The sequence below is a fragment of the Oncorhynchus clarkii genome, chromosome 4 (genome assembly GCF_045791955.1).
Source record: "Oncorhynchus clarkii lewisi isolate Uvic-CL-2024 chromosome 4, UVic_Ocla_1.0, whole genome shotgun sequence".
Lineage (NCBI taxonomy): Eukaryota > Metazoa > Chordata > Actinopteri > Salmoniformes > Salmonidae > Oncorhynchus > Oncorhynchus clarkii.
In genome coordinates, this window is record NC_092150.1 from 18,451,284 (window position 1) to 18,700,458 (window position 249,175).

The 249,175-nt window shown below is 42.9% G+C and overlaps 3 protein-coding genes across 6 annotated transcripts; all 3 read right to left on the reverse strand.

Annotated features, from left to right (window-relative positions):
* Positions 1-12,643: 12,643 nt before the first annotated feature.
* On the reverse strand, positions 12,644-51,578 carry LOC139406534 (RNA polymerase II elongation factor ELL-like). The gene is made up of 12 exons (XM_071149217.1): positions 51,389-51,578; positions 34,730-34,774; positions 30,015-30,136; positions 28,862-29,025; positions 27,461-27,711; positions 21,613-21,737; positions 17,921-18,050; positions 16,278-16,860; positions 15,820-15,886; positions 15,490-15,661; positions 15,280-15,324; positions 12,644-15,178 (listed from the first exon to the last, which is right to left on the reverse strand). The coding sequence occupies exons 1-12, from the start codon at positions 51,521-51,523 to the stop codon at positions 15,062-15,064; spliced, it is 1,956 nt and encodes a 651-aa protein (XP_071005318.1). The 5' UTR covers positions 51,524-51,578; the 3' UTR covers positions 12,644-15,061.
* A 780-nt stretch (positions 51,579-52,358) lies between these two features.
* LOC139406535 (peptidyl-prolyl cis-trans isomerase FKBP8-like) lies at positions 52,359-61,250 on the reverse strand. Of its 2 annotated transcripts, none has more exons than XM_071149218.1 (9): positions 61,122-61,250; positions 58,801-59,059; positions 58,545-58,714; positions 58,247-58,335; positions 57,243-57,463; positions 56,981-57,153; positions 56,813-56,890; positions 53,558-53,698; positions 52,359-53,405 (listed from the first exon to the last, which is right to left on the reverse strand). In XM_071149218.1, exons 2-9 carry the CDS (start codon positions 59,045-59,047, stop codon positions 53,319-53,321), a joined length of 1,206 nt encoding a protein of 401 aa, XP_071005319.1. In that variant the 5' UTR covers positions 59,048-59,059; positions 61,122-61,250; the 3' UTR covers positions 52,359-53,318. The 2 variants fall into 2 exon arrangements, with proteins under 2 accessions (XP_071005319.1, XP_071005320.1); XM_071149219.1 differs by having other exon boundaries at positions 58,801-59,047; positions 61,122-61,211.
* Positions 61,251-67,362: 6,112 nt separating this feature from the next.
* Positions 67,363-201,447, reverse strand: LOC139406550 (single-stranded DNA-binding protein 3-like). Of its 3 annotated transcripts, none has more exons than XM_071149250.1 (18): positions 201,234-201,447; positions 180,071-180,143; positions 168,707-168,768; positions 151,164-151,248; positions 100,225-100,314; positions 89,703-89,786; positions 87,411-87,470; positions 87,211-87,277; positions 84,574-84,641; positions 75,938-76,002; positions 75,672-75,717; positions 75,516-75,551; positions 73,911-73,965; positions 72,630-72,700; positions 72,410-72,488; positions 71,865-71,893; positions 71,556-71,657; positions 67,363-70,982 (listed from the first exon to the last, which is right to left on the reverse strand). In XM_071149250.1, exons 1-18 carry the CDS (start codon positions 201,287-201,289, stop codon positions 70,821-70,823), a joined length of 1,290 nt encoding a protein of 429 aa, XP_071005351.1. In that variant the 5' UTR covers positions 201,290-201,447; the 3' UTR covers positions 67,363-70,820. The 3 variants fall into 3 exon arrangements, with proteins under 3 accessions (XP_071005351.1, XP_071005352.1, XP_071005353.1); XM_071149251.1 differs by having other exon boundaries at positions 67,363-71,181; positions 201,234-201,440; XM_071149252.1 differs by lacking the exon at positions 89,703-89,786 and having other exon boundaries at positions 67,363-71,181; positions 201,234-201,410.
* Between the last annotated feature and the right edge of the window lie 47,728 nt (positions 201,448-249,175).

The following is a 249,175-nucleotide window of genomic DNA, read 5'->3' on the forward strand; positions in this document are numbered from 1 at the left end:
TCTGGACACTCTAATGTACTTGTCCTCTTGCTCAGTTCTGCACCGGTGCCTCCCACTCCTCTTTCTATTCTGGTTAGAGACAGTTTGTGCTGTTCTGTGAAGAGAGTAGTACACCGGGTTGTACGAGATCTTTAGTTTCTTGGCAATTTCTCGCATGGAATAGCTTTCATTTCTCAGAACAAGAATAGACTGATGAGTTTCAGAAGAAAGGTCTTTCTGGCCATTTTGAGCCTGTAATCGAACCCACAAATGCTAATGCTCCAGATACTGGAGTCCAGTTTTTTAAAGTCCAGTTTTATTGCTTCTTTAATCAGCACAACAGTTTCAGCTGTGCTAACATAATTGCAAAAGTTTTTCTAATGATCAATTAGACTTTTAAAATGACAAACTTGGATTAGCTAACACAACATGCCATTGGAACACTGGAGTGATGGTTGCTGATAATGGGCCATTTGTACTCCTATGTAGATATTCCATAAGGAATCTTCAGTTTCCAGCTACAATGGTCATTTACAACATTAACAATGTCTACACTGTATTTCTGATCAATTTTATGTTATTTTAATGAAAAAATAAATGGTGCTTTTTTTTTCAAAAACAAGGACATTTCTAAGTGACCCCAAACTTTTGAACAGTAGTGTACATGGGCCCATTGTGTAATGATTAACAAACATGGAGATGTATAAAGGTCATTCAACTGTCCGGTTACGCTTAAACATGACCTACTTTCCCAAATTAGGGTATTGATCCGTGCTACTTGTGCAGAGAATATATATCATCCCTATCCTTAAGACTGAGACAAATTAAAGGATTGTGCCTTGCTGGCAGACCCATGAACACACAGACAAGAGAGTCCTTAACTTCTGGTGTGGTTATAAACATGTCAGCGGCTCTGTATATAGGCTGAATAGTGTGTAGGGGTGTTGCATGTTGAGGGGTTTGACCTGGAGTCCACCAAGAGCAGAGGAAGATGGCAGGCTTCCAAACTGAACTCGCTGACACTCATCCAGGTCCCTGAGCTGAGGCCAACATTTGGACGGGGGCGAGGCAGCTAAACCTGGCCAACTTGAACACTTCTGGATTTCTAAGGTCTTTCACACAGTGAGTCAGATTGCTGCCCCTGATCGCCACGCAGATCTAACTCCTGCCCACACAGCCATGCCGATGCCTTTTCAGTCTCACCCAAGAGTGTGGCAGGCAGGAAAACGGTAAACAATCCTGTGGCATACAGTGAAGCTCAACAGAACCATAAAAAACACAGCACATACAACCTATGGAATGGTATTCTGATAAGTGTACTTACTGATTGTGTTTTTCTGGCCTTTGCCATCCCTGGATATTGAACAGAATTGAGATGTGTGTGGCTAGGGGTTATAATTGCAGAGTGTAAGTAGAGAAAGTCAAAGTTGCAGGTCCATTATGATATTCTGAGCGAGCATCTTGGCATATATAACAAGGCAATTAGAAATGCCAGACTGGGTCATTCAGTGCTCCTCTCGACCATTGATGGCCTGATAAATCCTATCCTCACAAACCTGTGAACTTTCCTCCACATCTATACTGTATGTGATGAGTTTGTGGCATATTTTAGAGATATGATAACAAACATTAGGTTGGTTATCAGTCAAGCTGGATACTTATATTTCTCTCACTAACACTCAAGCATCTGTTGTCAGAACAGTTTACCGATCGCTGCAGCTGTACACAGCCCATCTGCAAATAGCCCATCCAACCTACTACCTTCTTCATCCCCATATTTGTTTTTTATGCTCTTTTGCACATCCTCATCTGCACATACAGTGGGGCAAAAAAAGTATTTAGTCAGCCACCAATTGTGCAAGTTCTACCACTTAAAAATATGAGAGAGGCCTGTAATTTTCATCATAGGTACACTTCAACTATGACAGACAAAATGAGGGAAAAAAATCCAGAAAATCACATTGTAGGATTTCTAATGAATTTATTTGCAAATTATGGTGGAAAATAAGTATTTGGTCAATTACAAAAGTTTATCTCAATACTTTATTATATACCCTTTGTTGGTAATGTCTTCACAAGGTTTTCACACACTGTTGCTGGTATTTTGGCCCATTCCTCCATGCAGATCTCCTCTAGAGCAGTGATGTTTTGGGGCTGTTGCTGGGCAACACAGACTTTCAACTCCCTCCAAAGATGTTCAATTGGGTTGAGATCTGGAGACTGGCTAGGCCACTCCAGTATCTTGAAATGCTTCTTATGAAGCCACTCCTTCATTGCCCAGGCGGTGTGTTTGGGATCATGCTGAAAGACCCAGCCACGTTTCATCTTCAATGGCCTTGCTGATGGAAGGAGGTTTTCACTCAAAATCTCACGATACATGGCCCCATTCATTCTTTCCTTTACACGGATCAGTCGTCCTGGTCCCTTTGCAGAAAAACAGCCCCAAAGCTTGATGTTTCCACCCCCATGCTTCACAGTAGGTATGGTGTTCTTTGGATGCAACTCAGCATTCTTTGTCCTCCAAACACGACGAGTTGAGTTTTTACCAAAAAGTTATATTTTGGTTTCATCTGACCATATGACATTCTCCCAATCTTCTTCTGGATCATCCAAATGCTCTCTAGCAAACTTCAGACGGGCCTGGACATGTACTGGCTTAAGTAGGGGGACACGTCTGGCACTGCAGGATTTGAGTCCCTGGCGGCGTAGTGTGTTACTGATGGTAGGCTTTGTTACTTTGGTCCCAGCTCTCTGCAGGTCATTCACTAGGCCCACCCGTGTGGTTCTGGGATTTTTGCTCACCGTTCTTGTGATCATTTTGACCCCACGGGGTGAGATCTTGCGTGGAGCCCCAGATCGAGGGAGATTATCAGTGGTCTTGTATGTCTTCCATTTCCTAATAATTGCTCCCACAGTTGATTTCTTCAAACCAAGCTGCTTACCTATTGCAGATGCAGTCTTCCCAGCCTGGTGCAGGTCTACAATTTTGTTTCTGGTGTCCTTTGACAGCTCTTTGGTCTTGGCCATAGTGGAGTTTGGAGTGTGACTGTTTGAGGTTGTGGACGGGTATCTTTTATACTGATAACAAGTTCAAACAAGTGCCATTAATACAGGTAACGAGTGGAGGACAGAGGAACCTCTTAAAGAAGAAGTTACAGGTCTGTGAGAGCCAGAAATCTTGCTTGTTTGTAGGTGACCAAATACTTATTTTCCACCATAATTTGCAAATAAATTCATAAAAAATCCTACAATGTGATTTTCTGGATTTTTTTTTCTAATTTTGTCTGTCATATTTGAAGTGTACCTATGATGAAAATTACAGGCCTCTCTCATCTTTTTAAGTGGGAGAACTTGCTCAATTGGTGGCTGACTAAATACTTTTTTGCCCCACTGTATATCACTCCAGTGTAAATTGCTAAATTGTAATTACTTCGCCACTATGGACTATTTATTGCCTTACCTCCTCAGACCATTTGCACACACTGTATACAGATTTTCATTTGTGTTATTGACTGTACGTTTGTTTATTCCATGTGTAACTCTGTGTTGTTGTTTTTGTCGCACTGCTTTGCTTTATTGTGACCAGGTCGCAGTTGTAAATGAGAACTTGTTCTCAACTAGCTTACCTGGTTAAATAAAGGTTAATAAAAAAAATTAAAAAAAGCAAGACCTGTTAAAAAATGTGATATGTGCCCTAGCCTACCACACAAAGGCACTATGGATTTATTCTTCCTGGTTGACACAGACATGCTCAGGAAAGTGATATCACAACTTAAGACTTCTACCTGCCTTCTCGATCATGTCCCCACCATTTTCTTCAAAACAGTTTTTAATTGCATAACTAAAGAAGTGCAAGCTATTGTTAATCACTCTCTGTTTACAGGCACTTTCCCACTGCACTAACAACTGCTATGGTGAAAGAAGAAATGTAATCAAGATTCTTCAGCTCTTAGCAATTTACGGCCAATCTCCAACCTTCCATTCTTAAGCATTCTTGGTGTTCAAATAGCTAAATTACTGCCAACTCTATTTTTTTTTTTTTTTAATATGTCAATCTTGTTAAGCACCAGCTGTCCAGCACAGAGACACCTTTGGTTAAAGTGGCAAATGATCTTAGAGCCAACAGATGCCAAACAGCTCTCTGTCCTTGGATTTAAGTGATGCATTCTACACTGACCATGATGTCCTTCTGGACAGACTGGAGATGTGGGTTGGCCTCTCTGAGACAGTTCTAAATTGGTCTAGGAACCTATTTAACTGGTCAATAGTTCTTTGTCACCTTTGGTGAACATAAATCAAAGAAAATACATATCACACGTGGTGTACTGTTCAGTTTATATATATGTTACCCCTTGGCAGTGTTATCAGAAACCACAGCATTCATTTTCACTGCTTTGCAGACAGTACACACCTTTACATCTCTGTCTCACCAGAGGATTTTAGCTCCACGGATAAATTATTAGACTATTAGTGATTTAAATACTTGGATTGCTCACAATTTCCGCCAGCTAAATCAAGACAAACCCGAGGCACTTATTGTCGGAGCCAAAGCAGAGAGAGAATCTAGCCACACATTTTAATTCACGGGCAATAAAGATTAAACACCAGGTAAAGAAAACCTTGTGTTATTTTAGATTCTGAACTCAATTTCGAATTACACGTTAGGAATGTGTCCAAATTAGCTTTTTACCACCTGAGGAACATTGGCAAGGTATGGCCGTTTCTATCTCAGGCTGATACAGAGAGACTCATCCATGATTTTATTTCAAGCAGGCTTGACTACTGTAATGCTCTCCTGTCTGGTCTACCCAAGAAAGCCATTGGTCAACTGCAAAACATACAGAATGCTTCAGCTCGGGTACTGACTAAGCCTAGACATTACACTGGTTTTAAGGTCTCTGCACTGGCTACCTGTGAGCTTTAGAAATACTTTAAAGAGTATTATATTGGTTTTAAATCAATCAACAACTGTGCACCCAAATAGAAGTTAGACATGATTTTAAGTTATGTACCCAGTTGGTCCCTCAGGCACTGACCTTCTTACTATCACAAGCCTAGGACCAAGAGGCATGGAGAGGCAGCCTTTAGTTACTATGCCCTCAGCCTCTTGAACAGCCTGCCAGAGAACATGAGGGGGGGCAAAACTGTAGACATATTTAAAAGAGATCTTAAAAAACACCTTTTTAGCTTTGCTTTTCCTTAGGGTGCTTTTTAGTTGTTCAGTTTTAGTTATTATTTTGTTGTTTATCCTCTTGTGTTTACTGTGTAGTAAATATATAATATAATTTCTAATATTTTATTTTCATTGATTTGTATTTGTTTTTTCCTGTATAAATAAAGCTTGATTTAATAATGTAACCTCTCACATAGAAAGAAGCCTTCTCCAGGTTGAAAAAGTAAAGGAGACACAATCTGCAGTTTATAAATGAAATACTGCTGCCTCCTAGAGGATTCTGAGGAGAGACTTCCAAGATGTGTTTGAATACCCATACTAACATATTGTATACTACATACTTAATGACTATATACTACATACTATTAGTTCATTCTAGTATACTGTAAACGAACGGTATTGTTTCAGTTGAGCGTACTAGCCTGTCTACCAGATGTTGATGCTGTTGCTATGCAACCTCTTACTAGCTTGATGGCGTAACAAATGACTAGCTAAACATTTTACGTTTTCGGGTGTGTTTGGAAATCCAATCTGGAGTGACAGAGCGCGCTCTGCGCGTTTGTATATTCTGCTCGTTGTCAGATTGTCTGTTAGTAAATTCAGAGCACACACTGGACGCTCTGGCCGAGGAATAGCCTGTAAATTTGATCCAAACGTTCAATGGCAGTCAAACACTTAAGCTAACGTTGGCTAGCTACTTCCAGACACAAATGAGAGAACACCTCACTGACCATTGTACTCTCCCTAGCAGAGCTGGTTAGGCTGTTTTCCTGTTATCCAGAGCGTTGGTGACTGTAACTGCTGCTGGCAACAATTTAATTATGCTGTTTTTAGGACTTTTACTGACACCGGCCATTTTCAACTTTGTGTTGAGTGTTCATAAATGAATCAGTTATTCTGCACGAGAGTTCTCTGAAATCGGAATAGATAGCCAGAATTAACAATGTCAAATGAAATGCACGACTATACCGCTAAGCTAAGAATTAATGTGAATAATCATGTCAATAAACGTTGTGTAGTTAGTTAGATAGCATATACTTTAATATACTGCCTAGCCAGTTTGTTGATTAGGTGCCAACTAACGTTAGGTAACTAAGTTAGCTAACATACCGGTACATTTATTTTTTTATTTTTTTATTTCACCTTTATTTAACCAGGTAGGCAAGTTGAGAACAAGTTCTCATTTACAATTGCGACCTGGCCAAGATAAAGCAAAGCAGTTCGACACATACAACAACACAGAGTTACACACGGAGTAAAACAAACATACAGTCAATAATACAGTAGAAAAATAAGTCTATATACAATGTGAGCAAATGAGGTGAGATAAGGGAGGTAAAGGCAAAAAAAAGGCCACGGTGGCAAAGTAAATACAATATAGCAAGTAAAACACTGGAATGGTTGATTTGCAGTGGAAGAATGTGCAAAGTAGAGATAGAAATAATGGGGTGCAAAGGACCAAAATAAATAAATACAGTAGGGAAAGAGGTAGTTGTTTGGGCTAAATTATAGATGGGCTATGTACAGGTACAGTAATCTGTGAGCTGCTCTGACAGCTGGTGCTTAAAGCTAGTGAGGGAGATAAGTGTTTCCAGTTTCAGAGATTTTTGTAGTTCGTTCCAGTCATTGGCAGCAGAGAACTGGAAGGAGAGGCGGCCAAAGAAATAATTGGTTTTGGGGGTGACCAGAGAGATATACCTGCTGGAGCACGTGCTACGGGTGATTGCTGCCATGGTGACCAGCGAGCTGAGATGAGGGGGGACTTTACCTAGCAGTGTCTTGTAGATGACCTGGAGCCAGTGGGTTTGGCGATGAGTATGAAGCGAGGGCCAGCCAACGAGAGCGTACAGGTCCCAGTGGTGGGTAGTATATGGGGATTTGGTGACAAAACGGATGGCACTGTGATAGACTGCATCCAATTTATTGAGTAGGGTATTGGAGGCTATTTTGTAAATGACATCGCCGAAGTCGAGGATTGGTAGGATGGTCAGTTTTACAAGGGTATGTTTGGCAGCATGAGTGAAGGATGCTTTTGTTGCGAAATAGGAAGCCAATTCTAGATTTAACTTTGGATTGGAGATGTTAGTTGTCCACATATTCTAAGTCAGAGCTGTCCAGAGTAGTGATGCGGGATGGGCGAGCAGGTGCGGGCAGCGATCAATTGAAAAGCATGCATTTAGTTTTACTTGCGTTTAAGAGCAGTTGGAGGCCACGGAAGGAGAGTTGTATGGCATTGAAGCTCATCTGGAGGTTAGTTAACACAGTGTCCAAGGAGGGGCCAGAAGTATACAGAATGGTGTCGTCTGCGTTAAGGTGGATCAGAGAATCACCAGCAGCAAGAGCAACATCATTGATGTATACAGAAAAGAGAGTCGGTCCGAGAATTGAACCCTGTGGCACACCCATAGAGACTGTCAGAGGTCCAGACAACAGGCCCTCCGATTTGACACACTGAACTCTATCAGAGAAGTAGTTGGTGAACCAGGCGAGGCAATCATTTGAGAAACCAAGGCTGTCGAGTCTGCCGATGAGGATGTGGTGATTGACAGAGTCGAAAGCCTTGGCCAGGTCAATGAATACGGCTGCACAGTATTGTTTCTTATCGATGGCGGTTAAGATATTGTTTAGGACCTTGAGCGTGGCTGAGGTGCACCCATGACCAGCTCTGAAACCAGATTGCATAGCGGAGAAGGTATGGTGGGATTCGAAATGTTGACTTGGCTTTCGAAGACCTTAGAAAGGCAGGGTAGGATAGATAAAGGTCTGTAGCAGTTTGGGTCAAGAGTGTCCCCCCGCCCTTTGAACAGAGGGATGATCGCAGCTGCTTTCCAATCTTTGGGAATCTCAAATGACACGACAGAGAGGTTGAACAGGCTAGTAATAGGGGTGGCAACAATTTCGGCATACTGCTGCTGTAAAGGAAGCCTAGCTTACAAATTGTCAGCCAACGTATTTTAAGTCATTACTTTATTACATTGCTCAATATTTTCAATAATTAGTTAAAGCAATGAATTTGTATCCATTCTCGTCGGACTTCGGCTGCATATTTTCCGCCAATCTGAAAAGCTGAAGCCACGCCCATTTTCGGAAGAATTGGATTATGGGCACTAAATATGGAACGCCGTTTGGATCTTTGCGTGTCAAAAACAAATACACGCATTAAATAACAGTATTTGACGGGTCAAATAAGCTTTTTTTCCCGACACGTCAAATAACACAATTACATTCTAAATTTGCATATGCAAGTTGTACAATACTGCGTTGGTAATAAGGCATTATTTGTTCAACCGAATGGGAAAACGATGGTGTGAGCATTTGGAATTAGATCAGGATCAAAAACATCGGTATCTAGCTAGCTTTAGCTTGGTACCAAGCTAGCACCAATGCAACCAGCCTGAAAACAGTGACCAGTAGAAACTGGAAACTGCAGTCATTTTCAATATTCTTAGCAACGATTTAGGAATTCATGTTAGTAAGTTTTAGCTGTGTTATGCACTATAGGCCGTTACCATATATGTGATTGAATATTATCTGCTGTTGGCTTGTGTGGATGTATATGTTATGCAACATAGCTGACTTGAGACATTGTCAACAGTTTCAGGGCCATGGGCCTTTCTCGGGATGGAAAAATACAGAATAACATAGGAACAAAACTGTGTTTTGTTAGATAACAGGAGCCAGGTGTGTGATAACTGTATCGAGTGCATGGGCGCATAGATATTCTACACAACTATAACGACTGACCGCTGAAGCGCCTAGGGGGCTGGGACCAGCTCGTGCGCCAACAATCAACGATAGGCTGAGTGACTTTAAACCACGCCCAGTCTCTACTTTGACAGGCCGGCTCGGAAGCAGGAACTACTTCTGTCAGAGTATATTATAATAACTTTGTCAGGAACAAGTCAGTTCTCGGTTATACGAAAATTGCATTTACCACATTGCTTAGCTAATGACTCAGTGTCATACTGATTCGATTGACGCAACCCGTAGCCACTTATTGTTCTCCTATTGAAATGACTACCTAGCCAGCTACTTAAAGGCCGAGAAAGGCCTATGGCCCTGAAACTGTTGACAATGTCTCAAGTCAGCTATGTTGCACACACAAGCCAGCTCACGTTATAACGTTATAAGCAGCCAGTTAGCTTCATCTGGCTAGTTGCTTGACCAGCCGCACTGCTTCTTAACACAGCGCGCATCCAACCCGGAAGCCATCTGCACCAATGTGTCGGAGGTTACACCGTGCACCCGGCAACCTTGGCTAGCGCGCACTGCGCCCGGCCCGCCACAGGAGTCGCTGGTGCGCGATGAGACAAGGACATCCCTACCGACCAAGCCCTCCCTAACCCGGACGACGCTAGGCCAATTGTGCGCCGCCTCCCGGTCGTGGCCGGTTACGACAGAGCCTGGGCGCGAACCCAGGGACTCTGATGGCACAGCTGGCGCAGCAGTACAGCGCCCTTAACCACTGTGCCACCCGGGAGGCCGCCTAGATCATGTTAAACAAGGTTGGAGTGTTGGAATGTGGAGCAATGAAATGGTGTATAAGTACTCGGTGACACCTACAGAACACAACTGTGAAGAGTTTATGCAAATATTAGCGTCTTAGCTCTTATTGCAGGACTTTGACTATGGGAAATCACCTCCCCAGTCAGCCTATTGTGCATATTGAAATTCAAATTGCACTGTACAGCCTTACCTAAGGATTGGGGATCAATGAAATGAGGTATCAGTCTACTCAGTACACAAGTGCTTTTTTTCCCCAAAGTCCTCAGAGTGATCAGGCTCCAAAACATCCACATTGCATAGTTTCTCCTCTGGAATTGTGTTCAATACACATAGTAGGTTCACTGGTAATATGTGGCTCAATTCAGTTGTTTAAGAGTCCCGCAATAAGAGCTACGACGCTAATGTTCACTAGATGTCACTGAGTAGACTGATACTCCATGTCATTGATCCAAAATCCATAGGTAAGGCTGTACAGTGAAATAGGTATTCCCCAAATGCAATTCTATAGTCGTAACAATGTGATTTTCTGGATTTTTGTTTTAGATTCCGTCTCTCACAGTTGAAGTGTACCTATGATAAAAATTACAGACCTCTACATGCTTTTTAAGTAGGAAAACCTGTAAAATCGGCAGTGTATCAAATACTTGTTCCCCCCACTGTATATTGTGGCTTATATATATATACACACAGTGCCTTGCGAAAGTATTCGGCCCCCTTGAACTTTGCGACCTTTTGCCACATTTCAGGCTTCAAACATAAAGATATAAAACTGTATTTTTTGTGAAGAATCAATAACAAGTGGGACACGATCATGAAGTGGAACGACATTTATTGGATATTTCAAACTTTTTTAACAAATCAAAAACTGAAAAATTGGGCGTGCAAAATTATTCAGCCCCTTAAGTTAATACTTTGTAGCGCCACCTTTTGCTGCGATTACAGCTGTAAGTCGCTTGGGGTATGTCTCTATCAGTTTTGCACATCGAGAGACTGACATTTTTTCCCCATTCCTCCTTGCAAAACAGCTCGAGCTCAGTGAGGTTGGATGGAGAGCATTTGTGAACAGCAGTTTTCAGTTCTTTCCACAGATTCTCGATTGGATTCAGGTCTGGACTTTGACTTGGCCATTCTAACACCTGGATATGTTTATTTTTGAACCATTCCATTGTAGATTTTGCTTTATGTTTTGGATCATTGTCTTGTTGGAAGACAAATCTCCCTCCCAGTCTCAGGTCTTTTGCAGACTCCATCAGGTTTTCTTCCAGAATGGTCCTGTATTTGGCTCCATCCATCTTCCCATCAATTTGAACCATCTTCCCTGTCCCTGCTGAAGAAAAGCAGGCCCAAACCATGATGCTGCCACCACCATGTTTGACAGTGGGGATGGTGTGTTCAGCTGTGTTGCGTTTAAGCCAAACATAACGTTTTGCATTGTTGCCAAAAAGTTCAATTTTGGTTTCATCTGACCAGAGCACCTTCTTCCACATGTTTGGTGTGTCTCCCAGGTGGCTTGTGGCAAACTTTAAACGACACTTTTTATGGATATCTTTAAGAAATGGCTTTCTTCTTGCCACTCTTCCATAAAGGCCAGATTTGTGCAATATACGACTGATTGTTGTCCTATGGACAGAGTCTCCCACCTCAGCTGTAGATCTCTGCAGTTCATCCAGAGTGATCATGGGCCTCTTGGCTGCATCTCTGATCAGTCCTCTCCTTGTATGAGCTGAAAGTTTAGAGGGACGGCCAGGTTTTGGTAGATTTGCAGTGGTCTGATACTCCTTCCATTTCAATATTATAGCTTGCACAGTGCTCCTTGGGATGTTTAAAGCTTGGGAAATCTTTTTGTATCCAAATCCGGCTTTAAATTTCTTCACAACAGTATCTCGGACCTGCCTGGTGTGTTCCTTGTTCTTCATGATGCTCTCTGCGCTTTTAACGGACCTCTGAGACTATCACAGTGCAGGTGCATTTATACGGAGACTTGATTACACACAGGTGGATTGTATTTATCATCATTAGTCATTTAGGTCAACATTGGATCATTCAGAGATCCTCACTGAACTTCTGGAGAGAGTTTGCTGCACTGAAAGTAAAGGGGCTGAATAATTTTGCACACCCAATTTTTCAGTTTTTGATTTGTTAAAAAAGTTTGAAATATCCAATAAATGTCGTTCCACTTCATGATTGTGTCCCACTTGTTGTTGATTCTTCACAAAAAAATACATTTTTATATATTTATGTTTGAAGCCTGAAATGTGGCAAAAGGTCGCAAAGTTCAAGGGGGCCGAATACTTTCGCAAGGCACTGTATATATGCATGTATACTCCGTATTTTGGCAAATTTAGTACGACATCCGGGAACTTTTGGCATACTAACTATAGCCATACTATGACCAATAAGCATACTACTAGATTCACGTCATAACTAATACGGTTAGTGAGAGTATTCGAACACAGCTCCTGTTTCACTATTAACTACTGTACTGCGGTCATCTCTACATGCCATGACAATGCTAAGTAAACACATATTGATCAAGGACAGGTGTGATAATATACAATGAAGAGAGAACATACATTCCACATATGAGTTTATCAAGAAAACATGTTTCAATGATTCATGTCCACAGAGCTAAATATAGATTTCCTGCCCAATTATCATGAGGAAATCATATTTAGAAATGGGGCAGGAAACACAGTACATTCAACAGTAAAACAAATTATGAAACTGGGCAATTCAAGTACCAGAAATGAGGTGTAATTTAGAGCTATATGGGAACAGCAATAGAAAGTGATATGTTTTGTGTAATCAGCAAAATATCAGGCCAGGACTGATAAGGGGGTAAAATCATGTTGTTTGGCCTCTGTACTTGACATTTGTAATTCTTTACAAATTGTCCCCAAATCTCAATTACGCATAATTAATGTGGTTTGTGTGTTTGAAATTCCATACAATAAGATGCAACAACTGGCTCAGAATGACCCCAAATAAAGATTTTAAATAATTTTATTGAAAGATCAATTTCAGTCCCAGACCCTTATGGTTTCAAAAAGCAGGCTTTGGGTTTAAGCGACAACATCCCAGACTCTTTTCCAAAGCCATCTCTTTGCCAAAACAGCAGCATTTGTAATCATATGAAAACTTATACAACAGGTCACTTGGCACATCCAATTCATACCATGGTGTACTGTTCTGGCAGTTAATACTTAACACAACTAGTTCCATATCCAAGCAAATTGATTGACCGCAAGTGAAATGTATACAGTAATCATATCAGAATGTCAGAAAAACTCAATGAGAGTATGAGACCAGCGAAAAGTTGCTTCTTATTTAAAGAGCTCATCATTACTGGGTGATGACAAGAATGGATTCTGGTCACAAAACATTCACCAGACCCCAATGTTCTCTTTCCAGAGGCAATCTGTCAGCCCCAGTAATCAGCATTGTGACGAATGAATCTTTCAGCATCAGCCATGTTGAGTAGTGTTTGGATTTCATGTGTGATGAAACAGTCAACTTACATGGAAACATCTAAGCAGAGGCATGTAGATCCATTTGAAGTGAATAAGAGCCCCACTCACATCTTAACCAAAGGCTTGATGACATGTTATAGGGCAATACTGGTTTAAAATGGGATGTTCAAAATAAACCAACATGTACTCTGAAATGGATTATGCCATTTGGTCAATTCCTGGGAGAGCATCTTGTTTTGGTATTAAGTATGGTCAGAACAATGTCAAATAGTTTCCATATTGAGGTTTAAATCAGGGCTTTGCATGTCGTTGGGAAGCTGTTTCAAGTAGATACTAATACGGGGCATTTTAAGACATTCGGAAAGCATGCGCTGATGGACAAAGTGAAAATATACATTTTGACAAAACCCAGGTAAGAGTAATATTTGCAACAAATAAAAGTGGACTTTTCATATTCACATAAAATGTCAATATCAGAAATGCATTAGTTGACTAGACCAAACTTGACTGAAGGGATTGAGAGCTTAGTGAAGAACAGTTTCCAAAACATTACAGCTTTTCTGATCATTTCAGGGGCTTTCGGGACATGTTGAAGAGCTGTAATACTGTAGCCTGGCAGATACACAAGTAGGATAATTGAGTCATCCACTCCACTTGGAAGATGTAAGGCTGGTCCTGGGTTAACAGTCACCTTGACAATCATATTGATGAACAAACACAGGGTTGAAAAAAAAAAAAACTTGTTTAAGAGCAAATTGTTTGTATTGACTAAAGGGAAATTATAACCAACATATTCCACTACATTGAACAGAGAAGTTACAATAGTAAATGCTGCTGCATGGGGTATACTAATATCTTCCAATTTATGATTAAAACAGACGACATTATGTTGAAGCTGATTATTCCATCTTCCCTGTTTGCATTAGGTGATAATTTTGCCTGAGGAGAGTGGGTTTTGCACATTTCTGACAGTGAACTGGCTTTACAATTGCGTAGGGAAGCTGAAAACAACCTTGCCCCACAGCAGATCGGCATAGCCAAGTACCATCACTAACTAGAATTACAGTTTACCATGACCAATTATGAAAATTACTTGACCAGCCTGTGTTAACCCTTTATATTCATTAAGCTCCTATCAGCCGAGGATGCAGCTGCTCTTCCATGATGTCCTTCTGGTTAAGACATATGAACAAGAAGTAAGAAAAGCCAAACAGAGGCACCTGTGCCTGACTGGAGTTTTTATAGCATTGTCTTTATTAATTGATGGGGAGTTGTATCTCTTTAAAAGGAAACAAATTATGAACAGCAACAGATGGATAATTTGATGGCAGCTTTTGCATAAAATACTGGCTGACATTCAAGATGAAGAAAAAAACAAGACACTGCCTTGTAGTACTGATTGAGGAGTGTAAAATTATAACAGATCTTGTTACCCCTATGTAAGTCCAAAAATAAAAAAATAAATTAAAAAGAAAACATAGTAAAATAGTTGATCAGAAAACGTGATATCACAATCCATATTTTTTTTCTCTGAAACTATTTGCATTTGGCTTAAGATCTGCTGACTCCCTTTCAGTGTCACTATCACCCCCCAGTCTACAAACCAGGAAAGGCTGTTTGGAGATGTCCAAAGAATGTGGATTTTCCATTTCTACTCTTTGAGAAATCTGTGTGCACTAAGGTGGGCTGAGAGTATGAGAAACACCACCACAAAGCTTTTCCGGATGCAATGTAGCTACACAACGATCTGGCCAAACATGCCACAGTCTTAAAAAAAGAAAATATAATGTGGTCTGCTTTGTCCTCACTAGTGCTTTTGGCGCCAATGAGGGGAATACTCCCTTCATGGCATCTTTAATAAGTACTTTTAGAGCAAGCAGAATCCAGTTTCTTTCTCTGTCTGGTTTCCAGAGAGAAAAGAGTAAATGTCAAACTAGTGCCAGTTATGAAGTTGCTGATGATCATATTCTGCTATAAGTTTCTTTATATGTGCCAGTTTGTTGTGTAGATATTCACAGCGATTCTTCTCTTGGCTATAGTTTCGATTCGTCTGTGAGGGATAGAAAAACAATCAGTATTTGCGCAGAAATTCCTTGAGCAGCTTTACGAAAAGGAAAAAAAAAAAAAAGAAATCCCAGATGCAAAGCTTACCTTTTTTATTTTACGATACTCTTGGAGTATCTGATTGTGGATTGTCTGTAAAAGAAAATACAAAACGATTTATAAAATGGATCAATCAGTGATTTCATTCAAATTTTAATCCTGAAGTCGAACATGAAAACAAAAATAACTCTGGAGGGCACCATAGTGCAGCTGAAGTGCTTAGGCAGAACAGTAGTCACAATGCTCCAGGGGGTGTACCTTGTACTGGTCTGTGCCTTGTTGGAGCTGCTTGAGCTCAGTGTCGAGCACAGTGAACTGCCGAGTGATGCCCTCTATCCGAGAGTGGAGGCCACGGTACTCACTGTACTCAGTATTAAAGTCATTCTTGTAGGTCTGACGCTGCTCGGAAGAGCCAATCACGGTATACTTCCTGTTCAGAGAGGGGGGGAAATGCAGAACTAAGAAAGAGGAGTGATTCAATGAAATACCTTTCAATTGCGCACTTTCCATGTCGTCAAGATCTGTTGCTGGAAACAGTCATTTCATTATACGTGTATTGTGGTTTTGTAAGAAGAAGGAAGTGCTTACGATAAATAGTCTGCCATCTCAGTCGATGACGAAGGAACACTGGTGTTGTTGCACATTCCATTGAGATCTTAAAGGAAGCACAAGGTGACTTAGTAAGATGACCCTTCTCCATTGAAGCCGATACATGAAGACTCACTATTTATTATCACTTACATCAGTCAGGGCTTCCATTCACAAGAACGCAGACTGCAGTAATCTAGGTATAGTGTTCATATATACACATTTGATCAATTCATGTCAATTGGGACAAAATCAGATATTTGAACTGTAAGGATGAGTATGTGTTGTCTTTCCATTGTGCAAAAAGTCTGATGAATTATCCGATTTAAAACTCATGAGCTAGAATCATGCTTAGCAGTAGAGGTCCCCAATTTTGCCAATTGGTCACCTGATTTAACTGAGTGCCAATGTGATTACTACAAACAATGACTATAGATCTCTATACTATGACAACTCACCTGTGCTCCTGTGTGGAATACTGCTGCTCTTCAGGTTGTCAGGGCTGGAAGTGATGTCACAGGCCTTTCTTGGTTCAGGAATACGCTCCTCCACTCCCTTCCTCTCCCTCTCTTTCTCTCTCTCCTTGGACTTTTCCTTGTCTTTGTGTTTTTTGGACTTCTTCTTGGACTTGCCGTGCAGGGAAGGCGAGGAGCTCTTGTCTCGGGGCCTGTCGAGGCCCATGTGTCTGGGGGACGAGTGGCCCAGGCTTGGTACGGACAGTGCTGCAGGCCCAGAGAAGACGGGTGGCTGGCTCAGTCTCTCGGCCATGGCTGCCTCCTGGCTCTCACAGTCCCGGCCATTGTGGCTGGAGTCGTTGCTGACGTCAGAGAGTGGGTCGAAGGGCCGGGGGATGTCCAGCAGGGGGAGCTGGGAGCTGGATGTCACACTGTCTCCTACTGCCGCGACCACGGCCCCGCTCACCTCCTTCCCATTAGAGGAACTCAGCTTGCCATTTACTGGTCCCGCTGCCTTGTTGGCGAGGTGTGATATCCTGGGCTTTTTGTTGGCCAGTGGATCGATGAAATCCGCAGCCGGCCGTTTCTGGCAGAAACAGAGTTTGAGGCACAAAATGAAACTGGGAATGTGGACTCATTTCACCTCTAAGGATTCTGAGAAAAACTATGAGCTATAGTTTCTATTGATGACACATCAAGATAAAGAATATATACAAAAATGAAGTTAATGTGCTGTGCTGGTGAGAAGCAGAGGAGAAGGTCAGAGTAGTCAGAGTGAAAGGGAACTCAGCTACACTGAGTGTGTGATAACCGTGCCCTTTCCACACAATGCATGGTATTGTATTACTAACCGACTTCATTTGAACCGGCCTACACTAACAACTTTAGAAGTGGCTGACCTAATCACAGTGGAGCAGGAAGTCCTTGGTTCTGAAATAATACTAGGCCCAGTTTAAAGTCCTGTGGACCGGCACAGCTCCTTAACCTGTTTAATTTGGCAGAACTCCTCGAACGTCTCTCACCAAACCAAACTGGCCACATAGACAACTGCTCCGCTGTGGGTTTCTGTTTACAGCTAGTGTTCAAAAACTCCCTCTTTTCAACACCATTGCACGTTTGTGTGTACGAAGGAGGGGGAGACTGGAGTGTGTATTTGCTAATGTGTAAGGGAGGGAACGGAAGGGAAAGGACATGAGGTGTCTGAGGTGAAAACCCACAGGGCGGAAGGAGCTAATAATAAAATCTATAGTAACTCCACAGAGAACAATGAGACAGATATTTCCCTGGATGTATAAATGCTCCTTGCTTGTTCTGCCCACTATGACTAATTTGCTCCCATTGGAAACGACAAGCTGTGGTCTCTCTTGGTTTAGTTATAAAAATCTTTGGTAACTCCTCCTTAGAGGACGCTCTGTGAAGACGGTGGGGAGGAGGTGGAAAAGAATAAAGGGGTGGAGGAGCATGGCGCGTGTAGCTCAGTTGGAAGAGCACAACGCCAGGGTTGTGGGTTCGATTTCCACGGGGGACCAGTATGGGGGGAAAAGTATGAAAATGTACGCCCCTCACTACTGTAAGTCGCTCTGGATAAGAGCGTCTGCTAAATGACTAAAATGTAAGAGAAGGAAATGGAGGAAGAAGAGGCTTACCTGCAACGGGGAGCTGCTGGACAGCTCTTTGGGAGGGCTCACTGGGAGTGGGACCTCAACTGGAGGTGGCGGAGCCACTGTGGTGGTGGTCGTCGTGTTCTGAGTCTGACTTTGGGCCTGACTCATTTTCCTAAAACAAAGCAAGTCACAAACTGAGTCACCACACAGTGAGACATAAATAATACATTGCAGAGAGGCCAACATTTTGACTTTCATTATTTGGGGGAAAACTTTGAGTTAGGGTTAAATCTATTGCTGAAGTAGGTCGAGGCACATTGGGGCCATATCTGCGAATATTAGAAAAGTGTCAACTTTCTCAGGTCTCAAAATGCGCATCAGACAATTAAAATCAATCAGCGTAGTTGCACTTGATGAAATACTACATACTGTATATCCACCAACCAATGGCATTTCTTAAAATAGGTCAAATTGGCCACCAGCAGGATATTTTAAACCTCCAGATTGAAGTGTTGAATGCCAATATAGCATGATGCATTCTTGACTAGGCTACTAACGTTAGACAAAATGCAAAAGGCAAGTCTTCGCATATAGGCCTATGACAAAAATCACATTTTTGCTAATCCGTTTCACACACACACTCTTCTGTGGGAAAAAGATCAAGGTCTATACAACACTTAATGCACATGAAAAAAAAAAAAAAAGTAAAAAGAGCCATGGCCTTTTCAATTGGCTGTCATGTACCATCATCGCATCCTGGTGGTACACACTGCCAAAGAGTTTGACTCTAAAATGGAAGTGTACATTAAAAGGAAAAATCCGACAACACTGAAAAATAAAAAAAAGTGGTTAAAAAAAAAAACTTTTGGCATTATAATAAGGTTGGTAGCAACATGGAAAATCTTTGTGGAAACCTGTTGCAGCTCAAGTCGACAAAAAAAAAAATCCACAATGCAATTCTCTGTGCTGACTGGCTAGCTAGGTAGCTACACACAATAATCCCAAAGACAATATCAGCATGCAAAGTAGCTAGTTCACTGTAAAATCACCTAAACAAACTGCACAATCAATTTAGAAGTCTAGCCCATTTTTTTTCCACAGCAAGAGAGTTGCCATATTAATACAATAAACTCTTTTTCATTATCAAGCCAATTAAGAATATCGTAGTAACTTGTAACGGCGTTAGAAATGCAGTAATAATTATATTGTGAAAAAAACACATTGTGAGCTATGACATGAAGTAATTTGAATATGTTGCAGGAGAATAATTTGCCCTTATTTAACTCGCCAGATCATTTCCCATCAATGGATGTCGATTTAACTCGATTGAATGCTATGATTAAGCAGTAAGACACAAGTGGGTATGGGACAAGTGGTTAGAGTGTTGGGCCAGTAACCAAAAGGTTGCTGGATCGAATCCCCGAGCTGACGAAGTAAAAATTTGTCGTTCTGCCCCCGAACAAGGCACTGTTCCCCGGTAGGCCGTCATTGTAAATAAGAATTTGTTCTTAACTGACTTGCCTAGTTAAATAAAAGGTTAAATAAAAATATGGCCAATATACCACGGCTATGGGCTGTTAAGCATGACGCATCACGGAGTGCATGGATACAGTTGTTATCCGTGGTACATTGGCCATCTACCACAAATCCCCAGGGTGCCTTATTGCTATTATAAACTGGTTGCCAATGTAATTGGAACAGTAAAAAGTATATTTTTGTCATACCCATGGTATATGGTCTGATATCAAATCAAAGTTTGTCACGTACGCCGAATACAACAGGTGTAGGTAGACCTTACAGTGAAATGCTTACTTACAAGCTTTAACCAACAGTGCAAAACATTTATTGGGTGAACAATAAGTAGGTAAAGAAATAGAACAGTAAAAATACTATACAGTAGCGAGGCTATATACAGACACCGGTTAGTCAGGCTGATTGAGGTAGTATGTACATTAAGGTATGGTTAAAGTGATTATACATATGATGAACAGAGAGTAGTAGTAGTGTAAAAGAGGGGTTGGCAGGTGGTGAGTGGCGGGACACAATGCAGATAGCCCGGTTAGCCAATGTGCGGGAGCACTGGTTGGTCGGCCCAATTGAGGTAGTATGTACATGAATGTATAGTTAAAGTGACTATGCTTATCTACACAGGAAGAACTTGGCTCGGTCATAAATGATCTAAATTGGAGGGAACGATGTAGGAAGACTTGAGAACTAAACTGCCATTGTACCGGAGTGGAGGAGAGACGCGACAGTTCGAAACCTAAATGATGTCATTTTCAGTTTATAACCTGTTGTAAATTGTATCATGTTCAGTACTCTCGAGAATAAACGCTAGTGCTTGATTTTGAGACTGGTCTCCACATATTTTATGCAAATAAGTTTCTTACAAATCCTTCGAAATGGGCTGAGTGTATTAATTTAATTGGGTATTAAACATATAGGAATTTAATTCCTCTAACATGTTCACAAGTAGAGCCCCATTGAGTTGGCAAGTCTGCAATGAAACTAGTACTAGGTGGTTGTGTTAATTCATAGCACCAACTCCAAGGTTAACTCTATTCCCTGTTCCAATGGACCTGTGACATATTGGCACATGACAGCATTATGGTGGCCTTGCTCTACATTGTTATTTTCCTCAAATCAATGCCATTCAGTCTCAGACAGATACAAATAAAACTGACCTGGTTTAACACAAGTCAGACATCGTGAACAGATCATTGACAAAGCCTTGGGTGAGATGTTAAGTTACAGTTGCATAAAAAAATAGAAAGGGTGTGTAATGTGTACATAAACAGAAGGTTATTTGTGTATGTTGGTAGTGTGGACAGTAGGGGGCAGTGGGATACACTGGGGAAATCTCCAAACCCCACCCCGACAGAGAGCGAGTGGTAGGGAGGAGAAAGAGGGAGAGAAAAAGCGAGAGTGCGCTAGAGGGGTGGGGAGAGCAGACTAGGGGAAAGGCTAGCTGCTGTGCTCTGGTCAAGTCCCAACTGAAGACGAGCAAGCCCAGGCCTGGACCTTGGACCAGTGCCACCTCACACATGGATCAGCATGTGCTGGAACAGTGTTGCATCACAGGCCTTCCGATCATTTTGCTCACTACTCTTGCGTGACTACAGCTGGTGTTCAAACTTTAGGGGAGGGAGGGTGGTCAGCTCATAAGCTAGCCAAGCTTAAAGTCCAGTCCAAAAATACATATGGTTGAAATATATTGCTTTGGGATGACTTCCACAGAAACATTGAATAATTGAGTATGTGAAATATTCCCTGCTATATTGAGTCCAACAAACTTTGGGTCAACTCCGTAAACCCAGCTAAGACCTCTGCAATGCCTGCTCTAAATTTAGCTGGGATGTACATTTCCTTACTGCCCCAGATCTTAAAAAACAGATTTTTCCACTGGGTCCCACCAAGAAAAAAAGCCAGCTAGTTCTGTCAACAAAACAGGGCAGAGGGATTACTCAGAACAGGGATCCACACAGAGAGAGCAGTGCCTGGTTTCAGACTAGAATCTACTATTCCCTGAGCATACCTGGAACTCCTGGGATTCTATGGAAGTTTGTTTAAACCAACACACAAAGCAGAGGTGATAAACTCCAGAAACCAATGTGGGGATGATCCCATTATTGCTGGTTTATGCTGCTGGCAGTTATTGACATGTGGAGCTACACACAAAAGCATTGGTTTAATATGGCATGCGGTATAGTAATATAGCCCCAACTAGCACATACCGAACAAGGATCCGCTTCAGAAGTTGCTGGTCTCCCTCAGTGTAGCCTGGCCAGTCCTTCTGAATGTCCTTAAACAAAGAGTCCTTCAATGTGAAGGTGTTGTCTCTCCCATTTAGGTTAGCCACCTAGAGACAAGCGACAGCAATCAGTGTATTACAATAATGCCATGATGCAGTATTTCTGGAAGAATGTATTTCCTAAGCCTGTTCAAGAAATATACCATTATTAAATACCCTGCACCACTGACAGTGACTGACTTGTTTTCAGTGGGCTTCAGGGCCAGCTAGGACTTACCTGTAACTACAGGCTAAGCCCTGGCTCTAAGTGTCTTGAAGGCTTGGGTCATGTGACTAATTTATCAGTTGTGGGACAGAGCTCAGAAGGGCCCTCGGTTTGCCAAGGTCCAGCATACCCAACCTTATGAGCATGGGTGTTATAAGATGGGTGGCACCGGCCTGAAATATGATTGACCCCATGTGAATTGGGGAGAGGGGGCACTAAGGGTGGCCAGAGCGCTGTCAATCTGGCTCAGATTAGAGAGAAAATACAGTGCGTTTGTTCTGGCAGTTTAGTGGGCTGGCTTTGGGACCAATGTTCCCTCTATTTCCAGCACCAAGCAAATTTCAGGTCTGCTGAGCACAAACTTGGATGTTTTGAAAAGTCAGTGCAACTTCCAGTGTGGGTTCGTTGTGAGCACAGAGGCTGTACCTGCTTTAAATTAAAACTAACTAGGGTTGTCCCAACTAAAATTAATCTTGGTCAACCAAGAGTTGTCTGTTCTTTCGACCAATCAATTGGTTGAAATGTTCAAACGTGTATTTTTCCATATATAGACATCGTATGTGTTTTATTCAAATTAACTATATGCACTGAGCTTGTATGATGTTTTAAGCGAACTGTTCAATTAAATAATTAAGACACAAAAATGACTAGATTTAGTCTGACCGCACTGACGAGCAACCGTTGTATCTCTTCCCTGCTGCAGCGACCACCACAGAACATCAACAGTGTGTATCGTGCTGCTGAAGCTGCATCATAATTACAGCCATTTCTGACTGAGAAGTTGTTACAGAAATCCCTAATTTGTTTAGGAAAAACAATGCTCTCTTTACGTGATGTATGCAGATGACCAATAGGGCCTGACCTATAGCATATCATAATCACATAAATAAATCGATTATAACAAACTCTGAACACATAACAGCAAAATTAATGCATAGGACTTGACAAATAAACCTGAAACGGAGGAATGTTTACTGGTTGCTCAGGAGGTAAAGGGGAAGTCAGATGTGTGGAAAACAATTGACTTGTGGAAAATACTGATCAAGAAAAAGGAGCAAGTGCTGCATCCATATTAGGTGTGTCAAACAGGTGCTGTTAGATTACAATACAACTTTTGAGCGATTGGAACAATGTAAAAAAATAAATAAAAATAAAGCGTACCAGAGAGGCTGTTAATTACAGCAAATACTAAAAACAGTCATTCATTTGTGAATGTAATTTCTGAAATGGAACAGTTTAGGCCTATTTAATATTCAATGGTCACTTTGCTTTTTTAATTAAAAAGAACAAATGCTTTGATTGCATTTCATATCATGAATGACTGTGTTGTTATGCGGTGTTATGACGAACTAAAAATGAATGATTGATACAGTAGCCTATAAAAGTATTGAAATATAGACCTAACTAAGTTACGGTATTAAGAATTAACAGGATGCGCTCTTAGGCCTACAGCTTGATGGTGGTTATACAAGGCTGGGGGCTCCCAAGCGGCGCAGTGGTCTAAGGCACTGCATCTCAGTGCAATACCTGGTTCGAATCCAGGCTGCATCACAGCCGGCCGTGATTGGGAGTCCCATAGGGTGGCGCACAATTGGCCAAGCGCCGTCCGGGTTTGGCTGAGGTAGGCAGTCATTGTAAATAAGAATTTGTTCTAAACCGACTTGCCTAGTTTAAAAATATATATATATTTAAGGCTGCTATGCTAAGCCTATTAATGATCATGAAATTAATTATCATTAGCAATAACAATAAGGAGATCAAGGTTATAATTATTATGAACAGTGTAAACACAAATTTAATTATAAATATTACCAGAGAGGCTGGTCTAACGGAAAAAAAGTGTGAAGCCTTTATTACAGCATAGCAAAGATTAAAAACAGACTCATTTGTGGTTGCCTGAGGCTTGGTGCTCACAGAGCCAGTAGGCTATTAAACACACAAACAAGCAACAGAAGCAGGATCTGTCTTATTTTAGTAGATAAGGATGATTTATAAAGCCAGGCACATTTAACAGTTAGGCTATTGATTAAAGAGCTAATTAAGTTGGGGTTTCCTCTCTCCTCACTTTTCTTAGACAATTAAGGCAAGGGCTGTTGTCTCATCTCAATAACTCCGCTGCCTCCTCCGGTGCATTGTTCTCAATATAAAATATGCTGGATACCTTTGCTATTATGCACATAGCAACATGGTCTAGGAAAAGGCGCCAATTCAACAGCGCACCGACGTGTTTCAGAATCGCTATCCAACGCGGGAGAAAACATGTTATTTGTTGCACCATTGTTCTTACATATAACCATATAAAACTCAGTAAAATAGAAACGTCCCTTTTTCAGGACCCTGTCTATCAAAGAATTAGTACAAATCCAAATAACTTCACAGATCTTCATTGTAAAGGGTTTAAACACCGTTTCCCATGCTTGTTCAATGACCCATAAACAATTAACATGCACCTGTGGAACGGTCGTTAAGACACTAACAGCTTACAGACAGACAGTAGGCAATTAAGGTCACAGTTATGAAAACTTAGGACACTTAAGAGGCCTTTCTACTGACACTGAAGAACACAAAACAAAAGATGCCCAGAGTCCCTGCTCATCTGTGTGAATGTGCCTTAGGCATGCTGCAAGGAGGCATGAGGACTGCAGATGTGGCCAGGGCAATAAATTGCGAGACGCCTAAGACAGCACTACAGGGAGACAGGACGGACAGCTGATCGTCCTCACAGTGGCAGACCACGTGTAACAACACCTGCACAGGATCGGTACATCTGAACATCAAACCTGTGGGACAGGTACAGGATGGCAACAACTGCCCGAGTTACACCAGGAACGCACAATCCCTCCATCAGTGCTCAGACTGTCCGCAATAGGCTGAGAGAGGCTAGACTGAGGGCTTGTAGGCCTGTTGTAAGGTAGGTCCTCACCAGACATCATCGGCAACAACGTTGCCTAACCCACCGTCGCTGGACCAGACAGGACTGGCATAAAGTGCTCTTCACTGACGAGTCACGGTTTTGTCTCACCAGGGGTGATGGTCGGATTGCCGTTTAAGACATCCTCCTCCTTCATGTCGTACCCTCCTGCAGGCTCATCCTGACATGACCCTCCAGCATGACAATGCCACCAGCCATACTGCTCGTTCTGTGCGTGATTTCCTGCAAGACAGGAATGTCAGTGTTCTGCCATGGCCAGAGAAGAGCCCAGATCTCAATCCCATTGAGCACATCTGGGACCTGCTGGTTCGGAGGGTGAGGTCTAGGGCCATTCCCCCCAGAAATGTCCAGGAACTTGCAGGTGCCTTGGTGGAAGAGTGGGGTAACATCTCATAGCAAGAACTGGCAAATCTGGTGCAGTCCATGAGGAGGAGATGCACTGCAGTACTTAATGCAGCTGGTGGCCACACCAGATACTGACCGATACTTTTAATTTTGACCCCCCCCCTTTGTTCACGGACACATTATTCCATTTGTTAGTCACGTCTGTGGACTTTGTCAGTTTATGTCTCAGTTGTTGAATCTTGTTATGTTCATACAAATAGCAGGTGACAGTGAGAGGACGTTTATTTTTAGCTGAGTTTACTATTTCAGTAGCATGTCTTAGAGTGATGGACTGTGCCATCCCCACAGCCTCCACAATGGATCAGTCCACTCAGACAGGTGCCAATCAGACAGGTCTCTTGTACACAATGATCACCATTTTTTTTGCAACTTGCTCGACTAAAGAAATCTCGGTCGACCAACAGCCTATCGACCAAACCGGGTCAGCCCTAATTTTAACAGTGGCCAAGTAGACGACTGTGTCTTTGATAATGTAGGCCTACCAGAGTGGCCTACCATAAAAAACAATGCAGAAAATCCATCCCACAACATTTTAACATGGAAGTTGCTGTTCTATCCTTCAGCCTACATTATCAGCCAATGTGTAGTGTTCAATGAAGGCCTACATTCAATGAGACTTTTGAAAAAACATGCAGGGTTTGACATGAACCTGTCTATCCACTTGTCCTTCAGACAAGGTGGTGACTGAAAATGTTGTATTGTGTTTGATGCAAGAAACCACAATCAAATAAAATGCATTAATCACATACCATCATCACTATAGAGTATATGACAAATGTACGCTACTCTGCGTATTGGCTACTTAGTTTATTCAAGCCTGTCTAGAAATACAACAATACCCCTTTAATAAGACATAAAAAAGCTCTTGACTCGCTTTTCAAAGAAGTCTAGGAATGTACACGTTTTGTGATCTTGTAGGAAGCAACCACCATTGTGACCAGAAATGAGCTATAACTGGAATAATAACTCATCAACTAGCAAAAAATACGAACATATGGCTACATGGAGCCTTAGTTTTAATCTCAAAACAAGTGCATCTATTCCTGACCGCTTGTGCCTGTCAATGCAATAGAATCCAACTCCGACACACTCTGCAAAATCTCCTGCATTGTTAGTTTTGCATTAAGGTTGGATGATATTTGGGTAGAACACTATGTATGATATGTTACTCCAGAGATCGCAATATCATCGTTTTACTACGTTAACAGGGACAAGTGAAGTTCAATCTCATGCTTCTCTGCTCGGGCTGGAATTTCTTCTGTGCGGCAGAATGGAGGGCTCTGCACGCAGGAACATTGTTTAGGAACATGCGGATGCCTTGGAGCAGGTGCGAAGGCTGTTGGATTGTCTGGCTGGCTTTAGGACCATGGAGAGTGCAGCTGCATTGACTGAAAACTTTATAGTGCGAGGTTGAAGATGGATAGCTAACTGCTGTTTGACTTGACAGGAAACTAAACAATTGTTTTTAATCCCAGCGCTCAGCTAGTGTGAAGCACCTAATTGCTGTGTGGCATGCGTCTGTCCTAAAATGTTATGCATCCCTTATCGACTGAGTTGAATGAAGCTACAGCAGCCAAGTTGATAATGTCTGGAATAATTTTTGCTGTTCTCGAAATCACATTTTAAAGCTGAAATCCCTAGTTGCTACATCCATTTTCTTTTAAAGTATAAATAAATTACAGATACACCGCTTGATTCTTGATGAATATGAGCTTAGTTCAACTGTCGTATCCCATCAGAACCCAAAATATACGATTATTTTACGACAATGTTTATAAACAATGTAAATGCAAAAACACTGTATAGCCTCAAAACACGGTTAAAACTATCATTTTGATTTCATGAAAGGTAATTCCTTGCATCCATAGCGCTATCTATGAATTTGAATGGTTACATTTCTTCAGGCCCATCAATCAGATTTTTAGCAAACCTAAGCCCATTTTTTATTGTTTCAATTGCGGTGACTAGCTGTAAAACTGTATAGAAATGCAGCTTTCACAACATTTCTTGGAGAGGGGAAGAAACCACTGAACTAACTTGAATATTTTCCCTATGTTAATTTTCAAAATGAATTTATTTTAATAAATTAGGGCAGATACAAATTAACACAATGCATCAATTTTCAAAGCTATTTGTGATACCCCAAGAACCCATGACTGGTTTTTGGTCCCCCCCATTAAAAAAATGTCTAGAAAGCCCCTGCCTATGAGTCTGACTGACTTGACTAACCTGTTGCAGGAGGCTGTCAAGAGAGTCTTTGTCGAAGGGCAAGAGGCCGTCCTTCTGCAGGCGCAGGATGAGCTCCGGCTTCCTATAGGGCTTGAGGGCCAGCAGGTGGGTGAGGCGCTCCCTCAGGGGCCTCTGCTGCGCCGTGCTCTTCTTCCCCGTGCTGCTGGAGATTATGACAGGCCGCGACGTCCGCCGTGACGGAGCGATGTCAGACAGGCCAGGCGCTGGTTTCCGGATCTGCACCTTCTTACCTGAGAAAAGCAACATTGTTGTGTGTAAGAAAGGTTGAGCCTTTGTAACATATAACCATGAGAGGTTGGGTTTGTTATGAGAAGTTCTAGGGTTATCTGAAGTTCTCTTCAACAGAGAAAAGAAAACACTCCTATTAGGGTGAACTTTATGATAGAACCTACGTTGTCTAGAAAGTTACCACAGTACAATCAGTTGAACAAGCTGCTTCCTGGCAAAACAGCCACATGAATCAGACATCTGTGAACCTGTGATGGTGTTTGTGGTGACTGGGCAGTTAGTTGGTTCGTTTGAGTCAGAGACGTAACTGTGTGAAGCTCTGAGCACCTAACCATCCGGCCAGCCCATTGGGCCCCAAACAGGGATCCATGAGCATGCAATTATCCCTACGCTGTGAGCTCAGCCATTTTCACCAGAATTAAGGTCATATGGAGATAGTCACACTCTAAGGCACAGCTTGGGACTCAAAATAAATTAAACCACACCGTTTCTGACTTCCTCTCCAACAAGTCAATTACAGCGTATTCTAGAAGCTTAAAAAAAAATGCATAACAGAGATTATGGTGTTTCGGTTCTAGGTACACTTCTACTTCGTTTCTGTTCAGACTACTATGGTCTTTACTGAAGTGCAGCAGAAACAGTTTCAGTATGCAGCTCTCCTGAGACTAGTAAAAAGCCCACAGTCTGATGTTCACTTGAAGCAGCCATGCATGTCTCTGTGTGTGCACGTGTGTTTTCAGTGTGGAAATACAATCTCTAGACTGGAGGCAGCTAGGATAGGAGGCTAAAACTGCCACTGGACAGGGCATCACTAGGAGGACGAAGAGCTGCTTGACTGATGCGGAAATAACACCATATTGAATTATAGCCTAGCTGATGAGCCTGCCACTGCTCTGGCTCACTGTCGCGGGACCCAAACACGCCCTAATATGAGACGGCTCACCATCAGCATTCACCCTGGATTTGAACCGACATGAGGGAAAGTGTCACAAAACAAAAACAGGAATGTAAAACCTCTTTCTAATACAGTATGCATACAGTATACATACATCCTAGACAGGGCTACAGGCCTTTTAAATTAGTAGCCTGTGTTCTGTTTGACTGAGGGCCTTACCACAGCTGAGTGTAAAGCGTAATGTCGAAGGGCCTTACCCACGTATCTCCCCCCAGGCTTGATGACGATCGCACCCCTGCTGCGGGTCTCCTCCTCTGCCTGAGCCATGCTTTGCCTGGCCTTCTGATAGGAGTCGTCTGTGGCACACACAGTGATCTTGTCCTGGATCCCACCCAGGCAGTCCAGCTGAATGCTCCCTTCACTGGGACAACAGAGGAGAGGGTTACACAGAAACAAAGACCTAGAGGTCAATTCACTCCCACGCTTGGGGAGATTCTCTTAGCTTCCCTACAAAAACCAAATGGCATTAGCTTACAGTTTGAGGAACATGTAACAGAAACTAAATCAGTGCTTTTATTGCAACAATTTTTTATTTTTTTTATGTAACAATTTAGTCTTTCTTTATGCTGCCCAACGCACCTTGCTGTGCTAATATTCATGACATACCACTGCCTTGAGTGCACCATCATTTGATTGTCTATTCAACTGTGGATTCCCACATTATCAAACCAATGTTGCATCAAATCCTATTCTTTCCTGGTTTTCCCTGCCTTTGATTCCTCCTCACGTTGATGACGGTTTGGCAGGGGATATAACGGAATTGGCAGCCCTCAGTGGCTCTGCCCCGGGTTTATAGCGGAATTAGAGGCTCATGAGGATCCAGGTCGATGTGTGAACTCCAGCCGACCCAGTCTCTCATTAGAAATAGTTGAGGACATGGGTGTTAAAAAACTAGACAGTCAGAGCCAGGATTCAGTTCCTCTCCTTCCACCTCAATACGCAGACATCTGGCCCAATTCAATTAATTTGCTCAACATTTGTCTTTGATCAGACTGGGAGGCAAATAGGACAGAAAGCACACATGAGAGCAGATGGCACTCACTCTGCACCAAAGCCTGTGATCAGGAAGTTCTCCTCCAAACATTTATCAGAACTCTCCTAATCCAGTTCATCTCTTGACCATGTTAACAAACTCCTCCGTATGCAAACAAACAGTCACTCAATTTAGCCTGTCCAAATATATTTTTTCAAACCTACTGATAGAGTGGAGTCATGGTAGCTTCATTCCAAAACAGAATTCATTTGAAATAAACTGTGTTTGCATGCATCAATGCTTATTATGCATGTATATGAGTGATGAATGTCTCATATGTCAAAGAGGATGAGGCCAGTGCCTCTGTGCTCACTCACCTGGTGATGTACTGCTGAATGCAGTCGAAACTTCCCTGTGGGTTGTCTCTACCAACATTGGACAAGTAGAAAGTAAACGTCCGCAGCTCATTTGGATTTTCCGACCGTGGTATTGAAATTTTCTGTGGACGGAGGAGAAAATTATAAATCAACGGCCGGAATTCTTCACGAGAGTGCATTTAAATTAACAATATAGGAAAGGTCATCCATAATCTGTTCCATCCAATACATCCAGCAGCTGATGTCACAGATTTAGAGAACAAATCTAAGTCTTGTTTGCTGAACGTCTCACTCAACCCAACTGTGTCAGTAGGGAGTTTGGGCCACCGAAATCCCGAACAGCTTAAATGCTCCTTGGGATAGATTCTACAAGTGTTTGGAACTATTTTGGAAGGATGCAACACCATTCTGCCACAATAAATACCATCATTTGGTGTTTTGTTTATGGTGGAAAACGCTGTTTCTGGCACCGCACCAGAATTGTTCAATTGGGTTGAGATCTGATGGCCGACACACACACACACCCTTTGAGAGCCCTCTTTCAAAGACACAGAGATCTCTTCTTTTAGCCATGGTAGCCCAAATAATGGGCAACTGAGAATTTTTATACATGAAGCATGATGGGATGTTAATTAACTCAGGAACCACATCTGTGTGGAAGCGCCTGCTTTCAATATACTCAGTATCCCTCAAATACTCAAGTGTTTCCTTTATTTTGGCAGTTACCTGTATGTGTACTGTAAAAACAAATGTACAGTATAGGTAGGTGTCTATCAGGCTTGCATGGTGGCGATGTGGGAGGATGATGAGTAACAGGGTGAGGCTTGAGGCTAAAAGATGGGAATGCATAGCTGAGCTAGGCTAGTCTACAAGTCCCCACTGATCTGTGACATTCTGCTTGTTTAACTGGTAATGTAAGTAAATGTAACAAGCAGTAAATCGTTACACATAGGTATTTCTGAAGTAGTCAAGCCTGCTTAGCCATAATTGCTCTACTACTCCCATGTTACAGGTGTAGCTTCTAGGCAAACTTGGGAATGAGTGAAATTACCACCTAGACTACTGCCCAGCGCGGAGGCCTCTTAATCACAGGGTTCGTAGCTGGCCCACACATCAAATAATTAGCCAAACACTGGGCTGCTTTTAAGAGACCCATGTGATGCAGATGTTGGGTTTTCTTGTAAAACGGATCCCGATTCCAGTATCACTATAGACAGGTGATGGTTGAGCTGTCAGAGTTCCGTTTTCAGTGAAACACCCTGTAATCTTCTTCAAACAACAGTGAGTAGGTTAAACTGGTAGTGAGAGTTTGGAGAAATTAAGACCGATTTTAAAGCCATATGCCTCTCTCTCCTACAATGGAAAACAAATTCTAGAATTTGGGCCTGGACTCCCATGAGGATTTTAGTTTTTTAAACCTACGTCTGCTGGGGTAGAGGGTAGTTGGCTATGTGAGCAAGTCTGACTTGTCTAACAGGAGTGGAGCTCCAGGCTTGAGAGAAGAACAGAGTGTTGGCTGGGGTAGAGCGAGGCATGGCAGGGGAGAGGGTGGTGTTGTTGGGAGTTCTGGCAGGCTTGCTGAGCAGGATGACCCCTGGCTTGGTCTGTTGGCTTCCTGCAGTGTTGGAGAGCTGTGACCCACTGCTCCTCTAACACACTGGGGCTGATATACTCAAAGACCGCTATCTCGGTCTCTCTCCCTCTCTCGCTAGGAGCCCAACTCGGTTTACCCAAGGTCCTAACACGTGTGGAGCCTGCAGGTGGCCAACTATAAATAAACACTGGGCTCTCGGTTATGTGAGACGCTCAGCCTCAGCTCCAGTACAAACCTGCCTTTTATGCTCCACATGAAGAGATCTAGCCTTTCACAGTGTGGAGTTATCAACCCATTGCTTTGTGTGTTTATAAGAAACTCTGAAAGGGATTAGACACATTATTGTAATGTCCAATTGAGGTAGCCTGGATATTGCAATAATCTTACTTCGCAAGAAGAAAACAAACAGGACAATGATCATGCTTCCTCCTTCAAACGTTCAGCTGAATATGATCGATTCACCAGTTCCTGATCATGCTTCCTCATTGAAACGTTCCACTGAATATGATCAATTCACCACCTCCTGATCATGCTTCCTCGTTCAAACGTTCCACTGAATATGATCAATTCACCACCTCCTGATCATGCTTCCTCATTCAAACATTCCGCTGAATATGATCGATTCACCACTTCTTGATCATGCTTCCTCATTCAAACATTCTGCTGAATATCATCAATTCACCACTTCCTGATAACTGAGGTGACTGCAGATGTGCACACCAGACATCCCTCTCATCAGTAAGACTATGTCAATCTCACACACACACACACACACACACAATTTACAAGGGTAGTGAGTGTATATGTATAACCTGCGATGATTAAGAGGCAGTGGGACTCACTGGAAGGCAAAGGAGGGGTGAGTCAGTCTGACACAGTACAGGATTACAGAGTCGGGCCCCAGCTGTGAATGTGGGCTGATTGAGGCTCCGCGCAACAGATGCCCTGAACCCACTGCAGGCAGGCCGGGGCCAACCAACCAACAGTAATGCTGCAGCAATGGGCTACTAGTTGAGCCTTCTGGCAGTTATCTATGGACACTGGAACTTCACATAGACGTTACAGTCAGGTGGTGAATTACTACCCTCTCAAAAATACTTTATCAACATGAAAACCAGCGAGCCTCAAACCCACACTACAACCAGACAGGTCGGAAGCTGCCTTCTCTCAGAGGAAATGCCAAGCCAAAAGGATGCATTTTATTACCAAAACCTGCACTCAAATGAGAAACAGGGAGCATGGAGAGGGGTAGTCCATCCTCAACAAAAAGCTGAATGAACAGCACACTCCAGCGCACCCTCTCCATCAGACAGACACGGTCACCCACCCTACCCCCTCTTCCATCTGAAAAGCAAATGGATTTTAACAGCTATTTCCAACCCCCTTTTCTCTCTGCCTCCAGCTCCCCTCATCTTTTGCACAGTCCTGCAAACAAAGCCTCTTTTCAGGCCAGGGGCACTGGAGAGGACTGGCCCTTCACAGCAGCTCCTCCTTAGCGCTGTAATTAATGAAACAGCTGAGGGAGAGGCCGTGCAAAGCAGGGGGCATTCATCGTTGACACAAGCCTGTCCTCCTCGCCAAATACAGCCAGACATACAGCCTGAGGAACACTGACACACTGTCGTCCACCCACACACGATGTTTACCATCCTTGGCCTGTTTACCTTTCCTGACTATTCTATGAGCTGGTTCTATTATGCCACCTTGACCCTGGAAGTGACTGAATGAAAGCTCTGCCAATATGAATGAATGTAAATGCTATGGTCACACTGAGCAGCCAACACATCATTTAGCAGCAAACCCCCTCACTCCCCCGCTCTCATTAGCATTCCGGTGAACTAATAGAACAGGTTCCTATCCGGCCCAGCCATGATTCAGCCATTAAACACATGCATAATTCAGCACTTCAAACACCCAGTAAAAACACCATATTTTCTAACCATCTGATCTCTCAAGTTGATGGGAGCAATTACTGATACCTCCCGCTCCCACTAGAAGCATGAATTGGGGGGGGGGGGGGGGGACAGGTATCTGATGAAGATTTAAACTACCATATGAAAACGCAGACACTTTAAACACCCTCCAGCTTTATCAAATATTAGACTGAGGGTTTCAAGTTTTAATGTCATGTGTACAAGTACAGTGAAATGCCTTTATTGCAAGCGCTAAACCCAACAATGCAGAAATCAATATTAATGTAGTACTAAAAATAACATACGGTAGAACAAAAACACAAAAAGAAGAAAACAGGGAATAAGCTATATATAGGGTCAGTTCCAATACCATATTTACAAATGGTTCATTAAAAACAAAAACATGGTCGTGCATTGCTTCAAATGAGAGAAAAGACTGTTCAAGACGTTTAAAGCACAATCCAATGGCACTGAAACCTCTCACTTTGTAACCACGTTAGACACTGGATTGCATGTGACCCAACTACCTTCTGTACACAGTACTGTTCAGACCGCTCCAGTTTATGTTCTGATGTCTGAAATGAAAACAAATCTAATCTACACCGCCAACACTTCAGTGTAAATGTCACTAACAAACTGACTCACATTAGTGAGGGCTTGTTTGATGGAGAGATGTTGGACAAGCAGCGTTAAATGTCTGGAATGCATACAGTGCTGCTCATACTGAGAAAGACAATGCTCGCCTTGAAGAAAATATATTTTTTCTACGGGCTAATTTGTACAGGCTGATGCTGTCCATAGTAGAAGAGCATGTGATGGGACTTGTCTGGGTAGTGTGTCCAGGCAAGTTCCTTGTCTCTCAGACAGACGTTCTGTCCGTCTGTCCACCATGCGAGGGGAATATCTAGGCCTGCTAGTACAGCCGCTCTCGTCCAGCTCAGTGCAGATGTAATTGTAGCCACGCATGTCGCTGCCAAAATATGACAGGAAATCTAATCCTGCCAGCAGCTCGCAGACAACACAGCTCACTGCAGCTACAGAGGCCGTCTAGTCAGTACTTGGTTATACACACACAGAACACAGTCCCTGAGTTAATGCTTTACCGATAGAAAAATGTAGTATGTGGTGCAAACTCATATGCAGACAGTGATCACATAATTTTACTGCAAAATATAAAGAGTTGTTATTTATAACTGAAATGCACTTACCCCTTGGTTTCCAGTAAATCGGATCAGAGGTTGTGAAGACAGGTCCTGAGAGAGATAGAGGACAAATAAACAGTCACATTGAAAACTGATCCTACTGAACAAGTGGATTTAAAAAGGGTCAAACTTCATAGATCCTGCTTGGTGGGCAAAAAAGAGGACCGTTCAGTAAAGCCCATTCAGGAGACAGGCACATTAAACAGTATAAACACTGTGCATTACAATTGAAATCTAACCACATCCAAATGACCACCGAATTACTATGATGAATATTTAACTTGTCTAAACGTACAGAAACCAGATAAGTAATCTGGATAATCTGTCCTTTATGATGGGACTAATCTGTCAAGCAGCGTCCCCTTTCACACAGCAGTAACAGGTGAGGAAGTAGTTGTTTTCCCATATGCATACTACTCACAGTGGACCGCTGCTTGCATAGAACATTTAAAAAATTGTCCTGTTTGGATGAGGTAAAAGCCTTCTGTATTTCATATCAAGCACTCAGTTTACAGAGTTTTTTCTCGAAATTGACTCGCTGTGCTGCTCCAACTAGCCTCCCTAAAATGTCAAGGCCTTGCCATCACTCAACATATTAAAACAGTCTTTAGAGGGTGACAGGATAGAAATGCAAAGCAAGCAGCAGGCCATCCACGTCAATCAGCTGCGCTCCCTTCCCTGTTTTCATATTTCACCTACATAGGCACACAAAAAACTCACATACACAGGCATTTCCTGCAAAACAATCTGTACACAAAAAGAAGCATGCCAGTTGTGCTGCAGTAAAATAAATGTGTGGTGTCCTCATTTGTTTTTCCATCACTCAGACTATTCAGTGCACCGGTAAGCAGTTGGTACACTGCCAGCCAATCAGAATGGTGTTCCTGGTGCTGACAATTTTGTTGTTGATATTTTCCACTGTTAGCAGCCACCAGATGAGGCTCAGATAAATATGGTGAAGTTATGGGGGACAAACATGAAATAAATCTATACTCCATAGATGTTTGCAAAGTACTTGCATAAAATCAGATGAGCAATGAGCATAGGACTTGCCTGATCAATGTACTCAAGAGCACAGCCAATCATATTCATTTCATAATGACACAGGCAGACTATTCACACAACTGAGTTGTGTGTATAGCCATGTGAATTACCGCACAAAAAGCCTAACACACACAAAAAAAATAGTTGTGACCAAATATTTGTTCTAAGTAAAGTAACTTTGGTAAGTAACAACTTGTACATAAACTTTTATCCATAGCACTGCGGTTCTGGAACGCCATCAGTGTAGTCATCTACAAGCCTTACCGTGTCCGAATGTGTGGAAGAAAAATAAGATGGTTTAAGAACAGGCGCTGGCGTTGAACTCAAAACAAGTTACCCCTTTCACCTAAGGTAAACCTTTAAACCTATTGCACAATGGGGCACACTGCTAAAGAAGCCATGGTCTGCAGTACAGCAGACCACTGGGCACATCAGCATAGAGCTTACTCTATCAAGTCAAGCAGACAAAGCAATAAACACACCACTACTGAACAAACCATTGATTGCATGATAGGAGACTATACAGGAGCAGAACATGATTTACTTGAACAAATCAAAAGTTACTTGTCACATGCGCCGAATAAAACAGATGTAGTCCTTACCGTGAAATGCTTACTTACAAGCCCTTAACCAACAATGCCGTTAAGAAAATATTTACTAAATAAACTAAAGTTGAAAATAAAATACAAAGGCACACAAAACAATGAGGCTATACACAGAGGGTACCAAATCAATGTGCAGGAGTACAGGTTAGTCGAGGTAATGTCTACATGTAGGTAGGGGAAAATTGACTATGCATAGATAATAAACAGTGAGTAGCAGCAGTTTAAGGGGGGGGGGGGGGGGTCAAAGCAAATAGTCTGGGTAGCCATTTGATTAATTGTTCAGCAGTCTTGTGGCTTGGGGGTAGAAGCTGTTAAGGAGCCTTTTGGTCCTTGACTTGGCGCTCCAGTACCGCTTGCAGTGTGGTAGCAGAAAGAACAGTCTATGACTTGAGAGACAGGTGTCTTGGGACAATTTTTTGGGCTTTCCTCTGGCACCACCTAGTATATAGGCCCTGGATGGCAGGAAGCTTAGCCTGGGCTGTACGCACTACCCTCTGTAGCGCCTTACAGGATGCCAAGCAATTGCTGGCTAGTCTAGGAGACTAAGCACAACATGTTTTCCACTAATCATAGCCAAGCTTCAAGGAGGAACATGCCTGACAACTCTGACAAGCAATAGAGGAAGTCCCTCTGGTTTCCTTCCTCATTGACACTTCTGGAGATCACATGTGAACCAGGAAGAGAGGCTAGCCTGCCCGGAGCACAGAGGAGCCTTTGGAAAGAGTAGGGTGACGCTGCCATTGAGCAGATGGTGGCACTGCAGAACATTCAACGGCTGACACTGAGCCCACTCACACTGGCAGATGTGAACATGGCACGTTGTGAACAGGGTAGCCCCCTGGTCTGTGGACTTTCCCATTAACCAATGTAAAATACAGGTTGAAGTTCTATAAATTTATTTGCGGTCTGAAAGTGTATTCTAATCATGGATGACATTTTGACACACAAAGGTCATTTGTGTGTTCAACCACATCCGTATTATAGGGCAGATCCCGACCAGAGTTAAGTTCACATAATCGAAGGTAATTCCCTTTATGCACCTTTTTCTCCACGTGTATTCTGACCTTAAATTTAAGCATGAGATACACATGCTTTTCACTGGCTATTTGTTTTGGGTGGAGATCAAAGTATTTAAGGTATGGCGGAGGTGTCTACAGATGCAACGTATTCTGACCTTGACTTAATTCCCCTCATAATTCCACCACCTTTACGCACAATGAATAAGGTCGACCATCAGTTATACCAACATACATTATTAACTGTCACTTTAGTGGTAGTTTCCTTACATTTTGCATTATTCCATTACAATGTTAGTTTACCTTTCTTTCCTCTCAAGTTTGTGTGGTTGTGCTCAAATCAAAACATGTACAAGGAATACATTTCCTAAGTCTGAAACAGGCCCTATGTAAGTAAGGTGCTAACTGGCTGAACTCACTTTTTATGATGAATGCAATTGGGCATAAAGAACACAACGCACAATGTATCAAAACCAATTGTGACACGACGATTTGGAGTGGAATACGTGACGCAACATGAGAATTTCACAAGTAATTTCGAATCCCATAGTCATTGAAACATGCATGTCAAATTTCAAACCAACCGAATAGAGATCTTTTCCCAGTACAACCCTGGCCTTTACTGGCTAGTCTAAAACCCAGACCTAGGAACCTGAGCACTAGGTCTGGGGAGGATGTCAGATTCTCTAGGACATTTGGAAAGGGGAACAATTTTTATCCAGGGAGGGTCTTCTTCACAGACAACTCTACCAACAAACCATGAGTTCGGGTATGCAGGGCTTAAAATAAAGGCGGGAACTGTGCTCATGTTTAGCTAGGGTAACAAGCGAATACAGCAATAAAGTCAGAGGTGACACGCCTCTCATTTCCAACTGACGCCGGAACTTCTACAGACGTGTAAGCTGGAATATTGGTGCATTGCGGGAGGCAACCAGTCTGTAGAGAGACCATTTCCTGAGATCTAGTTTTACCCAGACCTGTGCTCAATCTGAACCAGCCAGCCATTCAATGGAGCCTGCACGTTCCGTCAACCCCACCACTGCAACGTAAAACAGAGTACCGAATTTAGCTCCCCATCCCCCCCACTGACATAGTGCAACACTCAGCCTGTTCATTTGAATGGGCTGCTGATATGTCACTATTCTCTGGGACTGGAGCCAAGAATGTTCCACAGAGCTAACCGTAGGACAGAGTGTGGCTCCTGAACGGGCCATGGATGTTCACAAAACTGGAGAACGGACAGCAGCTGGTGTCACGCAAATAAGAGAAACCTCAACGAGTCTCAGCCCAAGATTATTCTGGGGCGTACCTTGGCATGACGAAGATGAAGCTAGAACAGAGAGTTGGGGTAGGGCTGGGCGATAAATATAATTATTTAGACTCATTCAAATATATGCTTCTGCGCGATTCCAAATGCCTGTATCGCAAGAATCAAGTTTTTTTTATATATATATCACGCGGAGTGTTTATGACATGTTCTCATGTCTTTTTGGTCTTGTCTCCTTCGCTCCCTCTGTGCACCTTTCCATTTTCCCCAGTGATCTGTATATAATGTCTCCATATAATGTCTCCGCCCTAACAATGAGAGTTGTTTTCCCAAAGGCGGGAAGGCAGGCAGCAAGCTTATGTCTAAAATAAGCCCATAGAAACGCATTGGGCTTAATTTGGACACATTTTGGCGAGACACACACACCCACCAAGCCCGTCCCCATCATTTAAAACAAAGATGAGAGATCACTTCTTCCTCTCTGACAAGTGGTTTCAAGACGCTATTTGCGTTAGAGGTTTGGTCCAAAAGAATTGGTCGTATGGACACAGAAACAGACTTTATTTTACAGTAATAGAGCATAGAAAGGCTAACAATACTCTTTTTATGTCTCAACTGCTCAAGTTGCATGCAGACACTACCAAAACAGGATAATCAATTAACATTTAATTCTGGAAAATGAATGCACAGTTTTTCGCACAGCCACATCCCGCAAGCAGCATTTTAACTGTTTTACTGTCTAGTCTGTTTTATAAATGTGCAAAAAGCATAAAACACAATTATATAAAAGGAATTGGCAACTCGTTCCCATTCTGAGAAATAAGGTAGGCCACTTGATTTCAACATCTGAACAAAGTGGACAGGCTAGCATGCTGTTCAAAAAAAGTTGGAGACGGACAGAAGGGTGTGTACATAATAATTAAACTTCTGCCTTGTTAGCTAGCAAATAGATCCAAATTGGCTAAACATTAAATAAATAAATAAATAAATAAATATATATAAATATTAGCTGGCTACTTACTAGCACGTGCATTATGCATGGTTCTGGTCATTTAAACATTTTTTAAAGAGTTTGAAAGCCATATCAGTGATTACTATAAAAAAGGTTGAACTATTTTGATCAAATAATGAATTGTTAGTGGGTCTTGTGGTTGTGGAAGACTTACAGGCCCTTCAGAAAGTATTCATACCCCTTTCCTAATTCCATATTTTGTTGTGTTACAGCCTGAATTCAAAATTGATTAAATTTATGTTTTTCCTCACCCATCTACAAGCAATCACCAGAATTACAAAGTGAAAATATGTTCTTAGAAATATTATAAAATTGATTGTAAATGAAACACACAAATCTTATTTACTTTTTCACATCTGACTCTTTGGCAGCGATTACAACTGTGAGTCTTTCTGGGTAAATCTCTATGAACTTTGCACACCTGGATTGTACAATATTTGCACATTATTATTTTAAATTCTTCAAGTTCATTGTTGATCAATGCTAGACAGCCATTTTCAAGTCTTGCCATAAATGTTCATGCCGATTAAGTCAAAACTGTAACTAGACCACTCAGGAACATTCAATGTTGTCTTGCTAAACAACTCGTGTATATTTGGCCTTGTGTTTTAGGCTATTGTCCTGTTGAAAGGTGAATTTGTCTCGCAGTGTCTGTTGGAAAGCAGACCACCAGGTTTTCCCACAGAATTCTGCCTGTACTTAGCACTATTCCATTTCATTTTATCCTAAAGAACTCTATAGTCCTTGCAGATGACAAGCAAACTCATTACATGATGCAGCCACCACCATGCTTGTTGAATTTGCCCTAAACATGACACATTGTATTCAGGACAATAAGTTAATTTCTTTGCCACATTTGTTGCAGTTTTACTTTAGTGCCTTATTGCAAACAGAATGCATGTTTTAGAATATTTGTTTTCTGTACATGCTTCCTTCTCACTCTGTCAATTAGGATAGCATTATAGAGTAACTACAATGTTGATCCATCCTCAGTTCTCCTATTACAGCCATTAAACTAACTGTTTCAAAGTCACCATCGGCCTCACGGTGAAATCCCTAAGTGTTTTTCTTCCTCTCCAGCAACTGAGTTAGGAAGGATGCCTGTGTCTTTGGGTGTATTGATACACCATCCAAAGTGCAAAAAATATCACCATGCTGAAAGGGATATACAAATCTCAATTTTACCCATCTACCAATAGGTGCCCTTCTTTGCGTGGCATTGAAAAACCTCCCTGGAATTTGTTTGCAATTCACTGCTCGAATTATGGACCTTACGGGTAATTGTATATGTGGGGAACAGGGATGCGGTAGCTATTGAAAAATACAATTTTAAAACACTTGTTGCACAACCTGTGACGAACAAATGTTTACTTCTGAACTTATTTAGGCTTGCATAAAGGGGTTTAATACTTAATACTCTAGACAGCTTTTCATTTTTTATTCATGTAAAAAAATAAAAACATAATTCCACTGTGAGGCCATTGGGTTATTGTGTGGAGGCCATTGACAACATCTCAATTCAATCCGTTTTAAATTGAGGCTGTAACATAACATGTGGAAAACGTCAAGGGGTGTGAATATTTTCTGAAAGTATTGTACTGTATATTTAGCCTAGGTATAATTTCACAGGACCTGAATTAAGATTATTCCTGACTGAAAAGCAGTGCATTTTTACCTTTGATTGTACAACAAAGCATAGAGAATACAGATATCATAAATCCATTAATTTGAAGGAAAAAAATGTACATATGATTTTTAGGCTATAATCACCCAGCCCTAAATTGAGGGATGGTGATCCTACAACATTCAACTGTTGTTGGCAATTTAATGGGTGATTTGGACACTGGGAAGTTCTTGACGTGCAGATTAGTTGGCAAAGTGTCAGCTGATCTGCATGCAAAGAGATAAGGCAGATTACATGCACAGACCGTGCCAAAGTAAAAGGCACAGCACAATGTTTTCACCAGTGCTTTCCCCTTTTAAAGTTAGGCCTCTAGTTGGATTAGAGTCCTGCAATAGAATAGGGAGTTCTAATCCCCATCCACAGGACCTGCCGGTAACCAGACTATCCAAGGACTAAAATGTCACAGGGTCATTAGGAGACCTAGTCCTAAAACACTGCAGGTGGCAAATTTTCACTGTGCATTTTGTACCAAATCAACATGCCTGTAGATAATCTCAACAGTGCAGTGATGAGACTTCCCTCACCTCTCCGGTTCAAGTTTTAAATTGAATGTAGCATCAATGCTCACAAAAATCAATCATTGCGTCAAAGGAGTCCATATTGGCACAGATCTTTGAAATAAAAATGTATTGTTTTTAAACAGAAATCAAGTTATATAACTGCTAAATTTATTAAAACAGCTAAAATGATGATTGACTGCATAAGAGGCTGTCTCCACATGTAAATGTGTTTTAGAAATATCACAGTGGCGTAGCACCAAAGTTCCAATCATTGGGAAGATCTGTGTAACACTAAACACACTCAGGTAGTTTACAACAGCTGTCTGCAGAGGAATTGATCAAAAATTCCATAAATAAAAAGTTGCAACGTGAAGGTGAGAATTTCTATAAAGCTTCTACAATCATCTTAAATTGGAACTTGATGTAATCTACATATTCTTTAAATAACTTTGAGAAATCACCCAATAACACCAAAACACAACAGTTGGGAGTTCCAGTTGTAGGTAGGAGCGAGGGAAAACTATTCAGCATGTGACAAAGCACCAGCCAACTCAAACTTGAAATATCAGCGCATGCCAAATCAAATGACCATACAAATATGTGACATTAACTAAACCTGTGACACGAGTGTAAGAACAGACGCTGTTATGAGGATAACCCTGAACTTTCCAGGACTCCTCTATGAAGGGGCCAGTGGAACGAAGCAGCTCCCCACGTTGGCCCAGGGCCTGGGACATGGTGCTAAGATCCACCAACCGCTCATTTCCACACACAGTGATGGCACCGGATCAGCACTCAGCAGGACAGGACATCATCTGGGGCAGCTCCCAACGCTTGACTACTGGGAAATTCACAGCCCAATGACTAGACACATGAGACCTAGCAAGAATGCAGGTCAGCTCTGTACACAGTGATACCAGACCATCCAGTGTGACTAGCCCACGGGACTGAGGGCCACACCATCCATGACATTTTGGAGTCATATTTGGCTGTGGTTATGATCTCGCTAGCTAGTGCCCCATTTGTTCTGTTCAAACTGGGGAGTCAGCATTACATAAATATCCATGGCACCAGGGGCCTCAAATATAACCGCTGCGTACATTTTACACTAAATATCTGAGCAATTTTAGAAAAGACTGCGCACATACAAAAATAGATATATAAAATTGCTGCACGCCATATATACACATATTTCCCATTATAAATCAGACCCATCCTGGAATTGTGTGCGTGAACGAGCATTAAAACTCAGCCTGAAAAATGCCCTTATATGCTGTATACTTTGGAAGAATTGAAATTAGGCAAAGGATATTTTTTAAGGAAATACCAAGGAATAACTTGATTAAATATCTCTGGAGGTGTTGAGAGAATGTTTTAAACTTATACAGTGACATTTGCTGTATTTGACTGTTTCTGAAAGAACAATCTATTGCAAATTGTGATCATTTCAATTCACTAATGTTTTGCGTTTACTTTTTCTAAATATGCTGCACTGCCCACATTTTCTAGCATGTCTACTCAAAAAAAAAATGTAAAATTACAGTAGGCCTACTTAGTGGTTCATCTGTTAAATTCTACTGTATACTATAAACCGTGCTCCCTTTTGGATGCATAGCGCAAAATACTTGTTCAACACACACAAAAAGCTTAATTCTCTGAAATTTTGTGCACAAATTTGTTTACATCCATGTTAGTGAGCATTTCTCCTTTGCCAAGATAATCCATCCACCTGACAGGTGTGGAATATCAAGAAGCTGATTAAACAGCATGTTCATTGTACAGGTGCACCTTGTGCTGGGGACAATAAAAGGCCACTAAAATGTGAAGTTGTCGCAACAATGCCACAGATGCCTCAAGTTGAGGGAGTGTGCATTTGGCATGCTGACTGTAGGAATGTCCACCATAGCTGTTGCCAGAGAAGCTAATGTAAATTTCTCTACCATAAGCCGTCTCCAACGTCGTTTTAGAGTGGCAATACAGCCAACCGGCCTCACAACCGCAGACCACATGTAACCATGCCAGCCCAGAACCTCCACATCCGGCTTCTTCGCCTACGGGATCGTCTGAGACCAGCCACCTGGACAGCTGGTGAAACTGTGGGTTTGCACAACCCAAGAATTTCTGACCAAACTGTCAGAAACCAAGATAATCTGCATGCCCGTTGTCCTCACCGGGACCTGACTGTGGTTCGAAAATATTCACCTTCTATGGCCACTGGTACGCTGGAGAAGTGTGCTCTTCACAGATGAATCCTGGTTTCAACTGTACTGGGCAGATGGCAGACAGCGTGTATGACATCGTGCAGGCGAGCAGTTTTCTGATGTCAACGTTGTGAACAGAGTGCCCCATGGTGGCAGTGGGGTTATGGTATGGGCAGGCATAAGCTTCGGACAACGAACACAATTGCATTTTATCAACAGCAATTTGAATGTACAGAAATACCGTGATGAGATCCTAAGGACCATTGTCATGCCATTCATCTGCTGCCATCACCTCATGTTTCAGCATGATAATGCACAGCCCCATGTCGCAAGGATCTGTACACAATTCCTGGAAGCTGAAAATGTCCCAGTTCTTCCATGGCCTGCATACTCACCAGACATGTCACCCATTGAACATGTTTGGGGTGCTCTGGATCGACATGCATGACAGCATATTCCAGTTCCCGCCTGTATCCAGCAACTTCTCACAGCATTGAAGATGAGCAAGACAACATTCCACAAGCCACAATCAACAGCCTGATCAACTCCATGCAAAGGTGATGCGCTGCATGAGGCAAATGGTGGTCACACCAGACAGACTGGTTTTCTGATCCACGAACAAACCTTTATTTTTTTGTAAGTATCCGTCCTCCCATTCATGTGAAACCCATAGATTAGGGCCTAATTAATGTATTTAAATTGACTGATATCCTTATATAAAACTGCAACTCAGTAAACTCTTGAAATTGTAGAATTTATATTTTTGTTCAGTGTAATAGCATACAACAGACCCAATTAAATGAGAGATGAGTATGGTAATTTCTTGCAAGTTAAACGGTCATCGGGAATATGAACCCATTATGACAAGAAAAATCAGTGAGGAATTAGTGTAATGTTATGAAAATATGTATTATGTTTATTCATAAAAAACATTGTTTACTTGCGATATTAGAAATGACAGTAGGCTATTCAGAGACATATACAGTAGCCTAAAACACAAATGGAAAAGGTATATAGTCTGTTCTACCGTTAAACTGTGCTCAGGATCAGATAGATCAAAATACTTAAAATGTTTTATATTTAGTGTAAAGTGGACCCAATTAAGAGAGAGATGGCACTTTGTAGGCCTATATGTTACTTCAGGAGTATGAAACCATCAGTCAGAAAAGATGAGGAATTTATTCTGAAATGATCATGGAAATTAAATAGATGCCCATTTCTAACTATTTTAGAATGTAAAAATGCCCCAAAATCTTAGCGCTTCTCACTAACAGCAAATGTTTGCATCTTATTATATTTCCCCGTTTTTTGTTATGAATAAGCTTGTGGTCATATCCCCCATTTTCTCAAAATACTAAGCTACTTGCAATGCAATACTTCAACCAATAGAAACGGTGCATACACATGGTCTACAGTTAATGCGAAGCACATTCTCACGTCAACTTTTGCGTGACAATTGGTGCACATGTTTTAGGGTATATTTTGTACGTACGCACTGGAGACCTGCACAAAACCTGTACCAGTCGCTGTTACTTAAACCTACCTTGAAGCATCACAGAGCACATGAAACAAAAACTTCCAATGTGCGTTCTTTGTCAATTAAGCAAATTACATTTGAGTTTCAGATAACACAATATATGGGATACAGTTAGAAATTTGGTTTCATCCAAAGCGTGGGACTTTTTGTTGTAAAAACAGCAACAAGATGTAAAAATATACATTTAATTTAGTCTTACTTCATGGGATGATTGAGCAATTGGGTGGAAATTGTGTATTCCATTCTTATAAAAGACACATTGCCAGTGACAGAATTGAAGGCTTTCACCAGGAGAGGTAACAAAAGCTCATACTAAGTGGGATAGAGGACAGCTCTCATTTAAGCTCAAACAGTTCCTTGTCTCTGGTGTCAAGGTGAAAAAAAATTAGCCCAGAGCACTAATGTCACTCCTTGTGCCCGTCAGCAAACTAAAAGGCTTTAGCCTAGACGGAAATGCTCCAAAAAGACGAGGCTAGTTTGTGAAGGAACTTATATCAAATATCTCTGGAAGCCTACTAGCAAGACTGGATCACTTGTGAGAAACACAAAATGTTCATGTTGTATTCTGAGTAACTTAATGGGTAAAAGTTGTTGCTAAGCTTTAATGAAAAACTCATTTGAAATTAGAAACACTTCTGTTCACCCTTGTATTATACATTGAGCTAAATTCTCTACACATACCAGGGGCCTGAGGGTTGATGTACTGTGTAAGGAATAGAATGTAAAAATTCACTGCCTGCACAGAATCCAAGAATAACCTGGCCATTACCTAACCCACTGACACCAAAAGGCATTGGGCCAAAACATTAGTGTCAATCATACCACAGAGGGACACCAAGTTCAACTCTTTAAATCCATTTAGCTGAAATAGCACATTTTAGGAGCCATTTTAGCTGCCAATTTTAGGTGGCATCTTAAAGGTTCTGGCATGATTTGATACAATGACTACTTTTCTATAAAAAGGTAACTGCTGAAGTAACTTGAGGCATCTGGCAGCAAAATATACTTAAACAGAAACAGGCAGCCAGTTAAATAAACACTGCCTATCAACAGAAGACTGTACAGTAATAGGATGTTCTGAAAAGGTCTTGGACCGGTATTCAATTCTTTACAACAGGCTAGTCTGACAATAGGGGAAATCTAGGCCAGAGAATGACTTTCCTCATAAGAAAATGGTTGTGTTACAACACTTTGCACAACATTAATTATTTTATGGATCAAAAAGGGGTTTAGGTGGTGGGCCTGGCAGGTGGCACGATCAGCACATCTACATTTTACAGGACCCATTTATGGCTGCGTAAAGAATTTTGTTCATTTTTAAAGACAATTTTCTAAGATTCTACATACTCTGCCAAGGAGCTGAGATAAAATTGTATAGTTTTAAAGCTAGTTTCCTGACATCCTATGAATTTTGCCATAGCTAATGAGGTGTGCTTTTGCTCAAACAATCAAATGAATACTGTTTAAGTCAGTGTTTTTGGAATTTTCAATTCTCCCTGTCTAGCTTTTACTGTAGTAATGTTTAGTTCTCAAAGATATTATAGGTCCATTGTCATTTACACACACTTTCTAGTTTAAGAGGTTAACGTTTACACAAAGCATTTTTACATCACGAAAATGTAATTTCCAATTGTATTTATAATAATTTCTGGACTTTTTTTCCTCTTCCTTTTTCAGATTGCCTAGGGACCAGCCCAAAGATTGATTGATTGATTATATATATATATATATATATATATATAATATATATATATATATATATATATATAATATATATATAGTAATTTTCAACTGAAGGCACATTATTTCCTCATGTGTGTCAGTCTCCAGGCTGAGAATCCCCAGGATGGAGCTCCAGTTCACTCTGTCCTTCTGATCAGATGTGCAAACAGAGCAACGGGTTGACATTGGCACTGCTCACGTCAGACATGGATAACAGTCTGTCTGCCATGCTACCTGAGGAATATTGCACAATGCACTTACAAAGCACAATGCTCTAAAGGCTGTATATTATAATACCATTCTCTGAGTAGGACTTGACCTAGACAAAGAATGAATGAATCACTGGATGGTGAAAAAGGACATGGTGTTAAAACAAAACTTTTTATATGCCATATGTTAGGGCTCACTCACTGCTCTAGAATGTAGAGAAAAACAGCGCAATTCAAGGGGGTGCTAAGAAATGTCAAAACGTAGTTCTTTGCCAGAATTAATTAGATCGTTCTCTACAATATTGTAACCTTAATGTACTTGACAGTGTTGATTAAATAAGAGCGTTAATTTTCTGTGACAGTTGCTTGTTTTGACCATGCTGCTCTTGGTTGCATCTCCTCCATATTTGGCGTTGGCAGGTGGTACCATTTGAAGGTGCTTCTGTGGGTTGAACCAATCAAAATTAACTTAATACGTCGTCATTTTCATTTCCAGATCCTTGTCTTTCATTGGCTATATTGGCGATCAATCTACATTGAGGCCGTTTCTATGGCGATTTAAAGGACAAGACTCAGAAATACACAATGTCCAAGGTCAGATATTGAAATTCAGTCTTAAATATATATTAAGTCCCCATTTAGTTTTATATTCAGCAGATTTCATTTAGAAAAAGCCCATGTTTTCACTCACGAACCTGTAGCCACTAGTTTGAATGTCTGCTGACAACCAAAGTTATTGCCGTTCTACCGCGAAACAGCGCCACAGAGTTCTATTGAGCAGTGACCACTTTTTGATCATGCCCATGATGACATTCCATTCACTCTAAACATGCTAAATTCTCAGAGTAAATCTGTAACTTTTGAACCATATATGGCAAAGACATGGAGTTTGGATTATTTTTCTGAAGCAATTCTACATTTGTTATAAACCTTGAATTAATATTTTTATGGGTGAACACCCTAAATGTGTTATTGACTTCCTCCTGGTCAATATAGGGCCAGAGGCAGTACTTAACTATTTAATCTACAAAACATTTAAGTAATTCTACTGTGTGTTTGGAATAGACATAGAACTCCCCAGACAGAGAAAAAGGGACCAGTCAGACCTTGGGAAATCACTTCACAGCTGTTTATCCTGGGCACAGATATCAAAACTGGAGCACAAGGCATTGCTTGTCATCTTAAACCGCAAAGAACGGAGGGAAGTTATGGCCTTTTTCAAGATGGCTCTTATTGTGTTTTTGTCTCTGTGGCCAGTCGACTGACTACAGGGCTGCGGCTGAGGGACAACACCCCCTAAATGATGCAAGATTGACCTCTCACCCCTCCCAGCTTCAGCTTCCAAACCACAGTGTTCCATAAGGGGGGGGGGTCAAAAGGGAATCAATGGCTCCCTCTAACAGGAAAAGAAGATGTCTAGCTAGGCCAAACTGTGACTAAGGGTTTATTCTTAAACACCAGTGAATATAGGACAAGGTATACAATGACACAGTTTAAGTGCTTACTCAGGCATGTCTGTACAGGAGGACTTGCATATCAACTGTAAAAAGGCTTAAAGTGGGATACATTTCAACACCTCAATCAGCAGATACTCCAATATGAAAATATCATACCAAGTAGTGATTGGGGGAGGAGGTCATTACTGATGTCAATCACAATACATACTAAATTGTGAGAACCACAATACTTATGGGCACCTAAGTGTAGTATTAATATCCTATTGTGAGGTCCCTGGCAATTCCCAGCCCTAGTACTAAGTATCAAATGTTTGTTACATGTGTTGAACACAACTGGTGTAGGCTTTACCGTGAAATGCTTGCGTACGACACCTTCCCAACCATGCAGAGTTAAAAAATAATAAGAGGCTGTATCTTTAACTCGTGTGCAGTAAGCACAGACACAAAAAAAAGCCAGATTCCCACAAATTGGCAATTAGACAACAGTACAGTGGACAATGGAGCCTGGGGATGAAAGGCATAAAAAAGTGCCTCTATTCATCAACTACAAAGCTGCGTAATGTCTGCATCCTCTGAAATCAGAGCCAAGCTGGGGTAGGGAAATAAAAGAGAAAAGCTACGGTACTATCCCTCCAGCTGAACGACTGCAGCTTTCATTCAACAGAATTGGCCAGTTCTCCAATGACTAGGCATCACAAAATACATTTCTCAAGCACAAATCCCATACACAGATTCCTGTCATTTCAAACCCTTGAATGTACAATATTTGTGTATCCAACATCAACTGTAACTAACAATGTAGTCTTTAGCGGGCAAAAATGTGCATGAACAGCATGATTACCACATATTTGGAGCAAGATTAGCACGTGTTACAAATAAAATGTTTTAATACTAATAGGCCATATTTTTCAAAGAAAAGCACAGCAGGATACCATCTATGTTCTTATTAACTACATCAAGGACGCTGCATTGCTATCAAGCTAGGTACATAATGTTTTTTTTTTCTCCAAACGGTTTCAAAGCACACTGGCTATGTTGGCCACTTCCTCTTCCCTAACGTAATCAATTTCAAGACAAGAATCATAAAACTACTTGCCATACTACTGGGTGTTAGACTGTAGCTAGATGTGCATGAACACAAACCTTGTAGTTGGTTTCCTGGCCTGCCAGGCTTTCTCAGTCAAATGTTTTGTTTATTCCATGTGTTTATTCTGTGTTGTTGTATGTGTCGAATTGCTACGCTTTATCTTGGCCAGGTCGCAGTTGCAAATGAGAACTTGTTCTCAACTAGCCTACCTGGTTAAATATATGTGAAATAAAATAAAAATAACTAGAATAAAATATAGATGGCCAGGATCAATGTAGCCACCGGTGGGAACCATATATATCTCGCTAGCAATTCAAAACAACTCAAAGTCCATGACTGAATAACATCACAAGAACATTATTTACCAGCTGGCAAAAAAATAAAAAATCAGTCAGGGAAATGCTGTAAGTGGGAGGTTAAACTGACAAAAAAAATACAGCAAGCTCGATATGGTAATTTGGGCTACTGGTGGCTAGCCTCCAAGATGTCTCACTTTTCACGACTGCCAGAAGTAATATAAGCAAAGCAACGTAACGCAAGGGTTTTATTGCACTTCACTTGTTGACTGCAATTCATACATGGCTGGTTAGCTAGATAACGTTGAACAAACGACATTGCTCGCCTGAGTTTAGCGTCAGCTCAGCAAACTTACCTAGCCTCACGTTTGCTACTAAACTTTGCCAAATGTCATCGATCGCTGTTCAACATCACTACATGGCTAATTATGCGTTTTAGCTAGTTGGTTGTGATACGCCCCTAGCTTCATTACTGACCCTATATCAAAGGTTTAACATCAAAGCTAGCCAACTTAACTAATTGGCTGGTAAGCGAACGTTACAGTACCTTAGTTTGCAACGTTATGTAAATGTTTGCTAGTTGGCGAATCAAGTTGACCGTTTTGATCGTTCCAATTAATGGTGGTAATGGAAAAACTAGACATAACTAGCTAACAACCTGAATCCTTGCGGAATTCTTACTTTGCCTGCCAACATAGCTAGCGCACTTGTTACGTTAGCTAGCAAATCTTTAAAGGCTGATTGGCTTGAGTTTTATATTGAAAACACACACACTGGAAACTACCAGCCTCGTTTAACACTGGGTTCATTTAAAAGGGTAGCTGAACGGTAATCCTAAAATGACTCGTTTGTGTGTAGTAATAAACATGCATCTAACTCGTGTAGCTAGCTAAATAAATAAGTAACGATGGCTAATGAAGCTTGCTGGCATGGCAGCGAAGTAGCCAGTTGCTAACCAGCTAGCTATGTCAGCCAACGAGCAAAATATACCTAATATGTAGTTACATTTACTTGAGTTGTTCAATTACCTTGCTACTCTGGTAACCTTCAAATGCCCTCAAGGCGCTGTCAGTGAGTTTTACGTGAAAGACGGAGACATTACTGCCATTGCTCACTCGTCCACAGGACAGTCCGTAGCACTGCTCCTCCTTCAACGCCGCCATCTTGCTACCATTGCCTCCACGCTCGCGCACGAGCAGCACTCTGTCGTAAACGCAGAAAAACTCCCACAGCTTTCTAATGAATATACATGTTACGTACACGGCGTGATGAAGTCATAAGTTAATAATACATTGAAACATGCTACATAATATATATAAACATAACATTTATGCGCGACAAATAAGTTCAATTTTATCGGGAGGATTTATCATAAACCGTTTCTTTACTTCAATATAATGAAGCACTGAGGAGAAAATATGAATCATTAAAACATGAGACATGTCTGACCACTGGTTACCAATGGAAAGCATATCAGAAATGTGCGTAGGAAGGAAGAAGGAAACATTAGGTCACTGGACTACGTCAACGTCTCACTGAATCCATGAGTTGGGAATGTCCAGTCTAACACATTGGTACCAAAGAAATGGAACATGAGAGGAAACACTAAGTAAATGACTATCGGTCTTCAGACAGATACAGTTAGTTGAAAGGAGAGGAGTGTCAAACAATACAAAATAAATAAAATCAAGGACACAAAAAACATCACAGTACAGTGGTCTCTACCTCTACTCTATAGTGCTGTCAATCCATTTACTAGGAGAGTAACAGTGGCGAGCTTTCAAATTGACCCAATTGTGTAGGCATGGAGTCTATGCACTGTAATAACAGAGGTGAAGAAGTACTCCCAACCTGTCAAAGATAGCTTGACAGTTGTATGGATGACAAGACAACTTCAAGATTACAGTATTATCAACCTTCTGGAATCTAATGAAACAGCATCAATATCCATGCTTATAAACCTAGGGTTGTTGCAATAAAGGTTACTTGGCTCATAGTAAAAAAGAGTTGACAAACTTTTATTGAAATAAATACAAAAGCAACAAGTGCGAGAATGTGAGAAACTCAAAAGCAACAAATATCTGCAACATTTAACTCTGTCTTTTTACATATGGTCGGTCTATTGTAGAGAAAAAAACAATTTCTCATGTGACAACAAAATGATAGAAAAATACGCCTCAAAATAGAAACATTTCACATTTAAGTTGTCAAAAACAAAAACTACAAAACAAGCAAAGTGACCAAACCTAAAATTGGTATTAGAATGTACACCCTTCAAAGTTTGGTCTCAGAATCATCAAAAGTGAGGTACACTCCATTTACTTTATAAATAACAAATTATATATTAAAGCATGGGTTTTAAAGGAATGTGACAGTTTTCATTGACCAAGACTGTCTGAGTGTGGATCACAGGGCCAGATAATACACCACCTAGATTAATCCCATACCCCCCCAACATTGGCACCATCCCAATAAACAAACAAGAGCAGAATACCTTTAACATTTTTTTTTTTTTACAGAATTGTACACTTAAAAAAATAAATTAACACACATGACCACATCAGCTAATTTTAGATAATTGACAGATCATTCCTAGAATTATAATTTCAGAGTGCTCAATCAATTCATATTTAGAATCACTACCAGAGGAGCTCAAGACATTGGCAGCAATTAACAATTAGTGTCTGTCAAATGGACATACATACATTTGAAAATCTAGAACATTTCATATACAAATATTGATTGTATGGTATTTGTCACATATAATTATCATTCTCCCAAGGAGTAACAGAATAGTGTGACAAACCTATGGACAGCCACACTAAAGAGGTGACATAAGGCCCATTTATCCCCTTTTTTGTTTGTTTAGTTCCAAAAGGCACTGCCAGATGTCCAGTTGCTTTTTGTGGGTCCCACTTTGCATGGAGCAGGCAATCACCAGAAAAGTATTTCTCTCATCTAATTTCTGGCAGCTATGACAACTGACAAGGCGACACCTCCAATGGCTACTGCAGTGGCACCGAAGAGCCATTTCCAGCTGACAACCTGTGGACAATATACAAGAAATGTAAGGCTTTCTGTTGACACCTGGAATAAATCAATTTCTGATCCCCAGCTGATTTTACATCAAATAGTGTTAATTCCAGCATCAGTTTGTTGACATGAGCAGGTGAAGCATCTTGAGAGGATGGTCTCACCCATGAAGACCTGGCCTGGTGTTTCTGCATGCCGCTGCTGCCGCTGGCTGGGTTGCCTAGCATCTTCTTGTACATGGCCTGCTCTGCGCCTTTCTGCTCCGAGTGCTTCTTCACCAGCTTGGAGAGTTCTGCATGGATGGTCTACCCCAGGAGACAGAACATGTGAGAATAATCTGAGGCGTACTACTCCCCACTCACGTGTATATCATACACATTCACTCATAACACTTTCCCAATGGCTTGTGCACCATAATCGTCAGGTGTTCTGGTAACTGCAGATGGCTTGATTATTGGCCCTTGATGCTACTGTGAATTTAATTTGCTTGCTAATAAAAAAACATGACTTTATATCAAGTCTCTGACTCATTCCTCTGAAGGGTTGGTAAATTGGCAATTTAGGACATTTTCACAGCATTGGTCAAAATGTCTTATACAGCCTCTGAGGAGCCACTTACTGGCACTGTGTTGTGGACAGAGGACGGTAGAGACTTTGGGTAAGTGGCTGCTCTTAGTCTCCTCTCCCACTGCTGCTAAGACTAAATGGGTGCTTGACAGTATTACATTTCTACAGGACACCATTGGCTTCTCCATGTTGCAATACTTCTGATCATGTACAGTCGTAGCCAAATGTTTTGAGAATGACACAAATTTTCACAAAGTTTGTTGCCTCAGTGTCTTTAGATATTTGTCAGATGTTACTATAGAATACTGAAGTATAAATACAAGCATTTCATACGTGTCAAAGACTCTTATTGACAATTACATGAAGTTGATGCAAAGAGTCAATATTTGCAGTGTTGACCCTTCTTTTTCAAGACCTCTGCAATCCGCCCTGGCATGCTGTCAATTAACTTCTGGGCCACATTCCTGACTGATGGCAGCACATTCTTGCATAATCAATGCTTGGAGTTTGTCAGAATGTGTTTGTTTTTTTGTTTGTCCACCCACCTCTTGAGGATTGACCACAAGTTCTCAATGGGATTAAGGTCTGGGGAGTTTCCTGGCCATGGATCCAAAATATTTATGTTTTGTTCCCCGAGCCAATTCTGACAAACTTATGGCAAGGTGCTCCATCATGCTGGAAAAGGCATTGTTCGTCACCAAACTGTTCCTGGATGGTTGGGAGAAGTTGCTCTCGGAGGATGTGTTAGTACCATTCTTTATTCATGGCTGTGTTCAAAGGCAAAATTGTGAGTGAGCCCAATCCCTTGGCTGAGAAGCAACCCCACACATGAATGGTCTCAGGATGCTTTTCTGTTGGCAGCGCTCACCTTGTCTTCTCCGGACAAGCTTTTATCCGGATGCCCCAAACAATCGGAAAGGGGATTCAGAGAAAATTACTTTACCCCAGTCCTCAGCAGTCCAATCCCCGTACCTTTTGCAGAATATCAGTCTGTCCCTGATGTTTTTCCTGGAGAGAAGTGGCATTTTTGCTGCCCTTCTTGACACCAGGCCATCCTCCAAAAGTCTTCGCCTCACTGTGCGTGCAGATGCACTCTCACCTGCCTGCTGCCATTCCTGAGCAAGCTCTGTACTGGTGGTGCCCCAATCCTGCAGCTGAATCAACTTTAGGAGATGGTCCTGGCGCTTGCTGGACTTTCTTGGGCGCCCTGAAGCCTTCTTCACAACAACCGCTCTCCTTGAAGTTCTTGATGATCCAATAAAATGGTTGATTTAGGTGCAACCTTACTAGCAGCAATATCCTTGCCTGTGAAGCCCTTTTTGGGCAAAGCAATGATGACGGCACGTTTCCTTGCAGGAAACCATGGTTGACAGAGGAACAATGATTCCAAGCACAACCCTCCTTTTGAAGCTTCCAGTCTGTCATGCTGATTGAGTTCGAAAAACAGAGTGATCTCCAGCCTTGTCCTCGTCAACACTCACACCTGTGTTAATTAGAGAGTCACTGACATGATGTCAGCTGGTCTTTTTGAGGCAGGGCTGAAATGCAGTGGAAATGTTTTTTGGGATTCAGTTAATTTGCATGGCAAAGAGGGACTTTGCAATTAATCTGATCACTCTTCATAACATTCTGGCGTATATGCAAATTGCCATCATACAAACTGAGTCAGACTTTGGTGAAAATGTATATTTGTGTCATTCTCAAATTTGGCCACGACTGTACACACCAGTAATGTTTGAAGACAGAAATTACATAACTGCTGCCGTTCTTGTCATCTTTCCCCATTTCACAAAAAAAGTTATTTGAGAAGATAAAAGCTAATTGCGTTTACTTTAATGTATGTATTCGGACAAGAAAACCATAACATCCATAAAAAATAAGTAGGGAGTGGACCAACATTTTTTCATCTAAATCTGCAAGCTTTTAATCTAGACCCTTGAAATTATATCTGTAATGGTTTATTGCTCCTTATCTTAAAACACTTCAGTGAAAACATCACCACAAACATGCCCGGGTAGCTACACGTTAGAGAGTATACAACCAACTCGTCAGTGGTGCACTCTGCATCCCAGTTCAGATGGCAAGAGCATGCCTAGTGCTAATGGAAGATTTAAAAATAATAATAATAAGTTTAACTAGGCAAGTCAGTTAAGAACAAATTCTTATTTACAATGATGGCCTACATTAGCCAAACCCGAACAACGCTGGGCCAATTGAGCGCCCCCCTATGGGACTCCCAATCACAGCCGGTTGTGATACAGCCTGGATTTGAACCAGGGTGTCTGTAGTGACGCCTCAAGCGCAGAGATGCAGTGCTTTAGACCGCTGTGCCAATCGGGAGCCCCATGAACCACTGAAAATCCTTAACCACCCACAAAACACACTTGTGCACTACATTAGAGCCCGAGAAACAAAACACACTGTATGGGACATTTATAAAAGACATTCAGCGAAAGCACGATTTTACAGGTTGGTGTGCAGGACTGAAAAAAAGGACAGTCGGCAGGAGTGGGGAGGGTTGGACATGAGTGGTAAGTATTAACATGCAGCTGGTCCAAGAAGACCACACTCTGTAGTGCGCTCTGTCAGATTGCCCCGTTCACTGAGCCTCATGTCTAAGCAATGCCTTATCACCTGGGAACAGAGGAACCAGCCTATTTACAGAGACAACAACAAACTCAGATCCACCAAAATGAGTATGCAGTCCACCTGGTTTCCCTTGTCATCAATATTAGAGAATGTGGTACCACCTGGTGGATGTAAGTGAAAACTGCAACAAATTGTGGTCCTGAGAATTTGTTTACATTCTCCAGCTTTCTAAATCATGTTTTTGTGAAGGTGGAGTGCAATACCTTGTTACTTGGTTCCAACTTCAGGGCCCTCTTCAAAATCTTTATAGCTTCAGCATATTCCCCTTGCAAGGCCAATACCTAGAGACACAGATGTAGCCCATGATGATACTTTCAGAGACGGACAGTCATATTCACAATTACACAACTGGTCAGTTGTGTGAGACCTACCTTGCCTTTGCGGAATAGGGCTTTTATGTTGTCTGGCTGGTGGGACAGTACTGAAACGCAGGACCGTAGTGCCGCTTCATAGTGATCCAACTTGAGCTGGGCAGCTGCCATGTTGTTTAGACACTTCACCTTCACGTCCATCAGCTCCTCCTCTTCCTCCGGGCTAATGTCCACTGAAACAGACACACACAGCAACAGTAAGCTACAGGGAGCCCAGCCCCATCCAAAAACAGTTATTTTGCAAAAAACACATCTCTGTCACCTTTAGAGCTGGACTCCGTGACCTGCAGGGCGATGCCATAAGAGTTAACAGCGAAGGCATAGTCCGCTCTCTGGTAGTAGACATTTCCCCTCTCCCTCTTCTGCCCAGCCAGGGCGATCCTCTCCTGGGGGGACAGGAGCTCAAGGTCGGGGGCCTCAGTGGCATCAAGCAGCTGGACCTCCAGGGCCAACGCCGCATTGGGAGGCACATCAGGGGCAAGACTGCCAGCGGTGAAGGCCAGGGCACGGAATCAGAGAACAAAGTCAGGACGTGTACTATAAGCACTGAGCTCTAGAGATTTTTACATTTATTTTACCAGGTAAGTTGACTGAGAACAGATTATAATTTACAGCAACGACCTGGGGAATAGTTACAGGGGCGAGGAGGGGGGGATGAATGAGCCAATTGGAAGCTGCAGATGATTATGGGAACAGTGATAGTATGAGGACCAGATTGGGAATTTAGCCAGGACACCAGGGTTAACACCCCTACTCTTATGATAAGTGCCATGGAATCTTTAGTGTCCACAGAGATTCAGGACACCCGTTTAACATCCCACCCGAAAGACGACACCCTACACAGGGCAATTTCCCCAATCACTGCCCTGGGGCATTGGGATATTTTTTAGACCAGAGGAAAGGGTGCCTCCTACTGGCCCTCCAACACCACTTCCAGCAGCATCTGGTCTCCCATCCAGGACCAACCCGCTGAGCTTCAGAAGCAAGCCAGCAGTGGGATGCAGGGTGGTATGCACCATTTCACTCACTGCTCTTTCTGAGAAAGAAAGAGGGCTGAGGTGTTTAGCTTTGCTCCCATTAAAAGGTGCAGCTACAAAGAACCATATCAGGCACAAGTTCATGATATCTACTACGACTTCATGAAGCATAGGGAGAATTTCAGAGTTATCTTTATAGGAAATTACAATCTCAGAATAGATTACTTGTTTGGTAACAAGACATGCCAGTGAAACCAAAGAACCAGCAAGATTAAGAAATCCTCCATACCTCCCCAAGGCACCATATGCATATTTAGCATTGGCTTGGACAAGGGCCTTCTCCCTCATTTCCATGAGCTGCACTGTGAGATCCAGAGCCTGCAAGAGCACAACAGACTTAAAGCCCTTCTCACCATCTTGGTTTGAATGCATTGCTGGTGAATATAAACTCGACACTGAACTTGAAATACACATTCCATCCATTTACACTTCTGAGATCGACTAACATCATCACTACCTTGTATGCAATCAGATCGGATTTGCCTTCACATAAAATACTGAGTATTTTAAGTGAATACTGAATGTACCTGGATGACATCACCATCTCCCAGAGTGAAAGAGAGCTCAGGTTGCTCTTCTATAAGAGTCCCATCAGCCAGTGAAGTCTTCAGGTGAATCATGACATTCTGGCCTTTTGTGGGCCTGCTGTCTGGCCCATTCCCTACCTGTAGGACTTTCTTCTTTAGCTGGCCATTACCTGCAAATAGATACGTGAGAATATGACGGTCACCCAGTGATGTTCCTTTCTCTTTGACCTAAAAATAGAAAAGGTACTTTTGTTACCTAGCATATCCATCCATTCATCTAGTGGAGCTGAAGTGCCAGTGTTTTGATCCTCTGCAGGCTCCTCTGTTTTAGTCTTCTTCCCACCCCCAGCATCTTCCAAAGGAGGAGGGTTGTCATCAATGTCATCATCCAGCATCTCAAAGTCTTCCCCACTGTCCAGCAGCGAGGCTTTCCCTGACTTCTTCCCTAAGAGAACCATCTCCGGGTTATCCCCTGCACCCTTCACCTCCTCTTTGTCAGTCATCTGTTGAAATGCCTTCAATGCGATTTAGAAATACAGATGAGAATAAACAGGGGTAATTTGGTTAGCAGCATCAATTGTGCTGCCAATTAAGGGGTGTTATTGGCTATACACACTCTCTGGCATCATACCATGCAGCTTGTTTGGAAAGAATGGGTTGCTGTGGTTTGGCCAGATTCATCCATGATTCTGGGTCTGGTAACGTTAGCTAGATACCACGACAGTGAAGACGCATGGCGTTCATGGCGCATTGACGTTCACTCCCACTGCACTAAAAACTGCTATGGTGAAACGCCTTCTGAAGAAAAGTAATCTAGATTCTTCAGCCAATCGCCAACCTTCCATTCTTAAGCAAAAGTCTGGAGAAATTTGGTGTTTAAAAAGCTAAACGAATTAACTGCCAACTGTATTTTTGAAAAATTCTAATCTGTTTTTTGTGCCCACCACAGCACAGAGACACCTTTGGTTAAAGTGGTAAATGATCTTAGAGCCAACAGACGCCAAACAGCTCTCTGTCCTTGGATTTAAGTGATGCATTCGACACTGACCATGATGTCCTTCTGGACAGGTGGGTTGGTCTCTCCGGTCCAGTTCTAAATTGGTTTAGGTCTTATTTAAATAAATTTCACGTGGCTTTCCACAAAGTTCGATTTTGGGTCTCTCTCTCTCTCTCGAGAACACATACATACATACATACATACATACATACATATATACATACATATATACATACATATATAGATATTACCCCTTGGCAGCATTATCAGAAAGCACAGCATTCATTTTCAATGCTACACAGATGATAACATTTTTATTTCTGTGTCACCAGAGGATTTCAGCTCCACGGATAAATTATTAGTGATTTAAATAATTGGCTGGCTCACTTCCTCCAGCTAAATCAAGACAAACCCGAGGCACTTATTGTCGCAGCCAAAGCAGAGAGAGAATCTAGCCACACATTTTAATTCACGGGCAATAAAGATTAAACACCAGGTAAAGAAAACCTTGGTGTTATTTTAGATCCTGAACTCAATTTCGAATCACACGTTAGGAATGTGAAGAAAATAGCTTTTTACTACATGAGGTACATTGCCAAGATTTCTCTTTTAGGGTGTTACAGAGAGACTCATCCATGCTTTTATTACAAGCAGGCTTGACTACTGTAATGCTCTCGTCTGGTCTGCCCAAGAAAGCCATTGGTCAACTGCAAAACATACAGAATGCTGCAACATGGGAACTGACCAAGACCAGATGGAGAGCACACGCACTACACCGGTTTTAAGGTCTCTGCACTGGCTGCCTGTGAGCTTTAGAAATACTTTAAAGATTATTCTATTGGTTTTAAATCAATCCACAACTGTGCACCCAAATACAAGTTAGACATGATTTTAAGTTATGTACCCAGTTGGTCCCTCAGGTCCTCTGGCACTGGCCTTCTAACTATCACAAGCCTAGGACCAAGAGGCATGTAGAGTTACTATGCCCTCAGCCTCTTGAACAGCCTGCCAGAGAACATGAGGGGGGCCAAAACTGTGGACATATTTAAGTGATCTTAAAACATATTTTTAGCTTTGCTTTTCATAAGGGTGCTTTTTAGTTGTTCAGTTTGTTTTATCTTATGTCTGTAGTGTAGTAAATATTTCAGCTTTTATTTTCATGTTTTTAAATAATCGTTTTCCTGTAAAGCACAATGCGTTGCAATCCATGTCTGAAATGCGATGTATAAATAAAGCATGATTTGATTTAGAGAAACGTCAGAAAACAGACAGATAGCTAGCTAGGTAATTAGTGCGTTAGCTAGCAAGCAATGTAGCTAACTAGGACTGTGCATTAGCTATTGGTAACTACTATCGCTTGCTAGCCATATTACTTAGCTAACTGTTCACATTTTAAAATAATTTTGGTGATAAGAATGTACAGGATTTCAGTGGATGTTTCGAGAACTTTGAGAAGTTTCTTGTTGAGAGACTACTTTAGCTACAGTAGCCAGTTTCGTTATCTTATACAAATTGACTTAACTGTAGCTTCGTTCAAATGAACAAAATGACAACAAGGAATCAATTAAATTACAAGTTACCTTAAAATATTATATGCTTGGTAAATAGACTGAACACTTGATCGAAGAAGAGTTTGTGATGATAGCTTCGCTTGATCCTTCAGTAAATTCAGCAGGCTCTTCCTGTTCACCTTGGGCCTGACATCTTTCCTGTATTTCTATTGGCTTATAATATTTAATCAATCACACGATTGGTAGATCCCAATGACAGTCAAACAAATGACCTGACTGTTCAAACCAATAATGTATACACACCCTGGATTGCTAAAGATATGTATTGGCCCTTGAGAGTGTTTGAAGCAGCCAGTATGCCATATTGGCACTCCTCAGTAAGAATAGTCCTCCATACGAATGAATGGAATTCTGCAGTATTTCAATTAAATGTTTCAAGGACTAAAATACATGTATTTAAGCATTTTTGTTGTTATAGTGGGGACATTACATTAGTCATCTCTAAAAAAGTATACTTTAAAGAAATTGTTTTATATATACTTTTTAAATGTTTATGTTAAACTCACATAATTTAAAAGAATAATTGTGGCAAAAACGAATGTCGTCATTAATAGACATATTTCTATGGCTTCCAAAATATTTTTACGTCGTGGCGGAGTGATAAAGATGGAAGCACAGTGACTTCAACACAGCGCCCCCTATAGTCATCTAGTGTATATATAAATCGTTGGTTCAAACGTGCAGTTGAAGTCAGAAGTTTACATACACTTAGGTTGTAGTCATTAAAACTCATTTTTCAACCACTCCACAAATTTGTTGTGAACAAACTATAGTTTTGTGAAGTCAGTTAGGACATCTACTTTGTGCATGACAAGTGATTTTTCCAACAATTGTTTACAGACAGATTATTTCACTTATAATTCACTGTATTACAATTCAAGTTGGTCAGAAGTTTACATACACTGACAGTATCTTAAAACAGCTTGGAATATTCCAGAAAATGAGTCAATTGGAGGTGTACCTGTGGATGTATTTCAAGGCCTACCTTCAAACTCCGTGCCTCTTTGCTTGACATCATGGGAAAATCAAAAGAAATCAACCAAGACCTCAGAAAAAAAATTGTAGACCTCCACAAGTTTGGTTCATCCTTGGGAGCAATTTCCAAACACCTGAAGGTACCAAGTTCACCTGTACAAACAATAGTACGCAAGTATAAACACCATGGGACCACGCAGCTGTCATAATGCTAAGGAAGGAGAAGTGTTCTGTCTCCTAGAGATGAACGGAGTTTGGTGCGAAAAGTGCAAATCAATCCTAGAACAACAGCAAAGGACCTTGTGAAGATGTTGGAGGAAACCGGTACAAAAGTTTCTAGATCCACAGTAAAAAGAGTCCTATATCGACATAACCTGAAAGGCCGCTCAGCAAGGAAGAAGCCACTGCGCCAAAACCGCCATAAAAAAAGCCAGACTACGGTATGCAACTGCACATGGGGACAAAGATTGTACTTTTTGGAGAAATATCCTCTGGTCTCTGGACCATCGTTATGTTTGGAGGAAAAAGGGGGAGTCTTGCAAGCCGAAGAACACCATCCCAACCGTGAAGCACGGGGGTGGCAGCATCATGTTGTGGGGGTGCTTTGCTGCAGGAGGAACTGGTGCACTTCACAAAATAGATGGCATCATGAGAAAGAAAAATTGTGGATATATTGAAGCAACATCTCAAGACATCAGTCAGGAAGTTAAAGCTTGGTCGCAAATGGGTCTTCCAAATGGACAATGACCCCAAAGATACTTCCAAAGTTGTGACAAAATGGCTTAAGGACAACAAAGTCAAGGTATTGGAGTGGCCATCACAAAGCCCTGACCTCAATCCTATAGAACATTTGTGGGCAGAACTGAAAAAGAGTGTGCGAGAAAGGAGGCCTACAAACCTGATTCACTTACACCAGCTCTGTCAGGAGGAATGGGCCAAAATTCACCCAACTTATTGTGAGAAGCTTGTGGAAGGCTACCCAAAATGTTTGACTCAAGTTAAACAATTTAAAGGCAATGCTACCAAATACCAATTGAGTGTATGTCAACTTCTGAACCACTGGGAATGTAATGAAATAAATCATTCTCTTTATTATTCTGACATGTCACATTCTTAAAATAAAGTGGTGATCGTAACTGACCTAAGACAGGGAATTTGTACTGCGATTAAATGTCAGGGATTGTGAAAAACTGAGTTTAAATGTATTTGGCTAAGGTGTATTGTAAACTTCCAACTTTAAAAAAATAAATTATTTCACCTTTATTTAACCAGGTAGGCTAGTTGAGAACAAGTTCTCATTTGCAACTGCAACCTGGTCAAGATAAAGCGTAGGAATTCGACACATACAACAACACAGAGTTACACATGGAATAAACAAAACATACAGTCAATAATACATTAGAACAAAAGAAAACAAAAAGTCTATATACAGTGAGTGCAAATGAGGTAAGTTAAGGAAATAAATAGGCCATGGTGGCGAAGTAATTACAATATAGCAATTAAACACTGGAATGGTAGATCGGCAGAAGATGAATGTGCAGGTAGAGATACTGGGGTGCAAAGGAGCAAAATAAATACCAGTATGGGGATGAGGTAGTTGGATGGGCTATTTACAGATAGGCTAAGTACAGGTACAGTGATCTGTAAACTGCTCTGACAGCTGGTGCTTAAAGCTAGTGAGGGAGATGTGAGTCTCCAGCTTCAGAGATTTTTGCAATTCGTTCCAGTCATGGGCAGCAGAGAACTGGAAGGAAATACGACCAAAGGAGGAATTGGCTTTGGGGGTGACCAGTGAGATATACCTGCTGGAGCGCGTGCTACGAGTGGGTGCTGCTATGGTGACCAGTGAGCTGAGATAAGACGGGGCTTTACCTAGCAGAGACTTGTAGATAACCTGTGTTTGGCGATGAGTATGAAGCGAGGGCCAACCAACGACAGCGTACAGGTCGCAAAGGTGGGTAGTGTATGGGGCTTTGGTGACAAAACGGATAGCACTGTGATAGACTGCATCCAGTTTGTTGAGTAGTGTTGGAGGCTATTTTATAGATGACATCACCAAAGTCGAGGATCGGTAGGATGGTCAGTTTTACGAGGGTATGTTAGGCAGCATGAGTGAAGGATGCTTTGTTGTGATATAGGAAGCCGATTCTAGATTAAATGTTGAAATGGAGATGCTTCATGTGAATCTGGAAGGAGAGTTTACAGTCTAACAAGACACCCAGTTATTTGTAGTTGTCCACGTATTCTAAGTCAGAGCTGTCCAGAGTAGTGATGCGGGATGGGCGAGCAGGTGCGTGCAGCGATCAATTGAAAAGCATGCATTTAGTTTTACTTGCGTTTAAGAGCAGTTGGAGGCCACGGAAGGAGAGTTGTATGGCATTGAAGCTCATCTGGAGGTTAGTTAACACAGTGTCCAAGGAGGGGCCAGAAGTATACAGAATGGTGTCGTCTGCGTTAAGGTGGATCAGAGAATCACCAGCAGCAAGAGCAACATCATTGATGTATACAGAAAAGAGAGTCGGTCCGAGAATTGAACCCTGTGGCACACCCATAGAGACTGTCAGAGGTCCAGACAACAGGCCCTCCGATTTGACACACTGAACTCTATCAGAGAAGTAGTTGGTAAACCAGGCGAGGCAATCATTTGAGAAACCAAGGCTGTCGAGTCTGCCAATAAGATTTTTGTGATTGACAGAGTCGAAAGCCTTGGCCAGGTCGATGAATACGGCTGCACAGTAATGTCTCTTATCGATGGCGGTTATGATGTCGTTTAGAACCTTGAGCGTGGCTGAGGTGCACCCATGACCAGCTCTGAAACCAGATTGCATAGCGGAGAAGGTATGGTGGGAATCGAAATGGTCAGTAATCTGTTTGTTAACTTGGCTTTTGAAGACCTTAGAAAGACAGGGTAGGATAGATATAGGTCTGTAGCAGTTTGGGTCTAGAGTGTCATCCCCTTTGAAGAGGGGGATGACCGCGGCAGACTCGACAGCCTTGGTTTCTTAGGAAATCTCACAAGATACAAAAGAGAGGTTGAACAGGCTAGTAAAAGGGGTTGCAACAATTTCGGCAGATCATTTTAGAAAGAGAGGGCCCAGATTGTCTAGCCCGGCTGATTTGTAGGGGTCCAGATTTTGCAGCTCTTTCAGAACATCGGCTATCTGGATTTGGGTAAAGGAGAAATGGTGGGGGCTTTGGCGGGTTGCTGTGGAGGGTGCCGGGCAGTTGACCGAGGTAGGGGTAACCATGTGGAAAGCATGGCCAGCCGTAGAGAAATGCTTATTGAAATTCTCAATTATAGTGGATTTATTGGTGGTGACAATGTTTCCTAGCCTCAGAGCAGTTTGCAGCTGGGAGGAGGGGCTCTTATTCTCCATGGACTTTACAGTGTCCCAGAACTTTTTTGAGTTAGTACTACAGGATGCAAATTTCTGTTTGAAAAAGCTTGCCTTAGCTTTTCTAACTGCCTGTGTATATTTGTTCCTAACTTCCATGAAAAGTTGCATATCACAGGGGCTATTTGATGCTAATGCAGAACGCCACAGGATGTTTTTGTGCTGGTCAAAGGCAGACAGGTCTGGCGTGAACCAAGGACTATATCTATTCCTAGTTCTACATTTTTTGAGAGGGGCATGCTTATTTAAGATGGTGAGGAAGGCATCATCTACTGACGGGATGAGGTCAATGTCATTCCAGGATACCCCGGCCAGGTCGAATAGAAAGGCCTGCTCGCAGAAGTGTTTCAGGGAGCGTTTGACAGTGATGAGTGGAGGTCGTTTGACCGCTGACCCATTACAGATGCAGGCAATGAGGCAGTGATCGCTGAGATCTTGATTGAAAACAGCAGAGGTGTATTTGGAGGGCAAATTAGTTAGGATGACATCTATGAGGGTGCCCGTGTTTACTGATTTGGGGTTGTACCTGGTAGGTTCATTGATAATTTGTGTGAGATTGAGGGCATCAAGCTTAGTTTGTAGGATGGCCGGGGTGTTAAGCATTTCCCAGTTTAGGTCACCTAGTAGCACAAGCTCAGAATATAGATGGGGGGCAATCAGTTCACATATAGTATTGAGGGCACAGCTGGGGGCAGAGGGAGGTCTATAGCAAGCGGCAACAGTGAGAGACTTGTTCCTGGAAAGGTGAATTTTTAGAAGTAGAAGCTCAAATTGTTTGGGTACAGATCTGGATAGTAAGACAGAACTCTGCAGGCTATATTTGCAGTAGATTGCAACACTGCCCCCTTTGGCAGTTTTATCTTGGCGGAAAACGTTATAGTTAGCAATGGAGATTTCAGAGTTTTTGGTGGTTTTCCTAAGCCAGGATTCAGACACGGCTAAGACATCTGGGTTGGCAGAGCGTGCTAAAGCAGTGAGTAAAACAAACTTAGGGAGGAGGCTTCTAATGTTAACATGCATGAAACCAAGGCTTTTACGTTTACAGAAGTCAACTAATGAGAGCACTTGGGGGGTGGGAGTGGAGCTAGGAACTGCAGGACCTGGATTAACCTCCACATCAGAAGTAGGATAAGGGTACGGCTAAAGACTATACAAACTGGCCGTCTAGCACGTTCAGAACAGAGAGTAAAAGGAGCAGGTTTCTGGGCACGATAGCATAGATCCAAGGCATAGTGTACAGTAAGGTAGGATGTGAGTACATTGGAGGTAAACCTAGGCATTGAGTAATGAAGAGAGAGATATAGTCTCTAGAGATGTTTAAACCAGGTGATGTCATCGCATATGTAGGAGGTGGAACAACATGGTTGGTTAAGGCATATTGAGCAGGGCTAGAGGCTCTACAGTGAAATAAGACAGTAATCACTAAACAGGACAGTAATGGACAAGGCATATTGATATTAGAGAGAGGCATGCGTAGTCAAGTGAACATATGGGTCCAGTGAGTGGTTGGGCTGGCCGGGGACACGGCGATTCAGACAGTTAGCAGGCTAACAAGCTAACAGTTAGTAGGCCGGAGCTAAACAAGCTAGCAGCTAGTAGACCAGGGCAAGCTAGCAGTTAGCAGGCCGGGTTAGCAAGCAAGCAGTTAGCATGGGCTAGACCTCAACTGTACCTGTGGTTCAAACACATCAAGTAAATTAATGCATTTATAGGGTTATCAATTGCATTCAAACATGCTCAAACCACACATTTATTTATAATTTAGTAAGTTAAGTTGTCTCACAGGCTTTGAGATAATGGAATATAAAATACTTTGGGAGATCAAACTCTTTTTTTTAACTGAAGATCAAAGAGGTTCACAGAAGACTCAAACAATTGGGAAAAATCAAATTACATTTATTATTGATGCGGTCGTTTCTTTTGATAAGCAAATATTTTATTATTTCAGTCTAAAGAAACTTTACAATATAAAGAAACATACAAAGGACATCTTTATTACCTACACAAGACACCTAAGTCCCTAAGACAAGATCTGAACTATCCTACCATGAAATACAAAGCAAACCCAAGAGACAGACTGCTTCATATAGAATACTGCCAAGTCGTCAGAAAGGACAATGAACGATACAGGATAATATTTTTTTCCTTCCCCCTTCGACCCCCCCCCCCCCCAAATCTTTCTAATGTTACAGTATTATATATCACAATATAAGTACAGAGATGGCCAACAATTGTATTACACAGAGGACTGAGAGAGGATCAGTGAGCATCAATCTTTACAACGCTATTTCATCAGGAGTAATAGCAAGGACACAGTTTTCCCCGATAAGTTTGACTTTTATCTAGTCTTTAAATTTAAAATTAGGTTCTTTTAGTATTTTTTCCTTTTAAAAGTTTGTCTTAAATTGATAAAAATCCTTCATATTAAAAACTGTAATATGTGGTCGCATGTTAACGAGACGATGGCCTTTGAGTAGGCAATAACCATTCTTGGAACTAATTTGAGATTATTTCCATTGGCAACAGGGGTCAAGGACAGAGTGAGGACGCTGTAGTTGCAAGAATAAACTGTATCAATGACATCAGACATCCCCTTCACCTCTCTCTGTCCTTACAGCTAAATTAAAGGTAGATTGTTTTCACATTTCCTACATGTATACTGACCAGAAACAATAGTGTTTAGGATGCAGTTACTGCATGTTCACATGTTCAAGTAAATATACATACATATTTAATTTTTACCACAATTTTGTTTTTAGCCAACTTAAATCAAATGTCAAGCACATCGTCTCTTTATTATGAAAACATGGACAGTTCACTTATAATTGACTTTAAGCTGTATTCATTGGTAGTGACTGACATATCAAAACATGTCAATGATATCAAAATGCATTATACAGTATTTACAAAGAGGAAATGAAAGGAAAGGAGGGCTCAAGAGTGAGGATGGGGCTGTAGGGGGCGGGGGCGGGACAGAGGGCTGTGTGCCAGTCAGTCTGCTAGAGGAACACTGGAGCGAGTCATTCCTCAAGACAACCTACCCAGAAGATGGACCTGTTTAGCTCTGAATCTGTTTAGCTCCGAATCCAAGCTACTCCATACCGGATCTGCCAACACTATAGCAAGGTCACTGGCAAAAGACCAATCACAGACAGAGGCCAGAATGATTTTAAATAAGAACAAAAATATGTAACTTGTTGATAAATTACTTTTTTTCAAAAAAGCACAACACGTCTTCGCAAGAGAGTCGAACCCCTTGGATTAATAACCATTTCATATGAACGTTTGAGGAACAGCCTTAGGCAAAGTCTTTCCTTAGGTGTGCAGATTCTATGGGCTTTAAAAAAATAATCATCTTAAATACACTTAATAGAAATTCAAACAATATCAAACAAATAAACTAGAATAAAAGAAATAGTTTGACTCACAATTCAGTCAAAGCAGGTAGAATTGTCTCATTTCTCAAAGTATGTATTTGAGGTGAGCAGGTGGACTTAAAGGTAGTCTATGCTCTGTAGAACACTCCTTATTTGTAGCGGGAGAGTGAAGCCCCACCGTGTAGTCACTCCAGTAATTTCACACTCCCATCACCAGTGGTGCTACAGCCCCCCCAAACACAGGATCTAACAGCCCATGGATAGGCCTAGACCCACAGAGGGAACTGGTGGATGGGAGCTCTGTGGTGTTAAGGCGTCAGCATGCTTCAGTTCGGCTGGCACCTAGTGGAACTCGGCTAGCCGAACCGAACGAGTGTGATCTCATACTCTATAACAAAAATACCTTTGCGGCAATAATAAGGTTTGTCCATTTTGAGACGCTGTAGCCAGTATACACTTCCTCAAAATAGTAAGAATTCATCTTAGATAACTCAAGAAATCTGTCAATAAGTTTTATGTTTTTGCCGAGGAGATCTTAGTCGTGCAACTTTACATCTAACAAAGATGTTTGGTGCACTATTTCTCAATTATTTATTTTTTTACAAAATGTCATAATATATGCACAAACTCAAATCGAACGGTTTCAGATGGGAAGCATGCGGACACCTTTTGCCCCTCGCTAAACTATGGTTGCATGTGAGAGGGGTCAGACACCAGATCATAAGGATCTGTGAGGTCAACCCTAACTGGAAGGAAGCAGCTAGAGGTTTGTACACCAAAGACAACATGGAAACCAGTAGCAAGGGGCCTGTATCACGGGATCAGATCAGTAAAATAACATTGAGCCTTGAGTTTGTATGCAGGGTAACAGTGAAATCAATGCAGGAGAAGGAACCACTTTCAGGATTCTCAAGTTGTATATCAAAACAACAAATAAACAAGCACAATACAAGCTCAATATGTTGTATTTACAGGCAGGAACAAAGCCATAGAAGAGCATAGAGGGTCTAAAAACCCTTTCTCTTTACTGAATAGGAAGGACACTGGTCGCAAGACAGAAACATTATTGTTCCAAGCCACCTGAACTGAAAGTAGAATTAGGAGCAACTGTCCAAATTACATTCGATCAGTCCCTCCTTGCACAGTAACAAGCCTGTAGAAATACATATATTATGACATTACATTTTGGGAGGGGTGTGTGTGACCAGACATGTAGATTGACAGACTATTGAGTACCAAAAGATAAAGACATTTCTGAGATCGCCACCCTTTTCACATTCAGAAGTTTTGGGGAACTCCCATGCTAACATGGATGGATGGATGGATGGATGGATGGATGGATGGATGGGAGTTTTAGGAAGGATAATTGTTAGATAAGAGCGATTTCAAACAGCTATCCTTGTATTCCTATAACACCCTGCTTGAGTGTTTACATTTTTTCTGACATATTTTTCTGGTAGTAAAGACACTGGCCACAAATTCTGCGAAGAACAGAAGACAGAGGTATGTGTAGGGGGTTGAAACAAATAAAACAAACAAGAAACATCCAATACCTAAAATCATGTAAACAGAAGTGTCATTGTGCATTTTTTGAGTGTGTGCTCATTCTGTTGTGTATGTTGTTGAGATACAATGTGCCATTAACAGGAAATCAAAACTACAACATTATAGCAATATCAATTATGAAAATTATAACAATAATATTATTAATAAAATACAAACATATCATGAAAACTGTTCTTGCCCTAATATATCACCAGTTCAGCTTTTCATTTCAACAAAAGGACACAGGAATTGAATGAGGGTGAGCTTTGAACCTCTCACTCAACTGCTGCATGCAAAAACAACATTTCAATAAAATAAGAATACAATTATTGAGTGGAGCCACCAGCCTTGATGCTGAAAGGCCTGTTGCTGAGGGGAGTTCCTGCAGACAGCCAGACAGACAGAGTCCCTCATTCTCACTGTCCTGGGCCTGTGAGGAAGCCAGGCAGGCAGGAAGAATCACTGAGTTGGCTCTTCCTGTGGCTCTGAGACTGTTTCCTGCCCTGAACCCCCACTTTGCAAACACTGGGATGGGTGGCCTTGATGGGAATCCTGCGATCCAGTGACATCCCAGGGGGCTGTGAAACACAGCATGCCATCCAGGGGGGAGGAGGAGGGAGAGTAGTGGGGGGGTGGGGGGGAGAAGGGAGGAGAGGAGAGGGAAACGCAAGATGCAGCGGGGTGAGAGGGAAAGGGGGAGAGATAAAAAAAGAAAGAAAATAAAGAAAAATAAAATAAAAAATAAAATCACACACTCATCGTCATGTTGGGTGAATACTGCAAAGAGAGAAGAAGGGAAGGGGGGAAATAGATGAGCCAATGCTAGATTACACTGTTTATATGATGCTACAAAATTCAAGATGCAAGCAATAAGAAACTCCACTCAATGTAATTATGATTCTGTCAATGTATAAGTTTGTTATCATGCATAAGAAGTTTATATAAGACACCCAGGTAAGAATGATACATATTCTCTATGTTGACATTATAAAACAAATCTAATTTCGACAAAGTAAGGTAAAGCCTGAAGGGAAAGTGTTTAGGATAAAGGAATCAAGTCAGCAGTGAGATGAGAATTTCCTCTCAGAAGCACGCTGCCTGATGGTTGCGGGTTAGTGAAGAGAAGGACTGTAGTGCTGTAAAGTACTCACACTTTCACTTTGGAATGGGTTTAAAAAGTTCCCTGCCATCTCCCCATCATCCCGCGGAGTTCCCGGAGGGTTGTTCATGACTGCCATGTTGTTGGGAGAATTCTACACCAAGAGGGAAAGAAATCCAGATTTAGGCTTGCCATTTCTAGTGAATGGATGTTTCATTATAAAGTGCCATTATTTAATGAATGCCTGCTTTGGGTCCAAACCAAGTCATCAGTATTAGAAGTGCCTTCGATAAACTTTAGCTGATGGGTCTGCATTGAAATGAATGCAAGTTTATCTGGTGTGGAGTCTTTAAAGTCTCACCTTTGGCAACCCATCCATGTCACCAGAGCCTGAAAACAACAAGAGAGAGAGATTGACATGAGAGAAAAGCTCATCAATATAAAGCTATGATCAACTGCTCCTCTGGCCGGGGATCACAGGTCATATGCTTTAATTAAGCTATTTGTTTCAAATACAGATGAAACCCAACTTCATTGGCTTCATGTCTCACCTGCCTACAGAATCAATGTGCCTGCTTGCTGCCCATATAATCTGCTTCCATTTCAATCAATATTATGAAAGGAACGTTCCCTCTAGTGTCCACAAGGGGGCATAGTCACACTAGGAAAGCGCTACTTCTCAAGGAACTCAGCTACCGGATTTCAACAATTCAAGCCAGATGACCACATTACTATTGTACAGTAATTCTAAATTATCGCCTAATATTTATATAAAAGTTTCAGAAATGTAAATGTTCATGTTTGTCAGAATGATTGAATGAATTCCAGGTAACAGTTTTACGTGCTGCTGACAGATGAGAAGAATATCATCATATTGATCAGCTGATAGCTGCTATTAAAACTCACCTAGCGATCCGTTCATATGGTGTGGCTCCATGCTTCCCATTCCACCCATTGGGCCATCAGGGCCCGGCCCCATTGTGAACTGTAAGGAAAAAACAAAAGAACAACACAAAAAACAGAGTTACAACTTAATGATGTTTGTCATTATCATATCAAATTGCATAATCAGTGCCTCTACCCATTTGAAAACAGGAACCCCATGAAAAACAAAGAGCCTACTTACATTAGGCCTGTTACCACCAGGGCCAATAGGATTCATCATTGTGTAGATGTTTTCACTGGAATTTGTGGAGTCTGGTGAAAAGGAAACAACAGTTAGTCCAGCCTACAGTATATTTAGGGCTCCCGAGTGGCGCAGCCATCTAAGGCACTGCATCTCAGTGCTTGAGGCATCACTACAGACATCCTAATTAAATCACAACCGGCCATGATTGGGAGTCACATAGGGTGGCGCACAATTGGCCCAGCGTCGCCCGGGTTTGGCCGGTATACGCCATCATTGTAAATAAGAATTTGTTCTTAACTGACTTGCCTAGTTAAATAAAGGTTAAATAAAAATAACAAAATAATCATATTTGAGCAGAACTACACAGTACTGTATTGCCTTCTCCCACATGAATGAACAGCCTTGAGATTGAACACTACAAAACCACCAAAACATGACAATGATTCACACTTAAACATGCAGGCTATAATTCATCTACCCATTGCCTAATGTCTCACACTTTTCAAATCTCATGTTCCCATGAACTTGGGGTTAAATCCTGATGACTACAGAGCCAGTGGGAAGTAAACAGGACCAGCACATCATGCTGCTCTCATTGTGTCTCCATCCTGCATAGAATATGAGAATTGAAGGGACCTTGATCCGACATTGTAGTGTGGTCAGAGTAGGAGATAGATGAACATAAAAAAATAAAGGAATCGCAAAATTGTGAAAGAGAGAGGGAAAAAGAGGGCAAGAGAACGGGAGAAAGAGAAAAATAAACAGAAAGAGGTAGGGAATGTGGGGTTTGTTGCCTGGTTCTGGTCCTGGGTGTAGTATGTGCAGTCGTGACTGGGTGTATGTGTGTGTGGGGAAGGGGGTCTTGGCGACTGTAGTGGAAAAGCATGTGAGAAGTGCTGTGCACATGTTGCCCAGGCAACACATCACAATAGGTGTATGTAAATAATAAATAGTGGATACAAAAAGAAACCTCTCCACACCCCAACAAAAACAGCACATCCACAGGATGTTTGTCCAGAGCGGTGTGTTCTGACTGTACTGTCAACAGGAACATCAGACTGATGCAGCATCAGTGAGAACAACAGATGATCGCAGCTTGGTAGTCTGCCAATTGATACACATCCAGTATGTAGCTATCCACAAAATAATCTAAGATTACTTAAAATAAAAATGATTAGGTAAACAAAGTCGCCAAGTGTGACTGACAGCAGAATGGTGAATGAAAACAACCAGTTTAAATAGATTGAGGAGTGATATGGAGACATAAGTGTTGCGTACCTCCTGGGCTAGGCATGATGGGAGTTCCTGGTGGGCCTCCGCCCCCTGGAGGACCCTGGGAGAAAGACGAGAGGAGGAGAGAGAGAGATTTAGAGGATAGATATTTCCAAAACATCTAGACATACAGTGCCTTCAGAAAATATTTACACCCCTTGACTTTTTCCAAATTTTGTGGGGTTACAAGGTGAGATTAAAATGTATTTATTTGTGATTTTTTTTGTCAATGATCTACACAAAATACAAATATTTATGAAAAATAAAACACTAATATATGTTGATTATATAAGTATTAAAAACCCTTGAGTCAATACATATTAGAATCACCTTTGACAGTGATTACAGCAGTGAGTCTTTCTGGGTAAATCCATGAACTTTGCACACCTGGATTAGAAAATAATTGCACATTTTTCTTAAAAAAAATATTTAAACACTGTCAAGTTGGTTGTTGAGCATTGCTAGACAGGCATTTTTAAGTCTTGCCATAGATTTTCACGCTGATTTAAGTCAAAACTGCTAGGCCACTCAGGAACAGTCAATGTTGTCTTGGTAGGCAACTCCAGTGTATATTTGGCCTTGTGTTTTAGGTTATTGTCCTGCTGAAAGGTGAATTTATAAGCTTTATTCAGTTTATTTTTATCCTTAAAAACTCCCTAGTCCTTGTCGATGACAAGCATACCCAAATCATGATGCTGCCACCACCATGCTTGAAAATATGAAGAGTGGTACTCAGTGATGTGTTGCGTTGGATATGCTCCAAACATTACACTTTGCATTCAGGACAAAGTGAATTTCTTTGCCACATTTTTGGCAGTTTTACTTTAGTGTCATATTGCAAACAGGTTGCATGTTTTGGAATATTTTTTATTCTGTACAGGTTTCCTTCTTTTCACCCTATCATTTAGCTTAGTATTGTAGAGTGACTACAATGTTGTTGATCCATCCTCAGTTTTCTCCTATCACAGCCAATACTCTAACTGTTTCTTTCCTCTCTGTCAACTGAGTTAGGAAGGACACCTGTATCGTTGTAGTGACTGGGTGAATTGATACACCATCCAAAGTGTAACTAATAACTTCCTCATGCTTAAAGGAATATTCAACGTCTTTATTTTTACCCATCTACGAATAGGCACCATTCTTTGCGAGGCATTGGAAAGCCACCCTGGTCTTTGGTTGAATCTGTGTTTGAAATTCACTGCTTAACTGAGGGACCTTACAGATAATTGTAGCCCTTCAAAAATCATGTTAAACATTATTATTGCACACAGTGTCCATGCAGCTTATTATGTGACTTGTTAAACACATATTTACTCCTGAACTTATTTAGGATTGCCATAACAAAGGGGTTCAATACTTAGACGCAATACATTTCTGCTTTTCATTTTCTATGAAAAACATAATCCCACATTGACATCATGGGGTATTGTGTGTAGGCCAGTGACACACAATCTCAATTGAAATCGGTTTTAAATTCAGGCTGTAACACAACAAAATGTTGAAAAAGTCAAGGGGTGTGAAAACTTTCTCAACGCACTGTATACAGTAGCATGCCAGTCAGATGTCAGCTATGGCTAACAATACTAACCAGTGTTTAGGCTTGAGACTTACCACATAGTTGCCAGGAGATGACGAGGAATAGGCTATCTACAGAAAGAGAATAGAAAGGGGAAACAATCAGTAAACTCATGACTTTCACAACAAAGAAACTCCTCTAAAATCAATGAGGCATTAGAGTGAGTGAGAAGGTGAGTGAGCATGACTTACTGAGTTTGCGTTGGGATTGGGCCAGGGACCTCGACCTCCAGGACCCCTGAGACAGAGAGAGGGGAGGAAAATAGGCTGTGTGAGAGAGGCTCACTGCGGAACAAATTAGAGCTTGTATTTGCTCAAATTGTTACTTGTCAAATATTCTTACATACTATCAGTGCTATTAATAGCAATTCCAATCGTACTTCAAATATTTGGACCAAAAAATATCATGGTAAGTAGATGGAGGTGATTAAATGCCTTTGGAGAATGACTGTACTCACATATTCATCCCTGGCATGCCTGGTCCCATGGAGTTGGGAGGAGGCCTCATTCCACCACCATAGTTCTACACAGAGAGAGGAATACACCGCGTCAACCCTTGGTACTAGTGAGGACAATACATGCCAGGGATCCCCTTCTCATTTGTTGTGTTTAAGACAGATACCAGTTTTTAATGACTTGATCCTGATCAGAAATGTACGTGCATAATAATAACAGGGGCATGTGTGTCTGAATATGTGGTGTGCATTTGCACGTGTGTGTTGTGATGGTTGCGTGGAGCAGTAGCGTGGAGCAGGACACAGAATAGCTCCATTCAGAGGTAGAGTTTTGTTCAGCGGATGATTACACTGGTCGAGCAGTTGTCGCACAAGCTGCTGAATTGTTGTCTGCCAAAGTTACACAATGAGGGTAGCTGGGAGGGGTAGGGAGAGGCAGGGAGAAGGGGAGGGAAAAGGGCATAGAGAATGGAAGGGAGAAGGGCAGGGAGAAGGGCAGGGAGAAGGGGAGGGAGAAGTTGAGGGAGAAGGGCAGGGAGAAGGGCAGAAGGGCAGGGAGAATGGTAGGGAGGGGCAGGGAGAGGCAGGGAGAAGGGCAGGGAGAAGGGCAGCGGGGCACATGAAGCTCAAACTGACTTGGTGATTGGAAACGAGACTGTGGATTTATACTTAACAAGGAGAGGGGTTTTTGGCCTTCATTTTTTTAAATGTATTTTATTTCACCTTTATTTAACCAGGTAGGCCAGTTGAGAACAAGTTCTCATTTACAATTGCGACCTGGCCAAGATACAGCAAAGCAGTTCGACACATACAACAACAGAGTTACACATGGAGTAAAACAAACATACAGTCAATAATACAGTAGAAACAATTCTATATACGATGTGAGCAAATGAGGTGAGATAATGGAGGTAAATGCAAAAAAAGGCCATGGTGGCAAAGTAAATACAATATAGCAAGTAAAACACTGGAATGGTAGATTTGCAGTGGAAGAATGTGCAAAGTAGAAATAAGAATAATGGGGTGCAAAGGAGCAAAATAAATAAAATAAAATAAATACAGTAGGGAAAGAGGTAGTTGTTTGGGCTAAATTATAGATGGGCTATGTACAGGTGCAGTAATCTGTGAGCTGCTCTGACAGCTGGTGCTTAAAGCTAGTGAGGGAGATAAGTGTTTCCAGTTTCAGAGATTTTTGTAGTTCGTTCCAGTCATTGGCAGCAGAGAACTGGAAGGAGAGGCGGCCAAAGAAATAATTGGTTTTTGGGGGTGACCAGAGAGATATACAGTGCCTTGCGAAAGTATTCGGCCCCCTTGAACTTTGCGACCTTTTGCCACATTTCAGGCTTCAAACATAAAGATATAAAACTGTATTTTTTTGTGAAGAATCAACAACAAGTGGGACACAATAATGAAGTGGAACGACATTTATTGGATATTTCAAACTTTTTTAACAAATCAAAAACTGAAAAATTGGGCGTGCAAAATTATTCAGCCCCCTTAAGTTAATACTTTGTAGCGCCACCTTTTGCTGCGATTACAGCTGTAAGTCGCTTGGGGTATGTCTCTATCAGTTTTGCACATCGAGAGACTGAATTTTTTTCCCATTCCTCCTTGCAAAACAGCTCGAGCTCAGTGAGGTTGGATGGAGAGCATTTGTGAACAGCAGTTTTCAGTTCTTTCCACAGATTCTCGATTGGATTCAGGTCTGGACTTTGCCTTGGCCATTCTAACACCTGGATATGCTTATTTTTGAACCATTCCATTGTAGATTTTGCTTTATGTTTTGGATCATTGTCTTGTTGGAAAACAAATCTCCGTCCCAGTCTCAGGTCTTTTGCAGACTCCATCAGGTTTTCTTCCAGAATGGTCCTGTATTTGGCTCCATCCATCTTCCCATCAATTTTAACCATCTTCCCTGTCCCTGCTGAAGAAAAGCAGGCCCAAACCATGATGCTGCCACCACCATGTTTGACAGTGGGGATGTTGTGTTCAGGGTGATGAGCTGTGTTGCTTTTACGCCAAACATAACGTTTTGCATTGTTGCCAAAAAGTTCAATTTTGGTTTCATCTGACCAGAGCACCTTCTTCCACATGTTTGGTGTGTCTCCCAGGTGGCTTGTGGCAAACTTTAAACAACACTTTTTATGGATATCTTTAAGAAATGGCTTTCTTCTTGCCACTCTTCCATAAAGGCCAGATTTGTGCAATATACGACTGATTGTTGTCCTATGGACAGAGTCTCCCACCTCAGCTGTAGATCGCTGCAGTTCATCCAGAGTGATCATGGGCCTCTTGGCTGCATCTCTGATCAGTCTTCTCCTTGTATGAGCTGAAAGTTTAGAGGGACGGCCAGGTCTTGGTGGATTTGCAGTGGTCTGATACTCCTTCCACTTCAATATTATCGCGTGCACAGTGCTCCTTGGGATGTTTAAAGCTTGGGAAATCTTTTTGTATCCAAATCCGGCTTTAAACTTCTTCACAACAGTATCTCGGACCTGCCTGGTGTGTTCCTTGTTCTTCATGATGCTCTCTGCGCTTTTAACGGACCTCTGAGACTATCACAGTGCAGGTGCATTTATACGGAGACTTGATTACACACAGGTGGATTGTATTTATCATCATTAGTCATTTAGGTCAACATTGGATCATTCAGAGATCCTCACTGAACTTCTGGAGAGAGTTTGCTGCACTGAAAGTAAAGGGGCTGAATAATTTTGCACGCCCAATTTTTCAGTTTTTGATTTGTTAAAAAAGTTTGAAATATCCAATAAATGTCGTTCCACTTCATGATTGTGTCCCACTTGTTGTTGATTCTTCACAAAAAAATACAGATTTATATCTTTATGTTTGAAGCCTGAAATGTGGCAAAAGGTCGCAAAGTTCAAGGGGGCCGAATACTTTCGCAACGCACTGTACCTGCTGGAGCGCGTGCTACAGGTGGGTGATGCTATGGTGACCAGCGAGCTGAGATAAGGGGGGACTTTACCTAGCAGGGTCTTGTAGATGACATGGAGCCAGTGGGTTTGGCGACGAGTATGAAGCGAGGGCCAGCCAACGAGAGCGTACAGGTCGCAATGGTGGGTAGTATATGGGCTTTGGTGACAAAACGGATGGCACTGTGATAGACTGCATCCAATTTGTTGAGTAGGGTATTGGAGGCTATTTTGTAAATGACATCGCCGTCGAGGATTGGTAGGATGGTCAGTTTTACAAGGGTATGTTTGGCAGCATGAGTGAAGGATGCTTTGTTGCGAAATAGGAAGCCAATTCTAGATTTAACTTTGGATTGGAGATATTTGATATGAGTCTGGAAGGAGAGTTTACAGTCTAACCAGACACCTAGGTATTTGTAGTTGTCCACGTATTCTAAGTCAGAGCTGTCCAGAGTAGTGATGTTGGACAGGTGGGCAGGTGCAGGCAGCTGTCGGTTGAAGAGCCAGCATTTAGTTTAACTTGTATTTAAGAGCAATTGGAGGCCACGGAAGGAGAGTTGTATGGCATTGAAGCTTGCCTGGAGGGTTGTTAACACAGTGTCCAAAGAAGGGCCAGAAGTATACAGAATGGTGTCGTCTGCGTAGAGGTGGATCAGAGACTCACCAGCAGCAAGAGCGACATCATTGATGTATACAGAGAAGAGAGTCGGTCCAAGAATTGAACCCTGTGGCACCCCCATAGAGACTGCCAGAGGTCCGGACAACAGACCCTCCGATTTGACACACTGAACTCTATCAGAGAAGTAGTTGGTAAACCAGGCGAGGCAATCATTTGAGAAACCAAGGCTGTCGAGTTTGCAGATGAGGATGTGGTGATTGACAGAGTCGAAAGCCACGGCCAGATCAATGAATATGGCTGCACAGTAATGTTTCTTATCGATGGCGGTTAAGATATCGTTTAGGACCTTGAGCGTGGCTGAGGTGCACCCATGATCAGCTCTGAAACCAGATTGCATAGCAGAGAGGGTATGGTGAGATTCGAAATGGTCGGTAATCTGTTTGTTGACTTGGCTTTCGAAGACCTTAGAAAGGCAGGGTAGGATAGATAAAGGTCTGTAGCAGTTTGGGTCAAGAGTGTCCCCCCCTTTGAAGAGGGGGATGACCGCAGCTGCATTCCAATCTTTGGGAATCTCAGACGACACGAAAGAGAGGTTGAAATTTTAGAAAGAGAGGGCCCAGATTGTCTAGCCCGGCTGATTTGTAGGGGTCCAGATTTTGCAGCTCTTTCAGAACATCAGCTGACTGGATTTGGGAGAAGGAGAAATGGGGAAGGCATGGGCGAGTTGCTGTTGACCGGGGTAGCGGTAGCCAGGTGGAAAGCATGGCCAGCCGTAGAAAAATGCTTATTGAAATTCTCAATTATAGTGGATTTATCAGTGGTGACAGTGTTTCCTATATTCAGTGCAGTGGGCAGCTGGGAGGAGGTGTTCTTATTCTCCATGGACTTTATAGTGTCCCAGAACCTTTTTGAGTTAGTGTTGCAGGAAGCAAATTTCTGCTTGAAAAAGCTAGCCTTGGCTTGTCTAACTGCCTGTGTATATTGGTTTCTAGCTTCCCTGAAAAGCTGCATATCACGGGGACTGTTCGATGCTAATGTGTTGGTTAAGCGCAGTCAGGTCTGGGGAGAACCAAGGGCTACATCTGTTCCTGGTTATACATTTCTTGAATGGGGCATGCTTATTTAAGATGGTTAGGAAGGCATTTAAAATAAAAAAAAACAGGCATCCTCTACTGACGGGATGAGATCAATATCCTTCCAGGATACCTCGGCCAGGTCGATCAGAAAGGCCTGCTCGCTGAAGTGTTTCAGGGAGCATTTGACAGTGATGAGTGGAGGTCGTTTGACCGCTGACCCATTACGGATGCAGGCAATGAGGCAGTGATCGCTGAGATCTTGGTTGAAGACAGCATAGGTGTATTTAGAGGGCAAGTTGGTTAGGATGATATCTATGAGGGTGCCCGTGTTTACGGCTTTGGGGAGGTACCTGGTAGGTTCATTGATAATTTGTGTGAGATTGAGGGCATCAAGCTTAGATTGTAGGATGGCTGGGGTGTTAAGCATGTTCCAGTTTAGGTCACCTAGCAGCACGAGCTCTGAAGATAAATGGGGGGCAATCAGTTCACATATGGTGTCCAGAGCACAGCTGGGGACAGAGGGTGGTCTATAGCAGGCGGCAACGGTGGGAGAGTTGTTTTTAGAGAGGTGGATTTTTAAAAGTAGAAGTTCAAATTGTTTGGGTACAGACCTGGATAGTAGGACAGAACTCTGCAGGCTATCTTTGCAGTAGATTGCAACACCGCCTCCTTTGGCAGTTCTATATTGTCTGAAAATGTTGTAGTTAGGGATGAACATTTCTGCATTTTTGGTGGTCTTCCTAAGCCAGGATTCAGACACAGCTAGAACATCCGGGTTGGCAGAGTGTGCTAAAGCAGTGAATAAAACAAACATGCATGAAACCAAGGATATTACGGTTACAGAAGTCATCAAAAGAGAGCGCCTGGGGAATAGGAGTGGAGCTAGGCACTGCAGGGCCTGGATTCACCAGAGGAAATTAGGAGGACTATGACTATCGGTAGCAAGCTAGCATAGGATGGAGGTCTGTTTTTAGCCACCTCGTGCGTTTCCGTCGGTAGGATTAATGGGGTCCCGTGTGGTAGAGGGGATCAATCCAATTTGCAAAAAAATTATATAGTTATAGAGGCCCAAAAAAAAAGAAAACAATTGTCCAATAGATCTATTCAGATAGCAGCCGATAAGACAGCTAACGTTTAGCGGGCCGCAGATGGGCGTTCAGGTAACGTCGGGACGGAGGAGCTAGCTGGATAACTCCCTCGGGCAGATAACGTCGGTAGTCCAGTTGTGAAGGCCCGATGGGGCTCCGCGTTGGCAGTAAAACGGGTCCGGATAGGTGATTGTAGCCCAGGAGTGGCTGATGGAACTCTTCAGCTGGCTAGCTCCGGAATAATTGATGTTTGCTCTGGGATCGACGTAAGCCGATAGTCACACGGATAGCAGCTAGCTAGCTGCGAGATCCAGGTATAAATGTCCAGAGCTTGCGGTTGAAATCCGGGGACATGGAGAGAAAAATAGGTCCGGTATGTTCCGGTCCGAGCCACGCCGTACAAAACTGGCGATAGATTTTCGAGCTAAAGGATAGCTGATGACCACAAACCGTGGTTAGCTGAATACTAACGATTAGCCAGTAAAGAAGCTAACTAGCTTCAGACTAGCTTCTGATTAGCTTCTGGTTAGCTTCAGGCTAGCTTCTGGTTAGCTTCTGGTTAGCTTCTGGCTAGCTTCTGGTTAGCTTCTGGCTAGCTTCTGGTTAGCTTCTGGCTAGCTTCTATGGAGGATTACAGATTTGAGGTAAATAATACTTTTTTAATAAATTGGTGAGGCGTGTTGCAGGAGAGTGTTTTGAAGTTGAGTTTATGGAAAATAAAAAATATATATAAAAAGGTATGCGAAGAAAGTTGTAAATATATATATATATACAGGACACAACAAGATGAGGACAAAGGACGTCTGACTGCTATGCCATCTTGGTGACGCACACTTCATCAAGGTGTCTGGACCTGGATTTTTTTATGACACCAATTACAGCAATTACACCACATGACCAAAAGTATGTGTACAGCTGCTCGACAAACATCTCATTCCAAAATAATTGCCATTAATATGGAGTTGGTCCCCTCTTTACTGCCTCCACTCTTCTGAGAAGGCTTTCCACTAGATGTTGGAACATTGATGCAAGGACTTGCTTTCATTCAGTCACAAGAGCATTAGTAAGGTCGGGCACTGACGTTGGGCGATTAGACCTGTCTGGCAGTTCCAATTCATCCCAAAGGTGTTAAGGTCAGGGCTCTGTGCAGGACAGTCAAATTTTTCCACACTGATCTCGACAAACCATTTCTGTATGGACCTTGAATTGTGAATGGGGGCATTGTCATGCTGAGACAGGAAAGGACCTTCCCCAAACTGTTGCCACAAAGTTGGAAGCACAGAATCATCTAGAATGTCATTGTATGCTGTAGCGTTAAGATGTCCCTTCACTGGAACTAAGGGGCCTAGCCAAAACATGAAAAACAGCCCCAGACCATTATTCCTCCTCCACCAAACGTTACAGTTGGCACTATGCATTTGGGCAGGTAGCGTTCTCTTGGCATCCGCCAAACCCAAATTTGTCCGTCGGACTGCTAGATGGTGAAGAGTGATTCATCACTCCAGAGAAGGCGTTTCCACTGCTCTAGAGTCCAATGGCGGCAAGCTTACACCACTCCAGCCAATGCTTGGCATCGCGTATGGTGATCTTAGGCTTGTGTGCAAGCTGCTCGGTCATGGAAACCCATTTCATGAAGCTCCGGGACAAACAGTTATTGTCCTGACATTGCTTCCAGAGGCAGTTTGGAACTCGGTAGTGAGTGTTGCAACCTTGGACAGATCATTTTTACGCACTACGCGCTTCAGCACTCGGCGGTCTCGTTCTGTTAGCCCCACCCCTTCGTGGCTAAGCTGTTGTTGCTCCTAAACATTTCCACTTCACAATAACAGCACTTACAGTTGACCTGGGCAGCTCTAGCAGGGCAGAAATTTGATAAATGGATTTGTTGGAAAAGTGGCATCCTATGACTGTGATGCATTGAAAGTCACTGAGCTCTTCAGTAAGGCCATTCTACTACAAATATTTGTCTATAGAGATTTCATGCAAAAAATAGTGTATTTGTGATTACCGTAATTTCCGGACTATAAGCCGCTAATTTTTTCCCACGCTTTGAACCTGGCGGTTTATACAATGACGCAGCTAATTTATGGATTTTTCCCGCTTTCACAAGATTCATGCCGCCAAAAAACTGAGCACCGTCACATAATGTGACGTAAATCGAGCGAGCTCAAACTTCCCATAATTCTGATTACGGTAGTCATTTTGTCACCCTCATCTGGCAAAGACACAGAGAAATGCATATGATGTAGTTTTCAAGTTGTAGGCGATCGATCTGGCTGTTGGAAAAGGAAATAGAGCTGCTGACAGCGTGGAGCATTGTCAAAAAATCCACTATCATCAACGGGTTTCAAAAGGCTGGACTGCTGCGTGTTGAAGAGGGCAGCGATCCAACATCGGATGAAGCAATTCTGAGGCTATTCAACTCCGACACCAAAGGAGATGACTTCAGTGGTTTCAGTGCACAGGAGGAGGAAGATAGTGACCAATGACTTTCTTGGTAGGCTACTGTTTACTGCTATTTTTAAAATTTTTGTTACAAGCTGTGTTTCGTTTAAAAGCCTATTTATTTTTGTTACAAGCCGTGTTTCGTTTAAAGGCTGTGTAAAGTTGTTTCAATGTACCGGTAGGCACCTGCGGCTTATAGACATGTGCGGCTTATTTATGTACAAAATACATATTTTTTAAAAATTCAGTGGGTGCGTTTTATATTCAGGTGCGCTTAAATAGTCCAGAAATGATGGTATACATTTTTAATTGAGCTTTTCCAGATAGAAATACTTTAGGTTGAGACAGACATTAGTGAATAAGTAGCGATGAAAGCAACCTTGTGTGTTTAGTGTGTTATGCTGTAAATGGACATGGGGATCATGGATAGAGGGGTGGAGCAGCAGAGTTTAGGGGGAGTCATGGTGTCTGCCTGTACCTGTGGGCCCATGCCACCCATCCCTCTGGGGGGATTCATCCGCATCGGGCCGCCCATGTTTGGATGTCCTGGAGGAGGGATGATCGAGAGGAAGTCCGTCAGCATTGGACAATTTCAGACCAAATACATTCTACAAGCACATATCCCTAAAGCTGCAATATGCAATGTTAGTTATAGATCTGTCATTTTCATTGAAAGCAAATCTAAGAAGCAGTAGATCTGTTCTGTGTGTCCAATTTCTATGCTTCCCGTTCTTAAGTTCCGTTTTTGCGTCTTTTACTTTGGGTTTTGTACACCAGCTTCAAACAGCTGAAAATACAAAAATGGTGGTTATTGAAAAAATATTTTACAGCGATTTAGATGGTTTGCTTGTTTTGTCACAGAAACTATTGGATTTTTTGCAACCAGGAAATGGCGGAGTGATTTCTGCATATTGCACCTTTAAAGGGATATTGCACCTTTAACCTCTTGGATCTCTAGGGGCGCTATTTCATTTTTGGATAAAAAACGTTCCCGTTTTAAGCGCAATATTTTGTCACGAAAAGATGCTCGACTATGCATATTATTGACCGTTTTGGAAAGAAAACACTCTGAAGTTTCAGAATCTGCAAAGATATTGTCTGTAAGTGCCCCAGAACTCATTCTACAGGCGAAACCAAGATGATACGTCAACCAGGAAATGAGCAGAATCTCTGAAGCTCTGTTTTCCATTGTCTCCTTATATGGCTGTGATTGCGCAAGGAATGAGCCTACACTTTCTGTCGTTTCCCCAAGGTGTTTGTAGCATTGTGACGTATTTGTAGGCATTTCATTGGAAGATTGACCATAAGAGACTACATTTTCCAAGTGTCTGCCTGGTGTCCCTGCGTCGAAATTGGAGCGCAAAGCCAGGTGCAATTATTTTTCCATTTGAGAGCAAGGAGAAACCAGGCTTCCACGAAGGATATATCATCGAAGAGATATGTGGAAAAACACCTTGAGGATTGATTCTAAACCACGTTTGCCATGTTTCAGTCGATATTATGGAGTTAATTTGGAAAAAAGTTCGCGTTTTGAGTGCTGATTTATTTTTATTTTTTTTTGGTAGCCAAATGTGATGTACAAAACGGAGCTATTTCTAATACACAAAGAATCTTTTTGGAAAAAATGAGCATTGCTATCTAACTGAGAGTCTCCTCATTGAAAACATCAGAAGTTATTCAAAGGTAAGTTATTTTATTTGAAGGCTTTACTTGTTTTTGTGATAGTTGCCTGATAAATGCTAACGCTAATGCTAACGCTAAATGCTACGCTAGCTAGCTACTGTTACACAAATGATTGTTTTCCTATGGTTGAAAAGCATATTTTGAAAATCTGAGATGACAGTGTTGTTAACAAAAGGCTAAGCTTGAGAGATAGCATATTTATTTCATTTCATTTGCGATTTTCATGAATAGTTAACGTTGCGTTATGGTAATGAGCTTAGGTCTATAAATAGAATCCCGGATCCGGGTTTGGTCGTCGCAACAGGTTAAAGGGATACTGTGGGATTCTGTATTTAACTCCTTTTTGGGGGTATGCACAAAACTACCTTTATACTTCCATAAATGTTATCTTCAGACGAGTCCTGTGACACTTGGAGAACCCCATTGTGATCGTGAGAATCTCCCCTTTCGCCTCCCGGGTGGCGCAGTGGTTAAGGGTGCTGTACTGCAGCGTCAGTTGTGCCATCAGAGACTCTGAGTTCGTGCCCAGGCTCTGTCGTAAACGGCCGCGACCGGGAGGTCCGTGGGGCGACGCACAATTGGCCTAGCGTCGCCGTGTTAGGGAGGGGTTGGCCGGTAGGGATGTCCTTGTCTCATCGCGCACCAGTGACTCCTGTCGGGCGCAGTGCGCGTTAACCATGGTTGCCAGGTGCACGGTGTTTCCTCCGACACATTGGTGCGGCTGGCTTCCGGGTTGGATGCGCGCTGTGTTAAGAAGCAGTGCGGCTTGGTTGGGTTGTGTATTGGAGGACGCATGACTTTCAACCTTTGTCTCTCCCGAGCCCGTATGGGAGTTGTAGCGATGAGACAAGATAGTAGCTACTAAAACAATTGGATACCACGAAGTTGGGGAGAAAACGGGGTAAAATTCAAAATAAATAAATAAATAAATAGAGAATCTCCCCTTTCCACAGTGGGGTCACATTAGTTTGTAGCCCAAATGCAAATAACAGAAGTTGGCACATCGACGGTACCGACGTCAGACAAGTCCCCTGACACTTGGGAGGGCCGTAGAGCAAAACTGAGAACACCATCGTGAGAGTGTCCTCTTTCCATGGTTTCTAGGTCAAACTGTTCAGACGCTACAGACGTTTTCGTAAGAAGACCGATTTTTGGATATCTCATGGTCTGACAAACACCATTCTAGCTCTGCCACCTTGTTATGTCATTTAGATTGATGCAGTGGTGTGTCAATCGACTCTAGGGGGTTGAGGTGTTTTTCTACCCAGAGGCAGATGAATATGCAGTACATACCCCTTTCTATCACGAAAGCAATGATGTCCGATGTTAAGAAAAACAGTGTTCGTTGTGGCAGTTTCACCAAGTACTGATTCCAGCTTTAAGCTAATAGATATTACACGTTACAAAATGAATAGAAGTGTGAGGTGTTTACCCTGTGGTCTGGTGGGGTCCAGGCTGTTTGGCAGGAGAGGCTGTGACCCTGGGACTCCCACAGGGGGCTGAGAGACAAAGGGTAAGAGACAGAGGAACATTAACACAGAGCATTCAACTCCCTGACAATGTACTACTCACATGTAAGACACATACTTCTAGTAGAGAACACCTTTTGTTTTGGGGGGGGGGGTACTTTACCTGATTTGGCATGCGGAGTGAGGGGCGAGGTCCACCTGGGTACCTTGGGGACATGAAAGGCTGTGGGGAGGAGGACAGATGTCAACGTCAGTCTTATCCATCATGTTACTGTACGACTTTCAGCTGTCAGCAGGGGGAACCATTGTGCTGGAGAAAGTGAGCTTTGTTTGCATTCTACACAAGGCAAAGGTTGTGTCTGAACAATAGTCTGAACAACAGTCTGAACAATAGTCCTCAGATGCTGAAGACTAATAGAACAGAATAGAACAGGGGAAATAAAGAGGGAAGATAAAGAGATAGGGGGGAAGAGATGGAGAGAGAGAAAGGTGGAGTAGAGGATGGGCGTGGGTGATGTCAGCATGTTGAATGAGGGAACTGTAGAGGATGAGGGATGAGGATGGGAGGGTGTGTGCAGGAGGGTAGTGGAAGAATACACATCTATATCGTTTTTTACACATGCACACACCCCCACACACACACACACACAACTGACTGTATTGATCAATTGTCCAACAGAGCTACCAGACAACATTTTGACAGTGTGATAGAACCACAGAAAATATCTCAGTGTATCTAAAGGCGTCAACATGCTTCAGTTCGGCTGGCGCCTAGCCGAGTTGTGCTCGCATACTCCTTTAAAAAGACCTTGGCTTGAAGAACAAGAAAAAAGCAGCAATAGTACCGTTTGTCCATTTTAAGACACCGTAGCCAGTATACCCTTCCACAAAATAGTCTGACTTAATCTAAGATAATTCAAGAAATCTGTCATTCATTTTGATGTTTTTGCCAACGAGATCTTAGACGCGCAATTTGACATCTAAATAAGGTGTTTGGTTCAGTATATCTCAAGTGAAAAAACATGCAGGAGTACAGGCACTTCATTCAAGAATTCCTACTGTTGAATAATGTCCGATGAGGGGGCGTAGACTTCGGCTACTGACTTCAGCTTGCCTCGAGAAAAAATCCAAGACGTCACAAAATGTTGTCATAATATGTGCATGGACTGTTCTGAACTGTTTAGGCTGAGAAGTATTCGGACGCCTTAACAAAAAAAAGTTGTATCTAAAAAATACTTTCATTAATCAAGGGAAAACAAAATATAATAATCATTAAGAGCTCAACTAACCAGTGTTATTGACAATGACATAACACACAAATGATCATGCTATGAGAGATGTGTACGGTCAGGCGAAACATGACGCCATGACAACACAGAAACAGGCTTTCAGAGACAATTAAACACAAGGTACTACTTGGTCGAAGGGAGACGAGGCCAGCTGGAGGACAGGTTAAGTAATGACCAGGCCCTGGAGGGAAAGACTGCTATTTCCCCTTCACCCTCTATCGCTCTCCCTCTATCCCTTCCCCTTCTCCCTCCATCTAGCTGTCCTTAATTCTCTCCCCCCCTCTCCCTTCTCTCTCCCCTCTCCAATCCCTCTCTCCTCTCTCCCATCTCTCTCTCCTCTCTCCCCCCCTCTCCCTTCTCTCTCCCCTCTCCAATCCCTCTCTCCTCTCTCCCATCTCTCTCTCCTCTCTCCCATCCCTCTCTCCTCTCTCCCATCCCTCTCTCCTCTCTCCCATCCCTCTCTCCTCTCTCCCATCCCTCTCTCCCCCTCTGCTTTTGTCTAAGCCAAGTTGTGGTGAGTTTGTGTGCGAGCGCTCCACAGTGCAATATTAATGGGACATGAATGGGATATTGATGGGATATGGGATAGTGAGTGCCGGGGTCAGGGAGAGGAGAGAGCATGCCTGCTCTGCTCAGCCTGGCCAGATGCACCCCCACTCTTCCTCTATTCTCTACAGCTGGGCCAACACAGCTGAATTATTTATCCAATCTACAGCGTCATGGCCACTGTCTGTCCACAACTAGAGAGCAGGGCTGTTTGTATGGACATATGTTTTGGGGGGTGGGAGGTGGGTAGGGAGTGTGGGTGAGAGACAAAAAGAGACAGATAAGGGAGGGAGTGCAAAAGAGGAAGAGACCGAGGGAGACAGAGGCCTCTCAGTGTGAAGTGGTCAGGCAGAGAGGAAGAGACCAAGGGAGACAGAGGCCTCTCAGTGTGAAGTGGTCAGGCAGAGAGGAAGAGACTAAGGGAGACAGAGGCCTCTCAGTGTGAAGTGGTCAGGCAGAGAGGAAGAGACTAAGGGAGACAGAGGCCTCTCAGTGTGAAGTGGTCAGGCAGAGATAGTGAGTGAGAAGTGAAAGAGGGAGTGCCTGCCTATGCAGCAAGAGGTGAGGGAGAGGGGGCAAAGCGTGTGTGAGAGAGAAGGGTGTGTGTGAGTGTGTCTTACCTGGCCATGAGGTCCCATCATGGGGTTGTTGGGATTGTGTGGGGGTGGCTGTGCGTGGGGTGACGGCTGGGAGCCGGGAGGTCCCTTTAAGAGAGAAGAGAGAGGGAGATGAGTGACACAGTGAGGCTCGGAGGGCCATGGAGTTGAGCTATCTATAGGTGTTGATGCTCCCTCTACATCTAGCACACATAAAAACACCTGCCCAGGATAGAAGCACTACACAACCTCTGGCTCATGGATCAGCTGTGCTTTTAAACACACTAGACCACTATGGCTAACTGTTTAGAATTCATTCCTATTTCACTGCAGGTGTGTGTACTGTGTCTTTATTCATGAAATGTGTTAAAATAATCAACTTAAACTTAAATATAATATAATTTAATGAATCTCTTAGCAAAACAGTCATACTTAAGTAATTCCCAACTGACAGTGTAGAAAAGGAAATCTTACCACATACAGTAACTATGTACGTAAATACATTACATAAAACATCTAACCTCAGAAATATGTATACCTAGATAACCCATTAAGAAAGCACCTCCTGTTCTCACTTGAACACACAGTATGTAAACCCAATCATACAGAGGAGACCACACACGTTCACAGTCATGTGTTGTTTTATCAGCCAGTCTTTCAGAGCCTCCATGACGCCTGAAGCTCTAAGGTAACCATGCAGTAGCAGCAGACCCCCCCCCCCCCCACCCCCACACACACACACAACGTGCACACCAGTCACGCATGCATACACACCCTGCTGCACTGCTGAAGCCTTCAGGTAATGTAGCAGACTGGTAATCCCCTAATCCTGCCATTTCAAATCTGCAACACCAGACACACACTTGTATGAGCACTAACTAAACACACACACACACACACACACACACACACACACACACACACCTATTTCAACTGAATGTCTGCCCACGGGAGCAGAGACACTTATCTGTCTAACACACTACACATGTCTGCACCTGGCCAGGAGACAATCCTTCTATTTAACACATCTCACTAGAAGATCCAACCTGTCTGATGAAACCTAATTCCCACTAAATCAAACAAACTCTCTTCAGTTCCGACAGACCAAGCAGCAGCAGACACCAGCAGTATCTCCCCTTCTCCTGCTCAACCACCCTGAGAAGCCCTGGCACTGGGGAGAATGGTGGTGCGCTGACAGAGGGGAGAGCAGTGAAACAAAATGTACAAAAATTGAGCTTGAGAATGAAAATAAATAAAACCTCAACTCTAATGCATTCAACTACTTTGTTTTAGCAGTACAACAATGCTTCAGCCCTAAGAGGCAAGCAGCAAGACAACCAATGCTGACTTAGAGGTGTACAGTGTTAGAGGTATATGTACCCACTAAGTCATCATCGTCCTCCTCGGCCACCTCATGTACAGGCCTCTCCAAGTGAGTGCCGTGTTGATAAGGCACATAGCTATGGACTTATGAGGAGCTCTTGTGATTAAGTGTTTCCAGCGAGAGTTTAACATGAGGTTTTTACAAGTGTGTGTTGTATATAAAACCCACTTACTATAGCAGCCTAATGCTTTCATTTACAATTCTAACCTAGAGAAGAGAAAAAATATGACATTTTTTAACAGTAACAAATATGACTGCAGCTGTAGAGTTCTGTATCTGAGTAAGTGTTATGAAAAAGACAGATGTCACAAGTCATGATAGTAGACTAGGTGAAAAATATGTTGATATATCGTTAAACAAGACAATTACCCTAACTGCACCTGTAAGTGGCTCTAGATAAGAGCGTCTGCTAAATGACTAAAATGTCAAATGTAAATAGTAGCGTTGCGGCAATGGTTGAGCATGGGGCCGAGGTAGCTAGCAGCTTTTTGGATGGTGGTCAACACCAGCTGCACTACCTGGCCTCCCAACAGTTTAAAGTGGTGGACTGTCGCTGTAGCGGTGGACTGTGTGTGTGTGTCTGTACGGGTGCGTCTGTACAGGGGAAGAAGGGGTTGGGGGGGTGGGGGTTAAATGAAGCAATTAATAAAATCATTTTCTACACAGCTAAGGAGATAACAGCTTGGCAACGTACCACAAACCCATCAACAAAAGCCACCCAATGTACTCCCAGACTCACCCTCCCCAGATCTGCTTTAGGAACAACACAACAACTCTGCTGCTTTCCCTGAAAAGGCAGTAACTGAACACAGATTGGATGGCAATACTGAGCCAGTCATGTGTGTATGCATATACAGTACTTCTCCATCTCCACTAGAGGGCAGTGCAGATCTACCATAGACAGGCCCGAACACAAAAGGCAAACTGAAACACAACAAACAAAGCCTGGTTGAACAACAGCACAACGCACACTCATTGTCATTCCTTTCTACATTCCAGCAGCAGTGCTACAGGCTCATGTCATGGCAACCTGTCAGCTCAGTGAGGAGAGACTGCTATGAGGGTTTGCTCCCCGAGGAGACTGAAGAATAGTGCGCTGATTTAGCGTGTTACTATGGTATGAAGCCGTGAGTCACTGTCGTGTATCTGTGATTCCTGCCACAGTGGTCAGGAATGTCAGTCTTCGTTTCAGTGGCAGACCTGGAATAGGCTCTGCAATGGTTGAACATAAACTAGAATCCTGAATCAACAGCTCAAGAGTCTTCGTCATTAGAATCCAAACCAGGTTTAGTTGAACCACTCGTACAATATGCTACTGCCAGACTAGGCTACAGAGAGACAGTTGACAGCGTGAACAACAGACTGGGACTGGAGAGAGAGAAAGAGTTGGCCCAGGAATGCCAATACTCCTTTTCCAGTGGTCCTATTCACATATCACTTCTACCAGGCATTCTCAAACTTTAACCCATAGGATCCAGTCTAACCTTCTACCATAGAGACCAAGACATGTTCAAACACAATGGGTAGTCAATCAACCCAACAGAGTTCAAATCAAATCATAGAAAATATTATTAAAATCACATGCTTCGTAAACAACAGGTGTAGACTAACAGTGAAATGCTTACTGGATGGCAGGGAACTCGACCCCAGTGATGTACTGGGCTGTACGCACTACTCTCTGTAGCGCCTTGCCAAACAGTAGCCATACCAAGTTCTGAAGAAACCAGTCAAGATGCTCTTAATGGTGCAACTGTATAACTTTTTGAGGATCGGAGGGCCCATGCCAAATCTTTGCATCCTCCGGAGGGGGAATAGGCATTGTTGTGCCCTCTTCATGACTGCCTTGTGTGTGTGTGGACCATAATAGATCCAGAGTGATATGGACACAGAAGCTCTCGACCCGTTCCACTACAGCTCTGTTGATGTGAATGGTGGCGTGCTCGGCCCTCCATTTCCTGTTGTCCACAATCAGCTCCTAGTCATGTGTGAACAGGGAGTACAGGAGGGGACTAAGCATGCACCTCTGAGGGGCCCCCGTGTTGAGGGAAAGGGGGATATCTAGTCAGTTGTACAACCGAATGCATTCAACCAAAATGTGTCTTCCGCATTTAACCCAACCCCTCTGAATCAAGTAGCGTGGCAGATGTGTTGTTGCCTACCCTCACCACATGGGGGAGGCTCGTCAGGAAGTCCAGGATCCAGTTGCAGAGGGAGGTGTTTAATCACAGGGTCCTTAGCTTAGTGATGAGCCTGGAGGGCACTACTGGTGTTGAAAGCTGAGCTGTTGTCAGTGAACAGCATTCTCACATTGGTGTTCCTCTTGTCCAGGTGGGAAAGGGCAGAGTGGAGTGCAATAGTGGTTGCGTCATCTGTGGATGATTCTCTAGAAGAGAGTAGCTACTACACCCAAGCTAGACATTATCACCTATCAGTACCTTGACTCTTAAGACTCACCTGACCAACAAACTCAGCCCCAGGCGACATAACTACGATACGCACCAACGGTGATCCAATTTTAGATGACAGTTAGCTAGCTGTCTCTGACTATGGAGACACATTCCTGTAACAGTGCATATACTGTAGATTAGAAACCAGCTCTGTTCTATTTATGACCACGGTTTACGGCTTTAAGAGTATGGTTTGAAATAACAATGGATTGACATAGGAGCGGCAGGTAGCCTAGCAGTTACGAGCGTTGGGCCAGTAACCGAAAAGACTCTGGTTCCAATCCCTGAGCCGACTACGTGAAAAATCTGTTGTGCCCTTGAGCAAGGCACTGAACACGAATTGCTCTGGATAATTTTGGGGCTTCCGAGTGGAGCAGTGGTCTAAGCCACTGCATCTCAGTGTTAGAGGCATCACTACAGACCCTGGTTTGATTCCAGGCTGTATCACAGCCGTCCGTGATTGGGAGTCCCAATGTCGGCGCACAATTTGCCCAGTGTCGTTTGGCCGGCGTAGGCCTTCATTGTAAATAATAAAACTGACTTGCCTAGTTAAATAAAGGTTAAATATATATATTTTTTAAAAATGTAAAACCTAATAATTTAATAATGTTTTCTGCTAACCTCACTGGGGTAGCCTGCTGTTACTGTGTACCAGCAGTCTCCTAGTCCTCCACTCTCCTAGTGTGCGTTGGGCCTGCCCTTCCCAGTGAAGTTTTGCCGTGAGGATTATTAAGCGGGCCGACCCCTGCTATATCAGGGAGAATCGCAGATCCGGGCCAGATGCCAACACACAGGCTTTGTGGTCCTCCTTCCCCAAACTCTCCCTCCTTCCTTCCCTTCCTCCCTCCCCTCCACTGCAGGACCCTGATGTGAGCCCTGGCCTATGAGGTACAGATTAGGGGAGTCTCTCGGGGCTGCTCTCGGGGCTACCCCATCAGTGCTGGGGTCACCTATGTTAATTACCCCTCTCCTCTGAATTTGGGAGGGCTGCTGGAACACACGCCACTCGCTACTATTGTACAAACACGCATACACCGCCATGCATGCATGCACACACACACACACACACACACACACACACACACACACACACACACACACACACACACAGCCATGTACAGGCACAACCACGTACACACACACACACACACACACACACAGCCACATATACACACATGCACACGCACACACACACTCATGCATACACACACATTCATGCACGCACACACACAAACTCATGCACACACATACACAGCCATGCACACACACAGCCACGCACACACTCACAGCCAAGCACACCAGCACACAGCCAAGCACACCAACACACACACACAGCCACGCACACAGCCACGCACAAGCACACACACACACACACACACACACACACAGCCTTGAACAAACACACACAGCCTTGCACACACACAGCCATGCACACGCTCACAGCCACGCACATACACAGCCACATACACACAGCCACGTACACACACAACCACGTAGACAACCACGCGCACACACAGCCATGCACACCAACACACATAGCCAAGCACACAAACACACACGCACACACACACACAGCCATGCACACACACACACACAGCCATGCACACACACACACACAGCCATGCACACACACACACACACAGCCACGCACACATAGCCATGCACGCACAGCGACGCACACAGCCACGCACGCACAGCAACACACACAGCCACGCACACAGCCATGCACACGGACACAGAGTCATGCACACGCACCCACACCGCCATGCACACACACACAGCCACACACACAGCCACACACACACACAGCCATGCACACGCTCACAGCCACGCACACACACAGCCACATACACGCACACACACAGCCACATACACGCACACACACAGCCACATACACGCACAGCCACGTAGACAACCACGCACACACACACACACAGCCATGCACACCAACACACATAGCCAAGCACACAAACACGCACACACACACAGCCATGCAGACACACACACAGCCATGCACACACATACACACAACCACGCACACACACACACACACACAGCCACGCACACACAGCCATGCACACGCACGCACACAGCCACACACACAATCATGCACACAGCCACGCAAAAGCACAGCAACGCACACAGCCACGCACACACAGCCACGCACACCGCCACGCACTCATGCACACAGCCACGCAAAAGCACACACAGCCATGCACAAGCAAACACACACACACACACACACACACACACAGCCATGTACACATACACACACATACACAGCCACACACAGCCATGCACACACACACACACACACACACACACACACACACACACACAGCCATGCACACATACACAAACATACACAGCCACACACACCAGCACAGCCATGCACACGCACACAGCCACATACACGCACACACACACAGCCACGTACACGCACAGCCACATACACACACACAGCCATGCACACACACACCAACACACACACAGCCATGCACACCAACACACACGCACACACACAGCCATGCACACACACAGCCTTGCACACACACTCACACACACACACACGCACACACACACAGCCACGCACGCACAGCCACACACACACACACACGCAGCCATGCACACACAGCCATGCACACGCACACACAGCCACGTACACACACACAGCCACTCACACAGCCACGCACACACACACAGCCACGCACGCACGCACAGCCACACACACACACGCAGCCATGCACACACAGCCATGCACAAGCACACACAGCCATACACACAGACACATACACAGCCATACACACACAGACACACTGCCAGTCACACACACTGCCACTCACACACATACACACAAACACTACCACTCACACACACACACAGCCTTGCACACACACACACACACAGCCTTGCACAAACACAAACACGCACACAGACTTGAACCAACACACACGCACACACACACACACACACACACACACACACACACACACACACACTACCACTCACACACACACACAGCCATGCACACACACACACACACACACAGCCTTGCACAAACACACACACGCACACAGACTTGAACCAACACACACGCACACACACAGCCTTGCACACACACACACACACACAGCCTTGCACAAACACACACACGCACACAGACTTGAACCAACACACACGCACACGCACACGCACACACGCACACACACACACAGCCTTGCACAAACACACACACACACAGCCTTGCACACACACACACACACAGCCTTGCACACACACACACACAGCCATGCACACACACATACACAGCCACGCACACACACACACACGCACAGCCATGCACACGCACACGCAGCCACATACACGCACACACACACACAGCCACATACACACACACAGCCACGTACACACACACACACCACACACACACACACAGCCACGTACACGCACAGCCACGTACACACACACACGCACAGCCACGCACAGCCACGTACACGTACACAGCCACGTACACACACAGCCATGCACATACACACAGCCACACAGCCATGCACACACACAGCCTTGCACACACACAGCCACGCATGCACAGCCACGCACACACACATGCAGCCATGCACACACAGCCATGTACACACACACAGCCACTCACAGAGCCATGCACACACACACACACACACACACACACACACACACACACACACACACACACACACACACACACACACACACACACACACACACACACACACAGCCACACACACACAGTACTGTACAACCTTGCAAGCACATGCAAAAACTCTGATTTATGCACAACTTTTTAATACTTTTTCTTGTACTTTTTTCCCTGACAGAAAGAAACACACACACACCAACACACACACAGCCATGCACACCAACACACACGCACACACACAGCCATGCACACACACAGCCTTGCACACACACTCACACACACACACACAGCCACGCACGCACAGCCACACACACACACACGCAGCCATGCACACACAGCCATGCACACGCACACACAGCCACGTACACACACACAGCCACTCACACAGCCACGCACACACACACAGCCACGCACGCACGCACAGCCACACACACACACGCAGCCATGCACACACAGCCATGCACAAGCACACACAGCCATGCACGCACACACAGCCATACACACAGACACACACACAGCCATACACACACAGACACACTGCCAGTCACACACACTGCCACTCACACACATACACACAAACACTACCACTCACAGACACACACAGCCTTGCACACACACACACACAGCCTTGCACAAACACACACACGCACACAGACTTGAACCAACACACACGCACAAACACACACACACACACACACACACACACACACACACACACACACACACACACACACAGCCTTGCACAAACACACACACGCACACAGACTTGAACCAACACACACGCACACACATAGCCTTGCACACACACACACACACAGCCTTGCACAAACACACACACGCACACAGACTTGAACCAACACACACGCACACGCACACACACACACACAGCCTTGCACAAACACACACACACACACAGCCTTGCACACACACACACACACAGCCTTGCACACACACACACACACAGCCATGCACACACACATACACAGCCACGCACACACACACACACGCACAGCCATGCACACGCACACGCAGCCACATACACGCACACACACACACAGCCACATACACACACACAGCCACGTACACACACACACACACACACACACAGCCACGTACACGCACAGCCACGTACACACACACACACACACACGCACAGCCACGCACAGCCACGTACACGTACACAGCCACGTACACACACAGCCATGCACATACACACAGCCACACAGCCATGCACACACACAGCCTTGCACACACACAGCCACGCATGCACAGCCACGCACACACACATGCAGCCATGCACACACAGCCATGTACACACACACAGCCACTCACAGAGCCATGCACACACACACACACACACACACACACACACACACACACACACACACACACACACACACACACACACACACACACACACACACACACACACACACACACACACACACACACACACACACAGCCACAGCCACACACACACAGTACTGTACAACCTTGCAAGCACATGCAAAAACTCTGATTTATGCACAACTTTTTAATACTTTTTCTTGTACTTTTTTCCCTGACAGAAAGAAACAGACAAGTCAGCTGAGGAGAGAGAGAAAGAAGCAGGAATATTGAGGAATGATGGGTGATGGTGTAAAAAGTGAGGAAGGTAGCTGATTCCTGCATGGAGGAGAGATTAGCAGAAGAAAGAGGGGGCAGAGGCAGAAGTCACTGTGTTGTTGTTGTGTGTGTGTGTGTGTGTGTGTGTGTGTGTGTGTGCGTGAGATGTTGAGAGAGTGAGACAGAGAGTGAGTAAGAGATAGAGAACAAAAGTGAATGAGAGAAAGATAGCAAGCACATGAAGGAGGGGGGAGAGGAGGAAGGTCATTAGTAAAGAGAAGACAGAGCTTGTCCATAACAGTGAAGGGGTTATCATTTTTCAGAACACACCACAGCTCTGCTGGAGAAACCTCTACAGAGGGCTAAGCTTGGATAACAAATACAGTAGTGGAAACAGAACACATGATTAGTAAGATCTGACTGTGCATAGACAACAGACTAAATGACTCCGAGGGGCAGTCTGTCAGAGAGCTCAGTCTGTGTGTGTGTGTGTGTGTGTGTGTGTCTACAGTACACCATTGTAAAACGATGCCAAGGGAATAACTGGTGTCATCTTTGCTCCATACTTTACTACTACACACTGATCCAGCGTGCTTGTGTGTGTGTGTGTGTGTGTGTGTAGGCTTTTGTTTCACCCCCCCTCCCCCACCCCACTATCTTTTGCCTGACTGGCCGCTGAGCAGGGAGGCAATTGCTGCAGTGGAGAACAGTGGAGTAAGACTTCCCTTCTCTCACTCCCTCCCTCTACTTATCCATCTCTGCCTCTTCCTCCCTCTCTGCCCCATCTCTCTTCTCTCTCCCAGTCCCTCTCTTTCTCAGTCATTCCCTCATATCTGCCTCTTCTCTCTCTCCATCTTTCAGTCCCTCTCGGCCTCTTCTCTCTCTCCCTCTCCCCCCTCTCTCTGTCACACACGCTCATGGCTAACAGGACCAACAGAAGACAGTACAACAGCCAGCCCCGCAAAAACATACACTGGACAAAAACCCACACACTGGACAAAAGTCCACACACTGGACAAAAAACCCACACACTGGACAAAAACCCACACACTGGACAAAAGTCCACACACTGGACAAAAAACCCACACACTGGACAAACACCCACACACTGGACAAAAACCCACACACTGGACAAAAACCCACACACTGGACAAAACTGGAAACCATATTTGCAGTAGCTTCATGACATTTGATCAACAAGAGTATATTTTCAGGATACAGTATGTTTAAACGACGGTGTGTGTGTAGTCAGATAGGGTGCGCACCCCCATCATCAGGTGACCTCCCTAGCTTCCCAGACAGCCATCAGACAGCAGTGATGACAGGAGGAATTAGCAGAGTAACACAACCCAGAGAAAAACCTCCCTCCCATCCCAACCTCCCTGTCCCTGGCCAGCCAGACCTAGTCTACTGCAAGCGAGCGAGAGATCTTACTTGAAAGAAGCCCGGGGGCATGGGTCCACCAGGCATGCCATCGTTGGGGGGCATGTTACCCATCACCGGACTAGGGGCAGCAGCTGCACTCTGCAAAACACAAAGTAAACACACACACACACTTAGTACTCTGAAACAAACACGCACACACAAGTCATTCACACTCACTACTCAGAACAACACATATCTTACACATTATACAACACACAAAGGCAATTAAATAAATCTGTCCCTTCACAATAGAGTCTGATGTAGCCTAGTCTCCACTGCTCGGGGTTGTATTCCACATGAGGAAAGACGTGGATTGTTTTGGGTGGTTTTGGCGTTTTCAGACAGAAGAAATGGGTGGAGTATAAGGCGTAACATTATCTGCAACCTGACCGTCTGGCTCAGATTGCTTCTTCTTCGCTGCATTCAGACCATATTAAAAAGACAAGCATCTGTCTCTCTTTATGAATTTGTAAACATTTATGCTGAGTAGAAATACAAAATAAATGAAATATATGTTGTGTGTGCTTTTGTTTGTGTTTGGCTAGCTGTGGTGAAATCTCTCCTAATCAGGGGGTTGAGCCCCCTCCCCCAAGGTATGTAAGGCAGTGGCTGAGTCTGTTGTATGTTTCTCAGGCTGTCTATTCACCAGGCAGCACCCAGTGAAGGGGATTACACAGCTGCCCAGAGCCCTCTCCTCCCCTCTCACCCCATGTAACCAGACCCCCCCCCAGCCATCACAGTGCAAACAGCCCCTCCATCCCTAACCCGCTCGGCCCAGACACTCACTAACGGGCCCTGGGGCCACAGGGCAGGCCGTGTGTGTGTGCAACACACACACACTCACAAAGCGGATAAAAAAAGCTTGATGTGATTGTAAGATAATGGTAGTGGGAAGGTATTTTCATTACATATAGTTGAACCAGTTGCCAGGGAACAGAGGCTATGTAGTTACTGCTTTATTCAGTAGACAAAGAAAATATAGTGACTGCATAAGTGGTGGATTATAAATGTCTTCAAATAGCTTCAAACCTGCCCTATCTGGGCGAGGACCAACTGCTGACCATTTAGTTACCGCTCAACGACTTCTAGTGCATACTATGTATGGGAGGCAGCAGTGTGAATGCTTGGTCATGGAGAGGGGGAGAGGGGATAGAAGAGAGGAGAGAGGGGGAGAGGAAAGAGTGTGACTAAGGGAGGGATGTGATGATAGGAGTGAGGGGAGAGAAAAGAAGAGTGGGAGAGGAGAGAGAGGAGAGTGAGGGGGAGAACAGAATGAATGGAGAGGGCAGAGGGGAGGTGAGTGAGTGATGAGAGGTGGTTAACTGAGTTTGTCAGCATGTACAGTATTTAGTCAATGGCAGCTGTTTGTCCAGTACAGTGGAGCCACCATGTTGGCTGATTGAAAATGGAACCCAAGGCCACACTACTACCATCATGTTACAGTTTTTTACGATTGCTTACACACTAAAATTGAACTTTTCCCACAAATAGCAAAACCTTACACTCAAGGAGCAAAACACAAGGCTAGATTTGCACAACTGTAAGCACATTGTCAACTTCACACTATTTGCAAAACATTTCACACAGTGATTTGCAAAACACTAAACACACTTGTATACATCAGACACAGAGGTATATCATTATATCACTTCCTTGCAATTCCAAAGCACTGACTGTCAAATTACCACACCTATGAGCCAATCTGTTAAACACAGCCATCAGGTGCACAAACACATGACTGCTAAATTGTAGACACACCAATCAGGTTTAAGCACTATAAAAATGCAGCAGGTAGGTTCACCTGCCTTCAACCAAAATGGAAGGAGTCAGAAGAAGAGTGAGGGTGAGAGGAGGAGTACACAGAGGAGGAGAAGGAGTACACAGAGGAGGAGAAGGAGTACACAGAGGAGGAGGTAGAGGAAGAGGCAGAGGCCGAGCCAGAGGCCGAGGAAGACCTGAAGCAGGAGGAGAATGTGCACAAAGAAGAGGACCAAACTTATCAAATGACATTCGTGCAACACTAGTGGACAATGTTGTGACCACGGATTGACGCTGAGGGAGGCTGGACTGAGAGTTCAGCCAAATCTGAGCAGATATACAGTGGCATCTGTCATAAGGACTTTTCAACAGGAAAACAGGTAAAAGATCTGTCTACAGTTACAGTAATCAGCTGCTTATTGTATGCACCATATCAGCACTTGTGATACCCCTTCCTGTGACATTGTACAGTAAGTTACATGTATTATTCTCTACATAGGTTTGAGGGTCGGGAACGACAAGGAGGAAGGGGGCCCATATTCACGCAAGAACAAGAGAGAGAGATAATGAACATGGTTTTGGCCAATAATGCTATCAGGCTCAGAGAACTACAAGCCAACATTATCAGTGACCATGCCATTTTCAATAATGTCCATCAGGTCTCTGTCAACACTGAAAAGACGTCAGGTTCAAATGAAACAGATCTTCTGTTGAATCTGACAATTCATCTTAATGGTTGTACAGTCATCTCAAATAAAACCCTGAAGGACCTCGGCGTTACTCTGGACCCTGATCTCTCTTTTGAAGAACATATCAAGACCATTTCAAGGACAGCTTTTTTCCATCTACATAACATTGCAAAAATCTGAAACTTTCTGTCCAAAAATGATGCAGAAAAATGTATCCATGCTTTTGTCACTTCTAGGTTAGACTACTGCAATGCTCTACTTTCCGGCTACCCGGATTAAGCACTAAATAAACTTCAGTTAGTGCTAAACACTGCTGCTAGAATCTTGACTAGAACCAAAAAAAATTATCATATTACTCCAGTGCTAGCCTCTCTACACTGGCTTCCTGTCAAGGCAACGGCTGATTTCAAGGTTTTACTGCTAACCTACAAAGCATTACATGGGCTTGCTCCTGCCTATCTCTCTGATTTGGTCCTGCCGTACATACCTACACGTACGCTACGGTCACAAGACGCAGGCCTCCTAATTGTCCCTAGAATTTCTAAGCAAACAGCTGGAGGCAGGGCTTTCTCCTATAGAGCTCAATTTTTATGGAATGGTCTGCCTACCCATGTAAGAGACACAAACTCGGTCTCAACCTTTAAGTCTTTACTGAAGACTCATCTCTTCAGTGGGTCATATGATTGAGTGTAGTCTGGCCCAGGAGTGGGAAGGTGAACGGAAAGAGCAACGCTGCTCTGGAGCAACGAACCGCCCTTGCTGTCTCTGCCTGGCTGGTTCCCCTCTTTCCACTGGGATTCTCTGCCTCTAACCCTATTACAGGGGCTGAGTGACTGGCTTACTGGGGCTCTTTCATACCGTCCCTGGGAGGGGTGCGTCACTTGAGTGGGTTGAGTCACTGATGTGATCTTCCTGTCTGGGTTGGCGCCCCCCCTTGGGTTGTGTCGTGGCGGAGATCTTTGTGGGCTATACTCGGCCTTGTCTCAGGATGGTAAGTTGGTGGTTGAAGATATCCCTCTAGTGGTGTGGGGGCTGTGCTTTGGCAAAGTGGGTGGGGTTATATCCTTCCTGTTTGGCCCTGTCCAGGGGTGTCCTCGGATGGGGCCACAGTGTCTCCTGACCCCTCCTGTCTCAGCCTCCAGTATTTATGCTGCAGTAGTTTGTGTTGGGGGGCTAGGGTCAGTTTGTTATATCTGGAGTACTTCTCCTGTCCTATTCGGTGTCCTGTGTGAATTTAAGTGTGCTCTCTCTAATTCTCTCTCTTTCTTTCTTTCTCTCTCTCTCTCGGAGGACCTGAGCCCTAGGACCATGCCGCTGGACTACCTGACATGATGACTCCTTGCTGTCCCCAGTCCACCTGGCCGTGCTGCTGCTCCAGTTTCAACTGTTCTGCCTTATTATTATTATTGGACCATGCTGGTCATTTATGAACATTTGAACATCTTGGCCATGTTCTGTTATAATCTCCACCCGGCACAGGCAGAAGAGGACTGGCCACCCCACATAGCCTGGTTCCTCTCTAGGTTTCTTCCTAGGTTTTGGCCTTTCTAGGGAGTTTTTCCTAGCCACCGTGCTCCTACACCTGCATTGCTTGCTGTTTGGGGTTTTAGGCTGGGTTTCTGTACAGCACTTTGAGATATCAGCTGATGTACGAAGGGCTATATAAATAAATTTGATTTGATTTGAAACAACTTTATCGAGTGCCTTTTTAGCAGAATTCAGAGAGGGTCAAACGGCTGCGGCATGAGTATGTGGAGGTTTGTATTGTTCACTTTAGCACTGTGATGTTGCATACTGCACACATGACTTTTCTACATTGACTGTATATTAGACCTATCCTGAACTACACAATCTTATCTTTCACTGTATTTCAGGGAGTTTTGCAGATGGATGCTGAGGAAATCCTGCATGAATTCATATATATTGATGAGGCAGGGTTCAACCTCACAAAAGCAAGAAGGAGAGGCAGAAATATCCTTGGCCACAGGGCTATAATAAATGTCCCAGGGCAACGTGGGGGTAACATCACCCTTTGCGCTGCCATTTCACAGCATGTCCTCCGTCATGCCAAAATGGGCCCTTACAACACACCTCACATTCTCGCTTTTTTGGACCGATTGCACCACATCGTCACAGCAGGTAATGAAATGCACCAGATGCACTACACGGTCATCTGGGACAATGTGTCATTCCACCGCTCTGCTTTGGTCCAGAACTGGTTTCAACACCATCCACAGTTGTCAGTACTATACCTTCCACCATACTCTCCGTTTCTAAACCCTATCGAAGAGTTTTTCTCTGCATGGAGGTGGCTGGTTTACGATCTCCAGCCCCAGGCTCAGGTACCCCTCATTCAGGCCAGGAAGGTTTACGATCTCCAGCCCCAGGCTCAGGTACCCCTCATTCAGGCCAGGAAGGTTTACGATCTCCAGCCCCAGGCTCAGGTACCCCTCATTCAGGCCAGGAAGGTTTACGATCTCCAGCCCCAGGCTCAGGTACCCCTCATTCAGGCCATGGAGGTTTACGATCTCCAGCCCCAGGCTCAGGTACCCCTCATTCAGGCCATGGAGGTTTACGATATCCAGCCCCAGGCTCAGGTACCCCTCATTCAGGCCAGGAAGGTTTACGATCTCCAGCCCCAGGCTCAGGTACCCCTCATTCAGGCCATGGAGGTTTACGATCTCCAGCCCCAGGCTCAGGTACCCCTCATTCAGGCCAGGAAGGTTTACGATCTCCAGGCTCAGGTACCCCTCATTCAGGCCATAGAGGTTTACGATCTCCAGCCCCAGGCTCAGGTACCCCTCATTCAGGCCATGGAGGACGCCTGTGACCAAGTCGACGCCGCAGCAGTGCAAGGATGCATTCAACATTTAAGACGGTTCTTCCTGTGTTGTCTTGCTAATGACGATATTGCTTGTGATGTTGATGAAATTCTCTGGCCAGATCCAGCTAGGCGAAGAGATAATGTATAGTATGTTTACTGTAGTATTTTCTGTACAATATCGGCAGTTTTTTTTCAGATAATTTTTTATGTTGTTGTTATTTACTGTAATTGTAACCTGTACTGGATACAGTATTTTACGTTTGTCTGTTTGCTGAGTTAACAGTGTTATGCACACTACTGTAGTAGCATGAAAACTGGGACATGTTTTGTTGTGATTCTCCATGTTGACATGTTGACTGTTTTGGGTATATGGAAAGAAATAAATGATGTTTTCCTCAGTCTGCAGCATTGGTCTTGTGTAGTGTTTGTGTAGTTGCGCTCTCTCTGTGTACTTCATTTACAGTACTCTAATCACTGACAATTAGACTTGCTAAAAGTGTTTTAGGTTAGCAACAGCATTGTATAACTGGTTCAAAAAGATTGAAGTCATATGAAATGTGTGTGTTTCGTATGGTAACAAAATATTATTTTTATGAAGTCGTGTATAGTTTTGACAAGTGGACAAGTGGACTAAACAAAAACAGGTATAATGAAGGCACATAGGAATAAAGAATTTTCACTGGTGACCCCAAATAAACTACTGGTAGTTGTATGTCCAGTCAGTTGAGGATACTGTGGATAGAGGATATTCACACACACAGAGGCTGTCTGAGCAGAGAGAATTACAAGCGGGCTCATCTGCATAATCTGCAGTGTGATCAGAGGCATTCTGGGTAGCTGTGCTGACCGCAGGCGGCCAGTTGGTCAGTAGAAGCTGACATGGACTGGTCAGGGTAGGGAGGAGGAGAGAGGAAGAGGGGAGGGGATGAGGAGGAGAGGAGGGGTACATGTTTGTGAAGCACACAGCCAGCCAGCCAGCGATGTTCCACTGCACTCCCAGGTAAAGCAGCAAAAGGCCCGTTCTCCTTGTTGCCATGACAACACCAACCTCAGCTCTCTCTCTCCAGTGCCCATTAAAACCCTCAGGCCGTCAATCATCAGCCTGGCCAGGGAGCAAGAGAGAGCGAGAGCGAGCAAGAGAGAGCGAGAGAGAGCGCAATGTAGTTTAAAGGAGCCTGTGGCTTTTGATAGCTGGTCTGTTAGCCACCTCTATCTCCCCCTCTCTCAATCTCTCAAACACACAAACGGATACACAAAATCCCCACAGTATTGAACCCTTTACACACCATTGTCTCTGCTCCTTCTCTCTCCTATATTTATGCAACAGCAGCACTATGCCCTGCTTACGCTCCCATCCCTCCCTCCTAGCCATCAATAATAAAGTTTATGATGTTGTCTTCCAGTGGGTCTGTATATCTCCTAAGAAGGAACACACAACCAACCCAAACCCATTGATTGTTCTGTGAGCACTCTGAAGTAATTAGTTACTGCTTTTTTAATTATCAGTATCACTTGCTGCCTAGCTGGACATGAGACAGTGAGTGAGCGCTGCAATCTGCCCCATTGATCTGGACATCGGTTCCAGGGGGGTAATGGATCCAGTCTTATCTGCTCCGAGACAAGCAGGGCAACACTGATCACCTGCTGGCTGGCCACAACACACACAGACACAGACCGCCAGACTCCTGCAGACACACACACTGCTCTGCACATATCCAGGAGTGGATTTAGCCACTCGGCTAAGCCTACAATATCCACCAATGCTATGGCTTTTCTATTTCTGCTACTGGAACAATATGAATATCAGAGCTGGAGCTGGAGATGGACAGCAGAGTGGAGTTAATTCATGGTAAGACGCTGAGGTTTATGGGGGATGGGAGGATTCAGAAAGAAGTACATCTGGAGCTGATGAGCAGGTGGGAGAGGCTCCAGACAGGTTGGAATCAATTCATTTCGGAAAGATGGTGCTGCGTGTGCGTGTGCGTGTGTGTGTGTGTGTGTGTGTGTGTGCGTGTGTGTACACAGTCATACACTCAGCCAGTGGCGGGACTGTAGTAGTCAGTAGATCAGAGTGGAGCTGGCAGACAGACGGCTTGGCCATGCATCTGCCTGGGACTGGGACTGGGGCTGGAAAGCCTCAGTCGATCTCCATGACAAACCACTGCATTCATGGCCACGCGACTGCTGCCTGTCATCACCGCCCCTCCCTCTCCTCCTCTCTCCTCCTGTCCTCAGACCCAGCTTGAACTGCTCCAATAACTCTGTCACTGAAGTCAGCTCTATAAAGATTAGCTGGAGAGGCTGGAATGCGTAATCAGGGCGGCTGGCTTACAGATGTGCCCTTTAATCAATTGGAGAGAGAGCAGCATGGCGCAGGAACCTGACTCCAAACATGACTACATGGGAAAGCCCTCCATGACAAGTGGAGAGAGGAGGCCGGCTCGGCACACCGCTTGCTTTCCTCCCACTGATCCGGCAGCTGTTGTGTCAATCAGGAAAATGAATTATCATTAAACAAATCTTCCAGGGAGGGAAGAAGGAACCCCCTTGCCGCCCTGATCTACCACCCTGACCAAGCCAATCCTCAGACCCCTCCCAACCACACACACATCTGCCTCGGCAGCATCCCACATCAGGGCCCCTGGAGCATCTGACAGCCCTGTGAGATGTCAGCCCAGGAGGAGGCCTCTTGGCTGGGGGACTGTCTCCACTCAACACCCATCTTGCCCCAGACCCCCTGCTTTGGCTCCTGCTGCTTAACAATCTCCCCATCACAGGCACACGGATGCAGATATAATACCTGGCCGACACTTGTGCTGAGAGCAGACCAACACATACAATAACCATCAGTGTGTCAGCATACATCAGTGTCTGGCTAATGTTTGCCCAGTAGTGGAAGAGCCTAACTAGCAGTTAGTTTATACAGTGGGGCAAAAAAGTATTTAGTCAGCCACCGATTGTGCAAGTTCTCCCACTTAAAAAGATGAGAGAGGCCTGTAATTTTCATCATAGGTACACTTCAACTATGACAGACAAAATGAGAAAAAAATCCAGAAAATCACATTGTAGGATTTATTATGAATTTATTTGCAAATTATGGTGGAAAATAAGTATTTGGTCACCTACAAACAAGCAAGATTTCTGGCTCTCACAGACCTGTAACTTCTTCTTTAAGAGGCTCCTCTGTCCTCCACTCGTTACCTGTATTAATGGCACCTGTTTGAACTTGTTATCAGACACCTGTCCACAACCTCAAACAGTCACACTCCAAACTCCACTATGGCCATGACCAAAGAGCTGTCAAAGGACACCAGAAACAAAATTGTAGACCTGCACCAGGCTGGGAAGACTGAATCTGCAATAGGTAAGCAGCTTGGTTTGAAGAAATCAACTGTGGGAGCAATTATTAGGAAATGGAAGACATACAAGACCACTGATAATCTCCCTCGATCTGGGGCTCCACGCAAGATCTCACCCCGTGAGGTAAAAATGATCACAAGAACGGTGAGCAAAAATCCCAGAACCACAGGGGGGACCTAGTGAATGACCTGCAGAGAGCTGGGACCAAAGTAACAAAGCCTACCATCAGTAACACACTACGCCGCCAGAGACTAAAATCCTGCAGTGCCAGACATGTCCCCCTGCTTAAGCCAGTACATGTACATGAAGTTTGCTAGAGAGCATTTGGATGATCCAGAAGAAGATTGGGAGAATGTCATATGGTCAGATGAAACCAAAATATAACTTTTTGGTAAAAACTCAACTCGTTGTGTTTGGAGAACAAAGAATGCTGAGTTGCATTCAAAGAACACCATACCTACTGTGAAGCATGGGGGTGGAAACATCATGCTTTGGGGCTGTTTTTCTGCAAAGGGACCAGGACGAGTGATTCGTGTAAAGGAAAGAATGAATGGGGCCATGTATCATGAGATTTTGAGTGAAAACCTCCTTCCATCAGCAAAGGCATTGAAGATGAAATGTGGCTGGGTCTTTCAGCATGACAATGATCCCAAACACACCGCCCAGGCAACGAAGGAGTGGCTTCGTAAGAAGCATTTCAAGGTCCTGGAGTGGCCTAGCCAGTCTCCAGATCTCAACCCCATAGAAAATCTTTGGAGGGAGTTGAAAGTCCGTGTTGCCCAGCAACAGCCCCAAAACATCACTGCTCTAGAGGAGATCTGTATGGAGGAATGGGTCAAAATACCAGCAACAGTGTATGAAAACCTTGTGAAGACTTACAGAAAACGTTTGACCTCTGTCATTGCCAACAAAGGGTATATAACAAAGTATTGAGAAAACTTTTGTTATTGACCAAATACTTATTTTCCACCATAATTTGCAAATAAATTCATTAAAAATCCTACAATGTGATTTTCTGGATTTTTTTTCTCATTTTGTCTGTCATAGTTGAAGTGTACCTATGATGAAAATTACCTCTCTCATCTTTTTAAGTGGGAGAACTTGCACAATTGGTGGCTGACTAAATACTTTTTTGCCCCACTGTACATGAGGTTGTTGTGTGTGTGTGTGTGTGTGTTTGTTCTTGATAGGGTTAATGTGTGACAGACTCTCTGGGGATGTGTGTGTGCCCACATTACAGGTGTAAAAACAACAAACACACCTCCCTCCATTCTCCCTGCGTTGGCGTTTAGAGAGCAAGGAGCAGCTACTTACCTGAGCCTTTCTGTCTGTCGGGGTTAAATTACAACTAAATGAAACTGACACAAAACCGCGTGAGAGGGATGCAACATCAGTCCGGATGTACAGGGCTGTGGAGGCCTTTATTGGCCGCGTCAGATGTTAATAACCAGTGGTGAGGATACCCTTCTGTTTATTTCACTGACCCCGTTCCACTGTTCCCCCCTGCTGGCCTGCTCTTTAATTACTGAGAGGAGAGGACACTGAACCCTGCCCACATACACACAGCTACGAAACATCACATTTAGGAGCACCAGGAAAGAATGTTTGAAATAGATTGGGATATACCCTATATTGGCCCTTTACGTATTCTAGCTACTTCTGAAGTACATGTTGTACCCTAGATACTTAACTTCTTGGTGACAGGGGGCAGTATTTTCATGTCTGGATTAAATGCATGCCCAAATTCAACTGCCTGTCTCTCATCCCCATTAGATAAGATATGCATATTATTAGTTTTGATAAAAAACACTCTGAAGTTTCTAAAACTGTTTGAATCATGTCTGTGAGTATAACAGAACTTTTTTAGCAGGCGAAACCCCGAGGACAAATCATTCAGATTTTTTTTTTTGAGGTCACTCTCTTTTCAATGGGCTTTCATTGGGAATCCAGATTTCTAAGGGACCTTCTTGCAGTACCTACCGCTTCCACTGGATGTCACCAGTCTTTAGAAATTGGTTGAGGTTTTTCCTTTGTGTAATGAAGAAGTAGCCCTGTTCAGAACGAGGGTCACTTGTAGTGTACTGTTAGATAGAGGAGCGTGACCAGAAAGCTAGCAACAGTTTGTTTTCCTCCTGTATTGAACACAGATCATTCCGTCTTCAATTTTATTGATTTTTTACGTTAAAAAATACCTGAAGTTTCATTACAAAAGTAGTTTGAAATGTTTTGGCAAAGTTTACAGGTAACCTTTGAGATATTTTGTAGTCACGTTGCACAAGTTGGAACCAGTGTTTTTCTGGATTAAACGCGCCAAATAAATGGACATTTTGGATATATATCAAAGGAATTAATCGAACAAAAATACAATTTGTGATGTTTATGGGACATATTGGAGTGCCAACAAAAGAAGCTCGTCAAAGGTAAGGCATGAATTACATTTTTATTTCTGCGTTTTGTGTCGCGCCTGCAGGGTTGAAATATGATTTTCTCTTTTTGTTTACAGAGGTGCTATCCTCAGATAATAGCATCGTTTGCTTTCGCCGAAAAGCCTTTTTGAAATTGGACACGTTGGCTGGATTCACAACAAGTGTAGCTTTAATTTGCTATCTTACATGTGTGATTTAATGAAAGTTTGATTTTTATAGTAATTTATTAGAATTTGGCGCTCTGCATTTTCCCTGGCTTTTGGCCAGGTGGGACGCCACATATCCGAGAGAGGTTAAAGGTAACACTGTAAATACATTTGTTTAAATTTTTTTTATTTTTTAAAACACAATTATACAAATACCTGTTATTGAAATTACAAAGTAATTTGTTGAATATTAGGTTTCTACATTGTGTAAAAGCACTATTTTCCTATTGAGATACATTATATAGAAAATTGTACACTGTCTCTTTAAGAACACTGTGAGTGAGGACATGCAAGAGATCCGTGATTCATTTATTGCTATGATCATTGATCTACTGAAGAAGCTATCCATTTCCCTTTCTTTCTGTGTCCCCAAAATTTCAATATAGCCTACCAGTAAAGTTACCAGGTTGTTAGCTAGCTAGCTAACAACCTAGCTAGCTAGCTAACAACTTAGCTAGCTAGCAAAATATTTTGGAGCATATGCAACCAAAATGTTCACACTTTAGAGCCCTGCACACACACACACTCCTCGTAGTGTGAAAGGTGGGCACCCCTCCTCTGCCTGTGACCTTTCCCTCCCTCATTAGGTCAGTGTCAGCCACTAGAGAAAGGTGCCATGATGGAGCTTAAACGATTTAAATGAAATCAAATCCATTTTTATTTGTCACATGCTTCGTAAACAACAGGTGTAGACTAGTGAAATGCTTACTTATGGGCCCTTCCCAAAAATGCAGCTCCAGTCTAAACAAGGACAAGGCGCCTCTCCTGACTGCCACTGGCCACTCACACGGTTAATTAGGGAATAGGGTGGCTGGCGCTAGAGGACTCCACTGTATGTGTAATATACAGGAGCACAGTGTGATGTTGCCTTTCCAAATCCTTTAAAACTGCTTTCACATACTGTAGGTGTCACCACTGCTCTGCTCTGACGGGGACCATATATACTATATTGACTGAGTCAGACAGACAGACAGATCCTGGGGATTTCTCCAAATGCACTCTACCGTGCTCCGAGCACGGGAGAGTACAAATCAAAATATGTAATATGGAGCATGGAGGGCACTTCTCAAATGCGTACTCTGTTTGCATGCTTCAAAATACGTACATCGATGCAAGCTTCAACGGAAAGTATGCAGAGAAAAAAATGACGTTTCTTGAAAGCAATGCCGGATATTATTTGAGCTGAAGACAGAGAAAATACACTCTGACTTTGGAATGAATGTTGCCTATTCACATCTCATATGTTCCCTGAATATAATATTTTATATTGGCACGATAATAAATACATGCCATGTTATTTTGGCATGTTCACCTGCCTACAATACCCACTGTGGTGTGCATAGATCGCAAGTCCATAGTACATCAATAGGGCTAAATGGCTAGCTACTACTGTTCGTTAGCCAGATAACAATTATTCATGGCTATCTACAGTGCCTTGCAAAACTATTCACCCCCTTAGCATTTTTTCTACTTTGTTGCATTACAACCTGAAATTGAAATAGATTTTTATTTGGATTTCATGTAACGGACATACACAAAATAGTCCAAATTGATGAAGTGAAATGAAAAGTAGATCAGAAGTTTACATACACTGACTGTGCCTTTAAACAGCTTGGAATATTCCAGAAAATTATGTCATGGCTTTAGAAGCTTCTGATAGGCTAATTGACATCATTTGAGTCAATTGGAGGTGCACCTGTGATGTATTTCAAGGTCTACCTTCAAACTCAGTGCCTCTGCTTGACATCATGGGAAAATCAAAAGAAATCAGCCAAGACCTCAGAAAACAAATTGTAGACCTCCTCAAGTCTGGTTCATCCTTGGGAGCAATTTCCAAACGCCTGAAGGTACCACGTTCATCTGTACAAACAATGGTACGCAAGTATAAACACCATGGGACCACGCAGCTGTCATACCGCTCAGGAAGGAGTCGTATTCTGTCTCCTAGAGATGAACGTACTTTGGTGAGAAGTGCAAAACAATCCCAGAACAACAGCAATGGACCTTGTGAAGATGCTGGAGGAAACAGGTGCAAATGTATCTATATCCACAGTAAAAAGAGTCCTATATCGACATAACCTGAAAGGCTGCTCAGCAAGAAAGAAGCTACTGCTCTAAAACAGCCATAAAAAAAGCCAGACTATGGCAACTGCACATGGGGACAAAGATTGTACTTCTTGGAGAGATGTCCTCTGGTCTGATGAAACAAAAATAAAACTGTTTGGCCATAAAGACCATCGTTATGTTTGGAGGAAAAAGGGGAGGCTTGCAAGCCGAAGAACACTATCCCAAACGTGAAGCACGGGGGTGGCAGCATCATGTTGTGGGGGTGCTTCGCTGCAGGAGGGACTGGTGCACTTCACAAAATACAGTGCCTTGCGAAAGTATTCGGCCCCCTTGAACTTTGCGACCTTTTGCCACATTTCAGGCTTCAAACATAAAGATATAAAACTGTATTTTTTTGTGAAGAATCAACAACAAGTGGGACACAATCATGAAGTGGAACGACATTTATTGGATATTTCAAACTTTTTTAACAAATCAAAAACTTGGGCGTGCAAAATTATTCAGCCCCCTTAAGTTAATACTTTGTAGCGCCACCTTTTGCTGCGATTACAGCTGTAAGTCACTTGGGGTATGTCTCTATCAGTTTTGCACATCGAGAGACTGAAATTTTTTCCCATTCCTCCTTGCAAAACAGCTCGAGCTCAGTGAGGTTGGATGGAGAGCATTTGTGAACAGCAGTTTTCAGTTCTTTCCACAGATTCTCGATTGGATTCAGGTCTGGACTTTGACTTGGCCATTCTAACACCTGGATATGTTTATTTTTGAACTATTCCATTGTAGATTTTGCTTTATGTTTTGGATCATTGTCTTGTTGGAAGACAAATCTCCGTCCCAGGTTTTCTTCCAGAATGGTCCTGTATTTGGCTCCATCCATCTTCCCATCAATTTTAACCATCTTCCCTGTCCCTGCTGAAGAAAAGCAGGCCCAAACCATGATGCTGCCACCACCATGTTTGACAGTGGGGATGGTGTGTTCAGCTGTGTTGCTTTTACGCCAAACATAACGTTTTGCATTGTTGCCAAAAAGTTCAATTTTGGTTTCATCTGACCAGAGCACCTTCTTCCACATGTTTGGTGTGTCTCCCAGGTGGCTTGTGGCAAACTTTAAACAACACTTTTTATGGATATCTTTAAGAAATGGCTTTCTTCTTGCCACTCTTCCATAAAGGCCAGATTTGTGCAATATACGACTGATTGTTGTCCTATGGACAGAGTCTCCCACCTCAGCTGTAGATCTCTGCAGTTCATCCAGAGTGATCATGGGCCTCTTGGCTGCATCTCTGATCAGTCTTCTCCTTGTATGAGCTGAAAGTTTAGAGGGACGGCCAGGTCTTGGTAGATTTGCAGTGGTCTGATACTCCTTCCATTTCAATATTATCGCTTGCACAGTGCTCCTTGGGATGTTTAAAGCTTGGGAAATCTTTTTGTATCCAAATCCGGCTTTAAACTTCTTCACAACAGTATCTCGGACCTGCCTGGCGTGTTCCTTGTTCTTCATGATGCTCTCTGCGCTTTTAACGGACATCTGAGACTATCACAGTGCAGGTGCATTTATACGGAGACTTGATTACACACAGGTGGATTGTATTTATCATCATTAGTCATTTAGGTCAACATTGGATCATTCAGAGATCCTCACTGAACTTCTGGAGAGAGTTTGCTGCACTGAAAGTAAAGGGGCTGAATAATTTTGCACGCCCAATTGTTCAGTTTTTGATTTGTTAAAAAAGTTTGAAATATCCAATAAATGTCGTTCCACTTCATGATTGTGTCCCACTTGTTGTTGATTCTTCACAAAAAAATACAGTTTTATATCTTTATGTTTGAAGCCTGAAATGTGGCAAAAGGTCGCAAAGTTCAAGGGGGCCGAATACTTTCGCAAGGCACTGTAGATGGCATCATGAGGCAGGGAAATTATGTGGATATATTGAAGCAACATCTCAAGACATCAGTCAGGAAGTTAAAGCTTGGTCGCAAATGGGTCTTCCAAATGGACAATGACCCCAAGCATACTTCCAGGTTGTGGCAAAATGGCTTAAGGACAGTTTAAGGGAATTTTTACTAGAGGGCCACCCATCAAAACTCACAGACCAGGCAAGGAGGGCATTAATCAGAGGCGCAACAAAGAGAACAAAGATAACCCTTAAGGAGCTACAAAGCTCCACAGCAGAGATTGGAGTATCTGTACATAGGACCACTTTAAGCAGTACACTCCACAGAGCTGGGCTTTACGGAAGAGTGGCCAGAAAAAAGCGGGGGGGGGGGTTCATCGGCAGGGACTGGGAAACTGGTCAGAATTGAAGGAATGATGGATGGTGCTAAATACAGGACATTTTTTGAGGGAAACCTGTTGTTTCAATCTTTCAGAGATTAGACTTGGATGGAGGTTCACCTTCCAGCAGGAAAATGACCAAGCATACAGCTAAAGCAACACTCAAGTGGTTTAAGGGGAAACATTTAAATGTCTTTGAATGGCCTAGTCAAAGCCCAGACCTCAATCAAACTGAGAATCTGTGGTATGACTTAAAGATTGTTGTACACCAGCGGAACCCATCCAACTTGAAGGAGCTGGAGCAGTTTTGCCTTGAAGAATGGGCAAAAATTCCAGTGGCTAGATGTGCCAAGCTTTTAGAGACATACCCCAAGATACTTGCAATTATAATTGCTGCAAAAGGTGGCTCTACAAAGTATTGACTTTGGGGGGGGTGAATAGTTAAGCACGCTTAAGATTTAAGTTTTTTTGTGTTATTTCTTGTTTGTTTCAAAATAATAATATTTTGCATCTTCAAAGTGGTAGGCATGTTGTGTAAATCAAATGATACAAACTCCCCCAAAATATATTTGAATTCCAGGTTGTAAGGCCACAAAATAGGAAAAATGTCAAGGGGGGTGAATACTTTCAGTAGCCACTGTAGCTAGCTACCCATGAAGAATAGACATCTACCTCACATAACATTAGTTTTAGGTCATTTTTGCCTGTTTAACTAGATGGCTAGCTAGATTATTATGATTCACATATAGCTAGCTGATAATTATGTCATAAAACGTTTTCTTTGTGAATATATTATTTCATCTCAAGTGTTGTACTTGTCCTGGCTGGAAGAAGGTTGAGTGAATGGGGAGGTGCAGCATTAGGTAATACAGTAGGGGGAGTGCGAGTGTTTAGCAAATGTAATGTTTTATGCATTCTCCACACAAGATCGTACTCAAGAGAACGTCCTCTGAGAATGCACTTGGAGCATGACAGTGCACGGTAGTATGCATATTGAGAAACACTCCTTGTCTTTTTCACTCATGAGTTAACTTCAGTCAATGGTAGTATATGGCTGGAATAGTAAGTGTATGTTCTTTCTAAAAAGGTTATTTTGAGAATGAGGCATGAAGCAATTCAGCCTCTAGAAACAATACAACTAAAAATATAAACACCAAATCCAACAAGTCCAGCACCTTGGCATTGAATACTACACACAGACCTCAGATAGGGATTATACAGTTCACTCTGGCTACCCTGTCTGCCAATGTCCAATGAGGTCTACAGAAATCATCACGGCAGTTCTGATGCACCGTTTCCTACCTGCAGGCTGCCTGATCAAAGGGCACATTTTGTAGGCCTCAGACAGACTTCCTCTCTCTCCAACACTTAAAGGGCCAGTGTAGTTCCTAACCAGGATCCCAGTACCCCAACTTGGCCAGAAGGTTTGTATAATATAATATACTTTATGGGCAAGACCTCCTTTGGGACTTATTAAAAATGAAGAGTTTCTGGCAGTCTGGATACCAAAATCCACCCTCTCCCTTTTTCCTCTCTCACTATCCCTGCACAACTGGATTTGCAGAGTTGCGAAAGTGGAGGATGGAGGGAGGTGAGGGGAGGCTTAGATAGGAAGAAAGAGAGAAAATAAATTAGAGAAAGAAAGAAAGAGCAAGGAAGTTAGAGAGAGTTGCAAACATTCCAGAACGCCAAAGGCAATATGGTTGGACCTTAAAAGCCTAAACGAGACGTCTATAAATCGCAACAATGAAATAATTACCATATATTACTCCTACTAATGTAGAGTAAGGAGAGAGAGGTGAGGGAAGAGGCGAGAGCCGGAGCAGTTCTCTCAACCGTGTGGTTTCTGAGAGCTACTTTCAGGGACAGTATCACTTGCATGCTGTCAGTATTGTCAGAAATGAGCATACATGTTGTGACCATTTTCAGCAACTAGGGCTTGAGAAATGCTAATAAAGAACTAAGTAACACATCTCCAATTGAACAAACATACACCTCCTAATTGGATAGGCGATAGATGGGGGTTGAGCTGCGTGTGGAAGGCTGAGACCTTTAAAACGGTCCAAGTCAGCCCAGTCTGATCCAGTTCCAGTTTAGCCAACCTATTTCAGATGGGGAGTATTATGGGCCTGGCTGGCAGGAAGGGCAGTCTCAGGGGAGCAGGCGTCTGCTCCAAATCCAGAGGGGGGTAAGGCGCAAGGGGCGATTGCCAACCTTTCACTCAGGAGCACCACTGTCCCTATCTCCCCTCTGACCCTCCACAACGGAGGCACCAGTCCTTTGTTGACTAAACCTCAGCTCATACACCTAATGGTATACCTAGTGATGACTGTGTGGCTACTTGGGGAACCCCTGGCTGTTGTTGACCATCTCATGTCAGTGTTGCTGTGACACCAGCTTCTGGAAACATTTTGGTAAGTACATAATACTAGGGATGCACTTTAGTCTTCGACCGCTACTCTTAACAAAGTAATTTTCGAAGAAACACAAAAGAGCATAGGTAGGAATTTTCTTGCGCTCACCCACGATGCACATACATTTCAGAAAGCCATTGTCGAATATGATCCAAGTGAAAATCAACTAGTAGGTTTATAAACATTTTTTTTTTCAAGGACAAAGGGAGCTAGAGGGAACAGGAATCAGACGAGTAATTCACAGGCGATGAGAAAAAGGCAAATGTGGGACCTCCTAATAAAGAGCAGCTGTCTTTTCAGCATACCGAGACAAAGGTTTCCCCCTGTACGCCCCACGCACACAGACCTCCCGCTCCACTCCTCTCCAGGTCTCTGTGCTGTTTCTCAGGTCAGAGTCAGTAACCTAGTGGCCATCAGGACCCAGGAGCACAGCAGAGCACAGCACCCCAAGCTCCTGCAAGAGAGAGGGGGGAGGATGAGAGGGGAAGGAGATGGGGAGGGAGGAGACAGCTACCACATTCCCAAGACAATGGAGGGTCTGTGGAGCTGCCTGGACCTTTGAGGGGCCTGGGGTACGAAGAAAGAACGAGTGGCAGAGAGAAAGAATGAAGGAGGAGAGCGAGAAAATGAAAGATAGAGAGAGAGAAAGAGGGAGTAAACAGAGTAGAACGAGAGGGCAGAGGGAGAGACAGAGCAGGAGAGTGTGGACACAGGGGAGGAGGTGTAAGAGTGAGTGAGGGTTGGCACGGCTGTAGTATGGAACTGATAAGGATAAAATGGGATGAAAGAGAGCAGGGTAAAAAAAAAAAGGACGTAGCTAGTTTTCAAGAATACAGGGTAGGAGAGCTGAGGAACAGAACATCTCTCTCGCTCCCTTTCTCTCACGTCACCTGCCTGCCTACCTGTGCAGCCATTACAGAACTCTGGGAATACAAAATGTTCTGTACGCCGCACCACCGAGCATACACACATGGTCATTTAAAATCCCTTTGTCATTAGCTGTCACTGAGGACTACATGAGTAAAAGGCAGGAGTTATTTGTGAGTGGCACTCCCATAAATCACGTCTCTGTCCATCCACCCTGGCCCGCGTCCCTTGGAGCACAGGGGAGAGACAAGCGACTGGCAGCAGAACCACGTTCCCTAAAAGAGTTCACTGGGCTGGCGGTGGGGCAGGCAGGCAGGCAAACACACACAGGTCAAACAGCCAGCACCCTGACATTTCCTGGGTTCCAACTGCCATTTGGGCACTATCTGGTAAATATTTACCTACCAAGATGATTGTAATGAGGGAGAGGGGATGTGAGAGGAAAAGAGAGGAGAGGAGAGAGAGGGCATTGGTAAGACTTTCAGAGAGCACCTCTTAACATGTGTGTGCATGTTCGTGGGCTAACCTGCACCAGATTCACCATAAATAAATACATCCTAAACATTTCTCACCCTGCATAAAGCACACCACTATCATGCTTTCTCAGAGAGAGATAGAGAGAGACAGAGAGAGTGAGTGAGAGAGGGGTCAGAGATCCCCCCCATTACTTTTGTTGTGAGAGGGGCTCCAGTAGACTCCTCAGCGGAGGGGATTCATAGGAGTGAAACATGTGGTTTACTCCTGTTTGGTTTGTTCTGATGGGTTTCCCCAGTATTTTCCCCCCCTAACAGCACCCCTCCTCCCAGCCAGCCACTCTCCCATCCGACCCCTGGGTCTTACCTCCCCAACCCCACAGGCTGTCCTGTAGCAGTGCTGCGACCCCCTCTCTGTGCCTCCTTTTCAACTTCTGGTTTTGATTTGGTAGCAACCGCCCTTTGACCCTCTCTCTGTGACACTGTACATTGCTGCCAACTGGAAAGGGATACTCAAACGCGTTTGCAGGCACAACTAGAGACGTTTACTCCTTCTAGGGTGTATGGATACACACCAACAAACAGGCAAAGACATGAGCCCACACACACACAGATCAACACAAGGGACCATATTCATAGCCACATGCTCCCCCTCCTCGATTATTAGTCTAAATATGTCAGTGTTCACAGAGGCAGACCGCCCTGATCTCACACTCTCTCCCTCCTCCTCCTGCCTCTCGTTGCCTCTCCCTCCTCCTCCTCCTCCTGCCTCTCGTTGCCTCTCCCTCCTCCTCCTGCCTCTCGTTGCCTCTCCCTCCTCCTCCTGCCTCTCGTTGCCTCTCCCTCCTCCTCCTGCCTCTCGTTGCCTCTCCCTCCTCCTGCCTCTCGTTGCCTCTCCCTCCTCCTCCTGCCTCTCGTTGCCTCTCCCTCCTCCTCCTGCCTCTCGTTGCCTCTCCCTCCTCCTCCTGCCTCTCGTTGCCTCTCCCTCCTCCTCCTGCCTCTCGTTGCCTCTCCCTCCTCCTGCCTCTCGTTGCCTCTGCCTCCAGTCCCTTACTCTCCTCTCCTTCGCTCTCTCCCCATCTCTCTTGCTCTCTTTTCTCCCTCTTTTCTCCCTCTTTCATACAGTTTTCATTAGCTATGTTCACTTAGAGCTGAGGCGGCAGCCTGCCAAACTCCACATAAACACGGTGCACTGCATTTCACAGCCATTCCGCAGGTAATGCAAACACTGAAAAGATTTCAGCCACATCAACAGTCCACTGTATCTCAGTCAGAACCATTGCCTCTGTGCTTTGAATTTAATCTTGCAAGATCAATTAAGAAAGTTTCCATGAACAGGTGATCATGAAATTTAAGAAAAGTGGGTCTTCCAGCGTTCTCTGGATCAAATGCAATAAATTGAAATGGAAACAACCGTAATGATATTAATTCAGGAGGAAAGCACACATTTTAGGGCTGCAAAAGTGTTTAGAACCAGAGTCAGTCCTTGGTTTCTGGCCTCACGTCACATCAGAACCATGGTGATATTTCAGAAGTCAAGGCTTCCATCTTTTCTTTATCAATGAACGCAAGATCTTTCAGTCCAAACTTACAGCTAGCCACAGAATTGGCAGGTGCAGCACATACAACCAGGGTTCCACAAAACTAGCAATACCATCAACCAGAACGTTGGGTCTTTAACTTTGAAAGGGAGAGGCAGTGAGACCCCAGTAATCCAGTGAGTTTAGATCTGATCCTAGATGCTTCTCCAGATAAGGTTGTGTAAGAGGGATGGGGAGGAGGGACTCAGAGGGCTGATCTGAGGAGACTAGAGCAGGCCATTCACAAGCTACTGTTGTTGAAACGCACATAGGCCAACAAATGCTATGGAAACATCCCTTGTTTTACAGTCGGCAGGGGTCAGTTAGTGAACAAACACACACGGAGGCGCGCACACACACACACACACACACACACACACACACACAGATAACTGCATGCGCTAGAAGGCACTTTGAGAGTACCATCTTACAGTACATTGAAACTGATGTATGATTCATATACTAGGCCTATATAAAATAACATATCACAGCTTCTAAAATGACACCACAAGCATCTTGGCTTCAGTCTGGCCAAGAACAGACATGGCCACTAGGACCTAGGGGAGATCCCTTATGGACACGCCCCCACACCCTTCAACACACAGTGCCCAAACTGCCTCCTTCTCCCTCTCTTTATGCTAATTCTGCATGTGAACATGAGCAGGTCGCAGAGTCCCTGGAGGAGAAATGGGGTCGTCTGCCTCCACCCTCCTACCCCCTCTTCACCCCCCCCCCCCAAGCCAATAGAGTCTGGGTGTCAGGCAGCTCACAGAAGCCGTTGTCATGGTGACAGCTCCTGTCTGTGCTCTGTCCCTCAGGCATCTCAGATCGAGAAAGCATCATGTTTACGATAGAGAGGAAGAGAGAGAGAGAGAGAGGAGAAAGAGAGGCAGAGAAAGAGGGAGAGAGAGGGAGCGCAGAGGAGAGAGAATCTGTGTGTGCTGGACAGAGGAGAGAAAGAAAGAAAAAGGAGGGGTTAGAGATGAGGGCAGAGAGAGGGAGAAAAACAGACCTAGAGAAATATGTGAGGGACAGAGAGGGGAAGGAGGGGGTTGAAACTGTCCTTCTTTGACCAGCTATTGTTCTGCTGATCTGGGTTTGGGAGGGCGGTGTGTGGGCTGGGTGGGGCAGGCCTCCCCACTGGGGGGCTCACATGGCCTGGAGACACCCAGGCATCTCACACCCCTATTCCTGGCACCTCAACCCAATCTCTGACCTTTCCTCAACTCCAGCATACAGACAAGGCTGACCCAGTCACAGGACCAGTCACACTTTTATTCCTACTCTCTCCTTCTATCCCTCAGGGTCGCACATGGACCCCCTGCACATTTGCTCTGGATCATGTAACAAGCACTAAACACCCGGCACCTGGTGTCGCCTAAAATAAAGTCGCCAGCCGCTGATCCGTGGCGTGACGACGACAGGCTGCTCAGTGGTGCTGTGTCAACGCCAGGGCTCCATCAGGAAGACTCCTCACCCACAGCCTGATACCACGGAACAACATCCCAGACACACACAGCACCAGGGGGAGGGACACACATGGCACTATCATATGGCAGCAACATCATATCCTAACCATGCCATAGCCATCATAGAACATACTAGCCAAGACAGATATGAGCTAATAGCCGCTTGGCCATCTTCCTGGTCGCCCATTATTTTAAAGAATGAAACGCACAGAGAATCTCACTGCAGATAGACTGCTGATAGGTACTTATCACAGCGGGAGGCCGTTCCTTCTCTTGCTAGAACTAAAGCGGTACCTGCTGTGTGCCGACCCAGTAGCAACAAACCTGCCCTTTCTATTTGTAGAATGGCAATGCTCGTCAGTGGCCAACAACATGACTTTGAGCCAATCAGAGAGCATGAACCCCCACGTGGGGGAGCCAACAGGAGTGATAACAAAAATTAAATTTTCACCTTACATTCTTATTTATCCAACTATCACAAGTGCATAGCATACAGAACCTATTTTGAGTGGGATTTCTCCTGCAGATCCTCAGCTGGTTGCTGCTGGAGTAAAACGGGGCTTTTATAAGCTCATTCATTGCTCAACAATTGAAAATGCAATCGCGTGTTAAAAACAGTTATGTGCACGATTAAAAAGAGCTTCTACTAGTAATTGAAGCTTGCCTCCCACTCACCATTCATGTGCAGGCAACAGGCTATCAGCGCGCCACCCACCACTTTACAATGTAAGCTGGATACAGTATGCATTTTGAAAATATACTTAACGAATGAAATGTTATTTTCGTGTCAAATCGCCAATTGGCAACCCATCCCTTATGGGATTAATTGACACATTAACAAACATTACAATAATTCATCATGGTAATGAAATGATCATTCTTCCTCCAGCGTACTCTGCATTGCCCATCACGTAAAGAGTGAAAAAAATACAATACATAATAGTCAATAAGGTTATCCAAACAATAATTACATCCCTATCCTAAATTGTTTGAAACCTTCATTGTTTTATTTCCTATTATGAGGCATGTCTTACCCTTGCTTCAAAGTAGCCTATAGGCAAAATCTCACCATGGAAACGTGAATATCTTTCATAAAGACTTCATAGGTGACGTGTGACTTTGGGGAAGCTTACAATTTATCCAACCATTTCTACTGTTCTGTGTACCAGTTATGATTTTCAAAATGTGCATTTTCATGGAACAGTTTCATTTCAATAATAACGTTTTTGTTTCTCAAAAGCTTTGTCACATGGTTAATCGTAAAAATATGAATTTAAATGATTAAAAAATCTAAAAAGTTAAGTCAACTAATGTGAAATCCCCAGCCTCTGCCATAGACACATTGATACACCATGATCCAACGGCGGCTAAAGAAATGAGCGCATGGAACTCATAGCGTATAGGCCAATGCAGCAGTAGGCCTATAACTTCCATTGCTTTTTCACACTAAGGATGGCCGATTATCGAGGGGGAGATTGTTGTAAAGATTTTTCAAAATAGCTTACTCTGACACACAATATTTTGAATATATTATCATTCAAAAAACCCTTTCCTACATATCACCGCACAGCAGGCTAGGTACTTCTATGCCTGCTCAGGTGCGTGCAATCCCTCAACATTAGCAGAACTCCCTCAACATTATCAGAACTTCCTCAATATTATCAGCACCGAAAAACCACGCACCTGCTCATTGATCACATGGGGAGCCCTCCAAACAAAAGACGATGAAAATATTTACAAATCTTGTAAATGACGGTTATGAAATAAACCAAAACATGATTCTCACAAGTGTAGCAAGTTGTGAACTCTGCAAATAAAATGTTTCCACTCCAAGAATGAGAACAGTAAACTATTAATTATTAATACAGGAAAGGGCACATGCAGTAGCCCTTTCCTGCAGTCAATGACCAAAAGCGCCCTCTTTGCCCTCATGGGAGGATTGTTATTTAAAAAAAATAATTAATACTTTTGTGGGGGGGGGGGGACAAAAATCAGGTGTTTCTATGTCAAACAGTTTTGTTATACTGTATTTCAGTCTTCTGTGATGTACAGTGGCAAGAAAACGTATATGTGAACCCTTTGGAAATACCTGGATTTCTGCATAAATTGGTCATAAAATTTGACACAACAATAGACAAACACAGTCTGCTTAAACTAATAACACAAAAACAATTATAGGTTTTTGTGTCTTTATTGAACACACCGTATAAACTTTTACAGTGTAGGGTGGGAAAAGTATGTTGGATTTAATAACTGGTTGACCCTCCTTTGGCAGCAATAACCTCAACCAAACGTTTTCTGTAGTTACGGATCAGACCTGCATAACGGTCAGGAGGAATTTTGGTCTTCACAAAACTGTTTCAGATCAGCAATATCCTTCGGATGTCTGGTGTGAACTGCTCTCGAAGTCATGCCACAGCATCTCAATCGGGTTGACGTCAGGACTCTGACTGGGCCACTCCAGAAGGCGTATTTTCTTCTGTTGAAGAAATTCTATTGTTGATTTACCTCTGTTGCATCACCCAACTTCTGTTGAGCAATTGGCGGACAGACAGCCTTACATTCTCCTGCAAAATGTCTTGCTAAACTTGGGAATTCATTTTTCCGTTGATGATCGCAAGCTGTCCAGGCCCTGAGGCAGCAAAGCGTCTCTCATACATGATGCTCTCTCCACCATACTTTACAGTTGGGATGAGGTTTTGATGTTGGTGTGCTGTGCCTTTTTTTCTCCACATACAATTTAAATCAGAAGTTTACATACACCTTAGCCAAATACATTTAAACTCACTTTTTTCACAATTCCTGACATTTAATCCTAGTAAAAATGCCCTGTCTTAGGTCAGTTAGGATCACCACTTTATTTTAAGAATGTGAAATGTCAGAATAATAGTAGAGAGAATTATTTATTTCAGCTTTTCTTTCTTCCATCACATTACCAGTGGGTCAGAAGTTTACATACACTCAATTAGTATTTGGTAGCATTGCCTTTAAATTGTTTAACTTGGGTCAAACGTTTTGGGTAGCCTTTCACAAGCTTCCCACAATAAGTTGGGTGAATTTTGGCCCATTCCTCCTGACAGAGCTGGTGTAACTGAGTCAGGTTTGTAGGCCTCCTTGCTCGCACATGCTTTTTCAGTTCCGTCCACAAATGTTTAATAGGATTGAGGTCATGGCTTTGTGATGGCCACTCCAATACCTTGACTTTGTTGTCCTTAAGCCATTTTCCACAACTTTGGAAGTATGCTTGGGGTCATTGTCCATTTGGAAGTAGGTAGGCATTGAAATACATCCACAGGTACACCTCCAATTGACTCTAATGATGTCAATTAGCCTATCAAAAGTTTCTAAAGCCATGACATCATTTTCTGGAACTTTCCAAGCTGTTTAAAGGCACAGTCAACTTAGTGTATGAAAACCTCTGATCCACTGGAATTGTGATACAGTGAATTATAAGTGAAATAATCTGTCGGTAAACAATCGTTGGAAAAATTACTTGTGTCATGCACAAAGTACATGTCCTACCCGACTTGCCAAAACTATAGTTTGTTAACAAGAAATTTGTGGAGTGGTTGAAAAAATTGTTTTAATGACTCCAACCTAAGTGTATGTAAACTTCCGACTTCAACTGTTTATTGATTGCAATTATTCCCAAATGAGGGAGCGTTCATGTGCAAAGGATTAGCATTTCAATTAATATAATGATAGTAGTACTGTGTAGTGAGCCCTCTGTTATTTCCCGCATTTTCAGTCCACACCCACTTCCCTTTGTCCACCAAGCCGTCATTGTGGCCTTGCCCACTAGGGAACCTCCCCTATCATTTCCTTGTAACCATAACTGTTATTTGTTTATGCATTTCTGTGACCATTTAGTTAGTTAGTAAATAAATGATTAAGACAATTGGTGTTTGTATGATTCATAGTAAAGGCTGGGTTCGTGCAGATAACCAACAATTTACGATGTTTGGAATTAAACTAACGTGAAGAATAATTAATTAATTAGAAGACTAATTGATCAGATATTCAAATATCTGAAGAGTTATATTGGGAACATTTTACTTTATAATCTGAAGATTTTCCTTGGTGCCCCGACTTCCTAGTTAATTACATTTACATGATTAGTTTAATCATGTAATAATAATTACAGAGAATTGATTTGATAAAATAACAGTCTTCACTTTAATGATGCCAAAGACACGACACCAGCGTGTGTGTGTGTGTGTGTGCGCGCACGTGCGTGTGTAGGCTGCCTGGCCCTCCCCTGCAAAGCATAGGCGTGACTCAGAAATTAATGAGAGGTTTTTAATTGGAGAAGAATGGATTCACTTTTCAATGATAGTTAAGGATTCTTTTGGTTACAACCGCTGGTGCTAGCTAGTGAATATGCAAACATTAGCAAGCTAGCTAAACATTTGGCTATGGCCTGGCACTATCAGTATGGGATTATGAAGAGTGAATTAAATTGTATATTGTACCATCAAAGGCGTTTTACAAAATAGCAACAGCTAGCTAACATTGAAATCAAGACCATAAACTAAGCAACACAGAGACATGTATTACCAAACAACGCTACCGCCACCTTCTGGATTGGAGTATTTTAACAATGCTGAGTGGCTGACAACTTGTAGCTCTTTGATGTGTGAACACAAAAGATCTTGACTGCCGAAGTACTGTCAGCAGGCAAACGTTAACAATCCAACCTTTGTGTCTGAGTTATAAGCTATAGTAATGGTGATATTATTGCAAAGGTGAAAGGGAACAGAGCTCCAACATGCAGTCAAACTAGGGAACTACATTACCAAAAATTCACACTGCTTGTTAATCATCCACTGCTACCGTATCGCTGCCATCGTCAAGGATATGCCTCTTTCCTTGGCAAAGCTTATCCGAGGCGTTAATTGTAATGTAAACTATTGGAGAGGCACATTACCCCCACAGGAACTCCTTCTGAAGTTGGAGGTTAGCTAAGCTCCTTTTCATAAAATCAGAACAGAACTGGACAAGTACCAGTTGGAAGCTAATCCCTTTTGGCGACCGGACTCCTCCCCTGAAAAGGCATAGCGGGGTGCCGCTGATGAAAGAGGGAGTGATACGAAGCACATGAAAGGCTGGAGAGGCTGGGGCGCAGCTGCGTTTAGCCAGCATTGTGTTGTGCCACTGTACAATATGCTAGTTAAATCATTAAAATGGTACAATATGGTTCAAGTCATTTTGTTATTTGGAGAAGGGCAGCCATCCAACACGTACCTGGATACGAGCCTCTGTTGTGAATGTTAAAAGCCACCTGATGCAGCTATTTAGACAGATCTCTGTCTACAGGAACACATGTTCTACTACTGTGGTGGTTGTTACCACCAAAATGTTAAAAATAAATAGCTCAAACCTCGGTTCACATCAACATAATAATTTATAAAAGTAACAATTAAAAGTAAAAATTTGACTAATGGTGGAATTAGAATGATTCTGACAAGACAGAAAAATTTGATATTGATGTATAAAAATATATTTGTTTATCCGTGTTTTGGAAAGTAGGTTTGCCTATTGCACCTCAAACCTGCCCTGGCTTTACTGAGTTAGTTAAATTAATTCCTTCAACTACACAGCGTTCTCCTATGTAAGGATCACAACACTGAAGGTCAAAGGACATTTCATTTTGCGAAAGAGGAGAGGGATTGAGACGTGAGAGAGTAGGAAGAGATGAGGCTTTTCCACAACATCTTTAGACTAGTCGAACAAACCTGCAGTCTTTTGCTGGCGTGGCTGGATGTGTGTGACAGTGAGAAATTGAGACGACAAACATACATAAGGCAGTTTGTCAACTCATAGCACCAATATCAATTTACGTTACATCAAAATATAAATCCGGTCCCTGGTCCTGAGAAAGGGAGAAACATAACATCTGTTTTCATATCTACTTTGATATGCTGTGTTTAATTATCGGTGTTGTAATATCTGAGCAACGTACAACCACAGACGTAAGACAACTTGATAACAGATAGATACAGATTAATGGCAAAAAAGCATTAATATTCCATCTCTTAACCCCCAACCCAACACTCCCCTAGCTGTCATGTGCCTGCCTGCCACCCACCCTCCCAATGTACAGTGGGGCAAAAAAGTATTTAGTCAGCCACCAATTGTGCAAGTTCTTCCACTTAAAAAGATGAGAGGCCTGTCATTTTCATCATAGGTACACTAACTATGACAGACAAAATGAGAAAAAAAATCCTGAAAATCACATTGTAGGATTTTTTATGAATTTATTTGCAAATTATGGTGGAAAATAAGTATTTGGTCACCTACAAACAAGCAAGATTTCTGGCTCTCACAGACCTGTAACTTCTTCTTTAAGAGGCTCCTCTGTCCTTCACTCGTTACCTGTATTAATGGCACCTGTTTGAACTTGTTATCAGAATAAAAGACACCTGTCCACAACCTCAAACAGTCACACTCCAAACTCCACTATGACCAAGACCAAAGAGCTGTCAAAGGACACTAGAAACAAAATTGTAAAACTGAATCTGCAATAGGTAAGCAGCTTGGTTTGAAGAAATCAACTGTGGGAGCAATTATTAGGAAATGGAAGACATACAAGACCACTGATAATCTCCCTCGATCTGGGGCTCCACGCAAGATCTCACCCCGTGGGGTCAAAATGATCACAAGAACAGTGAGCAAAAATCCCAGAACCACACAGGGGGGACCTAGTGAATGACCTGCAGAGAGCTGGGACCAAAGTAACAAAGCCTACCATCAGTAACACACTACGCTGCCAGGGAGTCAAATCCTGCAGTGCCGGACGTGTCCCCCTGCTTAAGCCAGTACATGTCCAGGCCCGTCTGAAGTTTGCTAGAGAGCATTTGGATGATCCAGAAGAAGATTGGGAGAATGCATATGGTCAGATGAAACCAAAATATAACTTTTTGGTAAAAACTCAACTGGTCGTGTTTGGAGGACAAAGAATGCTGAGTTGCATCCAAAGAACACCATACCTACTGTGAAGCATGGGGTGGAAACATCATGCTTTGGGGCTGTTTTTCTGCAAAGGGACCAGGACGACTCATCTGTGTAAAGGAAAGAATGAATGGGGCCATGTATCGTGAGATTTTGAGTGAAAACCTCCTTCCATCAGCAAGGGCATTGAAGATGAAACGTGGCTGGGTCTTTCAGCATGACAATGATCCCAAACACACCGCCAGGGCAACGAAGGAGTGGCTTCGTAAGAAGCATTTCAAGGTCCTGGAGTGGCCTAGCCAGTCTCCAGATCTCAACCCCATAGAAAATCTTTGGAGGGAGTTGAAAGTCTGTGTTGCCCAGCAACAGCCCCAAAACATCACTGCTCTAGAGGAGATCTGCATGGAGGAATGGGACAAAATACCAGCAACAGTGTGTGAAAACCTTGGGAAGACTTACAGAAAACGTTTGACTTCTGTCATTGCCAACAAAGGGTATATAACAAAGTATTGAGAAAACGTTTGTTATTGACCAAATACTTATTTTCCACCATCATTTGCAAATTAATTAATTAAAAATCCTACAATGTGATTTTCTGGATTTTTTTTCTCATTTTGTCTGTCATAGTTGAAGTGTACCTATGATGAAAATTACAGGCCTTTCTCATCTTTTTAAGTGGGAGAACTTGCACAATTGGTGGCTGACTAAATACTTTTTTGCCCCACTGTATGTGTGTGAGTGTGTGGGTGCATGAGTGCATGCGTGCGCCTGTGTGTGTTGCGGCTTCACCTGGTCCAAACAGGAACAATACTCTAAACAAAGGCCTTCCCCTCATGCAGCCCTGCAGCCTCAAGGAAAAATAGAGAGAAATCCCTTGGTGGGACGGCCAGATTAAACTGCCACTGTAATCGGCTTGGCTTTCACCTTCTTGTCCTCAACCGAAGAGAGTGGGAGAGAGGGACGCAGGGAGAGAGGGACGGAGGGAGAGAGGGACGGAGGGAGAGAGGGACGGAGGGAAAGAGGGACGCAGGGAGATAGGGCTGGAGGGAAAGAGGGACGCAGGGAGAGAGGGCTGGAGGGAAAGAGGGACGCAGGGAGAGAGGGACGGAGGGAGAGAGGGACGGAGGGAGAGAGGGCTGGAGGGAAAGAGGGACACAGGGAGAGAGGGCTGGAGGGAAAGAGGGACGCAGGGAGAGAGGGACGGAGGGAGAGAGGGACGGAGGGAGAGAGGGACGGAGGGAAAGAGTGACAAAGGGAGAGAGGGCTGGAGGGAAAGAGGGACGCAGGGAGAGAGGGACAGAGGGAAAGAGGGCTGGAGGGAAAGAGGGACGGAGGGCGAACAAGAGCGAGATGGAGGTGGAGAGAGAGAAGAGGTGGAGAAAGGGGTGAGGAAGAGAGAAGAAGCGGCAGGGAAGAGGAATAGTGAGATGGAGAGGAGAGGGAGGTAAATGACAATAACGGCACAGAGAAAAACAGAATAACAATTTTTTCACTCACGGCAGAATTTGAAGAGCTTCAAAATAATGAATGCTGTAAAAGACATATGAAGGGAGTGTAGAAGAGAGACAGCAAGAGGAACGCTGGAAACGGAGGGTAAGAATGTAACAGTTGCAGACCATGTAATAATATCCATCGCAGCATTGAAACCTAATGTGGGCCCTTAGCAAGGATTGTCTATTCATATAGCGAATTGCACAACAATATACACTGTAACCAGTGCCACTCAATAAACATATAGTCTAGACAATTTCAATAAACATAGTCTAGATAATCTTAATAAACATAGTCTAGATAATCTCAATAAACATAGTTTAGATAATCTCAATAAACATAGTCTAGATAATCTCAATAAACATAGTCTAGATAATCTCAATAAACATAGTCTAGATAATCTCAATAAACATAGTCTAGATAATCTCAATAAACATAGTCTAGATAATCTCAATAAACATAGTCTAGATAATCTCAATAAACATAGTCTAGATAATCTCAATAAACATAGTCTAGATAATCTCAATAAACATAGTTTAGATAATCTCAATAAACATAGTTTAGATAATCTCAATAAACATAGTCTAGATAATCTCAATAAACATAGTCTAGATAATCTCAATAAACATAGTTTAGATAATCTCAATAAACATAGTCTAGATAATCTCAATAAACATAGTCTAGATAATCTCAATAAACATAGTCTAGATAATCTCAATAAACATAGTTTAGATAATCTCAATAAACATAGTCTAGATAATCTCAATAAACATAGTCTAGATAATCTCAATAAACATAGTCTAGATAATCTCAATAAACATAGTCTAGATAATCTCAATAAACATAGTTTAGATAATCTCAATAAACATAGTTTAGATAATCTCAATAAACATAGTTTGGACAAAGATGATTTATTTAATGAGTCTGACGCAAAGGATATACTGCTTTGTCAAGGCCCAAATCCCTGTCATCAGCGTGAAGAAAAGACAGAGAAAAAGGGGGAGGAGGGCAGGGTGCCTTGTAAGAATTCACTGACGAGTAGGTAAACCACCACCACCCTCCCTATTATTGGCCAACGTGCAATTATTGGATAACAAACTGGACGATTAAGAGTATGCTACCAACGGGGACATTAAAAACGAATATCTTATGTTTCACCGAGATGTACAATGGCACAGATAATATAGAGCTGGCTGCCTTCTCAGTGCATTGGCAGGTCATTGCAGCTACGTCTGACAAGACGAGAGGCGGGGGTGTGTGTCTATTTGTCAAAAACTGCTGGTGCGCGATGTCTAACATTAAAGAAGTCTTGAGGTATTGCTCGCCTGAGAATACCTCATGTTAACTTCTTGGTGACTGGGGGGCAGTATTGAGTAGCTTGGATGAATAAGGTGCCCAGAGTAAACTGCCTGCTACTTTTTAAACTTTTTAAAAATCTGACACGCCAGGTAGATGAACAAGGTGTTTATCTTTCATTTGAGGTATTGGACTTGTTAATGTGTGGAGGTTAAATATTTCTAAGAATATTTTTGCATTCCCTGCGCCACCGTTTCAGCTGAACGGGGGGGTGTAGTTCCCGCATGGGAACCCATAGGCACAACAGGTTCAGCTTCTACCCCCAAGCCATAAGACTGTTGAACAATTAATCAAATTGACACCTGACCTACTTACATTGACCCCCCCCTTTGTTTTTACACTGCTGCTACCCCCTGTATGTAGCCTCATTATTGTTATGTAATTTTCTTGTGTTACTATTTGATTTTATTACTTTACTTTATTTTGTAAATATTTTCTTAACTCTATTTCTTGAACTGCATTCATTGTTGGTTAAGGGCTTGTAAAGCAAGCATTTCACTGTAAGGTCTACTACACCTGTTGTATTCAGCATTTCACTGTAAGGTCTACTACACCTGTTGTATTCAGCGCATGTGACAGATACAATTTGATTTGATTTCATTTGATTTAGCCCCTCTCAACCAGCCATAAGACCTCCTGCATGTTCATTGTCATATAATTGACAACGATGGATGAAATAGATGGGCCCAGGTAGAACCAACATAGACCTTCAATAGAAAAATACAGAACTAAGACTGCTCCTTCCTAATAGCATACTCTAGCATCCAGACATCCTCTCTCTCTGGTTGTGGGAGCATTTCCGCAGGGTATTTGGGAAGACTGCTAAAGTGTGGAGAAGAAATAGAGTTAACATGTATTCCCCTCAGCCCCCACCCCTCCATACCTCTATCCCGTGGGCTGAGCGAGAGAGAGAGAGAGAGAGGGGGAATAGAGCTAGCCTAGGGAGAGTCAGACAGGAAGTAGGAGGATATCCTGTGAGAAAAAGAGGGGAGGGGTATACAGAAAATACCCGCGCCCTGAAGCAAGGTTCCAAAAAATTGGAATGGAAACGGCGCTCCACCAAACTGGAAGTATTCAGTCTAGCTTGGAAAGACAGTAACGTGCAATATCGAAGAGCCCTCACTGCTGCTCGATCAGCCTACTTTTCCAACCTGATCAACAAAACAATCCAACATTTATTTCTGATACTGTTTCAAAGCTAACTAAAAAGCAGCATTCCCAAAGTTAGGATGGCCTTCACTTCAGCAATGAAGTCATGAACTTGGACAAAAAGATCATGATCATTAGAAAGCAAATTACTGACTTCGAATCGGTGTAATTTTGAGTTTTGTAGTTGTCCTGAGTCTGCACAAGACCTAGGATCAATGGAGACACTCAAGTTTTTTAATCCTGTATCCCTCGAGATATTCACGAAAATAGTAATGGCCTCTAAAACCTTTCAGCTGCCTACTGGACCCGATTCCAACTAAACTACTGAAATAGTTACTTCTTGTGCTTGGCCCTCCTATGTTGAACATAATAAATGGCTATCTATCCTTCGGATATGTACCAAACTCACTAAAAGTGGCAGTAATAAACCCTCTGCTGAAAAAGCCAAACCCAACTGTTTAAATAATAAATAAAAATCATCCCCTTCCTGAAGACAAATAATGTACACGAAATGCTCCAGTCTGGGTTTAGAGCCCATCACAGTACTGACATTGCACTCGTGAAGGTGGTATATGACCGTATAATGGCATAAGACCAAGGCTCTGCATCTGTCCTCGTGCCCCTAAACCTTAATGCTGCTTTTGACACCATCGATCACCACATTATTTTGGAAAGACTGGAAACCCTAATTGGTCTACAGGGACAAGTTCTTGCCTGGTTTAGAGCTCATCTGTCAGAAATGTATCTGTGGATGGTTTGTCCTCTGACAAATCAATGGTAAGTGTCGATGTTCAAGGTTCCGTTTTAGGACCACTATGGTTTTCACTATATATTCTTGGTGATATAATTTGGAATTTGGAACACAATGTCAAATTTCCCTGCTATGCAGACAACACACAGCTGTACATTTTGATGAAACCCCAAACATGACCTACCCTGGAAGCCTGTGTTTCACACTTAAGGAAGTGGACGGCGACAAATGTTTTCCTTTCAAACTCGAAACTATCAAAATAAAGAGAGTCGCACACTCCATATATAAACTCCCAGTTATTTATTGGGTATTTACCAACGTTTCGGAATCACTGTTCCTTCTTCAGGGTAATGACATGAATACTTGAACCAAGTTATTTAGACAAACAATGCAAATAGTGCAACCAATGACAATAGTGAGGGGTGTGTCATAATGATTCAGTTAATTAGAATGAATTAGTGAAACTTAAAAAACAACAGTTTATGGTATATTAAATATATTAGGCTATTGTTATCATACAGAAACATAATTGAATAATGTACATAATATTAGCATCAACATAAATTGAATTAAACAATAATGTAACATATTTCATCGTTTCGTATTTCATTTCGGACATAACAGAGATGCTAGTTCTAGGTCCCAAAAAACAAAGAGATCTGCTGTTTGATCTGACAATTCATCTTGATAGTTGTACAGTCTCAAACAAAACTGAAGGACGTCGGCGTTACTCTGGACCCGGATCTCTCTTTTGACGAACATATCAAGGGCAGCTTTTTTCCATATTCGTAACATTGGAAAAATCTGAAACCGTTTGCCCAAAAATGATTCAGAAAAGCTAATCCATGCTTTTGTCACTTCTAGACTACTGCAATGCTCTACTCTCTGGCTACCCGGATAAAGCACTAAATATGCTTCAGTTAGTGCTCAATACGGTGGCTAGAAACCTTTTCTTTTTTTTTTGTTGCTGGAAAACGATGACCAGAGCACATGATCGTTATAGTGCTGGCTTTAGTTATTTTTGAACCACCTACAAAATATTAGAGCTAACACGTGTGGGCTCCTTACTTCCTGTTGACAAACTGTTGCTACAATTTCTCTTCTTAAAATGTGATTTTAAACCAAACCTTAACCCTAAACATAACCACACTGCTAACCTTATTCCTAATCCCAACCTTAAATTAAGACCAAGGAAGACATTTTAGTTTTCATGAATTTTTACACAATTTTGACTAGTGGAAACTGGCTACTGTGGCTTACTACCAGTCAGCAATGCATTTCGACTGTCGGGAGATGTCGGATGGGCTAATGCCAGTGAAATGTTAAGAAAATAGCTATATTATTCTGATGAGTGGATGAAGTGGATAGCTGAAATGTCAACACAGCTGGGACTCGTCGTCATTTCTGGAGACATGTTATAGCAAGAGTGGAGTTAGCTAGCAAGTAGCAGTTGCTCCCTAACTACACAGGTTTGGCTGGCAAGCTTGTTTGGTCATTTATTGGTCCAGGGACTAGGTTAGCTAGCCTCTCGCGTCGCCTGTAAAACTCCAGCATTACCGCTAAACTCTGTATTCATCCCTAATCATTCAATTCCATTGCAGAAGAGAGAGGAGAGTGAATGTTCCTTTGCCTTGTCGTAGCTACCGTTAGCTGTGCTCCGTAGTGATTAGCGAAACTACCCTGACTTTTTCTGATTTGTTTACAGATCACGGAGTGTTGGCTGTGCCTGAGAACATATGGGCTGTGCACTCGGAGTAAGGTGGAGACATGCCAATATTTATAATGGAGCCTGAAGTCGGTGTTCGGGGTTTGGAAGAAAACAAGCATTTCCGCACTAGGGCAGGAATTAGGTTGAAATAGTGACGGCAACTTCCTCTGGAGGGGTCCTTTAATGTTTCTAGGTAGGAAGTGATAGTCCCCTATAGCATGCTATAAAAATGCCACTTTGGAAAATCCCCTCAAAGTAAAGCTGTGTGTGAGTATAGTAGGGGGCACCTACAGACCGACACCAGTGGGTGCCTTTTATGTTGAAATGAGCCTCGTCAAGTGACCCCAACAACAGTTCTGAACGTCAATTTCAAATCGGAGTGATGGAAACACACTACAGCACATGGAGATGTGCAGGGCTGCTTGTCGTGTGGAGTGGATAAGGGCTGGTGTGTTGAGGGGTTCAAAATCAAATTTTTTATTTGTCACATACACATGGTTAGCAGATGTTAATGCGAGTGTAGCGAAATGCTTGTGCTTCTAGTTCCGACAATGCAGTAATAACAAGTAATCTAACTAACAATTCCAAAACTACTGTCTTGTACACAGTGTAAGGGGATAAAGAATATGTACATAAGGATATATGAATGAGTGATGGTACAGAGCAGCATAGGCAAGATACAGTAGATGGTATCGGGTACAGTATGTACAAATGAGATGAGTATGTAAACAAAGTGGCATAGTATAGTATAAAGTGGCTAGTGATACATGTATTACATAAGGATACCGTCGATGATATAGAGTACAGTATATACGTATGCATATGAGATGAATAATGTAGGGTAAGTAACATTTATATAAGGTAGCATTGTTTAAAGTGGCTAGTGATATATTTACATCATTTCCCATCAATTCCCATTATTAAAGTGGCTGGAGTTGAGTCAGTGTCAGTGTGTTGGCAGCAGCCACTCAGTGTTAGTGGTGGCTGTTTAACAGTCTGATGGCCTTGAGATAGAAGCTGTTTTTCAGTCTCTCGGTCCCAGCTTTGATGCACCTGTACTGACCTCGCCTTCTGGATGATAGCGGGGTGAACAGGCAGTGGCTCGGGTGGTTGATGTCCTTGATGATCTTTATGGCCTTCCTGTGACATCGGGTGGTGTAGGTGTCCTGGAGGGTAGGTAGTTTGCCCCCGGTGATGCGTTGTGCAGACCTCACTACCCTCTGGAGAGCCTTACGGTTGAGGGCGGTGCAGTTGCCATACCAGGCGGTGATACAGCCCGCCAGGATGCTCTCGATTGTGCATCTGTAGAAGTTTGTGAGTGCTTTTGGTGACAAGCCGAATTTCTTCAGCCTCCTGAGGTTGAAGAGGCGCTGCTGCGCCTTCTTCACGATGCTGTCTGTGTGAGTGGACCAATTCAGTTTGTCTGTGATGTGTATGCCGAGGAACTTAAAACTTGCTACCCTCTCCACTACTGTTCCATCGATGTGGATAGGGGGGTGTTCCCTCTGCTGTTTCCTGAAGTCCAGGGGGTTCTCACCCCCTGCTAGGTTGCACGCACGCACACACACACACACACACACACACACACACACACACACACACACACACACACACACACACACACACACACACACACACACACGTTAGGGATTGATGGGTTCAGGAAAGGACTCTTCAGCTCGGGAAGTCCATTCTGGGTCAGTCACAGTCCACGGACACTGGCCTCGGCATGGGCACCGTCAGCACGTGCTCAGAGGGCCTCCACCTCATCCCCACACTCACACTCTCCACACAACGCCTCACAGCAGTCAAGAGACACAGACCACTTTTTTCTTTTTTCATATTGTATATATTTCTACCAGAAAGCATATAATCAAACCATTCCACGACTGAACATACTCAAACACACAGGCTGACACACACACCGACACAGGTCAGTAAAGCAGTGACAGGCAGGCATTATTGGGCAATACAGGGCAGATACCTCTAGGCAGAGGGATAAGGAGGGGGTGAGGGGTGAGGAGGGATAAGGAGGGGTGCATACAGCACACACATTCCAGTTTGGAGAGGGAGTGTGTGTCTGCGTCCGGGCTGCATGAGGCCGTTTCTGACGGAAGCCATTACAACAAATAATTGAATGCCAAATGAAGACAAATGGTATGATTGCACTGCGAGCACAGCAGTCAATCCCCCATCTTGGCGGTTCCCATTCAAACGCATTGATCAGCTTTAGAGCCTAAGTTGCTGGCCAGGAAACTAAATGGTGGCGATCAATGCTTTTTAACAGATTATTAACTGTTGACTGGTTCTTCCAGGGTTTAAAATAAAAAGGAATGGAGAGAAATAAGCTAATAAAATAATGAAATGAAAACAAATGAAATTGGAATCTGTTCCTGTGGATCACTGATGATGAATGGGATAGGAAAACACACTGAGGCAGGACAGAGTGTGTGCGCTCCTGTGGTTCCCTCTGTGCCTGTTTTTCCCCAAATTCTGCAGGTTTACAAATACAAAATTGGATTAGAAGCTAGGCTCTGTCCTTGAGTCAGCATCGACACACTGCATGTGGAGCGAGAGAAGAAGTGTGCCGGTTCGATACTGTTTAAAGACTCTTACTAACCACAGTTTAGCTGATGTAGATAGGAGTCCAATAAAAATAATGAAACACCGTGCCAACACAGCCTTCTACCCCTGGGATCTCATACCAACATATACTGTACTAACATACAGCCTCAGTGGCTGTGGATCATATCAACTCCTCATCATGGGAGCGTTGCTTAGAAAGGTTGTAGCACAAAGAACAGAGAGAAGGGGGAGAAAAGAGGCTGCTGAGAAATGAGGGGGGTGGAAGTGTGTGTGTGTGTGTGTGTGTGTGTGTGTGTGTGTGTGTGTGCGCGTGCGTGCGTGTACAGAAGGGGGGTTAACACCCTCCACCGATCCCAAAGCGCTGTAGTGTTTTACATACACAGCACAGTGTTACCATAGTGACTAGGCCCAGTTCTGGGGCCTGACCCATGAGGCAGTGCCTGCCTCTGTACATGTACTGTATGTTACTGTGATCTGAGCCTGTATACTACACTTGGAGACTCGCAAATATATAAAAATACAAATAGGCAATGTAAGGGTTCTATGTGGAACGCATGAATGTCTTCAGATTCAATTGAGAGATTTGGTGCAAACATGTTTACTACGATTCAACTACAACGCATATATATATATACACATATGTTGTTTTGATTTCCCCCCCATTTTTGCATGCAATATGTACATTTACTAATGCCAACTTTTTAGGAGAAATAATATATGTGAATATAAATTGTATTGAGCATTCAAGCATCAGTAAGAGTCTGTTTGCATGTGCATATAGGAATGTGGATTTGCAGGAGTTTGCATGTAAGTGTGCACCTACTGGTATTTAAAAGCAGTGTGTGTGTGTGTGTGTGTGTGTGTGTGTATGTGTGTGTGTGTTTGCCGTTTCTCAGTTCAGCAAAACCTCATTAATTCAGAAATTGAAATCATTTCTGCATGGAGTGCACAGGAGATGAGAGCTATGGCGAGGAGGAGTGCACGAGAGAGAGAGAGAGAGAGAGATAGAGAGACAGAGAGACAGAGAGAGAGCGAGAGAGAGAGAGAGAGAGAGAGAGAGAGAGCGCGAGAGAGAGCGAGAGAGAGAGAGAGAGCGAGAGAGAGAAAGAAAAGTCTTAACATTCATGGCATTGAGATGTTCAGTATATTATCATAAGGAGTGTAAAGTTGGTTATTTGGGTAGCAGTCTATGCTCTAGATCTACAGACAATTATTTTACAGTTGCCAGTGTTAATTGGTTGATAGAAGGTAGTGTAATCAATCTAGATTTTGGTATAATACTTCAGTATAATATAAAAGTATAAAAACACATACTGTATAGAGATTTAGTCCATGAAGTGCAGAGTATAAGACATACAGTGCCTTGCGAAAGTATTCGGCCCCCTTGAACTTTGCGACCTTTTGCCACATTTCAGGCTTCAAACATAAAGATATAAAACTGTATTTTTTTTGTGAAGAATCAACAACAAGTGGGACACAATCATGAAGTGGAACGACATTTATTGGATATTTCAAACTTTTTTAACAAATCAAAAACTGAAAAATTGGGCGTGCAAAATTATTCAGCCCCTTTAAGTTAATACTTTGTAGCGCCACCTTTTGCTGCGATTACAGCTGTAAGTCGCTTGGGGTATGTCTCTATCAGTTTTGCACATCGAGAGACTAAAATTTTTTCCCATTCCTCCTTGCAAAACAGCTCGAGCTCAGTGAGGTTGGATGGAGAGCATTTGTGAACAGCAGTTTTCAGTTCTTTCCACAGATTCTCGATTGGATTCAGGTCTGGACTTTGACTTGGCCATTCTAACACCTGGATATGTTTATTTTTGAACCATTCCATTGTAGATTTTGCTTTATGTTTTGGATCATTGTCTTGTTGGAAGACAAATCTCCGTCCCAGTCTCAGGTCTTTTGCAGACTCCATCAGGTTTTCTTCCAGAATGGTCCTGTATTTGGCTCCATCCATCTTCCCATCAATTTTAACCATCTTCCCTGTCCCTGCTGAAGAAAAGCAGGCCCAAACCATGATGCTGCCACCACCATGTTTGACAGTGGGGATGGTGTGTTCAGCTGTGTTGCTTTTACGCCAAACATAACGTTTTGCATTGTTGCCAAAAAGTTCAATTTTGGTTTCATCTGACCAGAGCACCTTCTTCCACATGTTTGGTGTGTCTCCCAGGTGGCTTGTGGCAAACTTTAAACAACACTTTTTATGGATATCTTTAAGAAATGGCTTTCTTCTTGCCACTCTTCCATAAAGGCCAGATTTGTGCAATATACGACTGATTGTTGTCCTATGGACAGAGTCTCCCACCTCAGCTGTAGATCTCTGCAGTTCATCCAGAGTGATCATGGGCCTCTTGGCTGCATCTCTGATCAGTCTTCTCCTTGTATGAGCTGAAAGTTTAGAGGGACGGCCAGGTCTTGGTAGATTTGCAGTGGTCTGATACTCCTTCCATTTCAATATTATCGCTTGCACAGTGCTCCTTGGGATGTTTAAAGCTTGGGAAATCTTTTTGTATCCAAATCCGGCTTTAAACTTCTTCACAACAGTATCTCGGACCTGCCTGGTGTGTTCCTTGTTCTTCATGATGCTCTCTGCGCTTTTAACGGACCTCTGAGACTATCACAGTGCAGGTGCATTTATACGGAGACTTGATTACACACAGGTGGATTGTATTTATCATCATTAGTCATTTAGGTCAACATTGGATCATTCAGAGATCCTCACTGAACTTCTGGAGAGAGTTTGCTGCACTGAAAGTAAAGGGGCTGAATAATTTTGCACGCCCAATTTTTCAGTTTTTGATTTGTTAAAAAAGTTTGAAATATCCAATAAATGTCGTTCCACTTCATGATTGTGTCCCACTTGTTGTTGATTCTTCACAAAAAAATACAGTTTTATATCTTTATGTTTGAAGCCTGAAATGTGGCAAAAGGTCGCAAAGTTCAAGGGGGCCGAATACTTTCGCAAGGCACTGTATTACAAATTCATATGAAAATACATTGTAAAATATAACACTAAATTATTCTGGCATTGAGAGGTCAGAAATATGAACAACCAACCCCAAGAGTGTTAGGTTTGAAAGATGTTCACCTCTCAATACACATGTAGTACATCATCATAGGTATAACTGTGGCCATGAAAATACATCATCACCTTTGTCATTGAAATGTACACGTGAATATTATATTGTTACTTCATTAGTGTACCAGTCAGTCAGTTAACAGACACACATTAACACTGCTAATAAACTTACTGTACATTCACTACTATTGATTAGACTAAATGAGGAATAAAGTCAAGGCAATATTCAATATCATGGAAACAATGGATATGGGACCAGACGGTAACCTATACTCTCCTACTATAGAACCTATATTATTTTTGAATATGTGATGTTGTGAAGTCAACATGTGCATAAATAAACAAATAATTAAATAACTGGCTAGTAGTATAAATAAATAAAGAGCCATCTCCCTGTCGGAGGGGAGATCCATGCTGAGCCTTTTAGAGCAGCCTCCTCCCGCCCCCAGACAATATGGAGCAGACAGTAATCTGGCCATGCACTGAGGGGATTAGAGCCTCCACAGCACAGCACAGCACAGAAGCCCCCAAACAAGGTCAGGCTAGTCCCAACGTAGCACAGAGCCTCCGCAGAAAAGCACATACTGTACAGCACAGCACATCAGCCCCTAAACCAGGTCAGACCAGCCTCTCTCGGTCCGGACTAATCCAGTCCAGTAAGTACAGCCTAGATCAACACAGCAGCCACCAAAACCAGGTCAGCCCAGTGTGTGGCAAAGGCCAGCATAGATCAGCCCAGATGGGTCAAAACCAGCTTAGTCTATAACATGCAAGAATGCCATGTCCTACTATGTAACGACTGCATCTTATATATAAATAAGACCTGAGGGGTTGTGGTGTCTTGCCAATATACCACAGCTAAATTGTTCTTATGCACCACGCAACGCGGATTGCTTGGATACAGCCCTTAGCCGTGGCATATTGACCATACATCATACCAGTGGTATACGTTCTGCTATACCACAGCTGTCAGCCAATCAGCATTCAGGGCTTGAACCACACAGTTTATAAAGAACATTATCTGATCTAAAGCTTTCACTCAGCAACTTAACTACAAAGGTTGGAAGCTCAGGCAATGTACCGTCGAGGACATGGCAAAGTTAAAGCAATGTGTGATTTAAAATGTAGGATTCCGGTCCTCTCAGAATTAAAAGAACTAAGATTAACAATGGGACAGCTCTGCTCTGACCCCTGGATAACCCCTGGCCTGCCTGACGAACACAACACAACAGCAGCAAAAGCCACATAAAAAAAAACACAAACTGGGACTGACTGCACAGGATGACATGACTCTTTACACAGTGCAACAGTGCTATGTATCATCCCAGATACCCTAGACCCACTCCAATTCGCATACCGCCCCAACAGGGTAGGCAACAACACGACTCCACAGAGTCCAGTTGGTGGTGGTAATGTACCTAAAAGTTGGATGCCAACTGCCATATAAAGTCCAAAGACGAAGAAGCCTGAAGTAGTAGAGATTACTAGAAACAAACTCGGTTGACCATTTTATCTGTGGATTAATTGTCGGAGTAGAGGACCTTGTGCATTTCAGGTAAAATAACAACTCAACATTTATATCCCAGGACAAATTAGCTATCAACAGAAAGCTAGCTAGCTAAATTGTCTTAAATGTTTGCTTTTCGACCTGTCCCCAAATTAATTGAATTGGTTAAGAGTTTGTTTTGATATTTCAACGTGTATGTCCTGATAGCGTCTGGTGTGGGTGGACAAAATGAACATGCGTGCACGAGTGGCCGGTTTGGTCAGCATGTTATGACACAGTGGTTGACTTGACAGGGAACAGTACCATGCTGGGGCAGTGGTATAACTCTGCGTGCGTGTGCGTGTGTGTGTGTGTCCTGCCAGTCTTACATTAGCCCAGCCTGATTCTATGTGATCTGCTGTCTGGGGGGAGAGGAGTGCTGGGCACCCATGGCAGAGACCCAGAGAGAGACCCTCAGTGCTGTCAGATGTGTCACCTTCTCATCTCCTACACCTCTGTCCGAGGTCCAGGCTAACGACAAGCTAACTACAGGCCATAGGAAGGGATTTCACTTGCCCCTCCCATTCCTCCAAACATGTGTAAATATTGGACTATAAATTGTGCCCTTCTGTACTATACTTATGCTAACACATTTATTCTATTCTACTAAACCATTTACTTCATGTTCCTATATTTCTTATTTCTTATTGTTGTTGCATTGTCAAGAAGGAACCTGCAAGTCAGCATTTCATTGGAAGGTGTATACCATGTGTCTCCTGTACATACGACTAATAAAACACATGGCCGTGTCACACCACACAGATGAAGATGCACTGTTATGTTGATAATGAGTACTGCTTCTTACTGACCAAGGGGAGAGAGCTGGATTAAATCAATTAAATAAAAATACGTTGTTGCATGTTTTTGTGCAATTTTGGCTGATTCGGCATGAATTGGAGCCAAAGCTCCCGAAAAGGCACTTGCTTGCTCACACACCCACTCTTGAGAGTACACACACACACACACACACACACACACACACACACACACACACACACACACACACACACACACACACACACACACACACACACACACACACACACACACACAGGGCCCAGTAGCTCCCACATGGTGTGTGTGTCTGCGTGGGGATGAGGTGCTGATAGAAGCTCTACCCCGGTGCACATGCTTCCCTTTACTGCTATACTGGGCATATTTACAGACAGTGACTTTAATGCACAGTAATGACTATTTTTATACCATGTACTTCCTCGGCCTTTTACTGAGAGTCTAACAGCTCCCCACTGACCTAGTGATTACCTTGTTGGCTGCCAAAGTACCTGGCTCCCCACGCCGGCCTCCCCCTGGCTCCCCACGCCGGCCTCCCCCTGGCTCCCCACGCCGGCCTCCCCCTGGCTCCCCACGCCGGCCTCCCCCTGGCTCCCCACGCCGGCCTCCCCCTGGCTCCCCACGCCGGTCTCCCCCTGGCTCCCCACGCCGGCCTCCCCCTGGCTCCCTCCTTTACCTACTGGAGAGACGCCTCGCCAACACCCCCAGGTTCTCCTCAAGGCCATGTGGATGTGTGTGCGGAGCTGTGAGGGATGAGGTACTCACTTTTCATCCTGATTCTTTGCATTCTTTCCATCATATTGGCAAAACGCTTCAACAAGGAACATTTTGTTTTCTAAATATAGACAAACCTAACCAAAAGCACCTTCATTATCCACTATAACATTTAAATGTTATTATAGCAACAAAGTAATATCCAGACAGAGGCTTGAATTCAATCTCTCTGTGTTTACTCTGCCTATTCAAAATATGGGGATTACGTCTGCATTTAGAGAATTTAAATTGCAAATAAGACTAATTGTTTTTGTCTTTAATCCTAGCAGGGAGGGCGTCAGTGTAATGTGAAGTTGCACCTCTCAGCCATTCATTCTCAGGAGGAGTGGGTTTGTGTCACTACTTAATAAGCATGGTATACAACTGACACACACACAGATATTAAAAGAGGCAAGTTTATTTTTTATTATGAGTTGGGGTGCCCAGCTGGTAATTGAGACTGTTACATTGGTAGGCCTTGGGTGGCACAGCTAGGCAGCACTACAGCAACATAGCAGACCCATAGAATGGCAGCAGCACTGCCAGCCCTGCCAACTACACGGCTGCCCACTGACCCCTCTCTCTCGCTGTCAGTGTCTGGGAGTGAGAGTGAGTGAGGAGATTGTTTGTTCATGCTTCTCTGCTCAACAGAATATAGTTCAAACAGGAAAAAAAAGCATATGATGTCAATCAAGGAGAGGAAGTGTAGAAGGGGTCAGAATGGGAAAAAGCAAAGATAATATCAAAGATGCTTGTTAGCTCAATCATTAAATCAGCAACAAACCACTACTCTGTATACACTTCATATACCTAGATACTCCCCTGCTCATCTTTTTAAAGTTGTCATACACCTAGCTGGATTGTGATGTGTACTCTTGGACCATAAAACGCAATCAAACTTGTGTTATATTAACTGAAGCAGTAGCTCAAACATGAGTAGATTCAATTGGGGATTTGTGTGGGAGAAAAAAAGCCTTCCCTCTACAACTCCCAACAGCAATAACAAACGTATGTTTGAAGATCCATTTAATTCCCGTGGAATTAACTGACAATCCATAGAACCATCAGTGTTTGCTCTCTAATGAGGGATGGCATCACCACGGTGTTTCTTCCCAGCTTCACAGGTGTTGGAGTGACTACATGGCACGACCAGGTTGACCATGGGCATTCTACACAAGAGCTGGTGTGGACACTCATTACCATCTCAAAGAGGTTGCCCTCTCTTCCCGTCTCCCCCCTCAGCAAGAGGGGTAAGTGCACCATAATAACAACAGGTTGCCCTCTATCCCATATCCCCCCAGCAAGAGGGGTAAGTGCACCGTAATAACAACAGGTTGCCCTCTATCCCATATCCCCCCCAGAAAGAGGGGTAAGTGCACCATAATAACAACAGGTTGCCCTCTATCCCATATCCCCCCCAACAAGAGGGGTAAGTGCACCATAATAACAACAGGTTGCCCTCTATCCCATATCCCCCCCAGCAAGAGGGGGTAAGTGCACCATAATAACAACAGGTTGCCCTCTATCCCATATCCCCCCCAACAAGAGGGGTAAGTGCACCATAATAACAACAGGTTGCCCTCTATCCCATATCCCCCCCAACAAGAGGGGTAAGTGCACCGTAATAACAACAGGTTGCCCTCTCTTCCCGTCTCCCTCCTCAGCGAGAGGGGTAAGTGCACCGTAATAACAACAGGTTGCCCTCTATCCCATATCCCCACCAGCAAGAGGGGTAAGTGCACCGTAATAACAACAGGTTGCCCTCTATCCCATATCCCCCCTCAGCGAGAGGGTGCCTGTGTCAGAACTTTGCCTACGGAAAGGTTAGGCTTCCCAAAAACAGACGCAGTAGCATTATTTGTGTAATCCCAGAACTACTGTCGACCATACAGCTCAGGGGCACAGATTTCTACCGTTTGTTCTGAGGTTCAGCTAGGAAACGTCTACACAGAGATACATACAGAGACATGAGAAGTGGACTGGCCCTTTCATTCCAAGCAGAGAGAAGAGAGGATGGGAGACAACAGTAAACACAAAGCAGAAAGAAAGCCCCACTCATTCACAGGTGTCAGCCTACAGCCAAGAGACAAACTGTTTGAAAGCTAGGGAAAACAGAGGACAGGAAGAGGAGGAGAAGAGTAGCACAGAGAGTGAGCGAGCGCTACGAGAGTGAGCGAGAGAGAGAGCATGCCATTACAGTGTGTACATATCACCGTAATGCAGGGGGATATGTATGAATAAGATCTCTCTCCTCCATGTCGTCATCCCGCTTCTCTCCTTTCCCCGAGCGAAACAGATTACCCAATCAATCTCCTCAGAGAGAGAGAGGGAGACGAGATTGAGAGGAATAAGGAGGGGACAGAGACGAGGAATGGGGGGGTAGCAGAGTGAGAAAGACTGTGCTCTACACCTAAGAGAAATTGAGGCAAGAGAAAGGCGTAGGATGAGAGATTTTTTTTTCAAGGACAGAAGGTGAGAGGGAGGGAATAGAGGCAAAGAGAATGGTTTTAAAGTGAGCACCTGTTGTGGATGAGAGAAAAGGGTGGCCTCTCAATGGTTGTTGTTTACAGAGAAGCCCCCCCAGCCACCTGTTTCAGTCCTGCTGGACACTCAAGTCTGTTACAGCTTGGCTACATCTCAAATGACACACTATTCCCTATCAAGTGCACTTCTGACTGAACCATAAAAGGGAAAAGAAAAGTGTAATCCCAGACACATCCCCGTCATTTGCCTGCCCTGACACCCAGCAAACCCCTACATTATACCATCATGGACTGTATATAAGTGTTATCACACTTAGGTATTCAAGTCAGCGCAGGTGTCAAAGTGACATTTTACAATAGAAAACCCTGTCACACAGACCAACATAATGAATGTCATTACTGCCTGATGCAAGAGGACCTGTTTTGAGGCACACAGTAGACAGAGGAGAGTTCTGGAGTTCTTTGTGTGGCTGAGGAGTTCTGGTCACTGCTCACAACTCAACGGCCCAGCGACAAGCCAAATCAACGCTTAAAATGAAATCTTCAGAGAGTTCAGGGCTCAATGATAAGCAGTTGCTATTTTTCAGAATGTATTGATAATTATCAGAAACTAAAAAATGGCCTTTATTATCTGCCTTTACTTGTTCATTGAAAGGTTCCCCACCTCCATTGACAGGAGAGTCTCCCTCATAGTGGTCTGAATGATCAGTCAATCCACAAATCATATAGACAAGCATGGAGCTTTATGCAGAGAGGAGCACTAAGGCATTGCTTTTTCAATGACGCACTACTGTCACTAAATCAGTGACACTCCGGAGGCGCTGATGTCACAGTAGCAAGAACCGCAGATGTGTGGGGTCATGACCTCTAGCTTGTGCAAAGAACAAAGTCTGTAACGATGGGGGCCTCCCAGCATGATCATTTCCTGCTAGTGTGTTTGTGTGTGTCGTGCGTTTCTGACTTTCTTCATCATTTATGCCTCTATTCCTCTCATCACTCAGTCTGAATTACCAAAAGACGTCTCATTATTTCAATAAAACATTTACTCCACAAACCACTCCTCTTTTGAGGAACATCCACATTCAAGTAGGAATGACATAGGAGTGTGGATTTTCTCTCAGTAAGTAAACATGAGTGAACACAGTTTCAACAATTAGGAAGAAAGGAAAATATAACTTAAACAAATCTACTAAGGCTGTGTTTCACTTCCATGTTCAGTATAAAATTGTGGTGTGTTTAGGGTGTGTGTGTGTAGGTTTGTACCACATTGGTTCTCCCATCCAGGGGTGCAGAGTCCTCCAGTTCCGGGAGCCCAGCCAGAGTCACAATCCCACCAAAATCCAGGGATTAGCCATGAACCATCCCTCAGATTTTAGGATTAGCACATTATATTCCATTATCTTCTCCAAACTGGAGGGCCTACAAAGTCTTCCACCCTGGGTCATGGTGGATTCCTTCTAACCCAGCCAGGGCCACCATCATGTCTGTGGACAACAGCCCCACTCCTCAACAATACCCTGACACTGAACCAGTCAGTCAGAGATGGCACCTAAATGTGTGGACCCATACATATCCAGTCTAACACCAGAGAGCAGGTCTTCTGTTTCTCCTGTGAGAGTGACTTACTGGAGTCGTGTTTTTTCGTGTCCATGTGATCCTGGGAGACACGGCGGGGGATTAGGGCTGTTATCAGCCGGGCCGCGATAGCTACTTGGTCAGGCTGCTGGTCCAGAGGGATCGGAGGGGCTGGAGTTAATCAGACAGAGACAGGCCGCAGAGCAGCGACCCAGGGGATTCACGCCTCCACCCCCACACCCCGGTCCCCCCGCCACAGCCACGTCACAGCCCCAGATAAGGTTCTTCACACAACATTAGCCTTGTGTCTGTCTGTCCATAACGCCAACACACACAGACACGCCGGGTTCACCAGCAACACTGACAGAGTTATGGAAATGAACAGGACTGAAGGATGGGGAAGATGACTATAGACAAACTCATTGAAACATTTAATGGTTATGCATTTTCATACAGTCCAACTTTCTCAATAACCTGCTCAATCCATCCAATACAAATATACAGATAAACATCTCGAATTACAACAAACTTTCCGACCACCAACAACAATAATTTACTGTCAAATGATATTGATGACCAGTGATATTGATGTACTCCTTTCACACACACAGAGCCCTCTCAGTCCATCAATCTGGAGGTCGCCGGACGGACGGATACACTCTGACCCTTTAAACTTCATCCAGGTCAGAGGTCAAGGCAAACTGGACATTAATCCATGAACTAGAACAAAAGAGCAGGACATCTGAGCCCCAGTGACATTCCCCAGAGCCCCACTGCGGCCACACTGATTGACCACCCTACCACTGGGTAGGACAGACCCCCTCAGAGGACCTTGGAATGGAGCCCCACATCTGGACAATGGAGCAGAGGGAGGAAGTCTCAAGGACACGTGTGTGTGTGTGTGTGAATTGTGTGGGTTAGGTGCCAAACGAAGACCATGTTGGATGAGAAACGTTGTGTGTGCGCGCGCATCACTAAAAGCTTGCGAGCGGACATTGCTTTATTTATTTGTTCAGTGCCTATGTCACATTTAGATGTGTGTAAGTACTCTCTTTTCTAGGACGTCGTAACCACCAGTCCTGCTACCAACCTAGTTAGTTGGTGGTCAGAGTTAGCATGCAGGGCAGCTGACTGTTGAGACACCCAGGTAGCTAGATACCTCGGGAGATAGGCTAGGTGTTGGGAATGATTAGGCATATAGATTAATTGGAGACGCTTGTCAGATTTAATTAACCATGGGGTTTAATTAACCATGTAATTAATCTTATGCTGGTGTAATATACACTCAAAACAAATGAGTCTGTTCTGATGAGGTCTGGTCTGTTCATACTTGTCAGACTACATGGGAGTGCGGAACTGCAGAGAATTTAGAAACCGGCTAAATTTAATGTCCAGTGCAGGAATAGAACCATCATGATCCATTTCCAGAGCTCCTTCCCTAACGGCCCAGGTGAATGATAAGCTAGTAGTAATACAGTCTGACCAACATAACCTATTAGCTGCATAATCCTTACTTTAAATGTATTAAAGGTTATGTATTTAATACCACTATTTAGCATAGCCAAAACACCAGAAAAGGATAATTGTACGCTAAAATATAGCAGTGACAAAAAAATCTAAAAAATCTAACGGATTTGACTTGAGTGAGGCAGATGAAGTAAGAGGACTGCAGCTTAACCTTCAATCATTCAGGTCCTGGCACTGAGTTAGAGGTCACAATTAGTGGGCTCATTAACATGGTCATTTGCAGTCCAAGGGCTGTGTCAACAAAGAACCTCCTTTTGTAAGCTGGCCACTCTGAGGCCCTCCACACATGTTCAAGCAGCACATCAGTGCTAGCGCCAGTGGAAGCTCCAGCTCTTCTACAGATGAGAGGGTCAGGGAGGGCAAGCCCATGACCCCCAAGCCACCCCCAATCGTCCCCCATCCATCGGCCACAGCATTGTACTTAATCCAGGCCAACAGCTCACCCAGCTGCTTTATTTGCTCCGACCTTTATTGAAAACATGAGAAGGCCAATAAAAGCCTTGCAGCAGCCTGACATTTCACCTTCAGCCGACAGTTTAGGTAAAGCTCTAAGGGGTCACAGGGAGGAAGTGAGGGAGGTAGCCCGGACACTGTTTCACTGAGTTTAGGAGGATAGAACCTATTGCAGTAAGAGACGCTACAGAGACCAAACAAAACCTCATTCATATTGTGACTAAAACAATCATGTATGCAAATGTCTTAAATTGATATTGAGAAACTAACATGGATTAGAGATAGACATTCTATAGCGATGACGATGGCCACCCGTGCCTCTGACAGGTTGACTCACATAATCGTGGAAAGCCTTGGCCTCGCTGGAATGTTCACATGTCTCCCTCCGGTCTGGAGCAGCGCAGTACAGATCCCAGAATACACTATGGGGAGAAGAGGAGAGAGACAGAGAACATGGTTGGACATAGACATCAGAGTACAGCAAACACGCAGATAGTTTCAGTTTACACAACATTATCAACAGTTGGGGATGGTTCACATGACTGAGTTGGTTGGAGCATGGTGCTAATCCCATCTCTTAACACATTCATGAAAATAGAAATTGCCTCTAAACATTCGAACTGCATACTGAATCCTATTCCAACTAAACTACTGAAAGAGCTGCTTCCTGTGCTTGGCCCTCCTATGTTGAACATAATAAACGGCTCTCTATCCACTGGATGTGAACCAAACTCACTAATAGTGGCAGTAATTAAGCCTCTCTTGAAAAAGCCAAACCTTGACCCAGAAAATATATATTTTTAAATGAATCGGCCTATATCGAATCTCCCAATCCTCTCAAAAAAATTGAAAAATCTGTTGCACGGCAACTCACTGCCTTCCTGAAGACAAACAATGTATACGAAACGCTTCAGTCTGGGTTTTAGACCCCATCATAGCACTGAGACTGCACTTGTGAAGGTGGTAAATTACCTTTTAATGGCGTCAGACCAAGGCTCTGCATCTGTTCTCGTGCTCCTAGACCTTAGTGTTGCGTTTGACACCATCGGTCACCACATTCTTTTGGAGAGATTGGAAACCCAAATTGGTCTACACGGACAAGTTCTGGCCTCGTTTAGATCTTATCTGTCAGAAAGATATCAGTTTGTCTCTGTGGATGGTTTGTCCTCTGACAAATCAACTGTAAGTTTCGGTGTTCCTCAAGGTTCCGTTTTAGGACCACTATTGTTTTCAATATATATTTTACCTTGGTGATGTCATTCGGAAACAAAGTTAACATTCACTGCTATGCGGACGATACACAGCTGTACATTTCAATGAAACATGGTGAAGGCCCAAAATTGCCTGGAACCCTGTGTTTCAGACATAACGAAGTGGATGGCGGAAAATGTTTTATTTTTAAACTTGGACAAAACAGAGATGCTAGTTCTTTGTCCCAAGACACAGAGATCTGTTGGATCTGACAATTAATCTTGATGGTTGTACAGTCATCTCAATTAAAACTGTGAAGGACCTCGGCGTTACTCTAGACCCTGATCTCTCTTTTGACGAATATATCAAGACAATTTCAAGGACAGCTTTTTTCCAACTTCGTAACATTGCAAAAATCCAAAAATTATGCAGAAAAGTCCATGCATACTTTTGTCACTTCTAGATTAGACAACTGCAATCCTCTACTTTCCGGCTACCCTGATAAAGCACAAAATAAACTTTAGGTTAGTGCTAAACACAGCTACTAGAATCTTGACTAGAAGCAAAACATATTACTCCAGTGCTAGCCTCTCTACACTGGCTTCCTGTTAAGGCTAGGGCTGATTTCAAGGTTTTACTGCTAACCTACAAAGCATTACATGGGTTTGCTCCTACCTATCTCTCCCATTTGGTCCTGCCGTACATACCTACATGTACGCTACAGTCACAAGACGCAGGCCTATCATTGCCCCTAGAATTTCTAAGCAAACAGCTGGAGGCAGGGCCTATGGAACTCAATTTTTATGGAATGGTCTGCCTATCTATGTGAGAGAAGCAGACTCTGTCTCAACCTTTAAGTCTTTATTTGATACATCTCTCTCAGTCTTAGGACCATGCCACAGGACTACCCAGCCTGATGACTCCTTGCTGTCACCTGTCCACCTGGTTGTGCTGCTGATCCAGTTTCAACTGTTCTGCCTGTGGCTATGGAACTCTGACCTGTTCATCGGACGTGCTACCTTGTCCCGGACCTGCTGTTTTCGACTCGCTCTCTCTACCGCACCTGCTGTCTCTATCTCTGAATAATTGGCTATGAAAAGCCAACTGACAACCACTGTGATTATTATTATTTCACCCTGCTGGTCATCTATGAACATCTTGGCCATGAACTGTTATAATCTCCACCCGGCACAGACAGAAGAGGACTGGCCACCCCTCAGAGCCTGGTTCCTCTTTAGGTTTCTTCCTAGGTTCCTGCCTTTCTAGGAAGTTTTTCCTAGCCACCGTGCGTCTACATCTGCATTGCTTGCTGTTTGGGGTTTTAGGCTGGGTTTCTGTACAGCACTTTGAGATATCGGCTGATGTAAAAAGGGCTTATAAATACATTTGATTGATTGATTGATTGTGGGTTTGATTCCCTCATGGGACACATACTGAATGTATACATGTGTATGTGTGAAACGTAACGCTAAAATACCATCTATCACGAAGTGAAACTTGATCAAGCTGAAGTTATAAAGGGAATGAAAAAATATATATTTTAGTCCACCGCTCGCCTCAGAGCTTCAGCAAAGTGAGGTCATCTAATCGAACCATTTCATGTAGCTATCGTTCTGCTTGGCCAGAGCTGCAGGCTAATGATCTATTAGGCATTATATTTGTTAATTAAGGCAAATCCAGCACTTAAGGGCTGGAAGGGGCACCAAGTTCCAATCCAAATGCACTCTTAATTACTTAATTAAGCACCTGTTTAACTGGTCCACATTAAATTGTTCTTTCACCTAAGATATTGATTTAATGGGTAGCACATAAAAGCTGCTGATCTGACTGGGGCTCAAGAGCAATGTTACGCTTTTTCCAATCCATTCAAAGACGAAGATTCCACGATATGCATGCTTTCTGCTGAGGCGGCGAAACCAGACTTCTAACAACGTGTGATATACTGAGCACTTGATATGACTGCAAAATAGAGCAGAAAATATTAGCTGATCACCCATAACCGTGTGTAAGATATTTTGTTACAATTCATATAGAGTGATACTAAACATATGTATTTACTGCATATGGAAGGTACATTTGCATGTACTGTCTTCTTACTGTGTAAGCACAGTAAAGTAGTGAAGATACAACTTCCCTGTTTTATATCATAACAAAGCATTTCTGCTGAAGAAATGCTATTTTCTACAAGCCCCTGGCCTTCGCTCTCAGGTGTGCACTGTCTGGGTCAGCTGGACAGGCTGATGCACAGCACAGAGAAACAGAGAGGAGGGAGAGATCGAGAACAGAGGTGTGTGTGTGTGTTTGTGCGTGCGTGCGTGCGTGCGTACGTGCATGTTTTATGCGTGCATGCGTGTGTGTTGAAGGGGTCATGAAGCCTGCCCCTCAGTCACTTGACAATAAAGCCAGGCTGCATTATCATATCTATCAACTGCCGTTAAAGAGATTGCAGCTTTGTCAGAGCCGTGCCTGCCTGCCGGAGGGAGACAGCGGGATCATCTCAAATCCAATCAGCTCTCTGGGAAATGAAATAAGACACACGTTAGAGTTTGTTACTGAAAAGCCACAACTAGGTGCAAACAGGGGATGGGGACTGGAGAGCAGGGTAATCATAACCTGACACCCACCAAAGTTTCAAATAGTAACTTATAAACTGGGTGGTTTGTGCCCTGAATGCTGATTGGCTGACTGACATGGTATATCAGATCGTATATGACAAAACATGTTTTTTTACTGCTCTAATTACGCTGGTAACCAGTTTATAATAGCAATAAGGTACCTTGGGGGTTTGTGGTATATGGTCATTATACCATGTTACGTTGTGCCTAAGAACAGCCCTTAGCTGAGGTATTTTGGCCATATACCACACCCCCTCGGGCCTTATTGCTTAAGTAGATCATATCTGGGTGGGACTGCTCATGCAACACGGCTAAAAAGGTAAGACTAGCTACCTACAGGTTGAGAAGGTCAGCAGTTTATTTTTGTCAACTGAAGATTTTCATACTGTGGATACACTCTCTCCTCAGACTCCTTTAAATACATTTACTTGGCTGTGTGGAATCCCTAAGATCAATCTGGGTGTGAGATTCATAGTCCAGTTTAGAAGGCATGCAAATTCTGCCATATTCAAATTAAATGCAAGTCAAAACAATGTGGAAGTGTGGACTGACAGCATAAACAGGACATACACACTTTCCACTTCATTGTGTCCCGAACAGCGGATTAGCATCCACATTCACAAGACAATTACAACAATTAAATACCATCATGATAATTATTGCAATTAACTGTAGTCTGACAACGCCTGGAGGTAACAATGTGCCTTCCGCCATAATGGGCAGAGTAAACAGAGACACATGGTTGAAGGGGCCTAGGCATTAATCCACACACTCTAGGCTGGGGTGAGTTCCTGTCAGGCAACAGAGAAGCCATGCTAAGGAGAGGAGAAAGAAGAGAAGAGAGAAAGCCAGGTTGACTATGGCTGCTACTACTCTTATCAGCCTGAGCTTCTCTTAATGGGACAAAACGCTACAATCAAAGGCAGAAGAAAACAAAACCTTTCAGAGTGTTTATTACCCCACTGAAGTTTGCTATTCTCCTGGTATTAATGCTTGCATTGTGAGGCAACAAGAGAAACAGGCACTCCGTAGCTCTTAAAACAGCACGCCATGTAAATCAGCTGTTCTATAATTCCCTGGGAACACTCCCCTCGGACTTCGCTAATAAATTCAACATCTGACAAGGGCCAAAGAAGGAAAGAATAAAAGGAAATGTATGTTGTGTGCATATTGTTGAAGATGAGATACAATAGAATAACTCCTTTATTAATCTAACATGGGGAGGCTCAATGGTCAGGCCAGATGCTCTAGCGCAGGGATGGGGAACTGGCGGACCCCGAATCAATTCCCTCCACCCTAAAAAAGTATTCTTAATTTGCAACTCAGCCAGGGCCTCAACTTACTGTTGAGAGTTAGAATTGCAAGTTACAAGTTTTATTGGTCGTCCAACAAAGCGCTTACTTGCAGGTTCTTTCTCGACAATGCAACAAACAAACACTATAAGAAATATACATTTTAGCATTAGTATAATATAGGAAGGCGCAATTTCCAGTCCAAGATATAAATGTGTATCGGGGGAAAGGGGGGGGCAAGTGTATGAATTGAGCAGTATAATAAGAGTCAAGTAAATATTAGGAAGGTGTTCTTAATGTTTTGTACACTCAGTGTATGTTTGTGTGGGTGTGTGCATGAGTAAGTGCATGTGTGCTAAGGTGTGGAGAATAAGAGCAGGTGGTCAGTCCAGTTCAATTTTCAGCTGTCTGATGGCTGGCAGATAGAAACTGTCTCTGAGTCTGTTGGTATCAGACATTATGCTCCGATAGTCTGCCCGGCGGTAAGGGAGAGAACAACTTGTGGCTGGGGAGTGTGGGGTCCTTGAATATGCTGCGTGCCTTCCTCAGGCACCGTTTAGAGTAGATGTCCCGGATGGGAGGATGCACGGTCACAGTGATGTACTGGGCAGACTTCACCCCCCGATGAAGGGCCTTGTGGTCGTGGAGGAGCAATTCTCATACCAGGCCATGATGCAACTGGTCAGGATGGTCTCAATGGTGCAGCGGTAGTATTTGGAGAGGAACCGGGGCGGCATTCTGAATTTCTTCAGACGCCTTAGGAAGCAGAGACGCTGTTGCGCCCTCTTGACAAGAGTGGTGGTGTTGTTGGTTCATGACAAGTCCTCGGTGATGTGGACGCCCGGGAACTTAAAACTCATGACTCTGTACTGTAGTCCCGTTGATGTGGATCGGGGGCATATTCCCTACTCTGCTTCCTGAAGTCAACAATCAACTCCTTTGTTTTGCTGACGTTGATGGAGAGGTTGTTATGACACCTGTGCCTCAACCTGTTGTTTCAGCCATTTATTTCAGAAGTTTTATTTTGTTCATAAGTGTTTGTGTTAAAACCTGCTGGTTTGGACTGAATGTTTACCAACTGGCCAGCTAGCTAGTTACCTAGCCAGCTAGCTAGCAATGGAGCCCGCTACGCCTGGAATGGCTAACAAATATTTCCAATGCTGCAGAAGCGGTCTTTATTATGCTCTTGTCCGGGACAATATTAACAATCCGGAATTTCAAATGTGGCAATTGTTTGCTTGCGGGGGGGGATTCAGGTGGCTATCCTTAGCAAGCAAATTTCAATTCTGCGTGAATTTATGGGGAAAACGCAAACGAGTCCTCAACTCCTATGGCAAGACGCAGCTTGGGCTTAATGGATGTATCCCTGCATTGTCATCTGTCCCTATCCGAATGGCCTATGCTACCTGGAATTTTCCTGCTAAGGAAGTTGTTTCAATCTGCTTCTCCTCCATCTTGTAGTGGAGTAGATGGAGAACAGCAAGAGGATAGTTCCAATCAGCGCTGGTCCCATGTCACAAGTCGTGGAAAGCAAAGGCAGCCGCATGCTGCTAAACGGAGGTCTGTTTAGTGAGAGGTCTGGAGCAGATTGACATGAGAAATAGCTTCACCACCCTGGTGCCTGATCTACCTGCGCCTTCATCGCTGGGACTACCTGGGTCTGCGACAGCTGTGACGACTCCAACAGCGGCTTCGTCGTCGGGCTCGGCTCTCTTACCTCTCTCTGGATCTGACAGGGTTTTGCCTGATGTTGGAGGTCTGGACCTATCCCTGGGAGCTGCAGGTGTATGCGATCTGCTCCTCGTGGGCCCTTGAAACGTTCCACAAATTGTGTGAGGGGTAGGAATGGGTGTATTTCTCCATCCCCTTCTCTGGCCGTTGTGTTTCGTGGCCAATTCAATGGTGAGAACTTTCTCAGTACCTTGAGTAAAAACATTTGTGCTATCCAGGAGCACCAGTATAGGACATCAATAAACTGCTCCCAAACATTTTAAACCTGCATCAGGAAATTGAGTCTATCATAGTTCATGTCGGAATCAATGAAATTATGAAGGAAAGCTAAGAACAGCTGAAGATGGATTTTAAAGAACTGATTGGGTCTCTGCTTAACACCAACAAACGCATAATCTCTGGCCCTGTGCCCTCCCTAAATCATGGCATTGAACATTCAACAGACTTTTAGCTCTCCATAACTCGCTACGTGCCTTTTGCAGGTACGTGAGTGTATCATTTATTTTCAATTTTGATACCTTCTGGAAACAATGCTTGTTTAATAAAGAGGATGGGATCTACCCAAATCATTTAGGTTCCTGGATCCTTTCACAGCATTATAAGGCAGGAAGAGTAGCTGCTGCCTTGGAGCAGCTAATGGGGATCCTTAATAAATACAAATAGAGTGCCAGTTCACTTACCTCCTCACTATAGGCGGACTCATCATTGTTGGTTTTCAGGCCTACAACCGTGGCGTCGTCAGCAAACTTGATGATGGAGTTGGTGTCGTGCTAAACCACACAGTCGTGCGTCAACAGGGAGTACAGCAGAGAGAGGACTGAGGACACACCTCTTGGGGTGGCCCTGTGTTAAGAGTCAGTTTGTAGGTGTTGTTGTTGTCAATCCTTACAGCCTGTGACTTGCGCGTCAGAAAGTCCAGGATCCAGTTACAGAGGGTGGTGTCCAGACCCAGGGTTCTGAGCTTGATGTCGAGCTTGGAGGGAACAATAGTGATAAATGTTGAACTGTAGTCAATGAACAGCATTCTCAAAGGTGTTCCTCTTGTCCAGATGCGTTACGGCTCTGTGAATAGCGATAGAAATAGCATCTTCCATGGATCTGTTGGAGCAGTAGGTAAATTGAAGCCTCTCCAAGCACTTCATGATGACAGAGGTGACCGCGGCAGGGTGATAGTCATTTGGGCATGTCACCTTGTTTTTCGGGCACTGGGACAATAGTTGTCCAGCAGGTGGGGACGACAGCCTGGGACGGGGACAGGATGAAGATGTCTGGTTGGCACCCACTCGGAGGATGCGGCCAGAGATGAGCCGGTGGCTATGTTAGTATTCAAGCTTTTGAGAGTTTTACTCATGTCAGCCTCAGTGCGTAAAAGCACCTAGTGGTCTGGAGAAGCGAGTCTCTTCCTGGATGGCTCTGTATTGTCTGCCTTGAAGGGGGCATAGAATGTGTTAAGCACGTCTGGGAGGAAGGCTTCAGTGGGTACCGCACTGCTGGATATGCCTTTGTATTTTTGCATCCCTAATGGATTTGCGGAGCACGTACCTGCTTGCCTTGAACGACTCATCAGGGTTTGTTCTACTGACATTGAATGCTGCAGTTCAGGCTTTCAACATTGTACGGATGGATATCTCTGTTCATCCAGGGTTTTTGGTTTGGATATGTCCGGTATGTAATTGTGGGTACAACATCAACAACACATTTCCTAATGAGGCCTGTGACTGACAATATATATTCCTCAAATGTTGATGGATGAGTCCTTGGTGAAAATTTGAACATGTTCCAATCAGCATTCTCAAAATAATCCTGCAGCTTTGAGACTGCCCTATCTGTCCAGCACCTCAATATTCTCTGTGTTGATGGCTCTTTCTTGAGTTGCTGCTTGTAGGCGGGGAGGAGGAACAGAGAGACGTGTTCTGACCTGCGTTGTAAGTGTCACGGATGTTGGTGTATACATGGTCAAGCACACTGAATCCTCATGTGTGACAGGATAGATGTTGGTGATATTTTGGGGAAATGTGTTTTAGACGGGCTTAGTTTTAGTCACCACCAACAAAGACTGCTACCGGGTGAGAGTATCATTGCTGGCTAATGATCTTGTACAGTTTGCTGAGTGCGCTGTGCTTGCTTATGGCGGTATGTACACAGCTGTGATAAGACACCTGAATTTCCTCTGGATATGTTTTATTTTATTTAACTCGGCAAGTCAGGCAAGTCAGTTAAGAACAAATTCTTATTTACAATGACGGCCTACCGGGGAACAGTGTTTGGGGGCAGAACGGATTCGATCCAGCAACCTTTCGGTTACTGGCCCAACGCTTTAACAACCAAGCTACCTGCCACGCCAAAATGGATATACGGTAGTGAAATATATACAGCCTTATTCAAAAATATTTTCAGTTGTTTTTTTCCACCTTCAATCTACACACAATACCCCATAACCAAATCCAAAACTTTTTTTAGAAACTTCAGCAACTTTACCAAAAATAAAAATGGAAATATCACATTTACATAAGAATTCAGACCCTTTACTGAGTACTTTGTTGAAGCACCTTTGGCAGCGATTACAGTCGAGTCTTCTTGGGTATGATGCTACAAGCACACCTGTATTTGGGGAGTTTCTCCCATTTTTCTCTGCAGATCCTCTCAAGCTATGGCCGGTTGGATGGGGAGCGTCGCTGCACAGCTATTTTCAGGACTCTCCAGAGATGTTTGATCGGGTTCAAGTCCGGGCTCTAGCTGGGCCACTCGAGGACATTCAGAGACTTGTCCCGAAGCCACTCCTGCGTTGTCTTGGCTGTGTGCTTAGGGTCATTGTCCTGTTGGAAGGTGAACCTTCACCCCAGTCTGAGGTCCTGAGCGCTCTGGGGTAGGTTTTCATCAAGGATCTCTCTGTACTTTGCTCTGTTCATCTTTCCCTCGATCCTGATTAGTCTCCCAGTCCCTGCCACTGAAAAACATCCCCACAGCATGATGCTGACACCACCACGCTTCACCGTAGGGATGGTGGCAGGTTTCCTCCAGACGTGACGCTTGGCATTCAAGCCAATCTTGGTTTCATCAGAGCAGATAATCTTGTTTCTCATGGTCTGATGGTCTGAGAGTCTTTAGGTTCCTTTTGGCAAACTCCAAGCGGGTTGTCATGTGCCTTTTCCTGAGGAGTGGCTTCCACCAGGCCACTCTACCATAAAGGCCTGAACGAGATGGTTGTCCTTCTGGAAGTTTCTTCCATCTCCACAGAGGAACTGTAGAGCTCTGTCAGAGTGACCATCAGGTTCTTGGTCACCTCCCTGACCAAGGCCCTTCTCCCCCAATTGCTCACTTTGGCCGGGGGCAGCCAGCTCTAGGAAGAGTCTTGGTGGTTCCAAACTTCTTCCATTTAAGAATGATGGAGGCCACTGTGTTGTTGGGGACCTTCAATACTGCACAATTTTTTTGGTACCCTTCCCCAGATCTGTGCTTCGACACAATCCTGTCTCGGTGCTCTAGGACCATTCCTTCGACTTCATGGCTTGGTTTGAGCTTTGACATGCACTGTCAACTGTGGAACCTTAAATATACAGTTGAAGTCGGAGGTTAATATACACTTAGGTTGGAGTCATTAAAACTAGTTTTTCAACCACTCTTCAAATTTCTTGTTAACAAACTATAGTTTTGGCAAGTCAGTTAGGACATCTACTTTGTGCATGACAAGTAATTTTTCCAACAATTGTTCACAGACAGATTATTTCACTTACAATTCACTGTATCACAATTCTAGTGGGTCAGAAGTAATACTTATTTTCCACCATAATTTGCAAATTAATTCATAAAAAATCCTACAATGTGATTTTCTGGATTTTTTTTCTCATTTTGTCTGTCATAGTTGAAGTGTACCTATGATGAAAATTACAGGCCTCTCATCTTTTTAAGTGGGAGAACTTGCACAATTGGTGGCTGACTAAATACTTTTTTGCCCCACTGTATGGGCTGAAAGTAACCACAAAGCCCCACTTACAGCCTGATTATACCTGTTTTATAAAATATAACCAGGAGATTTAGGATGGGGTAAGTCTGTTTTGCTTGACTTCTTTTCTTTGCCCCTCGCAAGGATGAATTTCAGCTGGAAGCAATTTGAGGGATGATCCATGTACATAGTATTGTGGTGAGGTTCTGAGAGGGTGACTGAGTGGATGTCCATTGAAAACTGGTTAAAACAATTGATTTGGGCAACAAATGAAGAGGGCTAATGAAACAATCAACACCTGCACCCCTCTCGGAACCCTGGCTTTATCCCTGCGTCCATAACAACAGATGTGGATGACCTACCCCCCACCTCCAACCCACCGCAACCTGTAGCTCCCCCCCTCAGCCCATTCAGGCCTGCACGGCCCAACTGGAAAAAAAAAAATAGCCAAATCCCATACCCTGGGTTAACACAAAAGAGACTGGAATGCAAGGAGTTAATCTGTTAGGGGTCTCTCTGCAAACAAAGGACAAGCCTCCAGACAAAGGTTGAGGGAGTGGGAGCAGAGGGGGGGGGTTGGCTTTCCCTTACCATCTGGACCCTTTGTTTGGGGGAGGAGGTTGGTGAAGGGGGAGGTATCCTGGTGAAGGGGGAGGGGTCCAGTGAGCCTCCCCATCCAGTGCTGCAGCCCCAGACAGACAACCCAGCTAGCACATAACATTCTGAGAACCATATGTTTCTTAGAACGTGGTTGTCCTATGGTTATTTTGCAAACAACTTTCCCACAACTTTCTGGAAATGGTGCAGAATAATTGCTTGGCTTTGTAACATTCTCAGCACATTTAAGGCACTTGAAAAAAAACACTATTTTCTTGGTATTTCATTACTTTAACAGTGCTAGAGGGGTCACTACAGACCCAGGTTCGATCTCGGGCTGTATCACAACCGGCTGTGATCGGGAGTCCCATATGGTGGTGCACAATTGGCCCAGTATCGTCTGGGTTAGGGGAGGGTTTGGCCAGGGTAAATAAGAATTTGTTCTTAATCTCTGAGCACGGAACCCGGTAGCGGGATGAAATTCGACAACGTACGGTGATCGCTAGATAAATAGTCATATTAAACATTCATGAAAATACAAGTGTCTCACATGTTTCGAAAGCCTAGAATCTTGCTAATCCAACTGCATTGTCAGATTTAAAAAAGGATTTACTGCTAAAGAATATGATGCGACTATCTGAGGATAGAGCCCCATAAAAAAACGACTATTTCAACCAGCACAGGCGTAACAAAATCACAAACTGCAATAAAATAAATTGTTTACCTTTGACGATCTTCCTCTGTTTGCAATCCCAATGCTCATTGTTACACAATGAATGGTCTTTTGTTTGATAAAATCAATTTTTATAGCCTAACACGAAACATTTTGTGAACCGCTTGTGTCGTGAATTCCGTCTCATTCCATTTTCGACGACACATTCGAGGTAAATACACACGCAATGGTTTCATTGCAATCAACTGGTTTGTTTGTAACACAACCAAACCTGATGGGTCATTTCACGGGACGTATTGACTGAAAGAAACCAATTTGAAGACAACAAGTAATGACATCATTTGGCACCACTGATTTGCCCGCTGTTTCGTTGATTGACTGTATTTTAACCCAATGACCACTGATCGTCTTGAAATCTATCTGGGTAGATAGCCAATGAGCTGAGGTAAACGGCAATATGTAATGTTTATGTGTTGGAAGACCAACCCATGTAGTAAACTCCGGCATAAAGAGGTTAATTCGCCATTGACGATTCATACCGGATGGAGCAACGCATGTTGCGCACAGCATTGTTTTGGTAAAGTGCATATTCAGCTGTTTATATATCAATCAGTATGGCGACTAAGTCTGGAAAAGCAAAATCTAAGTCTAGATATACAGATGTACACACAATTTTAGAAGAAATTGATCGAGGACGATTCATTTAGCGATTCCCAAATGGAGGAATATTTTTTGAACGGAGAGGACGTGTTGGACTGGTAAGTTCTTCTCATGCTAATGCTGTTGTTTGAAATTAATAATATAAAATAGTATTTGTGAAATGAAATAGCCTATTTGAGGCTGTTGAGGGGAGGGCAGGCCCACAACAATGGCCAAAGTGAAATGGAGACAGTAGATACAGCTGGTCTGTCATAATATAATAGAGACAGTAGATCTAGCTGAAATGTCATAATATAAATGAGACAGTAGATCTAGCAGGTCTATAATAATATATTCAACCTTATGTTCCCTGTACTCTATATATATCTGTTTATTATACCTGTTGCTACAGGGCTCATATGTGAAACTATTCTAACTGAACATTTTCTTTCACAGTGACACTGACTCCGAATGGGGGCCCCCAGTGCCAAGGTGTCCATCCCCCACTGAAGCTGGTTCATCCAGCTCCTGCCACAAGTGGTGTTCATCTGCCCAAATGTATTTCTGCAGGCATGGATGTGCTATGGCACCTGGCATCAGCAGCATAATATTGTGTAGAGGACTGAGGGTCTTCCAAACATTGAAAGTGTTATTTTGTAAATGTATATATTTTTTTCATGTTTTTTCTAAAAAAAAAAATGGGGGGGGGTGTGTTAGAATACCATTTTGGTATTTTGTATATATAGTTATCCCATTCAAAATCCAATTTGGCCACTTGGGTACATTTGGGCTACTTGTGTGGGACACCTGGGTGACTTCATGATAAATGTCATGTAGCACACTCATTTTGGAAGTTATCATTCTGAAACTTTGCACAAGTACTGTTGCCCTCTTATGTTTTTCACTGAAATTGTCCCCATCATCCTATCTGACTGTTTGTTTTATCTTGTTCATTTTAAAGATGATACAACAATAAAAAATAAAAAAGTATGTTTTTTTCATTATATTATCTAAACCAGATCTATTGTGTTATATTGTCCTACATTCAATTCACATTTACACAAACTTCAGTGTTTTCTTTCAAAGGGTACCAAGAATATGCATGTCCTTGGTTCTGTGCCTGAGCTACAGGCAGTTAGATTTGGGTATGTCTTTGGGCGGAAATTGAAAAAAGTAGGGGGTAGCTCTAAGAGGTTACTGACTTGCCTAGTTAAATGAAGGTTACATTTAAAAAATGACATTGCCATCGATAAAATGCAATTGTGTTCATTGTCCGTCGCTTATGCCTTTCCATACCATAACCCCTCCGCCACCATGGGGCTCTCTGTTCACAAAGTTGACACCAGCAAAGCGCTCGCCCACATGACGCCATACCTTCGGTCTGCCATCTGCCCAGTATAGTTAAAACCAGGATTCATCCGTGAAGAGCACACTTCTCCAGCGTACGACGCCAAACTGCAGTCAGGTCAAGTCCCTGGTGAGGACGAAGAGCACACAGATGAGCTTCCCTGAGATGTTTCTGACAGTTTGTGCAGAAATTCTTTGGTTGTGCAAACCCAGTTGGCTGGTCTGACGACCCCGCAGGTGAAGAAGCCGGATGTGGAAGTCCTGGGCTGGCATGGTTACACATGGTCTGCGGTTGGACATACTGCCAAATTCTCTAAAACGATGTTGGAGGCAGCTTATGCTAGAAAGATTTACATTAAATGATCTGTCAACAGCTCTGATCGACATTCTTGCAGTCAACATTCCAATTACACGCTCCTTAAAAACTTGAGATATCTGTGGCATTGTGTTGTGTGACCAAACTACACATTTTAGAGTGGCCTTTTATTGTCCCTTGCACAAGGTATACCTGTGTAATGATCATGTTGTTTAATCAGCTTCTTGATATGCACACTTGTCAGTTGGATGGATGGATGATCTCTGAACCATTTTCTGCACAACATTTGAGATAAATAAGCTTTTGATGCTTATGGACAATTTCTAGATGTGTTTTCAACTCGTGTTAAGTGTGTTCAGGTGTGGTGGCGCAGCCACTAATCCTGGCCACACCTTAATGAGTGCTTGTTTAGTTTGAAATGGGGTCTGTTTGAATATACAAAAATGTAACAGCTTTGTATATGTTAAAAAACATGGCATGCTAACTCTATCCTGATGGCGAAGTGGACTAATTCCATGGATAGAGAACAGAAAAATATAGCTTTGAATCTCACTGATAAAAAAAGGAATGCATTTCCACGATTAATGCCTAAGGAAATGAATTTCAATGTGTCCTATTCAGTAGCAGTGCCTGGAATTCCAAAAAGTTAACCCAAAATATGCTAGCCGTGTTATTAAAACACTTTCAGAGCGTCAATAAAACCTACCAGGAAAACTTAAGGAACTGGAGTAAAATGCTCTCTGAAACTCCCTGCAACTGAAAAAATATTTTCTATAAAAAGGACAGTAAAATTGAATGTTTTTTAAACAGTCAGAAAACATGGCTTCGTTACCACAACCAATGCGAAACCCAAATACATACGTTCCCACAACTTCAAATGAACCAAATGTGCTAGCTGGGAACCCTCCACTGGGGCCCTGCTCAGCTAATAACCTGCCTACTCTCCGACTGCTCACACGCGCACGCGCACACGCACACGCACACACACACACACACACACACGAGGCTCCCTCAAACCATGTCTCAGCACATCAACAAACCCTGAGACTTTACAACTTCTCTAGAGGGTTAGGCAACGTGAAAGTAAACTTTATCTAAAAAAAGGTATGTTTGTATATGTCAATCTGTCTGCAACTCTGGTAGCTTTTCAAGTGAAATCTGTCAGACGGAGGGAACACAGGCTCTCTTAAGGGCCATTATGAGCTGTGTAAACATGATTCACAATTAAAGCATGTTGGCGATTCAGGGAGAAGAATGCAGCTGAAAGACCCCTGTTCAGAGATTGAGGGTAGAGGGGCTTTTCGGGATGAGCAGCGCTGGACAAACAAAGACTGCCTGTGAACTCACTCCCTCTCTCTCTCTCCTTCGATCTCTCTCTGTCTCTTCATCTGTCAACTGGAGGAGAACCCAGGCATGGGCGTTTCCTTCTCATCCAGTGAGACTGAGAGAAATACGTGTCAGCCTGTCAGTCCAGAGGCAGACCACTTCCAGATAGCAAATACACTGAAGAATTGTTTTGGCATTAACACCTCTGAAAGGTCGGCTAAAACATATACAGCACAAGCTGGTTCTACGAATATCATGGATAGAGATCATAATGAGTTAGCTGTTTTTTTACTCTGGCCAGAAACTATAAAAGCTATTTACAGTATAACAGGTATACAGTTGTGGCCAAAAGTTTTGAGAATGACACAAATATTAATTTTCAAAGTCTGCTGCTTCAGTTTGTACGATGGCAATTTGCATATACTCCAGAATGTTATGAAGAGTGATCAGATGAATTGCAATTAATTGCAAAGTCCCTCTTTGCCATGCAAATGAACTGAATCCCCAAAAAACATTTCCACTGCATTTCAGCCCTGCCACAAAAGGACCAGCTGACATCATGTCAGTGATTCTCTCATTAACACAGGTGTGAGTGTTGACGAGGACAAGGCTGGAGATCGCTCTGTTAAGCTGATTGAGTTCGAGTAACAGACTGGAAGCTACAAAACGAGGGTGGTGCTTGGAATCATTGTTCTTCCTCTGTAAACCATGGTTACCTGCAAGGAAACACGTGCTGTCATCATTGCTTTGCACAAAAAGGGCTTCACAGGCAAGAATATTGCTGCCAGTAAATCAACCATTTATTGGATCATCAAGAACTTCAAGGAGAGCGGTTCAATTGTTGTGAAGAAGGCTTCAGGGCGCCCAAGAAAGTCCAGCAAGCGCCAGGACCGTCTCCTAAAGTTGATTCAGCTGCGGGATCGGGGCACCACCAGTACAGAGCTTGCTCAGGAATGGCAGCAGGCAGGTGTGAGTGTATCTGCACGCACAGTGAGGTGAAGACGTTTGGATGATGGCCTGGTGTCAAGAAGGGCAGCAAAGAAGTCACTTCTCTCAAGGAAAAACATCAGGGACAGACTGATATTCTGCAAAAGGTACAAGGATTGGACTGCTGAGGACTGGGATAAAGTCATTTTCTCTGATGAATCCCCTTTCTGATTGTTTGGGGCATCCGGAAAAAAGTTTGTCCGGAGAAGACAAGGTGAGCGCTACCATCAGTCCTGTGTCATGCCAACAGTAAAGCATCCTGAGACAATTCATGTGTGGGGTTTCTTTTCAGCCAAGGGAGTGGGCTCACTCACAATTTTGCATAAGAACACAGCCATGAATAAAGAATGGTACCAACACATCCTCCGAGAACAACTTCTCCCTACCATCCAGGAACAGTTTGGTGACGAACAATGCCTTTTCCAGGATGATGGAGCACCTTGCATAAGGCAAAACATCAATATTTTGGATCCATGGCCAGGAAACTCCCCAGACCTTAATCCCATTGAGAACTTGTGGTCAATCCTCAAACTAAAACCCACAAATTCTGACAAACTCCAAGCATTGATTATGCAAGAATGGGCTGCCATCAGTCAGGATGTGGCCCAGAAGCTAATTGACAGCATGCCAGGGTAGATTGCAGAGGTCTTGAAAAAGAAGGGTCAACACTGCAAATATTGACTCTTTGCATCAACTTCATGTAATTGTCAATAAAAGTCTTTGACACTCATGAAATGCTTGTAATTATACTTCAGTATTCCATAGTAACATCTGACAAAAATATCTAGACACTGAAGCAGCAAACTTTGTGAAAATGTATATTTGTGTCATTCTCAAAACTTTTGGCCACGACTGTACATACACAGTAAGCATAACTTCACTTTTAAAGTAATACTGACTATGCTCCAATTTGAGGGAAATGGAACTTATTTGAGTTGGGTTCCATTTTATTATCAGGGCAAGTTCATCATCCAGTGAAGAGAGTACAGTGAACCCACAGCACTGACGTCAGAAGACATTGCGCTTAGCATTCCCCAGAAATGACCTCCTCACTCCTACACATTCTTTCATGTCATTATGTGTGCTTTCATGTCGTGAATAAATTGCAGCTGAGAGTGTGTTTACAGTGTGTGGTGTTAAATGGGCATCTTTGTAAAATCGCTCTGGATTAGAATGTCTGCTAAATGACTCAAATGTCAAATGTACATAGACAGTGCACGTACCACCACCATGAGTGAAGGAATCCAGGGGGCTCCCCCAGTGTAATGTTCTTCTCCCATCGGATCTAGGAGAGGAGGAAGATAGTGGAGAGACAGAGAGTGATACAAAGAGGGAGAGAGAGTTAAGACTCCACTGCATGTGCATCCATAATGCATAAAACACCACATCTCACTCCACTTCCACCTCAGACAGACACGCAGTAAGAATGGAGTGCAGAGAGTGTGGTTCTGACTCTAAAAACATCTTAGGAGCAGCTCTTCACGCTTCAAACACCTACTCCCCATATCTGGTCACTGAGATAAGATCAACCCAGAGATTGCTAGCTACCACACTCAGCCCTATTATCACTGTCTGTGGCCACTGTGTAAGCTTCAGTATATTGCAGGTACTGTGCGTAGCCTCCCTTGTGTACCAAGATTTCTCCGCCTCTCATCTCATAAGTAGGACCCAGGGTTCTTGCCTTTGTGACTTGACCAGGAAAAGTTCATGTAACTAGGGCCAGGACCTTTTCTTGGTCAGGGTCACATGATCGGGCAACAACTCATACAAGTGAGCCTTAAAACGTGGCATGTAATAGAGGCTACCTGCAATGCACTGTAGTTCTAAGGCATATGTCTTGTGATCTACACTATATTGTAGGTGGATAATCTCCTATAAACCCCACAGCTGGTGGATGAGACTGAGTTGTGTGTGGGACAGAGAAGCTGTTTTAGGAGGTGTTCTGCTGTGAAGGGGAGGGGCTGTGGGGACTGACTGTGTCCCTGGGGGACAGGGTCGTGTGCAGGGGGAGGATGGGAGGTTAATTGAGAGGCAGTAGGAGAGTCCAGGCGATAGCTCTCATTAGGTGCACTGAGCAGGTGTGTTTTTCTTCAGCCTACCTGTGGGGACTGAATTTTCTTATCTGTTCAGGGATTTTGGGGGGAGAGGAGGGTTGGAATGGGACGGGATGAACATGCTTTGGAGAGGTCCTGAGACTGACAGGCCTATATTAATGTAGTAATTGAATTGGAGTGACGTGGCTGACTGTAGCACTGTTGACATCTATTTGATGAAAAGAGACAATATAGTTGGAAGTATCATTACCAGGATAAGTTATAAAAGCATTTTATTTTTTATAATGTGTACTTACTCATAGCCTATGAAGGACAAGCAGAGTACCAGAAAATAATGGTTTGAAAACATCCCTGATCAGCATCTCTGCATTATACTTTGTATGAGATTTCATACATTCAAGACACAACTACAGTACAAGCAAATTACCTTGACCCTGGCCTCTGCATGCATGTCTCATGGACGTGGACTTTGTGAGGAGCGGTGTCTTCGTCCCATTGCCTGTGACCCATAACTTAACCCCTATCCAGCAGCACACCATTAACACTCCATCTCAGGGAGGAGATTCACCCAGGAGGGTTCTGCTATCAGAACCTCACTTCAGCCCTGCTACTTAAAGTGGAACTGACAGTATTTTAGCTAAATTAAAATCTGTTCATATACACTCCCAGGAATATATAAATATTTTTTTACATTTTCTGACAAGCGTGTTTGGGAATTACATATACTAATGCATTTGTGAAAATTCTATAGCAATATAGTGTGGGAAAGTGGCTGTGCGCTTGGACAATTAATAAGTAAACAAAACCTAATAAAAACATTGTCTCGTCCAGGACCAGAATCTGCGCAGAGGTACAGTAGGCCTACATGCAAACAAGCCATTTGCCACAAGGGCCTGCCATCATTCACTTTGAACTGGACTGTGTGTTTACAAGCAGTTGCAACAGCGTGACTTTAGATCATTAGAACGCATTCATCAAAAGCCATAAAATACACTTGAATGAATTTCTGCAAATATGTAGCTAAATACCACAGGAGTCACCTAAAACCCTCAAACTTTTACAGATGCACAATGGAGAGCATCCTGTTAGGCTGTATCACCGCCTGGTAAGGCAACTGCACCGCCTGCAACCGCAGGGCTCTCCAGAGGGTGGTGCGGTCTGCCCAACACATCACCAGGGACAAACTAGCTGCCCTCCAGGACACCTACAGCACCCGATGTCACAGGAAGGCCAAAAAGATCACCAAGGACAACAACCAACCGAGCCACTGCCTGTTCACCCCGCTATCATCAAGAAGGCGAGGTCAGTACAGGTGCATCAAAGCTAGGACAGAGAGACTGAAAAACAGCTTCTATCTCAAGGCCAACAGACTGTCAAATAGACATCACTAGCACATTAGAGGCTGCTGCCTATATACATATACTTTAATAAATCACTGGCCACTTTAATAAATGAACACTAGTCACTTCAATAATGTTTACATATTTTGTATTACAAAACTCATATGTACATACTGTATCTTAGTCTATGCCATTCTGACATTGCTCATCCATATATTTATATATTCTTAAATCCATTCCTTTACTTAGACTTGTGTGTATATGTTGGGAAATTGTTAGATATTACGTGTTAGATATTACTGCACTGTTGGAGCTAGAAACACAAGCATTTTGCTACACCCGCAATGACATCTGCTAACACGTGTATGTGACCAATAACATTTGATTTGATTTGAGTCCTCCTACATTTGGGGACTTTACAGTCCTATTGATCAAACAACAATGAAAAAGGTTGGCTATATTTCCCTATATGCACATCAACAAGATCAACGTCTAATGCTAGCCAGAGCAAGAGGAGCTCAAATCTAACAAAGGAACATTAGATAAACCCTCTCAAACTTTTTCAGCTATACTGAACAAAAATATATTAAGCGCAACATGCAACCATTTCAAAGATTTTACTAAGCTACAGTTAAGGAAATCAGTCAATTGAAATACATTCATTAGGCCCTAATTTATGGATTTCACATGACTGGGCAGGGGCGCACTGGGGAGTCAGGCCCAGCCAATCAAAATTAGTTTTTCCCTCACAAAAGGACCTTAGAGACAGAAAGTAGTTTCATTTCAAGCTAAAGTGTACTGTTAGCTTGCTAACGTTAGCTGGCTGGCTCCCTAGCTAATGTTAAGTGTATGACATTATTCGTATCCCAGAACCGTTTGATTTGCTAGAGCCTAATGTTAGCTAGCTGACATTGAACCTGGTTCGTTGGATCCCAGCAGATTCATGCAGGGTAGTAACGACATGATTTGGCACTATGTTCATTGTTGTTTAACTAGCTAACTAGCTACGTGTGTGATCTTACACATTGTTTACCTAGCTACATGTCTTAAGCTAAAGTGTACAAAGCAAATTGAATATGGCCAGTGTCAGTAAATGTCGGCAAAAAAGAGTAATGAAATTGTTGCCAGCAGAGCTGGTTAGGCTGTTCATGTTATCCAGAGGTAAACAAATCATCGGCCAGAACGCCAAGTGTGTGCTCGGAACACTCCAAGAGCGAAACGAGATGTGTGAGGCTAAAGCTTAAGCGGGTGTAAACTATGCTGAATGGATGTAAACAACAAAGAGCTCTTCACTAGATGCTAAAACATTCAAAGGCCATTTTCTCAAAAGTAAGTTTATAAGTTTATCAACTAAACTTTTATCCAATGTAAAAAAACACAATTTCAAATGTTGCTACACAAGACCAAATCAAGGTTGTGAGTCACAAACATGTAAACAAAATAAGAGAAGAATATGGAAAATGTGAGTACGGAAAATTCACTGGGATTTGTTTTTCAGCTCATGAAACATGGGACCAAGAATGTTTGCCCTTATATTTTTTTCAGTATAGTTAACATAGATATTGCACCGATAAACAATGGGGAATGGCCTGCACGTCCTTCTGTAGCTTGCCTGCCAATGCATGCGTTGTCCCAACCAAGCACCAAAACGAATTGGCTAAAGTTGGCTAGCTTGCTAGCTAGCTACTTCCAGATACAACTGAGAATACCTCACTGACCATGTTACTCGCGCAAGTAGAGCTGGTTAGGCTGCTTACATGTTCTATAGAGCAATCGTGACTATTAACTATTACTTTTTTTGCCTAAGTTTTACTGACACCGGTCATATTATCCATTTTAGAATAAGGCTGTAATGAAGGGCCTCCCGGGTGGCGCAGAGGTCTAAGGCACTCCATCGCAGAGTCTGAGGCATCACTACAGCCCCGGGTTTGATCCCAGGCTGTGTCACAGCCGGCCGTGACCAGGAGACCCATGAGGCAGCGCACAATTGGCCCAGCATCGTCCGGGTTGGGAAGGGTATGGCCGGCCGGGATTTCCTTGTCCCATCGTGCTCTAGCGACTCCTTGTGGCGGGCCAGGCGACAGCAAGCTGACTCTGGTTGCCAGCTCAATGTTTCCTCCGACACACTGGTGCGGCTGGCATCCGTGTGTCAGTGCGGCTTGGCAGGGTCGTGCTACGGAGGACACATGGCTCTCGACCTTTGCCTCTCCCGAGTCCGTAGGGGAGTTGAAGTGATGGGACAAGACTGTAACGACCAATTGGATATCACAAAATCGTGGAGAAAAGGGGGTAAAAGTCTAACTTAACCAAATGTGGAAAAAGTCAAGGGGACTGAACACTTTCTAAATTCATATTTAGTTACGTTACAGACTTATATATTTTTTTTAAATAATGTTTTTTCCCCCTCATCAATCTACACAAAATACCCCATAATGATAAAGGAAAAACATGTATAGACACCTGTCCACAACAGTCACACTCCAAACTCCACTATGGCCAAGACCAAAGAGCTGTCAAAGGACACCAGAAACAAAATTGTAGACCTGCACCAGGCTGGGAAGACTGAATCTGCAATAGGTAAGCAGCTTGGTTTGAAGAAATCAACTGTGGGAGCAATTATTAGGAAATGGAAGACATACAAGACCACTGATAATCTCCCTTGATCTGGGGCTCCACGCAAGATCTCACCCCGTGGGGTCAAAATGATCACAAGAACGGTGAGCAAAAATCCCAGAACCACACGGAGGGACCTAGTGAATGACCTGCAGAGAGCTGGGACCAAAGTAACAAAGCCTACCATCAGTAACACACTACGCCGCCAGGGACTCAAATCCTGCAGTGCCAGACGTGTCCCCCTGCTTAAGCCAGTACATGTCCAGGCCCGTCTGAAGTTTGCTAGAGAGCATTTGGATGATCCAGAAGAAGATTGGGAGAATGTCATATGGTCAGATGAAACCAAAATATAACTTTTTGGTAAAAACTCAACTCGTCGTGTTTGGAGGACAAAGAATTGCATCCAAAGAACACCATACCTACTGTGAAGCATGGGGGTGGAAACATCATGCTTTGGGGCTGTTTTTCTGCAAAGGGACCAGGACGACTGATCCGTGTAAAGGAAAGAATGAATGGGGCCATGTATTGTGAGATTTTTAGTTTAAATCCATCAGCAAGGGCATTGAAGATGAAACGTGGCTGGGTCTTTCAGCATGACAATGATCCCAAACACACCGCCCGGGCAACGAAGGAGTGGCTTCGTAAGAAGCATTTCAAGGTCCTGGAGTGGCCTAGGCAGTCTCCAGATCTCAACCCCATAGAAAATCTTTGGAGGGAGTTGAAAGTCCGTGTTGCCCAGCAACAGCCCCAAAACATCACTGCTCTAGAGGAGATCTGCATGGAGGAATGGGACAAAATACCAGCAACAGTGTGTGAAAACCTTGTGAATACTTACAGAAAACGTTTGACCTCGGTCATTGCCAACAAAGGGTATATAACAAAGTATTGAGATAAACTTTTGTTATTGACCAAATACTTATTTTCCACCATAATTTGCAAATAAATTCATAAAAAATCCTACAATGTGATTTTCTGGATTTTTTTTCCTGATTTTGTCTGTCATAGTTGAAGTGTACCTATGATGAAAATTACAGGCCTCTCTCATCTTTTTAAGTGGGAGAACTTGCACAATTGGTGGCTGACTAAATACTTTTTTGCCCCACTGTATATATTTAACGAGGCAAGTTAAGAACTAATTCATATTTACAATGACAGCCTACCCTAGCCAAACCTGGATGACCCTGGGCCAATTGTGCATCGCCCTATGGGACTCCCAATCATGGCCGGATGTGATACAGCCTGGATTTGAACCAGGGACTGTAGTGATGCTTCTTGCACTGAGATCCCTCATTACCAACATTTCTGAGGATGAAATATTGTCCCTGTGTCCATTGTTTGATGCTGTAGTTTTGGGTTGGTTAACACTTCATGAGGCAAGCAGACATTCCGATCACCAAAACTAGGCCCCAAAGGACTCGTCTGCTGCCTAATGGTTTACGATCGGCGTGAGGTGTCATAAAACCCCCACATCCATCCCTCTCCCCCTCTACGGGAGAGAGAGAGAGCTCTGTAGAGCTGATCCACTGTAACCTGATCTCTTGGATCCTCACAGGAGAGTCATGACACCTGCCTGATGACATCACCAGGCCATAAATTACACCAAAGAAAAATATAAAATGCAACATGTAAAGTGTTGGTCCCATGTTTTATGAGATGAAATAAAATATCCCAGAAATGTTCCATAAGCACATTTGTTTACATCCCTGTTAGTAAGTGTTTCTCCTTTGCCAAGATAATCCAGCCACCTGACAGGTGTGGCATATCAAGAAGCTGACTAAACAGCATAATCATTACACAGAAGCACCTTGTGCTGGCGACAATAAAAGGCCACTGAAATGTGCAGTTGTGTCACAACACAATGCCACAGATGACTCAAGTTTTGAGGGAGCGTGGAATTGGCATGCTGACTGCAGGAACGTCCACCAGAGCTGTTGCCAGATAATTAAATGTTTATTTCTCTACCATAACCCGCCTCCAACGTCATTTTCGAGAATTTGGCAGTACGTCCAAACGGCCTACAAACCGCAGACCACATGTAACCACACCAGCCCAGGATCTCCACATCCGGCTTCTTCACCTGTGGGATCTTCCGAGACCAGCCACCCACACAGCTGATGGGTTTGCGCAACCGAAGAATTTCTGCACAAACCGTCAGAAACCATCTCAGGAAGCTCATCTGCGTGATCGTCATCCTCACCAGGATCTTGACCTGACTGCAGTTCAGCATTGTAACTGACTTCAGTGGGCAAATGCTCACCTTCGATGGCCTCTGGCACACTGGAGAAGTGTGCTCTTCACGGATGAATCCCAGTTTCGACTGAATATGGCAGATGTCAGACAGCCTGTATGGCGTCGTGTGGGCGAGTGGTTTGCAGATGTCAACATTGTGAACAGAGTGCCCCATGGTGGCGGTGGGGTTATAGTATGGACCGGCATTAGCTACAGACAATAAACACAATAGCATTTTATCGATGGCAATTTGAATGCACAGAGATACCGTGGTGAGATCCTGAGGCCCATTGTCATGCCATTCATCTGCCGCCATCACCTCATGTCATTGTAAATAAGAATTTCTTGTATTTGATAAGAGATTAAAAAAAGGCTGCATTGGACCTTTAATCTCTTTGAGCTTGTCCCAGATCTGTAATTCATATTTTAGTCCACTTCTGTGCCTTGTTGGCACTTAGTCAAACCCTGCTGCTGTACTGAAAGGTTTAAGACAGAAGGAGGCAAAAGCATTTGGGCAAGTTAGGTGTTTGATGGATTGATTTCTCAGCATTGTGATTGACTAGACTACTTACTGTATGACGTTCTGTTGTGTTAACCTGGCCAGGTTGTGGCTTGATTTAGCCTTGCAAACACACATAACACCTGAACAGCTACCTTGATATCCACCCTTTTATAATATGACCATTAACCTGAGAGTGACAGATTATTTCAGTTCCATTGAAGGCTGCTCTCTTATAACAGGTCAGTTATGTTTTTATAACACTTCCACATATGGAATTTATGATTAATTGTGAAAGATAACGAGCAACAATTAAGCTTAAAGGGTAGGAACCTTGAGTTTTACTCACCAATGTAAAAACAAACAGTGTGGTCAAAGACTTAGTAAGTAACTTAGTTGTAGTCACGTTCGGGTTACCTATAAGTACAAACAGTTATGTTTTTGGAATATTACATATTTATGAACTTATTTCCCGATATCTTCTAAGCTACTCACAATGCACTATTTGTCAATGTCATATGGAGGATCAATGGAGGATTTTTCACCTTGGCTTAGTTCTAGCGCACTACCTGACGGACATCTGGAATCTATCCATTTAATATTTCCCTGACTCTCCCTCTGCCCGGCGAAGTGCCCGCCTCCCCCTTGCTTTGGTAGCCAACTCAGCATGCACGCTTTTAAAAGTTTTACAATCGGATGGGCCCCAGCGATCAATATCTCTAACTCTTTCAATCTGAGGTTGTGTTGTGTTAGTTGTGTTCTAGCTCATCTCCAGTAGTTGGGCTCTAGCTTGCCGACCATAACGGTGGTAGTTGGCTAAGCTACTAGCTAGTTGACTAAATAGTTAATGTTGGCTGGCTGCTGGCTAAGATGGCTATATGCAGTTAATATTCTTTCATAACTGGTTAGATGGCATTATGTAGTTCCAAAACTTTGGTTTACTTTAATGTAGCTGTAAGCTAGGGGTTGATAGCAACTGGCTAACTCATGCACTGCTAATGTAAGGTTGGCAGGCTGGTAAGCCTAATGTTAGCAGGCTAGTTGGCTAGCAACCTTGCAGGTTGATTTGTAAAAATACATTTATTACGTATTTGCTTGTAAGTTGGTTGAAAATGTAATTGAAACTAGTTGTCATCAGCGCAAACAATTTGAAGTTATACATTTAAAAGTTATTTCTGTTGGAGTTTACATTATAGGGTATAGGCTGGCTTGTCGGGTCCTACATATTACACCACACCCCAGAAAAACCCTTTTCCGACAAGACTTTTAGATTGGTTTTATGTTATAACTCGAAAAATAGAAAAAGTGAGGTGTAACTTTGCATTGGGACTTTTGATGTGTATACTAATGTAAATCCATATGTTACATGTTGTGACGTTTATGCTACCTACACTGTAAGGCTTGAGGGGAAATAAATAAGTATAGCATATTGTGTATAACGTTGTGCCATTGATTCCATGTATTGAGAGTATCTCAAAGAAAATGAGGCCGTTTTAGAAAACCGTCGTCTAATGTTCCTCCTCCTGTGTGGTTGACAAAGGGAAACCCAACTGAGGCTAACAATGTTGTGTCTGTATCTTCCAAATATTTCATGTAGGCCTGGGCCATGCTCCATACATGTACCTCAAAGCATGTTTGAACACAATGACACACAGGTACAGTCATGAACAGTAGTGGAATGCTGTAATACATGATAACAGCTGAACAGATTATAATACAGAGAGGAGAAATGTGGAAATGTGAGCTGGGTGAATCACACCACTGGCATAGTTCTGTGCTTGAACACAGGCCAGAGAGTGTTTTATATTAAATAAATTAGAAACCTCACAACCTTTCATTGCACATGAAAGGGATCACCTTAGCAGGTCCGGGGGTTAAGAACACTATTATTAACTATTATTAAGTGTACCCATTCACCCATCAAACTACACTTATTTAATCTGACTAACACATGGGAGTGTTTAAATTGCCTGACGACTCAAACTGAATTATTCAGCTGCTCTATGATCCCTACATACTTCTGTCGAAGACTGCCATCATTGAAGTTGTTTGCGGTGATCACAAAATTAGGGGTGTTGTTCAAAACAAAAAGTCATCAGCAATTGGATAATTTCTAACCAATCAGAGTATCAAAGCCAATGACACATTTTCTAAAACGCTGCTTTACCTACATGTGTTCTGACTCAAACCATCGGTTTCTGGAACCAATCAGAACAGTTAGAACATGTTTGTTCTAGAAATCGTCAAAGAGGTACTCCGATCCAGACTCGTTGCGGAGTAAAACTAATGTCTGTGGGCTTGGCGTTTCGCAGGAACAAGTAGTCTGGGTAGCCAGGCAAGTGTTTAAGAACAGTTATGAACCAAATGAGCAGAGGCATCAACACCACTCTAGAGGTGTCAAGCTCTCACTGCTGGCTAAATGAATGGTAAAGAATATAGGAGCTAAATAGACTAGTATGAGCATCCAGGGTATCACTGATTAAGGATACTGGAGTTTAATTAAACCTCTTAAGGATCTCAACAGATCGGTGTCCCGACCACGGGACAGTTGAGCTAACGTAGGCTAATGTGATTAGCATGAGGTTGTAAGTAACATAGACATTTCTGATATTGTCAGAAAGCTTACATTCTTGTTAATCTAACTGCATTGTCCAATTTACAGTAGCTATTACAGTGAAAGAATACCATGCTATTGTTTGAGGAGAGTGCACAGTTATGAACTTAAAAAGTTATTAATAAACCAATTAGGCACATTTGGGCAATCTTGATACAAACATTTCAACAGAACAGCAATGGTTCAAGGGATCAGTCTAAAACGTTGCACATACACTGCTGCCATCTATTGGCCAAAATCTAAATTGCACATGGGCTGGAATAATACATTATGGCCTTTCTCTTGCATTTCAAATATGATGGTACAAAACATTTTTTAGTTTTTTTCTTTGTATTATCTTTTACCAGATCTAATGTGTTATATTTGCCTACATTAATTTCACATTTCCACAAACTCCAAAGTGTTTCCTTTCAAATGGTATGAAGAATATGCATATCCGTGCTTCCGGTCCTGAGCTACAGGCAGTTAGATTTGGGTATGTCATTTTAGGGGAAAATGTAAAAAAGAGGTGGATCCTTTTAACCGAGGTTTTAACCTAACTGCTAAAAGTTTCAGAGACACATAGAGAGGTATAAGCAGGGACATTAATTTGTCCTGACCAAGTAACCTGGGAAGGAAAAACTCATGGCCCTACTTATGGCTTCCTGCACAAGATAAGTGGTCAGGAATTTTCCTGGCCCTAGGGAAAGGGAACAGCGGCCACATAATAGAAATATAACGTTTGTCTTTAACATGAATAATATAGTCCACAGTGATTTGTGTATCCACAGCTATAACGGTACGATATTAAGTAAGCTGCTTAAGACGTGGAGGTGTTATATAGAGGGGAAGGCCTGAATACTAGGCCATTATGAGGAAGGATGTCCATTAAGGAAGATGATGCAACACATTCGAAGGGCTTTACCTCACTGACAGTTCAGGGGCTATCAGACTAATAGGGGAAGTGTGTGGCCTAGGTGTTGTTATGGAAAGCAAATAGAATAGTTGCCATTTTGTATTTTGTATTGTCCTAGAAATCTTAAGACTAATACTGCTGTTATTCCTCAGCTTAGTCTTACATTTAAATCATTGTATACAACATTTTGGGATCCGATTACTTGGTGTTACAAAGCAGAGATTACCAAACTGTTCCTCGACCCCAGGGCTACCACTAAATGTAAATTCCATCCCTCGCTATACAACAGAGAAAAATCCCATTCATCCATTCACCTCAAAGTTATTCTAAAGCTGTTTCTTACCTCTGACAGGAAGGTCTGTGCTGATTTCTGTGCACCGACGTGCAGCAAATACTCATACACATATAAAGCTAACCTGTAAAACAAAGAGAAAAGGGTCAGCATTGAGGCTCCATCTCACACCTCCATCCCTCCTTCCCCTCCTCCTCACTCTGGAGAATCTCTCACCCTCCCTCCTGGGGTAGCAGGCAGCCTAACCCACTGGTGCTCAGGTGAAAAATGTGGCTTTACTGGATCTCTCCTTACAGGCCAGTGGAATTAAGCAGGAGAAGGAAGGCTTTGTCACAATCACAAACACAATCGTATTTGAGTTCAGACCTATAGTATGTACACCAGGGATCATCAACTAGATTCAATCACAGCCAATTTTTTTCTTGAGCGGATGGTCGGGGGGCCGGAACATAATTACAAATCATTTATAGACTGCAAATTGACCACAAGAAGCCCAAACAGATACTGTATCCGTTTCTTTTTCTTTGTACTTTTACCCCTTTTTCGTGATATCCAATTGGTAGTTACAGTCTTGTCCCATCGCTGCAACTCCCGGACGGACTAGGGAGAGGCGAAGGTCAAGAACCATGCGTCCTCCGAAACACGACCCTGCCAAGCCGTACTGCTTCTTGACACACTGTTCGCTTAACCCGGACGCCAGCCGCACCAATGTGTTGGAGGGAACACCATCCAGCTGGCGACCGAAGTCAGCTTGCAGGCGCCCCGGGCCCACCACAAGGAGCCGCTAGAGCATGATGGAAGAAAGAAATCCCGGCCGGTCCAAACCCTCCCCTAAACTGGACGATGCTGGGCCAACTGTGCGGCACCTCATGGGTCTCCCGGTCAGGGCCGGCTGTGAAAGCGTATGATCAAACCCGGGTCTGTAATGACGCCTTAAGCACTGCGATGCAGTGCCTTAGACCGCTGTGCCACTCGGGAGGCCATGATAGTGTATAATATTTGGCTGAAACATTTCAAACCTTGCTTACATTTGTATATGATCACGTGTCTCTCTATTATGTGTGGAAATACTTGGGGAACAGATTTACCAAATTAAAATCCATTAGAGCAGATTTCTTGGTGTTTTTACAGTTTATGTCCAAAAATGAAAATTCAACAAAAAATAAAAACATTTTGCTCAGAAAACCCGCGTGCCGCCAGTTAGGGAACCCTGATGCACACAGTATTGACATGTACAGTAAGAACCAGAGACTGTTTCACTATGAGGATAGGCAGAAAAACATTGCTGACTCTAAGGAACATCCATTGGGGCGCTCTAGAAAAAAAACATTTTTTAAACTTTGTGGCATGATGCCACAACTCTGTGGTTTAAGGAGCTCCTTCTTTAACATGAAGGCTGATGAAAACAAGAGGCAAGTAGAGAGAGCCAAGTAAGGCTCGGAGCAACACTATCTGACAAGCCACACTGCCGCATGCATTTTTGTCATTTTTGGTATCCATTACGACTGTCATTTAGCCGCCTGTGCTGGCAATTACTGTGCTCCCAATGCTCCTGGACTAATGCTGAAACCACACTGCTAGGGTGGGGAAACATCCCCTGTTCTCCCCAGCTAGACTGAACAGAGGGGACAACAAGGCAGCTCAGTAACAGTGTGGTTTTAGAGAGGACAGGAACCCCTGTCAGTCTGGTCACATCAGATTACGTCCACTGTAGCAGCAGAGGCTCAGAAACACTTGGGCCTATGATAATGAATTGTGTTGAACCAAGCACCAGGGACATAATTGTCTCGAAGTAATCATTCCTTCGATATGCCTGCTTTTCATGTGGGAGACTTCTCTTCCACCGTCTGCCAAAAACCAGTTCTGACTAACGTTAGACATTAGTTAAAGGGGGACCTATCTTCTTAAAGCTGCAAAATGTCACCTTTTGGGGTACCTGACCAAATGCATCTGTCATTCTCATTGAAAGCAAGTGTAAGAAGTGGTAGATATGTTCTATGTGCACTATTTCTATGCTTCCCATTGTTAAGTTTTGTTTTTGTGTCAGTTTTGTACATTAGCTTCAAACAGCTGAAAATACAATATTTGTTGTTATTGAAAATATATTTCACAGCGGTTTAGATGGTACAATGATTCTCTTCATTACTTGTTTTGTCACAAACTGAAATTAGGTGAACTATTGGAATTCTGGCAAAAGGAAATGGCGGGGCGATTTCTGCATACTGCACCTTAATTTCTCATTGTTACATCAGACATTAATTACACCTTTAAATTCAGTAATCAATTTTAAACAAAAGGTTCTGGAAGCAATGAACGCAATTATGTCTTGAGTGTTTTATCTGCTCGGTCTCTGTTTTATGGTTGTGTATTCTTTACGGTGGAGTGACTGCTTAGAGGAGCGACTTCTTAGAGGGTAGGTCAAAGGTGATGGTCGCCGAACAATGGATTATAGGTAATGGCATGATATACAAATGAATGACGCGATGGAGCAAATTGCTGGCTGGAATATTTTCATACTTATCTGATCTTAGAGACGACTGTCTCACGACACTACTGTTCCTGGTAAAATAAAATGTTTGGTGCTGATTAGTAATCAGGTCTCACCTTCAATTCAAACCAGCCAGCGAGAACTGAGCGCCGGGAGTGTGCTCTGAAATAGCTTAATGCAACCAGTCAAAAATTAGGCACTCCTTTAACTTCTTGGTGACAGGGGGCAGTATTTTCATGTCCGGATCAAATGCATGCCCAAATTCAACTGCCTGCTACTCATCCCCAGAAGATAAGATATGCATATTAGTAGTAGATTTGGATAGAAAACACTCTGAAGTTTCTACTGTTTGAATCATGTCTGTGAGTATAACAGCACTTATGTAGCAGGCGAAACCCAGAGGACAAATCATTCAGATTTGTTTTTGAAGGTCACTCTCTTTCAATGGGTTTTCATTGGGAATCCAGATTTCTAAGGGACCTTCTTGGAGTTCCTACCGCTTCCACTGGATGTCACCAGTCTTTAGAAATTGGTTGAGGTTTTTCCTTTGTGTAATGAAGAAGTAGCCCTGTTCAGAACGAGGGTCACTTGTAGTGTACTGTTAGATAGAGGAGCGTGACCAGAAAGCTAGCTACAGTTTGTTTTCCTCCTGTATTGAACACAGCTCATCCAGTCTTCAATTTTATTGATTATTTGCGTCAAAAAATACCCAAAGTTGTATTACAAAAGTAGTTTGAAAAGTTTTGGCAAAGTTTACAGGTAACCTTTGAGATATTTTGTAGTCACGTTGCGCAAGTTGGAAGCAGTGTTTTTCTGGATCAAACGCGCCAAATAAATTGACATTTTGGATATATATCGACGGAATTATTCGAACATTTGTGATGTTTATGGGACATATTGGAGTGCCAACAAAAGAAGCTTGTCAAAGGTAAGGCATGATTTATATTTTTATTTCTGCGTTTTGTGTCGCACCTGCAGGGTTGAAATATGTTCTCTCTTTGTTTACAGAGGTGCTACCCTCAGATAATAGCATTGTTTGCTTTCGCTGAAAAACCTTTTTGAAATCTGACGTTGGCTGAATTCACAACAAGTGTAGCTTTAATTTGGTATCTTACATGTGTGATTACATGAAAGTTTGATTTTTATAGTAATTTATTTGAATTTGGCGCTCTGCATTTTTACTGGCTTTTGGGCAGGTGGTATGCTAGCGTCCCACATATCCCGGAGAGGTTAACCAGGAAGTACCTGTGCTCTCCCTCTCAGAGTGATAGTGCGGCTGTTTAAACTCTTCTGTTTTCTGGTAAAGACTGGAGGAAGTTGGTGTAAAACAGGGGTGTCAAAGTCAAATGGACGGAGGGCCAAATAAAAAAATCAGCTACAAGACGAGGGCCGGACTGTTCGAATGTTCATTGAAAAATTTTTAAATGACGCATATAGTCTAGTGAACCTAATTGAACCTACTGAAAACCTAATAAATATATTACAATATGATCAGATAAATAAAGCAATATTTTCTTATGGCTCTGTCAGTAATCTTTAATTTTCAACAGACACAAAAGACAAATTTCCTTTATATAAATATCCCCATAACATGAACATTAAATGAAAGAAACCGGTATTCAAGGCACCATCAGTAGACTATATTTTCTATTTTAGCAAAAGTGGGCTAAATTTACTTCAAAGAAAAAACAATAATAGCAATTTTCTATCATCCACTCAACTGAAATATTTTTAAAATATAATTGGATTGAAATACAAAAAAATAAAGTGCAAAAATCTATTAATCAAAAACAACACTTTGTTTAAGGAGAAGTAACATGCAGTGAAAACAAATATTAAATTTTAACTTTTAAACTTGAACTGAGTAAAAACTCTAAATATGTGATTGCACAGTAATGTTCACTTGTTTGAGGTTGAGGGTGATACTTGGTGGTGTCCCATCTTTTCCACAAGTTCATCAATGTTCGGGGTAAGGCTCTGAGCTGAAGAAATCCTCAGAATTGAGTGGAGGTGTTCAGCAGTAAGTCGACTTCTGTGTGATGTTTTGTTCAGGTTCATCAAAGAAAACAGTTGTTCACACAGGTATGTGCTGCCAAACATAGACAACGTTTGAGCAGCCTGGATGCGCAGCTGGGGCATTGTGCCGGGGAGGAAACGGGCGAACTCCGCAGCACCCACTGCCGCATATTTTGCCCTCAGTGCATCATTGCATTGGAGGTCAATCAACTCCATTTGGAGGTTTGGTGGTGAGCTTTCCACGTCAACAGCAAATGGGTTACCGAGCAGTTCCAACCTGCTTTTTTGTGCTTCAAAGTCAGCAAATCGGCGTCGAAAGTCAGCGGCAAGCATACCTATTTTATCAGCCAACTGTGTGCTCGGGAACGCACTGGTAGAGAGCTTCTCTTTCATGGTCTGGCAGCTGGGAAAGTGGCTCAAATTTTCTTTCCGCATCTGCGTCTCCCACAGAGTCAGTTTGGTTTTAAATGCCTTCACTGTACTGTACATATCAGAGATGACACGATCCCGACCCTGCAGCTGCAAGTTTATTGCATTCAGATGACTCGTAATGTCACACAGAAAAGCCATTTCACACAGAAACATTTCGTCTCGGAGTTGTGTTGTGTCTTTCCCTTTGCTGTCCAAGAACAGACAAATCTCCTCACGAAGCTCGAAACATCTTTGAAGCACCTTTCCCTGGCTTAGCCATCGCACCTCTGTGTGATAAGGCAAATCACCATGCTCCGTTTCTAACTCCGTCAGAAATGCCTTGAACTGGCGGTGATTCAAACCTTTGGCTCTGATAAAGTTAACTGTGCGCGTGATGATGCTCATTACATGCTCCATTTTCAAGGCTTTACCGCACAACGCTTCCTGGTGTATGATACAATGATAAGCTGTCAGCTCACCTGTCGCGTTTTCCTCTTGCATCTTTTCCCGTATCTTCGCCACCAGTCCGCTCCTGTGTCCACACATCGCAGGTGCTCCGTCGGTTGTCAAACCCACGAGTTTTTCCCAAGGCAGCTCCATCTCATTTACACATCTTGACACCTCTTCATACAAATCATGCCCCGTAGTTGTGCCATGCATAGGACGTAAAGCCAAAAACTCCTCTGTCACGCTTAGGTTGGAGTCCACTCCGCGGATGAAAATTGACAACTGGGCAATGTCAGAAATGTCGGTGCTCTCATCCACAGCCAAGGAATATGCAATAAAATCTTTTCCCTTTTTCACAAGCTGCTCTTTTAGATTGATGGACAACTGGTCTACTCTCTCGGCAATGGTGTTTCTGCTCAGACTCACATTTAAAAAGAGTTGCCTTTTTTCTGGGCAAACTTCGTCACAAACTTTAATCATGCAGTTTTTGATGAAATCCCCCTCCGTAAATGGCCGGGCTGATTTAGCGATCTCTTCTGCCAAAATAAAACTGGCCTTGACAGTTGCGTCCGCGTGTGTGTCCGCGTGTTTCGTTTCATAATGTCGTCTCAGATTATACTCTTTCAGTACCGCCACACTTTCTCCACACAGAAGACACACAGGTTTTCCAGCTACCTTCGTGAACATATACTCCGACTCCCACCTTGTTTGAAACCCCCGGTTCTCAGTATCCACCTTCCGTTTTGCCATTTTTGATGGGTATCTGAAAGTTAATTTTACTGTGATGCTGACGACTGCTGTGCCAATAAATATTGAAATGAAGCAGCCTACTGCTCGGTGCGTCACCTTTGCATTGTGGGAAATGTAGTATTGGTGCGTGTAAAAGATCTGCGGGCTGCCGGCTTGCTGCGGGCCGGTTCTAATAATAAATCAAGATCATCCCAGGGGCCGTAAAAAACCTTCTTGCGGGCCGGATGTGGCCCGCGGGCCTTGACTCTGACATATGTGGTGTAAAATGTAAGAAGACTACCTCTTGGCTGTGTGTAATACCCAGCGGCATGCGTCGGCTTATATAAGCTGGTCCACGCTGAACTGGATCGAACAGAGATTCCTATGAGTTGATTAAATTTTCATGGCTAGACTGGTGTGATCTGGGGGTTCTATGCCCTGGTGATGGGCACCTGCCCCTTCTCTAATGCATTATTTAAAAACACTCATTCAATCCTGGCTTCGGGGGACACCTTTTGTTGCACTGTCAGAAGCACTGAGTGTAACTCCGCCAAGGGAAGAGGGTTGTGGAGACTCTTCCTGTGCAGGTAGATGAATCAGTGGAGAGGGAAAGAGAGTGCGAGAAACTCTAGGCGTTAAGACTACTGTGTGATGACAAAAGGGCTAACGACCGTAGTGGAAACCACAGGGCCAGACATGACAGGAGACAGAGCTACGACACCAAACACAAGGCATATGGTCATACAAAAGCCTTCTCTGAAACTAGAAACAGCTAGCGCGCACACCATGTCCTGTGACCTCCCAATGGGAACATCTCCATAATAATATATTTACAACCCCTGAGTAACAAGCGTGTTGCTCATTCTTCTCCTGTCTGTCATAGTGTTGTTTCAGGTGCCTAGAAAAGAATCTCAACATCCTAGTTGATTGCTCAGCTGGTCTTATCCACCCCTCTACCCCTCTCACCTAATTCTCTCTGCCCTGCTGTGACACTCCAGGTAAAGAGGTCAGAGGCCACTGAAACCCCATCATCATCGATAATGTTCATACAAATGACATGCTGCAGAAAGATGAGGAAATCAGAGGCCAGCTGACTTCTCTCAGTCAGAGAATGACTATTGAGTAGGTGGTTGAGTTTGGTCCCCTCTGTAGTGACTAAGGGCTCAGACACACCAATAGCGTTCGCTGGACGAGAGTACTTAGCACCTCTTAACGCAATTTGCAATGTGAACCGATTTTACATTTAGAAAAGTGGGTGGTCCCTAAAAACACAGCGTGGTGAACGATCGGCAGACGAACAAGAGATCCAAATATGGTGCGATGTGTGCTAGCCTTAACATTAGAGGCAGGGCCAGGGAGGGAGACAGCAGCCTCCAGCAAGCTCGGAGCTTTGCACTATGTCCACACTTCAAGGGGAGATCTCCCACCTCAACCCAGGAACACACCTGTCCTGACATCTCGCCCCAGGCTCCCAGACTACGCTCCCACTAGACATGAAAGCACCTCCGCCAAGTTTAGCCAGCTAAAGCACAGTCTGTTAGCAAATTAACTTTCCGGTCTTGATTTCAATAATTCAGCAGTGAAAGCATGGCCTTGATTAGATAAGGTACGCAGGAGAAGTGATGGAGAAGGGAGTCGAAGTAAATGCAAGATAGTCATTTCACAAAAGCCTACAGTAATTAAGAGTGTATTGGAAAATGTGGACACAGTTGACAGGAATGGCGCCAGAGAGAATGCCTGCCGTTTTACGGGCTCCAAACCAACTGTCATATTTTGTTAGTTTTTTCGCATTGTTTGTAACTTATTTTGCACATAAAGTTGCCGCTACCATATCTTAAGCGATTACTCGCCTAACAAAACTAACCCCTATCTGAGATTTCTACTGCAGCCCTCATCCTCCATATACCACACCCGTTCTGCAAGTCAAATTCTGTTAAAGGTCCCCAAAGCACACACATTCCTGGGTCGCTCGTCTTTTCAGTTCGCTGCAGACAGCGACTGGAACGAGCTGCAACAAACACTCAAACTGGACAGTTTTATCTAAATCTCTTCATTCAAAGACTCAATCATGGACACTCTGACAGCTGTGGCTGCTTTGTGTGATGTATTGTTGTCTCTACCTTCTTGCCCTTTGTGCTGTTGTCTGTGCCCAATAATGTTTGTACCATGTTTTGTGCTGCTACCATGTTGTTGTCATGTTGTGTTGCTACCATGCTGTGTTGTCATGTGCTGCTGCCTTGCTATGATGTTGTCTAGGTCTCTCTTTATGTAGTGTTGTCTCTCTTGTCGTGATGTGTGTTTTGTCCTATATTTATATATTTTTTATCCCAGCCCCCGTCCCCACAGGATGCCTTTTGGTAGGCCGCCATTGTAAGTAAGAATTTGTTCTTAATTAACTAACTTGCCTGGTTAAATAAAAGGTTAAATAAATCAAATAAAAAACTTTAATGAGTCTGACGCAAAGTATATACTGCTCTCCGGAGACCAGGCCCAAATCCAAGTAATTTGCATGACAAAAAGGCGGAGATACAGAGGGAGAAGATCGGGGTGCCTTGCTAAGATTCATATGCGAGTGAATAAATCACAATTACCATCGGTTCTACTGGCCAATGTTGAATCACAGCTGGTGTGCAATGTCTAATATTAAAGAAGTCTCTAGGAATTGCTCGCTTGAGGTGGAGTACCTCATGATAAGTTGTAGACCACACTATCTACCAAGAGAGTTCTCATCTATATTATTCGTAGTCGTCTATTTACCACCACAAACTGATGCTGGCACTAAGACTGCACTCAACGAGCTGTATAAGACCATAAGCAAACAAGAAAATGTTAATTCAGAAGCGGTGCTCCAAGTGGCTGGGGACTTTAATGCAGGCAAACCTAAATCCGTTTTACCTCATTTCTACCAGCATGTCACATGTACAACCAGAGGAAGAAAAAAATAAAAACAACTCCACACACAGAGATGCATACAAAGCTCTCCCACGCCCTCCATTTGGAAAATCTGACCATAATTCTATCCTCTTGATTCTTGCTTACAAACAAAAACTAAAGCAGGAAGTACCAGTGACTCGCTCAATACGGAAGTGGTCAGATGACGCGGATGCTATAGGACTGTTTTGCTAGCACAGACTGGAATATGTTCAATGATTCATCCAATGGCATTGAGGAGTATACCATCTCAGTCAACGGCTTCATCAATAAGTGCATTGGCGACATTGTCCCCACAGTGACAGTACGTAAACATCCCAACCAGAAGCCTTGTATTACCGGCAACAACTGCGTCGAGCTAAAGGCTAGAGTTGCCGCTTTCAAGGAGCGGGACAATAATCCAGACGCTTGTAAGAAATCCCGCTATGCCCCTTTAGACAAACCATCAATCAGGCAAAGCGTCAATACAGGACTAAGATTGAATCCTACTACACCGGCTCGGATGCTCGTCGGATGTGCCAGGGCTTGCAAACTATTATGGACAAAGGGAAACCCAGCCGCCAGCTGCCCACTGACGCAAGCCTACCAGATGAGCTAAATGCCTTTTAGGCTTGCTTCGAGGCAAGCAGCACTAAAGCATGCATGACAGCACCAGCTGTTCCGGACAACTGTGTGATCACACTCTCCGTAGCCGATGATAGCAGGACCTTAAAAACAGGTCAACATTCACAAGGCTGCTGGGCCAGACAGACAGATTACCAGGGCGTGTACTAAGCACATGCGTGGATCAACTGGCAAGTTTCTTCACTGACATTTTCAACCTCTCCCTGACTGAGTCTGTAATACCCACATTTCAAGCAGACCACCATAGTCCCTGTGCCCAACAAAGCGAAGATAACCTGCCTAAATGACTACCGCCCCGTAGCACTCACGTCGGCAATCAAGTGCTTTGAAAGGCTGGCCATGGCTCACAACACCATCATCCCGAAAACCCGAAACCCACTCCAATTTTAATACCGCCCCAACAGATCCAGAGATGACGCAATCTCAATCCACACTGCCCTTTCCCACCTGGACAAAAGGAACACCTATGTGAGAAAGCTGTTCATTGACTACAGCGCAGCGTTCAACACCATAGTGTTCAACACCAAAGCTCATCACTAAGCTAAGGGCCCTGGGACTAAACACCTCCCTCTGCAACAAGATCTTGGACTTCCTGACGGGCCGCCCCCAGGTGGTAAGCAACAACACATCTGCCACGCTGATCCTCAACACCGAGGCCCCTCAGGGGTGCGTACTTTGTCCCCTCCTGTACTCCCTGTTCACCCACAACTGCGTGGCCAAGCACAACTCCAACACCATTAAGTTCATTAAGTTTGCTGGCAACACAACAGTGGTAGGCCTGATCACTGACAATGATGAGACAGCCTATAGGGAGGTCAGAGGCCAGGACAACAACCTCTCCCTCAATGTGAGCAAGACAAAGGAAATGATTGTGGACTACAGGAAAAGGAAGGCCAAACTGGCCCCCATTAACATCAACAGGGCTGTAGTGAAGTGGGTCAAGAGTTTCAAGTACCTTGGTGTCCACATCACCTACAAACTATCATGGTCCAAACACACCAAAAAAGGTGTGAAGAGGGCACGAAAACACCTTTCCCCACAGGAGACTGAAAATATTTGGCATGGGTACCCAGATCCTCAAAATGTTCTACAGCTGCACCATCAAGAGCATCCTGACCGGTTTCATCACCGCCTGGTATGGCAACTGCTTGGCATCCGACCGTAAGCCGCTACAGAAGGTAGTGCGTACGGCCCAATACATGACTGGGGCCAAGCTTCCTGCCATCCGGGAACTATATACTAGGCGGTGTCAGAGGAAGGACCCACAAAATTGTCAAAGACTCCGGTCATCCAAGTCATAGACTTTTCTCTCTGCTACCACACGGCAAGTCCAAAAGGCTCAACCTCCAAGCTATAAGACTGCTGAACAATTAATCAAATGGCCACCCGGACTATTTACATTGACCCCCCCTTTGTTTTTACACTGCTGCTACTCACTGTTTATTATCTATGCATAGTCACCTTACCCCAACCTACATGTACAAACTACCTTGACTAACCTGTACCCCTGCAAAATGACTCTGTATCGGCACCCCGTGTACATAGTCTCATTATTGTTAAGTGATCTTATTGTGTTACTTAATTTTTTACTTAAATTTATTCAGTAAATATTTTAACTATTTCTTATACTGCATTGTTGGTTATTAAGGGCTTGTAAGTAATACACTGTTGCATTCAGCGCATGTGACAAATACAATTTGATTTGATGTGTAATGACAAGTTTTGTAAGCAAAGGAGGAGGCATTCCCAATATGTTAAGAGTTCCATCCCATAAACAGGTAGCCTAAGAACTAACATTTCCTACATTGGCGGTAATTTTTTTTGCATGGCTTAAATCAGCATGGGTTAATCCACACACACACACATACACACACACACACACACACACACTTAATGGTCTGGATTCCCATTGCCAAAGTCATCTGTTTCTTTACCAGGAGGAGCTAGCCTGCAGCTAAATTGACTCTACAACTATGGACATGCTCTGCTTGAAAGGATGCCATTGTATTCTAACCTGAAAGTCTTCATTTTGGGGCAATTGATACATTAAGATGGTTTTCTTTCCCACAGAATAAAACTAACATAATATAAATAGACAGGGTTTATACATGGAATAAGCAGCTAATAGGTCTTGTTAAGTTAATAATACAGTTACTACTACAGTACACTCTCTATAGGTAATAATTAATTAGCTACATAAAAATAAAAAGGTACATTAAATATATACAAAGTATGTGGACACCCCTTCAAATGAGTGGATTTGGCTATTTCACCCACACCAGCTGCTGACAGGTGTATAAAATTGAGCACACAGACATGCAATCACCATAGACAAACATTGGCAGTAGAATGGCCTTACTGAGGAGCTCAGGTGACTCAACGTGGCACCGTCATAGGATGCCACATTTCGTCAAATTTCTGTCCTGCTAGAGCTGCCCCTGTCAACTATAAGTGCTGTTATTGTAAGGTAGAAACGTCTAGGAGCAACAATGGCTGAGCCGCAAAGTGGGAGGCTACACAAGCTCAGAGAACGGACCCGTGAGTGCTGAAGAGCGTAGCGTGTAAAGATTGTAACCGAGGACAGACAACACTCACTACAGAGTTCCAAACTGCCTCTGGAAGCAACATCAAAGGAACTGTTTGTCGGGAGCTTCTTGAAATGGGTTTCCATGGCCGAGCAGCAGCACACAAGCCTAAGATCACCATGCGCAATGCCAAGCGTCGGCTGGAGCGGTGTAAAGCTCACCACCATTGGACTCTGGAGCAGTGGAAACGCGTTCTCTGGAGTGATTAATCACTCTTCGCCCTCTGGCAATCCGACGGGCGAATCTGGGTTTGGCAGATGCCAGGAGAGCGCTACCTGCCCCAATGTATAGTGTCAACTGTAACGTTTGGTGGAGGAGGAATAATGGTCTGGGGCTGTTTTTCATGGTTTGGATTAGGCCCCTTAGTTCCAGTGAAGGGAAATCTTAACGCTACAGCATACAATGACATTCTAGACCATTCTGTGTTTCCAACTTTGTGGCAACAGTTTGGGGAAGGCCCTTTCTGTTTCAGCATGACAATGTCCTCGTGCACAAAGCGAGGTCCATACAGAGTTGGTTTGTTGAGATCAGTGTGGAAGAACTTGACTGGCCTGCACAGAACCCCGACCTCAATCTCATCAAACACCTTTGGGATGAATTGGAAGGTCCGCTGCGAGCCAGGCCTAATCATCCAACATCAGTGCCAACCTCATAAATGCTTGTGGCTGAATGAAAGCAAGTCCCTTCAGCGATGTTCCAACATCTAGTGGAAAGCCTTCACAGAAGAGTGGAGGCTGTTGTAGCAGCAAAGGGGGGGACAAACTCCATATTAATGCCCATCATTTTGGTATGAGATGTTCGACGAGCAGGTGTCCATGTCACGTAGTGTATCATGTTTCTATAACATTTCTATAATATGGGGGCCAGTGTAATAAACAGCATACACACATGCACTTCATAAGTTTGTCTGTGCTGTGACCAACCCCATTACTGACTTAATGCACGTAGCCTCAATATTTATACTGTCTCACTTGTTTCAAGTGAAGAAACAAAATATGTGCGGATGCATGAATAGCATCCAACAAAAAGCTAAATTAATTGACTGCTAACACCTCTGAATATGAGCATAATTATTCCAAGCAAAGCAGAGGAAATCAGAGGTTCTTTACAAAATAGTGGCGTGTTTTTGCGTACGTGAGTATGTGGTTCTTTGTCTCTCAAAAGGCCAAAACGCAGACGGCAGTACCATCTGTGTCAAATCAAAAACCGTGCATTCAGACCTCAAGAACTAAATACAAATATAGGGGCGTTGAGGGGAGGATGTAAAGAAACAAATTCAAATCAAACGGATGAATCTTCTACAACATGTGTGACAGGGTCAAGCACTACCAACTTTCATGATGAAAAACATATATTTTATTCATCCAATGGAAGGGCCCTGTGACAGCGATGGCCGGTTTCTCAGCACATTTCAAGAGTTGTAATTAACAAACAGGTCATATGAATGTTGGAGCCTCTAATTCAACCCCAGTTAAAATCAAATTAAATCAATGCAGAAAGAGTGAGTGTGAGGTGTAATTAATTCCTCTCGTCACAAGGGCACAGCGTTCTTGTTCTACCTTTTTCCACAGGCATCGGCTGCTTCCTCACGTACACAAGCACTTTCTTGAATGACACCATCCCTCAATCTAGGACTTTCAAAGTTACATGTTTATCGGCGTCTCCATTTCTTCACTGCACATTCCATTTTAAGTGCATGTATTTCCACACAGACACTTAAGTGCAGAACACAACACGGAACACAGCTATAGTCAATGCTGTGTCTTTACATCGCTAAAGACAGTGCCCAAACATTCTTAGAACTAACCCAAGATGGGCTGTAGTCTGTCATTTCCAATGGGAACAAATGTGTCATAGTGGGCCGAACAAGCAAGGTGGCGGGCAGAGCCAAGCACAAGCTAGTGATATCCTTCTGGCGTGTTCTAGAATGCATATTTCTGTTAGGTAAGGCATACCTCTGAAGTGCATGTGTGCAATAACTCAATTCGCCTTTGCACTCCTAAAAAATGACATTTTCTAAAACTTTGGCAAAGGGTCAATTTTACAAAACTTATTCCACTCTTTTCGTAACAGGTTTTAGTTTGGGGAATAGAAACTGCATTGAGATCAAATGTTTCATCGATGAGAAAATTTGTCAGACAAAATTAAATCTCATTCCATCTTCTCCCACTGCCGGCCAGTGGGCTTCCTCTCACCATCATATTTGGTAATGAGTGGAAACACAAAGCAGATGATTCACATGTATACATGTGGTGAAATATCAGTCTCATTGTTTTATCTGTGGTATGCCTCTAGCCAAAATCATGTAAAAGTTACACCCAATATTACCAGAACTATGTTTTTTCTTTCTGCCATGTATTCGTGCTAATGTTGCAGACATGTTTTAAACTACTCAAGCCAATATATTTTGGTTTGATAACAAACATTGGTTAGCTAGCTAGGCATGTTACCTAGCTAGCAACCTGATAACTTGACCACTGACTAGGCTATGCACAAATTTAGATGGCACAGGAAGAACTGAAAAGGAATAGGCTACTCAAAGAGATGCTTCAAAAGGTAGGCTGCATATGCAAGAATGAGGTGTGTATGATTGTGTGTATGTGTGTGAGAGGATGTGTGTGAAGCAGCAGTAAGTGAAACAGTCTTTTTCGGGAGGGAGAGCGTGTAGGCCTGTGTGAGTGAGTGTGTGTGAGAGAGAGAATATGTGTGCAAGTGTTAAACTTCCAGAACATTGATAAGAGGAAGTAGGCCTACTTATATAGCTAGCTGTTTGTTACAATGACTTTTGTGTTGTTTATGGTGAAAATGATATTAAACCATACTGATGAATATAATTGTTTCCATCCCTTACAATCAAACACAGTATGCCTGTAACTCAATTAGGTACTTTTTAACTGGAAAAGTCTTCTTCAGGACCAAATTTGAATTTGTAACTAACTAATGCCACCACCTTGATTAATTATTTTAATCATTTGACAACCCTAATTTTAACATGTTAGTAATTCTGTCAACAAACTCCTAGATTCCTCCAATGCTTTTATTAGCCATTATACCATTTACATCTGTGTTGCACTTTTTATAACTTGAATCTTCTCTACTATTGGTTATATACACTAGACACCTTGACTCTCCAGTCTCCCCTTCGCTCTGCCAAAAATTGGACTACCTGCACAAACAGAGACCATATGGGTTTTTCATTTCAATTTCCAAATGAAGTAGGAGTTAATCTAACAAGCCTTCAGACAACATGGACAGCATCATGACTGACAATAGTGTAAAGAGAGTGAAACAAGCGTTTGTCTTACAGTGCATGGCAGAGTCATTAGTTAGGTGATAATGGCATTGAATCCTCTCTGGCCATCAGCTACTTACCTGACTCACACACAGACACCCAACAAGCATGAAGCAGTGTCTGTCAGAAGGTTCAATGCTTAAACTGATGACAATCAATCAAATAAGTGAATTTTCCTTGTTAGGGAAAATGTGTGGAGTGGTATATACAACAAGACAAAGGACATACGGGACAAGTGTATCTACAGTGCCTTCGGAAAGTATTCAGACTTCTTGACTTTTCAACATTTTGTTACCTTACAATTATAAAATGCATTAAAAATAATAATAATAAATAAACTCTGCAATCTACATGCAATACCCCATAAAACCAATGCAAAAACATTTTAGGCAGTCTTTTCAAACAGCTCTTATACTAAAAGAGCATTATCATAATTTTCACAGTATCATTCCAATCTCATAGTATGTACAGTGCATTCGGAAAGTATTCAGACCCCTGCCCTTTTTCCACATTTTGTTACGTTACAGTCTTATTCTAAGATGTATTAAATACATTTTGTTCCCCATCAATCTACACACTATACCCCCCAGGTTTTTAAAAACATTTGCAAATGTATTAAAAATAAACACACCCTATTCAGACCCTTTGCTATGAGACTCTAAATCGAGCTCAGGTGCATCCTGTTTCCATTAATCATCCTTGAGATGTTTCTACAACTTCATTGGAGTCCACCTGTGGCAAATTCAATTGATTGAATATGATTTGGAAAGGCACACACCTGTCTATATAAGGTCCCACTGTTGACAGTGCATGTCAGAGCAAAAACCAAGCCATGAGGTCGAAGGAATTGTCCGCAGAGCTCCGAGACAGGATTGTGCTGAGGCACAGATCTGGGGAAGTGTACCAAAACATTTCAGCAGCATTGAAGGTCCCCAAGAACACAATGGCCTTCATTATTCTTGATCAGGGAGGTGACCAATAACCTGATGGCCACTCTTGACAGAGCTCTAGAGTTCCTCCTCTGTGGAGATGAGAACCTTCCAGAAGGACAACCATATCTGCAGCACTCCACCAATCAGGCCTTTATTGTAGAGTGGCCAGATGGAAGCCACTCCTCAGTAAAAGGCACATGACAGACCGCTTGGAGTTTGCCAAAAGGCACCTAAAGACTCTCAGACCATGAGAAACAACATTGAACTCTTTGGCCTGAATGCCAGTCGTCACATCTGGAAGAAACCTGGCACTATGAAGCATGGTGGTGAAAGCATCAAGTTGTGCAGATGTTTTTCAGTGGCAGGGACTTGGAGAATAGTCAGGAACGAGGCAATGAATGGAGCAAAGTACAGAGGGAGATCCTCGATGAAAACCTGCTTAGGTTCTTAGGACATCAGACAACCAAGACTTTGCAGGAGTGGCTTCTGGACAAGTCTCTGATATGTCCTTGAGTGGCCCAGCCAGAGCCCGAACTTGACTCCAATCAAACATCTCTGGAGAGACCTGAAAATAGTTCTGCAGCAACGCTCCCCATCCAACCTGACAGAGCTTGAGAGGATCTGCAGAGAACAATGGGAGAAACTCCCCAAATACAGGTGTGCCAAACTTGTAGCGTCAAACCCAAGACTTTATGCTGTAATCGTTGCCAAAGGTGCTTCAACAAAGTACTGAATACTTGTGTAATATTTCAGTGTTTTTTATTTATTTATTTATGACCCATTAAAAATTCTAAACACCTGTTCTTGCTTCGTCATTATGAGGTATTGTGTGTAGATTGATGAGGGGGAAAAAAACAATTGAATCAATTTTAGAATAAGTCTGTAAAGTAACAAAATGTGGAAAAAGTCAAGGGATCTGAATACTTTCCGAAGGCACTGAACAAAAATAAACTCAACAATGAAAGTGTTGGTCCAATGTCTCATGAGCTGAAATAAAAGATCCCAGAAATGTTTCATACACACGAAAAGCTAATATCTCTCAAACTTTGTACACACATTTGTTTACATCCCTGTTCGTAAGCATTTCTCCTTTGCCAAGATAATCCATCCACCTAACATGTGTGGCATATCAAGAAACGAATTAAACAGCATGATCATTACACAGATGCACCTTGTGCTGGGGACAATAAAAGGTATCTAAAATGTGCAGTTTTGTCACAACACAATGCCATAGACGTCTCAAGTTGAGGGAGCATGCAATTGGCATGCTGTCCGCAGGAATGTCCACCAGAGCTGTTGCCAGAGATGTAATAATAATTTCTCTACCATAAGCCGCCACCAACGTCATGTTAGAGAATTTTGTCCCACTGACCTCAAAACCGCAGACCACGTGTAACCACACCAGCCCAAGGGGGGCGCTGAGGAGTATCTGTCTGTAATAAATCCCTTTAGTGGGGGGAAACTAATTCTAATTGTTTTCAATTGACTGATTTCCTAATGTGAATTTTAACGCAGGAAAGCCTACAAGTAATCCTCATCATCATGATCCCCACACAGTCAGCCATAGGATGAAGGCAACTTCGACAAAGCATTCCAGGTTATGCTGGTTGAGAGAATGCCAAGAGCATGCAAAGCTGTCATCAAGGCAAAGGGTGGCTACTTTAAAGAATATAAAATATTATATATATTATTATTATTATTATTATTATTATAATATACAGTGCCTTGCGAAAGTATTCGGCCCCCTTGAACTTTGCGACTTTTTGCCACATTTTATGCTTCAAACATAAAGATATAAAACTGTATTTTTTTGTGAAGAATCAACAACAAGTGGGACACAATCATGAAGTGGAACGACATTCATTGGATATTTCAAACTTTTTTAACAAATCAAAAACTGAAAAATTGGGCGTGCAAAATTATTCAGCCCCTTTACTTTCAGTGCAGCAAACTCTCTCCAGAAGTTCAGTGAGGATCTCTGAATGATCCAATGTTGACCTAAATGACTAATGATGATAAATACAATCCACCTGTGTGTAATCAAGTCTCCGTATAAATGCACCTGCACTGTGATAGTCTCAGAGGTCCGTTAAAAGCGCAGAGAGCATCATGAAGAACAAGGAACACACCAGGCAGGTCCGAGATACTGTTGTGAAGAAGTTTAAAGCCAGATTTGGATACAAAAAGATTTCCCAAGCTTTAAACATCCCAAGGAGCACTGTGCACGCGATAATATTGAAGTGGAAGGAGTATCAGACCACTGCAAATCCACCAAGACCTGGCCGTCCCTCTAAACTTCCAGCTCATACAAGGAGAAGACTGATCAGAGATGCAGCCAAGAGGCCCATGATCACTCTGGATGAACTGCAGCGATCTACAGCTGAGGTGGGAGACTCTGTCCATAGGACAACAATCAGTCGTATATTGCACAAATCTGGCCTTTATGGAAGAGTGGCAAGAAGAAAGCCATTTCTTAAAGATATCCATAAAAAGTGTTGTTTAAAGTTTGCCACAAGCCACCTGGGAGACACACCAAACATGTGGAAGAAGGTGCTCTGGTCAGATGAAACCAAAATTGAACTTTTTGGCAACAATGCAAAACGTTATGTTTGGCGTAAAAGCAACACAGCTGAACACACCATCCCCACTGTCAAACATGGTGGTGGCAGCATCATGGTTTGGGCCTGCTTTTCTTCAGCAGGGACAGGGAAGATGGTTAAAATTGATGGGAAGATGGATGGAGCCAAATACAGGACCATTCTGGAAGAAAACCTGATGCAGTCTGCAAAAGACCTGAGACTGGGACGGAGATTTGTCTTCCAACAAGACAATGATCCAAAACATAAAGCAAAATCTACAATGGAATGGTTCAAAAAGAAACATATCCAGGTGTTAGAATGGCCAAGTCAAAGTCCAGACCTGAATCCAATCGAGAATCTGTGGAAAGAACTGAAAACTGCTGTTCACAAATGCTCTCCATCCAACCTCACTGAGCTCGAGCTGTTTTGCAAGGAGTAATGGGAAAAATGTCAGTCTCTCGACGTGCAAAACTGATAGAGACATACCCCAAGCGACTTACAGCTGTAATCGCAGCAAAAGGTGGCGCTACAAAGTATGAACTTAAGGTGCTGAATAATTTTGCACGCCCAATTTTTCCGTTTTTGATTTGTTAAAAAAGTTTGAAATATCCAATAAATGCCGTTCCACTTCATGATTGTGTCCCACTTGTTGTTGATTCTTCACAAAAAAATACAGTTTTATATCTTTATGTTTGAAGCCTGAAATTTGGCAAAAGGTCGCAAAGTTCAAGGGGGCCGAATACTTTCGCAAGGCACTGTATATATATATTATTTGTTTAACACTTTTTTGGTTACTACATGATTCCATATGTGTTATTTCATAGTTTTGATGCCTTTACTATTATTCTACAATGTAGAAAATAGTAAAATAAAGAAAAACCCTTGAATGAGTAGGTGTGTGGAAACTTGACTGGTACTGTATTTTATTTTTCTCCATGATAAACGTACTGTATTTATTCATGCAGGAGAAAAAAAAGCAAGATGAGATAGCACTGCTATCCAGGTGCCTTGATCGAAGTCTCCACATTATCTTTGTGATCTTGGGACAAGAAACTCGGTTCATAGTTGTGACAGTCATCGTTACATCGTGTGTGAAGGCTAAATATGTAACGAAGTGATGATCATATCAGGATCACAACACAATAGCTTGTGTCGCAAAGAAAGCAACAAAGTACATGAGATGTTGCCTTTATGCAAAGCACTGGTTAAAATCTGTGCCTCCACTTATAATCAAAATCGTTAATTTGACACTTTAAAAGTTATGGCAGTTTCTTTGCCTTCCCCCAAAGAGGATAAAGGCTTAGCTTGTACTACGATATAGCCGTTATTAATATTCAAAGCCTCATCAATTAGACACTTTGATATTTGGACAAATTATTTCAAAAGGATTGAGGTTATTTCGTTTGTAAGTGCTAGTCCAAGGCTTTTCAAACATGTATCAGTTATATATTTACACACATTTTACAGTAACACTCCTCTTAACATTGATGTTAGGCTGCATTGCTTACATATACCACGCTTACAAGTTTACGTAGCTGTAACTAAAGTTTATTTAACAGACAAGTCAGAACGTCCCTTCATTTGCTCAGGTGGGATGTCCAGCACAAATTCTTCATTAACACGAATAGAGTAAGAAGAAATCTATAATAAGACGTCTAGAGAAGATATCTAGTAAACCTACTGTATGGGTCAATTGCATTTTTTAAAATCACTACAAACGCGTCTCAAAACTTTGCACATTCAAACAATATGTGAGTCAGCGTCCATGCTGCATGCAACTGCTTACAGAAAAACAACATACTTAGATTCCATATCTTCTAAAATAGAATGTCATGCACAAAATCGTTTTTCGAAGTAGCAATTATGTTATTTCTTGCAATCGCTGCATGAGCACTATATTTGATATTTAAATTCTAGACAACGATACATTTATAACCCCAAATGAGCAACTATTCGGTTGATTGCGATAATGTTGCGATCATGTTTTAATAAATATCCTCTAAAAGAACGAGAAAGTAAAAAAAAAAAAAAAGTTAGAGACGTACCATCGCGGGAGCAAACAACACTCAGGAGAGCGAGCGAGTAATGTACAGACCTATACATTATGGTAGCTATAGTTTAGAAAGTTAGAGCTTCCTTTTAACCAGGTAAAACTCTTAAATAGTGCATAATTCACTTACTTTTCTCTCGCTTGGCTATCGGAAGGGACGACAGCTCCTTTACCTTTAGCGTACATGCTGGATTCTGTTTTAAGACTTTTACCCCACTCAACACCTGTCAAAGAAAGCAGCCAGCCAAACGTTCTATCTCCATAGCTACCCCTTTAGTGTTTTTCCTTATCCTCCTCCTCCTCCTCCTCCCCCCCCCCCCTCCTCCTTTTTTCACATCTCCAACATTGGCCACAAATCAGGCACAGTTTCTATTGGGGGAACTTGAAACAGACCGATGGTGGATTTTTTTCCCCCTCAACCGCTGTTCGAGAATGCATTCACACTCCCTCCGCTAAAGGACGGTGGGGGCTTCTTAAAGGGGAACGCACACGCTTCTTGTTTACTGACCTCAGAAACGTGTAAGAATTGAGGTAGGAAAAACCGAAGTCTTCCATTTAGGCCAGCATTTCCCAAACTCGCCCATTGGGATCCCAAGGGGGGCACGTTTTGGTTTTTGCCCTATCACTAACTGATGGTTTACATTTCTCAAATCATAAATTCAAAAAGACTACTGGATTGACCAAAGGCTCAAGCCCGTTTTATCCTCACAGCAACATTGGCTTAATTTACTGAGCAGTCCTGGGTAGCTGAGGGGTTGGACAAATACATTTCATGGTAGCTAATTGAATTACACAAATAGCCAAACTGACCATGATGTGAAAGGCTACTGCCTGCGCGAAAACGTATCAAAATAATGAGTCTCCCCAAAATGTAGCAGTTACAGTGTTGTGCTTCGCAACTGAGTCAAGTATGTATTATTATTTTTGAATGAGGACATAAGTTTGCCTGTTGGTGAGGCAAAGTAGATATTTAGTGCGTGCTTAGTGTTGTAGCAGTTGTTGTCATCTTTTGCTTAGTGTTGTAGCAATTCTTTAGCGATTCATAGAATCACATGATGAGGAACCTTGTCTGAGACATAAAAACATTGTAGTCTCCAGACCAAAAGCTAGTTGGAGTGGTGAGCATCAACAGCCAGGGTGTAAACCAGTCGGTTACATTGGTGCCATGACCTGTATCAAAGAGCTGAGGTTGATGATGAGAGGGGTTTAAAGGGGAGTGAATGTAAAGCAGGCAGCTAGTCTGGAGAGTTGTAGCCTTTGCCTGTCGAGTAACCTCCACCTAGAGACCTAAAATGTCAACTGCCCCCGCCCCTCTCTTATTGTCAGTTGTTGCCTCAACTTACTGTCATTGTCAACCTAATGATCGAATTGAATAGCTACGTTCTGCCTCTATCGTTAAGATCCTAAGTGGCTGGGGGTGGAGCTACTCAGGTTCAATTATTTATGGTTTTGATATGGTTAAAAATAACCCTCATAGACCACCACACTGCACCGAGCAACCTTCCTCTGTAGCAAACGTCTTTGTTATACAATGTCAATAGAAACACAATGGATATGTGTAGTGTAGCAACCATTTCAGATATTCTACAGTTGGAAGAAAACATCTATAAATTGCTGTCCAGCAGAGGAATTCCCCCAGCTCCTCCCATTGTGTGTGTGTGGGGGGGGGGGGGGGGGGGGGGGCAAATGATAATTAATCACAGGTTGAATAATTTAATGCTGAGCCATTGGATGCCTTCCCCAGCCCATTTCTCAGCACCTGCCTTAGGAGGTGTGTGTGTGTGTGTGTGTGTGTGTGTGTGTGTGTGTGTGTGTGTGTGTGTGTGTGTGTGTGTGTGTGTGTGTGTGTGTGTGTGTGTGTGTGTGTGTGTGTGTGTGTGTGTTTGGTGCTGGGGCCTCTTTTGGGGCCAGAGACGGGGAGCACAGAGCACATCTCGTAGGGGGCTTGGGCTAATGCACCTAAATGTGCAAAGTATGATTTCAAACATGGATGCAATTGACATTTGGGTACAGGACTCGTGTCCTGACATTCAAACATGGTTAAATGGTTCTGTCTCTAATAAAGACATTGAAGTAAATTATTATAATGTATTTAGATGTGACAGATTACAGAAAGGGGAGGAGTGGCCATATATGTCAAATATAATTTCATGGCATCCGAATCTTTAAATATTTCTGTTCCCAAGGTCATCAAACACACAAATTTGGTTGAAGATGTGTCCATAAACCAGAATACACAGTAATTGTTGCTGGGATTTACCGCCCCCCCTGCTGCCATGGCGGATGCTGTGGGTACTATATCTGAGCGTTTACCACCTTTTCTGTCTTTGGAGTTTGTCATTTTAGACAATTTGAATCTAGATTGGCTATCCCCGGCCTCAAATCAATATAAGAGTATATGCATTGATTTATTCTGACTCGATTGATCTCAAAACCCACACAGCGAAATTTGAAAAACCCTATTAACTCCTCATTGATTGATGTAAATCTTACAAATAACCCCTATAAATATTGTCTAGTGGAAAATTTGCATTTGATCTCAGTGATCATTTTCCCATAGTATATATTAGAGATATGAAACAGCAAAATACTAATCCTTGTTTAATTTATTAAGAAGAGACATTTTAAAATGTTTTCTCCTCAAGGGATTTGACATGTTCTACTCTGCCACTGTCTCCTGTATTCCTGATCCTGAGTTGGCTCTTGAAAATGTATTTTCCATATTTATTCCTCTGGCAGATAAACACGCACCTTTTAAACAATTCAGAGTGAAAGATAGCTCAGAAGAAAACCAAGGGTTAGATCTATCTCAGCGCATTCAGACAAGAAATCAGGCCTGGACCAAAGCAAGGAAAACTGACTCTGTAGTGGACTGGCAACTTTCAGACAATTGAGAAACAGATGTACGATCTCGATTAAGAAAGCTAAATCAAGCTACTTTTTAAGCTCTATCTTTGGCTGCTGGGGATCCTTCTAAATGTTGGAAAACAGTAAATTTTGGAAAACTTTGCTCAGATGCGAAGTGGTAGGCCACACAAGCTCACAGCCCATATCCCAAGATGGCGCAGCAGTAAGACGTGTTTGTTTTTGTCCCATGTAAATATTCATTTTTTTCATTTTTGTGTATACATTTCATTATATTTCAATCTCTTTCTTCCATTTTCGAATTAAACATACCTTCCTGCAACCCGCCTCACCCAATGTGGTACAGATCTGCTATTTTTTAGACCTTATAACTGGAACCTTCATCAGAAGCTAGCCATCAAAAGCTAGCCAGCTAATTAGCTATGAACTATTTAGTCATTGTTAGCGGTCTTTAACTTTAGCTCGGACACCAGCCGCTTTAGCCCGGATAGCCCGGATAATACTTGCCTGTCTGCACAGTGCGAAATCAGCCCTGAGCATATCAGACTGCTTTTTTCCCCACTACATCACCAGATTCTTGCCGCAAGCTCTGGACCATTACACCGGATCTTCACAGCTAGCTAGCTGCTACTGAGTGGCTATTGTGGCTAACGCCCTTGTCCAGAAGCATGCACCAGTTAGCCTCGAGCTAGGCCCATCTCCCGGCTAGCAAACAAAGTACACCAACTACAATACCTCTCTTGCCAATTGGCCTGAACCCTTTGTCAACACGGAGCCCCGCATATCCAACACGACTGGTCTGCTGCTCTGCTGACTTAATTCGGCCGATGTGCTCTCAACCGGCCTCTGAGTCGTGGATGTTGGTCATGATCCATCTGCTAGCCCCGGCCCGCTATCTTCCTGAACGTCGTGTCTCCCACTCAATAACCGACGACCGAACTGCTCCCTGTTTAATCTATTGCTGCTCATTGGACCCTATGATCACTCGGCTACACAGTTGATGCCTACTGGACTGTTCATTAACACGGTACTTCATTTTGTTTATTTGTCGACCCCAGCCTCGAACTCAGGCCCTGTGTGTAGCTAACTGACCCTCTCTGCCCATTCATCGCCATTAACCTGTTGTTGTTGTCTTAGCTGTTTACCCGCTGTTGTCTCACCCGTTGTCTTAGCTCTCCCAATCTACACCTGTGCTTGCTTTATGCCTCTCTCTAAAGTCAATATGCCTTGAATACTGTTGTTTAGGGTAGCTCTCATTGTTTTATTTTACTGCAGAGCCCCTCATCCTGCTCAACATGCCTCAGATAGCCCCCTTGTCCCACTTCCCACACATGCGGAGACTGCACCTAGCTTAACTGTCGCCTCCAGAGATGCAACCTCTCTAATCGTCACTCAATGCCTTGTCTGTACACTATGCCCTGAATCTATCCTACCACGCCCAGAAATCTGCTCCTTTTATTCTCTGTTCCCAAAGCACTAGACGACCAGTTCTTATAGCCTAGAGCCGTACCCTCATCCTACTTCTCCTCTATTCCTCTGGTGATGTAGGGGTTAACCCAGGCCCTGTGTGTCCCTAGGCGCTCTCATTTGTTGACTTCTGCAACTGTAAAAGCCTTGGGTTCATGCATGTTATTATCAGAAGCCTACTCCATATGTTTGCTTTATTCACTGCTTTAGCACACTCCGCCAACCCCGATGTCCTAGCCGTGTCTGAATCCTGGCTTAGGAAGGCCACCAAAAATTCCAATTACAACATTTTCCGTCAAGACAGAACTGCTAAAGGGGTGGAATTGCAGTCTACTGTAGAGAAAGCCTGCAGAGTTCTGTCATACTATCCAGGTCTACGCCCAAACAGGTTGAGCTTCTAATTTAAAAAATCCATCTCTCCAGAAATAAGTCCCTCACTGTTGTCGCTTGTTATAGACCCCCCTCAGCTCCCAGCTGTGCTCTGGACACCATATGTGAATTGATTGCCTCCCATCTATCATCAGAGTTCGTACTGCTAGGTAACCTAAATTGGGATATTCTTAACACCCTGACCATCCTACAATCGAAGCTAGATGCCCTCAATCTCACACAAATTATCAAGGAACCTACCAGGTACAACCCCAAATCCGTAAACATGGGCACCCTCATAGATTTCATCCTGACCAACTTGCCCTCTAAATACACCTCTGCTGATTTCAACCAGGATCTCAGCGATCACTGCCTCATTGCCTGCGTCCGTTATGGGTCCGTGGTCAAACGACCACCCTTCATCACTGTCAAATGCTCCCTAAATCTCTTCAGCGAGCAGACCTTTCGAATCAACCTGGCCCGGGTATCCTGGAAGGATGTTGACCTCATCCCGTCAGTAGAGGATGCCTGGTTTTTCTTTAAAAGTGCTTTCCTCACCATCTTAAATAAGCATGCACCTTTCAAAAAATATAGAACTAAGAACAGATATAGCCCTTGGTTTACTCCAGACTTGACTGCCCTTGAGCAGCACAAAAACACCCTGTGGAATACTGCATTAGCATCGAATAGTCCCCGTGATATGCAACTTTTCTGGAAAGTCAGGAACCAATACACACAGTCAGTAAGGAAAGCAAAGGCTAGCTTGTTCAAACGGAAATTTGCATCCTGCAGCACTAATTCCAAAATGTTTTGGGACACTGTAAAGTCCATGGAGAATAAGAGTACCTCCTCCTAGCAGCCCACTGCACTGAGAATAGGAAACACTGTCACCACTGATAAATCCACAATGATCGAGAATATCAAGAAGCATTTCCCGGCCAACAGCTCTGCACCCCCCGCAGTAGCTGACCCAGCCCCTCCTGCTTCTCCTTCACCCAAATCCCGATAGCTGATGTTCTGAAAGAGCTGCAAAATCTGGATCCCTACAAATCAGCTGGGCTAGACAATCTGGACCAGCTCTTTCTAAAATGATCCGCCGCCATTGTTTCAACCCCTATTACTAGTCTGTTCAACCTCTCTTTCGTATTGTCTGAGATTCCTGAAGATTGGAAAGTGGCCGCAGTCATCCCCCTCTTCAAAGGGGGAGACACTCTAGACCCAAACTGTTACAGACCTATATCTATCCTTCCCAGCCTTTCTAAAGTCTTCGAAAGCCAAGTGAACAAACAGATCACCGACCATTTCGAATCCCACCGTACCTTCTCCGCTATGCAATCTGGTTTCCGAGCTGGTCATGGGTGCACCTCAGCCATGCTCAAGGTCATAAACGATATCATAACCGCAATTGATAAAAGACAGTACTGTGCAACTGTCTTCATCGACCTGGCCAAGGCTTTCGATTCTGTCAATCGCCGTATTCTTATCGGCAGACTCAGCCTTGGTTTCTCAAATGACTGCCTAACCTGGTTCAAAAACTACTTCTCAGATAGAGTTCAGTGTGTCAAATCGGAGGGCCTGTTGTCCAGACTTCTGGCAGTCTCTAGGGGGTGCCACAGGGTTCAATTCTCGGGCCGACTCTCTTCTCTGTATATATCAATGATGTCGTTCTTGCTGCAGGTGATTCTTTGATCCACCTCCACACAGACAACACCATTCTGTACATATCTGGCCCTTCTTTGGACACGGTGTTAACAAACCTCCAAATGAGCTTCAACGCCATACAAAACTCCTTCCGTGGCCTCCAACTGCTCTTAAATGCTAGTAAAACGAAATGCATGCTCTTCAACCGATTGCTGCCCGCACCCACCCGCCCGACTAGCATCACTATTCTGGAAGGTTCTGACTTAGAATATGTGGACAACTATAAATACCTAGGTGTCTGGCTAGAATGTAAACTCTCCATCCAGACTCACATTAAGCATCTCCAATCCAAAGTTAAATCTAGAATCGGCTTCTTTTTCACAACAAAGCATCCTTCACTCATGCTGCCAAACATACCCTCGTAAAACTGACTATCCTACCGATCCATGACTTCGGCGATGTAATTTACAAAATAGCCTCCAACACTCTACTCAACAAATTGGATGCAGACTATCACAGTGCTATCCGTTTTGTCACCAAAGCCCCATATACTACCCACCATTGCGACCTGTATGCGCTCGTTGGCTGGTCCTCGCTACATATTTGTCGCCAAACCCACTGGCTCCAGGTCATCTATAAGTCTTTGTTAGGTAAAGCCACACCTTATCTCAGCTCACTGGTCACCATAGCAACACCCACCTGTAGCACGCGCTCCAGCAGGTATATTTCACTGGTCATCCCCAAAGCCGCCTTTCCTTCCATTTCTCTGCTGCCAATGACTAACGAATTGCAAAAATCACTGAAGTTGGAGACTTATATCTACCTCACTAACTTTAAGCGTCAGCTGTCAGCTCAGCTTACAGATCGCTGCAGCTGTACACATCCCATCTGTAAATAGCCCATCTGTAAATAGCCCATCCAACCACAACCTACCTCATCCCCATATTTGTTTTTGTTTTTCTGCTCTTTTGCACACCAGTATTTTTACTTGCACATCATCATCTGCACATATATCACTCCAGTGTAAATTACTAAATTGTAATTACTTCACCACTATTGGCCTATTTATTGCCTTACCTCCTTACTTCATTTGCACACACTGTATACAGATTTGTCTATTGTGTTATTGACTGTACGTTTGTTTATTCCATGTGTAACTCTGTGTTGTTGTTTTTGGTCGCACTGCTTTGCTTTATCTTGGCCAGGTCGCAGTTGTAAATGAGAACTTGTTCTCAACTGGCCTACCTGGTTAAATTATGGTGAAAATATATATATATTTTTTAAACAGAACGGGACTGCTGAGTACTGAAGTGCATAGTACGTAAAAAATGTCTGTCCTTGGTTATAACACTCACTACTGAATTCCAAACTGAGTTCAAACTGCCTCTGGAAGCAACGTCAGCACAAGAACTGTTCGTCGAGAGCTTCATGAAATGGGTTTCCATGGCCGCACACAAGCCTAAGATCACCATGCACAATGCCAAGCGTCACCTGGAGTGGTGTAAAGCTTGCCGCCATTGGACTCTGGAGCATTGGAAGCCCGTTCTCTGGAGTGATGAATCACAATTCACCATCTGGCAGTCCGACGGATGTATCAGAGTTTGGCGGATGCCAGGAGAGCGCTATCTGTCCCAATGCAAAGTGCCAACTGTAATGTTTGGTGGAGGAGAAATAATGGTCTGGTGCTGTTTTTTTATGGTTCAGGCTAGGTCCCTTAGTTCCAGTGAATGGAAATCTTAACACTACAGCATACAATGACATTCTAGACCATTCTGTGCTTCCAACTTTGTGGCAACAGTTTGGGGAAGGCCCTTTCTGTTTCAGCATGACAATGTCCCCATGCACAAAGCGAGGTCCACACAGAGAAATGGTTTGTCGAGATCGCTGTAGAAGAACTTGACTGGCCTGCACAAAGCCCTGACCTCAACCTCATCTAATACCTTTGGGATGAATTGGAAAGCCGACTGCGAGCCAGGCCTAATTGCCCAACATCAGTGCCGACCTCATAAATGCTCTTGTGGCTGAATGGAAGCAAGTCCTCGCAGCAATGTTCCAACATCTAGTAGAAAGCCTTCCCAGAAGAGTGGAGGCTGTTAAAGCAGCAAAGGGGGGACCAACTCCATATTAATGCCCATGATTTTGGAATGAGATGTTCGACAAGCAGGTGTCCACATACTTGTGGTCATGTGGTGTATATTGTTCTCTTGTGTGCATCAAAATAACTCTGATTATTTTAGCGTATTTACTTTAGATGGAGTCCATATTGATCGTGTCCCTGCTTACAAATATCTGGACATCTGGATAGATGAAAAGCTGTATTTTAAAAAGCATATTGATGAGAAGCTGAAAACAAAAATGGGCTTCTTCTGTAGAAATAGGTCCTGCCTCTCATTAAATAGTAGAAAGCAGAATATTCAGTCGAGGTTCCTATCGGTCCTAGCCTATGGTGACATCATCTATATGAACACAGCTGCCACTTCCTTAAAGCCATTAGATGCACTTTATTATATCACGCTGCGTTTCATTACAGGCAACAATTTTAGTACTCATCACTGAATTCTCTACCAGAAAGTTGGTTGGCCCTCTTTGATGTCACGCATAGTAGGTTGATACTTTGTTATGTTTTCATCTTAGGGATGGCTAACTAGAAATTCCTTTGGCCTCTACTGAGAACCTTATTTGTGGAACAATGTTCTAAATGTTCTTAAATTTGATGTTTTGGTGTCTCTAGACCAATTCATAAAGCTGATTGAGGACCTTTTTACTGTTGAATGTGTTTGTTGTTTTTCTTTCTTCTTGCAATTTGTATTTATATTTTGACGTATGTGTTTTTGTTAATTTCTGTCCTTTATGCCTCATCTGTAAAAGAGACCTTGATCTCGGTATGACTCCCTGATAAAATAAAGGTTAACTAAAATAGAAACAGATCCCAAAACAAGTCAACACAAGGCAGTACTGAAACCTCCTCTCTGGCTCACCACTGACTCAAATGGCACCCTGATCCTTCTCTCTCTTTCACTTTGGAGACTCCTTTTTGTGCTTGTAAAACTACAAACCTGAGGCCTTGAACAGCATATTCAGGCATACTGTCATACATGCTTAAGGTTATATACAGTGCCTTCTGAAAGAATTCATACCACTTGACGTATTCAACATTTTGTTGTGTTACAGCCTGAATTCAAATGGATAAAGAAAATAATCTTACCCATCTACAAACAATACCCCATAATGACAAAGTGAAAACATGTTTTTAGAAATGTTTGCAAATGTATTGAAAATGAAATACAGAAATATAATTTACATTAGTATTCACAACCCTGAGTCAATACTTTCTAGAAGCACCTTTGGTAACGATTACAGCTGTGAGTATTTCTAGGTAAGTCTGGATTGTGCAACATTTGCCCATTATTTTTTTCAAAATTCTTCAAGTTCTGTCAAATTGGTTGTTGATCCTTGCTAGACAACCATTTGCAGGTCTTGCCATAGATTTTAAAGGAGATTTAAGTCAAAACTGTAACTCGGCCACTCAGGAACATTCACTGTCTTCTTGGTAAGCGACTCCAGTGTAGATTTGGCCTTGTGTTTTTGGTTATTGTCCTGCTGAAAGGTGAATTAATCTACCAGTGGCTGGTGGAAAGCAGACTGAACCAGGTTTTCCTCTAGGATTTTATTTTTTTATCCTGAAGAACTCCCCGGTCCTTAACAATTACACGCATACCCATACATGATGCAACCACCACTATGCTTGAAAATATGGAGAGTGGTACTCAGTAATATATTGTATTGGATTTACCCTAAACATAACACTTTGTATTTAGGACAAAACGTTATTTGCAGTATTACTTTAGTGCCTCGTTACAAACAGGATGCATGTTTTGAAATATTTGTATTCTGTACAGACTTCCTTCTATTCACTCTGTCGTTTAGGTTAGTATTGTGGAGTAACTGCAATGTTCCCATCACAGCCATTAAGCTCTGTAACTGTTTTAAAGTCACTATTGGCCTCATGGTGAAATCCCTGAGTGGTTCTTCCTCTCCAGCAACTGAGTTAGGAAGGACGCCTGTATATTTGTATATTTGTTAGGAAGGACGCCTGTATATTGATACACCATCCAAAGTGTAACTAGTAACTTCACCATGCTTAAAGGAATATTCAATGTCTGCTTTTTTATTTTTACACATCTACCAATAGTTGACCTTCTTTGTGAGGTCACCTATTGTGGTTGAATCTGTGTTTGAAATTCACTGCTGAACTGTGTGGGGTACATCGATGAGGTAGTTATTCAAAAATCATGTTAAACACTATTACTGTCCATGCAACTTATTATGTAACTTGTTAAGCAAATTTTTACTCCTGAATTTAACAAAGGGGTTGAATACTTATTCACTCAAGCCATTTCAGCTTCTCATTTTGAAATAATCTATTAACATTTTGAAAAGCATCATTCCAATTTGACATTATGGGGTATTGTGCGTAGGCCAGTGACCAGAAAATCTAAAAGTAATATATTTTAAATTCAGGCTGTAACACAAAAAAATGTGGAAAAAGTCAAGGGGTGTGAATACTTTCTGAAGGCACTGTATTCTATACTTTTAAAAAGATCAGCGTGCATCTGTGGTGACATACCCAAGATTCCCAGGATTCATTTAATCAAGTTCCTGCTCATGTACAACACTTGGGGCAATAGTGCATGTAAAGAATAATTGATTATCATGCTGTTTTGAATGTACTGTTGATGTTTACAACATATGATGACTCCTTGCTGTCCCCAGTCCACCTGGCCGTGCTACTGCTCCAGTTTCAACTGTTCTGCCTGTGATTATTATTATTTGACCATGCTGGTCATTTATGAACATTTGAACATCTTGGCCATGTTCTGTTATAATCTCCACCCGGCACAGCCAGAAGAGGACTGGCCACCCCTCATAGCCTGGTTCCTCTCTAGGTTTCTTCCTAGGTTTTGGCCTTTCTAGGGAGTTTTTCCTAGCCACCGTGCTTTTACACCTGCATTGCTTGCTGTTTGGGGTTTTAGGCTGGGTTTCTGTACAGCACTTTGAGATATCATCTGATGTACGAAGGGCTATATAAATAAATTTGATTTGATTTGATGATAATTGACTGTAAATAGTCAATTCATTGTGGATTCAGCCACGCAAGCACAGTACAGTAGAACCCAGATTGGGATTAATTTTCACTGAATTGACATTCTCTTGCTGATTGGATTAGGAAGTCAGAAGATCTCTTTCACATTATCAGGTGATTTCCCCACAGATGTCTACAGTGTACACTGAGTATACCATACATTACGAACACCTTCCTAATATTGAGTTGTGGCACTTCACTCTAAACATCACCCTGTCCATCCGCTGGCTTCTATGTGAAAGCCATTGGCAGTGTGGGGTCTAGAACAGGAAGCCTGGGAGCTGCTTGGCACACTGTGTGCTGTGGTGCTGGGTGTCACGGTAGCTCCTCCACTCGCTCGCCAAGCGACCGCCTGTTCCTTTAAGAGGCGAGCCGGGCAGGGGAGAGGGACAGAGAGGCAGCTGCAGCAGGGGTAATGCTCTCATGTGTTCTCCTTCTGTGGGAAGTGCCACAGCCCCACCACATCACACACACACACTTGCATACACACATGTACAAAGACATACACACAAGCAGGCACGCATACACACACACACACACACACACACACACACACATGCACACACACGCACACACACACACACACACACCCCTCTCTCACAGCCAGAGGAAGGAGGTTCACGTTGTTGATGACTATATTCCACTGCTGTTTTCCAATCAGTTCACTATAGGAGACTGGAGAAGAAGAGGAGAGGAGAGGAAAGGAGAGATGGGGTTTGTGTTGGAGAGAGAGAATGACACCAGACCAGATGGGCTGCTACTCTGGCTGCTCTTAGAAAACATTGCAGTAATGATGCCAAAAGACCTCTGTTATTTTCTGTGATATCTGGAAGAAAGAATTTCCAGTGTTTTCCATTATGGCTCCCTCCCCTGTGTTAGATGGAGGCCACAAACAGACTTCCAGTGCCATGCAGTGTACATGTGATCCAATGCGTGCTCTAAAGCCAATAACCATTAGACTGTATTCCAGGCTATTCCCCCAATGCTCACGGAAAGCAGACCACAATAGCAGCTCTGAATGTGGCAGCGTTTGTGGCTCTGCCTGTTCCTTTAATAAGCTTTGTGCTGCTGAGATGCGCAGGCGCACGTAAGCCAGACCTGAACGACCATGGCTTACCGCAGTCAGAGCCTGATAAGGGCGCTGGTAAAACATGTAACACGACAGGCACAGAGGCATGGTGAATTGCATTGTTGGCATAAAGGCAACCAGCATACAAAATGCCTCTGTAGAACCCACAAGATGTGAACGGTGCCAAGATTCCTCATTCTTTCTCTCTCTGCACCCCCCTCTTTTTCTCCATCCCTCCCTACCTCTTTCTCTGTTTCTGCCCCTCTCTCTTCCAAAGCATGCACATGAACACACTTTCCAGCACGCGTGGCCACACAAACGGTGCATACATTCCCCACCACCATGGCTGTCTCTACTGCTCTCCCACACGCCCTGGACACTGCTTCCAGTATAGAGCGCTATGACCTCCGAGTGCCCGGAGGGGGATGTGTGTGTGTGTGTGTGTGTTTGTGTGTGTGTGCATGCGTGTGAGGGGGAAGGGATTCAGGATTTTACCAGACGGGTAATGGGGGTTGTCACACCACAGAGTCAAGGATCTCTTGTCTGTTAAGGCGTCTGCATGCTTCCCAGCCTAAACAGTTTGGAACAGTTTGTGCATAAATTATGATTCTTTTTTATATTCGACAAGGTTTTTTTGGGCTGTTGTTTTTGGGCTGTTGTTTTTGGGCTGTTGTTTTTGGCTGTTGTTTTTGGGCTGTTGTTTTTGGCTGTTTGTGCAAACAAACATATTGAGGCAAGCCGAAGTCGGTAACCGAAGTCTACACCCTTTCGTTGGTGAATGGTCAACAGGGATTCTTACATTTGACATCTAACGAAGGTGCTGTATTTCTCAAGTGAGAAATCATTCAATGACAACAAACACTTAATTGACCAATGTTGATCGGTACCTGAACTTCGCTTGCCTCGAGGAAAAAAATGTGTGTGCACCAACAGCCCAAAAAACCTTGCCGAAGACCAAAACGAACAAAAACGTCACTAAATGTCATCATAATATACGCACAAAATGTTTGTAATGGTTGCGTATAGGAAGCATGCAGACACCTTTACTGTCCTATACTGATCACTGGTATTGTATTGTCATTCTGCCTCTACCATTTATCATCACTGCTCACCAGTATATACTGTAACACATCCATCCCATACAAACAGTCAGGGGTCATCCCCAATCAAGATATTATATTCATGGTACACTATGTGTAATGTAATAAATGTGTAAAACACATTTTGGGAACTTTTGAATGGTAGCCTATATTTTTACACATAAACACATTGGGGAAAAAATATTTTGAAAATACATGTTTGTAGTGACGACAATGGAGGAAGAAAAAAAACATGAATTTCACGTGATCTTATGTGAAGTTAATGTGATAACGTGACAACATGTAAGCAACGTGATAAAATGAAACTGCAGTTGTGAAAACGTGATCACATGTGAAGTGTTCCAAAAATACGTGTTTTCACATGATTTCATATGTGACATTTCAGGGGAAATCAAGTGATTTTCCAAATGTGAAATCATTTGATTTTTCTGTATGTGTGTTCTCAGGGGAAATCAAGTGATTTTTCTGTATGTGTGTTCTCAGGGGAAATCATGTGATTTTTCTGTATGTGTGTTCTCAGGGGAAATCATGTGATTTTTCTGTATGTGTGTTCTCAGGGGAAATCAAGTGATCTTTCTGTAGGGGTGTTTTCAGGGGAAATCATGTGATTTTTCTGTAGGGGTGTTTTCAGGGGAAATCATGTGATTTTTCTGTACGGGTGTTTTCAGGGGAAATCAAGTGATTTTTCTGTACGGGTGTTTTCAGGGGAAATCAAGTGATTTTTCTATAGGGGTATTCTCAGGGGAAATCGTGTGATTTTTCTGTACAGGTGTTGTCACGCCCTGGTCTTTATATTTTGTGTTTTCTTTATTATTTTGGTCAGGCCAGGGTGTGACATGGGTTTATTTATGTGGTGTGTTTTGTCTTGGGGTTTTCGTAGGTATTGGGATTGTGGTTTAGTGGGGTTCTCTAGCTAAGTCTATGGCTGTCTGAATTGGTTCTCAATCAGAGGCAGGTGATTATCGTTGTCTCTGATTGGGAACCATATTTAGGCAGACATATTCTTTGAGTGTTTCGTGGGTGATTGTTCCTGTCTTTGTGTTTGTTGTCACCAGATAGGCTGTATAGGTTTTCACGTTCCGGTTGTTGTTTTTGTATTGTTCGTTTTTCCTTCTTCATTAAACATGTTTCAAGAATACCACGCTGCATTTTGGTCCGACTCTCTTTCACCCGAAGAAAACCGTAACAGGTGTTCTAAGGGGAAATCATGTGATTTTTCTATAGGAGTATTCTCAGGGGAAATCATGTGATTTTTCTGTACGGTTGTTCTCGGGGGGAAATCATTACATTTTTCTGTACGGTTGTTCTCGGGGGGAAATCATTACATTTTTCTGTAGGGGTGTTTTCAGGGGAAATCAAGTGATTTTTTCTGTAGGGGTGTTTTCAGGGGAAATCAAGTGATTTTTTCTGTAGGGGTGTTTTCAGGGGAAATCAAGTGATTTTTCTGTAGGGGTGTTTTCAGGGGAAATCAAGTGATTTTTTTCTATAGGGGTATTCTCAGGGGAAATCATGTACGGGTGTTCTCGGGAAATCAAGTGATTTTTCTATAGGGGTGTTTTCAGGGGAAATCAAGTGATTTTTCTATAGGGGTGTTTTCAGGGAAAATCGTGTGATTTTTCTGTATGGGTGTTCTCAGCTGCTGTTTGGTTGTCAGCTGCTTGTACTGGAGTAACCTGACTAAAGAGTGTGTGATGCAAAGCGGGGGTCACCAAAGAAACAGTATAAAAGGCTATAAGGAAACAAGCAACATTGTGATCCAGCCTGAGCTCTGATAGGACTAATGCTCTAAAGTAAACAACAGTTCTACAAACACCTAGACACCGGATGAGCTTTGTGATCCAGACTGTGGAGACATATACAGTATATCCATGCAAGACGCTAGTCTTATCCTTGAATTCTATTTTTGGACTTTATTTTATAATTTTTTAACACACTGTTAAAAAATTATAAAATAAAGTCCAAAAATAGAATTCAAGGATAAGACTAGCGTCTTGCATGGATATACTGTATATGTGCTCGGTGCTCCAATGACAAAAACACCTTCTGTATCTAGACTAGTTACTCTGTAGGAAACAACCTCTCATATGAACCTATTCCTCTTACACTCACATTCATAACATATAAATCAGGGAGGTTAAAGCAGGGGTACAGGAAGAATCTCTTGTATCGTTGTGTGGATGTGAAAAGTAAAAATGAAAGCTGAGATAACACCATGGGAAGCCTGGGGACCAGCAGCATTGGGCCCCACGCTGTGTTGGAGGCTTCACAAGATGCTCTACTGTATTTTTTTGCTCTGTGTGAATGCATCCTGGTATGTGCCAGTAAGGTAGTCAATGCTCCAGCATCAGTGGAACTGGCACAAACTAAAAATGGGTATTTGAGGAAGCGAGGGAATAAGAAGAGATTTTAGGGTTTCACGTCTGACTGTGTGTGTGTGCACACATGTAAGTGTGTGTGTGTGCATGTGTACATGTGTGTGTGCACAAGTGTGTGCGTGCATGCTAGTGTGTGCGCATGCGCGTGGGTGTGTTGTGTAGAGGAGGGCGGTGGGGGGGTGGAAGCCTTGTGGAAAATAGTTTGATGTGACCTACATAACCACATGGCTGCTCATTAGCATACGCGCATAATTCTAAGGCAGATCATAAACAGTGACTTGTGTCACAGAGATGGGCAAGAAGAAGCTAGCGGTGAATAAGAAGGCTATTTACATTATTTGCATTGTTCCTTTTTCTTGCCTTTAACTGTCTCACCTCCAGGCCAGATGGCACAGTTAAGTGATAATGCCAGAGAAGCTGGTGTTTGGAGGAAATCCACCAAACACCAGTTGAGGGCATTATCACTTTTATTAAACAGGTTACCAACGTATTCAAATATTGATTGACATACTTTCATTAAAACGTTATTTTGATGAATGTATTCATACTATTTCAACCTTACACAATATATAGTCCCAACACAGATGTAGGGATGCTAACCAAGCCGGCAGGTCGTTCCTTCTAGCGGTTCAGTTACCAGAGATGCGACCCAGTCGTTCAGTCTTTTTGTTCTGTGTCTATGGACGCAACCCAGTGTTCCATTGCCATCCTGGCTGGCAACGTTCTTATCCCTTGCTTGCTAACTAGCCAACTACGGCTAACTTACAGTCACGTCAAACGGTGCAGGTAGAATAATAGCAAAGGAGCTGCATTTGCATTTGTTTAAGTTGTTTTCTAGTGACATTTATTTGGATACATCCATAACAATGAGCTAATGAGGTGCGATTTCGCCTGGCATAGAAAATGTGCTCACTCGTCAGGACAGAGAAGAGGAGCCAACAACAGAGATAACACAATCACTTCAAATGGAAGCTGGAAAGACTGCAAACTAGCTGTACTTAGTTTCGTTTGACCTTTTTTCAATTGATATTTCTTTGTATATATCCATAAAAATGATGCCAGCTGATTCATGATTTAGACTGGCTGAAAATCGCTGCCTGCCTGTCTGTATGTCTCGTCCCGACTCCCGACACGTTCATTACTATGGGACAGCTGGGGATCGAATTTGAATATTGAAACAATGTTGCAAATGTCGGAAAGACAGACAGCAAGGTTTATACAAATCTCCGCTGTTGAAAACTAAATGTTAGTCTTAAAGAAATGTGAGATAATGTCTAGATGCTTTTTATAGTGGAGATCAAGTTTATAAATAGCCTGGCTGGGCTGATGAGACAGTGGATTGCACAGTCAGATTGAACAGAGTAAATAGTAATTTTAACATCATACATTTAGCCGGTGGTAGCTTAGATACTATATAGATACTAGATAATAGATACTGGCTGGAATGCACTTTTAACCAATCCGCATTCAGGATTAGACCCACCCGTTGTATAAACTCAAATAAACCTCAACAGCTCATAGTGACACACTGAATGGACAAGTGAACCTGACTGATTGGGGATCTCTCCATTTTGGGGAATTGCATGAAAGAAATGTACATAATGACAGTAATATTATAATGGTGGAGGTCGCTAACCCCTTTACACTCGAGGTGATAACAAGTCTGTATACTTTAGTGTCAGTGCTGAAGATCAAATCTAACATGTCAATTTAGACCACATAAACATAGCACTTAAAATGTATCTTAGACACTTTAGACACACCAAAAAAGAAAGAAGGGGAAAATGAACACCTTGATGGCCATATACTTCAAAACATAAAGTGGAATGGGGGGAATCTCTGTTTAACAATAGTGAGTCACATGATCCTTTACAACTTTCAATTCCTATACCTTGTAAATACCACAGATCCAAATACCACAAATACCACAGATCCACAGGACACATGGATAGATATTTGAACCTTGCCAGTGTTCCCAGCCCCCTGACCGTGGAGGCTGTGTGCTGTTGTTTATATGTTCGCCTGGCTCTCTGTGGCTGGAGTTTGCAGCAGTCATCCCCAGGACAGCTATTAATCACAGGCTGAAATGATAGATGTTCTGCACACTAGCAATGCCATCTATTTTGCCTAAGTACAAACAGTAGATGTGGCATGCATATTTATCAGCAGTCGTGGCTCAAGGAGCACACACACAGCAAGCACACACACAAACCTATTCTTCACCTCTGCCTTCAAAAAGCATCAGCACCACAATGGCGCAGTGTTTAGAATGAAATATAACAATTACTATGTAAGGGTGCATTTTATTTTACCTTTATTTAACTAGGCAAGTCAGTTAAGAACAAATTCTTATTTTCAATGATGGCCTAAGAACAGTGGATTAACTGCCTGTTCAGGGGCAGAACGACAGATGTCAGCTTGGGGATTTGAACTTGCAACCTTCCGGTTACTAGTCCAACACTCTAACCACTAGGCTACCCTGCCGCATTGCTGACTCTCTGGAGCCATTTTGATTAGGCACTGGAGACTGGTCAGTCTTTGGCGCAGGGTCTCTAAATTACTTTTCTTCTGGCTTTTGTGACTCAGAGGACCAGTGGATTCAAATGCATATGAATAGAGGCTCATTAACCCAGGACTCCCTATCCTCTACTAATGACAAGTCACTGGTGTCCTGAAATACATATTAGACCACATACCTTTTATATATTATAAATGGAGAGGTGGCTTTATGCAACATATTTCGTACAGTATGACATGTTTTTGGTCGCTGTTAACTAGATCAGTGAGAAGTATATTCACAGAGCTGATCAAACCCACTTTCTAATGATGGACACTTACAGTATCCAGGTCTTAAACACAGCCCGAAATAACTCACTTTATTGGCTCCTTCTTGTCCAACCCCCTCCAAGAACAACAGAACTAGGTCTCTTAGTATAATGGCCTACCCACCAATAAACACAGTTGCATGATAGAAAACAATGTATTCTAAAATGGCTGCAGTTTCATCTAATGAAGTAAAGAACCCAAAACGCAGAAGGATGTCTTGGTAAAAATAGAGGTAAATACAGTAGTGTAGTATCGATAATGAGGACACAACCTTCCGCTGTAGTCTGGGCCACGAGCGATTAAATCAATTCAGTATGCCAGGAAGTGTCCAAGTAAATAAATCAAAAATAACTGCATGGTTCCCCTACATTCCCCAAACTGAGTGGATATGAAGAGCCACAACCGGATAGGATTAGACATCAGTCACTTCTCTGCCTTCATGGGTCACTGCCTAAAACAATAGGAATCCAACCATAACTGTTTACCATATTTTGGGGATTGTAGTTTTTTAAAATTCATATCAAGATCATTTAGTCCATTTTGGACCAGGGCTGGAAAATGGGCTCTGGAACAAATTGTTATAATTATCCTGTTTTCTCTCACAAGGCTTTCTGAAATGACTGTCAAAAGCGAGTGTGGCATCCTTGGTGAGACTTTTGTTTTGTGAATGCATGTACTATTTCATTGTCATACTTCTCCTATTATGTCATCATATCATAATATATGTGGTTGTCGATGAATGCACTAATTGTAAAGCTCTCAAGTGGCGCAGCGGTCTAAGGCACTGCATCTCCGTGCAAGAGGCGACACTACAGTCCCTGGTTCGATTCCAGGCTGTATCACATCCGGCCGTGAATGGGAGTCCCATAGGGAGGTGCACAATTGGCCCGGGGTAGGCCGTCATTGTAAATAAGAATTTGTTCTTAACTGACTTGCCTAGTTTTTTTTTTAAAAGAGCGTCTGCTAAATTACTCAAATGTAAATGTAATATCCTTTCGAAACGTTTTGAAATCGAGCTGGATCCAGAATAGACATCAGTAGTGCACGAAAGCAACGTCAGAACAGCAACATTCCTGACACTGAGATGTGAGGAACATCAGTCTGTGTTTGTGTAACAGAGTTAAGAACATACCATAAGCTCACTCCACAACTAGCTTGAAATGTTGTGGATGGAGCCATCCAATTGGTACCTTGTGGGTGGCTAAAAACTGTTGGAACGTTGTCAACGAGGGCGGTCAGGTTAGCAAAGCAGAGGTCCCGAGTTAGAATTGGGGGGAAGTGGTACTCGTTGAGCAAGCAACGTGATGTCAGCACTCAGGTACACAAGATTTATATTTGAACAAAATGCATGACCATAGGGAGACCTATAAACAAAAACCTGAAGAATAGGGTAATATATGGTGTGTGGAAGTCTGAAATGGGGTGAATCATTCGGTACACAGTGCCGCCTCAGTGCCCTTGGCCGATGGGATGGTTTTCCTGGGCTTCAGCAGATCTATCTGGGTTTACAGGGGCAGTGAAGGAGGAACATCCAGACAGCATCCTGACAATGTAAGGCACTGATACACTGGCAGACCTATACAGGCACAGGTTTTCCCTCATAACCTTTGGAGCTTAATTGTCCCTTTACACAACGGGTTGGTCTAATCCTGAATGCTGATTGGTTAAAATCACATTCCAGCCGGTGTCTATTCCACAAGTTACCACCAGCTAAATCTATGACGTTAAAATTTCATATTTACTCTGTTCAATCTGACTGCGCAATCCACTGTCTCATCAGCCCAGCCAGGCACATTAAAAGCTCGATCTCCACTATAAAAAGCATCTAGACATTATCTCACATTTCTTTTAGACTAACATTTCGTTTTCAAAATTTTAGATTTGTATAAACCTTGCTTTCTGCGTCTTCAACATTTGCAAAATTCAAATTTGATCTCCAGCTGTTCCATAGTAATGAACGTGTTGGGAGATTGGACAAGACAGAAAGGCAGGCAGCGTTTCTCAGCCAATCGAAATCATGAATCAGCTAGCATCATTTTTATGGAAATATACAAAGAAATGTCAATTATAAAAGATCAAAAGAAACTAAGTGCAGCTAGTTTGCAGTCTTTCCAGCTTCAGTTTGAAAAGATTGTGTTAGATGTGTTGTTGGCTAGCTCCTCTGAACAACAGTAACCTGAGGAGAGAGCACATTTTCTATGCCAGGTGAAGTCGCGCCTCATTAGCTCATTATTAAGGATGTGTCCAAGTAAATGTCACTAGAAAACAACTTAAACAAATGGAAATGCCACTACTGTTGTTATTCTGGCTGAACTGTTTGATGTGACTGTAAGTTAGCCGTAGTTGGCTAGCTAGCAAGCAAGGGATAAGAACGTTGCCAGCCAGCATGGCAATCAAACATTTAGAATGAACGACTGGGTCGCGTCCATAGATACAGAACAAAACGACTGGGTCTCTGGCGACTGAACCTATAGAAGGAACGACCAGCCGGCTTGGGTAGCAACCCTAGATTTGTGTCGGGACTCTATCTTGTGGAAGGATGAAGTAGTATGAATACATTCATCAAAACATTTTTTATTAAAATATGTCAAACATTATTTGAATATGTTGGTAATGATCAGAATACAAATACTAGATTAACTGTCAAGTCTACATATGGCATGAGTGTGTTGTATTTAAATAATGCCAGAGAAGCCGGTGTTTGGAGGATAAATTGGCACGGGCCAATATAATAACACCCGTGTCAATATATCCTCCAAACATCGGCTTCTCTGGCATTATCACTTAAATACAACACACTCATGCCATGTGTAGACTTGACAGTTAATCTAGTTTTTGTATTCTGATCATGTAGTGTTGGGCCCAGATTCACAAAACACTTCTTACACTAAAATGTAAGAAGCTTCTTAAGAAAAAATAAGTAATTCATAAGATAGTTTGTAAGTGCAATTCCTCAACAATATCTTATTAAGATGTAATTATTTTCTTACGAATCATCTAAAAATGCTTGTTGCTAGCCAAACAATTTGGCATGGCAATCATGTTAGCATAGTTCGTACTGAGTTTACTGTTCTAAAACATGTTTTTGGGTTTAAAATAATCAATACTGAAACTTTCAGATGAAGCTTGTGAGTGAATTAAACATGTTCTTTCATGAGCTTATTCTCTCACTGCCCTGAGTTTAAGACAAGGGTCTAGGGTCTTAGCTAGCTTGGAATTAACAACATTTCCAATAACTTTATATTCAATAATCTAATTCCTTCTTAACTTTTTGCTTAAGGAGAAGCATAAGAAATAGCGCAAATACATTTCCAATAACCTTTTTGAGCAACTGTGCTTAACTTTCTTTTTAAGTTTATAAAAAAAATGGCAGTTAAAACATTTATTTTAAGGAAAGTTTTGTGAATCTGGGCCCAGATCATGGAAATCCAAACACATCACAGCAGTGGAGTCTCCTCAGAGGAGGAGTGGGAGGACCATAGACTTACACATTAATTATGAAAACTTCCAGAGGAAGGAGGAAGTCCTCCAAACTCTCAGAGCTCTTGTAGCATGAACTGACATGTTGTCCACCCAATCAAAGGATCAGATAATGAATCTAGTACTAAAGGCATAAGCAATTGCTAGCTAGCACTGCAGTGCATAAAATGTGGTGAGTAGTTGACTCAGAGAGAGAACGTTTTTTTTTAAATGAAGAAAAAGCAAGAGAGAGATTCCATACTTTTTTTCACTTTCCCTTACTTAGCTAGCAAATGCAGCTAGCTCATTTAGCCTACTCAGTTATGTTAGCTAGTTGGCTATGACTATCCAACACAACACTGGAGCTCTTCCAAGTCAAGGTAAGCTTTTAGCAGTTATGATATGACTTTGGCTTGGAAAGGTTTTTTCGGCTGGTCACATACAGCTGATGTGTTGTCCACAAGTGAAGGGAAAAGATGAGACGAGGAGAGCGTATAGATGCAAGAAGGAATACGACCTGGCTGCTATGAAAGTGAACTGTGTTTTGTGTGATCAGGGGTGTAACATAGTTCTGCTTGTAAATGTGCTGTAAGACACCTCTCGTCACTGCAAAGTCCATCCATCCCAATACATTGGTACAGGTACTTACGGTTAGTGTAAGTACAGTGTAAAAAGTATTCTAATTACTCATTGTTACACTGTTAGGGCTAGGATTATGGTTGAACCGGGATGTAGACATGAACTAGGGTTAGGGCTGATGTTGGGGTTAGGGTTAAACAGAGATGAAGACAAGAAGCTAGGGTTGGGGTTAGGGTCGAGGATTAGGGTTGAACTGGGATGTGGACATGACCTAGGGTTAGGGCTGATGCTGGGGTTAGGGTTGAACAGGGATGTAGATATGAAGCTAGGATTAGGGCTAAAGTACTGCTGTAAGTGCAGTGTACATACAGTGTAAGTACTGTGTAGCAATGAGAAATTACAATACTTGTACCTACAGGAATAATTACACAGTAATACGGGCACTGTAATGTAAAGTGTCACAACTTTACTATACTATACATTTATATAGGACTAGTGAAAGACTTTCGATAATTAGGCAGCCAGCTTTGGTTGCAGTCAGGGAGATCCTAGCCCAACTAGTCCAACCTGTTCTGGTGTTCCTGCCTGCCTGGCTAAGCCTGCAGCCTGACAACCATGGAACTTGCTGCTATTAGCATATTGTGAGGACAAGGCTTTTATAAATAACACCATGTCAGACACTGTGGAATTCTATGATACTGTAAATGAGGGATGTTGAAACCTGTCAAATTGTCTTTGGGCCAACTTCTATATATATTTCTATAGAAACCATACTACTGTACACTTCCTCTGGTTCAATCGATTGTAACAAAATACAATTTAGATTGTAAGTTGGTCACAAATTCACTAAGCGATAGAAAGGAGACCATACAACCATGTACCTTATGCAACTTGCAAGATTATGCGGGTTTAGGTGCTAAAGGAAACAAAAACACTCACAGGAGAGCTGGGATGAACCGGGAGAACTAGTTGGACCAAAGCAGAGTCATCTTCAGACCGATGGCCACAACATCGCCTAATTGTCCCGGTCTAAATACCCAATCCATTTTAGGACAGTTAACATGTTTTCCTCAGCCAGAGACAAAACCTATGTTGATTCAGAATTTTTCTTCTGTAAATGACTTTTTTGGTACTCAGTGAATGTCTGAGGGTGAGAGGCCTTCTTGGCAGTCTGGCCCTAAAGACGTCAATGTAAAGTAGCAGCGCTCGGTCCAATAGTGCATCACCCCTGCAGCCGACAGGGGCTTGTGCGGTGGTGTAGCCTACCTCTGGCTACTTATTAGCACTGTGCTAGCTAATTAATACTGCCAAGGGGGGCAGAACTTGAGGGGTGGACCCAGGATAATTAGGGATTAAACAGAGGTTGTTATGTTGTTCCCTTTTGATGGGATTATTTACACACCCCTCACTGCTACTTGAATAACTCCTGTCCTGATGTCACTGAAAATATAACCTCTAACCACCGTGTGATGTAATAGTGTGAATGGTAGTTCTGGGCTGGATGAATGGATGGAGGGAGCGCTCCACTCGGACACCACGGAACCAGTTCATTAACCCTATATACTCTTAGAGAAATGGGTTCTTCGGCCGTCCCCATAGGCTAACGCTTTTTTATTCCAGGTATAACCCTTTTTGGTTCCAGGTATAACCATTTTGGGTTACATGTAGAACCCTCTGTGGAAAGGGTTCTACATGGAACCCAAAATAATTCTACCTGGAACCAAAAAAGGTTCTTCAAAGGGTTCTCCTATGAGGACAGCCGGAGAACACTTTTAGGTTCTAGATACCAGCTATTTTTCTAAGAGTGTACACACTGCTGCACTGGGCTCTTCATTGGAAGGAAGTCACAGAGTTATTTAGGTTTAAGTTTAAGTTCATTTAGGGATCAAATACACGTTCTGGTGCTCATGTATGCAAATGTATGCATACCTGCTTGTGTGGATTTTTGTGTTTGTTTGGGGCTGGGGCAAAGTGAATTGACCCTCAACAACAACATTGCTAAATTAACTGCTCATTCTCTTCAGCACACCACAGATCCACGTGTACCTGTACTCCACAACATTGAGGTCCACCTGACCAATGGGACCAACCCAGTAGGATTACTTTTGCACTACAATGACATTAGGCTGTGATTCCATGTCAACAGTGGAGTGCTGCGTACTCCATATAACTCCTCCCCATCACACCATCCCCAGGCAGTGATTAGCCTCCCTGGCCATGTGCCTCACCTGCCTGGCGAACCTGTCTCCAGATGCAACTGTTTGTCAATATTTGCATTAGTGATGTTGCCTCTTTTCTGTCCCCTCGCATATATCACGTGTCAATGACAAGCTAATCCAGGGAGTACATTTTCCCCCATGTTTTGTGGGCTCTAATTTTACTGCTGTTGGAAAATTACACATAATTGCAGCCTGTAAATGCTCCTTTCTCTCCTCTCCAGCAACTATCCTACCCTCTGTCCCCCTCCAATTCCACACCCCCTACTCATCTGGCTTCCACTCTCCTCACTGCAGCGTCAGTAAGATGGCTTCTGCTGGAGGATATGGCAACATGTTTATCCATGTTCACTGAGACACAGGTGCATGTCCTGACACACACATACAGTATTCAGTGCCTTCAGTATACAGTATTCACACTCCTTGACTCTTTCCATATTTTGTTGTGTTACAGCCTGAATTTAAAATAGATTAAATTGAGATGTTGTGTCACTGGCCTACATACAATAGCCCATAATGTCAAAGTGGAGTAATGTTTTTTGTAATTTTGACAAATTGAAAAGGTGAAATGTCTTGAGTCATTAAAAAGTTTTCAACCCCTTTGTTAAGGCAAGCCTAAATAAGTTCAGGAGTAAAAATGTTCTTAACAACTCACATAATACGTTGCATACAATAATAGTGTTTAACATGATTTTTGAATGACTACCATCTCTGTACCTCACAAATACAAGTATCTTTAAGGTCCATCAGTCAAGCAGTGAATTTCAAACACAGATTAAACCACAAATACCAGGGAGGCTTTCCAATGACATTCCCTTTAATTATTGTCTTAATTTATTATATTTTTCTCATCATTTTGATTTGGTTCAGATGCCATTGCAGTTTCCTTTAGACCTCAGAGTTAAGTGTATCATGTCACGGGGCTAGCCAAGCTGAATAGAGTAAGAGTACTGAAGCACCTACACACACCTATTCTACCATAGTCATTTCATTCATCAAGGTCTGAGCAAAGCTAACTTCCTACAATTCTACACATTTTGCCATGGGGCAAAGAGAAACATTTTCACTTTTATAGCTAATCTCATGCCATTCTACCCATTTTGCCATGAGGCTGAGAAAGAAATTGGCTGTTTTAAAGGACATTTCAGCAATTCTACACATATTGCCATGATGCAGAGAGAAAATGTGCGCTTTTATAGCTAATCTCATGTTATTCTATCAATTTTGCAATGAGGCTGAGAGAATTTTGCATTTTTAAAACACATTTCCTTGAATTCTACACATATTGCCATGGGACAGAAATAAAAAAATAGCAGTTTTATAGCTACAGATGTAGGATCTTAATTTGAGCCAGTTTTATACAGCAGGAAAATAATCCTGCAGCAACAGGAAATTTGAATTATTATTTGTATTATAATGAATGTTTGTTTTCTGTAAGGATAGATACATTTTTTGGGATGTAAACAAATTTGTGCACAACATTTTTGACAAATAAGCTTTTGGAACATTTCTGGGATCTTTTATTTAAGATCCTGAAACATGGGACCAACACTTTACATGCATTTATATTTTTTTCAGTATAAAATCTGTTCCTATACACCCTCGGGAAGAAAATGACACTTTTTAAAATATTTTCTGACAAACGACCACTTAGATATGGCCATTTTCACGTTTTCATAAATTCTTAGAATGTTTTGGAAGTACGTATACTAAGGCATTTTCTGTAGCAATATAGAGCGAGAAAGCGGCTGTGCGTTTGGACAATTAATAGACACTGCAGTGAATAAAACCAAATAAAAACGTATGTGTTGTCCAGTACTGGAGTCTACACAGACCGGTGCACTATAGCCAATCAGTGCTACAGTAGGCCTTTATACAAACAAGCAATTTTCCACACGGGCCTGACATCATTCACTTTGACCCTTACTGTGTGTTTACAGGCAGTTGCAACAGAGCGACTTCAGATTATTAGAACACATTTGCCAAACACCACAAAATACACCTGAATGGATTTCTGCAAATATGTAAATACCACAGGAGTCCTCTTACTTTTGGAGACTTTACAGTCATATTGATCAAACAATCATGAAAAGGTAGGCTGTATCTCCCTCAATTATGCACATCAACTTCAACAAGATCAACAAATAATGCTAGCTAGAGCAAGATGAGCTAAAATCTAACTAAGAAACATTAGATAAACCCTCTCAAAAATGTTCAGCTAGTTGGCCGTCAAAATGACACTGATAAACAATGGGAATTGTACCCTCCTCATCCTTCTGCAGTTTGCCTGCCAATGCATGCTTGTCCCAACCAACCATCCAAGCTAACTGGCTAAAGTTGGCTAGCTTGCTCACTGATTTTACTCACCGTAGCAGAGCTGGTTAGGCTGTTTCCATGTTATCTAGAGCATTTTTGACTAACAATTACTTTTTTTGCCTACGTTTACTGGCACTGGTCAGTTGCACGTTCACAAATGTATCAGTTGTTCTGGCACACTCAGACGAGAATGCTCTGAAATGAGAGTAGATAGCCAGAGGTATTTTTGCGAACTCGAGAGATATGCTAACTGGATAACAGTTGTTCAAGGTCTTAAAAGCTAACCAAATGACACCTGCATCTCTAGCTGTGTATAGCCACCGAAAAATGATTTGAGGGGGAAAAGTCAGTCACACCCACTCCTCCAATGGCATGACATTGTACTAGCAGCTAGCTATCGAGCTAACGTTAGGTTCTGTGTCTTTAGCTTGCTACATAAATAGATATGCTAGCCTATTAGCCACATTATGAATGACTTGTGATCATTGCCCTTGCGAGTTTGATTGTATTGACATTCGCAGTGTTAGTTACATTCGTCCGCTTTTGTCCAGAATATTGAGTCCTTGAAACTGAAACAGTGCATCCCGAATGGAGGCAGCAAACAATGTACCAGGCCAGCTGGGATTTACAACCTGATAGCAATATTTTTTGGACTTCCGATAAATGTATTGGTGAATCATATTAATCAAGAATTGAACTGCATCCATCTATTCTGCCAACAATGCATTAGTGTATGTCTTGGAACATTGAGTCAAATACAATTTAGAAAACCTCTTAGAAAGTTGGTTTTGTGACATAAACTTGGAATTTCATATTTTTTACTGAACTATGATTGTCTGTTTGCTTCATATGTGCAAAGTAAGTAAAACGCTGTCAGTTCCACTTTAAACTTTAGGTTACCAGTTACTTTTGTACTACAATGGGAAGTAAGAGTTGTCAATTTCAATTGGGAAATGCTTAATGGTTGTGTTTTTGTATTCTTGTGATTGGGACCTACTGGCTTATTATGTCCGAGTTTATGGACTGCTTATCCTTTATCCTGCTGTCATCAGCCATATGCAGTGGTGTAGTGGTACCTGGAGAAGTGGGTATACTCAAATTTGGCCAAAAAGTTCCCAAACGGCTCTCCTAGCAAAAGAAGGGCACCCTGTGTTAAAAAATCTGTCTCCCCATGGGCCCTTGATGCAACCAGTGCATGATGACAATTGTTCAACACAAATAGCCTACTAACCAACACTTCGGACTAAACTTTTTCAATACCTAGTTTGCATACCGATTGTTGCCTTAGTTAGAATTTACTGGTAGATATCATACATTGAAACGTCTTTCCTACCCTACTAGCTACCGATGTCATTCTTCTGTGAGCTGCTCCATGCCAAAACCATTTGAGAGCTGCATGCTTGCAGCCTGCAGATGATTTTCCATTTAAACTAGGCTGTATGTAGCTCGCATTTGAATACATTTCACATGCTTTTTGATTGTGTAGGCTACTTTGTGCATGATTTCTCTATTGTACTACATAATTGATACGTCCTATACTACACTACTTTGATACGCATCAGTAGGGGTTAAGAAGTAAGGGATACCCTCCACTACACCACTGGTCCTTTGTGTTTAGCAAAAAGTGCACTCTCCTACATGAGTATGCTGGTATTACATTTACTGTCCTTTCAGATTCACCAAGCTGTCACACACCGAAGGCCCCCTTGACTTTTTCCACATTTTGAAACGTTACAGCCTTATTCTAAAATGTACTCAATAAAAACATGTCTTAATCAATCTACACACAATATCACATAATAATAAAAGGAAAACAGTTTTTTTGTTTTTTTTGTGCAAACAAAAATACTTTATTTACATTTAGAACCTTTGCTAGGAGACTCAAAAATTGAGCTCAGCTGCATCCTGTTTCCATTGATCATCCTTAAGATATTTCTACAATTCAATTTATTGGACATGATTTGAAGGTCGAAGCAATTGTCCGTAGAGCTCCGATATTGTGTCGAGGCACCGATCTGGGGAAGGGTGGCAAAAACATTCTGCAGCATTGAAGGTTCCCAAGAACACAATGGCCTCCATCATTCTTAAATGGAAGAAGTTTGGAACCACCAAAACTCTTCCTAGAGCTGGCCGCCAGCCAAACTGAGAAATCAGGGGAGAAGGGCTTTGTTCAGGGAGGTGACCAAGGACCGGATGTTCACTCTGACAGAGCTCCAGAGTTCATCTTTGGAGACCTTCCAGAAAGACTAACATCTCTGCAGCACTCCACCAATCAGGCCTTTATGGTAGAGTGGCCAGACGGAAGCCAGTCCTCAGTAAATGGCACATGACAGCATACAGTACTTGGAGTTTGACAAAAGGCACCTAAAGGACTCTCAGACCATGAAAACAAGATTGAACTCTTTGGCCTGAATGCCATCACATCTGGAGGAAACCTGGCACCATCCCTACGGTGAAGCGACGTGGTGGCAGCATCATGCTATGGGGATGTTTTTCAGCAGCAGGGACTGGGAGACTAGTCAGGATTGAGGGAAAGATGAATGGAGCAAAGTACAGAGAGATCCTTGATGAAAACCTGCTCCAGAGCTTTCAGGACCTCAGCCTGGGGCGAAGGTTCACCTTCCAACAAGACAGCGACCCTAAGTACACAGCCAAGACAACATAGGAGTGGCTTCGGGACAAGTCTCTGAATGTCCTTGAGTGGGCCAACCAGAGCCCGGATCAAATATCTCTGAAGAGACCTAAAAAAAATGTGCAGCGACGCTCCCCATACAGCCTGACAAAGCTTGAGAGGATCTGCAGAGAAGAATGGGAGAAACTCCCCAAATACAGGTTTGCCAACCTTGTAGCGTCATACCCAAGAAGACTCGAGGTGCTTTAACAAAGTACTGAGTAAAGGGTCTAAATACTTATGTAAATGTGATATTTCCATTTTTATTTTTATTAAATATGCAAAAGTTTCTAAAAACCAGTTTTTGCTTTGTCATTAAATTGTAGATTGATGAGGGACATTTAAAAAAATATATTTTAGAATAAGTTTGTAACGTAGCAAAATGTGGAATGTTGATTTATGATTAGTTGAATGCTTTTAATTAGATGCCAGGACTTTTCACTGTATTTAAAAAAATATATATATTGTGTTACATATTAACCACTATCAGTAGCCACTGTCAGTTATACCCACATACATTTTTATAACTTTTACTTTAGTGTTAATTTCCTTACATTTTGCATTATTCCATTACATCGTTAGTTTACTTTTCTTTCCTCTACCACGTTTGTGTGGTTGTTCCGGAGGATCGCTAGCAATAGTGGATCATATTAGGCTAACGTATTACAATTGCAATAATTTGGGACTTGAAGCCTATTTGAATCATTATGGAATGCAGACCATACGTAGCAGCTTAAACCTGGAGCCTGGCGCACAGTTCACAAGGACTAGACCGTTGTCTTCACAGTTCCATGATTAGTGAGGATTATTAGGGTAGATTTATAGGTCTACTGTTCAATCCCTATTGTACACTTTTCTCACCTTCCAATATTTCATGGATTGAACAAATTAATATGTCAACTTTCAGGATGAATCAAACCACTATATTTTTGATTCACCAATATATTTAGTGCGTAAAGGCTCTCTAAACCTGTTTTCTTTTTTATTCATAAATACTTTCCTAACCTTAAATAATATACAAGATCAGAGTATTTTTAAACCTCCCAATTGGTGCTGAAAAGGAGATCCCTAATATTGATCCCAAATATCCTGAACCGTTCTCTCCATATATTCTGGTGAGTCTGTCAAGAAAATTCATATTAAAGGTACACAATATTTAAAGGGACAAGTTTAGATAAATGTAAGGAAAGCCCTATTGGATGACAACTCCCTGAGAAAAGTTGTTGGCCAGCAAGTGTGGGTGTTTTCAGCTGTTGAATTAAATGAATGCAGCGCATGTTAAGGAACCACGGCTGCAAAGCCCTTTAAAAACTTTTTTTTGGGGGGGGGTTTAATTCTCCCCAATTGGTAGTTACAGTCTTGTCCCATAGCTGCAACTCCCCTACGGACTCGGGAGAGAGCCATGCATCCTCCGAAACATGACCCCGCCAAGCCGCCCAAAGTCAGCTTGCAGGCGCCCAGCCCACCACAAGGAGTCACTATAGTGAGATGAGACAATGAAATCCCGGGCCAGCCAAACCCTCCCCTAACTCGGATAACTCTGGGCCAATTGTGCGCTGCCTCATCGGTCTCCCAAGACCGCTGCGCTACTCGGGAGGCGCCTGTCCGGGGGTGTCCTCGGATGGGGCCACAGTGTCTCCTGACCCCTCCTGTCTCAGCCTCCAGTATTTATGCTGCAGTAGTTTATGTGTCGGGGGGCTAGTGTCAGTTTGTTATATCTGGAGTACTTCTCCTGTCCTATTCAGTGTCCTGTGTGAATCTAAGTGTGCGTTCTCTAATTCTCTCCTTCTCTCTTTCTCTCTCTCGGAGGACCTGAGCCCTAGGACCATGCCCCAGGACTACCTGACATGATGACTCCTTGCTGTCCCCAGTCCACCTGGCCGTGCTGCTGCTCCAGTTTCAACTGTTCTGCCTTATTATTATTCCACCATGCTGGTCATTTATGAACATTTGAACATCTTGGCCATGTTCTGTTATAATCTCCACCCGGCACAGCCAGAAGAAAACTGGCCATCCCACATATGCTCTCTCTAATTCTCTCTTTCTTTCTCTCTCTCGGAGGACCTGAGCCCTAGGACCATGCCCCAGGAATACCTGACATGATGACTCCTTGCTGTCCCCAGTCCACCTGACTGTGCTGCTGCTCCAGTTTCAACTGTTCTGCCTTATTATTATTCGACCATGCTGGTCATTTATGAACATTTGAACATCTTGACCATGTTCTGTTATAATCTCCACCCGGCACAGCCAGAAGAGGACTGGCCACCCCACATAGCCTGGTTCCTCTCTAGGTTTCTTCCTAGGTTTTGGCCTTTCTAGGGAGTTTTTCCTAACCACCGTGCTTCTACACCTGCATTGCTTGCTGTTTGGGGTTTTAGGCTGGGTTTCTGTACAGCACTTTGAGATATCAGCTGATGTACGAAGGGCTATATAAATACATTTGATTTAAATTTGATTTAACAACCTGCATAAGTTAAGTCTAAATACCAACTATTGAGAAATGTGTAGGAAAGGCTACATTTCCTAAGTCTGAATCGGGCCCTTGGTGTGTAAGTCCTCATGCATGTCATTGTTAAATCTTGTTGTTTCAAATGTATTGTTATATCTATTTATATCAACTATTTATAAGAAACACACTGCTACTTTTTATACTGTGAAACATGATGAAGCGTATTTTAAAACATTGAAATCAGAATTGTTAGTTGTAGCCATTGAAACTCACTTGCCCTTAGGTTCCCTCTCTTCAAACAGGAAATGGCAAACTTGAGTTGGAAGAGGCCAATTGCAATAGCAGAGGTGCATTTACCACAAATTCCTTGTTTTGCTAAATTTGCCATATTGTACATTTTTTTGTATAGTCATTAGCAGAGTATATATGATCCCAATTTTAGCTTCAAGACACCTGCAATTCGAAAAACTGAAAAAGCAGATTGTGCTGATTTATTGGCACATTGAACCATGCCGCGCACCATAGTTTAAACAGTCAGTAGATAGTGCTAAAACAATGACATCATATCTGAATTCTGCCGTCTTTATGCATATTCGCCATTGTAGTGGGGTTCCCTGGGTTCAAACCAAGTGTGGTAAAATAGCCTACAAGGGGGAAAATATATCTACAATTTGGAAATATTTATCTTATTTTAATTATTTTAATTCTCATTTACTTTGATTCATTTACGGTACCTCATTATGTTTGTGAGAATGTTATTTGTTATACTCTCTGTGGTTCTCTGTGGTTTATGTTCCAAAAGACCGGAGTAGCTAGCTCCTCATACAGACCATGAGAAACCTTTGATGCTTAACTAAAGCATGTAACTTTTAGGAACCAAGCCAATAGATAGCATAGAGGAGATTGCACTGTAGCTTGTAGTTGTAAAATGCCAATAACCCTGACTAGATGATATGTTGAACTGTCTTCACGAGAATCTGAAGAGTCTAAAGGCTAATTTCTATCGTCTTATTCTTCTTCCTGTTGATCACAGACGAGGCGTATTTTATTCTTTCCGAGCAACAAATCAGGCCCGCAGCAGAACAGAACCCCAGTACCGCTCTGGGCCACCACTTCTAATCTGGACGGGGACTGCTGTGGCCCACAGGGAGAGAACAGACTCAGATAGAGATGGAGGAAAAGAAAGAAAGAAAGACAGAGAAGAAATACAGGGAGCCTTGTACAGGAACAACACTGTACAATGGCTGAATAGTGTAAAGAGAGAGAGGAGGAGAAGAGAAGATACGAGAGAAAGAGGTCATGAAGTGGTTATGAAACCAGCTCTGACCTAATCTGGCGTGTTTATGGCTTTTTTCAGGCACAGAGATGCAGGTTGGAATTAGAATGGGTGGTGTGGTGGCTTAGGATCAGATCAGAGGGAGAGAGAGAAGAGAGAGAGATATATGTAGGAAAGGGGGATGGGGAGGGGTTGCAGACAATTAATTCAGATGCACCTAGCAGCACCTCAACCCCAAATCACAGTGGACCAGCAATTATTAACCCTCTAAAATCAGTACAACAATAGAAATGTGTCTCCATTGTACAGACACACAGAGAGAGAGAGAGAGAGTCAGAGAAGGGGCATCGGAATGGCAAAAAAACACCATTCATCCTTTTCGACAGTCAAAAAGTAGAAAATGTTCAAACATTATATGATTAAATGTTAATTGTCAAGCACTGTTCTCCACTACATACCATTCTCTGGGCTTTTGTATTGCTCTTATCTGATTTCCCTCAAATTATAGATTTTACATCATATTCCAGTTGACCCGTCCCTCTCATTGGGCACAGTGTATTGTAGTGTCTCATGGACATCATCATTGCACTGTGTGTGCAGATAGGAGAGTATCAGTAATGCTATCCCACCACAGAATAATGATATCAACAGTTATCTCAGATCAATCAACCACAGACCAATTAAAAGCACATAAAGTCGTTCATAGTTATAATATTTTGGATACCTTTGTCATGATCATAGCAATACCATCATTGTTATCATTGTAATGTTGCGTCTCTAAAAGCAATATCATATTATGATATTATTATGTTATAATGATGATTTAACAGTGAGATGTTTTGTGGCAGAGGCAAAACCATTTCTTCACTTACAGGAGTACAAGGAGGTAGCAACGTTACAGTATATCGTTGAATCAGTGGAGACATCAGCCAAACCCCTGAAATAGGACCCATGCATTGTGTCTTGTTCTGGAATTGCAATTCATTAATGAACTGTAAAGTAGGGGTGGGTGGGTGGGTGGGTGGGTGGGTGGGTGGGTGTGTGTGTGTGTGTGTGTGTGTGTGTGTGTGTGTGTGTGTGTGTGTGTGTGTGCGTGCGTGCGTGCGTGCGTGCGTGCGTGCGTGCGTGCGTGCGTGCGTGCGTGCGTGCGTGCGTGCGTGCGTGCGTGCGTGTGTGTGTGTGTGTGTGATGTTTTCATCTGCGTGTGTGCGTGCCTGTGGGTGTGTGCCTGCATCTGTGTGTTTGGTAGCTCCACTAGCAGGTTGTATGGTTGTAATTATAAACCCATTCTGTCATATGAGTAGCCTGAGCAGGCCCTGGGGACGCAGAGAGAGCTGCAACAAAACGCTGTTACCACTGCTGCTGTCCAGCCATTACACCCCTCCTCTCTCTCTGTTCCTCTCTCGATCCAATTCTTTCCTTCTGCATTCCTCCCTCTGTTCAGATTCTGAGGTTACTGCAGGATGTCCTTCACTTTCTCTTTACTCTCTCCAGCAGCCATAGGGATCTTTGTTGTGATCAAATCTTCTGTTGTTTCAATTCAATATAAAGCTTGGGTTACAGATTATTCAAACTCTTATTGCTTGTCTATGTTGACAAGCTGACATTTATTCCTACAGAGCTATTAGTTCCTTTCGGGGAGATCTGTGGCATGCTGTATTGTCAGATCTCAGGCTGCAGTCGGTTTGGGTCCAAGATTTTTCTGGGAAAATGCAAAGACAGTCTGGAAAGAATGCACAAATAGTCCAATGCAATCTGAGTTCTCAACATACGTTGTTATTCCCAGAATAATGTGTATTTAATTTACGGGTGAACAAAGCAACACTATAAGACATCTTTGTTTGAGTATGTCTGTTGATATGACAACTCAACATATTGCTAATGACAGTGGCTTGCTGATAGAACCATTGATTGTGTTTTTTTCCCCCCAACGTTGCTTAACTTGTCAGCTGCAACATACTGTAACTAAGCATAGCTAAACATGTAAACACGGTCCTTACAAGTGTCTATAAACATGTACAATGTCTCAGTTGTTATTATTTAGTATCAAGCATCATTTACAGCCCTTTCCAGAACGCCAAACAACTGACTTCAGGATCTGTCTTCTCCGTTTCGGGGCCTTTACACCCCTTAACCCTCTCCCCTCACACACACACACACACACACTCCTCCCCCCTCAGCCGAGGGGGCATGTGGATAAATGGCAGGCAGGGAGAGGTAGAGAGAAGAGAGGGTCAGACCTCCACTTTCACTGATTACTGCAGGTGAGGACAGACGCTACTGCCAACTCATCTCACAAGAGAGAGACAAACTTCTGCAGTGCCGCTATGCCTCACTGCTGCAGGCCCAGCACACACATGTACACCCTCAGACTCAGACATATACATGTACCACTCACAATATAAAATCAAATCAAATGTTATTTGTCACATGCTCCGAATATAACAGGTGTAGACCTTACAGTGAAATGCTTAATTACAAGCCCTTAACCAACAATGTAGTTTTAAGAAAAATACCCCAAAATAAAAAATTACAAAAAAATTACAAATAATTAAAGAGCATTGGTAAAATAACAATAGCGAGGCTATATACAGGGGATACCGGTACTGAGTCAATGTGCGGGGGCACTGGTTAGTCGAGGTAATTTAGGTAATATGTACATGTAGGTAGCGTTATTAAAGTGACTATACATAGATAATAACAGAGAGTAGCAGCAGCGTAAGGGGGGGGGGGGTAATGCAAATAGTCTGGGTATCCATTTCATTAGCTGTTTAGGAGTCTTATGGTTTGGGGGTTGAAGCTGTTAAGAAGACTCGTGGTCCTAGACTTCACGCTCTGATACAGCTTGCCGTGCGGTAGCAGAGAGAACATTCTATGACTAGGCTACACAATACACAATCTCGGAAATATATGAAACACCGCCAGGGAAATACTGCTTGAACATTCTACACAAACACACTGAGGAACATACACTGACCACACACACAATCATACACTGCTCACACACACTGAGGAACATACACTGACCACACACATGATCATACACTGCTCACACACACACACACACTGAGGAACATACACTGACCACACACACGATCATACACTGACCACACACACTGAGGAACATACACTGACCACACACACTGAGGAACATACACTGACCACACACACGATCATACACTGACCACACACACTGAGGAACATACACTGACCACACACACGATCATACACTGACCACACACACTGAGGAACATACACTGACCACACACACGATCATACACTGAGGAACATACACGATCATACACACTGAGGAACATACACTGCTCACACACACACACCAAATATGCACAAAGTCCTCAAGTAAATACACAAACACACTGAGGAACATACACGATCATACACTGCTCACACATACACACCAAATATGCACAAAGTTCTCAAGTAAATACACAAATACACTGAGGAACATACACTGACCACACACACGATTATACACTGCTCACACACACACACCAAATATGCACAAAGTCCTCAAGTAAATACACAAATACAAGCATGTCTCATATGTAGAAACTGCCATATGCTTTCATGCATCACCCTCTCACAAACATTTGCACTGACTCCCCCACCTAGATACTTCCTCAAACTCTTAAACGATCTTGTTCTAACACTCACATGTTCATGGAGACACACACTCACACACATTCACACAGATGGATATCTAGCCGACTCAGTGCACTGCACTTGTAAAACATACACATTACTGTAACATACACAGCCACTGATCCAGCACTCTCACACTTCAGCGGACACCAATGTACACTCACGAGTATGAACATTCACTTGCCGGTGCACCATATCTCCTAAAAGGCCATATCAAACCAGTGGTTGTGTTGGCTGTGGGTTTCGGGGACTGGTGCCAGGGAGGAGGGAAGCAGTGTTTTCAGAGGTAAAATGGACAATAAAATGTCCTCTCAAGCATTCATGTCTCCCAATAAAACATTTGTTCCATTGGGAACGCTACCCAGGGTTAAGTCTGGCTAGTCAACCCAGCAAAGGGCCCTCTCTCCTGGGCCATATGTCTCCCTGCTGCCTGCTCTCTGGAGTTTCTCTGGAGCTGTGTGCCTGCTCTCTGCAAAAGCACAACTAGCCTGCCTCTTCCACGTGGTACCACAGATCCCATTGGTTGGTTCCATTGCTCTCTCTCTCGCTCTCTCTCTCGTCCTCTCTCCACGTATTATTCTGTAATTCTGCCATTGTTGCCACCCCAGCCCTGGATGCTGCCCAGTGGTGTGAGCTGGAAGTTGACGTTGTGCAGGGTACAGTAATGAGCCTCCACACAATATTTCTCTTTTTGCAGCTCCCCATATCACTAAAGCATATGGCTATTTGCATGTATATTACAAACCTACACATCCATATGGCTGCAGGTCTCTGTGAAATCCCCTACCTCTCTCACTCAGATGTATCGATACTTTTTTCAATTCTTCCTTTTATCGGTAATACAGTATATTTCAGCTTTATATTCTCTCTAATACATATTTTATGGGCGTTCAGTTCTTTTTTTGGCTTCTCTGAGATTGTGACATTAATGTGAACTGCATTTTGAGTTCCACTTCCACATTCTCTATCAATGAACGCTTCCTGTCCTCACTCCAGCACTCATGATAGGGTCCTTCAGGGCTCTCTGTCACCATTCATAATTTTCATGTTAACTACCTATGAAGTTAACTACTGTACCTCTTTGGGTTTATAAAAAGGGAAGGGAAACTTCATGGTTCCAGCATATAAAGACTCCTGGTTCAACACAATTTAAATTCATCCAGAAAAAAAGGCATCTACAGTGCAAGAGAAAAGATACAAATATTGCTAATGATGTGGCCATCATTCTAATTCCAATTTATTCACAATATATTCACACATGAAAACAATATTAATTTAAAGATGTACATCCCTGCCAGAGCAGATAAATAAATAACCCTGTGATGATGAATAGACTGGAGACTCTGAATGAACCGATAGAGAGCATCTCCTCCTCCCCTCTCCTCTCTGCCATTGCCATCTCATCAGTGAACCTGAACAGCAGAGGCAGGTCTAACTGATCTGTTTAAAGACACACGAGCTGGCCTAATTATCGTCTCTGTATCCGGCCATAAATAATGAGATTTAGCTCAACTAGAATCCTCTTGAGGTGTAAAACAAGTGGAAAGGCTAGAGTAGCCAGCAGTAATAAACACACATCCTGCTCTCTGCATAGGGGATTAGACCCCGGGCCCAGTTTATCCTTTACGTAAACTATCCCCTCCAGAGCAGACACCTCCTCACCAGATAGGATCTGATCCCAGTCGCTTGACGAACAACAGGGCACAGTCGGGTTTCTTCCACTGCACCAAACCCCAAGCACATTCCGACTCTCTCAGTCTCACTCATGTACAGTTCAGATTTAAGGGCAATTTCATAACTATTAGCTCATTGATTGGTATGGTGTGGTTCTCTGTAGCCACCTGTAACACAGATTGAAGAAACATAACACTACAACCATGCTTTGGAGTTCAATCAACTCACTGATGCTGGCAAGGAGTTAATGAAAAAGCTCAAACAAGACATGCTGAACAAGCTAAACAAGTGTTTCCAGATTAGGAACAACAAGGCCTTCCTCTGTGCTGCACTGTGATGCCCTCAGGATTATGAAGACAGCAGCATTACAATTGACATCATTGGGTCAACAACAAATCATCCTAAATCCCATAGAATGGCACCATGATGGACAGGAATGATGATGGAATGACTAAGTTTACATTTCTAAGACAACTTAATCTTCACCTAACCCTACTAAGTGTTTGACAGTGTTAACATTGCATCATTGTCTGTCCAGAATGATTGACATGTACAATACTACAGGTGAAAAAACACACTCTGCCAACTGAGGTATAACAACATGTCAGGGGATGGGGTGAAAACCCCCAGATTTTCAGATGGGGTTTGGAATTTCTCCCAGCCAGGTTAAAGAATCTTGTGCTTCCATTTTATGGACTGTTCCCCATTCCAGCAAAGATATGGTTTCATTCCCCCAGAGCAGGGTAGCTACAGCCTGTCACAGGCCTCTCTGCTGACAGCAGGTTTTATTTGATGTTGACGTCTTGCACTTGGTTTCAGCGCAGCCTCAACATATGATTCCAATTATGGCCATAGCAGGAGCTCATGCTGGTTGCTGACTTTTGACGTTGGGCAAATGGACAGATGGATGGAAAGGTTGATGTAAGTGTTAATAAAGATCAGTTGGGATCAGCGCTTAGCTCCTCCTTTGCTCTGGCGGACTATCGGCACGTACGCAACATGCAACATTAAGTCCAAAAGGAGATACTATTCTGAGTCTATATATTCTAGACTGCCAACCGAGCAGATGGATAACATTTTGGAAAACTGTTGAAACTTAACTGATTTATTGTTTTATTTCAAAAGGAATTCATTTAATTCAGCATTTCAAGTCACTGGTGTAACTAGATTTAGCTAGAGAAGATCATGAAGGTTAGAGAATCGATTTGTGATAACATGTTTCTTCTGTTGTTTGATAGCTTGGTCTCTATCTAATAGCCTAATCTGAAAAATTATCAAACTGGCTCAATCTCTCTAAAATGAAAAAAAAAACTGCTTTCCTCATAAACCTCTAAGGATAAAATGTATGTTTACTGTTTAATCACTTCCACAACCAAAGAGGCTGAACTTTGATAAAAAACACTTAGTCTCTCTGTTGGTGCCCTATGTTCAACTGGTGTTGTTGTTTAAAAAGATCAATGGTTTAAGGTGTATTGTTGTTCATTTCAGCCTACTATTGATTCTTAAACAGAGACATTATGATAGGAAATGCTCAACTTTGACTTCTGGAATGATAGTAGTTCAAAACAAGACATAGATCAATTCAAAGAAAACATTGCGCAATGCCATGACCATGAACTTGAATCCATTTCTTAGTAATGGTTACGTCTCCATTATGAAAATGATCTGAGACTTGCCAGTTAATAAGTTCTAACAGTCCATTGAAAGACCAAACGTTGAGACACCAGACAGAACGTGCTGTTGTTGTAGGATGAAATGCTCCTATATTACTGTTTCAACCCACGGTCTCGCAAACGTTAAGAGAAACAGTAATTATCAATGAGAAGTGAAAAAAGTTAGATAACGTTATGACAGTATTGAAAATACATTGTCAAAAAAGAATGGGGGTGGTAGGCCGATACATAGTGAATTCATCTGAGCGTCATGGGGCAGACATGGCCATTTACACAGCACTCACTGTGTAAGGTCAAAATGATTAGTGACTTGATTGCAGTGTACAGTATATAATTAGGCTAATTTATAAATTCTCTGTAATATGATTGTAAGAAGCAGCAAAGACCGATAAAGAAATATGCATGAATTAGTGACATCATACAAAGACCACCCCTCTTAATATGTTGCCCCCATCAATCAAATTATTGTCACACTTCCAGCTAAGGGCTGTGATTATTGCACAAACCATGAGGGATCAGTGAAATTAACAAATTCATATTATCAAGTGCTCCCAATAATCACAAATATCTCTACTCCATAGACCACAATTATTGGTACAGAATGAATATGTGTCCTTTAATATCATATTTAGTTAATTATTCAATGCATTATGGTATGATATGATATATTGTTACAACAATGATAGTATCAGTGTGTAAACACAGAAGGTATAGGTTATTATGTTCAATAGGTTATTATTCTGATTATAGTACAGGATAGCTCCTTTGTGTTCAATCATTTAATGGTATATAGGAACAAAATCATATTTATGGGTTTTAATGTTTGGGCGGCACACTATTCTATATTTCCCCTTTATCAGCTAAAGGCTTTAGTTATTTACTTTAAAATTGACTAATTTCTTATTCCAGCGGAGGGAGGAATGGACGCTGACTTGAACAGCTGCTTCATGACCCAAAAAACTGTCAGTCTTTCCCTGGAATAAATTGTGGAATGTTCCATTTTTCAAAGCGGGGGACAGAAACTGTGAGAAATAAGAAAACCGAGAGATAACCATTTTAAACACTATTATTTTAGCCATCAGTAAAATGAAATAAGGTTTATAACATTATTATTAAGTATTTTATTCTCCAGATATGATTTATTGATCATAAACGAAGAGATAGACTTTAGATTAGTAATACACACCCCGCTCGAAAAAGCGCAGATAAGAGTAGGCTCATAGTAGAATCAATTCACAGAGAGGGTAGCTTGAAACCGTCAACTCATGCCTGTGCACGGAGTTTGCAGAGTGGCGTGTCGGGCAGTTTGGAGTTTAATAGTCCGAATAGCATCCGTACAATGTAGTCTGTCTATCCATACATATGAATACATGTATTATTATTATTAGTTTAAATACAGATGTTTAGCCCAGGAAGAAGAGCGCAAATACGGGTTAAAAATTAAACAGAATTTGTTGTTACCAAACTATCTTGTCATAACTTTTTTGCTTGTTTGCTCCTGTATGTGTGTGTGTGTGTGTGTGTGTGTGTGAAAGTGTGTTCGCATACGTGTGTATTTGAGAGAAAGGTGTTTAACTTTCCCTGTCAATTTAACTACAAGTACTGAATAGTCTGTCATCAGGCAATACTCATTTTTGCAGTGCCAGAGCATTATATAGTAATAACACCCATGCACGATGACAGAGTTGCCAGACCTGGATTAGGCTACAGTTCACAGGCATGTTTTGCACCTGTGTATGGCCACATTTGAAATTGATACAATGTCTTAGCATATTTTAATTGCAACTGACAATGTGTCCACCAAACTATCACAGATTTGAATAGTTACATAGCAATTTCAAGGTATCACTCTCCTTGAAAATTGTTCCTCACTCAGCTCGTAGTGGGTATTGATTATAGCCCACATTGAATTATGGAAAACAGTCCGCTTAAGTGTTTACCCATGAGAGATCTGCCAGGAGCTGTTACTAGGGTCAGGAGATTTTCCTGTGAACTGACCAGGAAAAAATCCTGGTCCTTATTATTACCTATGTCACCCAGAACTTCAGTCTCAAAACAAGACTGTGTTTTATGTTCAGATGCCCCATACACTCACCATTTATCATAATCTCACATTTATTTCAATCCCTGGCGTTGTCTTACAAATTAAATATCTTACTGTAGCACATCTACAATAAAAGTTTATAAATTCCAGTTTGGCACTTTTGAATAGGTTGTCTGTCCAGGGATTTTGTTTTCTTGACCATAGTGTTTTAACTACATCAAGAAGTACAGGGAAGTGGAGCTTCCTCTCCCTAACACAGGAGTTTTGTGTTACATTGTAATTAGATTGTAGGTCCAACGACAATTGAGGATCAGATAGAATCTTTCAAAGTCTGTCCTTGCCTGTCTTCATAGGATACCAGTAGAAACAACATAACACACTGTATGTACATCTCAAATTTCACACAGATATCAATGATCTTCAGGTTGGAGATCTAGAAAGAGGCCTGAGTTCCCGACATGCAATTATGAGGTGGATGACCGCTCAAAACTTATTTTCCCAGTCGGAACTCGTTTTTTTCTTTGTTCCCAGTTGTCTTGAACTCACTGAAGTCAGAGATTTCTCAGTTCCATGTTTCCAGTTGTTTCCGGTTGTTTTGAGCGTGGCAGAAGTCATGCTTCATTGACAGCGTGGCAAACACTGAATGTTTATCCTTTTAAGCTTGAAAAAGAGACCCTTAAACCCAGACTTCGACCACACACCCACTCCAATAGCAGGCTAGTGATTGCTTTGCAATTCTTGCAGTTAGCTACTGATTCCTCCAAACCACTCATTGTTGAATTTGAGATTTCCTTGTTGTGTAATGTTCATGTCCAATGGCCGATGAACACCTTCACATTTTATCTATAATTTCTCTTCATTATTTCTCTTCATATGACAAGGCTGGAAAAGGATTTGCAAGTAGATTGTCGACTTGACTCATGATGAGGACTGCTAACTTGCTAGCTAAGATTTTGAAAGTATGATGTTGACGATCCATTCAAAGCTACTGTATACATAACATGATTTTACAATTTTTTTATGTGGCCAGTGACCTTGAGCCTTCTTGAATGGGCACTTCTAATGTAACTCCGTATTTTCCGCTGGCTGCCCCACCACCACAGAAAGCACTGAGCTAGGCTGAAACACCTGCATTTTGGAGCTGCCTCACTCAAGAGAGCAAAAAAGACACCAAGTTTGTATGCTGCTTTATTAACTCAAAGATTCTGTTTTGTTTTACATTGTTTGCAAACTGATATGTGACACGTATTAATGCAAAGATAACATGCAAAACAGGTGTGGCTCAAAAAAGGTGGGTCTCTGCCCCATCTGCCCTGAAAGACGAGTTGCCACTGCACCAGAGCTGTTGACAGATAATGTAACTTTAATTTCTCTACCAAAAAGCCGCCTCCAATGTCGTTTTAGAGAATTTGGCAGTACGTCCAACCGGCCTCTCAACCACAGACCACAAGCCAGCCCGGGTTCTTCACCTGCGGGATCTTCTTAGATCAGCCACCCGGACAGCTGATGAAACTGCATTGATGGCCATTTGAATACACAGAGATACCGTGACGAGATCCTGAGGCCCATTGTCGTGCCATTCATCTACCGCCGTCACCTCATGTCTCAGCATGATAATGCACGGTCCCATGTCGCAAGGATCTGTACACAATTCCTGGAAGCTGAAAATATCCAAGTTCTTCCATAGCCTGCATACTCACCAGACATGTCACCCATTGAGCATGTGTGGGATGCTCTGGATCAACATGTACGACAGCGTGTTCCAGTTCCCGCCAATATCCAGCAACTTCGCACAGCCATTGAAGAGGAGTGAGACAACATGCCACAATCAACAGCCTGATCAACTCTATGTGAAGGAGATGTGTTGCACTGCATGAGGCAAATGGTGGTCACATGCGCCTACTTTTTTAAGGTATCCGTGACCAACAGATGCATATCTGTATTCCCAGTCATGGGAAATCCATAGATTAGGGCCTAATGAATTTATTTAAATTGACTGATTTCCTCATATGAACTGTAACTCACTAAAATTGAAATTGTTGCATGTTGTGTTTATATTTTTATTCAGTGTAGTTACAGATTGAGGGGAGTGATGTGTGTTCTATGTGGTCATGGGTTGTGGGACATTTGTGAGATTGTGTAGCGTTAGTTGTTTAGTCGATTGAGTGGGTATTCGGTAGTTTTACATCTTCATCGTGTTTTATCTGATGCTTTAGTGTTCTGTGTTGATTGCGACTGAGGAGATGCTCAGGAGTCTGGCTCCGACTAAACTCAGCAGAACACGATGAAGATGTAAAATTACAGAATACCCTCTCAATCGACTAAAAAAACGAACACTACAGAATCTTACAAATGTCCCACAACCCATGACCACATAGCACACACATCACTCCCCTCAATCTTGCTCATTACTTCCACCTCTCTCTTTCTCTCTCCCTCCTTTCCATCTCATTATTCTGTTAGTTTCTCCAGTCCTGTTCGGTGGTGCTGTGTATGTGTGGTGGTGGGCTGTGCTGTTTAATGCACTGCAGGTTGGATACAGCAGCAGCAGGTTTGGCCAGATAAGATAGCTGCTATGCTTTCATTCTGCTCTGTGATAGCACAGGAGAGAGAGGAGATGAGTGGAGAGGAGAGAGGAGGAAAGGAGAGAGGATAGGAAAGGAGAGGATAGAAGAGGAAAGGAGAGTAGAGAGAAGATGAGAGGAGAGGAGATATGAGGAGAGATGAGAAGAGGAGAGGAGTGAGAGTAAAGGAGATGGAAGGTGAGAAAAGGAGAGAGGGGAAAGGAGAAAGGTAGAGGAGAGGATAGAAGGGGAGAGGAAAGGAGAAAGAGTGGAGAGGCGAGGAGAGGAGAGAGAAAAGAGAGCCTGTTGAAGAAGCCTAGTGCCTTCAACCCATAGGAACTAATGTAAGGAGCAGATCTCAAACCTGGATCCATGGCTCCCTCTGTGTCTGACTCACAGTATTGCAGACACTGGAGTAGACCATTTTAGAGCTCATGATTTGGTAAGACACCAGTGCTACCACCAAGTTGGTAGCATGGCGTGCCAGGCTTGTAGGCTCTGTCATCAGACACACAGCTGTTAGTGGAGACTAACAAGGCAGTGCTCCATGTTAATTGAACCAACATGGATTTGTACAACAAACAGCTTTCGACCCCCTATTAGACAGACAGGCAGACATATACTACCGTCTGCTTATGAATGTTGAATTAGGAACTGTAGAGGGTATTATTTCCTTGAGGTCACATTTCACAGCTTCAAATGCATGTAAGCCAAGGCTGAAGACCTAAAGTAATGACCATAAAAAATCACAGCTTATCTCTCTATGTCAACAGACCCAGGGAAGCCAGCAGAATGTATTTGCATTAAAGAGCCCATCTCACAATGAAAGAGCACCCAACAACTTTCTTGTGTTGTTGCTCTTCCTCAATGCCTACGCAGAAACCAGGATATGTTTAGCCAGATCAGATACCCTGTGCAGTTTGACGCCCGCAACAGAGTGTTTACAGACTGAGGCATCAGCGCATGTGATCTGTGTCCTCCCCTTCAGCGGGCCTACTTATCCGGCATTGTTATCAATGGGAGCCCAGCTGCAGCCCGCCTCATTCATTCAAGCTGCAGCCCGCCTCATTCATTCCAGCTAGAGCGCGGGTGGGTCACGTTATTGGAGTGGCGCTGCAATGGGATGCAGGGTTTAGTCTGTAGAGCCCCTGAACATACACTATGGGAGACAATCAGCACATTGAGGCGGCTCTCAGCCCCGGTGTGCCACTGAATGGGAGACGGGTGGCATTGTTTTCACACAGCGCTGGCTGGCTCATCCCTCCACAGCGAACAGGCTTCTTCTCAAGTTATGAGGGAGAATGTCTTCCCCTCATTGTGGACCCTGACGAGGCTGGGGGCCATGTTTGAATATGCACCACGACACATTGTCTTCTCACTGTCTAATATTCACATAGCATGGCTGCCTATTATGCAGATAGACTAGGGTGAGTAAATGGACATTGTGCAAATAGGAGGACATTCATAATATCTGTGAAATGGAGGAAGCCAGAGGAAAAACATACCAAGAAGATATTGGAATAGCTGTAGAAATGAATCAACCTTGGCTATATTTTAGGGTCATTATGATTGATATGAAATCTCCACCCAGAGCCATAAGTCTAAGATTATAATTTTGTTAAATTCAAAGATATTTATAACATTTCATTGCTCTGTCATAGAAGATGATGAAATCATACTCCTGGCTTCAGTGGTATAAAACTAGTATCCAAGGAGCTGTTAAGGTTTCTTCCAGTGCATTTCCTATGCAGAAATAACTATGCTACCCTTTCAGTGAAAAAAGGAGGGTTTATCAATTTATTGACACATGGACACACTGAGATAGACAGCACAAATAAGTTTGACATATTTCTAAATGTTTCTCTTGTTCTAAGCCAATTTACACCATCCTGTGGAGACAGAACAGAGGGGGGCCAAATTCCCACCATAAATTGAAAGACATGATGCTGTCAAAGCAGAAATTAAACATCATCCAAACTTGTCCAGTGGCCAGTAGCTCACACAGGGCACTGTAGTTAAGGTGTTGCATTCTACACCAAATTCATTCAAATATTTGTGGAAAAGTCAAATATTCACAGTGGGATATGAGATTGAGTGCATTTCTAAAGTGAACATTTACCCAAAATCCACATTCAGTAGGCTAAGTTTCCATCAAACCCACAAATCGGGCCCTGACCACAGTAAAAGATAGGTTTGAAATTCTCACAGGAAAATCATAACCTTGCAGATATAACAAGTCAAACAACAAAACATGATGTTTGAATATAACCTGGTGAAAGATCGAATTACATTATTAGACAGTGTACCGACAGTATCATTTGAATCAGAATGCACAAGGCAATAACAGCTAAATAGATACAATGAAAACAGTGAGGAGCTTTAGCGCCACCATGTGGATAAAAATGCCAATCGTCTCTACATTTTCCACCCATTCATTCTTAAGTGTATAATGATAATCATTTGGAGTTTATTCTGAACTAGTATCCATGAGAACAAGCTATACAAAAATCAATAAGTTGACCCTTTATATTTCATCCACCCAGCGCTGTGTGTGTCTTTTGTCTGGACAGAAGGGTTTCAAATGAGTTCCAGATGCATTTGGTAGGGCTCCCTCACCCCCTGCAACTAACATG

What these genes read in the sequence shown, in the direction of transcription:
- LOC139406534 (XM_071149217.1), bottom strand. Translation starts at nt 51,523, where the DNA reads ATGGCGGCGTTGAAGGAGGAGCAGTGCTACGGACTGTCCTGTGGACGA. An exon ending in GCCTGGGGGGAGATACGTGG is followed by an intron (nt 27,712 to 28,861) that starts GTAAGGCCCTTC and finishes TGCTTTTCTCAG; the next exon opens with GTAAGAAGGTGCAGATCCGG. An exon ending in GAGATGGCAGACTATTTATC is followed by an intron (nt 15,662 to 15,819) that starts GTAAGCACTTCC and finishes CTCTCTGAACAG; the next exon opens with GAAGTATACCGTGATTGGCT.
- LOC139406535 (XM_071149218.1), bottom strand. Translation starts at nt 59,047, where the DNA reads ATGACTGACAAAGAGGAGGTGAAGGGTGCAGGGGATAACCCGGAGATG. An exon ending in GAGATGGTGATGTCATCCAG is followed by an intron (nt 58,336 to 58,544) that starts GTACATTCAGTA and finishes GTGCTCTTGCAG; the next exon opens with GCTCTGGATCTCACAGTGCA. An exon ending in CCCTATTCCGCAAAGGCAAG is followed by an intron (nt 56,891 to 56,980) that starts GTAGGTCTCACA and finishes CTGTGTCTCTAG; the next exon opens with GTATTGGCCTTGCAAGGGGA.
- LOC139406550 (XM_071149250.1), bottom strand. Translation starts at nt 201,289, where the DNA reads ATGTACGCTAAAGGTAAAGGAGCTGTCGTCCCTTCCGATAGCCAAGCG. An exon ending in CACTCCGCATGCCAAATCAG is followed by an intron (nt 87,278 to 87,410) that starts GTAAAGTACCCC and finishes TTTGTCTCTCAG; the next exon opens with CCCCCTGTGGGAGTCCCAGG. An exon ending in ACCCATTCCAAAGTGAAAGT is followed by an intron (nt 70,983 to 71,555) that starts GTGAGTACTTTA and finishes TGTGTTTCACAG; the next exon opens with CCCCCTGGGATGTCACTGGA.